Raw genomic sequence first — 288,358 nt, forward strand, 5'->3', positions numbered from 1 at the left:
CTATATTCTCCATCTTTGTAGCCAACACACGGATTGCCTCACCATTATCAGAAATGTTAAAGCAACAGGCATTCCCTGTCAAGTTCAAGACTCCACATAGGCCTCCCTGCCTGGCAAGTACATAATCCATTCCCATTTTCAGCTGCATAATGGCGGCTCTACTTTCATCCAACTGTTGTGCAATAAGTCTCAAACTCTGGGCCGTTGCATTGGTTACAAGTTCCACTACTGCTTGCAATCGAATTATTCTGTTTAGTTTATAAATAGGATCCCGTGCCCCTTGTATGAGCTCACCAGGATTCCAGGAGGCAGGATCATAATAGGCTATAATGCGCTCTGGCGGCCAATCATCAGTACCGCTCCAACTTTGGGTACTTCCTCCTGCTATACGAGAAATATCAGCATTCCTTCGTGTTCGCTTAGCTGAACTAGTGGGCATAATCCACATTGGTGGTAATACCCATCCCAGGAAACAAGTCCCACTCCATTTGGAAGGGAGTTTCTTGTATGCCCATTCTCCACATATCCACCACAACCATCGGGTCTGAGGTTTTTGGTACGTGGAGTACAGAAGGCGAAAATATCAAAAGAGGTAGAGAGTTCACAGTGCAGTATGTTAGATTGCCTTTTTCTGTCACAGTTATGTTCCACACCACTTTCCATGCATAAATAAAAGGAGGTGCACAGGGCAAGGTATTCCGAGTTCGATACGTAGTACCGTTTGCCCAGGTTTGACTATTCTTAATATAATCCCAAGTATAGTGGCAATGAGAAGAGCCTATCATGGTAGGGTCAGCTGCATCTGATGATTTATGCACACAGATTTCCCCTTGCACAGGTATAACTCGTATTGGTTTAGTTGAGTTCCAACCGGGGAAATTCTGTACTTCTGTTTGGTGTGGCATTTCGCTTACCATACCAATGGCACTTAATGGTATTGGTAATAAGGGCATACCTCCCTCTGAATCATCTGGCCCAAGAGAGCAAACAAGGCAATTAGTCCTATTTGCAACATTGGCTATCATCTCAGCTAAGCCTACCCACATATTGTGGTCATGGCGGAATCCATATTTAGCAAATTTGGTCAGATTCATGGACCCTTCCCCTTCCCAAGGGATCAGGATTAATAATAAAATCATGTTGATGTCTAGCATATGCATTCCTTCCACAAAAGATTACCTTATTGTGATAGCAAATAATTATTAGTCCCAATATAATTCCCCCAGTGACAGAAATGGGGAACCACCAAGACCAAAACATATATCCCAAGGATCCCCAATGTGTAATATCACTTATAATTGTTCCACAAGGGGGCAGTCAATCAATTGTATAAGAGAATCTTCCCGTTCACAATTGCTGGTTTAGACGCTCCTCAAGCTTCAGGCGTGCGCAGGTCAGCCAGCTTCCAGGTTGTGGCTGCAGCAGGCCGGTCGTCAAATGTTGCCCGTGACCTAACCCGCTCCCGGTAGGGCTAGATACAGGGGTTTTTGGAGAGAGTCAGTTTTAAAGGATTAGAGGGGTCACCTTTGCATGTCCAACTGCCTTCAGACTTCTTTAAACGAGAGTGATGAATCCAGGGGGTCACCTCAGCTACCTTCACCGCTGTTAGAATAGAGAGCAGGACGGTGTAAGGTCCACGCCACTTAGGTGCAAGTGGATCACGTTTCCACTCTTTCACCCATATGCTATGCCAGCCTGGAGCTGATGAATCGGCTTGGCAATGCTGCACGGCGTGTGCTTGAGGGCCCACCTGTTAAGATAAAAAAACAAACAAACACGGGAGAGAGACAAAAACACGGGAGAGATTGCACTTGTCCCTGTGTCACATGGTCTCCTATTTGTTTGAGGTCAGTTGGAATATCCTGAACAAAGGAGGGCGGCCTCCCATACAGGAGCTCAAAAGGTGACAACTTAAGTCTTTTTGTGGGTGCGCACCGAACACGAAACAGTGTTATGGGTCAGCAAGCACATGGGGATATTAAAGCAGCCTGTGCTTTTCCTTTGCAGGCTTGGCACAGCCCGGCCTGGTCCCTGGGGTGCAGGGCCGTAAGAGATGGAGGCAGGCTGGGCCCTCTCCCTCCTGGGTGAAGCACCTGCCGGAAGCCTCGTGGCAATCACCCCCCCCCCGGGGGCACACGCAACAGACACTGGGGCCAACGGAGCGTGGTGGGTTAGGGTGGCAAATGCCTCTCTGAGCTCCGCAGAAAAGCTGAACTTGCACCAGAGCCGCCTCTGACCCACATAATGGGCTATTGCCAGCTTGTATTTTAGGGAGCTGGTTTCTTGTTTTCAGCCTTGCAGCAGCAGTACCCGACTGCACACACTTAATGTGATCTCACAACAATCCTAGGAGGTAGGCCATGGTTATTCCCATTGTAGAAGAGAGGAGAAACGGAGTGATATAATGCCAGCAGTAGTATAAATATGTCCCCATACATGCACCATACAAATAAAGAGTGGACACATAGTCCTACAGATACAACCGACCCTTTGAGGGTGACCAAACTGTTGATGCGGCCCCCCGATGAATTTGAGTTTGACACCCCTGCTTTAGACATATTAGTGGGCTTCTGGCATGCCCTGCAGATGCCTTGCACAAGTGTCTGGCGGTAGGTAGTAAGCCTGGCCAGGTGATTTGCATTGTTTGGATCCCAATTAGGATCTTCCAAGGGAAAGTTGTCCTGGAGATGATGGTCAATATTATAAATATTTCCCACTCTGGCCTGCTCACGCAAATATATCTGTGCCTTTTCAATTATGTCTCTCCTTTCTTCAGTGGTGAAAAGAGTATTCAGGAGCTGGCGACAATCTGTCCAAATAGGACTATTACTATTGAGGTCACCAAGTCCATCATAGCCTGAGGTTTTTCTGCGAAAGATGGGGTGTTTTCCAATTCATCAGATCTGTAGTTGTGAATGGAATACATTGCAGGGTCGAAGTTCGAGGTGGCCGTGGTCCAGGTTGCCCATTAACCAGCACAGGCTCCTCAAGTGCATCAAATACTCTTCTAAGAGGGGCTACTACGTGACCTTTTTCTTCACTTTGCTCTAGGGGCCTCAAATCATAGGGGATGGTATTTGTCCCAAGGTGTTCTTTTAGCAGCTTTATACGCCTGGCTGTATTGCTTGCTGACCGATTAAGGTCTCCCTGTAACTTCTGTAATAATTCTCTAGGACTTGGATGTACAGGGGTTTGGGGTAGGCAATCAGTTGTTCCACTAAAAGAGACTGTAGATGGAGTTCTACTGGGACTCACAGGTGGAATAACCACTTCTGCTTGGGCTTCATTATAGGACTCCAATGCCTCCTGAAGATATTTATCATAATCTATCAAGGAATCAAGCTCTGTGACTCCACCCCCATTATTCATTCCAGTTTCTTGCCTTGGGGTTACAACTGGTGGAGTGTTTGGATTAGGCTCCCTTCGTTGTGGAGCATAGGGTGGAGGTGGAAGCACCTCTTCCTCTGGTCCCTCAAAATGGGTTTGAGTTTATTTGGCAAGATTCCTTTCCTAGCTTCGGCTTTTACAGCCAATAATTTGCATCGTTGGACTTTGCATTCCCTTATCCATGGAGGATTTTTTTTTTTTTTTTTTAATGTGCTCAGCCAGGAATCTATATATGAAAATTGTTCTGGGCACCCTCCAGTTTCTTTGGTGATGTTAGACCAAAGTTTGCTTACTAAATTTATATCAAAGGTTCCCTGGGATGGCCATCCAGTACTTTGTTTTGGCTACCCTAATTCACATAACGTTCTCAAGCGCTCTGGCGTCATTTTGACTCCATATGCCCCTGAGAAGGCTTTCTTAAAATTATTTAACATACATTCAAGAGGTGTATTTCCCCCTTTGAACCCCCAACTCCCATTGTATGGCCCTGTGAAGTATCCACTCAGTCACTCACACACACGCCTTACTGGGAAACGAAGTAGTACTCACTCCACACTTAGGTCAGCTACACATTGTACTTTCTCACACATGCAATGCGCTAGATACTTCAACCACACTCTACCTCCCAATCTTCCCTTTGCCCTACACCAGATCACCATCTGATGTACCCAGCCACCTAGCGTACTCAGTTCCCCTTTACTGAGACGCAGAAGTTTGATCAGGACTTCTCTTCCTCCCAATTAATTGGAGGGCCAAAACCCCTTAGTGCACTTACCCTTAGCTGGTTGCCTGTTTATTTCTCTGGTCCCCCCCGGTCCGTCGCCGTCAGTGGGCAGGGTATCAGACAGACGAGACTTCTGCGTTCCCCCTGGAAAAATTTACCAGTGCGCGCTGGGAAGCAGTTTAGAGATCCTCTCTCTTGTACCCTGTCCAATAGGGCGAAGGGGCTGCGTTCCAGCAGACCACTTATCCGAGTCGCAGGCACCATAAAATGTAGCACCCTGCTTGTGGTTAACGCTTAGCTGGAATGAAATATTCAACGCAGCAACAGAGAAATTAAAATAATAATTTATTTGTCAGACAAATAAATGAGAGGCTCAGTGGTATATGGTTACCAAGCTCTGGCCTGCCTCCTGCCATTATGGCCAGCACTTATATTCCCTTAATCCAGCCCCCTTTGCTCCTCCTGGGGCTGCCTCTGTTCAATCAGCCTGGTTGGATTTCCTATTGGCTGATTGCTATAACTAATCACAAAAAGATACACCCATATCCTCCTATCCTTATAAGGGAGACAAAGAGCTATATATTTGACATATAAGTAATAATATATCTTACATGGAATCTTAATTACCAGCTCACCTCTTGCCCTATTGCCTTCTAAAACAAATGTTTAATCTTACATTTTTATGTTCAACAGATGTCAAGGATCTTGAGTTCACATCAACATTGAAAGATCTCCTTCATTTGAGGGTCTTTTAAACAAATGCCTGACAACTATATATCAGAAGTGTTCGATGGCGTCTCCTGTCTGGCAAGGGGGGCTAGGCTCATTTGCCCCTCTGGTCTCCTATTGCAATATGACTCTATGAATCTAGCATTTCTTAAATCCTTTGCATAATTACATTTAAGCCAATATATTTAAGCTATTATATTTCATACATTATCATATATAGCTTTTTAGAAGGATAAATCTCCTCAAAGTAAAAGGAAGGAACAGTTTACAGCCTCAAAATAAAAAGTGAAGAAAAAGTCTCTTCCCCTGTTTACACTCCCCCCCTTCTCCAGCCAGTTGTTTTTCAAAACCATTTGCTCTTGGCCTTTCAACCTTAGGAAGAAGATATGGCTCATTTTACTGGGAGGCACATTGGTATTATTTTACTATTTACCCATTCTTAATAGTGTTTTTTCAGCCTTGGGGCAGCATATGTAATTTCCCATCAATGGGGCCCTCTTGTCTTAGGAGAAAACCTCTTGCCAAGGTTTTTTTCTGCCTGGCATGAAACCTTTGAAAATCTAAGCCCATTTAATTTAGGAACCTGATCAAGATATAAGCCAATATAAGTCTTGATTAAAAATGCAGTCTATATTCAGATGCCACATTATAAATACATATAGAATAATTATCAGCTTCATTTCGCTTTGTACCTGGTGACCAAGACCCATTCTTTGTTGTTTTGCGTTGTTTCATATTATTCTTACTATAACTTCTATATAGAAGGCCCGCTGGTAGATATATATATATATATATATATATATATATATATATATATATATATATATATTTGCTTTCGTAGATTTTCACGGGTACAGGAATGCAGGTTTTGGTGTCCTCGGGTGTCTTCCCGTGTAAAAGTTGGGGTGTCTAGGCGACGTTTCGACGAGGTCGAGTTTCGAAGATGACGAGTGAGACCTCGTCGAAACGTCGCCTAGACACCCCAACTTTTACACGGGAAGACACCCGAGGACACCAAAACCTGCATTCCTGTACCCGTGAAAATCTACGAAAGCATATATATATATATATATATATATATATATATATATATATATATATATATATATATCACATTATTATTATTATTATAAATATTATTATTTAAAAAACACCACTTGCAGACAAAGAACAAGTGTTCGTGTTTCTGAGGTGGCCACACGCAGCTCTTTGCTTTTCCCCTCAGAGAGGCGACAGCCCTTCGCCCTCGCCACCTCAACCTGAGGCGGGAACGGAAGAATTCGTTCCCTCGGCCGGGAGAAGGGCGCTCCCACTTCCCGCGTCCTCCTCCTCCTCCTGGGGCCGCCCATGCCCTGCCTCCTCCCGGGCCCTCCTGATAGGCCCCTCCGCCGCCGCGGCCCAGCCTCCCGTCCCCGCCCAGCCCACCTCCCTCTCAGCAGCCATGGCGGCCTCTGCTCTGGCGGCGGCGGAGTGGCGTCTCCAGGCCCTGCGGGGGCTGCAGTGCCCGTGAGTGCGGCTGGGCCCCGGCAGGGAGGACGGGGCGCGCAGCGGGAGAGGAAGAAGGGAGGCCCCGCAGGAATGGACGGGCAAGGCCGACGCCTCGGGGCCTCGTCGTGGGTGCGGGGCGGGAAAGCTGAGCCGCAGCATCCCTCCCCCTCCCCGCTTTTCCTTCAGGGAAAGGGACGAGGCTTCACCCCGGGGCTCGGCGGCCCCAGAGAAGAGGGCGCCCCTGAGCATGTGCAGAGTGCATTTTTATTCCACCCTCCAATCCGCAATAACGAGCAGGACACTCCCGCATGTCTTTCGTCCGAGGCAGAGTAGAGCAGGGATACTTCCACTGTTAATTTCCACAAAGTTGCTGGGTTGGTATTTGGGGGGAGGGGGTTATGTTTGTGTGCGAGGGGAATGGGAACTCAATAATAATAATAATAATAATAATATTTTATTATTTATACCCTGCCCATCTGGCTGGCTTTCCTCCACCACTCTGGGCCGCTTTTAGAAAAATATTAAAATACAATAATTCATCAACTACTCAGAAAACAGTGCTCTCATTTAATAAGAAGCAGCTCTGGCTCCTTCAGATCTTCCAGATCTTGAAATAAATAAATACAGGTGTGCCAGGGCCAGATTTCACCTGACCAGCTGGCAGCGTGGAAGGGCATTGGAGGAATGTGTGTATGTTGTCCTGGAGGAAGCAAGATCTGTTTTTCTCAGGGAAAAGTGTTACTCAAGAGGTATTGGAAAGAAATGTTTAAAAACTGATGAATGACTGTTATAGATAGAAGAGGATTTACCCTGCTTGACTATTTTGTGGACGGGTTATAACAGGCATAGGCAAACTCAGCCCTCCAGATGTTTTGGGATTACAACTCCCATCATCCCTAGCTAAGAGGATCAGTGGTCAGGGATGATGGGAATTGTCATCTCAAAACATCTGGAGGGCTGAGTTTGCCTATGCCTGGGTTATAACAATGTATAAAAGCCATAGCAGAAATTGGTAATTGAATAGGTGATGTGTAGTGGGGGGAGAAGGGATGAATGTATTTTGAAATGATAGTTGGAAAAGTTATTTTACTGGGAGCAGCAAAGGAAGGGGGAAAATAAATTATGGAAGATCAATAAAAATAATTGGCAAAAAAATGAAAGGGCATTGCTTCGTGGCGGCAGTGTTACTATAAGCGGTTTGCATATGGAAAACCATAGGGTCCCGGTGATGCTACAAAACATTGCTGCCATTGAGTGGGTTAAGTTTTTGTGTTTTTGTCTGCAGAGGCTGGCATGGCTGCATGGAGCAGCTAGAAGAAGGGTGGTGGTGTTTGGATGAAATGGACCTTAGGGCTGTACTCTTACGTTGCTGGATTGGCATGGGTAAACAGTTCCGGTCATCTGTAAAGAGAGCCAAGCAAATTCCTGCATTGCAGGGGGCTGGACTAGAGGACCTTCAGTGGTCCCTTCCCACTCTACAATTCCATGATTCTATATACTCTTCTAGGACACAATGGAGGAGCTCTTGTGGGATCAGGCCAGAGGCCCATCCAGTCCCACCATTGTGTCCTTACAGTAGCCAGCCAGGTGACTATGGGAAGCCCATGAGCAGGACATGAACACAACAGCGCTCTTCGCACCTGCCATTCCCAGCAATCGGTCAGAGGTTTACTGCCTCCAACAGTTGGAGGTAGAAGGTAGCTATTGTGGCTAATAGCCACTTATAACCTAATTCTCTGTGAATTGGTCTTCTTTTAAAGCCACCTGTTTGCTGGAAGGAACCAGACACCCCAAATGGCTCGTCCTTGTGGAAATTGTTGAGGGGGTGTGGGATTTTGCCCTGGGATGGCCAATCCAGTAACATATGAATTCAAGACAACTAGGCAGGGATGTAGTAGGACAAGGACCTAAGTAGCTGCACCCCGTAGGTGAGACAATATTGCAACCAAGCTTGGTGGGATGAGCCCCATCACTGGCTTTCAGACATTTGATAAGGCAGCTTTCTGTGCTCCTAATTGAAATCATTATAGACCGGGCATACTTTTTGGGATGGCATAAACAGTATTTCCAAATTTGGCTTCACCACAGGAAAGGCAATGCAACACTGATTGTCTTGTTCTCTGCCCTGGGGAAACCCAGCCAGATAAGCGGAGTATAAACATTATTATTATTATTATTATTATTATTTGCATTATTTGCATTATTTGCTTCCTAGCCTGGAATTTCATACTTGATGCTGTATACTGAGCTGACATTTCTGTTGACTCCCAAGATTTCTCTTTCGGTTAGTTACCATCAGTTCAGACAATGCTATCAGCACATAGGTGAAGTTAGGGTTGTATTACTTTACACTTAACTTATATGGAACCACACCTGATTCTTCTTCTCTGGCTTGTTCTCAGCCATGTAGATATGACCAAGTGTACATTTTAAGTGCTGCATTCACACAGCTATGTTCTTCAGATCAGTTGTTACCATGTAGTAGCTCAACTGCAAAAGGAATTGTTAGAGATCAGTCAGGGGTTTTTTTTCTTATTGGGTTCCTCTACCCTTAACAATTGTACCCAGCATTTTATTTCCACCCCAGGAATAGCTCAATCGGCTAAATTTCTACTTTTCTTTTATACTATGCTGTTTCCCTTTTACAGAAAATGGATCTGGACAGCAAGGGTCAGAAAATACTCTTCTGCAAAAGGTGAACTGTTTGGATTATTGTATTTACAGGGGAAAAATGTGTTTTTAATGTTGACATTTTTGTAGCATCAGCTCTGCTTTTTAAAAAAATTAAATGCTCACCCTGGGTGCTTGCATCTGAAAGTTTTATTTGCAAAGAGCTTGCTGAAGTATGGCAAGCAGATAGATGGCAACAGTGTTTCTTTGCGTATTGAGATTTCCCCTAGAAACGGTAAATCCAGATTAAATGGGAGAAATACACAAGCTGACATTTCAATGGTAACCATATTGTGTTGATGCTGCAAAAAACTTGCATGCACGAGGAGCACCCATCTCACAAAAGAAAACCCCACCTCTGCAAGCACCCTTAAGCGAAGAAGCTTTTATTCATGATGTGGAAGACATGTTAAAAATAATAATAGGAATGAAGTTGTGCTACTGTTAGCAGTAACAATCATGGTTTAACACTTTTGAAACTTACTTTCTCCTTTTCTAAAACAAACAGGACAAAGAAATATTGAGAAAGTCCTTGTGGCAAATAGAGGTGAAATAGCATGCCGAGTGATGCGGACTGCCAGGAAGATGGGAGTGAAATCTGTGGCCGTTTACAGTGATGCTGACAGGAATTCAATGCATGTAGCAATGGTAAAACACACATTCGTTAAAACATGTAAGGGGCCAACCATGAAAACAATTGTGAAGAAGCGGAATTAAGTTGAACATGCAAAGCTGATTTAAACTGAGTCAGATTGTTGTTCTATATGAAACTTGGTTGTCTGCTCCTCCTTCTCCCCTCCATGTGGCAGATTTGTTCCCCAGAGTTTGTAGACGTCAGCTTTCTGATTGTAAATTGAAGTGACATCTTTTCTTTTAAAAGAAAGGGACAACTGAACTTGGAAGAAACAAAAAATGCTTGTACAGCCATACCTTGGTTTTCAAACAACTTAGTTCTCAAACCTTTTGGCTCCTGAATGCCACAAGCCTAGAAGTGAGTGTTCCAGTTTGCAAACTATTTTTGGAAGCTGAACATCCGATGGCGCTTCTGCAGCTTCCAATTGGCTGCAGGAGCTTCCTGCAGCCAATCAGAATACGCGCTTTGGTTTCCGAACATTTTGGAAGTCGAATGGACTTCCAGAACGGATTCCGTTCAACTTCCAAGGTACGACTATAGTAATTAATGCAAACATTTCCACATCTGGAAACTAATGACTCGGTCCTGCTTTCTTTGTATCTAGCCTTATTCCAGTTCCCCAGAATATGTTGGAAAGCCAATATACAGATTTATTCTTAATTATATTGCAGACTCAAGTTAAGGGCTCTTTATTTTAAAATTTCAGACCTACACAGTTTCTTATGTATAAGTCTCTGTATACTCAGTGGAACTCAAAGTAGTCTATAAATTCTGATTCAGTTGCGGTTCTGCTGTTTAAAGTCCCCCCCCCCCAAAAAAAGGGCTTCTTGGAATGTAGCTCTAAAATTAGCTGTTCTGCAATTGTCTGAAATGTAGCCAAATAATAATGTAAACACAGGTCCCTTTATTTCATTACAGGCAGATGAAGCGTATTTCATTGGCCCAGCACCATCTCAGCAAAGTTACCTGTCCATGGAAAAGATAATGCAGGTGGCCAAAAAGTCAGCTGCGCACGTATGTATTATAATTCGGTTCTTCATTCAACCTGCTTATACATGTATTGTTAAATAGATGTCAACTCTAGATGCTATTCAGTATTGAGTTTTACAGGGCAGCCAAGGCCTTAGGAGCAACTTAGCACAGAGTTTTGTAGTTCTACAATTGAAGAGATTCTCAACATGGTAAATGTGGAGTCCTGCATGCATCATTTCGACAGTTAGAAAGACATGAACTTCACTTTAAATCAGATAATTTTCCTTGGATCCCCCACTAGACATTAGGGGTTGCATTTCTGTTCGTGTTTGCCTTTCTCCACTAAAGCTACAGTGGTGCCTCGCAAGACGAAATTAATCTGTTCCGCAAGTCTCTTCGTCTTGCGGTTTTTTCGTCTTGCGAAGCACAGCTATTAGCGGCTTAGCGGCTATTAACGGCTTAGCGGCTATTAACGGCTTAGTGGCTTCAAGAAAAAGGAAACAAACTCGCAAGAACTCGCAAGACATTTCCTCTTGCGAAGGAAGCCCATAGGGAAATTCGTCTTGCGGAACGACTCAAAAAACGAAAAACTCTTTCGTCTTGCGAGTTTTTCGTCTTACGAGGCATTCGTCTTGCGGGGCACCACTGTACTTGTGTGGCTCATCCGAACTTTACGGGGAGTGTGTTCTCTCATGCGCTCCTCCTTGTGTACCTAAATCAGCAGGAGAGGCCCTGCTTCATAATGCCTTGCTGAGGGGAAGTTGGTGAGGATATGGGACGGGAATTTATTCATGATGGCACACACATTGTGGAATTTGCTTCCACATAAGGTCCACCTGACTCCCTCCTTAGTGTTTCCCACCAGAAGCCAAGGATATCTTAGAATAATAGAATCCCAGAATCATAAAACTGTAGAGTTGGAAGGGACCCCAAGGGTCATCTAATCCAACCCCCTGCAATGCAGGAATATTTTGCCCAATGTGAGGCTGGAATCCACAACCCTGAGATTATGATTCTCATGCTCTAATCTTAATCCTGAGCTTTCCCATTTAGCTAAAACATTGCTATTTTCTTTTGACTCTGATATTCCAGTTGGTTTTGTTTGTTTATACATTTGCTGGTATTTTAGCTTTAATTTTGAGTTTGTAAGGCTATATGTCTAGCATTTTTTTATTTAAAAAAATGGATTGTGTGTTTATTTCATAGGTTTGTTGTTTTATTTTGCTGCTTTGAATGCCCGTTTGGTGGAGAATGCTGTAAACAAGTGGTTCAAATTAATTATTAGGGCTTTGGCTACATAGGGATCTGCTTTATACCAGATCAGATTTCTTCTCCATCCAACTCAGCATTGTCTGCTTTGACCAACAGCAGCTCTCCAGGAAGAGGACTTTCCTAACACCTTCTAATGAGAGATGCCAGGAACTGAACCTAAGTTATTCCACATGCATTGAGCTGTGGTCATTTCCCATAAAGCTGAGCTAGGGAAGGCTGTGTTCTTGCAGCACTGCTGGTGCTTCTGCAGTGTTCTGCGTTTGGGCAGAGCTTAGTAGTTGCATCCAGGGTCCTGGTCACACTTCAATGACGCAACATCTGCTGACTGAAGCAAGTGAAAATTAGTGTGTTAGATATAAAAGTATAGGACTTCGTGTGCCATAAGCCAGGCATAGGCAAACTTGGCCCTTCAGATGTTTTGGGACTACAACTCCCATCATCCCTAGCTAATAGGATCAGTAGTCAGGGATGATGGGAATTGTAGTCCCAAAACATCTGGAGGGTTGAGTTTGCCTATGCCTGCCATAAGCAGTTAATAAAACGGTATTTCCAGTATCCAAGCCCAGAACTTGATTCTACGTTCCTCACTGACTTTCAAAGAAAGCTACAAGAAACCAAGGCAGACTGTGGAGCATCAGAATGTCCTTCTGATGAACAATATCCTTCCGATATTAGGTCGCTGCATTTGAGGCTCTGTGCAGCTTCTGAAATAGTTAATTGAGGGAAAGCTCATGCAGGGCACTGTGAGACCTGCCAGTCTCATACAATATGCCCTTGGTGCTTCCTGTTTTAGGCTATCCATCCAGGCTATGGCTTCCTGTCAGAAAACACAGAGTTTGCAGAGCTCTGCAACAAAGAAGGAATCATTTTTATAGGTCCTCCTTCATCTGCCATCAGAGATATGGGCATTAAGAGGTACTCTGTTTTGCTTCACGGCTAAACCTTTTTATACAGGGATGTTTCCTATAATGGTTAAGATGGTTTTGTGTCTGACTGTGATGGTGCTTTACCAACCTAGTGCTCTCCAGAAGTTTTGGACTACAATTCCCATCAGCCCCAGCTGCTGCAGCTGATGGGAGCTGTAGTCCAGAGTGTCTGGAGGTTACCCAGTTTGGGCAAGGCTGTTAATATAGCCTTGTGTTTGGGCTCCCCCATCCCCTCGTCTGTACAGTATGTGCAATGAATTAAGCCTACAGCATTTTCACTGGTCTGTGGGAATGACCACAAAGCGATACGGTGAACCTCAGCACGGAAGGAAATCTAAACTGTGTACAAGGCTGTAGAGCAAGACTAGAATCAGGTTTCAGAGCGTGACATGGCAGTTTTCTTATGCAAGCATAAAATTTGCGCTTTTTGAATTTAGCCCTCATAGAGTTATGGGAAGAACTCTATAAAGAAAAATAAAACAGACTGGAATTTCCCACCTGCTAAAACTTTTTAATCTCACGGGCTGATCAGATAAGCATTTTATATGCTGCATGTTCACATACCGGCAAGTTCTACTTTGCCCCCTTGTGGCTCCCCAGCATGCATACATGGCAAGGAATACGGTTCCTTTCTGTATGAGAAAATTGTAATGTTGGAAGCAGTCCTAGATTGTGGGAATAAAATGCAGACGATGAGATGTGTAACAAGAAGCCCTCACTGACATTGCCACTGAGTATCGAAAAATATTCTTTTGAAGCACTTCCAAAGCTATCATGTCTGCTGCCGGGGTTCCTGTTGTCGAAGGTTACCATGGTGAAGATCAGTCTGACAATTGCTTGGAAGAGCAAGCCAGAAGAATAGGGTATCCAGTCATGATCAAAGCAGTTCGTGGAGGTGGAGGAAAGGTAAGGGCAAAGGAATTTGATCCTCAGCTGATCTACTGTACAAACAGAACAGAGCAAAGATCTTCAGCTCTGGTAAATAAATGCTTAAGGTGTAATGTGCCAATCATTGTGCCAGCCTGACATCTCGGACCCTGGTCACGCTACAAAGTTATCCTATATGTCAAGGGTGGCTAATCTGTGGTCCTCCAGATGTTGCTAGACCACAACTCCCACCAGCTGCAGCTGGCATGGTCAGTGGTTAAGGATGATGGGAGCAGTTTCAGCCACATCTAGAGCACCACAGAATAGTCATTCCTGCTGTGCATTAATAGTGAACTCAACCTCTTTGTGAGAATCTATGTAATCAAACAGCACCATTCATATTCAGGTTTGCAGGAATACCAAAAAAATAAAACCCACATTGGGAGGAACCTAAAGGGACACGGGTAGCGCTGTGGGTTAAACCACAGAGCCTAGGGCTTGCCGATCAGAAGGTTGACGGTTTGAATCCCCGCGATGGGGTGAGCTCCCGTTGCTCGGTCCCTGCTCCTGCCAACCTAGCAGTTCAAAAGCACGTCAGAGTGCAAGTATATAAATAGGTACGGCTCTGGCGGGAAGGTAAACTGCATTTTCATGCGCTGCTCTGCTGGCCACATGACCCGGAAGCTGTACGCCGGCTCCCTCGGCCAATAAAGCGAGATGAGCGCCGCAACCCCAGAGTTGGCCACGACTGGACCTAATGGTCAGGGGTCCCTTTACCTTTAAAGGGTTTGGGGGCAGGGGCAAGACTGTGGCTGCTCAGTGGGCACAGAATGCTGATGGGGACAGAAACAAAACCAGGGAGGCGCAGGAATGGCGTGTCCTGGAAAAGTCGTGATGACTAGCTGACTGGTGGAAGCCTGAGTCAGAGCACTCCATGTTGCAACATTTGCATGTGGGCCTCAGTTGTCTTTTATCCTTATTTAAATTGCTAGCTGTCATCTCCCCATTAGCACCAGGACTTGTTGTTTTTGTTTAGTCGTTTAGTCATGTCCGACTTCGTGACCCCATGGACGGGAGCACACCAGGCACTCCTGTCTTCCACTGCCTCCCACAATTTGGTCAAACTCACGTTAGTAGCTTTGAGAACACTGTCCAGCCATCTCATCCTCTGTCATCCCCTTCTCCTTGTGCCCTCAATCTTTCCCAGCATCAGGGTCTTCTCCAGGGAGTCTTCTCTTCTCATGAGGTTGTCAAAGTATTGGAGCCTCAGCTTCAGGATCTGTCCTTCCAGTGAGCACTCAGGGCTGATTTCCTTCAGAATGGATAGGTTTGATCTTCTTGCAGTCCATGGGACTCTCAAGAGTCTCCTCCAGCACCAGAATTCAAAAGCATCAATTCTTTGGCAATCAGCCTTCTCCAAGGCTGAAATACTTGGTTTCATACAACTTGGTTTCATACAAATGCATGTTTTTACCATGGCAGTAATGCACCCAACAGGAAAGCGTGAGACAGTGGTTGCCAGTTTGGTCCCTCCTCAAAGTTACTACAACTATATGTTATGTACTCAGTGGCACCTGAACAGTAGCTGATTCAAAGTTAGTACTTGCATGAGTGATGCATCCATATTGTAAACCAACCTAGCAAAAAGATTTGGGACATCCTATTGTTTTTCACTCACTAATTTTTGCTCAATATTATTCTAATATACTGGTTTTGTCACACCGTAGGGCATGAGAATTGCTCTTTCCGAAAAGGAGTTTAAGGAACAATTGGAATCAGCCAGGAGAGAAGCCAAGAAGTCTTTCAACGACGATGCCATGCTGATAGAGAAATTTGTAGATAATCCACGGTAACTAAACCATCCATCTGCTTGTAATCTCTTTAATGAGTTTGTAGAACGAAAGTAGGAGAATTGATGGGGGTGTCTCTGAGTGTGCAGGTGAAGCATCAGCAGTGAATTTGCACCACCCCCTCCCCAAATCTCAGAAAAGCATGTTCAGGACATTTGGTAGGTGCACATCACTCCTCCTGCCCTGGAAAATCCATCCCTGGCTGGATGGATGAAACTGAGGATACCTGATAGACAATTTCCCTAGAGCTCTTGGGACATGGCACTGACCTCCCCAAGGTTGCTGTTTTTGCTGGGTGAGGAATTTATGATAGTAAGAGATGCAGCTATCCCACCCCCCCAAACCCCCCCCTCTTTCTCTTATCACTTTTCCCACTTCAAGATACTTGCAGACCACAATGTATAGTACTATATCTTTTAATAGTAGCAATGAACTATCTATGGTATTTAGAAGGCATATTCTGGGTTGTATGGTGCATGCTACAGTAGTCTTCACTACAGTATAAAATATTTCAGGGTTATAGTGATCTCTCTAATCCGTGTTAACAATTGTGAAGCCCCCTTAAAGTAATTGCAAATCACAGGTCCTTCAAGATAACAGTTGTGAGAACAAAACTTACATACACTGAAAAAGCAGGCAATAATAGTTTATTTATATGTGTATACTTTTTATCTGGTAATGTGTGAAAATGCATTCCTAAGTGTGGAGTATTGATTCCAATATATTAGTGATAATTATTCTGGAATATATTCTGGCCCTATAGACATATATAGTTGTGACAGTGCAAAGTGTAGCTTGCTATCAAAACTTCCTAAATGGGGCACTTTAAGTTCCAGGATAACAGTTTACTACAATGCAGATCACATGCTTGGTTGTCTTTCTGATCCTTCCGTTCATTTAGGGTTTTTAGCACAAGGTAACGAGTCAAGACCTAGTTTGTGATATTGCAAACATCAGACACATTGACCTTGTTCTGAATTGCTGTTTGAATTCTAGATCTCTCCAATAACTTACTAGTATTTAAAAACAAAAGTGTGCTTTTGAGAAATATTTGCTTAAGTGCATAGACCTTCCTTTTCCTAGAATATAATGTTAGAGATTAGCATGTTTAAAGTTATTTTAAATATGATGAAGGGTAGAAGAAAACACTGATCTTCCTGAGGTTTACATTGTTTCCAATTCTGAAAAATAAGATTATCTTTAAAATATAAAAAAAAATTCCTTCCAGTAGCACCTTAAAGACCAACTAAGTTGATGGACTTCCATTTCATGCGGCTCAATGTGGTGCCTTCCATGGTTCCAGTTACAGATAGGTAGCCGTGTTGGTCTGCCATAGTCAAAACAAAAAAAAAATTCCTTCCAGTAGCACCTTAAAGACCAACTAAGTTGGTCTTTAATATATGATAGGTTGTGCTAGTTGTCTTGAAGTGGCACAGACTACCGTGATGGAATAATGCACTTTGCTCTTTAAAAAATGGCACTAATGGTCATTGGCACTGATGGACATGAACCTTTATTTATTAATATTTACATCTGAACCTTTATTTGTTAATTTTTACACCCGAAACAGGCATGTAGAAGTTCAGGTATTTGGAGACCAGCATGGCAATGCAGTTTATCTGTTTGAAAGAGATTGTAGTGTACAGAGAAGACATCAGAAAATTATTGAAGAAGCTCCAGGGGTGAGTGACTAGTTTCTGAAAAGGTGATTGAAATAGATGTAAGTGCCTTTTTTGGTTTACTTTATTAACATGTTTTTTTGTTTTTCACATGTGATACCAATGGCTTCTTGGTATATATTATTATTACTACTTTGCAGAATATAATACTAGTTTCAGAAACACCCAAACACTTCTAACATGGGATTTTGTGTGTGGTTTTTTATTGTTGTTTTTTAACCACATTGAGTTTGGAAATCATGCTAGTATCCTGTTGCTAAACTGTAGAGCACATGCACACACTTCTGAAGCTACTAGAGAAGCTACTTTTTCTGGAATGTTCTGTTAGTTTATCTGGGCTTTTCTGAGCTACCTAAGCTATTCCTGAAATGTGTTTTATACTGGTGATGCCTCATTGGTTCGACCATGTCTCTATTATGTTTAGCTTACTGATGACTTTGTAACTTATAAAGTAGCACTCTATGCGTTGGCAGCTAAGAAGATCAGGAGGGAAGAACTAGATAAAATAGCGGTCAACTGCAAAGGGGATTTGGATATTTAATTTGGCACATTTCACTAGAGAATCTTCTGCTATTCTGTTTTATGCAACAAACAACCTTAGTAGTTTAGTAGTGTCAGTATATGGAAACATCACCGCTGCAGACAGCCAGTTTGTTGACATCACATGATGCGCTTATCTGTGGGAAAGAAGAATTTCCCAGGACATTCACAGGCTGGATAAGTCTTTGTGAAGAGTGTAACTTGAAACCTTCTGACTGCGTATGTTCAGGAAGTTTGTCAGACTTGCTGGAAGAACTGAACTGAAAGGACGTGTTTTTCTCTAGTGCTGTAATGTCAGAAATAAACATCATGTAAATAGATTTCTGACTTATTTTTCTTTCCCCTGCGGAAGCAGGAGGGAGGGGTTGTGCATTTTACCCATGCTTGGGAAAATGTCGCCTATCAAAATCTCCCTGGTCTGTCTGGATATCAGCCAGAGGAGGTTACCGGTAAGCAAGCTCCGAGGACAGTGAGAGGGGCCAGCCTTTATGGAGGGGGTTTGCAAACCAACAGTGACCGTGGTTTATATTGTATGTGTGGTGCCTGATGATTTTTAGGTTATTGGTGTTTTTCCGTTTGTTATTTTTCTGAAGGATGCCATGGACTATGGCTAGCACAATAAAAGTTGATGATGATGATGGTGATGTTCAGCATGTGGTTCCAAAAGACTTTATTTATTTGTGCACACATGTTAAGCCTTTCGTCAACATGCTTATATTTAAAGGGGTTGGATATTTTTCTTTGCACGGTTTTGAAACCATCAGCGCTCAGTTAAGTGATCTGTTCTGGTAACAGCTTCTCTGTGAGGTTCATCTTATGTAGATGAAATGTGGCTTGAATAACTGCATGTGAAAAGAAGAGGTTTTTTTTAAAAAATCTGTTTTTCCCCAGATAGATGATACCTGCATGCAAGCACATAAATGTGGTATAAATGTAGTAACATTATTTCAACCTTTTCTTAGCCAGGAATTAAGCCTGAAATACGAAGGAAACTTGGAGAAGCAGCTGTCAGGGCAGCTAAAGCTGTGAACTATGTTGGAGCAGGTATTGCAAACTTAACTTCCTTTTAGTGCTGTATTTAGTTTCACATTGAAAGTTACGTACCCATATGGGAGGCATGCTTAGAGGAAGGCTGCTTTAAGTGGAAATGTAGAGTTTATAAAGTGATTCTAGCTCTAACTTGGGTGGATAAAATTTGAAACTGCAAAGGAAAGATTAAAAAACCACCACCCAGAATAATATTGTCTGTACATTTATTTATTTTTTTCAATCTAGACGTGAAGTCTGCAGCCAAAGATTTAGCTAGCTATTTTAAGTGAATATGTAAAGGTCACTCATCTTTATCTTTGTGGCTCTTGGCTGTGTGTTCCCTTTCTCTCTGCCCTTTCATTCCTTGTTGCTTTTCGCCCTCAGTCTCCTGCCTTTCGGCTTTCTTTTCATGCTCTTCATAATTCCCTGCACCTTGTACTTTTATTTTCCTGGGATGTTAAGCCCAGACACTGAGATCCAGCGCCGAGGGCCTTCTGGTGGTTCCCTCACTGCGAGAAGTGAGGTTACAGGGAACCAGGCAGAGGGCCTTCTCGGTGGTGGCTCCCGCCCTGTGTAACACCCTTCCATCAGATGTCAAGGAAATAAGCAGCTATCCTATTTTTAAAAGACATCTGAAGGCAGCCCTGTTTAGGGAAGTTTTTAATGTTTAATGCTGCATTGTGTTTTTAATATTTGATTGGGAGCCGCCCAGGAAATAATAATAATATTATTGTTGTTGTTGTTGTTGTTGTTCTGCCTCACTGCTTCTGTCCAGAATAAGGGAAGCAACTACTTTGCTTTCCCAGGGGTTTTTAAGTCCGTGCAGTGCAGCAGCTAAGCCCAGGTTTGACTTAGGTGTCATTCAAAGCCAGGCTCGTGGTTGAGACAGTGTGGTTTAGTGGTTAAGAGCGGTGGACTTGTAATCTGGTGAACCGGGTTCGATTCCCCGCTCCTCCACATACAGCTGCTGGGTGATCTTGGGCTAGACACACTTCTCGGAAGTCTCTCAGCCCCACTCACCTCACAGAGTGTTTGTTGTGGGGGAGGAAGGGAAAGGAGAATGTTAGCTGCTTTGAGACTCCTTCGGGTAGTGATAAAGCGGGATATCAAATCCAAACTCCTCCTCCTCTTCATATCTCTTCTCCTTAACCATGATCTGTAGCTAAAGCGTGTCCTATGGTTTGTCCTATGGATGCAGGTTACGGTTTGAAAGGCATGCTGTGCCAAACTTTGGCTGTCCTGCACTGTCCCCAAACGCCCAGGGAGGGGCAAAGTGACTGCAAGCTTCTCTTCTGAAGCCAGCGTGTTTGTGTGGTCACAGTAAACCAGAATCTGAGTAGGTTTAAGGCTGCATTTGACTGAGAAATAGTTCCACTGGATTAGGGTGTTATACTTCCTGGAGGATTTCCAAGCTGTGGTTTTGGATCAGGCTTTTAAAAATATAGATAAGATGCTTCATATCGACAACAGACAGCAAACTCTGTGGACAATGGCGTTATGCCATTGTGGGACTTTGTTTAGAGAAAGCATTTCCGCCGCTATTAAATGTACCAATCTTAAATATTTCAGGAACAGTGGAATTTATTATGGATAGTGAACATAATTTCTATTTCATGGAGATGAACACCAGGCTGCAAGTGGAGCACCCAGTTACTGAGATGATCACTGGGACAGACTTGGTGGAATGGCAACTTAAGGTAAGGGCTTATGAGGGCAGCATTCATAGGAACATAGGAAGCTGACTTAGACTGAGCCAGACCCTTGGTCCTTCTAATTCAAAATTGTCAGTGCTTATTGGCGGAAGCTCTCTATAAAGTTTCAGACTGTGGGCATTCCCAAGCCTACCTGAAGGTGCTGGGGATTGAACCAGGGACTTCGTGCATGCCAGTAAGATGCTCTGCCTGTGCCTCCATTTGAAGCCAAGCATTGCTGTTTACCACCAGTGTGGGAAGGTTTCTCCTTGGGACAGTGAATTCTCACTCTTTCTGTCCAGGCTGATGCTAAATTGGGCATTGAATGAGAGTATGTAAATGCAGTAATATTAGAAGTTAAGGATGCATCAAGAACGGCACATGGGAAGTCACTTGAACAAAATTGTATTAATTGGGAAATATTTTGTATAATTGGGTTGAGATCTGGAAAACCAATAAAAATAATTGGCAAAAACATGAACGAGGATCTGGGATAGACTTGCTTCAAGTTATTCCACTGTGTGAGTGCTTTCCCACACGTTTGCTACAGTCTGACATGAGAATTAAAAATGGGAAGGATTAGCTAGTTGCAGGTATTATAGAATTCAATCTGTTGCTCTGTAGATGATTTGTGAATGAGAGTTTAAAGCAGGAATTGCCAACCTGCTTTTCTGTCTGCTGTACAGCTGTCAAAGGCACAAGAACCCTGTTTTTTTGTGCAGTGTAAACCCTAAACCTCAAATACCTCAAGGATTTCTACTACTCATATTTTGCTGCCCGATTTTTCTGTGATTCCTTGATACCCTCACAGTCCAAAGACACTATTCTCAATCCCATAGAAAAAGCAAAACTGGTTTTCTTTACAGGTTGCTTCAGGGGAGAAGATTCCTTTGACTCAGGAAGAGATCTATCTTAATGGACATGCTTTTGAAGCCAGGATCTATGCCGAAGATCCAAACAACAACTTCATGCCGGGGGCTGGACCCTTATTGCATTTGTCTACACCACCCTCTGACAGTTGCACCAGGATAGAAACCGGGGTAAGACAAGGTAAACTGAACCTCCTTGCTTCAAATTAGTGTCAGGGACATTCTTTTCGCTTTAAGGGTGCTATTGTAGTTTCAAAAGCAAAGGGGATGGTTTACTAATCTATCCTTTGCCTTGACCAGGTTTTCCATAACTGACTAAAGGAAATAACGGGGTACGAACTGACTCCTTTTTACGTTACTCATTCTGGCAAATTGCTTTCCCAACTCTTCCTATTTCAGGGGATGAGGTTTCTATATACTATGACCCAATGATTGCTAAGTTGGTCGTTTGGGCAGAGGATCGTCAAGCAGCGTTAAGGAAATTAAGATACTGCCTTCGGCAATATAATGTAAGTACAGACGACATTATGATTTATAACGTTTGGGTCCTATCTAGTGCTTTTCCTTTGGGGGTACGCAGGGGTACACGTACCCCTAAACATTTTGTGTTGCCCTGACTGACCGACAGACCAACATGCCAGCTGTCTCTGCAATAGCAGGACTGGACTGGACCTCTGTCATTCTCCCGGCCGGTGCCTGGGGAGGGGAGTCTGGGGCAGCCGTGGTGGAGGCGATGGCACCGCTCCTCCTCCTCCTGCCAGGCTAGAGCCAGCCAGTGAGTGCTTGTCCCTCCTTGTTCAAGCCAACCCCGCCATTGCCATCGTTCAAGCTCCGCCACCTTGCGTCCCTCGTCTGGGGGTTGGGGGGGGAGGAAGAGGGGGGGGTAGCCAAAATGAGAGTACCCCTAAACATTTTTAAAGAAAAAAAAGCACTGCTCCTCTCTGATAAAGTAGGGGACAGAGACCTGTGGCCTTCCGGATGTTATTGGACTGTGTCTCCCATCATCTATGACTATGCCTGTTGGAGCACGTGACTGCGGCAAACGGCTTGCCTTCACCCAGTGTCCTTTCTTTGTTCCCTTCCCTTGGCAGATTGTAGGGCTAAGCACCAATGTTGATTTCTTGCTGGACCTCTCAGGCCACCCGGAGTTTGAGGCTGGAAATGTTCACACCAATTTTATCCCACAACATTACGATGAGCTATTTCCACCCAAAGAGGCAATATCTGAAGTGGCCTTATGCCAGGCAGCGCTTGGACTCATACTGAGGGAGAAAATTGTGACCGACACTTTTAGAATGCAATCAGGAGGTAGGCTTGAGGCATCTTTGGCTTTTTAGAATCCTTTCTGTTACAGGGAAGAATATGCCGTGTGTGTCTACTCTCTCCCCCTCTCTCTCTTTCTTTTATTTATTTGTTTCACATTCATAAGCAACAATTTTCCAGATCCCATAATTGCTTACAAGCAGAATTCTCTGCTTGATAGAGCTCCCCCATTCATTTCAGTGGAGCAATAACTGAATCTTTCTCCATTTTTTATATTCCAGATAAGTTCTCTCCATTTGCATCCAGCAGTGGAAGAAGAATAAATATACCTTACGTTAGAAACCTGACTCTTTTAGATGGTGAAAATAGTAAGTGACTTAGTTCTGAATGCCGAGAACTTGAGTGGCAATCTTTATTCTATAGCTGAGGAGGACAAAGAGACATTAAGTAGTACAATAATTCAAAATGCCGTTCTTTTTACGTACATTGGATGGATTTATATAGATCACTTGGCATGTACTTAAACTGCAAGCATGGTTTTTTGTTTTCTTTGTTACTTTCATCAGAGCTGCCCCATATTTCCTGGTTGTTTTCGCAAAGACCTGTTTTGTTCATGCTGTTCAACATTCTCAACACTTTGGGAAGCAGGCCTTGCCACTACTGCATGCTTACATGGGATTAGATGTGCCCTAGGTATAATACTGAGTGATTTTAGTATTTTGTGGGATACCTTTTTTGTGCTAAGGGCTGCTTCACCCTGCTGGAAAGCTGCTGGGAGGCAACATATATGTTTCAGTGTTGGATGGGGGCCATGCACAGTCATACACTATGTGCAAAGACAGGCACATAGTCATATATGCACAGAAAGCTATTTCCCATGAAAACTCTACTCAAGTTTCACATTCTGTTTTCTGAAAAGAAAGGAAGTTCTCCAACACCCTTCCCTTCCCTGCCCTGACATGCAAAAAGAACTCAGTTGTCTAAGCAGCACATCTGAACCACGACCCCTCTCAAAATGTTACATTTCAGGATGCAGTTGCATCCTAAAAATTGATGGCATGCAGTTGCAAAATGGCATGCAGTTGCTTTTTTGCACACTTGCAAGGGGCTACAAGTCTAGACTGAGCCCTAGAAGGCCTGCTTCTGCATTGACACCAAGTGGTCATCCGCAACTGGTAGTGCCTTCTCAGAAGTTCTTAAACATCAGCTTGGCCTGTATTGGGGAAGTTTGCCTGCTAGGTAGCCTAGTCCTAAATTGTTTAGGGCTTTAACTGCTAACATCAAAACATTGAACATGGCTCGGTAGCTGACAGGTAGCCAGTGCATATCTAATACAGTGGTACCTCTAGTTACGAACTTAATTCATTCCGGAGGTCCGTTCTTAACCTGAAACTGTTCTTAACTAGAGGTGTGCCATCCTAATGGGGCCTCTTGCTGCCGCTGCGCTGCCGGCACACGATTTCCGTTCTCATCCTGGGGCAAAGTTCTCAACTCGATTTACCGTATTTTTCGCTGTATAAGACGCACCAGACCACAAGACGCACCTAGTTTTTGGAGGAGGAAAGCAAGAAAAAAATATATTCTGAATCTCAGAAGCCAGAACAACAAGAGGGATCACTGCGCAGTGAAAGCAGCAATACCTCTTGCTGTTCTGGCTTCTGGCATAGCTGCGCAGCCTGCATTCGCTCCATAAGACGCACACACATTTCCCCTTACTTCTTAGGAGGAAAAAAGTGAGTCTTATACAGCAAAAAATATGGTAACTCTTCCAGGTTAGCAGAGTTTGTAACCTGAAGTGTTTGTAACTCGAGGTACCACCGTACGTGTAAAGCTGTGTCTCCCACTGAGCAACCTAGCAGCTCCATTTTGTACTTTTCGGCTGCTTCTGAACCAAGTGCAAGGGCAGCCTCTCGTTAGTTTAATTGTGAATCACTGTAGTGGCACAGTATGGCAGAAGATGATGAAGGGAACAAGGAGCCCACACTTGTGCAGAATGGGGAGAGAGAGAGAAAGTGAAACTACTTAGAGCTTTCAACGGATAAGTGGCGTACAAATTTTAAAAATAAAGATAAATGGAGAGGAGGTGAGCGACTTCGAAGAGGTGCAGCTCAATTGGATGTGCATTATTTTGGGGTTTTAATTCCTCCTGTCCCCTAAAAAAAACAAAAAACCACTTGGAAGTAATTTAAATCTTTATTTTCTAACAGAAGTGAATATGATCGTAACCTACAATCGTGATGGATCATATGACATGCAGGTAAACATCCTCTATGTAATTTGAGTTACTTTTTCTGTGTAGTTTTTTGCAAATCCTTTGTGGCCGATATGTATTTGACCCACTCCCATCTCTGTGGACTGAGACAAATAGGATAGAGTTTCTAAGGGGCATATGGGTGCCTTTTTTCATATTGGTGAGCCTTAAAGTTTCTCCTCTCATCCATCCTTGGAATGCAGCATGATCTATCCATCTCCCAAGTTTATTTCCTCAAAAGCGGTACATGGACCAGGGAGTTAAAATTCTGTATTTCTGCATTGCAAGAGGTTGGCCTAGATGACCCTCAGGATACCTTCCAACTCTGCAGTTGTATGATGCTATGTAATTGTATTTCAGATACAGAATAAATCTTTCCATGTTTCTGGAGATCTTTCGAGTGATGGTGATTTGGATTGCATAAGATGTTCAGTAAACGGAGTTGTTCATAAATCCAAGGTGGTGATTTTGGGCGACGCCATTCACCTCTTCTCACCGGTAATATTTTCCACTTGATTTATCTGGAGAATAAATTAACAGCCAGGGAAATGAGTGTTTTTTTTAAAAAAGGGAAACAATTATAGATCTGGATACATCTATTTACATTTGGGAGAACAGGGACTGAATGTGTGACTCTAAACTTTTATGTAAGCAGCTCATAATATTCTTGTGACACTTGAAAATTCATAGCTTTAATTAGTAGCTAAGGCTAATTAGTCGATACTGAACTGTTCAGTGAATAAATTGGCTTGTAAAGCTAAATGCCTCACATCTTTAAGTCATAAGGATGGGGAGTTGGGGCATGGATCTTAAAATTTAAAAGAATATCCTAAATGACTAGATGTCTGTGTAAGCTCCTGTGAATCAGGGCTGCAATATTTGAAATGTATTCATGAGGAATTACACATTTTTAATCCAGCCCATTCATATTCATGCTTTATATCATTTCCAAAATATGTGTTGGCTTAGACTCGCATGCTTTTCATACATTATTGTCATTGCTACATCTTGGAAGTAAGTTAAGTCTAAGTAGGCTTGGGAAGTTAATTCAAAATAAGGTAACAAATTACCTTGGTGTTTTCTGAATTACATTGACAACCTCCTTTATAAGAAGTAATATTCTGTTGGTGGTCTCAGAAGGCTGCTTTTTCAGTAAAAAGTGATTAAAGTGAATTAAAAAGGTTCTCTTAGTGAACATCATGTAAACTCCTTGTCAATAAATCAAGTGTTTAATGTCCATCCTAGTTACACCTGTCATTTCAGGATGTGGAAAATATAGGTTTGTACCAGCTGTAAAAAGTGTTGTTGCACTCATCTGTTCGTGGTGTATTTTTTTTTCTTCTCCAGGAAGGTAGTGAGCAGATTGGTCTTCCTGTGCCAAAGTATTTATCCGGAGTGGGTTCAGTTGGAGATCAGGGTGGGGCTGTGGCCCCCATGACGGGGACAATAGAAAAGGTAATTCTGGAGGGATCTGTGTGTGGGTGTGGCAGAGCCTTTTCTCTTTGTAAACTGCTTTACAGGTTTTTAAAAACAATTGGCACATGAATTTTATGAAATAAATAAATATATGAGGCGCATTGCCCTTTTGTATCAAAGGTGATGCATTGATGTCTCCTGCAGGGACAGTTCGCACATGCCATTCACTCCTGGTTACTTATCATCCTTCCTTACTGTAGAGTGTGGTTGCCTTCAGTAGATTGCTGCTTACTTTGCAACTAGCTGCTTCCTTTAAGCTCCTCTGCTGAAGAATCTTGAGGAATTGCGGCATTGCAGCAAATTCTGTAGCATGTTCTCACTTCATGCAAAGCAATTAGCAGATCTTTTGAGTCTCCTCACACACACACCCCCATGTGAACTGAGAATATGGCCAGGAACACACCAGTCTCCCATGCTTGTATGGAAGACACGTAGGGGAATTGAAGACAAGATTACGTTCAAGGAAGCTTGTTCACTGCTATGGATCTTCTCACTGAAGCTCATATGAGTTCCTCAAGTTCCTCCCTTGAAAAGGATTTCTCAGCTGTCTTCCTTCTTCATTGCCATCTGACTGTAATCTCTTTGTCCTCACAACTAGCTGTTGGTCCACATCATCTGCTGTCAAACATTATAAACCCTCTAGGCCGCATTGCTGTTCTGTGCTGCTGCTTTGTTCATCAGTTTGCTTTGTGGCTTTAGTTTATGATATTATTATTATTATTATTATTATTATTATTATTTGTACTTGTTTTAATAGTGGCATTTTTGTAACTTGCCCTGGGACTATTCCATGAAGGGCCAGCCATTAAGTACGACTCATAAACAAAGATGGCAGGTGATTTCATGTTCTCTAATTCTTACAGCCCGTTTACTCATGGTGTGGATTTACTTGCAACTGGGGGCTCCTCTGGACTTTTTTTTTAATTGCACATGCATGATGATATGCACTCACGATGCTGTCAGGGTGGTCATACATGATCCCAATTTTCAATATTTCGGGATGCTCATACAGCTTCATTTCCAGTCAGTGCATATACTGTAGTGTCTTGCTGAAATCCTGTAACCACAAATATTCCGGGGGTGTTTTTTCCCCCCACTTTCATTGCACTATTGCCCCTCTGGACAGCGATGATGTGGTCGCATTGGCGAAGCAAAGCAGAACAACTAAAGCAGAATAAATCCATCATTAATACACTCTTACTATGTCAAGAATATATTGCAGAACACCTGCAATAAAACACCAGTCTGGAACATACATATATAGCAAGAGCCATGACCAGTAATCCCTCCCTAGTCCATATGCCTCTATAATACATACGTGGTGATAAATGTTCATATGAACAAATTATATTTTTGGGTGCACATTTTCATAGGTGCACTTTTAAAATGTCACCGTGTTGGAGAAACCAGCTGCAAAGGTAAACTTAGAAAAAGATTGCCATTCTTCATCCTCACACAAGGAATCTTTTGTCCTCTTTATTGCTTTCTGTGAACTTGGAGAGAAACACTATATTTGTATAGGAGGAACGTGACACCTGGCTTCTCACTCGCTTTTCAATTTGTTAGGTGTTTGTGAAAGCTGGTGATAAAGTCCAAGTCGGAGACCCGCTGATGGTTATGATAGCTATGAAAATGGAGGTGAGTATCATAACATTTTAATCATGGAGAAGACAAGAGGGATTTGGTTTTGGTTTATTAGCACATCATATAAAGTGTTCCTTAAATGTTGCAGGCATAGTATGTTAACTGACTAGTTGTTTAAGGATTGTGCTGGTTTTATTGGCATGACTGATTTCTAGCTGTAACAAACTGTCCTAATGTTTCCCAGGAGCAAATCTTCCATTGCGTTTGCATGTTGGAATATTCTGTATAGTTTAGAAAAATGATCCCTCGCCCCCCCCCCCCTGCCATTTAAGCATTTCTATTCTATCCAAGGCTTGGTGCTATACAAATTCCAACAAGCAAAGAATCTCTCTAAAAACCACTGCATTTTTTCTTCATAATGCTCCTAGTAATTAATCTAAACCGTTGCAGGGTATGCATTTATAACTGTGTTTTGGCTTTGCTGGGTTCCTTAATAATAACCTCAAACAAACTGGCTCAGTTTGCCTTATTAATTGGATTCCACCTTGCGCACTGAACTATTGTTAGGCACTGTTGTAGAGCAGTGCGTAAACAAAAGTGGTGCTGTGTCAGAAATGGTAGAAATCGCAACTTGATGCTAAGTGACCCTTTTCCTCAAGCAATATATCATGTGTGAGCTTTTGACCCATCATTTTGATATAGCCTTGCATGACACACACTTAATTTCTAAAGCCAAAACCCAAAAATATCCTCTTAAGCACTCAGTCTAGCCTTAAAGGTTTGGAGCAGGGGAGAGAAAGACAAAATCTAGGGCAGGTAGATGCAGTTCATGGAGGGCCAGGTGATAGAACCTTCAGCATCCTACCAGAACTTTGGCCAATGTCCCAGCCACCTCTGCCAAAGTAATTAAAATGTGGTCTTCAATAGAATATAATTCGTAATATGCTTTTACAGGTATAAATCTGTGAAATTTGTAGGACAACGATCAGTGCTGTGATAAAAGTGCCCTGGGAGCAGTGCTATCATGGCACCGGTCTGTTTGGGAGGAACAAGAACCTCGGCTGAGTCTGGGTACCACTTCCTCCCCAGCAGACAGTGTGATCACCTGATTGGCTGATGGGAGGATGCCCTGATGCTCTGATGCACCACAGAGGATGCTCTGATGCACCACAGTGCAATAGATAACCATCGTTCGCATGGAAAGGGTTAACTTCCCACTCTGACCCATCCTACTCTGCAGATAATTGTTGCTGTGATTGTTGTTGTTTAGTGGTTTGGTCATGTCTGACTCTTCATGACCCCATGGACCAGAGCACGCCAGGACTCCTGTCTTCCCCTGCTTCCCGCAGTTTGGTCAAACTCATGCTTGTAGCTTCGAGATCACTGTCCAACCATCTCATCCTCTGTCGTCCCCTTCTCCTTGTGCCCTCAATCTTTCCCAGCATCAGGGTCTTTTCCAGGGAGTCTTCTCTTCTCATGAGGTGGCCAAAGTATTGGGGCCTCAGCTTCAGGATCTGTCCTTGCAGTGAGCACTCAAGGCTGATTTCCTTAAGAATGGATAGGTTTGAGCTTTCAAGAGTTTCCTCCAGCACCATAATTCAAAAGCATCAATTTTTCAGCGATCAGCCTTCTTTATGGTCCAGCTCTCACTTCCATACATTACTACTGGGAAAGCTTTAACTGTTGCTGTGATAAGGTTACCTAAAAGCAAAGTGATATGTTCTTATCTGTTGGGATGGAATAGAGGAATCCAGTACTGATGCTAGGTAGCTCTCCCTGCCCCCCTACCTTAACATTTCTGCATCCATTGTTGTACTTGGATATTTATCTGTATCGAAAAAAATTAAAATTTCTGTTCAGTAAATCAGCATTCTTTCGTTTGAGCCCTGAACCATGGGTTTTGGGTATAATGTCTGCACAGGAATCCTGTACAGTGGTACCTCAGGTTACAGACTCTGCTAACCCAGAAATAGTACCTTGGGTTAAGAACTTTGCTTCAGGATGAGAACAGAAATCGTGCTCCGGCGGTGCGGCAGCAGCAGGAGGCACCATTAGCTAAAGTGGTGCTTCAGGTTAAGAACAGTTTCAGGTTAAAACGGACCTCCGGAATGAATTAAGTACATAACCAGAGATATCACTGTATTGGCTTATAGATGATCTGCATATTTTAAATGAGGTGCCCTAATATATAGCTCTTATTTGTACAACTGATGGTGCCAACTTGAAGTTTTAAATAGAGAAACAGTGATTGTTTAGCTAATGTATACTTCTTTCTCTGCAGCATACCATACGGGCTCCAAAGGCGGGAATAATTAAGAAGGTTCATTACCAGGAAGGATCACAGGCCAACAGACATGCTCCACTAGTTGAGTTAGTGGAAGAAGACTCTGAATCTGAATAATCCCTGGTGAATGTCGGTGATGCCTTTTGATTTTTTTTCCTGATTCTTTTTTATTCCTCAAGAAAACATCTTTATATTTTATTAATTTAATTATTACTAATAAAATGCTATCATAATAATTTGAATAGTTTCTCATCACACCTTTAGACTGCCTCCAAATTCTGTTCTCCACTTGATTACTCAACAACTGATGCAAAAACGGCAGAGTTTTGTGGCCCCTTAAAGACTTAACACATTTATCACTTTCATGGGCTACAGCCCATTTCACCAGGCACAGGAAGTGTTATTCTGAGTTTTGGGCGCTTTGCGCCTGGTTGGGATGGAATTATAAGCAGTGAGGTCACTAAATTGGAGAGAAGTAGAGACAGTGGTGATTACCAGCCAGATAGGCGGGGTATAAATAATAATTATATAAATTATGATTGCATATTTAACTGTGGTCATTCAGACACACACACACAGTTGGAGTGATTACACATCTGAAAGGGAGAGGGGACTGCCTCCAAGTTGACAATGGGTGATGTGAAAGTTCTGGCTGTTGAAGGAATTTGTAATGGCTCATTCAGACGAGCAAGGCATCACGGGATGCTGTAGCCAATGAGTGGTAAGGATGCATCATTGGGAGATTGTGGACTCTCCTTCATTGGAGGTTTTAAGGCAGAGGGATGGCCATCTGCCATGGATGCTTTAGTTGGACTGGATGATCCTCGGGGTCCCTGCCAATTGTATTTTATGATTCTGTGGTACATGTCACGTAATGGCTAGCTGGTTGTGATGTACACTGACAGAGCACTCCTAACACATAGGTCGAAAGAAAGACACTTGTTAGTAAAAGTGCAGTCTCTTCACTGTTTGCACAGCTGAATGTGTTCCATGTAAATGCAGTTTAATTTAGCTAGGCTAGTTTGTACAAAACTTCTGTTGCAGGAAAGTTTCATTTTGGACAGTTGGCCAAGTGTGTTCCATCAGTTCCAAAGTGCACTTAGAATGCTCCACTCCTTCTGAAGGCAGCCCTGAATTGGGAAGTTTTTAATGTTTGATGCTTTATTATGTTTTATATACTCTGTAAGCCACCCGGGAAACCCAGCCAGATGGGTGGGGTATATAATAATAATAATAATAATAATAATAATAATAATAATAATAATAATTGTAAAAGTTGCTCCAGCTTACAGTTGCACTATTCAGTTTCTTTTCTAAACTCAGTGTTTAGAAAATGCAAGTAGAAAGACATTGGTTGAAGTTGGCCTGTATCAAAAGGGGTTCTGATGCTTCTCCAGTGCATTGAAAAATGCATAGAAGGGGCTCTGTGAGCTGCCATATCCTCCTCACAGTTGGATCAACATATGTACTAAAATAAGAGCTCTTCCAAGGAGTCTTTCCTTGTTTGAATCTCTTAGCACATTATTATGATTCTGTATTTATTTATACTCAATCTTTTCCCGTTGGGACTCAAGGCAGCTTGCATATAAAAATGAGAAGATGGTGATGATAAATAGAAAGATAGTTGATAGTGTCTGTTAAAACCATACAAATAATTACAATAGAAGCAGCATGACACTAGCCCTTTCATTAAAAGCAGTCAATTCCCAAAAGCCTGTTGCAACAAACAAAAAGTCTTCCCCCACTGGCGTAAAGAGGAGCAGTGAGCCAATCTAGCTTCTTTAGGGAGGGAGTTCCACAGTCTGGGAGCAGCTGCTAAGAAGGCCCACATGGAGCCCCTTAATCCACCAATCACATGTGGAGCGTAGATAGCACCCCACAACAAACCATAGTTAAGATTGATCACAATTTGTTGGGCTGACTGTCCAACAAGCTGTGCTTAAATCAAAAATGGAAGTGAATGCTTCCATAGGTCTCGTGGCAATGTGGGAGTAAGAGAGGGGAGTGTGGGATGGTAACATAATTTATTCTCATCATGCCAAACATGTTCAGCACAGGTGGGAATCTATGGCCCTCCAGATGTGGCCAGACTCTGGTTACTACCAGGACCAACCCTTATAGCCAATGATCAGGGGTGATGGGAGTTGTTCAGCTACAGCTGGAGGACCAAAGATTCCCCAGCCCTGTGTTAGTGTGAACGGGCCACTGCCTCTGTTTACACCTGAAGGATAATTAGGTAGCAATGCCTTGAAGCACTTGGGAAGAATTGGGTCAGAGATTCAGGCAACACAACTGGGACACCCTTGACCTGTAACCTAAAAACCCTGATATGTGTGCCGTAAACTAATTGCCACTTCAAAGTCATCATACTATTAGGTGTAAACAGGAAGAGAAAAATTGCATCAGCCTTTTCCTACATTGTTTTGTAGGTTTGTAAGCTTTGAACAATTTAATTATCCATCAACTAAAGCTGCAATCGTAGATTTGCCGTATGATGAATCGGTGAACCAGTGAAACTCAGAAGCAGGGCTTGAAGGTTAGCAGTATTTTCTGCTGCCCCTCTTTGGCAAGTGGTACCCAGCTGCGTATTGCCTCCGCACTTGTCACTTCTATATTGCTGTTGTGGCTAATAGCCACTGACAGAACTATCATGCGTGAATTTGTCTCATGCCTTTTCCAGGCCAGTGGGTGCATTCCGCAAATTAATTGCACGTTGTGGGAAGAAGTACTTTATTTGGCTTCTACCCAAATCTATTCCCAATCAATTTCATAGCACAACCCTGAGTTCCAGTTACCTTTGTCTGCTTTCTCAACACATTGGAGACTGTGCGTTGGAAGGATAAATCAGATCAAAAAACAAACAAAACAATTTTGCGTGCTGCGTAGTTTATCGGAAATGACAATTTACAGTAATGCCAGGCAGGGGACTGGCAAGATCAGCGAAAGCTTCAATGAAGTCTGATTAAGTACAGTAGTAGGTTCTGCACTAATTGTTCTTGTTTATTGAGTCATAGAGGTACCAGGAACCACACACATCCAAGCCAAGATCCTTCAGGCTCCCCAGTAGCTGACACAATCCACATTGTGTCACAAGCAGGACTTGCCAGGAAAAATAGGGCATTAATCCAGACTTATTGCCTGATCATGTGTAGCGTTAGGTGTGCCTTGTTTAAAAAGCTGCAGTAGCATCTCTCCATGCTGGCTGCATAGCTGGAGAAATCTCACTTACAACCAATACGGAAGTGCAAGGTGCTAGCCCCTTAGCAGGTTTATAAATATATATATATGGATAGGCCCATCAGTCACCTGTGTGAAATTCCTAGTTGCAAGATGGTGAGTTGTTAAATACAATCTGGCCTAAGCTCATTGAAAACTGCAAAGGATTGGGTTGCATGATGCCTCCAGAGTAGAAACTATTTCCCTTTCCTAGTTGCCTGGCCAGTCCTGCATCTTTCCCCCTCCCTCGCTTTTGTGAAATGTATTTTTGGGAAATATGAAAATATGCAAATAGCCATGTTGGTTCATAGGAAAAGAAAACACATTCCAAAATACAGGGTATCACCTTTGTTAGAATTAACATTTGTGATTGTTTTTGAAAGCTTGGCCACTATTTGGGGGGAAATAGAGGCTTTGAACTGCATTGCCTGAAACACCTTGGAGGAGTTGGGAGACAAAGTTGGGAGTATGTATAAATAATTCTTTTCTCTTGCTTTGGAGCTCCTATATTGCACTCTTGAGCAAAAGGAGATGGATGCAAGAGGTGGGAAGAGCTGGACCTGCCAGGAAAAACAGGGCACTAATCCAGATAGTTGGATTCAGGAATTATCACCCCAACATAATATACATGTATTTTTGAAAGATCATCAAATAAAGAGAATTGGAAAGGGTCTCAGGGGACACCAAACAACAGCATACATCATTTTGCAAATGTTGGGAGGTTATAGCATTGCGAGCAACCTACAACTTCAAGGATGATGATGGTGATGATGATGATGATAATAATAATAATAATAATAATAATTTATTATTTATATCCCGCCCATCTGGCTGGGTTTCCCCAGCCACTCTGGGCGGCTTCCAACCGAATATTAAAAACAATACAGCATCAAACATTTAAAACTTCCCTAAACAGGGCCACCTTCAGTTGTCTTTTAAAAGTAAAATAGTTGCTTATTGCCTTGACGTCTGCTGGGAGGGCGTTCCACAGGGCAGGCGCCACTATGGAGAAGGTCTCTTTCCCAGTAGGTGGTCAGTCACAGTGAACTGTGTGAATCTGTTGTTTACCCAATCCCCTTCTCTCTGCCCACTGGAGTTTGTGCGTGAAAGGCAATTGCAATTTTAGTCAATCTGGAGGGAGAGGAAGGTGAGATTTCCCCCCAGTACTCTCTTCCCCATGGGACATTCCTCCCCCCCACTGCTTTCTTCACACAATATAGGTGTTTTCACTCCCATCAAACCAGAATCTGCTGTGATCACTGCCATCACAGATCTATCCCAACCTTGGGAATTGTGGGGTGGGGGTATATTGGGGTCACCCCATTTTCTCTCCACAATGACCCTGTAATGTGGGTTAGGTGGGGCATATGCAACTATAGCCCAATACCACCTAGTGAGTTTCATGGCTAAGCAGGGATTTGATCCTTGATCTCCTGAGCCAAAGTCCAAAGCTCTCCTGTGTCTCCTCCTATTTCACCACGCTGGCTCTCTGGTGTTTATAAAAATCCCATTTCGGCCACACCAAACAGGTGTGCACATACAAGCATATACACAAGGATACCAGTTTTCTTCCTTTTCCTTGTAAACCACCTCATTAAAGCCCAATTGTCTCATTGCTCCCTACAGCAGAGGGGTAGGCAACCTAAGGCCCAGAGGCCGGATGCGGCCCAATCACTTTCTCAATCCGGCCTGCGGATGGTCCGGGAATCAGCATGTATTTACATGAGTAGAATATGTCCTTTTATTTAAAATGCATCTCTGGGTTATTTAAGGGACGGTGGACCGGCCCACGACTGAAAAAGGTTGCTGACCCCTGCTCTACAGGATCATGATCCTCATTCACATGTCAGGGAAGGCATCATTAGCCGGAAGAGGGGTGTGAAGGAGTGACCCTGCTCACCTTTGCCCCTTAGGGGGTCTCCATCTCAGGTGTGGCCCGTCCAAAGGAGGGGGGGAAGAGGACCAAATCTCTCCTTCCCCCCTCCCCATAAAGAATCCCTGTGATAAGAGGCACAACTCAAATTGCCTTGGGGTTTTTGCACAGGCGAAGATAGGATTTTTGTTAAGGGGGGAGGCAGCCAATGCTGCTTCTTTTGGGGGGGGGATCTTTTTTAAAAATTATTCTTTATAATCACACTTTCCTCCAGGGACATCGAATAACTTACAAAAAAACCATTAAGTCGAAAATCTAACTATAACATACATCAAAATCGTCCTCCTATTAGTTATGCATAACAGTATATTCTTTTATCCTAATTTTTTTCCCTTCCTCCCTCCCCCCCCCAAAAAAAATTGTTCTCTCTTCAAATCTTTAACCATGTGCACAGATTATACATTTTAATTTGAATGCTCGGGTTGGCTCCCCCATTTTGGGGGGGGGGGCGTGGGAGATTGCCCCCTAAAGTTGTTGAACTTTTTTTTGGGGGGGGGGAATCACAGGTAAAAATACCCCCCAAAAGAGGCCATTATGGGGAGCAAGCTTTCGTGGGGGTTTACTTTCGATCATTTTGAAAATGCTCTCCCCCGATTCTCATGAAGGAAGAGGGGCGAGCAGCTCCATCAGGCCTCCCTTTGCTTTTTCCCCCCATAGGTCACGCCGGGAGACCCCAATCTCCGCCCATCTTATTTCAGGCCCCTAAATGTATGTGTGTGTGGGGGGGTGTCATGGTCTCTTGCCCCCCCAAAAAGAGCCTCCCTCAGAGGCTTCCTCGCGCGTGAGGAGAAGAAGCCCCCACGGCCTATTGCCCCCCCCGCGCGCCTCGCCTCGCCGGATCCCCGGCCGGCCGGGCGCCGTTCTCGCTCTCCTCACGCCGGTCGGTCTCGGCCCGGGGCGGCCCCGCCGCAGTGCGCATGAGCGGGTCGGCGGCGGAAGGCAGGGCCCGCGAGGAGGAGCCCCGGGAGCCGCCGCCGCCGCCACCGACCCTCCTCCCGCCTCCTCAGTGTCCGCCTCAGCCGGCCCGGGAGGGGAGAGAGGCCCGCGCGCAGCCCCCACCATGGTGAGGCCCTTCGGCCCCGGCGGGGAGGGAGAGCGGGCGGAGGGAGGAAGCGCCGCCATCGCCTGGCAACGCGGGGCCTAGTCGGGGGTGGGGGGGGGGGAGAGGGAGAGAGTCGGGGGTGCAGGGGTTGGGGGGGCGGCCTCGGCGCCGGTGAGAAGCAGCCCGGCCCTCACCCACTTCCCACAAGCCGCCTATGCTGAGGGGGGGGGGCTTTGAGATATAGGGGCTGGGGTCGGCCCTTGTGTGGAAATCCACTTCCCACCCCCCTCAGGGAGCTGAGGTGGGGGGATTTGGGGGTGTATGGAGGGGCTCCAAAGGGTTTGCGTGTGGCTGGGCTTCAGGGGTTTCTGTATATGATGTGTCAGGGAGGTTTGGGGTTATTTTTTCTCTCCTCCCCCCCCCCCAAAAAAAACAACACCTTGGAGGACTGGTGGGGTGACTGGTAGGGGGAGAAAACCCCCTGGGCATTTGGGTGCTGCTTGATCTTGGGTGCCTGGGCCTCCTCTTCCTTGTTTCGTTTTTTCCTTTTTCCTTTCCCCTCTATCTCTCTCTCCAACCTGGGGGAAGCATCTCTCTCCCCCTTGCTCTCTTTGCATGCTGCACCTATCTCTGCTTGCAGTTGCGTTTTGTGCAGACCCCTCTTTTGTTGCGGTGTGTGTGTGCGCACGTGTGCATGCAAGCAGGCGGGTACTCCAGAGGGGGTTAGCTGGGGTTAGCCTGGTTTCAGCAGAAGCTCCCCCAAGTGCCTCGTGGCACCTCAAAAGACAGCTTTAAACCCTGCGAAAGCGTCCGTGGGCAGCAGCAGCAGCTGCATGGTGGTTGTCCTTAACTGGCAGCAGGGGTGGCATCCTGGCACTTTGTCCTCCAGCTCTGCCTTCTGGCAGGCATTGTTAAATCTGCAGCACGTCATGAGGCTGGTGCCCAGGAGTTGCCGCTCACTACAGGACAGGACCTGGAAGAGAAAGTGGAGGAAATGTGCATGTTGCCCTCTGCGGCCCCCAGCCAAAAACTGCTTCAGAGTGACATAAATGACCTATGGAAAGGCCCATTTTGCCAATGGACAGCTCCATAACCCAGCGGTTGCTCACTTGCAACAACTGGCCGCCTGATAGAAGCTCAGACAAAGGGGCTGAGCCCTGCTATGAACCCAGATGCCAACTCTGTTCCTGTATTGTGTCAGGTGGTGCTATTGCAGGACCTAGCGCCAGTAATTCCCCTTAGGGGCTTGGTTGCTTGCTTGCTTGCTCATCCTGCGATGTGAATGTGCCATCACCTCTCATTAATGCCTTTTTGTTATTCACGTCAAAGAAACAGGTAGATGCCCAAAAAAGGGGAAAATAGAGACAGAAGGGAAAAACGATACTGAAAAATGGAAGTGTTCAGAAGGTAGGGGAGAGAATCTATTGCTCACCTCAAAATCGCCACATTTCAACAGAAGACTCCAAAGTGAGGCTCCGGTTTGAAATTGATGCACTACAGTTTATGAGCAAATTTGGTTCAGGTTGATTTAAGCTTGACTGGACTACAGCTTTTCTTCCCACTCCAGATGTTAAATTAGCATAGTGCACCTCGAAAGATATTGAATAGTACCACCACTGACTGCTGTTGTGAACAGTTTGCAAACCTGTTGCTATGCTGTCACTTGGATATCATGACTTTTTGATGTGTGTGTGTGTGAATGTGAATGATTGCATCCCATGCTGTCCTTCTGTTCTTTGCAGTCCCCCTGTGCCAGTGTTCATGCTATTTAGAGGAGCGGGATATGCAGAGGCAGCACAGGGAAGGGGGGATTCTCCCCCAAATGCCTTCTTACCTCTTTCATTCACAGAAAGCTTTACTGAATCAAAAAGCTTTCCATGAATGGAAGGACAACATTGGATACATACTATATACTATATATATCTGAGGAATAATCTCAGGTAACTGCTGAGTAATCTTTTATGCATCTGTTGGAATGAGATCCAGTTCACAAAAGCTTAAGACCATAGAAATCTGTTAGTCTTTAAAATGCCACAAGACTGCTTGTGAATGCATATTTCATTTATGTTCCTCTGTGTTACACATTTTTTCTTGCTTATGAGGCAAGGAAACCGTTTCAACCATATTTATTCAGATGTAATCCCCTCTTATTTCATGGGGAAAGCATTTTAAGATGACAATCATATGCACACTTACTTTAGGAGTCTGTCTCATTTAGATTGGTAGCTCTTACTTCCAGGTTGTTGTTGTTGCTGCTATTATTTATTAAATTTAAATACTGCCGTTCATCCGAGGATCACAGGGCAGCTTCAGATCTGTTTGTTAGAATAGGGTTGCAAGGTGCAGTCATCCGTATTTATCTTTTAGGTTAGATTTTAAACATCATGCTGAAAGGCTTCAGTTTCCCTACCATGTTTTTATTTTTTTTGCCATTAGAAATCCTTACTAAAAGGCAAGCAGAAGAGGAATAGATTTTATAAAATGATTTTCTAGGTAAAATTATTTTTCAAAAATTTTTCAAGTTAATGGGATTGTTCCATAGTAAGTCGCTTGAAAATTGTAGCCACGGTAATTTAGTTTACATAAATGTAGTTGATTAGTGGGCTTCTGAGGTTCTTTCAGGTACTTTAGCCTGTTAAGTGGTTTGAGAACTTCTAACTACTGGCTCCCTCTGCCACATTGCACAGGCTTCAGGAAAACACCATGCAAGATTCTTCAGGAAATACAGTGAGTGTACCGAGGCTCCTGAACTACTCAAGGTGCTTTGAGTGCATTTAACTTTGGCCTCACAGCACACACACCCAGGATGTTTTCTCCTTAAAACTAATTTATTGCCTTTGGACAAATCAACACCCAACTTCCTGTGAGGAGACTAACACAATGGAGCACTTATCCAGTCTAAATATAAGCTGTGGCAAGGCATATTTATACTGTAATAAGTTTCTCAAGAGGTGTGGGACACCTTCCTCTCTCTATAAATAGTTGGGCTAAAGAACTAGAAAATGATTGGATATGTCATCTGGACTTGACATGTTTGGATATATAATTAGGTTCCAAGTTTGTTCTTGCTATCATAAGTTGGTGTTCTTCAGTAAATGTGGGCCAGTAAATTGAAGCTGAATCTTGAAAAAATAGAGGTGCTGTTATGCGTTCCGAGTTCTTGAGTGTGGAAGATGGAAAGATGGCCTATTTTTGATGGGATTGCAGTCATCTGAAAGGTGCAGATCTGTAGCTTGGGGGTGTTCCTGGATCTAACACTGTCACTGGAGGCTCAGATGTGCCTTTTTCCAACTCTGACTGTTTTGCCCCTCATGGATAGAGATGACTTGGCCACTCTATTGCACCTTCTGGTAACCTCTGGATTATACTGTTGCAATGCATTTTACTTCAGGCAGCCCTTGAAAACAATTTAGAAACTTTAGCTGGTTCAAAATGTGGCAACCAGATTACTGGCCAGGGTTCCTCTTAGATGTCATATAAACCCTATTTTAAAACAGCTGCACTGGTTGCCAGTGTGTGAATTAGGCCCCAGATATATGAATGAGAATATATATATATACACACACACACACACACAGAGTCATACCTTGGGATAAATACGCTTCAGGATAAGTATTTTTGGGTCGCGCTCCGCGGCGGCCCGGAAGTGACAGAGTACGTTACTTCCGGGTTTCGCCACTCGCGCATGCACAGATGGTCAAAATGATGTCACGCATGCGCAGAAGTGGTGACACGCGCAGACGCGTTGTCGCGTCTTACGTTCCGTTCGGGATGCGAATGGGGCTCCGGAACAGATCCCGTTTGCATCCCAAGGTACCACTGTGTGTGTGTGTGTGTGTGTGTGTGTGTGTGTGTACACACACACACACACACACACACACACTGCCTTCATCCAGAGGGGCTTTTCTTGGTAGTTTCACCGCCCTCAGGATTGAGAGGAATGGCAGCCCAGGGAAGAACTTTCTATGTAGCAGCCCCCAAATTGGGGAACCCCTTTTGCACAGAGGTTATGTTCTGGGGTTGGTGCATAGACATAAAAGCACATGAACAGTCTTACCTTCTGGAGCCAGTGTGCCAAATGGTGTTTTCCCTCAAGCAGGGAAGAGAGCTTTAAAATTCCCACTCTCTGGTTGGCTTTTACAAGATCTTGTGGGGCCGTTGGAGATCTTGCGAGAGCCTCCCAGAGCATTGTAAGAAAACCAGAGAGCTTAAAAGTTCATTCTGGCATCAGCCCAGTGCCATATAGGCACATCAGCAACAGCAGTTTGGTCGCAGTATGGGGGCGATGATTACTGCTCTGTTGTCCTCAACAGCTGCTCATGATATTGCGTTTTGGGATTGTTCACTGATATTTAAAGAAATGTAGCTCCATTGAAAGTGTTTCACAGGTACTGAAGTGCTGAGTGACATGGGGTTGCTGTTCAAAACGGCACTGTCCTTTCTCCCTTGTAACCTGCCACATCATAATGTCGGCATGCAACACATTTCTCTGCCTGCGCTCCACCCCTTAAATGACAGGGATGGGGAAATACACAACACAGTGACATCACAACATGGCTAAGTGCTGATGAACACTATTGTGGGGAGTGGAGTGGAGAGACTTTAACAGGGAGGTTCTTTCTTTCGTTCTTTCTTCCTTCTTTTTTCTTTTTTTAACAGCAACACACCTGTTATATGTAGTTCCACTCCAAGAAGTTTCCTTAAGCGTGTTGAGGTAGCACGCCAAAATGTCACTTCCTTAAAGCTGTGCTAAGGTGCCTTATGCCCATTGTTGAGGGCTGAGTTCCCAGCCTCACTGAACAGCCAGCAAGTAGGTTGTGCTCCTTTATCTTATCACATGTTTGTCAAAGGGAAAAAGTAAACAACCTGCCATTTTTTAAATTTGTGTAGACAGAATTATGGAATTGTATTTTGCAACTTCCTTTGTTTAAATTTGCTGTGGCTGGGATGCAAAGCTTGTTTGTTTGTTTATTAAACTTGTATACTTTGTTGTATGCACGTTTGTCTTGTTAGCCACCTTGAATATTTATTGATAAAAAAGCAAGGGAGAATCTCTTCAAATAAACCAACAATACAAGATAGAAACACTATAATTTTTTTTATGTACAGAAGCAATTAAAATAGGAATGCCTATAAATAAACTTGTAATATAGCATCTTTGTATAAGCTGAGAGACATGGATAGAAATTCAGTGAAACTATATTCTGTTTGTACCATTTGTGGCTTTTATACTTGCCTTCTTAAGCCAGGGGGAAATAGGTAACCATAGATAGATGTGGATTCTTATCGCAGTCGTAATGTCTGAAACCACTTGCTTTATCATGTGACTGTTTGGTGTAGTTTCTCCATCAGATGATGCTATCGTATGGCCTTGTTTACTGGCTATGAATCTCCATTAGTCAGGAAGCCAAATTAATTGTTGTGTGATAATGGAGCAAATACACCAACAATTTGCAGTACTGAAGATTGTGGCAGGCTGTTAGCAATAAGGCTTCAGGGAACGTATAGGCTGTGATCTATGCTTCTGCATTTTTGCATTTTCATTGCAACCTCACATAGCTCTTATACAACACTTCTTCCCCAAGTTCAGCCAGTAGTTTGGGGGATTTGGTGTGAGAACAGTTTATAGGAAACCTGCCAGTAGTGTCTGCTTAGTGCTGAAACCTGTTGTGCAGGTTTCCCTTCTAACCGCTCTCCTGGAAACTGACATATTTGGATGCATGTGTGTCTCTTTGTGTCACAGCTGCTGTCCCCTCCTAAGCCCTGTAATGTGCTTTCTGTGGAACATTTAGAGCCGTGGTTCTCAACCTGTGGGTCCCCTGATGTTGTCAGACTACAACTCCCATCATTCCTAGCCAGCATGACCAGTGGTCAGGGATTATGGGAGTTGTAGTCCAACAACATCAGGCGACCCACAGGTTGAAAACCACTGGTTTAAAGGATCTGCCATGAGTGTTTCTGTGGCTGCTACATCCTCCCTATCACAAAAGAGCGGGACACATCCATGAGCCAAGTTGCTGGTTGTCTCAAGTAGAAAGGAGAGCCATCACACAATGTTTTATCCTTGATTCTGTTGCATAGCTTGCTTGTTGAACTTGTGAGCAGCTTTGGGCACCATTGAGCTTGGAATTAAATTCTTAATTAGAAGGAGTTGAACACTACAGGTAGACTTTCTGTATGTCCACCTTAATTCTCTATCAGGTACCATTCACTTGAGGAAAGCGGCCCTTTTGAGCTACAGGTTGAAGTGGGATTTTCCTCCTCAGGTAAGCACACGGGAGATCTCACTGTTCTTGTGTTTTCTGATACTTTTCTAGAACAAGCTGAAGTCATCACAGAAAGATAAAGTTCGACAGTTTATGATCTTCACACAGTCCAGCGAAAAGACCGCAGTGAATTGCCTGTCTCAGAATGACTGGAAGCTAGATGTTGCAACAGATAACTTTTTCCAAAATCCTGAACTGTATATACGAGAAAATGTTAAAGGATCATTGGACAGAAAGAAGTTAGAACAGCTATATAATAGATATAAAGGTAAGTATAGTGCAGTTTTTCTTTTTCTTTTAAAAAGGTGTGTTAAATGCATCGTTTTGCTGGCAATAGATTCCATTTGGAATCCAGGCCAGAAACCTGAGTTTCAGCTGTGGCCAGAACAGACCAAGAACGCAGTGCCCTATAAGCATTACAACAAAGGCTACCCTTTATTTATGCTATTTTTATCCTACCCTTCCTCTAGGCAGCTCAGGTTGGGAAACATTCCCCCACCATCCTACTTTGTATCCTTGCAACAACCATGTGAGGTGGGTTAGACTGATAGATGGTCTTAAGGTGAGCATCATGGCTGAAAGTAGATCTGGACCTGGGTCTTCCTTCCGATTGCTAGACAGATGCTTGTTCTTGCCGTCATGCTGCTAGACTTACTGGCAGAGAATCTGGGTTGCCCAGTTTGTTCTCATCCTCCCAGGCAATCATTTGTCAAGCCATCTCATCAACCCTCAGACACAGGAAAGCCTTCCTTTTCCTTCTCCCAAGAATCTTTTGTCCTGGACTGCATTTTAACTCCTCTTCACAGAGGTAAAATCCAGTCCTTCAGGGAGCACATTGGGTTGAGTCATGCTCTCTTTCTTGAAATGAGAATAAGTGACCCACCTTCCAATGCAATTGTGATTGCAGGTAAGATGAGGTTTGCAGAGGGAACACACTTAAAACAGCGCATAAAAGTGAATGCTATGTAGCAGCTGACAGCATTTAATGGCCTTAGGAAACAGGTTCTTGAACGAGTGCTTGGCCGCCATACCTTTTATTAGAAATGGTTTCAAAAAGACGGAGACTTCCATTCATTTTATTTTGTTTCTCTCTTATACTCCAAGATCCTCAAGATGAGAATAAAATTGGCATAGATGGCATACAGCAGTTTTGTGATGACCTTGCGCTTGACCCTGCCAGTATTAGTGTATTGATCATTGCCTGGAAGTTCAGAGCTGCGACGCAATGTGAATTTTTAAAAACGGAATTCATGGATGGGATGACAGAACTAGGGTAAGTGCTCAACAACTCTATGAAAGTAGGCGGGCCATGCTATTCTGTGCATGGAAAGGTTTGTCCATGCTTGAAGCAGAATCTTACATAACTCGGGAAGAGCCATTCAAACTCTTATCCGGCCGAGGAATGTGTATTATGTATTTGTGTCTCTATGAATGAACACAATTTATTTCACACACACACACACTTGATTTCCCAGTGCCAGCCTCAGGTGCAGCTTTGCAGTGGCATCTCTTGGCTCCTTTCAATGCCATGCAAAGGGCTCCTGGCAGCTCCCTCAGTCCCCATGAAGCTCCTAGGAAATCATACATACTGCTACTTTCAACTCAGTAAAAATATAGGTCTGGGCCATATGCTGAAATTTAAAACAAAATGCTCCATGCAAATCTTCAGCTACAAGGCATTCAAACTATCTGATACATACATTTGCTCAGAGTTTTGTCTTCTAAATGCCAATAAGCATGTCGATGCAAGGTTCGATTGAGGTATGAGGGAGCACAGATGGTGTATTTGAGCATGGCATTCTTTGCGCTCCTGATAATGCATTTCTTTGAGACCTTGTCTGTTCACAAGAACAACTCACCATCTGCCAGATTGTTGAGATTAAACAGCCTGTTTTCAAATGTTGCCCCTTCCCAGCTGTGGTATTTTGCTTGATTCATCTTTGATGGTGTTTGCCGCTGTAATCGTATTCATAGATTTGAACAGAAGAGGAGCTGGTGCCCAAAGGGGGTTTCTTGTATTTCTTGGAGAGGTTGCCTCAGCCTCTGCCTCCCAGGAAAGTTCCGCAAATGTGTTGGTGATAATGTATTTTCAGCACCGCTTAATAGAAAAGAGAGCTTCAGGAATGATCAGACTATATTTACGTGACATCACTTTTTTTTGTTAAAGCAACTATTTAGTAATGCCATTTTACAAAGTATTTAGAACATGGTCCTAAACTAATGCACAGATAAACTTTTGTGTTTGTTTTTTTAAACCAAATAAATAAACCCAACAACAGATGTGACAGCATAGAAAAACTAAAGGCCCAGCTTCCAAAAATGGAACAAGAATTGAAAGAGCCAGGAAGATTTAAGGATTTTTATCAGTTTACCTTCAACTTCGCAAAGAATCCGGGACAAAAAGGTTTAGGTATGTATGCCAATATTTCCTTGTACAGAAGTGAGTGATCCAAGTCAGGGTCCATATTGGGCTATAGCTGAACGTGATGAGAGAAAACACCCCTTGCCTCCAAAGTGGTGTTTACACATTGAGATTACCCCAGTAAGCTTCCCTAAGCAAACATCTCTTCTTGGAAAAGTGTCCTGATACTTTGGCATGCTTGGGCACTGGAGGACTGCCGATAAGTTTCATGCGTTCAGTAGTGCTTCTAAGTTCTCTTTTCCAAAAGCATTTTCAATTGACAGGGAATTGTAAGAATTATTACAAATAAGCTGTATTTGAAACTTGGTATAGTTTAGGAGGGATGCAGGTGGCACTGTGGGTTAAACCACAGAGCCTAGGACTTGCCGATCAGAAGGTCGGCGGTTCGAATCCCCGTGACGGGGTGAGCTCCTGTTGCTCGGTCCCTGCTCCTGCCAACCTAGCAGTTCGAAAGCACGTCAAAGTGCAAGTAGATAAATAGGTACTGCTCTGGCGGGAAGGTAAACAGCGTTTCCATGCGCTGCTCTGGTTTGCCAGAAGCGGCTTTGTCATGCTGGCCACATGACCCGGAAGCTGTATGTTGGCTCCCTCAGCCAATAAAGCGCGATGAGCGCCGCAACCCCAGAGTCGGTCATGACTGGACCTAATGGTCAGGGGTCCCTTTACCCTTTATAGTTTAGGAAGCAATCTTTGTCACAGCGTGCAAAGCTGTCCAGGGGGAGGGAGGGAGAAGGTGATGCCGCATTGAACATGGGCAAACTCCTGCCCGCACCCTGCCTTTAATATCTTGAGGAAAGGGCTGATACCCAGGATCATGACTGGGAAGCCTCGGGCCTTCCGAATGTGGCTGGACTACGACTTCCATCATCCCTGACCATTGGCCAGGCTGGCTGGGACAAACAGGAATTGGAGCCCAGCCACATCTGGAGAACCACTCATTCCCCACCCCAAGATCCCAAAACACTCTGAAGTGTTACTGTACTAAGAGAGTGTTCTTTGCAACCCTCACTTTTACTGTGCAATTCCCGAACAGGTGTGTCTGGACAAGCGGGGAGGGGGAAAGCCTCAATTACTTATTTAATTACCCGTTTTCTTTAATGTTGCAGACTTAGAAATGGCCATCGCCTACTGGAATTTAGTACTTCATGGACGATTTAAATTCCTAGACTTGTGGAACAAATTTTTATTGGTAAGCGCAAGTATGGATTGCCTCATTAGTAACGACTAAGTGCCCAGTTCTGGGAGGTTCTGCAGCCTGACTCTTCCCTACGGGACCCAGATCAACAATCTTTGCCGCACGTGGCATTGGTCAGCTAGCTAGCGGCCCACCACCCAAATCCACTTTGTAGATAACCGGCAGCTTTCCTTGCCCCCAAACCTTGTTTGATTTTAAAACTTGAAGAAAGAGGGTGTTGGGATGACAACCAAAAGCAGAAATCCCAAATGGCATTCTTTTAAAAATGGATTATTTTGGATATCTCTTACAGAATTATTTTGGGGGTTACCCCCTGACCCATCATGGTTCTAAAGCCTGTGGGACTTGCAGCTGTGTAAGGCACCTGACTGGCTTTGCTGCAAAAACGGGCCTGGTTGATGGGCTGTGTTTGACTTCACAGGTCATATGTGAACATGCAGTGGTGCTGCAGGTTTTGTATCTTGAGCCACTAGCCCAGTCTGTTCTTATTGGCAGTAGCTCCCTATGAACAGGATTCACAGCCAGTCCTAAGGCTGGAGATTGAAGCTGGGACATTCTGCATGCTCTTCCATTAAGACAAAGCCTTTCCTCTGGCCCTTCCAGGGTTGTCATGTGTAGCTAATGCTTTTCACACTCTGATTTCCCTCAAAACAGGAACATCATAAAAGATCTATACCAAAGGACACTTGGAACCTTCTTCTAGACTTCAGCGCCATGATCGCAGATGATATGTCGAATTATGACGAGGAAGGTAAAGTTGCTATTTGTTCCTCTTGGGGCACTTTGGCCTGTGTGGAGTGCTCTGTCCCCAAGAAGCTTCTCTCCCTAAGTGATGCTGCTTTTGCCCTGGACCTTCCGTATTTTCCTGTTGGCTTCCCCTCCTACTATAATTTTCAATTTGCTGGAAATCCCTGATATCATAAGGGGCACAGTGGGTATTAAAACAGTTTCTGGAAAAGTAAAGCCGCTCATTTCTTGCATATACCGAGCTGAATCCAGGACTTCAACAATTCTAGTCATTGCCATCCTCATAGTGACCACAAATCTAATTCTGGCAAGCCAGCCTCTCCGCAGCAAGGAGCACCTGTTGTTGTTTCCACTATTGAGTTGTTTCTCCTTTTACGCTGCTCAGTTGGGTTGCCAGGTCGGCCCCCGCACCACTGAATCTGCCACACCTCCGTGTCTGATTGGCTGAAGTAGCAACCATGTGTGACTTCCCTTTCTGCCTGCCCTTGAATGTTTTGCTCAGCTCCCAGACTTGCTCTCTTCACGTCCCTTGGGTGCGAACGAGGAGCTGCCTGTTTCTGCATGAGGGGAAAACCAAGATGGCGGGGCGACAGACAGTTCTTAGCTGTGTACAGCAGGGGTGGGGGGTCTTGTTCAGTTTGAGGGCTGCCTTTCCTTCTTAGCCACCTTCCTTCCGGGGGCCATTTGGCAGTAGTGGGTGGGACCAGATGTAGATGCAGATGGAACAATGAAGGTGAACTGTACCTTCATATAGTGGGCAAGCTCCTGCACATGCTCTCCCCTCCGGCCAGGCAAACGAGGCATTTTCAGAACACAATTCAGCCAGAAGTAACACCCCATGAAAGGAGCAAAGTAGCACAATGGGTGGTGGTTCGGAGAGACTCTCATGGATCAGATAGAGAGGCTTGGAGCATCTCTATAAAGAGGAGTGCAGAAAACAAGGGGGGAACAAGCCTTGTAAACTTCTCTTTTGTGCTGTGCAGGGGTAAGGCTACACTTGCTTGGCAGGGAGCGAAAGGCACTCTGCCCACATTTCGAAGCTTTTTTAATATAACCCTTCTGGCCCATTGCTTGATCCAAAGATCTCCTTCTGCAGCAGGGTGCTGTGTGTGGCTCTATGAATGCTGATCTTTCTTTTCTTTTTAAATTTTTTTTTAAAAAACCCCCAAAATTAGCATATCCAAGAAAAAAACTTAGCATTCCATATTATAGAACCTTGTATAAAGTTTTCTGACTAATTGCTCTCACTTTTTAAAAAGTTTGTGTCCAAAGAGTGGCTGTCCCAGGATTAAAAATTTTAAGATTTAAAAAATTATTATTAAATGATGAAAATAAAAATACTGGCTGAAATTGAAGGGCTGTTCTAAGGTAACAATGCATGTGAAGAGCTTGGAACACATAAAATGCTAAATATTTTCTGGTGACTTTTTCTTGTAACAGCTAGGGGGGCAAATTATAGTCCCCAACTCTTCAGATAAGGCATTCTGCAAGCTTAATAATTCCACCCCTCTCTCTCTTTTCTTCCAGGGGCATGGCCTGTTCTTATTGACGACTTCGTGGAATTTGCACGCCCTCAAATTGCTGGAATAAAAAGTACGACAGTGTAGTGCTAAATGAACCTTCTAGAATGTACATAGTCTGTACAAAATAAACAACATGGGGGAAAATTGCACAGTCAATTTCTGCTGACTGACTGAACAGGACTGAAGACCAATCCTCAAGAAATAAAGGCTGGGGGTTGAGTCAAACCTTTAAGGATCTACTTTGGACCATATCAGACGATGGGTGGTTTGGGCTTCTCATCTAGCCTGGGCCAGCCTTGCCCATTTGAAAACTCCAGCATTGTGGATATCATTCTTTTTCTTTTTTAAAAAATGAAGCACCCTAATCCTTTCCATAAATCTTAAAATGCTTTTTGGATATTTTTTTTATTTCTTGTTCCTCCTAAAGGCACATGCTGTCTTCACCAAGCAAAATCTTTTGACGTAATAATTTCACAGATCAGCATCGCAATCTGTTTCAGAAAAGCTTCAAGTAGCACACCTTTGGGCTAGCTGCAAAGACTTTGCTGAGAATATCCTATAAGAGTGATTCGTTGGATCTGGTTCCGTACGGTCCGTTCACAGCTATTGTCTATGTGAGTGGCAAGGGGTTTCTTTGCTTTGTTCTAAAGCAAATGTCAAAAATACCCTGGCAAAAGGTCTGGGCTTTTCTGCCCGCCAATATCGGGCTATCCAGCTATGTAGGTGCTTGACTGAAGTTCTGTTGTGTCTAAGAGTGAACGCTGCTGAAACGCAGGACAGATACGGCGCTCAACAGTATCCATATTTTAATAATCTAGTCGGAAACACTGGGTGCCTAATGTTGAAAGGTGAACCATCCTTTAGGGCCCCGATCCTCAGTAGCTGGGCCATGTGAATCTTGCTAAGTCTCTGCCTCTTGCTTCTTGCTGTCCCCCCTGCCAACACTTGGTGGCTTCCCTTGTCTGCCAGCACTCCAGCCTTGACCACCGCGTTTCTTTGCAATGCCATGCATGCAGAGAGAAAGAGGCAGGGCCTGGAATACCTGTGCCCACCTAAATTAGTGATACCCTCTCCACCACCACGCCCTCAGTAGACTGCCTTGCAGCTAACTTGGATGACACCATTCCAGGGCGGCAGGGGTGTCCACCTTCTTCAGGGAATTGGGTCCCTTACTATTACCCCTCAATCCTTGGGGCGAAGTATCATGGGTCATGTTATTTCTAACTTCCAAGAGTGGGGTCGAGTTTTCCGATAGAAAGACCAGCAGGATTCATCCTAGAATGTGAGTGATAAGTTGCTCACAACTGCTCTTAGTTACCCAATAAATTTTTTTGTAGCATCTCTTTGTCCAGGAAATCTTTCCCGCCCCCATTAACTTCTACTGAAATGTTAAAACTTGAATACAGTACTGAATTTATAATGTTTGCTACACAATACATATAATCCTTGATTAGGGCCAACAGAGGTTTTTGATCGTGGGTATAACAATGAGTGTGATACGCATTTTCTTCTATACTTGATGGTTTGAGCCATTAATACAAATTTTTTATGATGTTAGCGGTACTGACATTATGGTCCACGTCCTTCATTGGTGACAGGCAACTTACCATATTAACTGCAAATCGCTGTGGTTGTCAAAACAGAGGGATCCCTACTCCGAGCAAAAGTTCTGCCAAGCTCTAGCACATAGACACCTTGAGCAAGCAAGAACGCCTCAATTCATTTTTGCAATCGTGGCCACAGAAATCCCTGTGTGAGGTTATTGCTCGCACAAGAGCTCTCCTGCTTAAGTGAAGCCTTTGTGTGAGCTCGACTTGTTGGGTTCACAAGTTTATCTTTCCCAAGCAAGTACATAGTATAACTAGCATAATCCGGCCAAATGGGTTAAGCACTATTAGTGGGAGAGTCTTAAGTGCATCGTTGACTCTTTAGTGGTGCTTAACTTTGGCTGGGTCAGGCGAAAGAAATGTTTTGCTTAACCATGGTGGAGAAACTGGGAGTGCGCTTTGGGCTCACGAACCCCTCTTCCTTTTTAGCCGTGTGTAGCAATCCCATCTCCCCAATGCTTTTAAGATAGAGTTTGAAACTTAAGTGAAGGAGCTAGTTTGCATACCTTGGTTAAAGTTGACTACAGTATTGATCTTGGTTCAAGTGCCACACTAAACATGGTTAATAAAAGGAATGGGGAGAGATCTGGCATGGGAGAGAGTTAGTGGGAGCCCCTGGGATCTCCCAGTCTTCCCCAGTGCCTAAGCAAGGGGGAAACTTTTACATCTGAACTGGGCTCCACTGCACTTCATCTGCTTCTACACTTGTGTCCAGTTCACAGAGTCTGGCTTTTCCTTTTGAGCCACAGCTTTAGTCCTTGTGTTTTTACATGGCAAAAGCAGCACTTGAAACGCCTTCTGGCTATAATGTCATGTAACTTCACGAGCGATACTAAGCTGTTTTCTGGAAATCATTTCGCAGAGTTGTTTTCCCATCCGATATTAGAAGTCCTTTTCTAATCTTTTAAAAAAGGAAAAGTTCAGGCTTGGCATATTGTGTCCTATCTCATTTATCAATAAAATTAGAAAGAAAGAAAACACTTATGCACATGCTAAATAATTTTAGGGAAAATACTTGAGTATTAAATTGCTTTATCTTTTTTAAAACCTGTATGAAGTTGTGAGAAAGGGGCCTCCCTTTTTCCCAGCTGTGCCCTTTTGGTAAAGCTCAGTCTTGTGTTAATTTAAGAAAAGCATTAGATAAAAATTGGGAATCCTTTCTTCAGAAGCCAGAGTTTGCAAAGTCAAATATATTGCTTTACTGCTTGCATTGTTTCTTTTCTCTCGTGTAAATATCAGTGGAGACTTGAATTATGAAAACTACAAGGTGTGTGTGTGCTGTTTTCAGTCTTAAGAAAATTTGGGTACAGTTTTTTCAGAATGAGTCATTGATGTATGTATGCTGTGTATTTTTTGTGTTTTGGTGTTCTTTTTTTTCTCCAAATGAGATGTACTTAACTCTGTCCCTGTGGAGAAGGTTGGGGCATAAATGCTGTGCTGTTTTTTGTTTCTTTTTAAAGATAATTCCTTTTGCAATGTTGAGGCCTTTTCAACAAAATGGATTTTGCCATCAGTTTGGTACTACACAATTTATAATTACTGTGTAATTATAAAACTGCATTACATAAAGCATTGCTGTCTTAAGTAGCAGAGAAACTAAGGTTATTTGTGTGATCGCCTCTCTGAATTTTAAGAAGAGTGTTCAGTTCAACAGGCACAAACTGGTCAAATTTTCTTTTCAGTGGGAAGTGTGCTATCAAATCAGCGCTTGGTTGGATTGTGTCCAGTGGCAAGAGATGTTTGGCTTATTGTTGGCTTGCTTCTGAATGTAAATGCCCAGCTCTTCGAGAGACTGAAAAATGCCCAAACTTTATGCCCATTTGTATGTGTGTTGATTTTTTTTTTAAAAAATTAAAAGTTGTGAACCTTTTTGGGTTGATAAGTATTCATAAAATCAACCCACTCTTCAACTTGGCAGTAATCTTCCCCTTCACAAATCACTTTCTTTTGCCAAATATTAGAAAAAGTGAATGCTTAAACAAAATTCAAACCCTCGTATTTGATCTTTATATATATATATACCAATATGTAGAATTAGAAATACCTTGCTACATGAAAATATTTGGGAATCAAGGCTTTTATTTCAGTCACGTGATCAGAATCTGTAAGTTAAATTGTAACTACCTAGAAAAATCCCTCCGACAGACCAGAGGCAATAAAGTTCCGGCCCAGTTGCCATGGTGAAACTTTCTCATGAATTATTTTGTTTAAAAAAAAATCCCAAACTTGATGCAATTTTAAAATTTTTTTTAAGCAAAAGCAACTCATGGCAAGGAATGAGAAAGCAGAACCTTGCTAACAGCCTCCTGTTTGCCATGACATGCCATGACTTTCTGGTTGCACAGTGGAGGGGTTTTTATTCCCAGCCGTGGCACATTGCTTTGAGATTACTTGGGGCGGGTGGGGGAGAGAGACTGAGGAACCTCCATGTTTAATGTGGTTGGTCCAAAAGCTACAGCATTTGTCTCTTGAACAACCTGTTAAATAAAGTAACTTATTTCTTAAAACTGTTCTCTGATGAAAATCCATTTGAATAAGTTAAAAGGCGATTCATATAGCTTTAAAAGCTTTAAGTTAACTTTTCTTACGGGTCTTGTTTTCAAGATGTGATGGGAATTTCCAGAGGGCTCTCTTGAGCAAGAGGAGCAGGTTAACTTAGGAACGTTTTACACATTACACAGAGGCAGACCTCGATTTTGCCCTCGATTGTGCCGCGAGTATAAACTCTCCATGGCTTCTTAGTGAATGCACCTACGTGCTACATGCATTTATATTTATATTCTGGGTGTACACCTAGAATTGACGTGGCGGTAAGGTTGCCACCCTATGCACCAAACTCCATACCTCTGAATAAACACTTGTAGGAGTTGTTAAGATTCTTTACACATGTTGTCCTCTCTGGAATCTAGTGAAGAACTGAGGTCCAGATCTCATCTGGGGAAAAAAACCTTTTATCAGCAGTGTAGTGTTACAAAATCATCAACTTCCAAGTATGGTACACAAAGTTTCAATTTCTTGGCTTCCCCCAATTTGCGATTACTATATTGATGCTTAGGTGCTTGTGAGCCAACTCTCCATTCGCTAGATATTTAGAACACACACCCCCCCCCCCAGCCTAATTTCATGTGGATGGCAAGGAAGGGGGAAATGGAGACTGCATTGCAGGGCCTTGCCCGCTGCCAGCTTCATGTGCCAGCCACCAGCACTCGGCCTGAGAGTTTCCCTTGGATGAAACGAAGGTTTTTATCCCTGCGCTTGAGTATCCCAAGAGGTCACCTCAATCTCTTCCTAGCGCAGCGTGACAGCGGGTGCTCAGGAGTCCAAACTGAGTAATTCAAGAGCATCATTTGCAATGCTTGCTACACTGCTACACCTTGCAGCTGCCTTTGTGGTTGTATAGCAATTTCAGCTTTGGGCAGGCAGGTTGGTATGTGCTGGCCCTATTTTTCTTCTTCGATGAAAAGTACAATATAAGCCATGGCTATTTGCTGTGGTGGATTATTCATGTAAATATAAAGCACTGTATAACAGGTTTAGGTTTTTTTAGCTTGTTATTTTAATTGTAGACCCGACAGTGTAAGGTAACAAACAACAGATAATGGGTTATTGTTCAATGGGTGAATGAGTGCGTGTTAACACTAGCTGCTATTATGGTAAAGCTTGCAAATATTGCAGCCCTTTTAATGGGACTAAACAAGAATCTAAACCAATGCGTTAAAATATGCAGAGTAACGATGGGGAGCTGTGGCCCTCCAGGTGTTAGAATAAAAAAGTTTGAAGGGCCCTTGGATTCAAATGAGAGGCTACTGAAGCCTCATCCCTACTGTGGAAGCGCAATGAAACACACAAAACACTGGAAAAAGCTGCCACCTTCTATTTGAACTCCTTGCTTTTTCTTTTAAAAAATGGCAGGTGGATAGCAGAGTTGCTGAGCTGCAAACCTTTTTCCTTTCTCTACCTGTGCACAGACAATTTGCAGAATGCACTAAAACATGCAATTCCTCACCCTCAAATCCTTAAGCACCCATTCTCAAGTAGTGAAGACAAGACAAGTGGCATAAAAGTCAAAAGATTTATTCAATAAATATAATTTCCATAAACTTTTGTAGAACAACCTATTGACATAGCAGTACGGTCAGCACGCTATATTAAACTCTGTTTCCACAGAGGATCTAAAAACGATGGTAGAGGTGGCCACAGTGCCCGGGGTCAAGATTACTTGGTACCTATTATTGCTCTGGTTTCCCAACAGGCAATGCTGCTTTAACGTCCCTCCTGCACAGTTTCAAACAGCTAAGGTGGGGCTGCATTCGGTGCTGCTTCCAACGGCACCATGCAGGGGCCTTTTCAAACCCTGAGAGCAGTGCACCCCACCGGGCTTGTCCACAACTGAGAATCTAGAGGGCTTGCTGTTTCTTCATGAAGGAGGACCAATTTGCAGGACCTTGAATCAAGCATGTTTGATGAAGCGCAGTCTTTGGCATAGTAAGAATAATGTCTCATACCTGAAACCACCCTCGTTTTAAAAATAAAGTATTTCCCAGCTTCTTTAAAAAAAGCACAAGTCAGTAAATATTTAATCCTGCAGCTAAGTAACAAAATAGGCTTTCTCTGAAATGGCAATTCTTGTTGAAAATGGTGAGTACACATACAACAAGCACTATCTGTCGCACGGGATCTCATTAAAAACCTAAATTCTGCCCCAAGACGGAGATTATGAGCTGTGTTTTACCTGCCCCCCCCCCATTGATTTTAGTGAGGCCGAATTACAGCACAATCCTATCCAAGTTCACTCTGCTACAAAAGTCCACCATGCACAGTGGAGCTAAGAGACAGGAGGTTTGAGCATGATCAACCATCCCTTTGCAGTGATTTTTCTCCAACTTGGTGGCCTCCGGCCACTGCATGTGGTACTTCAACAAGAGGATGCCAAGTGAAGGAAAGCACAGCCTGCATACTTCCTAATATGTCTCTGGGCCCTTCTCAGTCACTTATCATTCTACTGTCCATCAGCTGTTACAGAGGTTCAACGCATTTACATGACACATGGCAAAAAGGATAAAGATGGCCATAGTTGTGTCTGCCACCAAATTATTGTTGGCATTGCTCCATAATAAGCACACAGGATCTACTTGTAGTCAGTCCTTCAACATTTCCAGGGTCCAGCGTTAGTCACATTTCTCAATGTGGGGCCCGGGTTTAACACAAACGTCCCTCCTCAAGCCAGTCTACACTGCAGAAGTTTGGGTGTGCATTCCTTATCCCTGGGGAACCCTGGAAGTTCTGTAAGTGTTGGCAAATGTGTAGTACCTGCACCCAATTGCAATCCCTGGGATTTTAGGGAGCGGAGCCACAGCAGGTTTCCGCAGCATCTTTATGACAATGGGTATGTGTTACAGGAAGCCACTATGCATCAACTCCCTAGCCCATCTAGCTCAGTAGTCTACACTGGTTGGCAGCTCTTCGGGGTTCAGTCCAAAGTGTTTCAAAGCCAGTTGACGCCAGGGCCTAAACTTGGAACATTCTGCGTTCAAAACAAGGTCTCTACACTTGAGCTACCTGAACTCCAGCTCCTGGCTGCTTTCCCCCAGCTTTTCCTATTGGGCATTTAAGTCATTCCTGCATGATATATATAGAGATTTCAATATACAAATGTTCTACTGATTGCATGTTAGATACACTTGGAAAGTGAAGTTCACAAAGCAATCAAATTTGGAATTTTAAAGAGAGATTCTATTCAGACTTAAAAACTGGGGGGGGGGCAGGTCAAAAGAATGTTTCAGACTACCTTCTTTCAGGGACGCAGGTGGCGCTGTGGGTAAAACCTCAGCGCCTAGGACTTGCCGATCGCATGGTCGGCGGTTCAAATCCCCGCGGCGGGGTGCGCTTCCGTCGTTCGGTCCCAGCACCTGCCAACCTAGCAGTTTGAAAGCACCCCCGGGTGCAAGTAGATAAATAGGGACCGCTTACCAGCGGGAAGGTAAACAGCGTTCCGTGTGCTGCGCTGGCTTGCCAGATGCAGCTTGTCACGCTGGCCACGTGACCCAGAAGTGTCTGCGGACAGCGCTGGCTCCCGGCCTATAGAGTGAGATGAGCGCACAAACCTAGAGTCTGGCAAGACTGGCCCGTACGGGCAGGGGTACCTTTACCTTTACCTTACCTTCTTTCAATGGCTGAGCAATGTTTAGCACTACAAAATGCAGCTTCACACAGGGCGATACCGCTGAAACTTTACATGGGCAGAGGCTGTGCAGGCCCACTGAAGGCAACGGGACTTTGCAGGGAGTGTTTTTGGTACAATGCCCCCTCCCGCAAATCTCCAAACATCCTTAAATATGCATAGCATGTTTTAAGTAGACAAAACTCTATAGTATTTGGAAATAAGTAGACTCCTTGGGGCTCTGCAGATACCCCCAAAGTATTGCAAATAGAGCTGCATGTAGGAGATGCCTGACCCACTGAGTCCCTGAGTCCCAAGCCTATTTCTTGTCTGTTGTCATTAGGAGTTTCTTTCTCCCAACAGCTGAACTTCTGAGGATGCCCAAGTCCCCCTTTGTGGAAAAGTCTGAACTGGTTCTAAACAAGGGGACCTAAACACCTGATTTCCATGGGCATTTAAGTCTCCTCTCCACATTGTACTCTCCAAGCCATGGGTGAAGAACTCATGGCCTGCCCCATGTTAGTGGACTACAACCACCATCATTCCAGACCACTGGCCATTTTGTATAGGGCTCGAGGGAGCTGGACGTTCCTTACGCCTGTTCTCATGATAAACAAGGCCCAATTGTCAAAGGTTACTGTGAGAGGAGGATTCTCTTCTGTTGCTTTTGAGCCAGATACATCCCAATATTTTCTGTTGAGGGTAACATTTGGGGCAGCAGCAGCAAGCTTGTCAGCAATGCCAAAATACAACAGATGCAAGTCGCAAAAAGACAGCCGCAAAACCCTTCCCAGAACCACTCCCACACCAACACCAATGTGGAGAGCAGGGAACATGCTCCACAATCAATGTGTGGCATTTAGAAAAGGCACACCCCACTATGAATGGGGATGCCACAAACCTGGCCATGTGCAGACTGGGGTTGGAAGAAAGAATGGACTTGGCCAACTTGAACACAGAGCTGCCTGGAAGGTAGAGGACAATCCATGTTGGCTTGTTCTGCGCAGGACTGTGCCAGACAGCATGAGGCTATATGCACAATCTCACACTCTGTAAGAGAGATGGCTTTCTGAGTCACTTGAGTACCTCCAGAAGCCCCATCTAGCAATCCTAAGGAGCAAAGTCAAGGGTTTGATGCAGATGCCGTTCTCCGTTGCCAACGTTTTTGCAGAGTTCCTACCATGGTGAAGGCTTCCACAATTATATGAATGAAGACGGCCCTGTCGGTACATCATGCCTCTTCGCAGGGTTTTGGACTGGGAATCTTGTATGAACATTTGACTGCTGAACTGGGATTTTGCAGTTCAGATTCTTCCAGGGGGTCGGCAATACGCAACGCTAATTTGACACTAGGTTTCCTTGTGTGTATTCCGTGAACTAGAGAGACTTAACAGAACTTACCCCTTACCTAAAATCAGTAAAGCAGGAAAATGGGCCCACTCTACTTTTCCTGGCTGGTCTTAACAGGTACAAATATGTTATAATTCATGAATTTCACACTTGATTCATTTTGTTCGGCCTATGGCTGAACCTAGAACTAATCAGACCAAGAAAACAAAATGCACAAACATTATTTTTTTTTTTTAAAAGATAAAATTATAAAAGCATCTGTGGTCCAATACAAAATATATTAGCTCTGCTTCCATTTGCCCCAGGTCCTGTTTATCATGCACAAAACAAATGGTACAATGAAATAAATCTTCTCTGACTTTGCTTTTTCCCCTCAGAAAAAAAATTATACCTGGGCTTGGACAGATGGACTCTTATACTCTTCCTGAATTTGTTTAAATACATGCTTCTTCTGCGCCCTTACATACACTGAGGAGGGGAGGAGAGAGAGAGGAGGGAGAAATGGGAAGTTTTGAAAAAATGAAGTCAATCACTCTTCAAATTGCGCAACTGTGGACAAAAGTATTTAAAAATCTAACTCTTCAAACACTCTTTTTTTAAAAAAGTAACTTAAGTTATACATTTCAATAAATGCTTGGAGCTTGATTATTTGTCAAGCCTGATGCCTTTTCTAACCTTTTGCCTGAAAAGATGAGATGAGAAGATGAAATGAAAAACCAGGAGGGCAACAGCATGTATGAATTAGTGGTTTATGTCACTGACAAAATGGACTGAATAAGGAGAAAAAATGGAGACAAAATCACTTATGCAAACAGCAGCTATCTGATCACAAGGGGTGTCATCCAGCGGGAACGCCTGCCTTCCTTTGCGCATCTAAACTGAAATGAATGGGAGCTGTGCCAGAGCGCTGCTGGCGTATATTGAATACCCCTCCCTTCTAAGGAAAACATGAACTTGTGGCAAAAAACACTTGCAGACATTCCTAGAAATGACAGCGTCTGCAAGCAGAGGACCCAACACAGAGGTCAACGCGATGAGATCCAAACACGGAACGGAGTTCTTCGAGGCTTGCTGCATTTTTGGAAGCAGCCACCGACACAGTTAGTTAAGGCTGCCTTCAGAAGCAGCATGGTGGGAAAAGCAATGACACTTCCAAAGTGGACATTTATAGTGGCGCGTGGCTGGTGAGAGCAGCAACCCCACTGGTGCCTGGCAAAAGACGAAGGGTGTCATGAGCTCATGGCACTCAATGCAGTTGAGCCCCGATACGGAAACGAAACACAATGGCCTCATTTTACGCATTGTTGTTTTCCTCCACCAGGAAGAAGATGCTCTTCTCTGTGTCGCTCATGACCTGCTTGGCTCAAAAAGGAAACTGCAGTGGACATGTGAGCAATTTGCACAGGGGTTGCATTTTGAAATGTGAACTCCTGCACAGGGGTGATACGGGATTCATAAAAGGGCTGCCACTAAGTCTGCAGTCCCTGCAAAAACCGGGAGAATAATTGACTGCTTAAAAGTGCTCTCCTATTAAGAGGATAACATTACTAAATAAATATATGGAGGGGGGGAATGTGTACAAAAAAGCAGCCCCCTGTTCATGCATGCCTGGGGAACAAAACGATTATTCATTCAACAACACTTTGCTGTGATTTTCCATGTTCAAAACTTCCAGGTAGTCTAACAAGGGTATGACAAATATTGAGTTCTCAATTTGTGGAGATGTTGGAGCTACCACATTAATAGTGCTAGCAACGTCCTATCTTGATTATCTTCTTAAGATTACGGATCTCTGGACAGCAAATCAAACCACATCTTTCCTTTTAAAGTAATTCCAACATATTGTTGTTGATTGACTCGATCATGGAAAACCAAGAGTATCCATCTGAAGAATGCCAATAGGCTTCAGATCCATTAAATGGCATTTTCAACATGGTTCGTTGCAAATGATAATCTGGAACCTTCAAAATCAATATTCTTATAGTAGGACAACCCATAACTGCTTTCCAGCGACATTCAAATGAAATGCAAACTATTCCACCCAGGCTGTTTGGCATGGAACCCAGAGGAAAATCTCCTTAAATCTTCTGCAACAATTTGGGGGGAAACAAGAGACATTCCAGGACAAAAATACTTTTCTTTAAAAAAAAATTGGGAGTGAGTGGTGGGTAGCAGATTTGCTAAACCAATGGTACGCTACGGAATCTGTTTGTAAGCTAGCAAACTTATGGATTTCCAAAAGACACTGAGAAAAGTCTCAACATATGATTGAGTCCATGGTGGACAACGTCAAGATGCTTCGGTCGTTGGTATAGAAGGGTTCCGTAGAGCTCCATGATCTAAAGTAACAATAAGAAAGAAGTTTTGCTGACTGGAAATGTGAATTTCTGTTTGGAAAAAAGTGGGGAGGGGGATTTTTAAAAGATTTAAAAAAAAAGCAAACGGAAGCGAGCCAAGGGTCTATGTTTCCCCCTCTGGTGTGAATAGTTTAAAAACAGGGAGGCCTTCCAGAAGTTGCTGGACTCCAACTCCCATGAGCTCCAGCCAGCACGGCCAATGACCAGGGATGATCATGGGCATCATCTGGAAGGGCCCTGGGTTTCAAATCCGGGCTTTGTAACATTTTGGATGTGATCAACAGAGATGCAGAACATTCCCCAGAAAAATGGAGAAAAGTTTCATGTTAGAAGCACCCCTATTACTAGCTCATAATTATGTAAACAATTATGCCCCTTTACACATATGGGGCTTGTTTTCATGTAGTGGCCATGATTCGGAACCCAACTCCTGTGGAGGATTCTCAGGATTGCCTACAGGGGAACTGCTGCTTATCATGCACTAGAGGTGGCTAACCTATGGCCCCCCAGAACAATATCCACCATCCCTGACAATTGGCCACGCTTGATGGGGCCAATGAGAATTGCAAGTCAACATATGGAAGGGGCCATAGGTTAGTCACTCGTGGCATGCAGTGAAGAGCAGGATCGTCTAGTCATTGTGGAATGTTTTCCTCTCATTGGAAGGAGCGCGAAACCTTTGTTAAAGATGCGTATTAGTGGCATGCAATTGTGCCACATGTATTTCGGGAGAAAGGTGTAAATGAGCACAGGTACTGATTGGGAAGTTAAAAAAACCCACACACATTCGGAACAAAAACCAAAAATAAATAATAATGGAAACATCCATCTCCATCCCAGCTATCTGAAATATCTTGAGGAAGTAGCTGTGAACATGTATCATTAATAAAACCACACGATTCAGCACTTGAGTGACTAATGCAATGACGAACAGTTTGATTGATGGAAGACAGACGAGCAACATATTTTGGCAACTTAGAAAAGTCATGCACAGATTCTTGTTTTGAAAAATCAATGAAAGCTCAGAATAGAAATAATACTTTAATTTTAAAGCGTTAAAAGAGGATTTCATGTGCTGTACCCATTTCCCCTTCACTCCAAGCATTTAACACCATTAGATGAAACAAAAGCATTCCCATTCAGAATGTCACCAGGTACTGATTTCACATTCCAGTCCTCTTATTTGACAGAATATTCAGTGCTGGTAATCATGGGTGTCACACAATGTCTTCGAGCCAATAAACCAGGTAAATTGTTAGCATGGGTAAGTCAAGAGACTTGATGGATACTGTTGGCCAAGTGGAAAAATTGTAATACTGGAAGTGGATAACTGAAATGGCTGAAACAGATGTTCTACCTATACTACCAATCATATGGAAAACAGAGCCTGAAGATGTGTGTTTCAGATAACTAGAAAGTTCTCAGCTCACACCCAAAGTGTTATCAGTCATAAGCACATGGCGAGTCTACTGTCACTAAGCTTACTTATTTCACCCTGGTCCAATGACTCAGGACAGACACTGAGGCCCACCTGCTAAGAACAGGTTCCCCATTCATTCCCAGTGCAGCAGCTGATCTGAATACATGCTCTGCAGCCTTTCAGGAAAGTGAATGAGGACTCCAGGTACCCAAGAGTTTATTCTGGGTGCACATCTCAGTGCTCCGATAGATTCGGGGAAGAAATACTGAAGACTGATACTGTCCTGTCCGTCTCAGATCACAGTGATTTGCACAACATCTACTCCGTGTCTAGAGCACAACTGCTCTAAATCCATGATTTTAGGGAATCAACTTTTACTCTACAATTGCTGCAGGATAATCTTGGTGAAGAGGCGAGCTACAACTCCAAACTGTCTGAGGAACTGTGCTGTGCAATTTACAAAGTAAAACTGGGCCAGGAAAATTATTAAGTCTCTTTCAAGTGATGATCTAAAGCAGCGGTTCCCAACTTGTGGGTCCCCGGATGTTGTTGGACTACAACTCCCATCATCCCTGGGCTCTGGCCTTGCTAGCTAGGGGTGATGGGAGTTGTAGTCCAACATCATCTGGGGACCCACAGGTTGAGAAAGGCTGATCTAAACCAAATTATTTCAGCAGAATTTAAAACCAAAACAGAAAATGTTGCAGGGTGTGCTGCGATGGTGCCAAGTCATGTTCTCGGATTGCTTTTTAAGATGCATGGTAAGTTCGAGAGGGTACTATTCTGTCAAATAGGAGACTTTAGTCACACCATGCTGGCCATACACTTATAGATGATGCAGAAACAAAAGCAAAAACCATCAGAATTGTTAGCCAAAGTTGAACATGAAGCAGATTATACCTACCTTTTGTGAACACCATGCATAGCCAGAACCTTTGTGATATTGGCCTGGTTTGCATATAACACTAAACCCAACGATGGCTTAGCGAGAACAAGAAAGCTTCGCTCCACCTCCCAGTCTTGCTGCTGCTGCTACTGAGAGCTAAACCACGGCTGCACACTCTTGCCTTGCATGAGAATCTGTGTTCATAGTTTGTCTCACTTCCAGAAAACCATGAGCTGCAACAGGCAATTTTTCCCCCTTGAGTAGCCGCTCGTGGCATGTTGGCACGCGAGCCAGATTTGCACGTAACTCTAGGTCTATCCATGGTTTAGCTCCGAGTAGTACGGTGGCCGCAGGGCCGGAGAGGGAGTGAAGTGGCTATGATTTTCCAGAACGTGGTTATCAATCGGAGGTGTTAGAAGAAACTCAGCTGCAACAGGTGATTTTCTACCCCACAAATATTTCTCTGTGTTTGTGTCACGCTGTTTCCTCCCGGCTACCCTAGTTTCAGCAGAAGGACGAAGTTGCAGACAAATTCTGCAGATTCTAAAATTTGCTGTTCTAAAACGGTTCCAAACATAACCGTGCTTGTCAAGGATATTTATATGGGCTCTATTGGATATACTGCTTTTTTTAAAATAATAAAAAATAGGTATCTACAACTGAAAGAACATTTAGCACTGATTTCTGAATGGCATGTATTGCAGGTAGAAGTAGAAAAGTCCCGAAAATTTAAAAACTGTTATTTTGAGCTGCTTTGGCTCCGTCAAGTTTTGCTATTCAATTGTACGTATATAAAACTCCTGTTCCATGTTGTTTTAAAAGTATTTTTTTAAAAAAACAAAACACTGCCAATGAACAAATAAAAGCCCCAAAATAAAATAACACCCTCCCCAAAGCGTTCCTTTTACATTTGCAGAGGAAGTTATATTTCAGGGGAGAAAATGCAACCTTTGTATAACTAGAATCAGACACTGCAATATATGACTAGTGAGCAGACAGACACTGAACAAACAAGGGATTGCACAAACCGTTTTCTAATTTGCGAACACAAGGAAGAGCTAAATCAGGGGAATAAATCAGGACAGTGATCAGATTTTGAGGAAAAGGAAATACAAGGCAAGAGAGGAGGAGGGGGGAAATCACATTGATATATGCACACAAGAAAAGGAGAAGGAAAAAACGGAGCTTTTTTTGGACTGCGGCACACGCACAAAGCTTGGCATGAGCAGAAGCTCCTCTCTTCTGCTCCCTGGCAAATGCACTCGGATCACTTCTTGGTATTGCAGAGAGCAGGGGAGCCCCGGCTCATGGGCAGCTTCATGCGTATGTTAAAGCCGCTCTAGGCACACTGCAGCTGCTGGATCGGACGACGTCGCGGGGAAAATTCAGGAAGTTCTCGGAACAAAAGACCAATACAAAGGCAGCTTTCTTTCTTGCGCTCCACTGAAAGGGCTTCCAGGAGAAGCAGAAACACTGATCTTTTGAGATCCAAAAATTAAAAAGGGGGGTGGGCCCTACAAGGAGCGCCTCCTGCCTTTCCTTAGACATCTACAGCCGCCGGCTCGTCGTGCTCCAGTTTATAAGAGAACCGTCGGCAGCAAAGGCAATTGAGAGAAATTCCACACCTGTTGATTCGCGTTGGGCTGCAGCTCCCCATCACTCGCTCCAGCATTCTTCTAAGAGGCGCACATGCTGTTTCTCCATCCGAGAAGCAGCACATGGAGTCCAAGCAGTTGATACCTGCACTTGTCTCAGTAAGCTGAGGGGGTGGGGAAGACAAAGGAGAGATCAGCGTATCAGATTCCTTTTCTTTTTTTCCTTTCTTTGCTATTACAGGTCACAAACCTCTTTAGAGAAAAAAAAGGGGGGAAGCAACACAACTCTTAGGAGCATGAACGCAATACGTATGAGCTAGCCTACATGCATCCTTCTTGCAGATCCTGTAAACTTATGTTGGGCAATTCAGTATAATGGAGGTGCAGCAGTGATGGGGCACCATTTAAAACAGGGGTAGGCAACCTAAGGCCCGGGGGCCAGATGTGGCCCAATTGCCTTCTCAATCCGGCCTGCGGATGGTCCGGGAATCAGCGTGTTTTTACATGAGTAGAATGTGGCCTTTTATTTAAAATGCATCTCTGGGTTATTTGTGGAGCCTGCCTGGTGTTTTTATGAGTAGAATGTGTGCTTTTATTTAAAATGCATCCTCTGGGTTATTTGTGGGGCATAGGAATTCGTTTATTTATTTATTTTCAAAATATAGTCCGGCCCACCGCATGGTCTGAGGGATGGTGGACCGGCCCACAGCTGAAAAAGGTTGCTGACCCCTGATTTAAAACCTGGACACCTTGCCATTAATGAGAGCACTTTCTTTGTCACTAGATCCAAAACGGGAAACCAAAACAACAAGATTAGCTACAAGGTCTGGGACCCAGGATACTCACCCCTCGTCCCTGACCCATGGTGCCCCACTAGCTATTTCTGCTTTCTCTTTAGGTCTCACTGGCCTAACCCAGACCATACTTTTGCCCCCATTGTTGCCTTTCCCACTTTCCAGCAGTGCCCATAAGGTCAAAAGCAGCTTTGACTCGGCAACCTACTGACAAAGTATCATTGACCTGCTGGGCTTGAACTCCGCAAGTGGGAATCACTTCTGTGGCTGCGTAAATGGAGAGAAATAAAAGGAAACGACAGGGAAACCATTTTGAATTGGCATATGCCTGACATCCAGCCAACAGCTGCTGCTGCTGCTACCGTGACAGCAGGGATGGTTTTTATCGAGAAGCAAACAAAGGGACATCCGTTTTCTTATGTGGCGTCAAGGTGCTAAACCTGAGAAGGCAGGTGACTGGAGCTCCTTGGAGGAAGTGTGTGGTACAAATACCAATGAATAAAATTATTTCCACTTGATTTAGGGAGTTTGGGGAGACAGAGCTGGGTAAAGGAGGGGGAAAAACATGTTTAAAGTAGTAACATTAACAACCACCAATAGCACAAAGGGTAAACAAGCAGCGGGGCATTCAAGCTGAAATGAACAACAAAAAAGTAGGCTTGTCTTATTAGTTAGTATGAAACCGGCTAGCGGGAAGAAAGGCACTGAGGACTCCCCCCCCCAAAAAAACACCCCCAAATGGTTAGTGAGGGGGAAAGCAACAATTACATACACGGTTGAACATCTTAGCTGAAACCCATGTCAGAAGTGTCACAACTTTTTGTACAACTTCAAAACCATATTAGAAATCTCACAAACAATGCAATTGTCAATTGAATTGAAGCTTATCGCTGGCACTTAAACAGCCATTTTCGACTGTAAGACTCAGAAGCCTAAAGTCTTCACACCCCTGCCCTAAACGGTCTCAGTCCAGTATACCTGATGGAGCATTTCCAACCCCATCGTTCAGCCCAGACACTGAGGTCCAGCTCCAAGGGCCTTCTGGTGGTTCCCTCCCTGTGAGAAATAAGGTCACAGGGAACCAGGCAGAGGGCCTTCTCAGTAGTGGCACCCGCCCTGTGGAACACCCTCTCATCAAATGTCAAGGAAATTAACAACTATGTGACTTTCAGAAGGCATCTGAAGGCAGCCCTGCTTAGGGAACTTTTAAATGTTTGACGTTTTATCGTATTTTTTATTTTCTGTTGAGAGCCACCTAGAGTGGCTGGGGAAGCCCAGCCAGATGGGCAGGGTATAAATAATAAAATTATTATTATTAGACAGCTTAATGCCCTTCTCTCCTCTTTCTTCCATTCACTCCCATGTCACCACTGTCTTGCCAAAATAAAACCAATCTTCTCCCAACTTTGACATGCCAAGACATATTTTACTACATTTGAGAACACTGCCCCTGGACACTTCAGGTCTCTCTCCACATGTTCCTTGCACATACCCACCCACCCCACCTCTCTGGTGGGTCCCCAACCCTCCAGTGGTGCTCAGAGAGGTCCAAGAGACTACAGGAAAAAGAGAAAACTAATGGGCCCTCCTACAGACAGATCTCTTTGGGTCCTACCTAGGAAGTCTTACCTCAGAAGGGAAAAAATTTCTATGGATATCCTGCAGTAGACCAGGCTACAAAAATAAGAGGAACTAGCTGAAGTCTGCTACATTTCAGAGGAGGATAACCAACAAGTGGCCTTCCCATCATTCCTGAACACTGACCATATTACTTGGGGCTGATGGGACTTGCGAGTTCAAAAACATCCAGGCCACAAGACTAGTCATCCCTACTTTAAATATAATCAGTGGTCTTAAAACGCTTTTTAAAAAAACCTTCAGACTGAAATGCAGCACGTCCCACCCCTCCCCATTAGTTCTTAATGGAATTAAGAAACCAAATTAAATCAATGTGACAATATTAGTGATCGAGTTCGTTAGGAAAAACACAAAACCAGAGGCATGCCAAGATGTCAAAAGTGCTTCATGGTGAAAAGAGCACCACAGATGAACTGATTCATGATGAGCTAGATTATTAGGATATAGAACTCGGGTACTACCTAGGGCACACGGTCACTCTCGCTGCCTAAGAGCATCTGCTAGTAGTTGCCTGCTGTCCTCCCCTCTGTGCCTGCCTTCAGTAAAATCACATGCTGGGGTGACTGAACCCCTTTCTTCTTCCATCTAAAAAAGGACACAAAAAGCAACAGACCTTATAAAGCACCCAGCCGTTTTACAGGAATAAAGACAGCCGTTACACTCAAGTAAACGAGGCGCTCAGGGCAACATTCTCGGTGCTAGTGCACGCAATTTGCTTACCCACAAGCTGAAATGCCAGCGAACAGAAAACAAAAATTAAGCAGAGAAGATGCAAATGTTTAATCAGCAATCTGTCATAAGTGTTTTCTGAAGATATTTGGTTCTGTCCTTGACCAATGCAGCAATTGTGGCACTTTAATCCACTGGGGGACGTAACCTGCAAAGCAGGGTGTCTTGAGTGCCACCCCCCGTGTTTTGTGCAGCACCTTGCACAATAATGGCGAGTAACATGAAAAAGGCTACAGACACAGATAGGTAGCCGTGTTGACCAACAAGGCTACAGACGTTTGCTTTATTGGACCCAAGAGAAGCATACTGGCCCTTGAGCATGGCTGGCCTTACAGTTTCCACAGCTGGTGGCTGTAAAAATTGCGATGAATTGTGGGGGGAGATGCGTCAAAGGCTAATGTCTTAAGCAGCACATCCTGCAAGCTGAACTAGACCCAGGGACAGTGGCTAATTTAAGACAAAAAGATGTAGAAACTCAAGCCTGTGATTAGTGCCAAGGTACAGTGATTAGTGTCGAGACGACGACTTGGGAGACCAGGTTTCAATCCCCAGTCATCCATGAAGCTCACTGGGTGACCATGGGCCAATCACTGCCTCTCAGCCCAATCTACCGCACAGGGTTGTAGGGATTAAGTGAGATGGGGAAGAAAAATGTTTCCCATCCTGAGCTCTCTGGAGGAAAATGTGGGATATAAATTCAATTAATAATAATGATAATAATACAATCAACCTTTCCCCCCTGCTCCTACAACTTACTCTGAGAACAGAATGAAAAATTCCAGGAGTTCTCTTGGTTTGCCAAGGTATCTCTGATAACTACAGAGGGAGTGGCTACTTTCTCTCTTTTTTCTCTCTCTCTCTACAGCAGCTTGAAATGACTTATGGTCAAGTTGCCAGAACGCTCCTGAATCCACCCCCTGCCTCAGTTGTGATTTCACAGAAGAGGAGGAGTTTGGATTTGATATCCCGCTTTATCACTACCCGAAGGAGTCTCAAAGCGGCTAACATTCTCCTTTCCCTTCCTCCCCCACAACAAACACTCTGTGAGGTGAGTCGGGCTGAGAGACTTCAGAGAAGTGTGACTGGCCCAAGGTCACCCAGCAGCTGCATGTGGAGGAGTGGAGACCCGAACCCGGTTCCCCAGATTACGAGTCTACCGCTCTTAACCACTACACCACACTGGTTCCCAGAATATGCTCTTCCTTGCCGGGTAAATACGGACCTGAGCATTACTGAAGTGAGCTTCATTGAGAAAAGATTAAATGGGCGGGGATGAATTTTCATATCTTGTAAATATAATACAAGAAATCCAATTCATGATGTACATAAACAGATTAGGGCTTTAAAACAAAATAAAGGGACCACTGTTCTGCATGTGCTTCTGCTAGAAAGGAGTTAATTCCTAAAAGCTGCGCCAGCATCCCTTTTCAATGTACTTCATGTACAATATCTAATGGCACTATTCTATCGACTGTTATAACTTTTACTAAAAGCATATTTAAACCACCTTACTATTGCTTTGGGTCAACATGCTCCTGGTTCCTGCCTGATTTACTCCACAACTTCAGAATGAGCAATGAGGGATTCATTCCTGGAGAAATAATGTCATTTACATGAGATATTGTCCAAGATTAGATCTGGATGCTCTGATGGCAAGAAGTTGCACAAAAATTATTTTATATTGGTAAAAGCAAAAAGCATGAAATCTAAACCAGGGTTTCCCAAACTTGTGTCTCCAGCTGTTTTCGGACTGCAGTTCCCATCATCCCTGACCCCGGGTCTTGCTAGTTAGGGATGATGGGAGTTAGTCCAAAAACAGCTGGAGACCCAAGTTCGGGAAACACTGATCTAAACAAATCTAAAGGTAATTACTATGCTCATTGTTTTTCAGTGCAGTACTGATCTGCAATGGGCTTTGATAATTGGTATTTATTTTGCATTTGACAAGATTCACATAGTACTTGATCAGTAAAAACCTCCAAGGGCTTTTTAAAGTAGCATACTCCCAAGTCAGCTTTCCATGAAAACTACAATCCATTTTTAACTGTAGTATTTGCAAGCTTCAAAATTAGAACTTCAAGATTTCAGACTGCCATTTTTGAAGGCACTCTGGCCAATGCCCCACGTTCTGCAACACAACTTTCTCCTGGAAACAGGGAATTAGGCAGAATAGCTTTAAATTTGAGGGGGCTTGCAGCCTGAGCCTCAGAAGTAAATGCCACCAAGTTCAATGGTATTTACTCTCACATATGCAGCCTTAGTCCTGTAAGCTTAGTGGAACTACAGGGTATTAGACATTTATCTATTAAAGTGATCCATATCCTGCTTTACAAATTTGTTCACAAGCTTTAAAGATAGAAAGCCATTGAGTTCAAGGCTTTATGTTTCTGTGGGCTCTGTAATATGGCGGCATGCTCATTCCTGCACCTCCAGGCAAGGAAGAACCGATATGACCTTAAACACTACACTGGTCCAATTGAGATTTTAGCATATCAACTCTTCCAGCAGTGGATAGTTAACAAAATAACCAAACCACATGTCCTAGGCTCAATACATTTACCGATGAAGCTACAGTGCCATGTGAAATCCTTTTTGGCCTTCCTGGTAAATGGTAATTAACATTTTACCTGGGAGGGGTCATTTATCAGTAAACCTGAAGAACTGTTAAAGCAGGATTCCTCAAACTCGGCCCTCCAGATGTTTTTGGCCTACAACTCCCATGATCCTTAGCTAGCAGGACCAGCGGTCAGGGATGATGGGAACTGTAGTCTCAAAACATCTGGAGGGCCGAGGTTGAGGAAGCCTGCGTTAAAAATGGGAGGTCATCAGCTAAATACTTTATCTTTTGCAGATTTAGCAAGGTATGCTGGAAAACACCCACAATTATGAGGTGCTGAATTAATGTTTCTGTCAAGTCTTAACTCCGTTCAAAATCAACATTATTCTTAATATTTCTGTTACTTGAAAGCTGCTATTCTGATGAAAGGTGCAGAAATGCTTGAGAGTTTATTGACTACAGAAGAAAAGCAGCATATAAACGGAGATAGAGGGACCCATTTATTTATGTCTGCAAAACTAATGTCCGGAATGACTTACTCATGTCTGGAAAACAGCAGAATCCACCACTGCTTCCAGACTAAGGTTTTCTTCATTTCTATTGCTAATACATCATTAGAATTTGTTATTGTTGTTGAAGATCAAAAGAGAGATACTGGGTCATTGATTGCAGCAACCATGGAATTGGGTTTTTGATTCTGACATTTAGTAGCAGCCAGCCACTGACTAGGAAAGGGATTTTGGATCACAGTTGATAGCTCAATGTAAATGTTGCCCTTGCACGTGGTTGCTGAGAACGGGGCGAATTCCACGGAAAGAACCCAAAAATAAAATGGGCAGTATCATCATGTCTTTATACAAATTTATGGTCTGATGGCACTTGGAATATCATGTATGATTCTGGTTGCTGTACCCCATTATATTATTGCCAGGAAAGCTGAAGAAAAGGGAAACCAAAATCACAAAGTGGTTGGAACAAGTGCCTTATGAGCAAAGGCTAAAATGTTTTGGAGAAAAACGTGGGGGGGGGGGGACAAGAGAGAGGTATGTAAAATTATGCATGACATGGAGACAGTGGTGGGAGGTTTCTCCCTCTCTCATAATGCCAGAACCTGAGACCATCTATTGCAAGATGGATGGGCTGAGGATTCAGGACAGACAGAAGGAAGCCCTATAGCCAGACCAGTGTTTCCTGAATGTGGGTCTCCAGCTTTGTCGGACTACAACTCCCATCATCTCTAGCTGGCAGGACCAGTGGTCAGGGATGATGGGAGTTGGTAGTCCAAAAACAGCTGGGGACCCATGTCTGGGAAACCCTGAGCTAGTTTATGGGATGTGCTGGCTAAAGCTGTACTACTACCAACTTCAAGAGGTTTAATAGGTTAACCATATTAATGGAGATTAAGGCTGTCAGTGGTTACTAACCACAGTGACTACTAACCACTGTTGGAGGCAGCGTGGTTCTAAATACCTGCTTCTGGGGACTGCAAGTGGGTAGAATGCTATGACACGAAAATCCTGGCTTGTGGGCATCCCATAGGAAACAGGATGCTGGGCTAGAACACGCCTTTATCAGATGGAGAAGAGTTCTTCTTGTGAGATTTAATGCCTTGGGAAACATCAATGTTTACTATTAAATGACAGAAATCAAGCTGAAATTCAAGTCGTTCTGCAAAAGCACTCAGGTGTTTTCACTGTTCTGTGTCAATTTTCTGACCTTTCCCACTACACTTCCACACCACCACCATGGCAGAAAGGCTGCTTATGACTTTTGTATGGTGTGGTAGGGCTAGAAGAAGCACAAGTACTTCAGTGGCCAAGTTTCATTTCTCCTAGTTTCCTGCCTTCGAGCAACAGGTGATGCTAAACCCACTTGGGGGCATCAACACCCAAGGCAGAAAGCAGAGATATATATTTGAGGGCTGCTCATAAAAAAATGTGGAAGGAGTAGTCAACAACCGTAAGACATGCTATCGGCTTAAACTATGCGAACTGGGGGAAATGTGCTTTGGATAGGCTGAAAACCACAAAAGCCTGTGTGATGCCCAAGAGTACCTAGGACATCATATGAGTACTTCCAAATATCAAAGTACAGTGGTGCCTCGCAAGACGAAATTAATCCGTTCCGTGAGGCTCTTCGTATAGCGGTTTTTTCGTCTTGCGAAGCAAGCCCATTGACAGCTTAGCGGATTAGCGCTACAGCTGTCAAGCGGCTTCCAGCGATCAGCTGTTAAGCGGCTTATCAGCGAAACAGCTGATAAGCGGCTTAGCGGCTTAAGAAAAGGGCGAAAAAAGCGAAAAAACCCTGCGGGGGGATGCAAGATTTTTTCAGTCTTGCGAAGCAACCCCATAGGGGAATTCGTTTTGCGAAGCGCCTCCAAAATGGAAAACCCTTTCGTCTAGCGGGTTTTTCGTCTTGCGAGGCGTTCGTCTTGCGGGGCACCACTGTGAATGCTGACACATTATTAGTACTTATTGTGATGACATTCTACCCGCCAGGGAAAAGAAGCCTCGACAGTTTAAATTTTTGACAGGTCAGATCGGAACGTGTTTGTTTACATACTGCCAAGGAAACATCTGTATTGGCTCCGCTGCAAAATCAATTCAGTTTTTTCTCTTGTGCTGTCACACACCAGCCCAGTTCGGAGAAATGTATATTGACTTAATTCACTAAGGTATGCACGAGCCATGCTCTGACCTTGAACTGCCCCTTTTTTGGCCCATCATGAAATAATACTTCCAAGCTTAATTGACCGTAGCTCCCCATTAAGTCTGAGCTGAAAAACTACAGTTACCACAGCCAGAACTGGTCAGGACCTTAAAAGCAACTTCCAACTGCGTTTTAAGATTCCCCGATTCAGAAGCAACCTGGAACTATGGCAGATTGATCCAGGAAATGAATCGCAGTGCATCCAAAAGGAAGGGCCAATACGAGGGCAGAGCACATGGGTAGAAGGCTTGTACATATCTTGGCATGTTAAGCTCGGAAAGGTAGGCATGTCTGAATTTGTAATTCACAGTTGTAATTCAGGATGTCAGTTTTAAACCTTGGATGAGAAACACCACCTTATAACATGGATGAAGAGCAGAGCTGGAGGCCTACAGGCCTTTAAACTGGACCTCTATTTTTGTGCAAATTTCTCCTTTATTTGCTCTCTTTAAGTCCCCGTAGAATATCACCTGCTGATTAAGTGACGTATGTTTCGGCTGGTAATGCATTCACTCAGTCTAATCAACACTGTCCCATCAACCCCTTGCTTACAATAAACACATCCATAGGGCATTCAGGTGCAAAACACAATATAAAGCTGCACAAAATTTGCACATATATACACAAGCCACAAGGAAGTTGCCCATCACTTGTGCTTTTTTTTTTTTTTAAAAAAAAATCAAATTAGCAAAAGTCAAAGTAGTCAAGACTGAGCAGTTATGTTTGCTGCAGCTGAAACTGTCCGACATGCAAAAAGCAGTTAACATCATGGATGGTTAAGTTAAGCAGAAGCGCTGGGACCATGCTTGAAAGATTTTAGTTATTTTATACAGCAGAGCGGGGAGTAGACTTGGGATTCTGAACACTGATCATCATGCTTGCAACCTCTCCCCCCCCCCCCCAGAAGAACTATTTGTTTTTAAAATGCATGCTGCGTTTGGGTCTGCAAACACAGAGCGAAGCTAAGGGCTGTGTGGGAGACAGGAAGGCACGAATGTGCGCTGCCACTACTGCGCTCTCAGTCCACACCACTGTCCATGCTTCTTGCCCCTTTCTCTCTCTCATTGCTGGTTAGCTGGCCTTCAGCATGCATAAAAGTGGGGAAGGAGCTGCTCCTCCTACTCTACCTAATTTTGCTCAGCTGACTCGGAGCCCTGGACAATGGCTGCAGTGCGATGCATTCCTCGCTTAAAGCAACTCTGCTGGAGTACATCTACAGGTGGACAAAGAAGGGATGGAACACACAGGTCAGTGAGAAGCAGTCACCTTTATATATATATAAAAAGACAGACACAGGACAGGATCTTTAAAGGCAAAGATCTTTTTTCAAAACGCAGAGCACATAAGCGCAGGGACACTGGTTTCCGAATGGTTAACACACATCACCTAGCCCAATATGGGCTGTACGTAATGGTTTGATAAAGGAAGAGAAAAAGCTTATATTTGCAGTAAATTAAGAATGCACTGCGCTGAATTAACACACGGCTGTGTTAGTTATGGGCAACATATGCACAACCTGCACAGCATGCCTTCCCTGGCTGTATTTGTCTTTTTAACTTGTTGAAAACCAGTGTTCCTCCACATAGGGGATTTAATACAAGCAGGTCAATTTCTATCACCATCCATGTCATTTGGCCTTTGCCATCCCATTTTCAGCTTCCCGTCATGTGGCTGGTGGGTGGGGTGTGGAAAATAGGGATAGGCGAACCAAAAACCTGACTTACATCCCATCGTTTGTACCAATATTTTTAATTAAGATGTTTCCTCCGTGGGTCATTTCTTCCAACAAAGTTTTACATAAGCTCTGGTACAAAAGCCAAGAGAAGCAGGTTGCACAGCAACCATGGACTGGTTTGCACATCGTGGTAAGCCAGAATACAGTTTACTGTGACCACACAAATGCGCTCACTCTCTCTCTCCTGGAGAGGAGCTTGAATCCAGTTTGCTCCTCCTTTGGGGTTTTTTCCGCAAGTGTGGGATGGCAGCTAAGCAAAGGTTTGACTCAGCGTGTCGTCCAAACAAAAGATCATGGTTAAGGCCCCCCTGTCTCCTTGACCATGATTTGTAATCAAAGGACAAACCTTGGCTACTGAACATGGTTAAGGAGGAGTGACTTTAAGCACAATCTTAGGTCCGGACAACATGTTAAGTCAAACTATGGCTTAGCTACGAGGTCAAGAAAGCCAGGGAAGGAGCCTTTGGGCTCATGCTAAGCCACAGTTTGGCTTAATGACATCTGCAAACTTGGCCGCTGTGAACTGAAGCTGCGGCTTTGAGCCAAAAAGGAACATTTTACAGGCACACAAAACGGGAAACAGAAAAAAGCACACCCTTAGCAGACTCCCCACGAGCTAGTCTTCATTAATAGGAACTGGAGCACATAATTTTAATTTAAGACTTTTTCAATGCCATTGTTGGTGAGTGTTTCTATTAGTACGTTAACAATGCACACTGTAAGTGAGGGGACCTGTCTCTACAGAGGATGGATTTAAAGCCATTTATGATTAATGGAGCTACTATTTATTTCATATTTTCACCAGTTATAGGCATCATTCACACACAGCAAATCAACACTAAACACATTTAATGCTTTATTACTTAAGCATGAAAGCTGCAAGCTATAAAAATCGTTAGGGTGTGTGTGGTTCAAGCACTCTTGTTGTGGCACAAGACTAATTGTATAGTTAAATCACACAAGCGGCTGAACAGTAAACATTCACTTCGGCTGTTTTAATGTCACTTCAGAACAGCTAGATGTCTGCTTTCAACTTTGACTCCCTAGCCATAAACTGACATGAAATTCATATTTATTTATTTTTGAAAAAGACACAATGTGGGTCTCACTGCATTCTCCTTTACAGCTAAATGTTCAGGGCTCGGTTGCAAATATATTTTTTCTCCTTTCCTGAGCTGAAAATAGCATCCTAAATGCCAGCTTTAGGCAGGTAAAATAAATCTAGCTTAACAACTGATGAACTTACACAGGAATTTCAGATAATGCATTAAGTGGTGTGAATATCAGCAGAGAATTCTCTAATCTGCTCTCAAATGCAGGACTAGTTGTCACTTGAGTTATCAACTGTGTCTGGGCTATACCAATTCAGAAAACAGGTGGGGGCTGAGATGATGGATATGCAAGATACAGTGGTGCCTCGCAAGACGAAATTAATTTGTTCCGCAAGTCTCTTCGTCTTGCGAGTTTTTCGTCTTGCGATGCACGGTTTTCCATAGGAATGCATTGAAAATCAATTAATGCGTTCCTATGGAAACCGCCTTCCCCCGACCTCTTCTGGCGGGCGGCATTTTAAAATCGCCCGGGACAGCGGAGGACTTCTCCACTGTCCGGGGCGATTTAAAAGCCCCTGGGAAGGCAGGCAGGGGGGACAAAGACTTTTGCCCCCCCCGCCTGCCTTCAGAAAAGGTCCAGGACAGGCTTCGCGGACCTCTCCGCAAGCAGCGCGCTCCTTGCGGAGAGTTGCAAGCGCGCCCAGGCTTTCCCGCCCCGCCGCCGGGCTTCGGGACATCGTTCCGATGCCGGGCGGCGGGGGGAGGCTTTCTCGCCCCGCCGCCCGGCATCGGGACGATGCCCCAAAGCCGGGCGGCGGGGGGAGGCTTTCCCGCCCCGCCGCCCGGCTTCGGGACATGGTTCCGATGCCAGGCGGCGGGGGGAGGCTTTCTCGCCCCGCCGCCCGGCATTGGGACATGGTTCCGATGCCAGGCGGCGGGGGGAGGCTTTCCCGCCCCGCCGCCCGGCTTCGGGACATGGTTCCGATGCCAGGCGGCGGGGGGAGGCTTTCTCGCCCCGCCGCCCGGCATCGGGACGATGCCCCGAAGCCGGGCGGCGGGGGGAGGCGTTCCTGCCCCGCCGCCCGGCATCGGGACGATGCCCCGAAGCCGGGCGGCGGGGGGAGGCTTTCTCGCCCCGCCGCCCGGCATCGGGACGATGCCCCGAAGCCGGGCGGCGGGGGGAGGCGTTCCTGCCCCGCCGCCCGGCATCGGGACGATGCCCCGATGCTGGGCGGCGGGGGGAGGCTTCAAAAGCCGTCCGGGGGGCTTTTAAATCGCCCCGGACAGTCCCGGGGCGATTTAAAAGCCCCCGGTTAGGCAGGCAGGGGGGGCAAAGACTTTTGCCCCCCGCCCGCCTTGGGAAGAGGTCCTGGACCTCTTCCCAAGGCGGGCGGGGGGGCAAAAGTCTTTGCCCCCCCTGCCTGCCTTCAAAAGCCGTCTGGGATAGCGGGAAGCGCTTCCCTGCTATCCCGGACCGCTTTTAAAATGCTGGCGGTGGGGAGCAAAGCCGGCCTTCCTGGACCTCTTCTGAAGTCCGGAGGGGGGAAAAAGGCTTTGCTCCCCACCGCCAGCATTTAAAAAAAGGTCCCCGAGATTTCCCTATGGGCTTTCGTCTTGCGATGCAAGCCCATAGGGATAATCGTCTAGCGAAGCGTCGCAAAACCCGAAAAACCCTTTCGTCTTGCGGGTTTTTCGTCTTGCGAGGCACCACTGTATTTATATGGAATACGGCTCAGACTAGCACATTAAACGGGAGGATTCTAGCCTAGCTGTCTTCTCTCTGATGTGTCAGTTTTCTAGGAATAGGGGTAAACTCCAGTCTAATGTGGTGTAGTCCAGAAACAGGATTGTTGCCTCTGCGAGAGGCCCACCGTTGTCCATTCTGACCACAATGTTTGGATACTTTTTGTAGAAAGGTCGTTTAGAAAATTTAACAATAAAGTTCAATAAAAATAATAAATAAAGATCAAACTGAGATGTAATGAGTCACTTGCATGCTGAGTTAAGTGGGGCCATAAAGTATGGCAGGCGTAAGACTGCTAGGAGAAACAGAAGTACTGCCCTAAAGTGACCATGTTTGATTATCACCTCCTGAGAAAGTATTTTGTTTTAGAGGGTTACCTGCAAAAAAAGTAGTTAGAGATACAATCCAAGTGCATGGAATGAATTTTGCATCCCTTGCACTTAACTAAACTCACATTTATAACTGTTTTAAGCATGTCTTAAGGCATGACTCAGTATGGTTGGGAAGGATGAGACTGATTTCAATAGGCTGTATGCAAACAACAAGGAAATATGACTGGTGTTTTCAGATGCAGCTCAAATGAGACATTCCATTATTGCACAAAACACAGATCACATTTTATTAACTGCACATCACAAATTGCTGGAGGACCACTCAAGGTCTTGAAAGACCACTGATAATTATATGCAGATATTAGCTGCTGTGTTGGCAGTCGTGTTTAAGAAATACCTAGAACTGGACTTTCCTAGCAACTGCCCCTTGTACAGCATCACAGGTGGTTAATGAACCGCCTACCAAGTTTAAGCTGAGGAAAATAAACATCTAAATGGAACTGAATTCCTAAAGCACAAAACAATGAGTTCACGCACCCTGGGCTGGATCCAGGCTTCCTGTGAACTGAGTTCTGCTTATAGGGAATACCTGCTGGAGAAAAGCAATTTTCGCCAATTCTTCTTTCCTCCTGTAGCCCTGTGTCCTATGAAAAGCGGTCCCAGAGGGTTGGGAACTCCCCCACAAACAACATGGAAGATGGTGCAGAGAGCTGCAGAGTGAACTGGGGTCTCCCTGCTTTTCCTACACTGGGAGCCCCTACAGCAGTTTGGGGACTACAACTCCCATCATCCCTGACTACTGGTCTTGCTAGTTAGGGGTGATGGGATATGTAGTTGCAGACTCATGTTTGGGAAACACTGCTCTATGGGATCCAAGCCAATGATTCCCCCCCCCCCCCGCTAGTTGCATATGGAGTCTACTTCCAAGACAAATAAGAAATGAATTACAGATATTGGAAGTGCTGGAGGAAGCTTCCTGCGGCTTACAGACCTACAATTCAAAGCAATAAACAAGTCACTCTGATTGGACAGAGTGTTATTCTGTGCCACAACATGCTCCGGTCTTCAGGAAGGCATTGTTTATGATGGGCTGTATTGTGGAAGACAGAGTTGTTAAGTACAGGTTCTGAATAGCCACTGGCGCAGTTTGAGACTTTGTGGCACCCTGAATGCAAGAAGAGGATTGTTCTGCTTATCAAATAATCACACACAAAAAAACCAGGGATGGGGAAATACCAGCAGGAGACCAACCTTCACAAGCCTCACCCTAATACGAATCACCATGATGCTTCTCCATGCGTCATGTCTAGCAGGAATAGTTTGTAAGAGGCCCAGGCAGGGCTCAAGGAGACTGCCCAGCACGGAGTATTACAGCAGGAGATAAACTGCCTGCGCAAGGAGGAAGAAGCTACTGGGAAAGGGTTCTCTCATGTAACTCACTAAAAGACAGGACCTTCTACTGTTTGGCAACACAGAGGAAACGCTGCCTCTACATCATCTTCTCATACTTGGCTCTGCTTGTCTGGGAAAGGAAGAATCTACTGTGCATTCAGCTGCCATCCTCTGAATGCCGAATAGTGCATCTGTATAGTTAACGGGCAATATTAGCACACATGTGTGCGTGTGTATATAGAAAGGGCACATTTGTTGCCTAAATGGCTCTGACCAAAAGGTTCCCTGAGCTTGAACCGAGACTCAGAATGCTTAGGATGCACATTTATAAGACATGGCTGATCTCCCACTATGACTTAAATGCCGGAATCCACAGAACATGACCCAGGAACTAGTGGCTACCGACAGCACTGAAACACAGCCTCCAAACGACAGGAGCACTAGAGCAGGAGGCCATTACAGAGTACTTTGGGCTGTCAAGGGTCAAGATGAAACCTGGTGTAGTATCTGGTGATCTGACAAATGCAGAGGGTTGGGTTCACAAACCAAATTTTAGACATTTTCCTATCTCCCCAGATCCATTGCAGATTATAGAGCCCAGGCTTCCCGGGGTCTGGCCTCATCCAAAATAGATCCATAACTGCCTCAGCTCTGTCACAGCGTTACTTGAAGAATTACAATCACATACACATGCCTTTTCTGGACAATGTCCTAGGGGCAAGGGGGAAATAATGGGGGCAGATCCAGGTGCAGGAACTATGATCCAAGGTGCTGTGCATGCAAGAGGAGCTGAGAATTGTGGGGAAAGTAGTTCCCCTGATGCTGTAATCATGTGGATTATCAAATCATCCTCAGTGAGGAGTTGCAGTGATCCACTTGTGACTAAAAGTAAAGTGAGCTAGACTGTACCTGGAAGAATTCGTAAGACCTTAAGAAAGAGTATTTATCACTGAAAATTTCCATCCCTGGCAATAATCACACTTTCACTCCCATTCTAGTCAAAAGACTAACAAAAGAAAAAAAGCCATTTACAATCTTCCATGTAGAAGGAGATATCTATTTTACGCACAGCAGCATCACAGTAATTCATCCAAGAACTGCAGAAAAGGTTTCAAATGCAGAGAAAAGTTCATCAGACTTGCAGGGGGTCTCCCTGGTAAAGCCTCCTCTTTTAATGTTAGAAAAACCACATGTAGGTGCAAGTTACCTGGGCTTTTTCTGTACTTGTGGGCTGCAGGTGTCTGTACAGTACTTTTTTCACAACATCGAAAAACAAACAAGTGACAACTATGATGATTATGGCAAACCAAGCAGAGCCACTGGAGAGCAGCTGGACAAATACAAAGTACATGTCTTGGGTGTGCAAAAATGGCCTGGAATAGTAAGAACAAGTTACAGGAAAAGAGATGAATGAACAAGAACAAATCAATTTTTACCACTGGTTAAAACAGAAAAGCATGCAGAATCCCACACCCCCACTGCCCAGCAAGGCACCAGTAGCGGAAGACTCACATTTTATACTATTTTCTAGGGGTAGCTTAAAATTTCTGGTACCAGTCATCACTCCTTTTTTTGTCTTTTGAGCAGATTTTGGGAATGGCTACCTAACACACTGTTGGGATGTATGCGTGTTCACTGAGTCAAGTCCTGGGATGCTCCTTGGTTCTAGAGCTTCTAGATCAGTGGTTCTCAACCTGTGGGTCCCCAGATGTTGTTGGACTACAACTCCCATCATCCCTGAGCTCTGGCCTTGCTAGCTAGGGGTGATGGGAGTTGTAGTTCAACAACATCTGGGGACCCACAGGTTGAGAAAGGCTGATCTAGATGATATACCACTGAAATACTACCCACCATTTTTTTGATCCATGGGGCTGTGACTTGCCTGCTCAGGGGAGTACTTGAAAGTGCCAATAACAGCAATCCAAGTTTCTTGGGCACATACATACATACGGTGACCTTGCATTCTGCTCACTGACTTTTTAAAACCTGTCACTTAACTTATTCCCATCAATCCACTTCACTGCATTCATGGCAAACATTCCCCTCCCACCCCCTGCATAGACTACAAGATACTGACTCTTCTGTTGGCATGCAAACACACACACTTACCAGATAATTCCCCCATAGAACAAGGAGAATACAAAGTAAAAGACAATGGAACCCCAGGTAACAAAATGGTTTATCCAGGTCCAGAAATGAGTCTCTAAAGCCATCTAAAAGCAAAAGAACACAACAAAGTTAGCAAAAAATCACCAAACAGAAAATACATTTAATTAGTATAAAAGTGGTCCCCACTCTTTAATGGGGGTTCACCATAAGGCTGTGCAGTTGTTGGAAAAAAGCAACACTGGGATTCTTTCCCAAGTTGACACCTTTTGGCTTAGGCTGGTGGCAGAACAAGTTCCCTTTAAAGAAGTCTTCCAGTACTTCCTCTTAGGGAACTTCACTGGGAACTACACAATTTTTCCAACTGGTGTATTCTTCTAAAGTTTGCCTGAGAACTCAAAAGCCAAGGAGATCCCTTTGAAACATGTCACATAGAGGGAGAAAGGTTGTTTTCTGCTGCTCCAGAGAAGCGGACACGGAGCAATGGATCCAAACTACAAGAAAGAAGATTCCACCTAAACATTAGGAAGAACTTCCTGACAGTAAGAGCTGTTCGACAGTGGAATTTGCTGCCAAGGAGTGTGGTGGAGGAGTCTCCTTCTTTGGAGGTCTTTAAGCAGAGGCTTGACAACCATATGTCAGGAGTGCTCTGATGGTGTTTCCTGCTTGGCAGGGGGTTGGACTCGATGGCCCTTGTGGTCTCTTCCAACTCTATGATTCTATGAAACAACCCAAATCCAAAGATGTATTTGACACAGGGTGCCTACTTTCTCAGCCTCACTGAAAGGTGAAATTTTCAATTTGAAAATGAAAAATGGTGAAAAGTTACATGACTAATTCAGTTCAGCCCTAGTTTACATCTAAATCTGGTTGTTCTTGAAGATTCAAGAAAAAGCTAGAAAAGGAGTGTGAAAGCCTCGCTTTCTAAACCGTTAGGGAAATCTAAGACAATTAAACGTGCATCGCAAAGTCACAACTGTGTTACTATACCTTCATTGTCACTGTTATAACCATAACCGTGAAAACCAGAGTACCAAATGTCCAGTTTCCAAACATCTGTGAAAGGAGAAAGAACAAGATGCAGCGTGTTTAAAGCAGATGAAAGTTACTTTAACTCCCCCCCGCCCACGTGAATGCAGCTACAAGTGATGCAACTACACTGGTCAAACTAATTCTACTGAAAGCACAGAAATGCAAAACGCTAACTATTTAGTAAGGCAAGAGGGGAAAGTGCAAAGCAAAACAGGGAAGAGGAGTATGAGTTACAACATTCAGACCCCCCACCAGACAGCCAATTATACGTAAACACCAGGCTACTGAAAAATTCTACAGCAGTGGGAAAGCAAGTAGCCTTTAATTACTGGGGTTGGGATATTTTCCTTTCAATGCAGCATCACATTTAGATTTTGCAAACCAGAGCCTGCAAAACTCAAAAATAATGGTCGGCACTTATTTCAAGGATCAACTGTACAACAAGAAACAGTGTGAACTAAGAGAATTCAGGCACATGTCCATCAGTTGTGGTATTTGTATCCCTGCTACAATAAATGCAATCACTCCAAGTATGTAATCATTCACATCCTCCCATCTTAAATCTGAACCAGATAGCTTTGTTGTTGTTTTGGGATATACTCCCTGGACTCTGCTATCAAAATCTGACCACATATTTTTAACTGCTACCCTTAATAACCACGAAGTCTTAAAATATTGCTGTGTAGATTAGATGAAGGTGTGAGAAGATGCATTTCATCTCACGGGTCATTCAGAGGATTACCAGAATGGAGACAATGAAAGACTCTAGCCAGAAATGTACAAGGAAGGAAAGAATATTCTACTAAATTGTATTCAATGGAAACCTATAGAGAAGCAAGGGATCTTCACTTCACCCCTTTGCCACACACTGGAGGAAACCAAGTACATGGAAGTTGCTGGCTGGGCATCTTCAGCCCCAACACAATAGCTGCTTTAAAGAAAAGAACTCATGGCAGCTATGAGGCTTATTTGTTGAGATGCTCAATAGGAAGACACCATAGTCGCCTAAAGAGGAAATTTATCCCACACCCCATTTCTTGGTTTGCCCTTCCAATTTCTCCCTAAAAACTGTACAGCAAACCCTCTTGAGAGCTACCAAAAACTGAAAACCAGGAGCACTGCTGGGCTCACTTAAAGTGCGGCTTGTGTCCTGCCCCCATCCAAAAACCACTTAATGGAGGACTTGTCCACAAAGACTCCCCCTAGTAAGCAAGCAAGCAGGAGGCACTTCTGACCAACAGCTTGTGGCTATGGTGATACTATTCCACAGAGGAGCGCTAGATGACGGTAAACACCCAAATTCAGCAACAATTTTTTTGGAGGGGGGGATGAAGAGACGCAGCCCACACTTGGGCAGCAGTTATGCTCATCTGCTCTGTGCTCAGCATTGTAAAAAATACACTGCCAGTCTGTTTACACAGATAAACAGCATCCTGGTCACTGTCTCTTTGAGCTCCTGCCGTCGGGATGGAGATATAGGACGATGAAGACAAGAACGAGCCGTCTTAAGAATAGCTTCTTCTCCAGAGCGATCTCGGCCCTGAATGGGAAGCCTGGACTTTGAAAGTCATCTAATCTTCCTTGCTGTATTATACTGTATTGTTTTAATTAGTGTTTTATAGTTGTTTTGATTTTGTGTGGAGTGCCCTACCTGGGTGGATGGAGCAGCCAAGTAATTTCGTTGTCCCCGAGAGGGGGCAATGACAGTAAAGATATTATTATTATTATTATTGTTGTTGTTGTTGTTGTTGTTGTTGTTGTTGTTGTTGTCGTCTTTTAATACTGTGTTTAGTACAAAGGTTTCTTCATCTATTCCAGGATTATAATATAGAAGTACTTCTAGAGTAAAATTACACTAAACACATAAAGTGTCTATCCATCACACGGTGCCGCTGTCACCTGAAGTGAGACACAGACAGACAACTTCTTGCCACCATTTATTTTTGAATGTATTCATGGAGGATACATGCTGCATTCTTCACCACAGATACAATGACACTGTATCTGCTGATTCCTGTATCGCTCTTCCTACAACACAGACTCTTACCATTTGCCTGTTAGATTTCAATATCTGATGACATGCACAGCGTGAAAAAAGGGGGGAAAAGAAAACTAAAAGATCAAATTGAAGTACAGTAGGACAGAGTAAGGATATGAATTAGAAAGAGAGACAGAGGAGATAGATAGGAGAGGGAGGGAGGGAGGGAGAGAGAGAGAGAGAGAGAGAGAGAGGCAGAGACATTCACAGAAAAACATTCTCTCTTAGCTTCAACCCTGCCAAAATTCTTGGTTGAAACCACTGTGTCCCATTCTACTGCAGATTTCAGGTTGGTTAAAAGGATCTCATGGGGAGGGAAAAGAAACTCTGCCTGCAGTGCAACTATGACCCCTAACAAATAAGCATTTAGCCACAGCTGATGCATGGCCAAACTCCTCCTTATCGCTTGACAGGGTGAAGCCAAGCTGTGCCCTGGAGGGATTTTTATTGTGGCAGACGTGGACCATCAAAACCCTCAGTCTCACATTCAATGTGGACAGGCTAGGAATGGCTTAGGAAGCAACCGAAAAAGGAGCTCCTGGAGGCTCGAATTGACTACTGAATTAGTTCAGCTATGGTACCAAGGTTGCCAAAAATAGGTGAATTTTGCTGCAGTGACATGGATAGCACAGAACCAAGTTGCTGAATTCTGTTGTGGGACGCCACCACTAATTGCCACTAATTGCCACTCCCCAATCCCCATGCACAGACAAGGAGGAAAGCAGACACAATCCTCCTTCACTGCTAAATGGAAGAAATGTTGTGACTAAGTTATAAACCCAGAATTTCTTATTCCGATGGCACTTCCCCCATAAACTTGCCTGGTAGCCTTAATGTAATTCCCAACCTCTCAACCCGCCTACATCCAATTTGCAATACAGGAAAGAGTAATGCAATCACCCGGTAAGGATTAGAGAGAACATGTCAGCCCAATTAACACAGTTAAGTGCTCTGTAAAAGTATTTTGAGTTATTCGCCACCATATCAAGGCACTGAGTGCATTGACATGGTGATCCTCAAGTTGGGCAAGCCAACAGCATTTTTAACATTTCCAAACAACTGGCCACATGATAACCACAATGATAAAACACAAAGACCATTATGCTCTGCTATGATCTGGGCAGCCCAAGAACAAGATCTCTGAGTTATTCACGTGGAGGTACCCTCACATTATTCTTGTTTAGAAGACCACCATATGCTTTTGCACACTTACAACAATGGTTGATTTAGCCCCAGCTGCATGAGAGGTCAAAGCCTACAGAAAATAATATTTAAATAGATTAAGACACCCAAGGTTTAAATATGCCTAACAAGTGATTTTGTAGTCGATGGAACATAAACTTCCCAGAAACGTTACAGGTGATTGTGATTTCTCTATCGTAAGTGTGCATTCTACCTTACCTGGCCATTTCCCAGCAATGAAGTGTCTTCTCCCATCAGAATATATGAGCCAAAGAAGAAAACAAAAGCATGAACGAATCCCAGGAAGGTCCAGTAAAGGAAAGGTTTAAAGCCCAAGTGGGCATTTTTACTGATGTCTCTGTAAAGGGAAAAGGATACAAGGCCTTTACTGCTACTTTCCAATTAACAGAAAGCCCATTTTAATTTTGTATGCACTTGAGATACAATCACCATTGCATCAGAGAGCACCTCTTCTGCTAAAACCATAAAAACGTTCTCTAGCCACCTGAGATGCAACAGGATAAACATCTGATAGTGTCGCTGCAAAATTAAATGATGTACTGACCTTGCGGCTTCCAGGAACATTCCCCAATGAGCCAGTTTCCCCCATTTGTCAAAATACAATTGGCTTGATTGATGAATTTATGGGAGCCAGGATTTAAACAGATAAACTGATCTTTTAACAGATCAAGCAGTAGATTTCAAGCTTTGAAACCAGAGGGCTTCACAGGTTCTTAGCTTTTGCAGCTCTGTGGTGATGTGGCTCAGCCCAGTATCTCAAAAAAACAATCTTGTGGCATTCTTTAGCAAAATTCTTAAATTAACAAAACCTAGGATTCAAATGTTAAGGGTAGCATCTCCTTAGTTTTCAGAGCGGAATGGAAACATCTGTGACTGACCTCCCTCAACAAATGAAGGCAGCCAGCTATCCATCCTGACATTTGATTTTGAAGTTTTACTCCGTACCCAATTTGAAGAATGAAAAGTACCATGGCAGGTTCAATAGTTTTCCAAGCAAAGAAAACTATTTTGCGTATTCTGAGTGTCATTCTGTCAAACAGATGAGAAGATATTCTATCATACTATCAGAGAACGGAAAGGAAAGGACAGCATTTTGGTGTTCCCTGCACCGACACAAACGTTCCTGAACATTATTAAAAACTGACCTCGTGAACATGTGGTTGCCTTATACCAGGGGGTGGGGAACCTGTGGCTCTTCCGGATGTTGCTGAAACTACAACTCCCATCATCTCTTGCGTTTGGGACCATGCTGAGGCAGATGGGAGTTGCAGTCCAGCAACATCTGGAGGGCCAGGGGCTCCCTAGTCTCAGAGTTACAGCCTGACCCTTGGACTCATTTAGCCTAGTGTTGCCTCCCCTTCTTTGCAACAGTCTCAGCCCAGTCCTGCTGTCATAAACGGGAGATGGCTAGACTTGGCAAGGAATCTTCCATGTGCAAACTATATACAGTGGTACCTCAGGTTACATACGCTTCAGGTTACAGACTCTGCTAACCCAGAAATAATACCTCGGGTTAAGAACTTTGCTTCAGGATGAGAACAGAAATCATGCTCCGGTGGCGCGGCAGCAGCAGGAGGCCCCATTAGCTAAAGTGGTGCTTCAGGTTAAGAACAGTTTCAGGTTAAGTACGGACCTCCAGAAAGAATTAAGTACTTAACCTGAGGTACCACTGTACAGTGGTACCTCTGGTTATGAACTTAATTCGTTCCGGAGGTTAGTTCTTAAGCTGAAACCGTTCTTATCCTGAGGTGCACTTTTGCTAATGGGGCCTCTAGCACCTGATTTCCGTTCACATCCTGGGGCAAAGTTCACAACCAGGAGCAGCTACTTCCGGGTTAGCGGATCTCATAACCTGAAGCGTTTGTAACCAGAGGTACCACTGTATTTGCTTTGACGACTGACTATGGCTCACCCACTTTTCAGTTATTCAGTGTTCACAAGAAGAATATCTACCGGTTACATCGAAACAAGCAGGCTGGGATCATCTAGTGCTGGTGCTTTTAACAGCTTCTGGTGCCGCTGTTTTTCTACCACTTGAGGTGGGGCGGGGGGGGTGCCCCATTACTCATTTATTAAGCACAGCCCCTTCCTCCCAGGAGAGCATGCTTACCGATACAGCGTTGGCTTGCTGTGTAATACATGGGGATGAACGTGCTGTTCAAAAAGACTGTACATGAGGACTGGCAGGGAGGTGAAACAAATGTTGTACAAAGTCAGGTACACACTGTCGTACAGAGTCTGAAAAGCAGGAAAGGAGGGGAATTAGTGGTTCTGAAATGCAGAAACAGGAGACAGGACTTACGAGTCAAAAGTGCTCAGTTGCGAGCAATTCAAAAGCCAGGTTTTATTTCTATAAAACCAAAAGGCATCCAGTTCTATAACGTCAAAGATACACCACAAAACCAATATGCCCCCATTCCCTCACTGCAGCTTACTTACAGTGATGCTTCAAACCACAAGAACTAGTGAATGTTACGAGTTCATCATGCTCTAAATGTGTTTTCAGCTTCCTAGCGCAAGTCTACCTCTTTTGAAGTTTCTTGTAGACCGTAACACCTCAGGGAAAGGAAAAAGATTGGCACCCAACCAACTAGTACAAAGATGGGTATCACTTCACTTTGTGCATCTCAAATTCTGTAGGGCAAAGTCTTTAATGACCCTTGAGGCTATTTTCACATTGAAAATAAAAATCTTCCCCAAAGACACAGAAGCATTCTTGTATATTTCTGTGACTTTACAAATGATAATTTTAAAGGTAGATAGACAAAAAAAGGGAGGGGGATATAGAAGAGAAGTGATACCAAGATGTTAATGGTAAAGGACCCCTGACAGTTAAGTCCAATCGTGAATGACTCTGGGGTTGCGGCGCTCATCTCAATTTACTGGCTGAGGGAGCCAGTGTTTGTCTGCAGACAGTTTTTCCGGGTCATGTGGCCAGCATGACGAAGCCGCTTCTGGCAAACCAGAGCAGCACACGGAAACGCCGTTTACCTTCCCACCAGAGTGGTACCTATTTATCTACTTGCACTTTGACGTGCTTTCGAACTGCTAGGTTGGCAGGAGCAGGGACCAAGCAACAGGAGCTCACCCCATCAGGGACCAAGATGATACTTAAGGGTTATTTGGCTGTAGGAACAGTCATTCTGTTTTAGCTATTGTATAATATAAAATATTCTATTTTTCTTTCTCTCACTTCTCTATATCCACCCTTAAATGCATTGGGGTGGGGTGAGGAACTGGAAGAAATATTCAAATGAATACTTACTTGTTGTGAAAACAAGCAAAAGAATTGATATAAAAACTGTGGTGTAATAAAGCACACATTCTGGAAAACAAAAAGTGAAGCAGAACCAGTTAAGTGACATCAAGCAAGTACAGCATATCACGGATATTGAAACGGGTCTAAGTTTATATAGGCCACTAGCCATAATGTTTAATTAGGAATCCTAGGAGGAACAGAGCAAATCCCAACCTTACACAGATTTTTAATCCTGGACACTATCGAATTCAGGATCAGGGTAATAAGATACAGCTAGCTAGGACACACTGGTTGGACTAAAAAGGAAAGTTCTAATGTGGGTAATATTTATGATACACTAAAATGCTCTCCTGTATCTCAGATACCATCGTTTCCATTACCAAATAAAGAATCTCAGGTCCTAAGTCTACATTAGAGTGAAGACTTAACAGCTCTGACAATTATGGTTTACAAATGGAGAGCATGTGGACCCTGCGCCCCCCCCCCCGGAGGGATCCCTCCTTCCTTGTCTATTGACCATGGTTTTTCATTATGTGTCCATCACACGGAGGCCACAGTTACCTTATAAAACTAGGTAAAGTATGATCACATCTTGTGCACAATGAACTTGCACAATTTCAACCTTGTGTGGTTGAAAGCTGGCCAGCTCAAATCCTAAAAATTAATTGCACATAAGGCAGAGAGCTAAAAAGCTACTTTTGCACTGGGTTTTCCCGGCGTGGAAAGAGATGTTAAGCTATCAAACTTACTTCCTGGGCTCCGGGATGCTCTTGTGAGATTTCACAGGAACTCGGGATGGCCCTGCGAGATCTTGTGAGAGCATCCCAGAGCCTGGAAAGCAAGCTGGCAAGCTGGAAAGCTCTTTGCCTTGCTTAGAAGGTAAGGTTCACCATATATGGGGGTGGTTCAAGTATATACACATTTTTTGCGGTAGATGTGCCATCCCTGGAATGTAACCCCCGACCCATGACATGATACTACTGTACTGAAACTACCTGGTTTGCAAACCATGCCGTTTAAATGACAATCATTTTCAGCTTGAATCCCAAGTTAAGGGAAGGGAAGTTACCATACTCTTATCCCATCTGCAAACCCCAAAAGGCTTATCTGGAAGACCATCCACTTATTGAATGCAAGGAGACATTGTTCTTGAACAATGCACGATGGAGCAAAGGAAGAAGAAACAGGAAAATTTCCTTCTCTAACATAAAGTTCCAGACTGAGTCAGTTAAAGGTATCTCAGCTCTGCCAATAAATGTTAAGAATGCAAAGTACCATGCTGAAGACAATTCCATATTGTGGCTTTGAATGATGTGTGTGGCAATTCAGAGTCCTTAAAAGACCAGCAGTGGATAACTTCTGAAGTTATGTGTTTGGTTAACAGAGGTCCTGTTTAGGTGTTTCTGAATGTTCTTCTACCTGGTGCAGTTAACCTTAAGGAAGTACCATCAGAACAAAATGTTTCTACCAACGGAAAGATGCAGTCATGATCTGCAGGAACTTACCTTGTAAAAAAAGTACTGTACAAGGGTTGCTATTCTAATATAATAAAGGTGGCCGTGGACCAAAAGTAATTTGGAAAGAAATTTAAATCTTGCAATTGCATAGTCACTGTTTCTTACAGCTTGTCTTCCTTCTTTACCCATAATACCTGTAATATATGGAGAAGAAAAGAAAAATTAAGGTGCCTTTATCACCTGCCCCCGAGGAATGCAAAAATCAAAGGCAGTGGCCTGAAACACAGTAAAACTAACACAAGCAACTGGAAAAAATGACTAGAAGAGAGGTCTTGCACATGTAAGGCTGTGTTGTTGCTGTTGCTGTTGTTGTCATCTAGTCTGGGGCTTTTAATAACAACAAGCCTATTAATGCTCAGTTCCTTACTGCAAGAATGAACTCAATTTATGTAGCACAAGTTTCTAAAAAACCACTTGCCTGTTGGTTTGGATTAGAAATAAAAAGGCCACATGTAATTAGCATCACTGTGTGAGAGGCAAGTAGGTGAATAAAACTGAAGGCTTCTAATTTTTGCAAGAAAATCCTGGTGTAGTATTTTCTCTGTGTAAATGGTCTTCTAGAACAGATTCTGCCCAACTCTATGCACTGTCTTACAGGTGCTGTAGTGCTACAGAAAAGGGCTGGTGCTCAGCACCTCCTTCTGGCATTGTGAATTGTTGCAAGTGTGTATTGAATTGTATTAATTCATCAATGGGTTTTTTTTTTTGTATGCTACTGCATTTTTTATACTATTATAGTGATTGTGATGTTTGCTAATTTTCAGTGTGATTGCCATTACTGTGAGCTGCTTTGAGCACAATACAAAGGTTAAATCAATGGAGTGGAAAGCAAGCCAAGTGTCTACAAAGTAAGGACACACAAACTGAAGTCCCACGTATGCTCTCCCCCCCTTCTTTACATAGGTATTTCCCCTATTTTCTTTTTGGCGCCAGGAACTTGAAGGTCAATGGAAGGGCTGCTTCTGCAGACTGGCATTTTCACCATCTGCTAGCCCCTTCCATCACTTCCCCCCTGGGAGAACCTGGACTGGGTCATTTCCCAGGGGTCAGCAGACACTGCCTCCCCCTCCCCCCAAGCATATCACCCAAAATCAGCCTTCCTCAACTGGGTGCCCTCTGGATGTTTTGTGCTACAACTCCCATCAGCCCAAGCCAGGCACCAGCTGAGGAAGGCTGTTCTAAACTATATCATACCTTTGTTTAAAAATTGTAAGCCTCTTTTAGAAGAAAACCTTGGCTAAAAGGGAGCTATAAATACATTTTTATATGTCATCCGTGTGCAGACAGAGCCTCTTGTTTATCCCCCAGGTCTTTCATGCACAAAGCAGATACGTATCATAACTCCACTTATTGAATGCAAGGAGACACTGAAGACTCCAAAACAAAAAACCTAGGTAGAACTGCACAATGAGAAGGCTCTTACCTATCCCAACATGAGCTTCCTGTATCATGCTCACATCGTTAGCTCCATCTCCTATAGCTAATGTGATAGGCTTCTCTGGAGAGGTTTTCAACAGCCGCACAACCTGTACAGAAAAAAAAGGGTTTTAAAAAATGGAACCCCAGGTACTGCCTTTTGGGGGTTTTTGTGGAGCTGCTCAAATAACAAAATGCCATTAGCAAAGTCAGTAGGCAGGACAGTGATTAAGAATCCACCAAACCTTGCATACATTAAAAAAATATACACTTTAAGCTCCTTGGGGTAAGGACCTACCACTTCTGTTCTCCGGACGCAGATTAAGGGAGTAATGTATTCTTGGATGGTAGCTGGAAGTCTAATTTTTGATGCCTAGAGTAAGAATGTGGGCTGTAATGTTTTCACATGTTTCAGGCTTGCTCTATAACCACTCAAGTGCGAGAGACTACGTCAGTATAGAGTACTTGAATGGGAGATAGGGAGGGCGTGGCTATGCTGCTGTTTGGCTCTCAACCATTAGCAAGGTATTAAATAAAGGGATTAAATAAATAACAGAGGATGCTACAAGTGTTGAGGGCGCCTCCACAGCAGATCGTGGCTGCTAGATGACCCTGCAACCTGAGCAAATTACCTTTGCTTTCTGCAGAGGCGCCATGCGACAGCACAGGACGGCAGAGCAATTTCTGCAGACTTCCATGAAGAGCTTCTCATGCTGCCTGAGTGCCAGGGAGAGGCTGGTCCCGTCCACCACCAGCCCATGCTGGATTACGTGGTCCTCCTCTATTCTAACAAGGGAAGGAGGAAATGTTACTGCTTGCAATCCATTCCTCACCCCCACCCCCTTTTGCTGAAGACCAAATCCTCAAAAGAACCTGAAGGACAAATAATAATAATAATAATAATAATTTATTATTTATACCCCGCCCATCTGGCTGGGCCTCCCCAGCCACTCTGGGCGGCTTACATAAAAACCAAAAATACAGTAAAATATCACACGTTAAAAACTTCCCTGAACAGGGCTGCCTTAAAATGTCTTCTGAATGTCAGGTAGTTGTTTATCGCTTTGACATCTGCTGGAAGGGCGTTCCACAGGGCGGGCGCCACTACCGAGAAGGTCCTCTGCCTGGTTCCCTGTAGCTTTGCTTCTTGCAATGAGGGAACCACCAGAAGGCCCTCGGCGCTGGACCTCAGCGTCCGGGCAGAATGATGGGGGTGGAGACGCTCCTTCAGGTATACTGGACCGAGGCCGTTTAGGGCTTTAAAGGTCAGCACCAACACTTTGAATTGTGCTCGGAAACATACTGGGAGCCAATGTAGGTCTTTCAAGACCGGTGTTATATGGTCTCGGCGGCCGCTCCCAGTCACCAGTCACCAAGGACAAAGAATCCCTCTCCCTTCCCAAAGCAACAGGCTTGTTAGCATCAGGTGAAGAGTCATGCAGCAAAGACGGGAGATGCAAAGCGACTGGCTTATTTATGTATCGAGGGAGTTCTGCATTAAGAGCTGTTAACGTTATCCACCCAGACACAGCACAGCATTTTACCTTCTGGCTAGCTGCCTCAGCTGCTCTGCACATGTGCTGTCTGATTTGTGTTGCACAAGTTCCAGGATGTTCATGGTTCTATGGAAGTGTCCGCAAGATAAACTGACACTGACAGCGGTTTCGTGCTTGTCGCCAGTGAGCACCCACACTTTAATACCTGCCAGTCGGAGGGCTTCTATGGTTTCCTGGACTTTGTCTTGGAGTCTGAAAGTAAAACAAGCCATTCCCGTCAACAATGCTACAACTGATTTGTTTATGATTATGTGTCTCACTGTGCTTGATTTAGTCTGGTTTCGCTACAGAAGCCCTGTTCTCAAATCACTGGAAGAGTTATTCTAGAAATGCTCTGGTTTCTGGGGTTATCCTATCTGCAGTCCGCACACTCTCACGCATACCTTTTCCAACCACAAATGTTTAAAAACCCTCCACAAATTCTCATTACGCTGAATTCCAGTTTTAATACCAAGTTCAGTGCTCTGTTTCAGGCTCCAGTAGAGTGCAGGTGGCGCTGTGGTGTAAACCACTGAGCCTTGGGCTTGCCGATCGGAAGGTCGGTGGTTCGAATCCCCATGAAGGGGTGAGCTCCGGTTGCTCGGTCCCAGCTCCTGCCAACCTAGCAGTTCAAAAGCATGTCAAAGTGCAAGTAGATAAATAGGTACCACTCCAGCGGGAAGGTAAACGGCGTTTCCATGCCCTGCTCTGGTTCGCCAGAAGCGGCTTAGTCACGCTGGCCACATGACCCGGAAAAACTGCGGACAAACGCCGGCTCCCTCGGCCAGTAAAGCGAGATGAGCGCCGCAACCCGAGAGTCATTCACGACTGGACTTAACTGCCAGGAGTCCTTTACCTTTACCTTTTACCAGTAGAGCTTATAATGCGCATTATATATGTATATTATGTATATAATACCTGCACTAGCTTCAAGAGGCACTCGTTATCTTAGGCTTCTATACAAAGCCTTTACACACCTCACTTTTAAACATTTGTATTTGGTAACATACTTCACCAAATTCAATGAAAGCTCATGCCTGCTACTGAAGTGGTCAGAGGACAATCCCAAGGAGGACTATTGCCAGGTGTTTTTTCTAGTGTCAGGCTGGCTGGCACAAGGTATATAGCACAGCCACAGAAGTATGATTTTCCAGCCAATGAACACCCAAGGTTTTGATGCCGAGACCATTGATTTCAGCCCGATACGTAGAAAGTGCATGCTGCCTATTCACTTCCCATGATAGTATGGAGTTCAGAGCGAAGTTACTGCACTTGCAACTACAGGTGCAATGGCCCTGACTGTACTCTCTTGCATTCTGAGAGGGTGAGAAGCATCACAGACTCTGGCTACATGCACACAGCTTACCATGGCACAATATGTGATTGAGGGGTGGGATATATGCTCAGATCACCCCCACAGGAAGGGAACCAATCCCCAATTTGCATGGAACAGATTAATTTGCAAGCTGCCCTGCAGTGGGTGGGCAAAAGTCCCACGTCCGAATAATTAGTTAAGGTAGTACATACTTGTCTTCCACTCCTGTAGCTCCAAGTAGTTCCAGGTCATTTTCTATAAAGTTATACACCTCCGACAATCGCTCTTCCCGCTGTTGTAAAGCGGTTTTTGCCTCAAAGAGGCGTTTTTCAACTTCCTGATACTCCTTAGCGGTGAATTTTCTGTAAGCTACACACAGAGTTCTTAATCCTTTCTGTGAAAAGCAAAAAGGGTTACTTCAGCATTAGATAGGCCCAGCTGACATCCATCAGATTTCTAAATGATTTACTGTTTTTTACAAGCTGGGTAGTGACCCATTCTGTACTTTACTCTCTTTCATGTAGTTTGCTTTGGTTTTGTTTGTAATGTGGTGTTAAATGACATCTTGTACATGGCATATATTTTATATGTGTTTGCGGTACAGAAATAAATAAATCATTGACACCCAGAGGCCTGTTGTTGCTGCCCCATATCTTGCAATAAACAAAATGAAGAGAAAGGATAGGAAGAGCACCTGAAGGACAAAAGCAATATAAAAACCAATTCCACAATACAACTGGTTGACCATAATCTGCAGGTACTCTGGAAAAGGCAGCTTTCATTCTATTATTATTCAGATTTTAAAATGGGATAACCTCCATGTCACTGCTCTGGCCTCTCGCAAGGGAGTGGCACTTTTTCAAAGCGTTCACATCACGGGAATGACAGTGGCCATAGAAGCCTATCAGCAGGGAGTAGCTGACACAAATTCAACTTTTACTCAACCCTGCCTGGGTGTCTTGAGCTCACAAGCCCCTGAAGAAGACAGCAAGGGGTGGGGAATTCCCCATGTATGAATCAGCTCTTAGTCCCACATTGAAGAGTCATCAATCTTCTGTTTTTTTTTTTAAATAATTTTTATTAAGGTTTTCCAAATTAAAACAAATAAAATCCAATTTATAAACTTTTTCCAATAACTAGGACTTCCCCTCCCCACCCCCTCTTGTGTTCCAAATCTTCCAAAAAAGCAATTAAATTCAACAAATTCTTATTCCCAAAATACACTCATCATCAATAACTCAATTTATCCAAATTTCCATCCCCTAAGGTCGATCTATTCCCTTCCACGAGTTCCCCCTTTTCAAATATAATACAGATGGAAATAAAATAAAAACAAACAATAATTTTACAACCTTTGGATTCCAAATTTCCCTCCCCTCTTCCCCTGTTGCGTTCCTCCTATCCCTCCACTCTAATATCTTCCTGAAGATCCCACCTTTCACTAAACCCACATCCCTCTGGTTCTTTACCGGTCTTTTTAAATTACAAATGTCCAATCATAGAAGTAGTCTATCAAAAAAAAAAAGGGGGCCCATTTCTTCTATCCAGATTTTTATATCCAGGAGTAAAAACTCCAATTTTATATCCATAAGCTTGTCAAATCTGGATATCCCAAATGTTCCCACTCCAGTTCTGTCCAGTTCTTGTTGTTTCCTTGTTCTTGTCAGTCGCTCTCCTCCTTTTTACTTCCCTGTTCCCTCACAGAAATGTTCTTTTTCCAAAAACTTCTAGTGTCTTTGCAGAGGCTTGTTGTTCAGGAGCAAAACATTACATCATGTTCCTTTCGTTTTTCAACAGATAAATCCATTGTTTCCAGTAGAGTGTAGACCTCTGTAGACAAAATAATGTTCCATTTCTGCAGTTTCCCAGGAGATTAAAAGTTCTATTCAACTGTTCAAGTTTCCCGTCGAAAACACATGCAATATCCCTCAGCTCCTCTAGGTGGATTACAGTAACAAAGTTCCCTTCCAGATCGCATCCACCAGTCCAAATAACTTGTAAATCCTTATTTGAAACAATTTATATCCAATTTATAGCAAATGTAGCCGGCAAAGTCCTCATAACAAAGTCTCAATTTTATTCTTCCGTTTTGACAGCTCTTTGACAGCTGTCAAAACCTCCGTTACTCTTCTCCAGGCATTTTCACGAATCGCTCCGGGGGTTCCGGGGGGGGGTTGCTTTTTAATACAAATTCCACTTTTCTCCTCCAGCTCAATCTTGTAATTTTCCCTCGCGAAGTTGCTAGTTCAGCAAGATAAGGTTCCTCTCGATCTTAGTTATCCAGTCCTTTGTTTTGGCTCTTCTACAGTTTAGGGGGGGGCTGACTTCCATTTTTCCACCTCCCCCGTTCGCTCCAAATTTTAAAAATTTATCCCTCTTTTTAGTCCGTATTCCAATTACTCACGGGTTCTTCTTTTGGGTCCAAATTTTCAATAGAAGAAGTCAGCGCTCTCCGCCGGATGGCTTGCGGCTGCGCTCGGCAGGGATAGCAGAGGACTCAAAGTACCACGCTTCTCCCCGGCACCCGATCCGTAGCCTTTAAAAAGGCTCCTTCACGAGTCGGGAGGGCGCTGACGGTACCAGCCGAGTCTCCATGTCCACGGCCTCCGTGGCCGTGGTTTTTAAGGGTCCCCGCATCGCCGGTGCGGTAGGACCCAGCCCCTGCCGAGCAGGCTCCCTCCGGAGCTCGGAGGGAGCCCGCCATTCGGCGATGGCGCCGACCCGGAAGTCCCCAAGAGTCATCAATCTTCTGTATCCATAAGTCATCTGTGTCAACCACAGCACTAACTGGTTCTCAAGTTTTGCAGAAGTTTTACGTAGATATCTACTAACAAATTTTAAAGAAAAGCAAAAAACACTTGTACATACCAAAGCAAATTCATCCACATGAATTCTGGTTTTTTCTACCTCTCCCCTTGTACTGCGAGGAAGAATAACGGATTCTGCACCTTTGGTGAATAAGAGCTTCTCACCTGCAAAGGATTTAAGTGTAAATCATGTTTACAGTTCATAGTAACCTGTTCAGCATCCAGAAGAGTCCCCAACAAGGAAACTAAGCAGGAATTTTTGGTTTTAAGAAGCAAGGTAAGGAGCAATAAATATGCATGATTTTTCTTACCTGATGGGCTTTCTACAATTACGCTCATTCTTCTGCGATTTGCATCAAACTCCAAAACATGCAGTAATTTGTACCTTCAAAAGGGAAAGATCATGTTTACAGTATGTATTAAAAAACTGAAGGCAAAAATATCAATACAGTATTACTTGTTAAACCTAACAAAGAGTCTTGTAGCACCTTAAAGACTTAACAAATCTATTATGGCACAAGTTTTTACGGACCGTACCATAATAAGTTTGTTAGTTACTTAAGGTACTCAAGACTCTTGCTGTTTGCTGCCCAAAACTAAGGCAGCTACTCCTCTAGAAATTGTTGAATCTAAAAACCACAAGAGCTACAGAAAACTACATGTCTGCTGCTGCACTGCTGAGGCTGGAGAAAAGAAGCAGCATTCTCCCAGCTCAGAGACTGGATGGATGCAGGAACAGGGAGCAGCTTTTAACCCTCAAACATGGATGAGGTACTGAGACTCAAGGGGCATCTGAGACTCAAGACGCAGGTGTAGAGAAAGAATAAGTGTACAGAAACAAGCATGTTTCTAGATATAATCCTTCTACCAAATCTCTTCCATTTATCTAGTCTACGTTCCTTGTGTTTTCAGAATTCCTTTCCTTCGGAGGAACTCAATTTAGGACCACACACTTCTCTTCATTGTATATTAGAATATACACTTTGAAAAAAACAGACTGCTCGCTACATATTTATCCGAACGTGTTTTAAAACACTGGAATGTTTTAAAGCTGTAACCTGTCAAGCAACAGTTAAAAGCAACAAGCTTCTCATTCGTGGCTTATGAAGAGCCACTGCCAATCAGACAAGAACGTATCTGTGACCGACATACAGATATCATATTTTCAAGCAAACATATTATATAATTGGCATTTCCCCTCCCCACCTCATGCAGTTGCAATGTATCATAAAGGTAAAGGTAAAGGTACCCCTGCCCGTACGGGCCAGTCTTGACAGACTCTGGGGTTGTGCGCCCATCTCACTTAAGAGGCCAGGGGCCAGCGCTGTCCGGAGACACTTCCGGGTCACATGGCCAGTGTGACATCGCTGCTCTGGCGAGCCAGAGCTGCACACGGAAACGCCGTTTACCTTCCCGCTGGTAAGCGGTCCCTATTTATCTACTTGCACCCGGAGGTGCTTTCGAACTGCTAGGTTGGCAGGAGCTGGGACCGAGCAGCGGGAGCGCACCCCGCAGCAGGGATTCGAACCGCCGACCTTTAGATCAGCAAGTCCTAGGCGCTGAGGCTTTAACCCACAGCGCCACCTGTGTCCCTGTGCAATGTATCATAGATAATGACTAAATAAGCTAACTATGGTGTAGATATTGCAATCAAATCTGCCTTCAGGCCTGCCTCCATCTGTCATTTATGAATAATATGACATAACTGGACAAATTGATCAATAGGCATAATAAGTCCAACCAATGGCCCATCTAACTAAGTCTTGTTTAACCTCCACCCTAATATATAAGAATCTGTAACTGGAAATGCCAGAGCCCAATGAGTTTCCAGTTAAACTTGAAAATGGAAAAAGTATTGCTGGTGGTCAACAAAGACTCTCTCAAGGCAAATTTTTTAAAAATGTAGTATAAACATTGACAACTGGGAAACACTGGCCTGCAAGCTCTCCAACTGGAGAACAGCCTTTACCAAAGGTGTCATGGGCTTTGAAGATGCTCAAACTCAGGAAAGGGAGAAATGTACTAAGAGGAAGGCATGCTTGGCAAACCCTCACCATGATCAACTCCCACCTGGAAACCTATATCCCCACTGTGGAAGGATGTGTGGATCCAGAACTGGCCTCCACAGTCACTTACGGACTCACTGTTAAAACCGTGTTTATGGAAGTCAATCTTACTCAGCTTCGAATGATTACCAAGGAGAGTTCTCCTCTGAGATTAAAGGCAAGCCAGTTAAACTGCTTTTTTCTAAGAGGGCATAATGCAGATTGGTTTGATGTATCAACACTGATTGAGACAACTTACAGAATCTTAGCAGTCTGAGAAACATTATTAGTACTTAATTACTAACCTTTCTGGCTTTCCACAGCTTTTAAGCTCCATACTTTCTGCGCTTGCTCCAGTAAACACAACACCAACCCTTAAAAAGTTGGAAGAAAGAAGTCAGTTTAAAAAAGTGTTCCCATGAAAACAATTTGCTTGGATAATACCAAAAAGCATTATACTGCCCTGCTCCAGCAGGAAGAATTATCTTAGAAATAAAACAATATTTTAAAGAAGAATTAAAGTCATTGTACAAGCAATCGTGATTCCAGACATAGAACTAATCAGTAATACTTCTTAATTTCCCCTGCTGTGTCACTGGCCACAAATCGAGCTCAGTGATTATTGAGCTGTTTGGGGTTGGTATTCTTTTTCTAACATTTTTTCCGCAAATCTTTTGGTTCCTCTAAATATCATGGTACGTCTATTTCATCACCCTGGAGCTACATTTTGACTAAAAGCTGTAAGCTGCAATTTTTTTGTATTGGAAAATTATTGTTTTATTAAGTTTTATATTAGTTCAATACAGTCCTTTGTCCTATCAATGAAATAGTCCGTGTAATAATTTAAAACATCTAACAACACCCTCCTCTGTATATATTTGTGTATACATCATACAAAAACAGTACCGGCGGCTGACATTCCAGCTGACCTTGTCTCAAAAGCACCTTTTCATTAAAGGAAAGTTACCAATGAGGAAGGGATGTAGCTTGAAGATGAAAGGAAGGGGCTAAAAGTCACTGCTACCCTTCTGCCAGAGATCTGACCTTGTGCAAAGTTCCTCTGGATGACAACCTTGAGTCACTACTTCATTATGCATAGCTGCTCCAGGGGCCCCATGAGATGTTAAAGAAAGTCATACTCTCTACCATGACCGACTGGTACTCCAATAGCTACGCTTGCTTTATGAGCTAAATCAAGGAAAGGCAAAAAGCTTGTTTCATCACTCTCCTTGCTCTTCCGGGCTCAACGGGACAAACGATGCAAGTTTCAACTTCTCCAGCGTTGCCATTTCTGCCTGCTAAATAATGCACAGAACCTTGGCTTCTAATCCTCACCTGCGGGCAGCTTCAACTAAAGCCTTTTCATCTGGGGAGGAGGCATAGTATTCCAGCTGAGAGGATATGCCATTGCTACGCCAAGGACTGTCACAAATGCCGTCAGTTTGGTCATTATTAATTTGTACCGTGTGACAAAGACAAACAGCTTTCAGGAAGATTTCCTCCTCTTCCGTCTGTTTTTAAAACATGAAGGCAAAACATGGTATTAATACAGGTTAACATAAAATTGACAAGCAATTCTTTTTAGTCTTCTCTAAAGAAAGGAGTTACTAATATCTGTAGAACTTTCAGACCAAAAGGGAAGAGAGGCAACTTCTCAGCAAACAACATAATCACTTTCTTCTCCTGAACCCTAAGACTGTGACACTTGTCTACTGCCAAACCTTGGAAATATCCAACCTGGCATCATAAAATATCCTAAATGCTGCAGGGTTATAGTGGATCCGCATCTTACAGCAAACATGGTGCTACCAATCCTTTGCAGCAGTGGTATGGTGAGCTCGGGCAATACACAAGGCAACATTTCACAAAATCCAGAAGTCTCTCTCACACAAAAAAATGAGTCAAGAGGATGCACAATGTATATAGTCGCTCTTGCTAAAGGTTGCACTCCTATGCAGCACTCACTTGAGGTAAAGCCCCACTGCAAGAAATCAGATTTGGTTCCAAGCAAGAACATGGATAGGCTCAAGATGCATGACTGCAATCCTATGAACGTTAACTTGGAAAATGCCCCATGGAACACTGTTCAAAGTAAGTGTGCACATTACCTAGCTGTTCTCTCCATATAAACAATTCATTGTCCCTCAAAAAAAACAACCACCTAAACCTCTACTCAACGATCATTCAATTTTCCTATTGAACACTTCAATAAGTCCCTTTTGGAATCCAATCTTGAGGAGTGTTAAGCTACTTAACCGGAATACTACATGAGACATTAATCAATTGAAACTGGGAGAAAATCTTACCAGTCTAGGCTGTATTCCATCTGGAACATCCTCAATCAGCCCTTCTGGAACCAGTTTGCCATTGATCTCTTGGTACTTTATACCATTAATAGAACATTCCCGAAACTGCATCACATTTTCAGTTAATGTACCAGTTTTATCTGTAAACACATACTCCACCTATGGTAAGTGGAGAAGAGAGATAAGAAAAATAGGTTTAGGAGCAGTGAAACCAAGTTTGTCTGTTCCCCCACCTGCACACAAAATGTTGATGTGATCTGTAGGATGCAAGGCTGAACTGGGAGTGGTACTCAAATCCCATTACATAGCAAAACACTGGGGAAAAGCCTCTCTCTCACCTACAGTGCATAAAAGTACTTTCTTTTGTCTGTCATGAATCGCTCAACACTGTTGACCTAACACACAAACACGCATCAAGATAACACAATTCTCTGGTTTCTGCAACCTGCATTATGGAAAGTTAGCCTAAGTTTTGAATATACAAAACTGTTTTAAGCAGAGTCAGGCCATTGGTCCACTGTCCATCTTCCAGTTGGAAGAACTCTCCAACTCTCCTTTCCTTTTCTTTTGAAGTACTGGAATTTTGAAACTGGGGTCTTCAGGAGGCAACTATGTGCTATGCAATTTGTTCTTCCGTCTAAGTAATTAAAAGGATCGAGGCACTATTGCATCGCACTGAAGCCCCAATCCACAGCAACTAAAAAGCCCATTGAATTCTCTCTGGTCTCAGAGATTTCTACACATTTTCTAAGGGGTAGGAAACGGCTTTTTAAAACTAAAGTTCTCAAAATAATGAATGTCAGTTCAAAATTCTGTACCTTTCCCATGCTTGTGTGAATTGTGCATCACTCTGCTTATAGGTAATGCAAGGTAAGTACACAAAATCACTGATCAATAACAACTTTAGAATAAATTCAGCAGATACTGGAATTATAGACTGTTCTGAACCTGGGTGGGGGAAATCATATTGAAACATCCATTCTATACCTGTCCCAGCTCTTCATTGAGGTCTGAAGTATTCACTTGGGCCTTCTCATTTGTTTCTTCATGATAAAGGTCAAGATCCCAACCAATAAAAAAAGATCCTAGAAATTTCTGCATCTCAACAGTCACGTACAGTGAAATGGGAATAATGAAGTTGTAAAGGACCAGGAAAGCAAGGAAATCTGAAATAAATCTCAGAATCTGAATGAGAAAGAAAGAGAAATATTATTCACCAAACTGAAAGTGAAACATATTTATTTAAGAAGAAATAATAATCATTGCAAAATGCCCTGCTGTCCTTTAGTCACTTGTTATTAAATGGACACCGCAACACCTCCTTCGAAAAGCTAACCTTTCTGTTTGGGTTTATATGAAAGCTTTGAACTGGGATGATTATTTTGTTTTTATTTTATTTAGGTTATAGTTGCATCCCACCTTCAGATAGCTTTGAGCGGCATCCATGGTTGCTCCCTCCGCCCACTGCCATATTTTATCCATAAAGCAACCTTGTGAGGTCAGTTAATCTGAGAGATAGCGACAGAACCAAGATGACCCAGTACGCTTTGTAGTGGTTCAGTCAGGAACAGAACTCAATTCTCTGCAATGTAAGCCTAACCACCGTGCCACATCTTAAAATACAACTTTGCAATGAAATACTGGACCCTTTGCAAACTGCCACCTAGGATGCAGTGCACCATTTTCCTATGAAATCCTTTTGCAGTACTAACTTCATAGGCTAATATGCCTCTGTAGACTTGGCTAGTGCATGTACAAACCAATGCCAGTATCAGTTACTCAGTGTGCAAAATGGCTTATAACAATGGGATGTCTCTCAAACTTGGGAAACTTACATTCTGGCACTGCTCCCTAGAAGTGAAGAGAAGGAATCCCTGAGCAAGTAACTGTCTAAGCAGCATGACTACATCCCTCTAGTACTAGGCAAGGCAGCATGGGGAGAGGGGAAATCACCCAGAATGTGCACATAATTTTAAACTGTACCTTGCTGCTGTTTCTTTCATGATCAGTTTGCTGGTTATACCAAGGCTCATGCCACTTTTCTTCAGACTGCCAAGCATATTTCAATATTGTACTCAAGATTGCTTCAAAGAGGAGGATTATTAGATAGATAATCAAAAAGGAATTCATAGACCTAAGGAAACAAAATTGGTGGGAGCCGATTTAATGCACAAATATCCACAGGATGGCAATAACCCTGTGAAAAAAGCTTCATTAGCAAGCATGGACGAATGGGCACAATTCAAACACAACCATACATTGCTGCAAAAACACGTCCTCATGCATGTTTGTGGATGGAGATAAAAGCAACTCCAGTTAAAAAATAAGAGGGTGATTCGGTCTTTGCGTGAATATGACCTTCTAGTTTGTAGTCAGAGGTCAAAATTGCACACAGTAGAGGAAGATTATCTTGCTCAGGACAGAAGAAAGGAAGAATTGTTCAGTCTTATGTTTCCCTCCTGTTTCTAACCATCTCTGGTTGTGCAAGAAGAACGCTGCTCTTCACTATGAGGAACAGGGTATGCAAAGTCAGGAGGACAAATCCTCTGTTCCCAGCCTAGGTAGGAAAGGGACTGGAAAGACAATATGGCTATGGGGGAGTTTGGAAGGTCAGGCTCATTAAGCAGAAAGTGCAGCAAAGCAAATCCTTGGAAAGTGAAGGGCAAGTACACACGACTGATCGGTTTTAGATTACTCTGACTACGTCAAATGTTGTTGTTGTTGTTTAGTCGTGTCCAACTCTTAGTGACCCCATAGACCAGAGCAGGCCAGGCACTCCTGTCTTCACATCAAATATAGAAGGCCCAATTCTCATGTCATTTTCCAGCACGACACCTCAGTTCTCTTCAGAAACTTAAGAGATTACAACAGGATTCTTTTTCCATTCCCCCGAAAATTAGCACTTAAAACTTCCAGTTTTGCAGCTGCAATACCCTATGAGAACTTTTAAAGCATTACAATTTTCCAGTCAGTGAAAATCTGCAGGACACATACTTTTCTACTGCTGATCGTTTCTGTGATTTACTCTTGTAATTTAACGCCATCTTCGTCTCCATTCCTGTATACACTGCAACACCTACAACAAACAAAATTGATGTTTAGACTTGGTATCTGCAGCATGAGCTGATTAAAAAAAAAAAAGCAAAAGCAGAGTGCTATTTTTATCGTTGTGACTGCAAAGCCATACAAGAAACATTAGATTTGTAGCAATACTCTGTTATGAGAAACTGTGGGCTTGTTCAGATACAAAGTTAAATCCCAGCTTAGCGTCATGAGAGCTAGCTGCAGGGCACACTCCCTGCTATCGCCACTGCCTCCCCAACACCGGCAACAGCTGTAAGGAGGCCTTTGAGAGTTGTTGCTTCTGTTTTAATTTAACTGCAGCTTGTTTTGCCATCCCACACTATGGACTAACTGCTGCTCACTATGGTTAGGGAAAAACCAACTGCTAACCATTGTTTATGAAGCTATTTTATTTCAAGGGACGCAGGTGGCGCTGTGGGTTAAAGCCTCAGCGCCTAGGACTTGCCGATCGAAAGGTCGGCGGTTCGAATCCCTGCGGCGGGGTGCGCTCCCGCTGCTCGGTCCCAGCGCCTGCCAACCTAGCAGTTCGAAAGCACCTCCGGGTGCAAGTAGATAAATAGGGACTGCTTACCAGCGGGAAGGTAAACGGCGTTTCCGTGTGCGGCTCTGGCTCGCCAGAGCAGCGATGTCACGCTGGCCACGTGACCCGGAGGTGTCTCCGGACAGCGCTGGCCCCTGGCCTCTTAAGTGAGATGGGCGCACAACCCCAGAGTCTGTCAAGACTGGCCCGTACGGGCAGGGGTACCTTTACCTTTACCTATGTGAAACCCGTTAACCATAATGTTTTAAGTTGTGGAATTTCCTCCCCGAAGAGTTGTGTCTAGCATTTTCATTAAGCAGTTTGTGTTGCACACTGAAGATGCACTTCTTTACTCAGGCTTTTGACCCCAAAGAGAGAGATTTTTAGGACTCAGCCTACTCTTGTGACTGCCATTTGTTTTCAATTGTTTTTAATAATTGTATTTTAAATTGCTGCAACCCACCCCAAGACCTTATGGTGAAGGGCAGACAATACATCAAAGTATTAATTATCATTATTATTACATTTCATCTAATGTACTGCAGTTGCACGTGAAATTTGCTTTGAAAGTAATAGCCACCTAAGTCAAACGCTCCACAAAACTGCATCAGCTTTTTCACTCTTTGAAACATGCTTAGGAAACATCTGGTCAAGCATATAACCACCAGGGTATTAATTAAGGCATTCCAAATGGAGATATGCTGGTTTTGCAACATCTTCATTGACTTTCAGTTGGTTTCAGAATTCAATTCAAAGTGCTGCTTTTGCCCTTTAAAAGCCCTATATTGTTTGTGTCCAGAATGCGTCAAACTCTATCTTTTCCTAAGGGGCTCTGCTCTGTGTTCACCCAGAGTCAAAGTATGGTTGGCAGAACGGTGGTCCCTGGGACAAGGCCATCTCTGGAATGGCAGGAAGTCTGTGAAACTCCTTTCCCAAGGGACCAACTCCAACCTTTCTGTGAGTTTTTAGAACCCAGACAGACATTTTATTCTAAAAGAAGGCTTCACGGGGCTGGCAACTGCATTTCTGGTTGATGGGTCTGCTGGGTTTTTGCAGCACATTTAGTCTGTGACTATTTTAGCAGACTGCAGAAACTGTTCATTAATAATTATGGGTGTGGGCCCTTAAGCCACCCTGATTACTCAGGCTATGCTGGTGAATAGCAACGCCAGTGGCCTAGTCAAAGGGAGAGTGGGAAGATGATTCAAGGTACACCAAAGTGTTCCCCTCTGACTGACGCTCAAAAGATAACTACCGTACATTCTGGGGAACCTGCCTCAGGAATCTTTGAGCAATTTGTGAAATACTTATGTGGTTACAAACCAAAAATTTCTTTGGTGTTTTTCAATCTTGCTCCACGAAGTAAGAGACTTTCGGGTCCAAGAGGTCTGAAAAAGAAAGAGGTCAATTTTTATGTTGACCGAACACAATGTATCAACAGGCATTTGCTTAGATGTCCACTCCACCAATTCCAAAATGCAACTTGCACCAAATGAGAATAAACAACGGGGATAAAGCTATGGTTCATTCAAGGTGAAGAAAGCTATGCGTGACATTTCATCCTCGGTAACAGTCAAGAGCCCAACAGAACAGGTAACATTCCTATTTTGCCTAAAGTAACTGAAAACAGAAGATGAAATGGGGAGGGAGGGGAAGGAGGTATCTTAACACTGCAGTTAAGATCATAAAAGGGGCTAGGACAAGTTAATGGAAGACTGCCCTTGATAGACGTCTTAACACTATATGGACTCTCTCTGGTGTGGAGGCTACTAAATACCAGCTGATGGGGGTGGTGATCCCCTACTGCTGTTGATCCTCAAATCTAGTTTCCGAGCATCCTGCAGGCATCTGACTGGCCACTGGAGGAAAAAAATGCTAAACTAAAACAGACTTATAGCATGATCCCAAAGGACTTTTAATTCTACTGTGTTCGTCTAAGAACTAAAGAACGTTTGGTTTCAATAAATTCACGCAACATTAATTATCTGCACATTTCAAAAATTCCTGCAGTAACTCCAGGATTATTTGTACCTGCAGCAAGTGTAGCATCTGCGTGTTATGCTCACACCACTGAACAGTGGCTGTATTAGCTTGTGTTTCTTTTAGAACGTCATTATTATCCTACCATTTAACAAGATGCAAACCTACCATTTACTACCATTTCCTACCAAGATGCAAACCTTGGGCAACTCACAATTTCATTTCCCTTTGCAAACAAGTGGTTGAACTTGTAAAAATTACAGTTCTGTGTTATTTTTTAATGCAAGGACAAGAGTAACAACCCCAACTCCTGCAGTTACTCTTAACAGATACCCCTGGGGTGCTTGAAACTCCTGCTGTTCCAGTAGCTACTGTACCAGCATTTAAGGACTCTCCAGGAGAGTCAAGTCAGTAAATGGAGGCCCTTGGTCAAATAAGGCCGCTACCCAGACGAGTGCTGTCAGTCTCTTTCCTATAGCTATAATCCCAGAGAGGAAAGATATGGGGAAATGTTACGGGGAAACGTTGGTGCAATTACTTGTTTGTAAGCTACTTTAGGGGAGAAGCATGGTGCACGCCAGAAACTTCTCTGATTGACTGTCTACAGAAACCAAGTCGTTTAGGCATAAATGGGGGAACAATCATCAATTACATTAGGTCACATTTCATCTGGTGGTGGGGCAGCCTACTTAGGGGAAAACAGTTTCTATAAGACATCTGTAAATTCAGGATTAGTATATATGTGAGAGATACATCCTCTTAAAGGATTGACATGATTAATGGATCTTATCAGCAAGAAATAAAAACTGGCTTTGCAAGTTAGTTCACTCCAAACTGGTCAAGCTGGGATAAAGCAGTTCATGGCATTGCTAGGTGAAGGAAGAAGTCACAACCTGTAGCCACCTCTTCACAGTTTCTGCTACAAAGAAAGCCTAATTAGCTGTCCAAGATTATGTAAGCAGCACTGGAACTGAAGTTGGCACACTCCCTACAAGTATTTATGCGCTAGCAAAAGAAGTTCTGGAATAAGGAAGCAAATTCTTTACTAACTACCTGAACGTTCTCTGCTACACAATTAAGATGGTCATTTTCTCATAAAAATGCTATCAAAATATGGAGGAAGTAGGATGCTAGACTAAAATAGACCTACGGCCTGATCCAGCAGAGTTTTTGTGGGTTTTAATTCTGTTATGAATACCTGTCAAAGAAGATTGGTGGTTTCAATAAATACACCAAATTTTTCTAGTAGCACAAAAGAAGGAAATTAGGGGGCAATCCTCAATGTGGAAAGCCAGCATAAGTTACAATGGGTTAAATAATGCTAGCGTAAAGTATGGCAGAGCCAATCTCCATTCAGGAGTCTGGCCTAAGCCTGGAAGAGGAAAAACGAGTCTTTAAAATAGAGGTGCAACACACTTTTTGCAAGCATAACTTACATGAGATTGCCAGGTCATGTAACCAAACTGAATGGGTTTAGCATAAATTAGAGGTTTTTAAAAAAATTATTTAACTCAACTCAGTTAAGGAACTGCAGCTCATGCCTCCGTGATCCAGCAGCCACACCCATGTCTGATCTGGGCAGTCCCAGACAGGCAGCAAAAACACAAAATTGTCCCATACAGAGCCAGGTCCTTGGCTCATTTTGCGTGGTATTTTGTACTGGCGGCACTTCACCAAGGCCTCAGGAAGATGCCTTTACAAAGCATTTCTATGAACTGGAGATGCAAGGCACTGAATCTGGAAAGTCTTATGTGCAAATTATGTGCTCTATCACTGAGATTCAAGCCATTTACTGAATCCCTGGTGGCTGAAGGATTTCCCCCAGCTTGGTGGCTCACAAGCTGTGGAGCCCTGCTGTAAACACATGCTGTTTAAATTCAAGGCAAATCACATGACCTTTACCAACGCTTGGCTTACCGTACTATTTCCTCAATTTGTTGACTTATTGTTATTCGTCCAACGAATCTGCGAAAGAGATTAATGTGTCAGAAAGACATATTTCTTCTATTCCAGCTCTGCAAGTTAGCAACAACTATGCAATAGAAGGAAGAGGATGTTTATTTATTTATAAAATTTGTCTACCACCCTTCATCCGAAGATCATAGGGCAGCTGACCAAAAAAGAAAATAAATGTGAAACGAAAACACAAAATACATAATAAAACAAAACCAAAACAAACCAATAACCACCCCACCCACCCCCGTGATCTGACAAAGAAATCCTCCTGGTTTGTGAAGGATTCCAGAATGTTGCAGAGATCTGTTCCAAATGCTGAAGATGTTACCACTATAGGGCAGTGTAAAAGTAACTGATTTAAAAAAGAAACTACACAGATCTCCAGAGCTTTTGAAAATTATGGGACAGTTGTTCTCATTCTACAGCTGCTCAGAGTGATGCAGATGAATGTTCAAATCTACTGACCCATTAAGTCAGGCATTGTCAACCTGGCCCCTACTGCCCACTAGTGGGCGTTTCAGGATTCTAGGTGGGCGGCAGGGGGTTCTATGGCACAAGCTGAATCCTCCTTCCATCGAGCACTGGTGGGCGCTAAGGAAATTTTACCATCTAGAAAGATGCATTAGTGGGCAGTAGGTATAAAAAGGTTGACTACCCCACATTAAGTTATCTGGTCCTTGCCAGGCCTTGCAACCAGGTTTATCATTTAAGAAGTGGATGCTTCAGTCAGGAGTGTTATGTATGCACAGTCACTGCAAGGTTCTCTGCTAGTACTTACAGATTTAAGTAGCTCATGCATTCACATAAAGATGAGAATTTCTAGAAGAGTTTCCTGCAAAATCATCTAATCCTTAGAACACTATAAACATTGCTTTCCAAATCCGCTTTGGGGAAAAAATTATATTATTAAAAATGGCACCTGTATAGATCTGCTTCTGGTTGCTGACATTCTATAACAGCTACAAGTTTGTCCAGATTGGCAACTGACTGCAATACTGCTGTTTCGGGGACTGCAACATGCGTCTGAAATAAAAAGAAATAATCATTCAGGTTCCATTAGGCAACAATAAGCAGCATATTGTGCAAATGCTATAAAGACATAGGCTTGCAACTTACACACACACATATACACACACATTAAACAGAGCTGTCTGGTTAAGATACCAACTAAGCCTCCAAACCGCATCTTAAATTTTCCAGTACATCATCAGCTCCCAAAGCAACACTGAGTGCACATAAATGGCGATTTGTCAAGTGCTAACTTGCCAAAATGTGCATATTATCTTTTGAAAAACCAGTCAGCTGTACTGTGCTGCATCTGTTCAGAAATCCAAAGTGTTTAGATTTCTCATCATTTAGCAGAGCAATGCAGATGACAGGCTTATCAGGTGATTTACATGCACACCACCTGATAAAACTGTTGCAGGCTTCTGACTGATGAGCAAACACGGAAGATCAATCTTGGGTGGGGCAGCCATCCCCTCAAGTTACTGACCCCTATGCGTACAGAATGCACACATCATCACATGCACATAAGCCCTGCATCTCTGGTACGCCAGTAGTACACACACAGTTTTGTTCATAGCACAGCACATGCTTTTCTTACAGATTCTTCTATCTATAGAGAGTTATAAAATTATTTTCAAGGGCAGACAGTAGTAACTATTTCAGAATCAGAATACCGTAAACACATACATCAACTGCAGTTCTGTCACTTGCTATTTTAAATGTGTACAGGTATAACTGAAATTAGGTTCATTTTTCTCCAGGTCATGTCACTACTGATGCAGACCTTGGTTTGAACAACATGCTTTGTGATTCTGATATTCTGAGGTGCACCCAGGGGAATTCAACATTCTCCTTTTCTGTAAGAGGGATTTGGAATATATCAATCTTGGTTATCAGGAAACAAAACCTAAATCTGTTTCTAACTTAAGGTATACAAAAGGTGATGAAAACAGACCTTAAGATTAGTTTCTCCATCCAAGCTTGCGGTAGTGACGTAGCAAGAGCCATCTGCTCTGTCAGATGACAGAAGTACGAGATCAACAGGGAAAGTTTCATCTTTGGCTACTCTGACAATATCTCCCACCTGAGAAGACAGGCAAAAATATCTGTTCAAATACACCTTCACAAAAATATTTTTGTAACTTTCATTAACACACGCTATGTAAAGCAACGGCCCTTTAAATTGCCTTTTTAATTTGCATGTATATACACACAAAAACACACACACACATATATAAACATGCACGCACACTTTTGAAATGTTCAAAATCATTTTGCACCACTCACACACATACCCGAATGTTCTTTGATCTTGTTTTTACAAGGCCACCACTGCGAACAACATACACTGGAGCTCCATTCACTTCATTGTCTGCTTTATGGCGTAACCAATCTTCATAGCCCTGGAAAAGAGGCAAAGAAGCATTTTGGGGTGGAGGGGAAAGCCAACAATACACATAACTGCCTAAGCAAAAGCACCTATGCAACCAATTTGAAGAAGAAGAAGAGTTTGGATTTGATATCCTGCTTTATCACTACCCGAAGGAGTCTCAAAGCGGCTAACATTCTCCTTTCCCTTCCTCCCCCACAACAAACACTCTGTGAGGTGAGTGGGGCTGAGAGGCTTCACAGAAGTGTGACTAGCCCAAGGTCACCCAGCAGCTGCATGTGGAGGAGCGGGGACGCGAACCCGGTTCCCCAGATTACAAGTCCACTGCTCTTAACCACTACACCACACTGGCTCTCAATTTGCTGATAACTACAGGCAACTCCCAATTTATGCACATTCTATTTGCTCGCAACCGCGCACACGAGCAGTGCTGGGGAACTGGAAATGGGGAGCATCCTGGAGAGTCTGCCTGGCTCACAAACAGACCCTCCCCAGAGGATACCCTCTCTGGGCTCCAGGCAGGTTATCCTCACAAGCTGGAGAGGCAGCAAGGCTTTATTGAGCTGCTCAGCCTAAGAGCTGACATCTGGGGTAGCACAGCAACAGCTGTGGCTTTCCTGTGTGTCAGCTGAGAAGTCCCGCTGCCCATCCAAGCTCACGTAGAGGCTGTCACCAGAGCCCGAAGAGGAGCTCCTCTTCAGACTCTGGGGAGTCAGCCTGAGGCTTGTTGAGGTTGCTCAGCTGATGTGCGCAGGAAAGTTTCTTTCCTGCGCATCAGCTAGGCTGGTTGACAAAGCTCTGCTGTCCCTCTGGCTCACGTGAGATGAACTGTGGCGCTTGTTTGTGAAATATGGAGGGGCAGCGGTGCTTGGTTGACCAGTCCAGCTAACACACGGCGAAGGTTCCTGCACATCAGCTGAGTGAGCCGGGGTGGGGAAGCAGGGCTTCCTCAGCTGACACGCAGGAAAGCTGCTGCTGCTGCTATTGCACCACCCTGCACATCAGCTGTAAGGCAGGGAGGCTGAGCAGTTCAACAAAGCTCCACTGTGCCTCCTTGAAGACTCTTCCGGGGGTGCTCCCCATTTTACGCAATTTTATGCACATAGGAGTCCAGAGTATAACCCCCACATAAATGGGGAGTCACCTGTATAACATTATCAAGTCAAGAACAAGGATCAGCAACTGGCAGCCCAGTTGGCTCTAGGTAGGGTGCTGCTTCCACTTTAAATTGTGTTCTGTGAAATGTAACTTTTTAGCTGGCTTTGTGATAGTTGGGCTGAGAAAAAAGTGACTTAGGATAGAAGAAGAGGGGGAAAATAAGCAGTATTTTGTATTGTTGATATGCAACTCAAATTCACTCGGGAAGAGGTGACACAGATAGCCTCAGAAACTTATTAGAATTTCCATCACAGCACCTGCCTGCAGACATGCTATGACACATGTCCTCTACAAATGGGACAGGTCACGTCCACTAATGGGATAATCTGCTAGGTGTTGCAGTTCAGCTCATGTGGAATCTCTCACTACATTGTCAAATACAGTTAATGCCGCCTTCAAGACACACTCAAGTGATTTTGCCATATTTATGGCCAGCATGTGTATTACAGAAATGTTCCAAAAGAAGACAGAGCTGGTGTGAGAACTCCTGTAGGCATGCCCGGAGAAGGGTCATGAGAGTCTAGAGGAAGCCACAGATGTCTGGTCTTCCCTTAGTTACCACTAACTTGACTGAATGCAAGGCAGTGACAGGCTGTGACAAGGCAATTACAATAGGCCTGGAGACTGGGAAGAACAAAAACAAAAACAAGATGTGTACAGCTTTCAAATACAGCATAGCCTCTCTCAGTACATAAGCTATTGTTATGCAAGAACTTACTCCTCTGGGTAAGTGTGAGGCTGCTGGAAATAAGAATTTATGATGCATACTGACATACAAAGTCCTCGCACAAAAACCGAGGGTGAGTCTGTCACTGCCCACTTAGGGGTGTTGCTATGAGTCACTGACTGCATGGCAGCGAGACAAAAATAACCCTAGGCTGACCTGCTTGATTGGCAACATAAAACATATTTACTTGTTTTCAGCTAGAAGCTAGAGTCTAGTAGAATGCTGCTCAAATCTCATGAAGGTCCAAACAGATGCAACAGCAGCAGACGTGCCCAGAACTTGGCTGGCCGAGCTCCATTACATACAAACCATCTCCCATTCTATCTCAGATGAACTGACAAATCCATAGAACATGTACGACAAACTCATATCTGGACTCTGCTCCACAACTGTCCATTTCTGCCCAAGATTCTCCACTCACTGGTGTATAGAAATGATGAATTTGACATGTTTCAGGTCAGAATTGTAGGTCACATAAGCCATTCTTGTAGCAAGTTTATCCTCTGCAACATACAGGATTGCACAGGGAGGCATCATGACATCATGTTAAGCACTGCTTTGCAGTATGATGATGCCACAACACAAGGGAAGCAGCCCTACACATTCTGGAAGACAGGGAAGTAATCTGAACACAGGGAAGTTCTGTTCTGTATTACACAAAGCATGTCCATCTGCCCTAAGTGAGTACCTTCTAAAGCACCTGTGTTTCCTTACCTGCTTTATGGCAGTCACAGTTATTACAAAAAACAATGGCAATCCACTGGTTATTGGACTTGTAGGTGTATCTATCATAAGCTGGAGAGGAAAACAAAGATGAAGACAGCGTCAGCACATGCCACAATAGTACACTGAACAGAGGGCTCTACAAGTCTTAGTTGGGCTTGGTAGCTAGCCAATGTTTGTAGCTGGCATTGACTTTGCCCCATCCCCAACTCTTCTCCTCTACCACATGAACTTTTGGGAATGGTATGCTGGTTCCAAGTGGCTGCAAAGCCTGGTCGAATGTTAGGCGTGTACCAATCAAAGTGCAGGGCTCATCCCTGATGTCATGTTGGGCTTTAGAAGCATTTAGGACAACAGCAAGTGGGAATGAAGAAAACATGGTGTCCATCAGTCTAGGCTGAGCACAAGGAGTGGACACAGGTCTGAAAAGTGGCTCCCTAGATTTCCACTCTCAGCACAGAGAGGACTGCTCACAGAGCTGCTGGGAGAAGGGCACATGTGAAACAAGATTTCAGCATGACTGAGACTGAAGTTGCACAATGCCTAGCAATGTACCTTAATCCTAACTAACAGGTTCCCTTTGCTCTTATTGCAAAATAGGCAATCACAATTTGCCCTATTACCACTGTTGCGCTAACTGCAGCAGAAAATATCAACAAAGTCTGCTTTTATTGCTTTCATGCTGGAAAGAAAACGCCATCTTGCAGGATATGCTGCATGTGTTCAGGAAAATAAATGAACGGAACAGCAATTATTCAGAAACTAACATTAATCCAAGAGACTTCCTACCTCTAAGGAGGATTTAACACATCTCTAGGAAGCTAGAATAAGAGATTTTATGCAAACATTCATGAAGGAATTTCAAGGATTAGCATCCTATATAGCCAATCTTTATTGAAAAACAGTTTAGGGCAACGTAGTGACATGTCATCCACTTTGAACACTTAAGTTTCACTTAAAGGAGCCAATATGCGGGACTGCCTCTCCTGGTATGTTCCACAGAGGAACTTACGATCTTCAAACAAAAACATCTTGGAGGTCCCAGGCCACAGAGAGGTTAGGCTGGCCTCAACCAGAGCCAGAGATTTTTCGGCTGTGGCTCCGATATGGTGGAACGCTCTGCCACAGGAGATTAGGGCCCTGCAGGACTTGACATCTTTCCGCACGGCCTGCAAGACAGAGGTGTTCCGCCAAGCCTTTGGCCAGGGCACAGCCTGACTCCCTCCTTTGGCAATCTTCACAGAACTCTACCCAATGGTTGCCATCAACCATTTGATTTGAAGTAATTTTTTAATGAAATGATTTAAAAGTGTTGTCTTATTATTGTTAGCTGCCCTGAGCCCGGCTTCAGCTGGGGAGGGCGGGATATAAATAAAAAAATATTAGTAGTAGTAGTAGTCCAAATTGCTTTGTTTGTAGAGAACTAGTTTTAAGGCTTGCCTACTTATTAGGTATCAGTTTGCAGCTAAGTACCACTTGGTATTTGTTTTGACAACAAGCTTAGCCACACTTTCATGCAGCGGCATGGGAGGTGCTGCCTTGTGGTCAATCTAAACCATCTGGAAGACTGTATGGTGCATGCAGCAGATAACGTGAGCAAGTGAGCGAAGTAACCACACAGTGGAACCAGTTAAGTTCTTTCCCACCCACTCACTGAGGCAAATGGCACCAACCAATTCAAGCATACACCTAAGGAGTATGGCATTGAACAAGAGGTGAGCAAAACCCTGTGTAGGAGAGAATACCGTGAACACAGAAACAGGGCTCACAGAGCACAGATTTGACTAATGGCTTGTAGCTTCTTACAATCCCAGGTGCTGACGCTAACCACCATAAGAACAGCACCACAAACATGTGGGAAAGGATATCTTTGAAACTGTTGGCTAGTAATGCATTTATCAGGACATGTTGTTTCCAACTCTACACCAAGAGTCCTAGATTCTGCGCTCCTGAGTTACAAATTCATTTACATCCATTTTGCATGCTCCAAAGGCACCTTTTCCAGCATCCTTTATGTTCTGTAAGGACTTGTATTTTTAAAGTTTGTAAGTAGCATTTGACATCAAAAGGCATCTAAGGCATCTCTAATGAAAACAAAGGCTATACCAACAGCCAGGTTGAAAGAGCCTGGGCTGCAGATTCCACTGCGCATGGTAAGCCATGAAACCTGTATGCTATCTACAGAGCTCTAAAGCTCTACAAAGAGTGAAATGTTTCCAGTTCTCATAAAATGCAGCCGGTATGTCCAGTAATCAGGGATGGGAGCTGTAGTCCTGCAACATGTGGAAAGCCACACAGTCTGCCTTTTCCAAGTTTAGCATCATGCATGAATGTGGCTTATGGGACTTCACTTTTGCAACCATGAAGTCAGTCAGTAGTCTACTGGAATGAGGTACAATCGTTTGAAGAGCATTTAAGTCGGTCTTTTGTTTCCTGGGTTTTGTTTGTTAACTGTATGCTAGATGGCTTCTTGCTTTGTTTTGTGTTTTCATTGTAAATCCAGTCTGAACTCCTTTGTGGAAGAGGTATAAAAAAATGAAATATGCTAGTTCAAGCCAATTTCACTGGGGGCGGGGTGAGGAGTGTGTGTGTGTGTGTGTGTGTGTGTGTGTATGCATGCACTGAAATCCGTTAATATTATCCCAGTACTGATTCTAACCTTATTTGCAAACAGAACAAGTGTTGCAAATTAATTGCATTTTTCAATTTGTCTCCCTGACAGAAATTGAAAGCATTCAAGTACCAACTAGGAAATACACCAGTACAGGAAAGTGAGACAAATGAGCCAAAGTAGTTCATATTGACAATGCAGTTCAATAGAACTCGCTGCTCAAACATTAACATTTGTGTGTTTTCTTATGAACCAGCTTTTCCTGGATGTCATGATTCCTTTCTTTCTCAGATCTATTTTTAGAGGGGGAAAGGCTTCAACAGAACTTGTGAAATAAGCTGTAAAAAGTGTAAAGGAAAGCCTGTTCCCGATGACTCACAACTAGATGACATCACTATATGCCAACCTGCACAGACTACTCAGAAGAGAGAAAAGAACCTTTATACACCTTTATTGAGAACCTGATTTTCCAGGTGCTTTTAGAGGTTTCATGGTTTCCCGCCCTCTTTGCCCTCACTTTTTAAAAATTTATTAAATGGCTACAAATGGATTTTTAATGCACTATTTTTATGCAGAAATCCCAGCGAATATTCTGAAATCACCCAGTATAGAGCTGACCAATGATACAAAATGAAACAAACAAATGAAACCAACCAAGCCCAGTTTGCAAAGGGAGTGTGCATGTGCACAATATGGAACCGAAGGTCGTGTCAACACTTGTGTCCTGTTATCAGGGGCCAGTTACTGCTACCACACAGCTCACGCTGCACTGAATCCAACAGGCTGGTCCTAGTTGTTCCTGGTCGTGACACATCAAGGGGACATGTTTAGTGCCAGGCTAAAGCTTAAGAGCCCATGCCAGGAGGCAGTGCTTTTGTTAAGACCTTCCTACCACAGCTGGGGCAAGGAAGCATGTCTAATACCTTTAGAAAGGGTTGCCTTGTCATGGACTGCAAAGTTCTGTCATGAACCAATATTACAACTGGAGGAAAGGTGCATTAGACCAAAGGTAGAAGGGGTGGGTTGAGGTTTAAACAGCACATTTATTATGCTCTCTCATATACATTTCTAGAAGGGTGCTTTATGACTTTGCAGTCTAAAGTGCGTTTTGAAATTACTTAGCAGTTTTGGACAATATTCAAACTTTAGGTTGCCTGATAGGTATTGCACCTGTTATTACAAAGCAATTTAGAGGCATTTTAATACTCTGCTACAGCACTGCAGCAAAACAGCCAATATAACTCCAAGCACAGCCAGCCCAAAGGCCAGCTCAACCGAGTAAGAGGGCTGATCAGATCGCCAGGGAGAAATCTACCCTGCCATCTGACTGGTTATTAAATAAATAGCAGAGGAGAAAGAGATGATTTAACTCTCAAGCTCTCCTTCATATGTTATAGGGGATGCTCCTTGTTGACAGGGGTTTGAGAAACTCCCTATCAGATTACCAAAACAAGCAAAAAGGATGTCTTTTCTTATTTTGACAGTGATGGGAATACATGTCACCATGCATTTATGCTCCAAAGCTGATGCCTGAGAATTCTAACTTTCCTGAATTCTTTTCTATTCATGGTAGGTGGGTAGTGAGAATATGCAAAGTGTATCACATCAAGCAAGTTACCTGGTCGTTTTCTGGCTTAGCAAGAAATGAATAGAGATGACCTCTCCCACTCCCACTTCAGAGCGAATCCATTACTACTGGCTATCTCGCTCTTACCAGCAACATTTGACTATAAATTTATTTCAGCGTTTTAACCCTTCCTTCTAAATTATTCAGGTAGGTAGCCGTGTTGGTCCTACGCAGTTGGTCTCTAAGGTGCTACTGGACAATTTTTTTATTCTAAATTATTGTATTAAAAATCAAATTCACTGGAAACCACCCCTCATATTTGCAAAATGTCAAGGCTTAATTCTATGCATTAAGAGTCACAAAACCAAACCCTCATACACTAGCATCCTTATATTCAACAATAAACAACCATAACAATCAATTCCCATTTGCAAGAGTACACATCTGTTATATATCCTAAAGCAATGCTAGATTACCCAATCACTTAGAAGCCTATAAATCACTTAAAGCTTATTTTGGTATTAAGCGGAATATAAATGACTTACCTGAACCAAAAATATAATAAGAAAATAAAAGTTGGCTACCCTTCTGAACTGCTCAAATAAATTTTTGGGAACAAAATTCCATACAGTATACTGTAAGAGAAAGAGAAAGAGAAATATCAAGAGTTACATGCAGCGTCACAAGCCACACTGCAGAAGATAAAACAATTTTCAGCTTTAAACATTAGGGAGTTTCCCCAAGAAATTTATTAAGTGGATCTAAAATAAGATAACTCTCTTCCCAAAATCTCATGTCAAAAAAATTGTTCCCATTAGTTTAACACCACACCAAGGAAAAGACTTTAGAGAAAGCAATAAGCGACTGAAAAACTTGTTTTCCAAGTTCAGCTTTTGACCACCTAAAATCTGGCAGAGGGATGGCAACCTCCAGTCCAGAGACCTAATTTGGCCTAGTTTGGATTCTACTTTGGACCATAAAATCATTTCCCCCAAATCACAGTCACCTCCCCCCCCACTTGACATCACATGTGGTGCATCTTATACACGGGAAAATACGGTAGATTATATTATACCTAATAAAGGATTTACATGTTCCTGAACTTACACCAATGCATTATAAATGCACTTTCCCCCCACAAAATGGCCATAAAATTGTTTGACCTCTCTGACTTTGAATACATTAGTCACTTTGATTGTTTATACGTTTTACGAATAAAATGTCTTTCTTTTCTTTTTTTTTACAATCCTCTATAGACTTGAACTTTTGGGGTTAGCTTTTCAGACATGGCCAGCAACCAGACTTTGTCATACCAAGTCTACATCGTAGCTTTTCCCTATTATTTCCAAATGCATGTGATGGACAGTCTTGCTGTCATCTGTAAATAACCAGTTAATTCTCCCCCCCCCCTTACAAAACACATATACACAATATAATACACGGAGCGGGAACTGGAGATACTACATCTCCAGTACTTCGGAGAAAATGATGGTGGGGTGGAAGGCAATTTAGTAGGCATAAGGTGCCAAGAGAAAATGTTTTTAAGCATTGCTTGCTTTCCTTGCATTGACACAGAATGCATTGACTTCTTACTCCATAATTTTGTCCATGCAGCATTGCCTATTGTAACTATTGCCTATTTGCCCATTGCAAAGCATAAGGTCCCATTTCCCAACATTCTTTTAGCCTTTGCAGGGTTCTCATTTCTAAAAAGTTATATAAAGGAATAAACTGAGAGTGAGTTTTAGAAACCTGCCCTGTAGAATCTACGGTTGCCGCCAGCACCATTCCATTCAAATTCACTCAGATTTATCACCAGCCAAGTTTCACCAAAATTTTGTGCTAATAGTCATTCACACTCTGCTATTCTTTTTCAACATCCACTGTCATGACATCTGGCCAGCACTGGGGGGAGTTTAACTTCTTATTCTTTTATGGAATACAGACACGGTCCCTAACAAATTCTCTTTTAAGCAGTGAGCAGAAAATCAGTGTACTGACCAAGAATAGGCAGTTTGGGGAATATACTGGACTTTGGTTTAATGGATTAATTGGAAAGGTCAATCATACATTAAGCATTAATTCTAAAGAAGCCCTGATCTCTATGTGTGTCACGGGATTGCTTTGTAAACATTTCCTACTTAAAGAAATCATCCTCACACCCTAGATGTGCTGGTGCATGTCAAACCATGCCCCAAAACTCAGAATTAGGACCAACCCAATGATTTTCTTGTACATGATGCAAATGGAGACGTCAATACATATTCAGCAGGTGGATGAATGGTTTTACATTATGTGATAATGCTGTAACAGTAGTTTTAGACTTTACAGGAAAACAAGGCATTCAGAAGTTAAGTGTGCTACAATCAATGTGAAAATACACTAATATGTAGGTACATACTATTGCTGGTATGAAATCTGAGCTTTTGGACATATGTTTTTGAGTTGGGCTGCTGGTTGGTTATTTTTTGCATTCTGACATGACCTGAATAGACAAAGTCAAAACCTACCTTTATCCAGCATGCGGGACAAAGCAAAAATTCAGGTAGGTAAAGGTTTCCCTTACCTTAGAAGAGATTATTCTGTTTTCTGCAAACTTCTGAGGAACATAATGACCATGCTGAGGAAAACGATTGGCTATATAAATAGTTCGGTTATCACTCTGATGTGGTGGGTCAAAACCCTGAAAGAAGAAAAGTGATTCTACTTATATCCACAAATAATTTCTACAGTGTTTACAATACGTGATATCAAGTCTTGATTTTATCCTCAGAAGATAGTGGGTGGTACTCAGCTAAGTTTTACTCAGAGTAGATCCATTAAAATTAATGATCCTAACTATGTTATGGCACTATCTTCAATAGAGCTACTCTAATACCACCAAATAACTCCTTGCCCAAGGGCAACCAGTAGACCTCAGTGATAATAATGCACTGAAACTAGCATTCAACATCTAACCCAAAGATTATGTTTACTGCTATAGAAATCCCCAACAGTTTAAACAATTAATTTCCACAATTAAAAAACTCTGCTGAATTCAACATATGGTAGAAAGAAGGAACATCTGCTATTCATTCCTGAAATGCTCTTTAATATAATTTAAATACATTGATTAATGGTATTATTTTAACCTTTGTAGTGTTTCCCAAGAGTTTTGGACAAGAGCCATGAAAACAATTTAGGCAGTTGTCAAAAAGTATACAAGTTTCAGAAGAAATTAGCACCTGCGGGCAGTGCAAGTTAAGGAAAAATTACTGGTTTTCTGCCAGAGCACATAAAAAGCAGGAACTGGGGTGATGGTGCAGAATGAATACTACAAAGCGAAGTGGAAACAGATACCAAAAGGCAGAAGACATTTGTACAGAAAGTAGAAATTGAGGTTGTAGATCCTAAAAGTAGCAAGTGAGGTGGCAAAAGGTTTGATACAGAGCAAAACCCACAAGAGTTAGTCACCAGATACGAGACCCACACATCCGTTGCCCGGATTTCGCACTGTGAGAAGTGGGGGAAGGAAGGAGGGAGGGAGGGAGAGATAGAGAAAGAAAGACAGCAGGAGAAGAAGAGCACCCCACCCTTTGCCTGTCCCAGCCATTGTTCACGAACGCAAAACTAAGCACGTATCTCCTCACCCTACAGAGAGGAAGGAAATACAGGCACTTGGCCAGCTAACTTCCACTGTGTCCTCAAAATGACCATGCGGCAGAACTAGCTACTGACCAGAGGTGTGAAGACTACCTCCTCCTCTTCCCCAACTCCTCTGACTTGTACAGAGAAACCTGTGGGACTGGCATCTCATTTAGCTGGAATACACTCTCAAGTGGCAAGAGTCAGAGAATTTAGGGCAGGCACAGGCAAACTCGGCCCTCCAGATGTTTTGGGACTACAATTCCCATCATCCCTGACCACTGGTCCTGTTAGCATCTGGCCATTAAACAAAATTTCCTCTGATGGTTCATTCCATTCCCTAGTAAGCATTATAAAGCCAAAACGCCAAAACAGAGCAAGAAAACTCATCAATACAGAGAATAGAAAAAAACTACTTGCAATCAAAATGACTTATAAAGAACAAGAAGTAGAGCAACATGTGCAACTGAAGGTCAATAGAGAATTAAAACCATCTGAATTGACTGTGACCAGTAGCTTTCTTTTTAACAAAATTCTGAGATTTTTATATATTAAAAGCAGCTTAAAGCCTCTATAAACAATAAACACTCTTTTAAAACTCCCCTGGGTTTCAAAGATGTTTGTTATGGGGCAAAATGAACTGAAGATCCATTGGGCCTATGGTTTTTTGAGCCAGATTTGGGAATTAGAAGATTTTATACCTTTCTAAGTATCCTATACAACTCGTCAGTGTTGCAACTACAATTTATTTAATAACTGCTAAGTTATTAGGCAGGGCGGATCTGAAAAAAAAGTTGGAAACTATCTTTTCAGTCAAAATTACTTAAGATGCAAAATTCTTTGCCAATTTTCCACACAGCACTGGCAAAACACCATGTTATTTTCTTAACTGGAAGGGGCAAGTCCATTACTAGCTGTTTTATTATGTAAGAATGAGTCAGTGGCAATGAGTTTGAGATTTTTTAAAAAATTGCCGGTGCACGAGAATTTTGCAAAGTTACTTTTCCTGCTATATTTTCCTCTCCAAATGCACTAATTCAACGGCTGGTATTTGGTCCTGTGTAGATAAAATGTTTGTTGTCAAATTTTTCAACTGAAAGCCATGGCAAACTACTCCTAGTTAGAAGGACTTGGAACTGGACTTTCCTGGTGTGGGAAATTGCTACAAAGAGCCTTCAACTGTTCAGTTTCAATCAGCCTTCTCCAAAGCATTTGGAGAGCACAATTTCCATCTTTCCTACCTACACATTGGCCATGTGGCGGAGGCTGATGGTTGCTGCAGTCCAAAATAATAATAATAAATAATAATAATAATAATAATAATAATAATAATAATAATAATAATAATAATAATAATTTTATTTATATCCCGCCCTCCCCAGCCAAAGCCAGGCTCAGGGCGGCTAACAATAAAATAATAATAGTAGAGAACACCAAGTACATGAAGGCCAGTTTAGAGAGTTTCTTACACTCAGAAGCAATTATTGTCCCCTGAACTGTTCATTATTAAGGTAATTTCTTCCTTATCTTACATCAGCTCACACATGCTGTGACCTAGTAGACCAGGCATAGGCAAACTCGGCCCTCCAGATGTTTTGGGACTACAACTCCCATCATCCCTAGCTAACAGGACCAGTGGTCATGAATGATGGGAATTGTGGTCCCAAAACATCTGGAGGGCCGAGTTTGCCTATGCTTGTAGTAGACGAAACTAGAACACATGATCAGCTAAGAGGAAGTAAGACAACCTCAAAGGTAAATCAAGTTATGAAGAAGCAATGTAAGTTGTCTCTGAAGAGGTTTGTTCAAGATCACGGAATGCCATTTTCTTCTCTCAGCTGCTGTATCTTCCAAAAACAAAAGCAAAACACCTCCCTCTCTCTTGTTAATAAACAGTAGCTATAAATAAATGGTATTATTAAAAGAAAACTGTGTACATCTCATTCACTAGTACAAAGACAAGGATGCTTGTCATCCATAGGTAGATCAGGTTACAGTGGTGCCTCGCAAGACGAAATTAATCCGTTCCGTGAGGCTCTTCGTATAGCGGTTTTTTCGTTTTGCGAAGCAAGCCCATTGACAGCTTAGCGGATTAGCGCTACAGCTGTCAAGCGGCTTATCAGCGGAACAGCTGATAAGCGGCTTAGCGGCTTAAAAAAAGGAAGAAAAAAGCGAAAAAAACCCGCAGGGGGATGCAATATTTTTTTCGTCTTGCGAAGCAACCCCATAGGGGAATTCGTTTTACGAAGCGCCTCCAAAACGGAAAACCCTTTCGTCTAGCGGGTTTTTCGTCTTGCGAGGCGTTCGTCTTGCGGGGCACCACTGTATAGCCAAGTACGCTCCCCACTGAAATCAATGTACTTAAATTATTCACCCACTGATTTTAATAGGTCTACTCTAAGTAGCTCAATTGGCTACAACTAATCGTAACCAAACCCTTTCCCTGATGTATTTTGCATATTGATTACATGACAGAGACTAATTGTTGGGAGCTTGTTCGCATTACGAACAGACTCCATGCCAAAATGTTTCATGTAAACAAGCCATCAAGTGACAAAAATGTCATCTGGCTCTTATCTAACAGAGGCATATTTTTGAACATTACTTATTAAATTCAGCTCTCTCATATCCTCTAAGGATCTCAAGGCAGTGTAGATGGTGCTCCCCTCCTCAATTTATCCTCACAGCTACCCTGAGAGGTAGGTGAGGCTCAGGCACAGTTACACTCTGCTATACCAACACTGGCTCCCAGAACGCAAGTTTTTCCATTCTTTTAAGCAGGGCAGTCAGTTCACTGCAGCCTGATGCCTACTCTACAGCAATGCTTCTGCATAAAAACTGCAGTGTTTAATATTTCAGTTTCCAAGCCATAAAGTAAAAGAGAGCCGTTCCCAGTTTCCTAAGTTTCAGCATGAAAACGTTGCCACTGATGGAACATAAATCCTCCTCAGAGCCCCTGAATTCTGTAATATAGAAAGTTCTGTAATATAGTTCTATAATAAAGTTCTATAACCTAGAAAGCTCTCGCTGAATTGCTGCATTTCAAAAATCTGACAAGGCTGTGGGTTTTAATTAGGTTTAGACTGGGATTCATGCTTCCATTCCTTTTTCAAGCATAAACGCATTTCATTTACTAAATTGTTTCTCTCCAAAATCTTTTCACAGGGAAGGAGACATTTACATAAAATAGAGCTTAGCTGCAATCGTGCCACCTGCATTCTGCCAGGCAGAGATGACCTTGTGTTTCAGGAAGTGCTTTGTCAGATCAAATCCAGCTACTGATATTTGCTGGCTCTCAAAACTTTCATGCAAGCAATTAAAAGGCTCTTGTGCTTTTTTTCCCCCTAAAAGGCATGGCTATAGAAGGAGGGTTAGAAGGAGTTGTGAGTGCTGGGCCATAAGCTACAGGGGACCATTGAAAATCAGGTCAATGAAGTAACTACTGAACGCTACAGACAAGATGCTATGTTTTTAAATGAACTTTTTTAAAAAAAACAAAACAAAACAGTTCTATTCCTCCTCCAGGCTTCTGGGGTCAGAATCCTTCTCCCAGCCAAAACAGAGATAAAAGGTTAGCAAACACAATTTCTAACTGCAAGCACAATCAAGGAGTGGAACAAAGGATGTTTTATTGTTAACTTACTAGAAACCTTCCAAAGCACTTTTCAGCAACATTCAGTTTCTTCCTAAGAGCTCTCACATCCTCTGGTTTCATTTTAATTATAGTCCTAACCCTTATTGATTGCAGAGATGTGTTCATAAACAGGATAGTAAAGCTGCAGAACTGCTAATAAGAACAGAACCAGGCGTGCTTCCACTACTTGAGAGAACTAGATAAAATCAATATTGTAGCATGTGAAATTGTGTTGTTTATGATTATTTATTGCATTTATATACCGCTTTTCTGCCAAAGCTCCCAATTGTGGTTTACAATTTTAAATATTATTACAATCCCCTTAAAGAGAGACGTAGTTCACGTTCAATAAAGATTTGGTACAGTACATAGAATTGTAGAGATGGAAGTGACCCCAAGTCCAATCCTCAGCAATGTAGCAATCACAGCTAAATAATCCCCGACGGATGTCTACATGGAAATCCATCAAGGAACAGTGTACGAGCTGCTCAGTGCGCAAGGACAGTGTATGTCCACTGAGAATAGTGTACAAGCAGAAGCACAGAAATGTTAGAAACTGGGATAGAAAAGCTAGGAGTCAAATGGCTTCTGGGACCTGGTCTCAGGCGCCAAAACAGAATGTCTAGTTGCCATTAGACAACACTTTTTATTTCTTCTTTGATAAGCATGAATTAATACACAATTCGCATAAGTGACACATTGTTAATATCACATTTTTAGCAGAAATTGTTAATACATGTTTAATTTGGTGTTTACAATAAAAATATTGCTACCATATTTGCTTTCAAAACTCTCTATTTGCTTTCTACTCTTTATTGTTAAACTCCTTAACATATTGTCTATCCTTAACATATACTTTGAAGCTTCAAAGTGCATGCATTTCAGTAATCCTTGAGTGTCAGCCAGGCAAGAAAAATGGCACCTGGACTTTTTGAGGTGCTCGCAAATGGAGAATCTTTAGATGCAAAATGCGCCTGGTGCCCTGCTAATTTTGAGCCCTGAGAAGCAGGTGCATATAGTTCCCCTAAACAATATTGTCAGCTTTTATTACAAATTTTTATCTTGTGAAGAGGGGAAAGTAAACCCCACCCACAGAGAAAACGTTTACTGAATTTAGTATGTCCTGGAAGAGGGCGGGGAGAGAGGGAGTTGGGATTTTGTTTTAGTATTCTTTTTTATCTTTTTTGTAATTGTTATATATTGGAAATCTATCTATCTATCTATCTATCTATCTATCTATCTATCTATCTATCTATCTATCTGAACTTTGCATGCCTATAGCAAAATGATCCACCAAGTGGATACTCAAAACTATTGGTCTGCCATCCACACTAAGGGAGCCCCACTAGTGCAAACATTCCTGGATCAGAGCCACCATCACTCCATAGTGAACAGTGATACAAAAGAAAACAATTCCATAACTAACAAAGATAAGCACTGATCTTTAAGCTTTGCTCCACCTTAAACAGAGTTATGATTCCATAATATTCACTCACACCCTGAAGTGACCTTACAAACGTGTTGGGCATTGTTTAGAAAGACACATGAGGGGAGGGGAGTTTAAGCAGCAATTGTCTGCGGCCCACAAGACTCTTTGATTGCACACTGCTTGAGGTGAACACTTTGTCCTTCAATTTGATTGATAAAAAATGTAAACTGTGCACTTGGCAAGATGTGCTGGCATATCACCTCACACACAAGCATACAGATGGGGCAGGGTGGGCAGCACAGGATCCTGGAAATTACTCTTATCCAGACGTTCCTGAGAAATATTCCTGCACTCCCAAGTGTCTAGCATTGGACATCACTGGCTGGCAGTATTCATATTGCAGGTGGAAGATCTATGCACGTGGAAGTTTCCAAAAGGTTCAGGAGACACTTTCACAAATTCTAGATGGAATAGTTAAGTCCCATGGAGAGAACTGGGCCTACTCAATAGTTCATTTGCAAAGTTGCATTCATATAGTGAAAGATTCAAAATACCATTGTAAATAATCTAGGCTACAGAAACTGGACAGGTATCAAATCAATTATCTTTATAGCGGTCCACAGACCCACAAAACAGTTTCAAAACAAGATACAGTGGTACCTTGGGTTACATACGCTTCAAGTTACAGACTCCGCTAACCCAGAAATAGTACCTTGGGTTAAGAACTTTGCTTCAGGATGAGAACAGAAATCGTACGGCGGCGGCACAGCAGCAGCGGGAGGCCGCATTAGCTAAAGTGGTACCTCAGGTTAAGAACAGTTTCAGGTTAAGAACAGACCTCCAGAACGAATTAAGTACGTAACCAGAGGTACCACTGTACAGTTAAAACAACCAAACGACAGGCGAAAGAGACCAAGGTAGTCATTTTGTTATGTCTAGAGCATGATGGTCTTTTGTTTATTGCAACCTCCGAAAGACACTTTGCCATGGTCAGTGTATTATCATTTAACCTAAAGGTATTTAATATGGGAGACTTCAGATTTTCCTGGCAAATTTGCTAGCAAGGGTATCTCTGAAAGCCTTCCTATTTGCCCAGACATTTCAGAATGTAGATGATTCTCCTTGGAATTGTTTTATATTGTTCTTAGCTTTTGATTTTGTCTGGCTGCATTTTTATTTGTTAAGTTTTAAACTGTATATATATGTTGTGTTGAATCTTTTAATGAAAAACAGCTAAGACTTTTTTAAAAATATACAAGATGAATAAATCATCACCAATGGGGGAATTTTGCAGGTACCATACATAGACGTTGTGAAAATCCCTTTCAAATGCAGCACTCTCTCTCAGTCAAACTAATTTTCATGAAGATGTGGGATAAACAAGTTATTTGTATTGATTTTTAAGTTATTTTCACATTTGTGTGTGTGTGTGTGCGCGCACATAGTGTTTTTCATACTGGTTATATATGAACTGCATTTAAACATGCAGGGGTTTTAGCTGCTTTCATATATTTAAGTGTGTTCTCTCTCCCTCTCTCTCTCTCTCTCTGTGTGTGTGTGTGTGTAAAATAAAAGGTATCTGAAGAAGTGTGCATGCACACGAAAGCTCATACCAAGAACAAACTTAGTTGGTCTCTAAGGTGCTACTGGACAATTTTTGTTATTATTTATATGTATATTTCTACTGCGTCAGACCAACACGGCTACCTACCTATATGTGTTTACTTCAAGATGCCTCATGGGGAACAATTTATTCATTAAATAATTAATAAAAGTAACTTTTTAAGGAACATTTGAAGTAATCTCAGCATATCCATCTGCACTGCCAACTCACCCCTGCAAAGAGGATGCTGCCCAGTTGTTTGTGCCAGCATGGCGAAAGATACAAATAACAAGTTGGCTATATTGAAAATTGGCACACAAAAGAGGTTTGAGTGCAGAAAAGCAGCTGGCTGACAAATAATACTTGGAAAATTCTCAGCTGTATCTGTTCCCAGATGCAGCCTAAGTGATGCTTATTTTATAAATTTATTTTCCAAATTTATGCCTAGTCTTGTGGAACAAGCAGGAATATCTGACCTGCACATTGCTACTGTGTGGCGGGAAGGTAAACAGTGTTTCCGTGCGCTCTGGCTTCTATCACAGGGTTCCATTGCGCCAGAAGCGGCATAGTCATGCTGGCCACATGACCCGGAAAGCTTTCTGTGGACAAATGCCGGCTCCCTTGGCCTGAAGCGAGATGAGCGCTGAAACCCCATAGTCACCTTTGACTGGACTTAACCATCCAGGGTTCCTTTACCTTTTACCTTGCTGCTTTTTTAAAGGGGAGTTTTTACATTAAACAGGAAGCCAACGAAAAGCAAGCTAAATGTTTCTAGAACAGAGTGTCCGCTTCAGGGAGAAAGACAACAGCAGTAGCTGGGACCAATAACAAAAGGACAAGTAAAATGAGAAGAGATTTATGAATGGAACATCTGTAAAATGACTACAGCAAAGGCAATGCTTGTGCGCAATATCAGAGGGGAAAAACAGCTTCTCCATCCTTCATGACACAAATGAAGACACTTGTTCTTATACACACAGAGTCAACTCAGTACAGGATGAGTGTGAAGCACGGCAATACGTTTCAGGTGTTGTTATAAACCAGACTGATTCTCAAATGACTCTAGCTTTATGTGATGCTCCAATTACATGTTATTGTGAAGCTCAAGGGACCACAGACCACTGAGAATTCATGGAGCCAAGCCAGGGATATCCTTTATTCAGCCACTGTCGCCGCCAGAACCCTCACCATCTGTTCCACATAAATGATGTAACAATGCCAGAATCCCCAACAGAAAGGCTGACCTATTAGGATTACTGCACATTATCAGGAACTAGCTAGTTGTTTCAAAAGGAAGCTCAATAGCAGTTTAAAAATCCACCCTTCTTTCAGACTCAGAGATGCCTTCGGTTAGGTTAAGTTAAATCAAGCTTCAGGGGATGCTCAGACGTAAGTGCTTCTAAATGCTTTCCCTTGCAAGTGCGGCAAGTTCTGTCTATTTCAGGCTACTTTTAATAGCTGCAACCTGTGATCTCTGTGTTTAATTCAGTTCAACACCTGGCTCAGGGCTCATCTGCACTTACCTTTTGCCTTGTGCTTTCTAAGCCCAGATCTGCACTCTCCTGGTCAGTGTCCGAGCACTTTCGGTTTTGATTTTTTTTGCCCCACTGCTTACCACTTTCCACACAAAAACCCACTCTTTACCGCTGAATTGGAGCAAAAGTCAATTCAGGTTTTCTGCAGATTGTTGTTTGCTCCGATTCAGTGGTAAAGATTGGGTTTTCGTGGGGAAAAAGCCAGTAGAAACCACCACCACCAGACCTGGACAGCTAAGACGTGTGCCTAGAAATGCAGAGCAAAGGGAAGTGTGGATGAGCCCTCAGCTTTCCCCATGCTCCAGGCTGCATGGAGGCAGCTATTTTCCCAGCTTTGCCTTCAGCTTAAGGAAAGCTGGAGAATAAAAGCAGATGCCCAATCAACAGCCAGGGATGAGCCAGGCTCTCTCCACCCGGGGTCAAATAAAGTTCATTTTTTAAATAATAATAATAATAGTAATATGAGATTTCAATAAGGCTAAGCCTTACTTAAACCACATTAAGACTAAATCCTTAGAACATGAAAACCCTCTCTTTCTCATACACTTATTTAAAATTAAAGGCTGCTTTTCTATGGAAACACCCATAAAGAAACAGACATGAAGTACTCTTTAATGACACAATGAATTGCAGGTTGTTTTTATACCGGGCTTCCTAATGAACTTGTTGAATAGCAAGTTAGCACAGGTGATTTCACCAGGATCATATAGAGCAGGTGTCATCAAGCTCTTCAGACCCAGGACAAACATTCCTTTGGGTACCAATACTTTAAACTTTTACCATATAATGGCATGGACCAGGCCACAACCCACTAGTGGGTTCTAAGCTCCTGGCCCACCAGCTGAAGACTAGTGTTCTAGAGAACTTCTAGAGATGAAATTTTGTACTCATTCCACTTCCTTCCAAACACCTCTGCAATCTATTCAGTTGTCAAATTTGTGGATATTTACAACGCTTCCAAACACGCTCTTGGATTATACAAATGCTCAATTTAGCTCCTAACCAATTTACTTTTTGTTATAGCAACTAGTTAATATGCATGCCTGCTCAAGAAATATAAGAATTTCAAAATGGGTAAAACTTGGTTGCCTTGAGGAATCCACCCTTTCTCCTCCACTTTGCTTCCTACGTTCTGCACAACACTGCAGGAGCTTATCCAGGGCTCATGCTTCAAAACCAATGTCTATTAACACAGTATTTATTACTGAATCAGTGCAGCTGGCTTGCTAACTGCTTCTTTCCAATTTGGCTGGGCTTTTCTGCACAAATAGCTGCACCTAGCATGTTATGCAACTTTCCACAAATTCACTCAGGCTAGAGAAGGTTACTGGCTCCTTCACTGCCGATAAGCAGCACTGAATTTCATTTACATAGCACTCCTTATCTCTTCGTACTCCTCACAATAGTCCAGTTAAGTCACTATTATTCCTACTGGGAAAAGGTGAACTATGGCCGAGACTTTCTTATCTGCATTCACTGCAAAGGAAGCATGTGAAACCAAGAACCTGAATCCCATGCCTAGCATTCCATTTACTGCATCCATATCAGCTTTCGGAAAGGTTTCTCCCAGTGACAGTTTTTACAATATCCAAAATCTTTTTTACCACAAGGTCTGTTTGCAATACAAGAATAACCCAGCTGGCTCACTCCTAGCCATTCTACTAATACTTCAGTGCTAGAAATGGGACTTGAAATGACTCCAACAACTGCTGTAGGATCTTGAACTTCTGGAATTCTTATTTATTTATTTCCTTATTTTCCTTATATTCTTTATATTTCCTTATATTCTTATTTATTTCCTCCTTTCCTTATTCTAGTACCAGCTCTGTATCTCCATTACAATATTAGATTTTTTAAATTCTATTACGTTGCTCTTATGTACTGCGTTATTTTTTTTGTAAACTGTTGCAGAATCAATTTCAATGAAAAGTAATACAAAAATATTTTGAAAAAGTAATGCCTACAGATACTTCTGCTTTTTGATGATTAGAATTATAGAGCAAAGATTAATCCTAGCTAAAAGTAGATTTAGACTCATATAGTGACAAATTTGTTTGTATCCTGATGTTTTCTCTCAAATTTCTACACATAACATGAGGATGTGAAAAGTTTTCTCACTGTATAACTGAATAATGCCATTTTGGACCAGACAGATTTGGTGGTGGTGGGGACTTAATCCAAATGTTGACTGGTACTGTTGACTGGGAAATTTGATGACCCCTGGAGTGGTGTTCAACTTGTCCTGATTGGGGTTATACTTCCTCTAAAGCAGGGGTCTGCAACCTTTAAGACAAAAAGAGCCACTTGGACCCGTTTCCGAAGGAAAAAAAAACTGGGAGCCGCAAAACCCGTCATTATAAAAATAACTTTTTTGTCACTTTTTTATTATTTCTTGGTTTGACCCTTCAGAATTACTCCTCCTCATAGAAATAAACGTTAAATTAACAAGTTACCTTTTCTTGTGTGTGTGTTCTTCACTCCCCTTCACAACAGTGACGAGCGTACATGCCCCTTACAATGTAGTGTGCGGGCGGGCGGGAAGGTGACGTCGGGACGGTGCGTGACTAACGCACGCACCGCCCCCATGCGACGTCACAGCCAGTACAGCGCCCGCCACAGTGGGGAGTGTTGGGGCGCACAATGCGCCTCCTCCCCTCGCTAGTATCCGCCCCGGAGCCGCGGCAAAGGTGTAAAAGAGCCACATGCGGCTCCGGAGCCGCAGGTTGCAGACCCCTGCTCTAAAGTAAGAGATTTGCCATTTCAGAGTACTCCTAGATACTCAGGTGTGGGGTAGAATTGTCTCCAATCAGGTTGATCTGGAAAGACAGCTGCATGCTTCTGAGCAGGAACCAAACTTAGTTTAGTCATTCATTCATTCATACTCTAGTCTCCTCCAAGTTGGACTACTGTAACATGCTTCCCATGGGGTTCCCAGGGTTTGGGAAGCGACTATGAGATCAGAGCATATTACTCCAATCCTTTACTAACTGCGCTGACAGCCAATTTGTTCCTGGTCTGGATTTAAGGCACTGGCTTTGACCTTTAAATCAACTAACTGTCTGAGGCCAGGGCATATGAACAAGCCTGAGAACTCTGCCCCTCTATGGAGACTGTCCTCTGTGTGCCCTTGCCATCTGAGATGTTATGGATGGGCAGAAAGGAGGGGCCTTCCCAGTTGTGGCAGCCATGTACACTTGGCCCCTGTCACTGCATGCCACAGTGATATATTATCATTTTGCTATACCAGTCCTTTTTTCTATGGTGAGATGCCTCATGTACACTTGGTGGAGAAAGGCAGGATATACAGTAAACATATGTAAGGAACGCACAGAATCAAAAAAATCATAGACACAAGATTAAACGGTGTATATAGAAACTGTAGTGCTCATTGCCATATAGAAGTGCTAGATGTAGGCGTTTAACAGCTGTACAATAAATTGTGATTATCATTCTCCTTTATTATATAAATTAGGAGGAGTAAAAGAACACTGTAAAGAAAAACTCCTACTTCCTAACTGAACTCTATAGCAAAGCAAAGCTTGTTTGCAAAGCTGTGCAATTGTTATTCTGTTTGGACATTCTGACAGCACAGTCGTACATGTTTATGCATTATAATGAAAGCAAACAACTCTTTCAATTATTATTTCAGAGAACAGTGAGACACTATAATTGGCTTCTTTGCAAGACAGAAAATGCTAATATGCCAGTGGTACATGATATAACACTCTGGCAAAAATCAGTGACCATTTTCCTTAGAAAATAAAATAATTTTGGGATTCTATATCCTTCCAAGCTGCTTGGGAAGGTGCTTTTGACCCCTGATTTTCCTCACCCCAATCATAAGTGTTCTGTAGCTGGAATCTCATTAATAATAGTGCAAGTGGGACCTGCAACAAATGTTAGGAGTTCTGTTGTTCAGGGTTCCAACCAACCATGTTCTCCACTAGGAGACTCAATTCCACCCCACCTGCTTTTCAATTCCCCTCCCCCCACAACAAACATACAATATGCTTATTACACAGTATTTTGCAGGGCATGCTCAGTCCTCACTGGGCTCTTGAGGTGGGTATGGTTTTTTTAAAATATATTTTTAATGTACTTTTTGTAACTATCAGGTTTCCCACAAGAATGCAGATTTTCCCCTTCTGGCTTCTCAGTGACCCCATTTTGGCTCCATTTTTATGGTATTCACCACCAGAGTTCAGAATTAAAAGGGAGCAATAGGAAAGAACCACCATTCTATTTCTCAAGGAATGCAAATGCAAATAGGTAAATGGTATTATCTGGATGCTACAAAAACAATCCGGTTAAATAAATGAAATAATTAAGTTATCAAACCTTCCTCTTTGCTATGGTTGCTCAAAATTTTATTCATGCTCTCATCACTGAATTTGACCTAACTTCTACACTCTTGGCAACTGCATTAAGCCTTGGATTTTAATCCAATTTCAGAACAATCGACTGTGCCGACTCTTCTACTTTGCACTGCAGATAGCTAATCTTTGGCAAGTGCACACACACAAGCTCCCTATATAGCCACTGCAAGTACTATTGTGTCAAGCTGGAGGAGTGGAACAGCTATTGGTTTCAACTGGGCACACTGATCTTACAATTCAAGATCCCATGCCATGAAGTATCCCATCCATCACATTAAATTGTTCACCATGTGGGGTCTAGTCTGGACCCCAGGGATGTCTGAAGTTCGATGGGGCTAAAGGATCTAATTGCCTTTAACTTTAAATTCCCTGCCTCATTGTACTGAAACACTAATTTTAATAAATTTTAATATTTTTTTATGAACTGCTGCTTCCAACACACAAATTCAACTTTTGCTCAGCTTACATCTTTTTTTTCAAATCCAAAGCAACCAAGTAAACATTCTTCCCACTGTGTTTTCAACAAGTATGCTACCCACACCTTGTCTCTACTGACAGGTATCTCTTCCCTATTCAAGGAACATTCATCTCCACACCTTGATGAGTTATTCTTCTTCCCTGCTATTCAGGAAGTGTTATGTACAGAGGAAGAGAACAACCTGGCTTTGAAGGAATAGCCATGTGGGATATCACAGGTAATAAGCGCTGCAATTTGAAAGCTAAGAAAATTGACTATCCTAACAAAAGGAGCTCTCCCATGAGGGTAAAGGTAAAGGGACCCCTGACCATTAGGTCCAGTCGTGACCGACTCTGGGGTTGCGGCGCTCATCTCGCTTTATTGGCCGAGGGAGCCAGTGTACAGCTTCCGGGTCATGTGGCCAGCATGACTAAGCTGATTCTGGAGAACCAGAGCAGCACACGGAAACACCGTTTACCTTCCCGCCGGAGTGGTACCTATTTATCTACTTGCACTTTGACGTGCTTTCGAACTGCTAGGTGGGCAGGAGCTGGGACCGAGCAACGGGAGCTCACCCCATCGCTGGGATTCGAACCGCCAACCTTCTGATTGGCAAGTCCTAGGCTCTGTGGTTTAACCCACAGCGCCACCTGTGTCCCTATCAAGTCTATCAAACGTGCATTTATTACATGCAAACATTTATTACATGTAAAAATTACTCATTGTAATGCTAAAAGGAAAAGATATCTGGTTGCTCATATGCAAGTGACCAAAATACACAACCAAAGATTTGTTCGTTTTTTAAAAAAAGGCAAAAGTTAAAAACCAAGTTCCCTCCACCAAACACATATAAAACTTTTAGTCATAAAATTGACATAGTACAGTTAAATATAGTGGCCAGGGGGCCAAAATGTGAACTATTAGAATGCAACTAAAAATAATTATCTTTCTCTGCTCCCTGTTTAGAGCAAGGTTCCCACTGCTGAGATGTACAACTTTATGCCTGCCTTTCCACAGAGAGTGCCCAGTGTAGCTAATATTATTTAAAACTCAGGGTTTGCTTTTCTGAATTAAAATGAGAGATACTCTGCACTCAGATGCAGAAAAGTTACTGAGTTACACTAGAGGAGTCTACCACATATTTTTTCTAAGAGAGTCACTGTTCTGAGCATGACAGCTGACTTGGAAGAAGGAAAAGCCAGAGGAGTGAACTGTACAGTACAAAGAAGCATCTGGTTGGGTGCTTTTGGCTCACATGAGTATTTAAGCTATTTCTCACAGCCCATTAGCAGATCTATCATGGCATGCTAGTGCCACCCTACACGCATGCAATAGTTTCAAGATTGTTGTGTTAGGAAGCTATTAGTTAGTTGAACCCATCAATAAAAACAGCTATGTTTAAGTGAAATAAAAGACCAAATATCAGTCATATCTGAAATATTAATGCAGCCAAGATAAACCAAAGAATCTGAAAAACCTCTCCCAACAGCTGTAGTATAATAAAAAAAGAATCCATCCTAGACAACAGATTAGCAAACTGCACAGGGACAAAAATAACCCTTTCATAAAGAATTGTTCCTAGTATCATCCCAATGCGATAAAGTATCATTGGACTGACAACCAATATAAACTGAAGCTCCAACTGAAAATGCATCACTATATAGGCAGTTTGCAAAAAGCTGCCCCTCTCAAATTCTTTTAGAACAACTATAAAGATTCCTAGGATATTTATAAATAAACCACCACATGCTACTTTAACCAAGGTATAAAAGCTAAGCCATGCAGTAAATGCAAATATAATCGATTGCAAAACAAACAGGATCTAAGCAAGTGTAAGATACTGCACTTGAAACGTTTTTATTCATTTAGTATAGCTTTCTATAAATTTAAGTACATTGTTGTGGTTTACTTCCTAGATGACTTATATGAGCAGACAGCTGATATCAATAATTGTTTCTTCCCTTGTAAATAAGCTGCAGATTTACTGTCTGTTACCATATCACGTCACTGTTGCGTAGGCGTGTAACGCATTAGGACGCAACTCCCCTTAAGTCATTACTATCAATCCAACACTTTGTTCCAAAAAGCAGGAAGTTGTTGCATTTTGAATTACACTTATTACTTTAGTTATTTTGTTGTAACAGTTTTCAAGAGCCTGAGTATTGAGAAATGAAGCTGAGGTGGCTGTTAGAAGATAATCTCTCTCTCTCTTGTTCTGAAGGCATCCCTGTCTAGGGAAGTTTTTAATGTTTGATGTTTTATTCTGTTTTTAATCTGTTGGGAGTCGCCCAGAGTGGTTGGGGAAAACCAGCCAGGTGGGCGGGGTATAAATAATAAAATTCTTCTTCTTCTAAGAGGGAAATAGGCAAGAGGCAACAGTCCTGACCCTCTGGACCAGAGCTTTCTAAAACTTTTTGAAGTTGGCTTGCAGCCTGTAGCAGCCAAAAGAATCTTATTCAAATACAGTATTTACAAACTTCCAATAGGCTTAAACTTTTGCCATTGCACAAAAGTGATCCTAATCCCTGGTCAAGCAATCAGGGAAGGCTCCAACAATGACGTCCCGGTCAAATATCACTGCCATTTATCATAGTTGCATTCTTGGACCAGGTACAAATTATTTTGAATTGTAACATCTTGGTTAAAAAGCCAGAACTTGCTGGCAATCGCAAGCCGTTATCATCAGCCCAAGAACTGCAGACCTCACCCCATAATTCATTCAAGAAACAACGGGATCCTAAAGTGTCTACTCTCTAGAAGGAATAATGGAAAATAAAATATTACATTCAGTATTAAATAAAGCCATAGGTCACGTTGTAGAGTAAAAATCTTGCCCCTACAAACACCTTCAGGCTTATGAGTACCCCCAGGCTACTTCCTTCTCCACCTGGCCCCCAACCTAACTTTCCCCATATCTGTTTCCCTCACCTACTGCTACTAAACTGACTCAACCAAAATGCTTAAATTTGAAAGTAGGAAATCGCACCTGTGGGGAGACAACAGCGAGCAGAAAGAGAAAAAAGAAGATTCAGCTGCCACAAACCACAAGGAAGCGTTTTTTTAACACACTAGGCTGGGCAGACTAAGATTTGTCACGGAGCAGGAAGCTAGCTACAAGATGTCCCACATCTCCCCAGAGAGCACACATGCATGTGCAAACTGGCGCACCCTTAAGAAAAGCCATTTCAGGCTTAGTCCTAAAAACTTAAAGGGAACAGGGTGCAAAAAGCTGGGTGAGGTGGGCAGAAAGAGGACCTGCTTAGCAGGTGTTGAAGTTGAAAGCAGGCAGGTTTTATTGGGAGGGGGAGGTAGTTAGCCCCCCCTTTAACCCCTGGAAAAGTAACAAGTGGGGCGGGGAGAGAAAAGAAGCAAGAAACTAATGGAGGCAAGAAGAAAGTGGGGGGGGGGGGGAGAGAATACAGTATATTATTTGAGGAGAGGGAGTGAGGAGAGGACCCCCCCCCAATAAAGGACGGAACGGGACCAGGTGTGACACCCGCCTTAGAAAAACGAGGGAGGGGGCGAAGTAAGAGAGAAGAGAAAGTTGCAGGGGACCCCCCCAAAAAAGGACGGGAACGAGACCAGGTGTGACACCCCCCCTCAGAAAAAGAGGGAGGGGCGAAGTAAGAGAGAAGAGAAAGTTGCAGGGACCCCCCCCAAAAAAGGACGGGAACGAGACCAGGTGTGACACCCCCCCTCAGAAAAAGAGGGAGGGGCGAAGTAAGAGAGAAGAGAAAGTTGCAGGGACCCCCCCCAAAAAAGGACGGGAACGAGACCAGGTGTGACACCCCCCCTCAGAAAAAGAGGGAGGGGCGAAGTAAGAGAGAAGAGAAAGTTGCAGGGGACCCCCCCAAAAAAGGATGGGAACGGGACCAGGTGTGACACATCCCCCCCTCAGAAAAAGAGGGAGGGGGCGAGAGAGAAGAGAAAGTTGAAGAGGACCCCCCCCCCATAGACACACTTTCCTCAGGGAGGGGCAAAAGCGAGCCCCCTTTTCCTGAGGAGCGACCCCTCCCCACCCCAACGCCCCACCTACCAGCTGCTGCCGGATCCACCGCCACATCCCCTCGACAGGCCTCTTCGGTGGCTCCCAGCCCCCGCTTCTCCGCGGGCGAGGCTTCCCCTCCCGAACCCCCCCCCCCAACACCCGCTTAAAATACAAAAACGGAAGCCGCCGCCCCTCAGTCCGGCACTAGCGGTGCTGCTGCTGCTGCTGCTGCTGCTCGTGCTGCTGCTGCGGTCGCCTCCTCCTCCGCCTCCGTCGTCTTTTTCTTCGTCTTCTTTCGCAACCGCCGCTCCCGCTCCCCATCAGCGCAGGGGCCGGGCGCTTCCCTTCAGCGGCAAGGCGGAAGCCCGGCGGCCGCCGTCGGCGGCAGCAGCGGGGGCCCGGAGGAGGTGCGCGAGGCGCAGGTGCCGCTGCTGCCGACGCCGCGGCCCCATCCCGGCCGCCATCCCGGAGCACCCGCTCGACGCCGCCTTGCGCCCGTCACCAAAAAGGGTCTCCCCGCGCGCCGGGACCCGCCTCGCGGAAGTGACGGCGCGCCGGGGGGAAACGGGGCGGGGCCCGGCCGAGCGCGCGGCGGGGAGAGAGAGAGGCCCAGTCGGGAGAGAAGCGGCTGAGGTAAATTCCAGTCCCTTCCAAGCGCCGCCTTTCAAACTCCTCGCAGGCGTCTTTTTAAAGTAAGGTTGTGGGCTTTCCTTACGCCCCGCCCTTTGGTTTTTCTGTAAAAATAATGATGATAGTTGTTGTTATTACTATTATTATTTCAAATATATAATATAAAAATAATCAGTTTTGTTTTTCTGTAAAAATAATAAAGATAATAATTGTTATTTTAAAGATCTAATATAATAAGTTTTTCTGTAAAAATGGTAATGATAATAAGTGTTACTATTTTAAAAATCTAAAATAATAATGTCTTTTTCTGTAAAAATCATAATAATGATGATGAGCGTATAAGACGCTCCCATGTAAAAGACGACCCCTATTTTGAGGGACTCCAAATTAAGAAAACACACCTCAGCACTACCGGTGTATAAGACAAGCCCCAATTTTAAACCTAATTTTTGGGTAAAAAAACCCCTAGTCTTATGCACGGGAAAATACGGTAAGTGGTGGTGTTATTTTAAAAAAATCTTGTGTGGTTATTATTATGTTTTATCTCCAAAAAGAGTTGGAAATGTTTTGTTGACTTTTAATTATTATTGAACAACACCATGATCAGTAGCCTCCAACCTTTCCTCTGATGAAAATAGGGACGTCCTACTCAATAATAATATTTTTACTATTTATACCCCACCCATCTGACTGGGTTGCCCCAGCCGCTCTGGGCAGCTTCAAACACATATAAAAACATAATAAAATATCAAACATTAAAAAGTTCCCCCAAAAATAATTGGAAACCACTTTGAGGTGTGTATTTGCTTTTTTAATAGTCAAGGGGCGCACAATTTTTAATGAAACAGAGCAATGAATGAGACAAACAAGGTTTTGCCACTGAGTGGAAAGTTGCCTGGCTCACAAATATGTGGTAGAATTATTAGTATTATTGCACACAGGGTCTGCTCTCTGGACAAAGTGTGTTCCCAGGAAATTGTTTGCTGGGCGATCGTTCGCATAATGAGTCTAGGTTTCCCATTGATTTCTATGGGGAAATTTCTAATGTGTTCCCAACCATGGGGTTTTGAGACATACAACACACACAAACCCCAGAATGATGAGAAAACTCAGGAAAACCCTTTGAACCTTGCAAAAGGAAAACAAGGGAAAAATTGCTCTCTTATTTGTCCAATCTCTTCCCTCCCACCCACCATGGATCCTGGCAAAATGGCTATAGTGGACTAGGAAAAGCTTTTAATGTTTAATGGGTTATTGTATTTTAGTGTTTTGTTGGAAGCCGCCCAGAGTGACTGGGGAAACTCAGTCAGATGGGCAGGATATAAATAATAAATTATTATTATTATTATTATTATTATAGGGAAACACACAAAAAAGCAATGCTTTTTAAAGGTTGCTTACTTGTTTACAGTGCTACACTCAGGTCTGTGGAGTGTATAGTGAGGTTTGGGTACTAATTCATTGTGTTTGGATAAGTGAAATTTTCATTTAATGAGCTTTTGGATCATGGGATCTGCTTGTCTTATTCTTTATTGAGTTTGTTAGTCACTTTATCTTGCCCAGCACAGCCCACAGCAATTTACGACCAGACAAACAAACAGGCAGTAGAACCCAACCCAACACAGATACATTAAAACCAAGAGGAGAGAGAATTCCTGCCCACTTCTAAAGGTCTCAGATAGTTACGAGATTAAAGGCCTGGTTATAGAGGAATGTTTTTGCCAGGCACTTTAAGATATGCAATAACGGTGCCCGCTGAGCCTTCCTGGGGTGAGCATTCCACAAATGAGGAACCACCGTGTTTTACATACAGAAGAGGGGAGAGAAATTTATGGGCCCTCCGGAAGATGTTGCCCTACAACTCCCATCAGCCCCCTGCCCCAGCTTGTAAGGCCAGTGCTGGAGGATGATAGGATTTGTAGTCCAACAACATCTGGAGGGCCACTGATTCCCCTTTCCTTCTGTATGTAGTAGTTCAGGCAGCAGTTTAGGAGGTGGTGTTGTATTTGAATGCCCCTACCTGCCAGTGTGTAAAAAACAATTTTAAAATAACATCCTGCAAGTAAAATATTAACATTTCAGAGCAAAAGCTCTACCCCACCCTGTTCTTTGCTAGTTTTCTGCCTATAGGGAGTTTTACTTTGGGGAGCACTCAGCAATTAAGTTTCAACACTGGGAAAGATTTCTGACAGTTAGTGAGTTAGGAATCAGTGCAGCTTTGAAAGTTTTGGTCATTTGCTTTGGCATTTAATTGCAGCCAAAGCAAAACCTGCATCCTATGTCAGGAACCACAATACAAATTTTTGTGACAATATCTTAAGAAGCGCCCATACCAGTTCAGTTTTGAAAGGTTCAGTCTGCTCTCTTGAGTCAACATGTCTTTCAATTATAGGAAAACATAAACTTACTTCTTGATCTCGGAAACCATAATGCAAAATTTGGTAAGAGGTGTCCAAATGCATGCAATTTGGAATGACTTTGTCCACCATACTGATTCCAAATGACTTCCAGTGGTGTTCAAACGTAGTAAAAAAAAACCTCAGTTTCAGGAACCATCATGTTTTATGAGGTGTCTGATGTATGGAGAACAGATGGAAAGCAAACAACTTTCCAAAATATAAATATAGTATACATACTTGAAAATGTTTTCTTTATGCTACGGTTGCAGCAAGAATACTCATTGTGACAAATTGGAAAAGTGATAAAGTCCCTTCTAGATTAGAGTGGACTCAAAAAATGATTGAATACGCGGAATTAGATAATTATCAGAAAGAATAAAAAATAAATAAAAGGAAGTATTTATCTCAAAATGGGAAGTTTTTAAACTTTATTTGAAAAACAGTAATGACAGTTTAAAGTCTGTAGCAGCATTTGAATAACTTCAGTAGGAGTTTTAAGTTTGTTTTATATTTCTTTTTTGTGATGTATTAAAGTGAAACAATTATAATAAAAAAAGAAAGAAAATGTTTCTGTGTCATGTCAATGAATCTATGCTTGTGAGACTTGGAGTGAGACAATCACTATGGACTTGCATTGAGTACATTTTCTATTTTTCAAAAATGTTGTTTTGAGCAGTATTTTGAACATTAGAGAAAAACACTTTATCTTTGTGTGACCTGGGTCATGCCTTAATCTCAGTTCAATTTATTTTATCATAGTCAAAGCATCAAACTGAGTAAACCCTAAATCCCTATGCAGATGACCTGTTCTAACAAATAGTAATTCCTGTTTAAAATCTACTTTCCAGGGACTTGTTTTGAAGCTATGGGAGACCAGTGCCATTACAAACTTGAAGTTAGCATACTACTGTGATGAGTACCTTAATTTCAGAACAGAGGTGGTTGGTGGAAGAGAAAGTATTTTAACTGCAGTGGGAGAAACATCTTAAAAACTATTGAGTTGTGTATGTAGAGAGGGGGGTAATTACAAGTTGTTCCTTTTTAAAATTTATATTCCAGTCCATTAAATTTATCTCTCCTGCTTAAGTTACATCCCTGAAGTACACTCCTAATGCCATAGCTGTAACGCTACACTGATTTGGGTCCATTATCCTAGGGATATAGAGCATGACACAGCAGCCCACAAACCTGCACCAATTAAGCCTAGTTCACCCAACAGTACCTAGAAAATATTTAGAATATTTCTGGGCTGCACCACTTCGTTCTTCAGGTGTGGAAAATCACATGACCTAAATGCTTTTTCCTATTAACACATACAAAAATGTAGAAAAGTAGACACTGGGGGTGTGAATTTCTAGCCTGTACTTCTAAACTGATATATGAACATTTGGGATTTAGCCATGCATTTCCAGAATTTACCACCTTTAAACAGGATCTTAGTTCCTTCAGAGTCCCATTACAGGTAATGGAATTGGAGGATATTGGTGCTATGACTAACTTGAGACCCGCTGATTTGATTTTAGAGGGAGGGGCACTGTCCAATTGGACTTGGGCTGCAATCCCTTAGTGGGGCTTAAAGGTAAAGGGACCCCTGACCATTAGGTCCAGTCGTGGACGACTCTGGGGTTGCAGCGCTCATCTTGCTCTATTGGCCGAGGGAGCCAGCGTACAGCTTCCAGGTCATGTGGCCAGCATGACTAAGCCACTTCTGGCGAACCAGAGTAGCGCACAGAAACACTGTTTACCTTCCCACCTATTTATCTACTTGTACTTTGACGTGCTTTCAAACTGCTAGTTTGGCTGCTGAGCAAATCATATCATAGGATCAGGCTGCACAGTTTCCAGACTAAGCAGACTTGCTAGTAGTAAATACAGGATGCTTCTAGACAGTGTTTATTGAGCATTCATCCTGCAGCAACTGATGTGAGGCAATAGTTGAGGAATCTGACACAATAAATAGCAAACTGCTCTGACTCAGTGTAAAGTGGAGATATAAAATTAGAAAGGGCACACAACATAAGCATGTGTGTGTGTGCTGGCCAGCACTGGATATCATTTTTTAAATCAGCATAAAATAAGGGCTACCCAAACCTCAGTGTGATACCTTTCTCAGAATATATCATTAACCAATAAGTAAGCATCCTTATATGGGTATTACTGTGTGAAAGCAAGCCTGTGGTTGCAATGTGTTTATCATAAAACATTGGACAACGAACCTGAAATAAAATGCACAAATTAAAATGCTCTATTTGGCAATTAAATAAGCTGTGCTGAGCCATTGTGGAATTTACTTGGAAGTTTACACAGCAAAGGTGGCCGGGCTGCTGTCAAGAAAGAATCACACGCCACACACCTGGCCAGACCATCCATGTAACCCAGTCTTATATATGCTCGACAGGCAGAGGCCCTCCTAAGTCTCAGGTAGAGGGTCTTTCCCCATCCTTTTTAATTGGAAGTGACCTTCTTTGAATTTTAGATCTATTGTGCCTTGGATATGAAGTGGGGTTGGGGGAGAAATTTGGTTTCATTCATATTTTAGTACAAGCCTGCCTAATTTGCACTTCCCAAACCAATATGTGAACCGAAATGCAGCAGTCCTTCAAAATCCACGCTTCTCCCTATTTTGTGATGTAGTTCTGCAGCCAAAGAATGTGTCTACAAAGGGGAAACTGTGCATGTATTTGTAGAAAGAACATAGTATCATTGTAGTATGGGAAATTACTTGGGCAAATGTGCACTGAAATCTTGGGACATTTTCATAAGTACATCCCCCACCCCACCCCCGCAGTGCAAACAGATGTGGAAAGGTGGCTAACCGAACTTAAGACTGGAAGAATGAGAAAGAAAGGGGAAAAAACACATTTGTCTATCCCTAATGGGGAGCAGTAGTAGTAGTGGTGGTGGGTTTGGGGAAATGGGAAGTCCAGATAATGACCTATAAGAAACCAGCCAGTTTTGTGATTCAATGGCATAAATATGGAAAAAGGCTTTGATTGAGATTTTATTTATTTAAGAATGTGGATCCTTTGTCCTAATAAATATTTACTGATATTTTAAATTAATTTTTAAAGGATGCTTTTATTGCTTGTATTATATTGTGTATATACTGCCTGGATGTACACTGCTTCAATATGGTTTATGAAAATGTGGATTGTGGCTATTTCAATACATAAATAAATAATGAAACACTCAAGTAGGCCAACTCTAAACTAAAAACAAACATTAACAGACTCGTTATTATTAAAAAAAAACACTATAGCAATTCATGGTTGGGTGGTGAACCAAATAAAGAGCACCTAAAAACTGCAAAGCAATTTCTGGAGAGAGCAAAATGCAAAGTTACGGCTGATTAAGACAGAAGAGTGTACAAAAGGTGGCAGTACATTAACAAACAAGGGGCAAGCAGGTCTGATTTCTAGGGCAGTGAGTCCCACATCCATGATCAGTGATGCTCTTTCCTTTGTTCCCACGTGATGCTACTTCTGACGGTGATGGGAAATGTGGTCGTGCCTTTCTGATCACAGTGGGCAAGAAGATTCATATGGGAGCGATGGTCCTTTAGATATTCTGGACCTTATTACTGTAATATTACAGTTCAGACTAAGATTATCGCTGCAATACTAACAAAACACACCCACACAAAATCCTGTCCCCCTTCAACCCCATATTTCACTATATGACGATGTGATGTCCCTTTTATCTTTACGTTGCCTCACTACCAAGATGTGATTTACGGTTGGGAGGGGGCAGCAAATAAATTTCAGGAGTCATGGCAAGGACTTTTCTTTAATACAGCAAAGGCTATATTAAAAGAGTTAAATAAAAATTGAGCATTCTGTTCTAAGAGCATTTGCTGGGGTGACTTTTTTATTCCTAACAGATTGCCTTATCTGGCAACTGTTTGAAATCTTCAGGATATGACCATTGATGTGTGGGTCATGTGCGGGGCTGCAGCACAGCTCGTAGCAACTGCTGCAGAACATCCTTCTGGATCAACCATGGCAAACGCCACTGGAGCTGACAGTCTAAAGCTATAAGGAAGATGGTGAACTATACAGAACCATTGTGATGTTTGTGCTTTGGGGAGCGGCAACTTCTCTTAGCACATTGCAAGATTTAATATGCTATTTGCCCAGGATTTCTGGCGTGTTTTATGCCTGGCTTTAGTATTGCTTTATAGCTCTGCTGGATTTTATAGTTGATTTTTGGCTCCTCCTCCTTCTGCTTTTGATGTTTTATATGGCATTTCTATTCTATTTCTCATTTTTTAATTTGATAAAGGTAAAGGTAAAGGTACCCCTGCCCGTACGGGCCAGTCTTGACAGACTCTGGGGTTGTGCGCCCATCTCACTTAAGAGGCCAGGGGCCAGCGCTGTCCGGAGACACTTCCGGGTCACATGGCCAGCGTGACATCGCTGCTCTGGCGAGCCAGAGCCGCACACGGAAACGCCGTTTACCTTCCCGCTGGTAAGCGGTCCCTATTTATCTACTTGCACCTGGAGGTGCTTTCGAACTGCTAGGTTGGCAGGCGCTGGGACCGAGCAGCGGGAGCGCACCCCGCCGCAGGGATTCAAACCGCCGACCTTTCGATCGGCAAGTCCTAGGCGCTGAGGCTTTAACCCACTGCGCCACCTGCGTCCCCTTTAATTTGATAGTGCCCTATAAATTTGTTAGGGAATGAAAGGTCTTAGGCAATCTGAACTGAAAAATAAAATTTAAGGAATATTACAAGACAAACCAGAAAGGTTTGTGGTTACAAACTGGAAAGTTAATAGATGCACATTTAATAAAATTATCATCATAACTACTACTTAATTTTTATTAAAGGCCTGTACATAGAACAATGATGATACTGTTCCTGCCTTTACACTGGGATGGGAAACCTGTGCCCCTTCACCTTCTGTTGGGCTCTCATCATCCCTGACATTTTGCCATTCTGGCCAGGCCTGATGGGAGCTATAGTCTAAAGCAGGGATAGGGAACCTATGAGCTTCTGGGTGTTGCTGGAATAAAACTACCATCATCTTTGGCCATTGGCAACACTAGCTGGAGCAGATGGGGGCTGGAGTCTAAACAACATTTGGAGGAGTATGGGTTCCCTGCCCGTGGTCTGCAGGCATGAACCTCAGGACAGTAAAGAAGGTAAGGAGATGGAAATGGGAGATGGGAGGCTAAGCTAAAGTAGGGAGAAAAGAAGGATAGGCGGGTGGGGAAACTCAGCCAGATGGGCGGGGTATAAATAATAAATTATTATTATTAAAGAAAAGTCAAGTTTTAAAGATTTTGAATATTGTAAGCTGAAGTGTCCTTAGGAGCAATGGTTGAATTCTAATTTGGTTTGCAGTAGTGGCATTACATTGTCTTGTTTGTGCTTCTGGTATGGCTTTTTCACACACAGTACAGGATAAATCTGGCTATTCCACTGAGAATGCAGTAGAGACAGAGCTGCAGCCAGTGTTGGCTTCATGATGATGTTTTCGTTCGTGAATTTTAAAATGCCTTAAGTGTATACCTTAAAAAAACACAACCTAATATGGAAATCACATAGACCTAAAAGTGGTCACGCAGTATTAGCTGCCCTGGGCTTTATAACCCTTGAAGATAAGTTTGGCTGATGCTTTCATTATTGAAGTTTAAGCAATATGAATTGAAGACTATACTAGGTACATACAGGGCATAACCCATCTGTTATTTATCTCAATAGCAAAGTCCTCCAGTCCAGTGCATCAGAATTACATCCACCATGAATGAAATAGTTTAAACATGCACATTTTATCTTTTTAAAAGAACTTTTACCTAAGCAAACAGTAATTGCCACCTTTGGGACACATTTATGTCTGTAGAAGGCAACATTTCATTTTGCTCACAACATGCTGCAGAGTTGAATTTCAGATGGTATTACAATCAGAACTATTGATCCTGGGAGATCAGTCAACTTCTAAAACATCAGAATGACTTCATAGCAGTGGCACTTTGCCCAGACACGCAACCTTTGGAAAAAATTCTGGCCAAAGATTTTAACCAATCCGATCAGCATTCTTATGCTTGCCTTTCAGATACAATGGAATCTGAGGCAGAAGTCAGGCTCTCTCCCAATAGGACAACCATTGCTTCTTATACTTTGGCCATAAAAGCTGCATTCTGTCAGCCTGGCTAAAGAATTCTCCCTTCCACACCCATCTGCAGATGTTCATTGTAATGTATTGTGAACGAAAACACCTTATAAGCGTCAAAAATAAGATTTTCAAAACCATTTTTAAAGGTTTTATTTGGTAAGCAGTGCTAGGATCAAATAAAGTTAATGGCTTCATTGCAGGTTGAGGGCAGTAGCCAGGATAGTCCAGGCGTGCCCAAGGGCATGGACATGGACATGCTTAGGGGTTTTCCTGACTTTTTTATCTAAACACCAATTCCATATGACAAACTGCTTAACTTGAAGTCACTTCCAGGACATCAGGACGGTTAAGTCCAGTCAAAGGCGACTGAGGTGCAGTGCTCATCTCACTTTTCAGGCCGAGGGAGCCTGTGTTTGTCCACAGACAGCTTTTCTGGGTCATGTGTCCGCATGACTAAACCGCTTCTGGCACAATAGAACACTGTGACAAATGCCAGAGTGCACGGATACGCCATTTACCTTCCTCACCACAGTGGTACCTGTTTATCTACTTGCACTGGTGTGCTTTCGAAAAGCTAGGTTGGCAGAAGCTGGGACAGAGCAAAGGGAGCTCACTGCATTGTGCGAATTCAAACTTCCTTTCAGCATCACCCTTGAGCCAGTGCCACCAACTGGACTCATGCACTTCAGCCCCGACTGGGCTAGGCGAGCTGGGTAGCACTTCCAGAGACCACCTTCTGGACAGGAACAGGTCAAAGTGCTGTGGACTCACAGCTTAGAGTTGTGAGCACCGGATTCACTTCACAAGTAGACAGTCGTCGCACAGCAGAGTCTAGCAGAGTCTAGCAGAGTATATAAACGACTCGGAGAGCAGCTCTGTAGAATATCTTCTTTATTCTATCTACAACTACTATACAACTACCGTATTTTTTGCTCTATAAGACTCACTTTTTCCCTCCTAAAAAGTAAGGGGAAATGTGTGTGCGTCTTATGGAGTGAATGCAGGCTGCGCAGCTATCCCAGAAGCCAGAACAGCAAGAGGGATTGCTGCTTTCACTGCACAGCAATCCCTCTTGCTGTTCTGGCTTCTGAGATTCAGAATATTTTTTTTCTTGTTTTCCTCCTCCAAAAACTAGGTGCGTCTTGTGGTCTGGTGCGTCTTATAGAGCGAAAAATACGGGTATATACAGAACTTAATGAGGTCTAAGCATAAAGAATGCTGCACTGCACTGCACTGAGTGTCTGCAGCTGCTCTTAGCAGCAACCTTATCTATACACACGATCTCTAACACTCAGTCTCTCTCCCTCCAACACACTGACTGACTGACTGACTGACTGACTGACTGACTGACTGACTGATGTGCTGCTGGAGCAGAATAAGTAGAGAGCAGAACACGCCTCTTCCTCTCTGGAGAGTCAGCAGAGATCATCAGGAGATTCTTGTATATGGGAGGGGTGAAATCTCCTCACTTCCAACCTTCTGATCAGCAAGTCCAAGAGGCTCAGTGGTTTAGACCACAACGCCACCTGTGTCCCTTCTGGAGGAATATGCTTTGCATGAGATGATAACTGCTCATCACCCAAGGAATGGACCCCTTCTAAGGGATCACTTCCCCCTTCCTCAGAGTGACCACCTCATTCCCTGCTGAAACCCCCATTCGCCATGACAGCACGGAGTGGAACACACAGCTATAACATCCCTGAAGTCCTCATCCACCAACCACTCTGCCTCTCTCAGCTTCTCCAGGTTGGCCACCATGGCTTCAGTGGACAGACATCTCTGCTCAGGGCCAGAAGCTCATTGTATCCAAGTGTCACGTCCTGGTTCACAGGCGATCGAAGTCCCGGCAGAGGACGTCAGGACCGGGGGTAAGATGGCAGGGTGGGAGCAGGAACGGGGGTCCAGAAGCCAGGAGCCAAGAGTCTGAGGGTCAGAGAGCCGGGAGTCAAGAAGCCAAGGATGCGAGGGTCAGGAAGCAAGGAGTCACAAAGTCAGGGGTCCGAGGATAAAGAAGTCAAGGGTCCAAGGATCAAGGAGTCAAGAAACTGAGGTTCAAGGATCAAGAAGCAAGAAGCCAAACAAAGCAAGGCAGGAAATGTGTTGCTGTGGCAAAGAACCGAAGGGAAATGCTGACCTTATATCCCAGCTCTTGTCACCAGGTGCTGTGAGTTACCAATCGGCCTCACCTGTGAGGCCACACCTTGCCTCTTCAGAACAAACTTAGGAAGGCCCCAGTCCTGCAAAGTCCTATTGATCGCAGGGCTTGGCTCCTGCACACACACCTGACACCAAGATACACCCACAACTTTTGTCCAGAAAGCAGATAGTTGTACGTGTGACAGACAGTGCAAAACACTGGAAAGCGCTTTCTACCTGTATAACCTTTTTTCTTTTCTTTTTTGACTTTCATTATTGAGGAACTTAGGTTGTGTTTAGGCCAAAGAGCAAAGAGGCTTCCTCGCCCTGCTGCTTAACTTGCCTTGACTCTTTTAGCTGGGGTAGAGAGACACTTCATCAGCTCGGGCCCCCTGTCACTCATGGAGCTGATTGCTGATGGGCTCCTGCTCCTTCTCAGGACTAGTGTGACATATAAGCTACTTGAGACTACACAGGGTCTCAAATACCTGATTGGGGTGATGCATCTTAACTCTGGTAGTGTACCTGCAGATAAAGCCATAGGCATCAACACTAAGGCATTTTGTGTGTGTGTGTGTGTGTGTGTGTGTGTGTGTGTGTGTGTGTGCCTTTAAAATGGCTTTTTAATGAATGGAGACTCAGATGCATTTAGAGTAAATGCAGCAGCTGAAAAAGAGGCTCCAAGTACTGGTGGCAGAAAAACTCACAAATATTTGTTGCAGGAAGAGAGACATCAGAAGCATTGGTGTGTGTGTTTTCTATATGTCATATGATTTCAGAAAAAAAGAAGAACTTGGTTGTCTTTGTAATAATCCAGAATATGATGCTCATGCGACCAGAGGGGAGATGTATGCAGTTATTGTCTTGCTGCAGTGGAAACGTTTGTCGAATAGACATGCTTTTGTAAGGAATTAACTGAGAAAAAGGAATGCGGGTGGCGCTGCGGGTTAAACCACAGAGCCCAGGGCTTGCCGATCAGAAGGTCAGCGGTTCGAATCCCCGCAATGGGGTGAGCTCCCGTTGTTCGGTCCCAGCTCCTGCCCACCTAGCAGTTCGAAAGCACGCCAGTGCAAGTAGATAAATAGGTACAGCTTCGACAGAAAGGTAAACGGCGTTTCCGTGCGTTGCTCTGGTTCGCCAGAAGCGGCTTAGTCATGCTGGCCACATGACCCAGAAGCTGTATGCTGGCTCCCTCGGCCAATAAAGCGAGATGAGCACCGCAACCCCAGAGTCGTCCACGACTGGACCTAATGGTCAGGGGTCCCTTTACCTTTACCTAACTGAGAAAAAGTTGAAAGATGGGTCTTATTTTTGAGGTTACTTTAAACTGCCTGTAGGGAGGTAACATAGGAACAGAGGAAGCTGACTTATACTGAGTCCAAATAGCTGAGTAATGTCTACACTGACTGGCAGCAGCTCTCCAGGGATCTTTCTCAGCCCTTTTTGGAGACACCAGGGATTGGACCTCTGGACTATTTGCATGTAAAGTTTGTGCCCCTCCACTGAATTATGGCCTTCTCCAAATGACCAAATGTACCTACTCATCCAGTCTTCTTTACACAAGAAGTTAACTTTCTTCAAATAGTGAAATTCAAAGTGATTTACACAAAATTAGTAGTCTGTAGCTTTCCCAGACATAACATAAGCTAGCCTTCGTAATTGCCACCTGCATTAGACGACATGGATGATATAACTGTAACTTTATTCGTAATCATAATGAAAACTGTTGCTTTTTTTAAAAAAAAGTCTGATATAAAGCATTGTCTATAGCATACCTGTAAGCGTATGACCTACGATGAGTATATTGTATAATAATAATAATAATAATAATAATAATAATAATAAATTATTATTATTATTATTATTATTATTATTATTATTATTTAATATTTATACCCCACCCATCTGGCTGGGTTTCCCCAGCCACTCTGGGTGGCTTCCAACAAAACACTAAAATACTATTAAACATTAAACACTAAAATACTATTAAACATTAAAAACCAGGGCCTTCTGCCTGGTTCCCTGTAACTTGGCTTCTCGCAGTGAGGGAACCGCCAAAAGGCCCTCAGTGCTGGACCTCAGTGTCCAGGTAGAACGATGGAGGTGGAGACGCTCCTTCAGGTATACTGGACCGAGGCCATTTAGGGCTTTAAAAGTCAGCACCAACACTTTGAATTGTGCTCGGAAACATACTGGGAGCCAGTGTAGGTCTTTCAAGACTGGTGTTATATGGTCTCAGCGGCCGCTCCCAGTCACCAGTCTAGCTGCCGCATTCTGGATTTGTTGTAGTTTCCAGATCACCTTCAAAGGTAGAGCGTATTACAGTACTCCAATTGAGAGATAACTAGAGCATGCAGCACTCTGGCGAGACAGTCCGCGGGCAGGTAGGGTCTCAGCCTGCATACCAGATGGAGCTGATATATAAGAGATGCGGGCAATGACTGTTTTACACTTGTTCAATATGTACACAACCGCCTACACGCACATTGCCACAACCTAGAAGTGGCTGGAAAAGGGGAGGCGGAGCAGGCTTATGTGCACTCTTCCAATGGGCCTGGGGGTCAGGAACGTAACCCCCACGCTAAACAGTTATTGCCTGCATAGAAAAATAGTGATGGTATTATGAGATATGCGTGAAAAAGTTCACCCAAGAGATACAGACTTAATGCATTCTTGTTCCCCAGGCATCCAATTACTGAACAGGAGCATCAATTACATGGAAAATAAGCAGCTGGTTTCCCATCACAAGACCCAGTGTTTACACAGGCCAGACCTGTCTAACTTGTGATCCACCAGTGCTTGCTCAACCCTCTAGCCACACACTCTGACTTTCCTAGGACTGAATGAACCTCCTGTTTGTACCATCTACCAGGAACTGTTCAAGAGGATGAGAATTGTACAGGTCTATTTATCTCTCATTAGGACAAAGGGGTGCTTGCAAGATTCTATGACCTTTGGCTAAACTTGGATCAGAACCAGGATACATATATGAGAAAATGGGTGCGAGAAGTGGGTGGCAGAAGCATATCTCCTGCTATATTTGAATGGATCCAGATAATTAGGTCCAGGGCTTTTTTAAAAGCCGATATTCACCGGAACTCAGTTCCAGCACCTCACAGGTGGGCGCCATTGCCATTGTAAGAGAACGAGGGAGCCGACCAGGGTGAATTCTGGCAAATCTTTTTCTAGAAAAAGAGCACTAATCGTAACTCCGATTCAGCTTACTTATTATAAAGTAATATATATAAACCAGCTTAACAGGTTTATGGAAAAATCTGTATTTCATACAACATTTTAGAACAGCAAGTTCAGTGATAATGGACAGCTTTACACTGCTTTTAACCTGCTGTCACGGTATTTCTTTATGCTCTTTTTCTTTCATTTCTTTTGTTTATTAATAAAATAAAATTATTTGGGGTTTTTTAAAAAATAGTACAGGTCTGAGTCAGATCGCCCAGTTTCATTCTGTTTTGACAATCCTAGAACATCTTGTGGATGTTCAAAAATTTAGAGGTACTGGGAAGTATGACAGTCACAAAAGATAGATCTGTCAATCCATCCTTCCATCCACCCACCCAGATATTCATAAAAAGTTAACTAGACAACCATTCTGATGTAAATATCAACATTCATGAAACTTTGGGTATTCGTTATAGCAGTAACTCAGTGCCAGACTTTTAGTGTGTTTGCCCCTGTTCTGTGGAACAGTATTTCTGTTGAGATTCAACAAGTGCCCACTATCTACACTTTCCAGAAACAATTGAAAACATTTTTGTTCCAACAAGCTTTCCCAGTTGGAAGGTGAAATATACTCAGAGTCGCAAAGTGATTTCATGCTCTTTATTCAGCTCATAGTGGTGAGGAGGAATGAATGAATGTTCCCTCAAAGTATCTGCTTTATATACATTATTTACACAATGGGCTGCACATGATTGGCTAATTCCGGAATTCTACTGTAAGCCAATCAGGTTGTGGATTCACTTCTATCTGGAGCATGATTGGGTAGTTCCTGCCAACCAATCATACTGCTGCATTGTTCTAGGACCAATCAGACTGCTGCATTCTGAATCCTATTGTTCTAGGACCAATCAGACTGCTGCCTTTTGGATCCTATTGTTCTAGGACCAATCAGACTGCTGCAGTTTGGATCCTATTCAACTCAGTACATAACAGAAGGTCTTCGCTGTGGGTGTCTACCTTGCAGTGTTTCAAAATTTATCTGCTGTTGATGGTTGTGTTGTTGGCAACTGTTTCTTTTAGCTTTATTGTATATGGTACATCACCATATAACAGCTTCAGGCACCTCTTCCTGAATAGAAGCTGCGTCACCAACACATAGCCACATAATGTACCTGAAGTTTTTATTTTAAAAAATAGGAAGAAAGGTTGTTACAGAAATTGTACAATATACACATAAGTATATGGAACAGAAGTTCAGTCATGTTCCATAAACATCTGCAGTAGCTTTTTCCCAAAGTAATCAATAGTAGACCTAATCCCCCCCCCCAATGATACTGTTACAGGTTTTGAGTACCAGTCTGTCAGTGCAAGTCACCCATAAATAATAAAAAATATAATTATTATTAACACCAAACCCTGCTTAAGTGCTAAGAACACTTAATAATTATATTATTATTATTATTATTATTATTATTATTATTATTATTATTATTATTATTAAGAACCCTTGACTCTTGTGCACCACTCAGCAGAGACTAGGGTGGCCAGTAACATTTCATATACTGATTGGCACTTTTCTCCCCATGCGTACAGCAAGTCGTGAGACTCCTAGACCAGACTTGAGTCTACAGTGGGGACAGACCCTCCCCATTGTCTGGATTCAGATGCACTCTGGTGCTTGTTTTTTACTATCTCAAAATGTTCAGGGGAATGCTGATTGCAATAATGATGTTACATGAAAATTGGCGCACACAGCGAAGACTGGTATGCACTGTGTACCCATTTAAAACATAGCATGGGAAGTATCCCTCACAGCCACTCAAGCTAGCCCCATTCTGCTTTCATGGCTTCAGATCCCAGATAACAGAGTCCTAATGTTTTGTCCTCCTAAATCATTTTTGTTTATTGCAGGTAACATTGAACTAGACAAACCATTCTTCTTTTTAAGCACTCCACTCATTATCTCAGAATTTACTTTTGCTTTTCCTCTAAAGACTGAAAGCTCTGAGTCATAATCAACATGTATATTTAGATACTGGGCCTTATGATGGGAAATCAGCTGTTGACTCTGTGTAACCGGTGTTCCCGCCTAGTAATTGAATATCTGGGGAATAAGAATGCCTTAAGTTAACTATTTATATCTTAAGCAAACATTCATTTATGGGTCTTGGCAGGCCAATCATTAGTTTCCTATAGATGAACAAACACAGAAAATATATTATCTTTTCCTTCTTTGGCGATCACTCATAGCCAAGATTGTCTTCCATGAATATGGTCTTAACAGTGTGTCTATAAGTGACTGTGGAGGCCAATTTTGGATCAGCACATCCTTCCACTGTGGGGACATAGGTTTCTGGGCGGGAGTTGATCACGGTGAGGATTTGCCAAACGTGCCTTCCTCTTAGCTCGTTTCTCCCTTTCATCCTGAGTTTGAGCATCTTCAAAGTCCATGATGCCTTTGGTAAGGCTGTTACCAGTTGGAGCGCTCACAGGCCAATCAGTTGGAGCGCTCGTCTTGGCAGGCCAATCATTAGTTTCCTGTGGATGAACACAGCCACATGGAACCCTGGTTATCAGTAAAAAAATTCCCAAGGGATGAGTTGAACCATACCTCTGCCAAAAATTACCATACTTTTCGCTCTATAAGACGCACCAGACCACAAGACGCACCTAGTTTTTGGAGGAGAAAAACAAGAAAAAATATATTATGAATCTCAGAAGCCTGAACAGCAAGAGGGATCGCTGCGAAGTGAAAGCAGCAATCCCTCTTGCTGTTCTGGCTTCTGGGATAGCTGGGCAGCCTGCATTCACTCCATAAGACGCACACACACTTCCCCTTACTTTTTAGGAGGGAAAAAGTGAGTCTTATAGAGCAAAAAATACGGTATTTTTTTAAAATTGAGGGAACCAAAGAAGGGGGAGTGCTTGAGGGAATGTGGTGCCCACAGGTGCCACATTGAGGATCCCAGCTTTGGACCATGTTCTGGGATCTAATCTTATATGGGGTATCCATCGACTGACACCACCAATTCTATGCAGTTGAAAAATTCAATCTGTTTACCTACACACAAAGGAATAGTTGCTTGAGTGGAACAGACAAGGTAATGAAATATATGCTTCGCAGGAGGAGAGGCCATTCCTTGACGAGAGGGTAGTAAGCCGTACTGCGCTTCATTTGCTTCATTGCATGATGATCGCTTTGTGCGGCGCTTAATTAAAATACGTGCCATTTGTAGCTATTAAGATCGATTTTCCTCCTCTGTGATTGCAGCTGCATTGTGCTCATTGACCTGTTCGCTGAGTGGGTTGTTTGTGTTGTTCTTGTGAGCCAATGCATTGCTGCTAATGTGCTGTTTAATTTCGTCCTGCATCAATCATGCACATTGTCTCTTTTGTTTTTGACGTTTCAAAGCCAATAAAGAAAGCCAAACTCTGATTAATGGGGCCCAGAAATCTTGACAGCGGTTGTTTATTTGTTGAGGAGAAAGCATAGGCAAAAGATTTTCGTGTAGAGAAAGTGGATAGAGAAAAGTTTTCCTCCCTCTCTCTAGAACTTGAACTCAGGAGCATCCGATGAAGCTGGATGTTGGAAGATTCAATACAGACACAAACATCTTCTCCACTACTCTGCGCTACAAAGATATCTGCAAACGTGACATGAAGGCTGGCAACGTCCAACACCCATCCTTGCAGACGACTGAAGTGCCTGGAGACAGACAGTCAGGTCCTGCATGTATAGCAGAGACCAGAGGAGGAATGACTGCTTGGGACTCCAAAATTCAGCACCCCTCCACTTCTCATGCTCCTTTCTATTATGTAATCATTTTTATTGGTTTTACAAATACAAAGTACAAATAAACACAAGTGAGTAAAAACATATTGACAACATTTTGGAGGTTCCAAGTCACAAGGTGGTTAGGTTGGTCTTAACTAGGGCCAGGGCCTTTTCAGTACTGGCTCCAACTTGGTGGAACGCTCTGTCACAAGAGACTAGGGCCCTGCGGGACTTGACATCTTTCTACAGGGCCTGCAAGACAGAGCTGTTCCACCTGGCCTTTAGTTTGGACTCAGTTTGACCCTTATGTTTCCCTCGCCTTTATGGTTTTGACTTTTAAAATGAGGCTGCATTTTAAATTGCATTTTAACTTGTATTTTAAATTGTTCTTTTTCTTTTTCCTTTTTCTTATTATGTTTTTACTAAAATTTTATTGGTGTTAGCCGCCCTGAGCCCGGCTCTGGCTGGGGAGGGTGGGGTATAAATAAAATTTACTATTATTATTACTGTTGTTGTTGTTATTTCGGTATACGGAGATTCTCTGAATCTCAAGACATCCCCTCCACGGGGTCTCATTTTAAACATCTACAACTTCATATTCATCCTTACTCCATTTTTTATATCGAACCATATCGTCCATAATATTTTTTTACACTACAAGTGAGTCAAAATCCTGCTCATTTCCATCTGCTTAGCTTACAATTTTTTCCCATTCTTTTATAAAGTTTTTATCCTCTTGGTTTTTGAGTCCTTTCTAAAACATAGTTGGGGCTTCCCTGAGGCTCTGTGCTCAGTGTAGCCGAAGCAGACTCACTCCTATAAATCTGCCTCTGCTGGGTGGAGAGCAGTGAGAAGAAACACCATGGTGGATCTGCAGCAGCACAACCAGACGCTTTTGCCTGCCCCAGCTGCAACAAAACATGTCTCTCCCATATTGCTCTCTACAGCCACAGCAGGCGCTTCCAACAGTTTGACTCTATCCCCCAAAGGTGCAGTCCTCCATTGTCTCCCGAGTCAGACGGATGTCAACCAACCAACCACACCACTTTAACAGTTGTGGCTTCCCCCCTCCCCCACCAAAATCCTGGGAACTGTAGGTCGTTAAGGGTTCTGAGAGTTGTCAGGAGATGCCACTCATAGAACTACAATTCCCAACATCCTTTGCAAACAACAGTTCCCAAGATTCTTGGGGGGACTGTTAAAGTGATATAAAAAGGTAAAGGGACCCCTAACCATTAGGTCCAGTTGTGAGCGACTCTGGGGTTGCGGCGCTCATCTTGCTTTATTGGCCAAGGGAGCCGGCGTACAGCTTTTGGGTCATGTGGCCAGCATGACTAAGCCACTTCTGGAGAACCAGAGCAGTGCACGGAAACGCCGTTTACCTTCCCGCCAGAGCAGTACCTATTTATCTACTTGCACTTTGACGTGCTTTTGAACTGCTAGGTTGGCAGGAGCAGGGACCGAACAACGGGAGCTCACCCCGTCGCGGGGATTCGAACTGCCGACTTTCTGATCGGCAAGTCCTAGGCTCTGTGGCGTCACTTCTAAAGTGATATAAGAATGCTTTAATAATGTGGTGTGACTCTTGTTATTTGTGGCATCGTACGCTGTAGAGTTTCACACACAGCAATTGAAGTGCTTGCTGAACGGTGTGGCGTGGAGAAGTACATTTGAGCATCACTGAAATGTGGGTTAAACATTAAATTTTCTGCAACAGGTTCACCCGGAAGGAAGAGGTCTCCGTCTCGTGTCATGCAGCAGAACAGCTCCAAGTGAAAGTGCCCTGCTCTCTTCCCTCCAATCTCCTCCCCCCCCCAACCTCCGCGTGACATCTGTAGAAGCTTTGAATGAACAAAGAGAGCATAAGCAGCAGTTACAAAAGCCAATTCTCGGCTAATTTTTAGCACTGACATAACTACTTTCCTCCCATAAACACAAACGGACCTCTTGAGGGCAGGGCGGCGGAAGTATCCGATTTCTGCAAATATTGCCCTGAAGCAATTGCTGTGGCCGCACTTGCTGGATAATGAATTGGTGTTGCTCGGAAGTCAAATTTAGGCCAAATATTACATAAGTGCATAAGCAATGCTAATCTTAATCCCTTTCCAGGCATCTCCCCTGCTCCATCTAGGCCTGCTGCTGCTGCTGCTCTTAAGCTAAAAAGCTCTTCTCCCATTTGTGAATTGCCCAGGGCACTTTCATTTCCATGGCCAGATTTGTTTCTTGGGGGCTGAGGGGGTGGGGGATTTGTGGGTGTTAGAGGGGAGAAGCCACCAGGGTATTGCTAAAGACAGATAATTGCTAGATAAATGTCTGCAGTCGGGACGCGTGAGGCATGTGCAGAACGCAGAGGAGAAGGATCTGTATATTGCGGAAACCCTTGCAATGGCACTGTGGGCAATTCTGGAGTGTAGGCACTCTTAATCTATTCATTATTAAATTTATATCCTGCCTTTCCTCCCAAAGGAGTCCAAGACAGCAAGACAGCAGCCCATCCATCCTACCATGTACCCCACTACTGCCACCACATATTGTTTGGCTGAACTGTAATAAATAATAATAATAATAATAATAATAATAATAATAATAATAATAATTTATTTGTACCCTGCCCACTGGCTGGGTTTCCCCAGCCACTCTGGGTGGCTTCCACAGAGACAAAAAATACACTAAAATGTCACACATTAAAAACTTCCCTGAACAGGGCTGCCTTCAGATGTCTTCTGAATGTCAGGTAGTTGTTTATCGCTTTGACATCTGATGGGAGGGAGTTCCACAGGGCGGGCACCACTACTGTACTTCTTGAGACAATAAATTATTATTTTTTTAAATGCCAAGAAACAAACAAACCAGCCATATTCCTTCTCAGGCTATACAGCAAAATGATTTATTATTATTTTTTGACCCACACAGACCTGACAGGTTCAACACATTGCTTAACACTGCTTTAATATTCAGTCTAAACCAGCCTGCTTGCTATTTGGTGACATTTTACTTGGTCATAATAGAAGATCCACCTGTGCTGGGCCTGGGGGAAACCCATGAAATGCGGTCCAGGTCCGGTCCAGAATCCAAAGGTTCCGCTGGGAGTCAGTCCGACAGGGCCAAGGAAGGACATGAGGCAGGAAACCAGGCAAAGACAGGTACAGGATCTCAGGCAGGATCTAGCATACAGCAATGTTGCTCCCGCAACCTGGAGCGGGGTTCAACAGCCTTTTATCTTTGTTGGGGTAGTGGCCGGTCCTGATCCCCCAGAGACTCACCTCTCTGTTTCGCCCAAAGGCAAGCACTCCTCCTGCAAGTACTCAGGTCTCTCCTTCTCTCAGACCTTAGTCTCTGCAGCTGAGGAGACGTCAGTGGGTTACTAGACCCAGGGGCCGCCTCAGCCTCCCCTGACCCAGCCAGTAGTGCAGCAGCTGTAAGTGATGGCCCAGTTGAAGGCAATGAGGTAATCCCCACATCTGGAGTCAGGGCAGGCTCAGGCCCCTGACCCGGCCCAGCTGGTGCTTGTTGCAGGGGAACCTGTGCAGACTGGGACTCTTCAGAATCAGGCCCCAGACTTGGTTCAGATGATGCCTGAGGCAAAGGATCCGGTGCAGACTGAGTCTCCTCTGGGTCCGAGTCCGAGTCCCAGGCCATCTCACACCAGCCCCCAAAGTAATGGCAGCCATGTATACTACCCATTCCTTTCCTTAGCATATACAGTGTGTTCCCCTCTGAGAAAACTCATTAATTTGGCATGTGGAGGATTGACAAACTGCATGCTAAGAAATGACATCATTTGTCTTTCTGTGATCAGGGCCATCTTTACCTGGGGGATGCAAGGGTTGCGGGCACCCAGGCGCCAAATTCTGGGTGGCGCCAAATGTATACCTACTGTCAATGGATCGAAAGTCCCCGCCCACCACCACTGTCGCTCTGTTACTCCATAGCGTCAAATATTACTACCGACTCAGGAAACAAAAGCAGTTTTTTCAGCTGCGTCATTGTTACAGGTGAGTGATTCCCTCCGCAAAAAAGCTCCACAACAACTTTGGCTTCCCCTCAATAAAAGTTAATTTTGGGGCGGCTAAACTAAATTTGGGGGCGCTGGGTGAATCTTTGCACCCCAGCAGCACATATGCTAAAGACGGCCCTGTCTGTGATATAAGCATTCATGCTTTGTCTCTGCAGTGTTTCTGCTCCACTACACCACTGGAAGCGATGTGGTCATCCACTATGTTTCTGTTCAGAGTAAGAATGTGCCCATTTTGGTTCTCTCCATTTCCCAATTCTCCGTATTTTGCAGCAATTTATGGTGGTGTTTTCTTTAAAAATCCTCATAAAAACTCATCTGCATGTTAGTGTGAACTTTTCCCAATGAACACTTTTATACCCAGCTTTGACTAATGTACACATTCTTGCAAATGACTCCCCCTTTTTACAATGCATTTTTATATGCCGTTTTCACTAATATCTTCACGCTTATGCACCTTCCCCCCCCCCAACATTTGCATTTTTGTAAACATTGGTTGGAGAACTGCATTGCAAAATTTGGATAGATACGGATAGCTGTGTTTTGGTTTGCATAGTGTTTTGGACTGTGCAAATTTGATAAGATTCAGCTTTAAATGTGACCTGAATAGAGTTTCTCCTGCATCCCTAATGCAGAGACATGGTGCTGATAGGCATGGAGCTCTTGCGTTGGAGGCTGGGTCACCAAGGGATCTCAGGAAGATCAAAGCTCACCTGGATGACTTGTGTCCACTTCGGGATGCTGCAGTTTAAGGAGGATCTCAAGAAACTAATGCTTCCAGAGAAGTGTGATAATGATGACGAGGGGCCTGGAGTCAAAATCCTATGGAGAAAAAGTTGAAGAAGTTGAGTATGTTTACTGTGGAGACAAGAGACAATTAAGATGCCATATGAGAGCTAACTTTGAATATCTGAAGGGCCGTCATACAGAAGATGTTTCTCCAGAGGGTAGGACCTGAACCAGCAAGTTCAAATTGCAAGGGTGTAGAGCATGGGTAGGTAAACTAAGGCCCAGGGCCTGGATTCGGCCCAATCACCTTCTAAATCCGGCCCGTGGACGGTCCAGGAATCAGCATGCTTTTACATGAGTAGAACGTGTGCTTTTATTTAAAATGCATCTCTGGGTTATTGGGGGGGCATGGGAATTCGTTCATTTCCCCCCAAAAAATATAGTCCTGTCCCCAACAAGGACTGAGGGATAGTGGACCAGCCCCCCCTGCTGAAAAAGCTTGCAGACCCCTGGTGTAGAGACTAAACAAGAGGAAGAACTTCTTGGTGGTGTGAGCTGTGGAACAGGCAAGTTCTGACGTAGCCTCCAAGTCAAAGCTTGCATTGCTCCTGGAGGAGATCAACTGATGTGGTCAAATCCAGTTCCAACCCAAAGACCACTCCTGAAATTGGCCCACTCTGACTTGAACCAACCAAAAAGCAATGACCAATAGCTCCTTTTATGCTTCAGAATTGAGCTCTGTTAAGTTCTTGCTGTTAGCACTGGGCTGTTAGCTTAAATTTTGTAGCTTCTGGCTGTCCACAAATTGAATTCTCAGGGTAAAGGCAGAAGATACAAACAGCTGCTTTTATCACTGAACTGTGTCAGCCCTTTGGAGCACGGCTAGAAGTGTTCCATCTGAAACTAATGGCACTTGAAACTGATACAGTCAAAATGCATTCTTTGACTTGCATATATTTTTAATGAGGTGCTTTCAGCTTTCAATTAGGTGGTGCCAGCAGAGGTAGCCCTTATTCAAATATCCCCCACCCCAGTACCTTGGGGTGACCTATGGTGTACATAAACTGCTGCCCAAAACTTTTAGGTTGCATATACCATGGCAGAGATTTGAATCAATGTAATTAAAAGGTTTCTCTCTAAATAGATCTGGGTTTTCCCTCTTTTCTGGCTCATTGTTTTATTTCAGCGAGAACCACAAAGCTCAACAGCATATGTGACGTCTCCTTAGATATGGTTTTGATGTGCTGTTTGATTAACTTGTTTCCTAAGAATGTAAGAAAAGTCCTGTTGGATCAGATCATTGGCCCATTTCATTCAGCAACCTGCCATAGTTGTCAAGTGTCCCTTATTTGAAGGGACAGTCCCTTATTCCAGTGCCATGTCCCGCTGCTGTCCCTTATTGACAGATGTCCCTTGAATGTTCCTTAAATGATGTCCCTTAAATTTCAAAGGAAGCAGATCCTCTCCCTGCCGACGAGGGAGGTGGGAGGCTCCAACTGTGTTGCTTGGCTGTGTTGCTCACCCAATAAGAAGTCTAAGAACAACTGGGGGGTGGAGCTTGCATGCCGTGTGTGTGGCTAGTTAATGCAAGCTGAGGGGTTTTTTGAATGCTGGACGCCATTTTGTTGCACGTACTGCTGCAAACCTTGCAGTGCAAAGCCAGGCTGGGGAGCCATCTTAAGTTGAGGCTGCATAGGCCTTGTGGTGCATGTGATTCAGATTCTATTCATTTGAACCTCTGGTTACAAAGTTGGTTGGACAGTGTTCTCGAAGCTACCAGCATGAGTTTGACCAGACTGTAGGAGGACAGGAAGACTGGAGTGCCTGGAACAGGTGAGGCTGCAGGTCCCTTATTTTGGCTGCTGGTCCCTTATTTTCAAGGCTGCTGGTCCCTTATTTTCAAATCTGTAAGTTGACAGCTATGCAACCTGCCCCTGGGAAGCCCACAAACAACACCCAGGTCTCTGCTGGCATTCTCTTACCAAAGAGTACCTGCCCCAAACCTGGCTCTTAGCATCTAGGAATTCTCCTTTCTGTGGGGGATTCCCCCCCCCCCCACTAACACAAAGCAGGTGGGAGGAGGCAGGCTGAGGGTAAGTGTGCTATTGTGTTAATTCACAAAACCTGGGTCTGAATTACCTTAAAGGCCACCTGATTCATATGTTTCTCCTTGCTCGCTGAGGTCTTCTGATGGGGCATGGTGCCCTCACATGCCCGTGAGGTTCAGCCAGTCTTTACCAAGGACCAAGGCTTTAGGAACTCCTTGCCAGTAGAGGTTTGGCAGGAGCCATCTCAGCTCGCTTTTAAAACTTGTAGATCCTGAAGTTGAGGCTCCAATACTTTGGCCACCTCATGAGAAGAGAAGACTCCCTGGAAAAGTCCCTGATGTTGGGAAAGATGGAGGGCACAAGGAGAAGGGGACGACAGAGGACGAGATGGTTGGACAGGGTTCTCGAAGCTACCAGCATGAGATTGACCAAACTGCGGGAGGCAGTGAAAGACAGGAGTGCCTGGCATGCTCTGGTCTATGGGGTCAGGAAGAGTAGGACATGACTAAACAACAACAATTATTCAGATAGGTCTTTCAAACCTGATAGGCTTTGCCACCTAGCCTTGACTGATATGTTTGACATTTTTAATTCTTTTTACTTTATTACTGTGTTTTTGTTTGTTTGTACACCACCTTGTGATATTTTTACATGAAAGTACAGTTTATAAATGCCTAAACAAATAAAACATATTGCATTTTGATTTAATGTAATTACTGCTAACACTGAAACTATACATATAAATTAAAAAGGTAAAGGTAAAGGACCCCTGACAGTTAAGTCCAGTAGCAAACGACTCTGGGGTTGCGGCGCTCATCTCACGTTAGTGGCTGAGACAGCCAGCGTTTATCCGCAGTTTTCCCGGATCATGTGGCCAGCATGACTAAGCCGCTTTTAGCAAAACCAGAGCAGCGCACGGAAACACCATTTATCTTCCCGCTAGAGCGGTACCTATTTATCTACTTGCACTTTGATGTGCTTTTGAACAGCTAGGTTGGCAGGAGCTGGGACCAAGCAATGGGAGCTCACCCCGTCGCGGGGATTTGAACCACCGACTTTCTGATCGGCATGCCCAAGAGGCTCAGTGGTTTAGACCACAGTGCCACCCGCGTCACACATATAAAATAGGACATGCAAATTTCATGTATACTTGTGCCCCTTTTCAGTGGGGATGCATTTATGTGTCTTCCTTTTGGAGATGGTCACCTTCTTTTATAATAAGCTCAATAGCCCCTACTGTTCAGCATAAGACGGGTTGTGGGAGGCAAGTTGTCTTCCAGAAAACTTGCCTGCCATGACTCATCTTCTTACTGATGAACCTTTTCTAAACTTGGGGGGAAGCTTAAGGGTCCTTCGAACATTGTTTGAAAATGTCTGTCTTTGATATAACACCCATCCTTCAAGCTGATGAAGTTGCATTGGAAGTGAAGCTTCAGAATTTGCCTGCATTGTAACACATGATTGACGTTTATTGCCATAGAAGATGCATTTTTTAAAAGTTGTTGGTGGTTGTTTTTTAAATAAAATGTTGCTGAGATTGGGAAAGGTAAAACTGCTGCTTAGACTGTAATTTGGCTCTCAGGTTTACTGCCTCTCTCTCAATGCCAAAATATATTATATTTCAGCGTTCTAGTGTTGACTACCAACCTATTTAAATATTCACCAGGAGCCCATTGCCAAGATAGATTAATTCATGGCATCGTGTCCTAGGCAAGCTGTCAAATTGTCAGAATTATTTGAATTGTCAGTGCCCTTTGTGACAATGTCGTACGGGAAGAAGCAAAGACTCCCTTGCAGTTGGATGCATCTCCAGGAATATATTTGCCCCTTGTTTATTTAGCATCCCCAACCCCTGACTCAAAAGAAAACTGAATGTGTTAAGTGATGCCACAAAAAGGTCAAAGCATACTCAGAGTTGAAGCCTATTTACAAACATCCCTACAAGTAGAGGTGTTGATGGATACTTAAATTCCACAGGGCAGGGGACCTTGGCACAAGTTTGCATAAAACCAGCCTTCTGAGCAGATTAAGACAGTGAGGCTGAGGTCTCACCTGCACTGCGCTCTGCAGTCTTATGTTAAGTCAGCAGGCAAAGAGACTGTTCTTAGCTATTGACCCACCGATCAATTTGAAATATGTCCCTAGTGAAAAAGTGAATTTGAAGGGATGCATTCCCCACTCCCCTTTTAGTGTTATTCCAATAATAATAATAATAATAATAATAATAATAATAATAATAATTTATTATTTGTACCCCCCCCCCATCTGGCTGGGTTTCCCCAGCCACTCTGGGCGGCTTCCAACAAAGATGAAAAATACACTAAAATGTCACATATTAAAAACTTCCCTGAACAGGGCTGCCTTCAGATGTCTTCTGAATGTCAGGTAGTTGTTTATCGCTTTGACATCTGATGGGAGGGCGTTCCACAGGGCGGGCGCCACCACCGAGAAGGCCCTCTGCCTGGTTCCCTGTAACTTGGTCTCTCGCAGTGAGGGAACTGCCAGAAGGCCCTCGGAGCTGGACCTCAGTGTCCGGGCAGAACGATGGGGGAGGAGACGCTCCTTCAGATATACTGGACCGAGGCCGTTTAGGGCTTTAAAGGTCAGCACCATCACTTTGAATTGTGCTCGGAAACGTACTGGGAGCCAATGTAGGTCTTTCAAGACCGGTGTCATGTGGTCTCGGTGGCTGCTCCCAGTCACCAGTCTAGCTGCCGCGTTCTGGATTTAGTTGTAGTTTCCGGGTCACCTTCAAAGGTAGCCCCACGTAGAGTGCATTGCAGTAGTCCAAGCGGGAGATAACCAGAGCATGCACCACTCTGGCGAGACAGTCTGCAGGCAGATAGGGTCTCAGCCTATGTACCAGATGGAGCTGGTATTCCTAAAGGCGGCATGCTCAGATTTCTAGCTTTTGTAGAAATGAATTGTAAACAGGTGAGTTGGTGACTGGGGAAAATATGAGGCCACCTTTGGAAGGTAGATTATATTTCAACACAGGCTCGCACTTTCAGTAAACAAACAGTAGCATTTTGCATCCCACTTTTGCATTCATCTTAAGCAGACTTCTCAATGAAAGATCATTACCCCCCTTCTTCCTTTCTTCCTTTCTTCCTTTCTTCCTTTCTTTCCCCTTCCTACTTCTCTCTCTCTCCCCCCACCAACCTCACAATGCATATGGCAGCAAAGTCTCACATTGAATGTACTGACATGTAGAATGGACTCTATGAACTGAAAACGTTGACACCCTCCAACATTTTTCCAATGAAACTAGGGGCGTCCTAAGGAAAAGCGGGACATTCCAGGATCAAATCAGAAACCAGGACGGCTTCTGTAAATATGGGACTCTTCCTGGAAAATATGGACATTTGGAGGGTCTGGAGTTTATATGTACGTTTGTCATCCCTGAAAATCTTCTTTTAAAAAGAAAGAAAAACAACAAACCTTAGGAGTGCAAAGACACCATTTGAACTTCGTACAAATGAAGTTCCTTGCCACCTCCTCACATTTCTCCCATTAGAGTTAATTGCTTAACATCTTCAGGTGATTAGCACCTCCTCAAGGGGGTTATATGAAAGAGACCGTGGAGACAAGAGTGTGATGGATCTCTTAGGGAAGCAGGATAGCTAGAGATGGTTAGGCCTGGACAAACGCTGAGTGTTGAATCATTTCCTGGGGTATCAGCTGGTGGTTGACTTACCCACATCTCCAGAGGCATTCTATGTTGCTGTGCTGAAAGCAACCATCTTACTTGGTACTGGAGCTTGAAGTGAAAAGAAGTTTAGCAATAAAATAAAATCAGAATTTACCTGTCAGGGACCAGGAGTCGGATGTCTCTTCAGCGGGCGATGGAGGTGAGGGCTTCATACCTAAGGGGAAAAGGGCACTATCTTCTGGCTCACAGGTCTCTGCTTGCAATGTTCTCTGTTTAATGATGATCAGGTCAGAGAAGTTTAACATAAATAGTTTTATTAAATAACTATGTACATCTTGCCTTTTCTCCCTCGGCTACCGTACTTTCTCCTCTGCTTCCCACCCTGCCCCTTGCTTCGGCCTAACCTCTTGAACTAACTCATCCCCTCCCACACTTTGAAGCCAAAATCTAGGACGGCATCTTTCCAGATGCCATTTCCACCCCACGGCCCCCACCCCCAGCGTTTTCTTTGGGTACGGTGTGCAAAACGTGTGTTTTGTGGCACCGCATAAGATTACGCCCCCGAAAAAGTGCTTTTGCCATGGGGAAATTGCACAAGAACCCAGCAACAAAAATGGCTGCCATTTTCTCACAGAAAAGGGATGTCCTGGAAAAAAACCTTGCAGTATATGCTGTGTGAGATGCCCCTAAAGGTATAGACTGCTGCAGAAGACCTGAGGGTTCTTCTCGGCAACATTCAAGAAAAAACACCATAAAGCCTTAAAAAATATTTTTGTGTCATGCACCGTTAATGAAATACACCTTTTTGTGTATTAAATTTGCTTACTAATTAAATATATTAAATCTATTTTTAAAATTATATTCTATTAAGTTTCAATATTTTAAACATATACTGTACAATCAAAACATATAAATGCATTAAATCTCTTAATTGTGCATTTAATAATATATATTAAATATATCAATTATGTATATGAAATAATAGCAAATACGGTATATTGCCAACACTTTACGATATGGAAATTCAGTTCAGTGTGTGGCCTGCAGGTTCTGTGGTGAAGTACTCTTGCAGCCCACTTGGCATGAAAAACATTGGACTGCACTGTAACATCTTACAGCTCAGGTGATGTTAACCATCAGTCTGCACCTGCAGCTATTACTATGTAAGGTCTCAGTTTCAGCTTGCTTCTTGCTGGAGCAGCTTCAGATGTCTGTGTTTCCTACAGGACAGCCCTAACCTCACCTGGTCCACTGCCTCAGTTGAGGCTTGCCACAGAACAGCACATTAGCCCCATTCAGAATTTCATCCTACTGACTTTTGACAATGAATTCCTGAATTTGAAATTCAAGTTGGCTGGGGCTGGTGGGAGTTATTGTGTGGAACATCTGGAGAACGCCAGGCTGACTGCCTTAGACCAGGCTTCCTCAACCTCGGCCCTCCAGATGTTTTGAGGCAACAACTCCCATCATCCCTGACCACTGGTCCTGCTAGCTAAGGATCATGGGAGTTGTAGGCCAAAAACATCAGGAGGGCCGAGGTTGAGGAAGCCTGACTTAGACCTTCTGTTACACTTGGTTTTTAGTATGGTTATTTTGCACTGGTTTTAGGACTGTTTGTTCTGTTCGAAATGCAATGAAATAACCAGTTTTATTGGGTTTTACAGCAGTGTTATGATTGATTTGTTGATACAGTGGTACCTCAGGTTAAGTACTTAATTCGAGGTCCATACTTAACCTGAAACTGTTCTTAACCTGAAGCACCACTTTAGCTAATGGGGCCTCCTGCTGCTGCTGTGCCGCCGGAGCATGATTTCTGTTCTCATCCTGAAGCAAAGTTCTTAACCTGAAGCACTATTTCTGGGTTAGTGGAGTCTGTAACCTGAAGCGTATGTAACCTGAAACATATGTAACCTGAGGTACCACTGTACTGTATATATTGTTGTAAAGTGCTTTGGGAAATATGCACTGGAAAGCAGTCTATATAAATTGAATAATTTTTATTTATTTTTAAGAATGTGAAATTTTGTCCCAAAAGATCAGTGTCTTTGACTTGCTGGCATCTCTTTGTTGTTCTGCATTTGGCAGGGAATCTCATGAACTGTCACTTGTCAGATACTGTCAAATATTGAAATCAACTGTCTACCACAGCTTCCAGACTGTTGCTATATTTTGGGGTGGGATTTGATCACATACCAGCAAATTCAGGTTGTGTGCAATTGAAGTTGCTTTGACACTCTTGTACAACAAACTGATTGACACACACACACACACACACACACACACAGAGAGAGAGAGAGAGAGAGAGAGAGAGAGAGAGAGAGAGACTTGCCTTGGCCCAACATCATCTAACCTCCCTGCAGACAAATCAGAATGAATGCTGAATAAATAGCTGTCGTCATCTAAGCTCCATGCAAACTTTGTGCAAGCGAATAAGGGTGAATGCTTAATAAGCAGGTTGTCTGGAAGTAACCTAAATTACTGGTTTATTTTCTTCCTTACCAAGGGGATGGGTAAAGATATAGCTGGGGAATGAAGCAAGGAAGGAAAAAAATACAGAAATGCAGTGAAAACCCTCTGGCTGCATGAATCTCTGCCCTGTTTATGTCAGAAGCTGCACCAAATTAAGGCTATAATCATTCATTCCTGTTATATTGCCCCAGTTTCATCATCTGGTATTTTCTTCTTAGGTAACCCTACGAAACCTAGCAGGTTAACCCTGTTTTGCATTAAAACTCTGCCTCTTTGTAATAATTTCCATCACTATAAGGCTCTCTAGCAACAAAATCTAAACCTGAACAATATTATTTGCCATCCTAAAGAAAGCATTTTATTTATTTGTTTCAGTTATACTTCACTTTTCCTCTAAGAAACTCAGACCATGAGGCAATCTCCAAGTAAGTTCTTCTCAGAGTAAACCCATTGATTTTAGTGGTTCTACTCTGAATATGGCTAACATTGAATCTCACTCAAGGTGGTCTCTGCTCCAAGTGGGTTATAGAGCCAAATCTCCTTAGCATCTTGATATGCACATGTTTAAAGAAGATGAGCACATTTTGGGGATGGAATTCACAGGTCAGCAGAGGCAAATTAGGCCACTCACTTTTAAAGGACTGGGGTTTGGATAAGGGCTAGCAAGCTAAATGGACCAGTAGCCTGGCTCCAATATTCGGGCCTGGCAACCCTGGCAGTGATTTTTTAAATTATAAAAGCTATTGCCTTCCTATGTCCCTCACCCTTCTTCCTTCAGGACCCTTGTTATTCTAACAACAGCTATTTAAAATGGTTGTTTTTGCGATCGCTATTAGCACTTCAGACTTGCAGGTCTTGAGTCCTTGTATTTGCTTCTGAACCGGTTACTGGTTTGGAAGCTGAAACAGGACTCAGATCTTGGATTGTTCCTCTTTTGTGATGGAATAACGCTGCCCACGAAAGCCCACTTTGCTGAGTTCCTGAGGTGGTCTGCATCTCTCCCTCCTGGAACTAGATTGCTTCTGCAACGCCTGAAATAGCAAACTTGCATTTGTCAGCAATGGCAAGAAGCTAGGGCACTTGGAGATCAGATCTCTTTGCTAAGGAGGAACGATTTTTGAACAGTCACTTTTCTCATCTGGCAGAAGCATCCTCCCTTCTTCTTCCCGCCGCCCTCCCAGATCGCAATTCTCCGCTGCCCTGTTTTGCATCTCAAGTGCCATAATGCAGAAGAATGCATCTGAAAGTGACAAGGGAGCCTGTATGCTGGAAGGCCGCCTTCCACGCAAGGAATATATTATAAATGGCCTGCAGTGACTCTAAATGGATTACGGAGCCCACTTCCAAAGCGCCGAGCTGTCCCGCAAGCTGCTCTTGCTCTATTGCATATGATGTTACCTTTATGGATTACACTGTGTAATTGCTCATCTGATTGAATTACTTTTATCAAAGCACTCTGTGCCGAACAATGCGGCGAGGTCAGGGGAGGCTAAAAATAGATTGGGAGAGCAGAGAGTTAATTAGATTCTATGAATGTGAGAAGAAGGGAGTCAATCCTACAGGCTTTAAGGCAGGGGTAGGCAACCTAAGGCCCGGGGGCTGGATGCGGCCCAATCGCCTTCTCAATCCGGCCCGCGGACGGTCCGGGAATCAGCTGGTTTTTACATGAGTAGAATGTGTCCCTTTATTTAAAATGCATCTCTGGGTTATTTGAGGAGCCTGCCTGGTGTTTTTGCATGAGTAGAATGTGTGCTTTTATTTAAAATGCATCTCTGGGTTATTTGTGGGGCATAGGAATTCGTTAAAATTTCCCCCCAAAATATAGTCTGGCCCACCACATGGTCTGAGGGACAGTGGACCGGCCCACAGCTGAAAAAGGTTGCTGACCCCTGATTTAAGGGGAAGGCCGTGGCTCAGTGGCAGAGCAGAAGACCCTAGGTTCAATCCCTGCCATTTCCAGTTAAAAAGGGCCCCCTGACCATTAGGTCCAGTCGTGGCCGACTCTGGGGTTGCGGTGCTCATCTCGCTTTATTGGCTGAGGGAGCCAGCGTACAGCTTCCGGGTCAGGTGGCCTGTATGACTAAGCCACTTCTGGCGAACCAGAGCAGCGCACGGAAACGCCATTTACCTTCCCGCCGGAGCAGTACCTATTTATCTACTTGCACATTTACGTGCTTTTGAACTGCTAGGTTGGCAGGAGCAGGGACTGAGCAACGGGAGCTCACCCCTTCGTGGGGATTTGAACTGCCAACCTTCTGATCGGCAAGTCCTAGGATCTGTGGTTTAACCCACAATGCCACCCGCGTCATTTCCAGTTAGGGTTGGGAAAAACTTCTGCTTGAAACCCTGGAGAGTTACTATATTGAACTATCACTGTAAGCTATACTGAGCTGGATGAATCAATGGTCCATCTCAGAAGAAGGCAGCTTCCTATATTCCTTTGTTAGTACAGTGGTACCTCGGGTTACATATGCTTTAGGTTACAGACGCTTCAGGTTACAGACTCCACTAACCCAGAAATAGTACCGCGGGTTAAGAACTTTGCTTCAGGATGAGAACAGAAATCGTGCGGCAGCAGCACAGCTAAAGTGGTGCTTCAGGTTAAGAACAGTTTCAGGTTAAGTACAGACCTCCGGAATGAATTAAGTACTTAACCCGAGGTACCACTGAACCTCATGAAGACACCATAGAAATAGCCACAGAGCAGATGGGAGCCTATACTCTGAATGATGTGGTGGTTACAATACGGTTGTCACCTCATGAAAGAAATGCTAGTCTGTTCATCAATTTTGCTTTAATCAAATTCATTTTCCACACACATGCAAATGTCTCAACCTACAGCTTTGAAGGGAAACCCAATCTTTCTTTTAAATGGTTAAAGTTGTTGGATATTCTCTCTCTGTGTGAGAGCATCATTTGTTTCAGAAACAGAGGAAAACAGAGAAGAAGTTCAAGAAGCAGCAGAAGTCTGAGATTGTTTTGTCTATGCCAAGGATGTTTTCTGTGGGAACTGTTCTTTAGAGATGGTCAGTGTGACAGGAAGTACTGATAACAATGTGATAACTTGTGAGTCTCTTGCTTGTGCCTTGTGGTGAGAGAAGCAGAGTCTTGGACTCTAAGCAATGCTTTGACCACGGCAGTGGTGAATGTCGGCATATATTTGCTACCAATATGCTTTTATGCCTGTCAAGTCAGCTTCTACGCTTGACTGAATCGTTATGGCATCCACGAGTGTTTATTGCCTACTATGTGTACCTTCAACCCTGAAGACACTCCCAAGGAAGGAGCTGTGTTGAGATGTAACTCTGCTGAGTATGGATACTGGCACACACACACAGCGAAAGTGATGCTGGACCCAATCCTTCTAAATCGTCCATCAGAGTTTAATGGATTGATCCAGTACAAGTTTGTGGCAGCGGATGCCATCTTAGAAGAGCCCGTTCTTCCTGTGTGAGAGAATGAAGGCGAGGCAGCAGGTGGGGATGCCTCTTCTAAAATGGTGGCTGTCACCTGCAGTTTCTAGAAGTGCTTTTATGAGAAGCAAATTAGTGGTGGTTTCTTTCTTCTTTCTTTTACAAACCAGGTTGCCCTATACAGTGGTACCTCGGGTTAAGAACTTAATTCGTTCCGGAGATCCGTTCTTAACCTGAAACTGTTCTTAACCTGAGGTACCACTTTAGCCAATGGGGTCTCCCGCTGCCGCCACGCTGCTGCCGCACGATTTCTGTTCTCATCCTGAAGCAAAGTTCTGAACCCAAAGTACTATTTCTGGGTTAGTGGAGTCTGTAACCTGAAGCATCTGTAACCTGAAGCATCTGTAACCCGAGGTACCACTGTATGTGCATTTCTTTTCTGTGCTGTTAAATTTAAATACCTCGTGTTACGTTTGCTTCATGTCGCGGCTTTTCAGGTTACGAACGCAGCAAACCCATAAGTGTTTACTTCGCTGAGCGTGCAGAAGCGCTCTATCGCGCTTCACGCATGCGCAGTAGCGGCACTCTACTTACAGACTTTTCAGGGGGTGAACGGCACCCCGAAACGGATCGCATTCATAAGTAGAGGCACTACATAAACAGAACCAGGAGATGGAAATGCGCACAATCCTAATTGTCATCATTACGTAATTCTCATTATTATAACTGCATTTATAGAATTGCTTTGATTGTTCTGTTGTATAGATATTATGCTATGGAGTAGCATTTGTGTTCTGAGGTGCAAACCACCCTGTGATCTTTTGACAAAGGAGTTCTGAGCCAATTCTGATGCAGTTGTGGCATCTCTCCAGCTGCCAGCACAATAAGGATGGTGTCAGCCTTTGCACTGAGCGTCCTTTGCCACTTTGGTTCATGACCTGAGTGTTACTTAAACTTGAGAAGTGAAGCTATTACCAGGCTCTGTAAGGTAAGCCAAGGAGACAGTGTGCATTACCCCCTAATATTTAATGAAGTCTCAGTCCGTTTACATCCCACACCTGCTATGTTCTTCTTTGTCGGTTTAACCATTATGGCCTCCATGTCGGCAGGTACCCCATAGCCCCTCATTAGGCACATACATTTCCACACCTCCTCTGCTGACTCGTATTGGTTCTCCCCACCCACTTATCTCCTGATAAGCCACTGTATCAGCCTGCCTGTTCATTACTATCAACAGACGAGGCTCTCTCTGCTCTGAGTGAGGTGTGCAGTGTGAGGGACCTGTAGAAGAGTCTTTTCAGTGTTGGCTCCACAGCTGTGGAACAATCTCCCCACTGACATGGACCTTGTTTCTGTAGTGTATTTGTTTTGGCACCATGTGAATATTGCAGATATTAATGTGCAGCTGGAAGCAATAAGATGACTTAAAACTGACTCCTCTTGGAATAAAAATGGTCCAGACCCATAAATATGATTCAAAAGCTTTACTAACACAACTGGTTCCAAAAACAGATACAAAAAGAAATCATGATACATCCACCTAGTTATATAATGTCATGTGCATGTTCAGCACAGTTTCATCTTCTTACAAATTTGAAGTAACTCCTAGCAGACCTAAAATTAGAGGCATGTCTCTCCCCACAGCCTCCATTAACCTGAAGCTATTATCTCTCCAGGAGAGACCTCATTACCACATCCTTTGTTCTCTGTGGCTTCCAGAGGAAAAAAGACAACTCCCTTCAAAATGGTGATTTGAAACTGAATAACCCTCTCACATGATCTAAAGTTAAACACCATGTGAGAGAGCAGAGAACATCAACAGTTAATTATCAACCAGTCAGGTGCCCAGAGAGCTCTTGTTAGTTTTAGTATAGCCCAATTGAATTTACCATGGCAAACCTTCAGCAACACTTACTAAACAGGGTTATTTCAGGGTTATTCAGCAACACTTACATAAACAGGGTTATTTGCCATTTCATTGTCAATTAAACAATTATACTTAACAGTGAAGACACACCTCTCTCACCAATCTTTTAGCAGTGGAAAGGTGTGATGGGTGAAGTCAGTTTTAAGTATTGCGCTGCTACTTTAATAGTTATGAAAGTATTTTATGTGACTCTATTCTAACAATTGTATTATGCATTGTGTTTTGTTGCATTTACTTTACAGTGCTTTCCGGCTCCTGTTCTGAAAAGCAATATAAAATATCAGAATAAATAAATGTTGTACTTTCCACCCCCCCACAAATATCTACAATTCACTGTCATAACACATCAGTTGAAGTCATTTGGGTCAGTTTTCCATATGAAGATCACCACCATCCTTCTTGGACTTATTAAATTACAGTAATCATTACTGTTTTTGAATTAGCATAGGCAAATTTTATGCAAATCTCTGCCAACTTTTTTTCTGCTGACCTGTATGCAATCATACCCATGTCTACCCAGAAGTAAGATAGAGTAGATCAGGTCTTTCTCCCCTGGTACTGGTCCATGCAGCTGGAATAACACTGCAATGAAATGCTCTGATGCCAATTTTTGTTAAATGTATGCTTTGAAAAAAAAGTTCACTGGTAAGATATATCTTTTCTTCTATTTCTTAGGCATATAATCAACTCCCTCTCTATTTAGAGCATCCAGTTATAAAATGCTCTTATTTTAGTATTTTAGATCTCTTTTCCAGATGTTCTGTTTTATTGACGCAACTTTCAGCCATAGAACAGGGCCTTGGATCCAGAGGAGCTTGTGTGCATGTCAGGGACTGATCAGAGGAGAACACCTCCCCAGCCTAACCCTTCTGGAGAAGAAGAAGACGACAGTTCAGAATTACAACAGGGGTTTGAGGGAGGTCACAGCTCAGAGGCAGAAGAGGGAAAAGCTGGGAAATACGTGGTGCCTCGCAAGACAAAAAGAATCCGTTCCGAAAGTCTCTTTGTCTTGCGGTTTTTTCGTCTTGCGAAGCAAGCTTATTAGCGGTTTAGCGCTATTAGCGGCTTAGTGGGCTTAGCGGATCAGCTGATAAGTGGCTTAGCGGATCAGCTGATAAGCGGCTTAGCGGATCAGCTGTTAAGTGGCTTAGCGGCTTAGCAGATCAGCTGTTAAGCGGCTTAGCGGCTTAGCGGCTCAGCTGATAAGCGGCTTAGCGGATCAGCTGATAAGCAGCTTAGCGGATCAGCTGTTAAGTGGCTTAGCGGCTTAGCAGATCAGCTGTTTAGCGGCTTAGCGGATCAGCTGATAAGCGGCTTAGTGGCTTGGGAAAAAAGGGGGGGAACCCCCGCAGGAACTCGCAAGACATTTTCGTCTTGCGAAGCAAGCCCATAGGAAATTCGTTTTGCGAAGCACCTCCAAAACGGAAAACCCTTTCGTCTAGCGGGTTTTCCGTCTTGCGAGGCATTCGTCTTGCGGGGCACCACTGCAATGGGAGAAGAGGGATCACTAGGAGTGCGACAGCCGACAGACACAGTATCTTTGGAAAGCATTCCGGACCCCCCCTCCCAGAACCCGGACAGCCTTGAATGTACAGTGGTACCTCGGGTTAAGTACTTAATTTGTTCCGGAAGTCCGTTCTTAACCTGAAACTGTTCTTAACCTGAAGCACCACTTTAGCTAATGGGGCCTCCTGCTGCCGCCGCGCCGCCGGAGCACAATTTCTGTTCTCATCCTGAAGCAGAGTTCTTAACCCGACGTACTATTTTTGGGTTGGCGGAGTCTGTAACCTGAAGCATATGTAACCCGAGGTACCACTGTAGAGCATAGAGCTCAGAAGCCGAGGGCCCTCATAGTGTCACCCATAGGGAAGGCCCTCATAGTGTCACCCATAGGGAAGATGATGACAAATGACAAATGAAGCAGTGGGAGAAAAGGGGGCTGGAGAGTCACCCAGGACAACGCCGTTATCCCAAGTCTCTCTCTGTAAATATTGAATGAAAAGCAGATGGAAATAACTTTTCCTTGTATTGTACGTTCCCGACACTCGGCCATGAGAGTTGCTTACTGTCGCCTGACAATGCATGTGCAAAGTGCTGTTTGCCAATTTTACCACATGAGGTCGTGTTCCAGAGGGCCTTGAATCTTTGGGGGAAGACTTTCCATGGGGCTGCCACTAGAAGTTAAAATCTGAAAAGCTTCCATATACAGTGGTACCTCGGGTTACATACGCTTCAGGTTACATTCGCTTCAGGGTACAGACTGTTAACCCAGAAATAGTGCTTCAGGTTAAGAACTTTACTTCAGGATGAGAACAGAAATCGGGTTAAGTACGGACCTCCGGAACGAATTAAGTACTTAACCCGAGGTACCACTGTACCAGCAGAAGTAACCTTGTGTTTTTCTGGAACTAAATCAGCATTTCCAGTTCTGAGATTTTAAAAAACAACAGCTATGAAGCAGTGAGGCATACAGCGACATATATGCTACCTTTGGGAAGAGCTGACCTACATCAGAGGGAGATCTTGCATCTGAGCCGTAAAGCTGCTAAGCCGCATTCTGTTCTAAGATGCGCATTTAATAGTCTTGGCAGTGACCTTGCCGCAGGACAATGGCTAGTTCCAATATTTTCTCACTGCCATCCACAAAAAGTACCACTGCCTTTGCTTAGTTTGCTTTTGTTAGGGCAAACTGTAAATCTCCTCCACTAGGCTGCCAGCAAATAGGACACTTTCCCCCTGCATATAGTGTCATTGTGCAAATCGTTCAGTGCCAAGTCGGTTTGCTTATTTATTGTTAAATTTATATCCCACCCTTTCTCAAAAGACCACAGGGTGGTTTGCAACACAGAACGCAAATGCCACTATATAGCATCATATCAATATAACATGGAAACCATGCACTGGAGAAGATGAAATTCCCATATAAAGTAACAAGCTTTCTGCTGTGGAAAGGCTATGTAAGTAAAGTGGTTTGTATATATATCCCTTTCAAGGTTGAAACAGTGATACCTTTGTGTCATCTCCTTCGTACAGTGCTTTTTCCGGTGTATGAGCTGACTGCTCAAGAACTTTGTTCTGGGCACAATCCAATCATTGGTCAGATCATTACAGTGACTTCAACCTCCATATCCAGTCCTCAGCCGAATAGGCACAGTGTTCCCGTCGAAAACTAGATTGCTTGCCTTTCTTTAAAAAAATAATAATAATTAAATTTTGTTTAATTCAAGAAATTGTTTATTGCTAAAATAGTTCATCATTAATACACATATATTATAGATATACAAACATACATTTCATACAATCCTTAAAAGTGTTCAAACATACACTCAATAATTCATTTTCCCATCACCATCTACCAACCCTCACCCCACCTTTGTGTTAGACTTCCAATCTACTCAATTGCAATTCTTTCCACTTCTATTACTTTCTTTCACACACCTTTAGCCAAATTTCACACTTCTTTTTCTATTACACATTTTTATCCATCTTATTCAGTATTTCAGTGTTTATTCTGCTCTGGTCAGACCTCACCTGGAGTACTGTGTCCAGTTCTGGGCACCACAGTTCAAGAAGGACACTGACAAACTGGAACGTGTCCAGAGGAGGGCAACCAAAATGGTCAAAGGCCTGGAAACGATGCCTTATGAGGAACGGCTAAGGGAGCTGGGCATGTTTAGCCTGGAGAAGAGGAGGTTAAGGGGTGATATGATAGCCATGTTCAAATATATAAAAGGATGTCACATAGAGGAGGGAGAAAGGTTGTTTTTTGCTGCTCCAGAGAAGCGGACACGGAGCAATGGATCCAAACTACAAGAAAGAAGATTCCACCTAAACATTAGGAAGAACTTCCTGACAGTAAGAGCTGTTCGACAGTGGAATTTGCTGCCAAGGAGTGTGGTGGAGTCTCCTTCTTTGGAGGTCTTTAAGCAGAGGCTTGACAACCATATGTCAGGAGTGCTCTGATGGTGTTTCCTGCTTGGCAGGGGGTTGGACTCGATGGCCCTTGTGGTCTCTTCCAACTCTATGATTCTATGATTCTATGAAACGGAACTTGTTTATTCTAGATTGCTTGCCTTTCAAGGAAACCAAAGTGTAAATGGGATTTGCCCTCTTTTGAGACCCCTAGGCTAAATTCACTGGCCAAATTAAAAACTGAAGATCAGGCCAGCATGACCCTCATTTGGGCCCACAAGGCTGTTCCACCCCCCCAAACCCCCTACCCACCCACCTGCATCATACTTGACATCATATTGGCTACAAAGGACCAAGTGGGAGCTTAAAGTGAGCCCCAAGTTGTTCCGATCAGCGAACCCCACTGAGACTGGCTGCACTAAGGAGTTCCCCATGGGAAACTCCCTGTTGCAGCTGAAAGAGTTGCCTGTTAATGCTGATCTGCTGATTGGTGCTGTCACCAAGCCTTCCTTTGTCCATTTACAGGTATGGTTGGAATCCAAACTGCACCTGCAAATGGACTTCAGGACAGCTCATTGTGACTCTCAGTTGGCAAAAACATCTGGAGGGCCGTGCTTGAGGAAGCCTGGGCTAGAGATCCCACCCAACTCTAAAACTCTTAAGATGACAAGCAGTGCACATGTTGGGATATACAAAGCAGGGAAGTGTAGCAGCGCTTTCAGACTCCCAAGGGCTCTTGCGGTGTTAAGGATTGTGTGTGTGTTTGTTGTGCATTTCATGTACAGTGGTACCTCGGGTTACAGACGCTTCAGGTTACAGATGCTTCAGGTTACAGTCTCCGCTAACCTAAGTTTACCAGATGTCCCCGTTTCCCGGGGACAGTCCCTGGATTTACAAATCAGTCCCCATACAAAATCCATTGAAGTTGAAAAGTGTCCCCGGATTCATTGAAAAAAATCTGGTAACCTTACGCTAACTCAGAAATAGTACTTCGGGCTAAGAACTTTGCTTCAGGATGAGAACAGAAATCACACTGTGGCAGTGGCAGCGGGAGGCCCCATTAGCTAAAGTGGTACCTCAGGTTAAGAACAGTTTCAGGTTAAGAACGGACCTCCAGAATGAATTAAGTTTTTAACCTGAGGTACCACTGTATAATTATAACCTGTTTCCCATTTCTGACCTGCTAATGGCAACCATTGCATGCTTGGAGATCTCCTTTTGGATTTCTCTTCAGAGCTTTTAAAATGAAGATTGAAATTGCAGTGCCACCTTGTGGAAGTGGTCCTTGCTGCAGCAAAATTGCTTTGCTTCCTTGGTCCTTGTGTTAACTCCTAAACTTTGACCCCCTCACCAATCCCTGGCCATTAGCTATGCTGGCCATGGTGGATGGGACCTGGAGTCCAGCAACTACCAGCTAGGGAACTACAGGTTTCCATTTCTGCTCTAAACACTTGTAAAGATGTTGCAGTTTTTGGAGACTTGATAACACAAAGGTAATTCTTTTGCTCGGAGTGGAGAATATAGACATTTGCTTTCCAAGTTATGCTACTGGGAAAACCCCATTTTCTGTTACTTGCCCTAGATTGGTGGTTCTCAAACTGTTTTCTCTGGGCCACACTTTCAGAATAACAATTTGCTCACACCACATCATTTCTTGTTTTGTTTTATCGGTAAGAAATACATTGGAAAACAAAAAGAAAAAACTTTTGCCAGTGCTTGAATTGTAACACAGAACATAGAATATGATCATGGGACATCAAGGCAGTATAAAACACTGTCGCTACATAAGAACATGAATCATCACCGAAATATAATTATAAACGAGTCTCTTACATATGTACCTTAAGTATGCATGCAGACTCAGTGAGAGGTGTGAGCTTGCTTTTGCTCGGTAATCTCATTTATATGAGGTCTAATTTGAGACAGACAAACTCTCATCTCCTCATCAACAGAAAGAAACCTTTCTCTTTTCTGAGAAATTCATTTTTGTCAGAGTTGACAATCCTTGATCACAACAATATAGTGGTACCTCGGGTTACAGATGCTTCAGGCTACAGACGCTTCAGGTTACAGACTCCGCTAACCTAAGGTTACCAGATGTCCCTGTTTCCCGAGGACAGTCCCCGGATTTACAAATCAGTCTCCATACAAAATCCATTGAAGTTGAAAAGTGTCCCCAGAACCTTACGTTAACCCAGAAATATTACCTCGAGTTAAGAACTTTGCTTCAGCATGAGAACAGAAATTGTGTGCCGGTGGCAGGAGGCCCCATTAGCTAAAGTGGTACCTCAGGTTAAGAACAGTTTCAGGTTAAGAATGGACCTCAAGAACGAATTAAGTTCTTAACCCGAGGTACCACTGTATGTTATAGAGAACTGCAGAAGAATAGCAAATTCTCTTGAATCTATCCATATCCAGCAAATAAATAAATAAAATACTTTGATACTATACCAGGGGTCAGCAATCTTTTTCAGCCATGGGCCAGTCCACCATCCCTCAGATGATGTGGGGGGCTGGACTATATTTTTTTTGGGGGGGGGGAATGAATTCCTATGCCCCACAAATAACCCAGAGATGCATTTTAAATAAAAGCTCATGCCTGTTCAAAAATTGTTTTGAAGTTAGGGATGGGGGAGAAATTTGATTCAGTTTGCACCTAAAAGCAAACCTATCTAATTCACATTTTCTGAAACAATACTAGAACCGAAACACAGCCATCCTGGGCAGTCCTCTGAATTTTGCAGTGCAGTTCTCCAGGCAAGTAATGTGTGCAAAAATGCACACAGGAAGGAGGGTAAAGTGTGAGGGGGGAAAGCATACAAACATGGATTATATTAAGGTAAATTGGATTTCAAAAACATTTATGTTAGGCAATTTGCATACAAATGTGTTTATATTACGAGAAATTTGCACTCAAATGCTGATGAGCTTCCAGTGATAACAACCTGAAAACTGGTATGGGAATGAGGTGAAGCTAAGATTGGGGAAAAATAGAAACTGAGAGAAACTGAAACTAACAGGTTTCCCCATCCCTAGTTGATGGTAAATTTTGTGTAAAAAGGAAAAGGAATTAATCTATTTGGGTTGGAATAGTGGGAAAATATCGCTTAATGGAAAGTAGATCAGTTGGGTGTCGTTCTAGAGTGATTATTTTGAATAATTTATTCTGTGTAACTGACAGAAAATCAGAAGTCCTTTTTATTTTTCTTCTCTTTTCTTCTACTTTTCTGATTTGCCTTTGGTGCTTTCTCTTTCTCTCTTTCTGTATATCAGGCTTCTGTTAAAAGCACAGGAGCAGAGGCAGCTGAAGAAGAAAGAAAGGTGGCAATGGAAGGCTAATCAGAGTGCAGCCATGTGCCACCAAGTGCATAGCCTGGTGCCATGGAAGAGTTAGCACCTGTGCTTTATTGAGGAACATCTCTTATGCCTTTGCTTTTCCATCACCTATAATTCTCAAAAGAGAACTGCAGGCTGGTGCATGGCCTGTGGTTTGAGCGAAGGTGAATAGAGAGAAATCAAGCATTTCAAAGATTAGGTGGTACAGTTTCAAAGCTGTTCAGGGAGCTGCTGTGGATTTTACAAGCAGGTTGCTCCTGTTCCTCTGGAACTTTCTGATTTTTTGACAACTTCCCTATAGCAACGAAGTGCTCACCCACACTTCCACTTGTCCCACGCTTTCTAGTTTTTCTTTCGTCCCACCACTTACCCCTGGAAAACCCGCTGTTTACCTCTGAATCATAAACATCAGTTGGGTTTTCTGCGGATTGACGTTTGTTCTGATTCAGTGGCAAACGGCGTGTTTCCCTGGAGAACGCAGCAGAGGAGAAAAAAAATCTCTCCAACCCATACCTAGAAAACACAGGACACTTGGAAGAAAACATGGGACAAAAAGAATTGTGGATGAGTCTAAGGCAGGGGTCGGCAAGTTTACCTCACCTGGGCCAGTTCACTCCAGCAGAGATCCCTCCGTGGGCCAGAGCACGCGTGTGTGTGAGTGCACACGACTGTGATTTCTGGCATCTGTGTCTGCGCAGACACAATTTCCAGAGCCACGGAAGTGAGTCCCCATGCCATGCCGGTTTAGCGCAGCGCGCAGGGACTCACCAAGTGGGCAGCTCGGTTGGGGGGCGGCTCATGGGCTGCTTGTGGCCCATGGGCCTTAGGTTGCTGACCCCTGGTCTAAGGTAAGGTTACCAGACGTCCCTGTTTCCAGGGGAGAGTCCCCAGATTTACAAATCTGTCTCCTGACAAAATCCACTGAATTCGACTGAAGTTGAAAAGTATCCCCGGATTCATTGGAAAAAAAATCTGGTAACCTTAGTCTAAGGAATATCCTGCTTTGGAGCAGTGCACTATGAAAGCTGGCAGGAAGGTTGCCACATCTTATATGCCCAGAATTTCAAAACACAAACCCCAAACCCAAAGTGCTGTGAATCAGATTTCCTTAAGTTATTCATGTGTTAACGCTCCACCTGGAGGGCTAATGTACGGTGGGGAGAGTGGGACTGTGTCTCCTGGCCTCACCCCTGATGCCAAGTGTCCCTCTACCCACACCCCAATTTCCATATGCCCTCCCTGCTCCACCCGTGTGGAGCATGTAGGGCAGGTTGGCTCTATTCATAAAGGTTCTTCCACATGTTCTGGAGACCCTGCCATGCCTCAGCCGAAGGATTCCTCATCAGGGGACAACCTGTAGCCCCTGCTACGTAGCGAAGCCACAGACACAAGTCGATCTGGCGATAAGGACAAGTTGGGATTCTCGGACAAGCTTGCCAGGCAGCTGTTGGTGCAGCATGAGAGTTCAACATGGGCCCTGGGCCAGTGTGAGCAACAGTACCTTAAATGGCAGGTGGAAACCTGTCCCATGAGGAGAAGGTCAAGATTTTAAGGAATGACTCATAGTTGGAAGGAATCCTAAGGGAATCTCAACTAAAGCATCCAAGGCAGATGCCCATCCAACCTCTGCTTAAATTCCTTGAGAGTCAAGGTCCTCCTTGTGTGTAAGGTCCTCCTCTTTGACAATTATGTTGTTGTTGTTTAGTTGTTTAGTCGTGTCTGACTCTTCGTGACCCCCTGGACCAGAGCACGCCAGGCACTCCTGTCTTCAACTGCCTCCCGCAGTTTGGTCAAACTCATTCGGGTAGCTTCGAGGACACTGTCCAACCATCTCGTCCTCTGTTGTCCCCTTCTCTTTGTGCCCTCCATCTTTCCCAACATCAGGGTCTTTTCCAGGGAGTCTTCTCTTCTCATGAGGTGGCCAAAGTATTGGAGTCTCAGCTTCAGGACCTGTCCTTCCAGTGAGTGCTCAGGGCTGATTTCCTTCAGAATGGATACGTTTGATCTTCTTGCAGTCCATAGCTGATGGAATTCAGGTGGACCCGGGGTGGGGTTCCAAACTCTTTTTCTTAGCTCTGTCAAACACATATTTTCACAGCTGAGGCCAATTTCTAATGAGCAGGCTCTGACTCTGGCCTTGAGCACTCAAGAGAACACAGGTATTGGTTCTTGTGATCTCATCCCTGCTTGAAGAGAAAGAATATTTTCTCAGAGGCCTAACTTTTGTTCTGAGGCCTGAGTTGGGAAACTATTTTCTAGCACACACAAAAACCAATTTTCTTTCAAATAAGATTTTATTAAAGCTTTTTCATAATACAATAAGATAAAAGAAGCCAATATAAACAAAAACAAAAACGAAGAGAGAGAGAGAGATAAAAGAAAAAAAGGGTTCTCTCTCAAAAAATAACTTGTCTCACACAAAAAGTGGTGGATCCAACTCTCACCTGCGAATTTTCCTTTCTTCTTCCAGTTTCTCACCTTGGGAGGTCTTCCCTTTGTGTCTGTGTAATACTTGCATCCCTAAAATGGCCCAGAGCAGAGGACACCAAATAAAAACAAAAAAATGGGGGGGGGGGCAGAAATGAAAGAGAAAAGAAGAAAAATAAAAAGGATTTTCTGTCTGTCAGTTACATAAAAGAAATAACTCCAAATGTTAACTCTAGAATTACATCCAACAGATCTACCGTATTTTTTGCTCTATAACACGCACCCGACCATAACACGCACGTAGTTTTTAGAGGAGGAAAACAAGAAAAAAATATTCTAAATGAAACAGTGGATATATGATTTTTGTGGTTCATGCTGTGGCCACAGACATGTGATCTGACAGTGAGTTTGGAGTAGCCCAATGCAAAAATCCTGAGGATCCTTTGTAACCACGTTTTAAGTGGGGAGGGAAGGAAAAGCACTCAAGGGACAAGGAGCATGCGTGGGGTGGGTGGAGAAGGATGCTGCTAATAATGAAGAAGAGGGGTATAAGGGGAGAAGGCTCCTCTCCCCTCCCGCTTTGCTCCTTTAAAGCAAGCAGGCTCTGCCTTTCTCCCTCCTCCCTGCTCATCCCCGGCTTAGCAAGCTGAAAAACTTTGCTGCTATTTAGCTAGCTGAGTGGGGAGGAGAGAGGGACAGAGAGCCTGCTTGCTTTAAAGGAACCAACCGGACAGGAGCTGCTTACACTTGTGTAAGTGGCTCCTCTCCTCTCCTACTTTGCTCCTTTAAAGAAGCAGGCTCTCTGTCCCTCTCTCCTCCCCACTCAGCGGCTCTTCTCGCACTTTGCTGTTTCAAAGCGAGCCACGGAGGAGGGAAGGAAGGGGAACCATGGATCTTCTGCTCACGACTGCAGCAGATCCCCCCCGTGACCCGTAGGCATTCCCTCCATAACACACACAGAAATTTCCCCTTACTTTCTAGGAGGAAAAAAGTGACTGTTATGGTACTTTTTGTTAGGCAACATTTTCCCAATCTTCTGACCCAAATGTCTCAGATTAAATCATTTTCCTTTTCACACAAAAAGTCCAAAAGGGTTTTTCTAATTCTTGTCATTAATAAATGCCAGCAATGGTGTCTTTCTAGCTTTCTTGACAAGTATCAGGCTGAAAGAGTTTCTGGAATGATGCATTAAAAAAATTATAATATGCCTTCTGCCTCATCCTCTGCTTACCTGGAATTTATGTTCCTTTTTATCAGGGTCTATAGCTTCCCATTACTGTAGATTCTCAAAGGAGTTTGCGACCCAAAAAAGGTTGAATCACCCATTTGTCTTAATCCAACACACCTAATCCAACAGGAACAGCTTTTCTACCCTGCCTTTTCTTCATGGTTTTTCAGAGCTGAAATGTCAAGATTTCAGATTATTATTCCAAGTATCTATCTGCTGAAAATTCAAAATGTTTGCCATTTTTGGTGAGGTATTTAACATTTCCGTGTGCTTTGACCAGAACCACTTTCAACAAAGGAATAAAAGTTCACACTTCATTGCGGTTTGGGGTTTGTGTCAGGTGTCAAGTGCTGTGAGGTTGGCGACATGTTTCAGTTCATAATAATAAGGTTCTGAAAAAGAGCGGGGGAACTGCAAAAACGGTGTGAAAAGAGCGGGAAAATGACTAGCAATCCCAGGAGCATTTGCAACTACATTCCCACAGCCTAGAATTTTGGAGTACCAGGCATGCCAGTCTGGTTAGTGCTGCTGGTTTTTAAAAAGCGTTTTCCCAGATTTTCCAGAGGGTATTTGCAGGCTTTTTATATGGTTTCCCCTGTTATGCATGACTTCCCATGTATGCACGGTAACCTTCAAATATGCGGGGAGATGCCTGTATTATTATTATTATTATTATTATTATTATTATTATTATTATTATTAATTTATTTATACCCTGCCTATCTGGCTGGGTGTCCCCAGCCACTCTGGGCGGCTTCCAACAAAATATTAAAATACAGTAATGCACCAAACATTAAAAGCTTCCCTAAACAGGGCTGCCTTCAGATGTCTTTCAAAAGTCTGGTAGTTGTTGTTCTCTTTGATATCTGGTGGGAGAGCGTTCCTCAGGGCGGGTGCCACTACCGAGAAGGCCCTCTGCCTGGTTCCCTGTAACCTGGCTTCTCGCAGTGAGGGAACTGCCGAAAGGCCCTCGGCGCCGGACCTCAGTGCCCGGGCAGAACGATGGGGGTGGAGACGCTCCTTCAGATATACTGGACCGAGGCAGAGGCAAAACAAGGCAGAGACCCAGTCATCCAGCTAAAAAAGCCTATTGGAACAAAAATGTCTTCAGTTGGTTCTGGGGAAAATGTGGATATTGTAGAGGGGCTTGGAAGGGTAGAATCGATCCCTGGACTTGAGGTTCTGTGTCCCTGCCTTAACAGGGTTGCTGTAGGGGTACAGCTGCAATAATATATGTGAAGTTTTCGAAAGCACAATATAAATGTCAAATATTATTTCACCCTGAAGAGTGGCTTTTCCCCTCCTCTCGATGCACCGAGCAACCACAGCCTAAACTTTAGGAAGGCCAATTGGTGTTCGGAATTGTGGGATCAGCTGGCAACTCATTTCTCCACCTAGGCTATTTGCATGGCAATGAGATCCTCGACAAACAGACAAAAGTATGTACAACTCAACGGTAGCTATGAACGAGGGGCTACCTTTAAAGGAGGAGGGAGAGGAGGAGGAGGGAGGGAGGAAAGATACCATCTCAGCAATATTGGTACTTTTGATAAACTTGTTTTATTTAATTCCACAGTCTGAACATATGTTCTATCAGCCCTGCGCGAGCGTCGAAATTGCATTTTTCATAGCGATGCTAAGGGGTGCGTGATTAATGCAGGATGTGGGAGGTGTGCTCACAAATCCTGTTATCAGATAATGGGATTAGCACGCATACCTCCCGAGCGCTGCCGCCGCTTTGAAAAATTTATTTCCGAATCTACATATTCAGCTACACAGAACCAGCCACATTATGGGCATAACAAATAAAAGTGCTGGGGATGCAGTTTGAAGGGCCTCTATCGTGATTACGTTTGCCGCCGCCGCCGCAGCAATGAAAGACTAAAATCGGAGGCTAGACACAGCACTGTCTCTCTTTCTCTCTCTTAGGGCTGCCTCACGTTATTGCTAACGCGCAAGACAAGTTTGCCAATTGTCTGCCATACCTTGCCTTGTGAATACCATAGGGTTGGAAGGGGCAGGTGGGGTGGAATGTGCATCCGAACTCCAAAAACAAACAGCAGACACACACCAGAGAATTCAGAGCAGGGCATCGCTGCCTGTTTTGGTCTTGGCTCAGTAGCATAGCACTCTCAACCTTCCTATTCCTCCAAGAAACTTGCGGGGTTTGTGCATCATTCTCCTATTTGCCACTTTGTCCTCAAAATAAAGTAGGATAGGAACAGTGACAGACACAAAGTCGCCCAGGCCACTTTCACACCGTACATTTGAAGTTCTCTGATACCACTTTAAACAGTTGTGGCTTCCCTCAAAGAATTCTGGGAGCTGTCGTTTTTTACAGGTGCGGAGCTACAGTTTGCAGAGTGGTTTAAGTAGGAAGGCAGGGTGTGGAAGGGTTGCCAGAAAGTAAGGTGAAGCATTGCCATCCAAAAGTTGAGGCTGCAATCCTATATACCAGTGGTTCCCAATTAGCTAAGTGCTGTGAAGGTAAAGGGACCCCTGACCATTAGGTCCAGTCATGGCCGACTCTGGGGTTGCGGCGCTCATCTTGCTTTATTGGCCGAGGGAGCCGGCATACAGCTTCTGGGTCATGTGGCCAGCATGACTAAGCCACTTCTGGCGAACCAGAGCAGCGCACGGAAACGCTGTTTACCTTCCCGCCGGAGCGGTACCTATTTATCTACTTGCACTTTGACATGCTTTCAAACTGCTAGGTGGGCAGGAGCAGGGACTGAACAATGGGAGCTCACCCCATCGCCGGGATTTGAACTGCCGAACTTCTGATTGGCAAACCCTAGGCTCTGTGGTTTACACCACAGTGCCACCCGCAACCCTAGGTGTGTGTATAGTGAAATGCAAAAATGCATATATTAGGGTAAATTATATTGGGCATAAAGGTAAAGGTAAAGGGACCCCTGACCATTAGGTCCAGTCACAGACAACTGTGGGGTTGTGGCGCTCATCTCTCAGACCTTGTGGGGGGCCAGACTTTATTTTGAAAAAGAAATATGAATGAATTCCTTTGCCCCAGAAATAACCCAGAGATGCAGTTTAAATAAAAGGACACATTCTACTCATGTCAAACATGCTGATTCCCGGACTGCCTGCGGGCCGGATTTAGAAGGCGGTTGGGCCGGATCCAGCCCCCAGACCTTAGTTTGCCTACCCATGATATAGAGGCTGTATGGAAGTCACCTCACAACTGGGCCTCGAGAAGGAGATGGCCTCTATAATTTTTGCTACCGTAGCTTTTCTTTTTGGCTAGCTTCTGTAGGCTAAAGATGTACTGAATATCTACCTCCACTAAGAGGAGCCCTAGGCCTGGAACTCAACCTTCTCTTCGTCCTTTTAAATAGAAGACAGTAGGGCAGATGGAAGTGGAGGAAGCCCTTTTTTAATTTTCCAACTGCAGCATAAATAGAATTAATGAGTTGCTTGTGAGTGCAAGTGATTTTGCATGCTTTTATTTTTTTTAACAGGGGCTTGCAGTGTGGCAATGAAGAGTGCTTGGGCACTTAAAGGCAGAGGAAAGATACAGAAGAAAATGCAATTTTGAATCTTACTAGCAAATGTAATTGGACATCTTCCTAGCTTTGGTACTCAGCGAAGCCTGTTTTCAGAAAGCTTCTTCTGTAGACAAACAGCAAAGCCTGTTTTCAGAAAGGCTCTTCTGCACTCAGTCTTAGATGAAAGGAAAGACAGACAGGCCTGAACTACGGTATCTAAAATATTATCTGCAAACAGACTTCCAGACAATAGATTTCACCAAGAACTTGTTGACATGAGAAAATACTGCTCTGCGATTTATTTTGAAAGTTGTTTTTAGTAACAGGGTGGAAATAACTAATGGAAAGTACAAAAGAGCCTGAGTTTATAAACTTTGGTATACCTCCGCATTGTAATTAGTTGTCTGATAAAACTGAATAATGTGCGCCTTATAGCAGGTGGAAGGGCACTCTAGTCAATTCTGGGATTCCAAACATTTTGTCTCTCCCCGTATCACTGAAATGTCCCACCCATTGAGACTGAGATCAGGATGATAGAAGCTCTGCAAAGGGAAATGGGAGGGATTCACCAGCAAAATTTTCTGTTCTGTTACCATCCTTTTCTGCCTTTCCTCCTCAAACTTCACCCCTATTGCCATCTTCCTGATTGCTCCCAAGCTCAGACCTCATGTCTCTTGTAGATATTAATATTGTGCAGTTTCAAGCAACTGGAATCAAAAGAACTGACTCCTCCTTCTGGAATAAATCATTGTCCAGTCCCATAAAAATTATTCAAACTTTTACTTGCAGAACTCTTCAAAACAGAACATAAGCATCAAAGATGCATCCAAAATATCCCTACAATGTCTTCTGCTGTCCAGCAGAGGCTCCACATCTTAGAAAATATGAAATAATTCAAACAGACCTAAAGAAGCAGAGGCCTGTCTCTCCCCACAGCATCCATTTTCCCTGGATCTGTTTTCTCTCACAATCATAGAGGGTCATTTACATGTCCTTACTTCCACAGAGTTTGGGACAAAATACTTAAAGGCAACTCCCTGCAAAATGGATACTTGCAACTCAATACCTTTGTCACTTGATCTAAGGTTACAACACTCACCTGTTAGCAGAAAACAATAGTTAGTTAATTATCAACTCAGCGAGAGCTCAGAGTCCACTTAGAAAACTACTCTGGAAAAATCCTAATGTTGGCAATACACATTTAGCCATTTTCCATTTTAAACCTTCATTAATATACAGGCATTATTATTTCAGTGTCAATTAAATCAACTAATACTTAACAATGCCCAGCACAGATTTATTTTGAGTTTTAGCACATGTTGCACTAAGGTATTTAGTTGACAATGTAGTCTTATTCTGCATACAGAGTTGTGCTTGATGAGATTCTACTTTCTGCATTCCTTCTTTGTTTGATACTGAGCTTGTGCTTAGCTAGTGCAGCCAGCCAAGTGCTCGATAACCAGGTAAACAGTAAAAGCAGGGGATGTTTGCCTGCTGCTTGGTGATCTGCCTACCCTGGTTGAATGGCCTGCAGCTGCGTGTCAGCTTGGCGGGTTGCACAATTTTCCAGGCCTGGGACAGAGAGCTCTTACATTTGCATCTGCAGAACTGACCTCTTTCCTTCCAATTCTACGATTCTATATGTATGGTCTAGTTGAGATTCTTGCTTGGCCAAGGGTTGGATTAGAAGCTTGTTGGGTAATCTTGGGCCAGTCACTGCCTCTCAACCTAGCCTACTTCCCAGGGTTGTTGTCCATATAAATTGGAGGGGTGGGGACCAAAGTACACCGCCTTGTGCTCCTTGGAGGAAAGGCGGGATAAAAAATGATGAATAACTGTCAGATTCAAACTGAGTGATTGTGTTGTAGCCTTATTGGAGTTCACCGATTGGGTCTGCGTTGCTCCCGGAGAGGAGGAAGGAATTCAAATGACACCAAGGGTTGGTTCAGAGAAAGAGTTCTTTATTTCTGCTCTCCGGAACAGCAGAAAGGCACTTGCGTGGTCATTCCACAGCAAGTCCAAAGAAATGAGAAATTTCATGCAGTATATATATCCTCCAGGCACCCTCTCCCTCCTTCCCCAGGAATCCTACCACGTCAGCCTCTACACGCAGGTTGACATCACATATGTTCCTGCTCCGGTATTCTTAACCATAAAAGGGTATTCCTTCCTGTACTTCTGACCATAAAAGGGTATTCCTGTTCCTACTCTTATCTTGGAGCAAGAGGTCACCAACTCCAAGAACACACTCGGTCTGTGCGTCAGGATGTAAGATAAGACCTAGACATGTCATCCCTACTACACTGGAACAGCCAAGGTCATCCTTGCCGTCACGAACTGATAAAGGAGAGGGCTCTGAGCACTTGATTATACAGCCGGGTTTTTGTTTATACATTGACTCAGAGCTCAAGTTAATGGATTTTAGCTAAGGAAAAATAGGGATTTCGGTACCCGTTTCAAACTGCCTGCACAGTCAGTTTTTGGGTTCGGGAAACCCATTCCTTCAGTGTCTCATCCTCAAAAAACAGGAATTAAGTCATGTATATAGAAGACATTTCTCTAAGCTGCACACTGCACATCCTTTGTGATAGCTTTCCCACTAGCTCAGAATTACATTATTGAAGGCCCTCTGTGTCGCTAGATGGCCACTAGAGGGCAGGGTTGAATTTGGATAAGGAAAGAAAGAAAGAAAGAAGACTGTAGAAAGAACGAGTATTGAGTATTAGAGAATCCCGCTTGACCAGGAAGATAGAAAGAAAAGCTCTAATTGATTTTCAACAGGTAAAATCTCTAGGAAGCAGCTGTCTGTGATAAAAGGCAGGTAGAACCTGTGGCTCTCTCTGTGCTTTTGGCATATCCAGTGAAGTTCTGGATCGCAGATCTATTGCTGGATGAGCCATCAGTTATGATCTGGGCTATAGCACCATTAGATATAACAGAGGCAGAGCTGGATTCTGGTTTACAATGTGGTGCACGTTGCGAACAAAGAGGAGGCAGTCTTGATTCCAGCTGAAATGAACTTTATGGGCGAATTTTTCCACGTAGAAATCCAGTTTTTAAAATTCAGAATCTCAACTGCTCAGATATTGAAATTTAAATTCGGAATTCTGAGTACATTAATGGATGTATTTGTGTGGATGCATAGATGGCCATATATCAGTGGCAAATGGCATATGTTTTCGGGGGCTCAATTTAGATTCGTTTGAACATGCGAAACCACACTTTCAAATGTTGAAAATGTGGTTGGGGGGGGGGCACTGGAGCCTAGGCTGCAATCCTAAACACATTTTCCCAGGATTAAAACCCAGTGAATTCAATGGGTCCTGTTTCCAAGTAAACATGAAATTTTGGCCATTGATGTCAATAGCTCTACTCTGAGTATGACTGCTACCACCCATAATTTATGAACCAAAAAAATAATATGATAAATATGATTTAGTGACATCTGGAGGGCTGAAAGTTCCCCTAATAATTGCTCTTCCGTTGTAAACTTTATATTTGACTCGTTTAGTAATGTTTTATGTGGATATCTTTAATATGATATTTTATTTTCCTGTTAATTATGTTGCTTTCTATTTGACCTCCTTCTACAATGTTTTATTTTGGGTCATTTTATTTGATGTTTTAATGTAGGCTAAGGTAACCAGATGTCTCTGTTTCCCGGGGACAACCCCTGGATTTACAAACCGGCCCCCATACAAAATCCTATCATTCCTACTGAAGTTGAAAAGTGTTCCCGGATTCGTTGGAAAAAATCTGGTAACCTTAATGTAGGCTGTAAAGCATTTTGAGATTCCCCCCCTCCCCTTAAAAATATGAAGCAGTGTAAAAATGAAATGAATGCATGATAAATGAATGCAACATACTAATTGTATTTACACAAATAAGTAAATAGTAATTCAGTAATCAGGACGGGGATTCTTAAAGGGTGCACCCATATCACAGTTTATTGTGAATTCAATGCTGCTCATGCCTGCATGAATGCTGGTGGTTTGATCCCACCCAGGGACAGCTGTGGGCACGATTTCTAACTTGGACTAGATGACCCTCGGGTCCCTTCCAACTGCACAATTCTATGAGTCTATGTTTTTCCTCAGCCTCTATGCAACATCCTCATCAAAATGCCATTCCGAAGCGCTCCTCCCTAGTTTAACTCAGATTTACTGCTTCGACATATATATATATATATATATATATATATATATATATATATATATATATTTGCTTTCGTAGATTTTCACGGGTACAGGAATGCAGGTTTTGGTGTCCTCGGGTGTCTTCCCGTGTAAAAGTTGGGGTGTCTAGGCGACGTTTCGACGAGGTCTCACTCGTCATCTTCAGGCTGGACTTCTAGTTTCTCGTAGGTTCTTGTCAGCTGGAAGGTTTCTTCCCCGTAGAGGTGAGATATTTGCTTTCGTAGATTTTCACGGGTACAGGAATGCAGGTTTTGGTGTCCTCGGGTGTCTTCCCGTGTAAAAGTTGGGGTGTCTAGGCGACGTTTCGACGAGGTCTCACTCGTCATCTTCAGGCAGGAAATAGTCCTCCGGCCCTGCAGTTTTGGGGCACTTCCGGAAGGCAGTCTATTGCAGACTTGGTGCTGCCTGCATTCAAGGTTTATGGAGCACCCGCATATTGCTTATATATATATATATATATATGGATTTTCAGCAGAAGCTCTAAATCCGGATTAAAATGGGGAAATGATACGGGCATTTGGTTGAGGACAGCAATATGCGGGTGCTCCATAAACCTTGAATGCAGGCAGCACCAAGTCTGCAATAGACTGCCTTCCGGAAGTGCCCCAAAACTGCAGGGCCGGAGGACTATTTCCTACCCTACCCAGAAAAATACTCTAATCATAACCCCAAAAGTCTAGACAAACGAGTCTTTGCTTGGTGCTGAAATGACAAAAAGTGTCATTGTGGCTTCTGTAATTTCCACGGCGGAATTTCTTCCTCGGTGAAAGCTGTTAAATTTCACAACCCATTTTTTTTTTCCAGCCGCGGAAGGAGCTTCAAGGACCACAGACAACAGTGTGGCCTTGCTGTGTGTAATTGCCTATAATTGCATTGAAGGCACTGAACATTACAGTCTCGGAAACTCTGGCGTATCTGTTGTTATTGACACATATTGATCGCATGGGCTGGAGCCCCGCAGGCTGCTGGGAGGGGGGGGCGGTCTCTTAACTCTGCTCTGTTGCCTACACACCTCACACACCTCAGGCCTACTTTGACAATTTGCAGAGACATATGCTGCTCCCCAGGGATTTCCATCTTTTGTGCAGCAGTTGCGAATACTTTACACTGTCGCGCCATTTCCCCCAAACGGTGAGAAATTTTCAAGGGCGGTGTTACTCAGGTTTCCTTTCCTGTGGATATGAGAGAGAGAGTGCGCACAAGGGACACATCGTTTTTGTAGAATTTATTTATTCACAACTATAAGCGAGAATAAAGATGTTTGGTGAGCGTTCATACTGATTTGTTTTCAGCGGGGTTAGACGACACTTGCTGCTCACTTGGGTATTCATTCTGATTTAAAAGCAGGGAGTTTACATAACATTGGGTCAAGCAATTGTTACCTCTCGCTTCCTAGTGCATTTTCACATCACTTTCCTGAACTGCAAAAAGTCTTATCTTTGGGGGGGGGGGGGGGGGAGGCGGGTTTGCTGCCCAAGACGTACCTAGAAACTGTAATTGCACAACGTGAACTTGCCAGTATGTGACTGAATACCACCTGAAAACAGCGGCAGTCTGTTGTTGTTGTTGTTGTTAAAATTTGTATACCACTGTTCATCTGAAGATCATAGGGTGCTTCACAACATAAAATACAAAATGAGAACACAAAATACATAAAAACAAAAAGAAAGCATAACACCCCCTCCCACATACAATTAGCATATGCAGATGTGACACAAATCTTATCCTCTTTATTGAGGGACACAGTTCCTCTTTTTCTTGCAGCTGTTTCAAGTGGCTATCCTTCTGCAGCCCACTGAGCATTTTCATAACACTGTAGTCGTAAATTCCCTGCTAAGATTTTTTTTTTGCCACATTTTGCATCTTTCAGCGAGTCATCAAGGGGAGCATTTGTTGTTGTTTAGTTGTTTAGTCATGTCCGACTCTTCGTGAACCCATGGACCAGAGCATGCCAGGCACCCCTGTCTTCCACTGCCTCCCGCAGTTTGGTCGAACTCATGTTGGTAGCTTCGAGAACACTGTCCAACCATCTCCTCCTCTGTCGTCCCCTTCTCCTTGTGCCCTCCATCTTTTCCAACATCAGGGTCTTTTCCAGGGAGTCTTCTCTTCTCATGAGGTGGCCAAAGTATTGGAGCCTCAGCTTAAGGATCTGTTCTTCCAGTGAGCACTCAGGGCTGATTTCCTTCAGAATGGATAGGTTTGATCTTCTTGCAGTCCATGGGACTCTCAAGAGTCTCCTCCAGCACCATAATTCAAAAGCATCAATTCTTCGGTGATCAGCCTTCTTTATGGCCCAGCTCTCAATTCCATACGTCACTACTGGGAAAACCATAGCTTTAACTATACGGACCTTTGTTGGCAAGATGCTGTCAAGGTTTGTCATTTAGGGGAGCATTAGGGAAGTACATATTGCAGAGCTGTAGGCATAATGACCCTGGAGCCAGATTCTTCATCTTCAGGGGATGGGAGCGAGGACTCTCAAGCAGAAACATGCCCACTGGAGGAGCCATCAGTGTTTGTGTCCTGGGCCTGACGGTACACCATTGTAATCCTCAGACTTTGGACTCAGCTATATCAGTCAAATTACAATGTTATAAATGTGTTATAATACCGTGGCACCAGATGGCGCTGTAGAGCTGAAATTGCAACTCAATGATATTTTCCATTGTGAGCTTTACAATGGTTTTTTCTCAGAGCGTTTTTAAAGCGTCTTTTTTCTAGCTGTGTAGATCCAGCCTTAGAAGACTGCAGTGCCAAAGGCCCAGTCAGACCAGAGTTTCTCCTGCCCTGTCACAGTAGGTGATAGGACCCTAAGTTGGGGGCAAACAGCAGATGTTCTTACAAAGCACCAGGAATACATATGATGGCTCCGGACAGAGGATGTAGCTCAGTGGTGGAACATCTGAAAACAGGTGTGGTGAAATTGAGAATGTCCCCATCAGCTTTCATTGCCGTATTTCCATCTCTAGGTCACTGTGGTCCTGGGGAAAGATATCTGCTTGGATTCAAACATGAAGCATAGAATTGCATGTTAAATATACACACAAACACACCATATTTCATGTTTCTTTTAAAAAAATAAAATAATTTATCAAATTTCAGAAACATAGAAACACAGGAAAACCTCTATGAAGGCAAAACACAAAATGTATAAAAGAGAAGGGAGGTAGAGAGAAGGGATGGGGACAAAGGGAACACCAGACACATATATTTTATGGTCTGCATGGACTTATTAACATCTTCCTTTCCTTTTCCTTTTTTAACAGCGGAACTACCATATCCCATGCTTCTGATACCTCACTGCAAAAGAGAAATTTCAAACAAACAAATTTGCAAATCGAGAATGCCAAACCGTTGAGTTAAACCAAAGGCCCCGTTTAGCTTGGCCAAAATATCTCTAGGGTGTTCACAACACATAAAGGTAACTTGATTGGGGAAGGGATGGTGTAGGATCTCTAGACAAACTGTCCTGTCAACAACTCCTCCTGCTTCTTCCTCTCCTCCTTCCAGCACCATCCTGGCATTCGTGGCACCAACTACAGATTCCTGCAGGCTGTTGCACAGAACCCTGAAATCCATCCAGTGACTTCTGCTGATATGGAGCAAGGGTCAGGACAAGAAATGGCACCCCTGATTTGCACTGAGCTTCCACACACCCAAAATTCTGCTGAGCGTCACATAGGGAGTTGCTTCTGCCCTTGCAAAACCTTTCATACTTTTACTTCTGGTTCTGCACAGAATCTTCATCCAGGCCTCAACTCCCAAAGTTCATAAAAAACGGCATCTTCTTAGCAGGTGAACAAATACAGTCAGAAATTCAGGTAAGGACTGTCAGTGAGAAACCCTTTAGATAAGCAAAAGAGACGTTTTCTAAATACCTAAATCTGCTGCCTTGGGTATTCCAGAAACCTTTGATAAATATTGTTGTTCATGTGGGCAAAAAAAGAGAGAGAAAGAAGAGCAAAATCATTTTTTTTCATTTTGCAGCTCAGACAGCCGTGCTGAGTGCTACATAATCTTTGGATTCATGTGTCGGACAATTACTGTCTAATTAATTAATCATCTGATAATTAAAATGACCTCCTTTGGGCTGATACCCGATCTGCGCGAGGTTCAAAGGAAACTTGACACATCGTGTTGTGTCCTGTTCCAGCATGACCTACAGGCATGTTATCGTGTTATGTCAAATCTGGTTTTCCACAAGGAAAGCAAGCCAAGGTACAAATTAAGGGAGGCAGGGGAGGAAGGGCACAGCTGCACGGGATTAGAAACTGTGCAACTGGTCCTTCTACCTGGCAGAATGCATACATCAGGAAACTCCCAAGAGCATCTGTGCACAAAGCGTGGGATGGTAACGGCTGAGAGTGTTTGTTATGCTACGGCTATTGTACCATTGTAGGTAAAGTAGATTTTGCATGCCAATTAAATTAGTTAAGCCACTGTTATGGACTACAGCCACCATAGGTGGTGTTTCAATGGGGCAAGTGGAAGTTGCAGATTGCTGGCGCTTGCAAAGGCGAAGAGGGAGCATCACACAGGTGTTTGCGAGAGCCACAGGTGATGCCCAGCCACATCTTTACCTGCCCTGAGCCTGACGTCAAATATGACATCAGAGGTGGGTTGTGGGCCAAATGGAAAGGCAACCCCAGGCTTCTTAGGCCCACAGGTTAGCATTTCTCCTGTTGACTTAGGCCAATAGTCTTCAGCCTTCCCAGATCCACCTTCGACTTTGACCGATAAGGGGCTAACTTCTAATTCACATCACCTACACATTTTAACCAGTGAGAGAGCCAGTGTGGTGTAGTGGTTAAGAGCGGTAGACTCGTAATCTGGTGAACCGGGTTCGCATCTCTTCTCACATGCAGCTGCTGGGTGACCTTGAGCTAGTCATACTTCTCTGAAGTCTCTCAGCCCCACTCACCTCACAGAGTGTTTGTTGTGGGGGAGGAAGGGAAAAAGGAGATTGTTAGCCGCTTTGAGACTCCTGAAGGGGAGTGATAAAGTGGGATATCAAATCCAAACTCTTCTTCTTTATCTGGGCTCCTTCCTTCCTTCCATATGGTTCTAATGCAACCTGCTTGAGGTTGGTTCAGACCAGACATAGGCAATCTTGGCCCTCCAGATGTTTTGGGACCACAACTCCCATCCCTGACTGGTCCTGTTAGCTAGGGATGATGGGAGTTGTAGTCCCAAAACATCTGGAGGGCCGAGTTTGCCTATGCTTGGTTCAGACCATTGTAAATCTCAGCTCCCCAGGTGACATGTGCTTAGGGTTGCCATATTTCAAAAAGTAAAAACCAGGACACCCCTAAAGTTGTTGGGTTGTTTTTTTTTTTAAAAAAACCAAAAGTCGATGAGCTTTCTTTTAGACAAACCCCAAAGCACTGCCTTTTGGAATCCCCCCCCCGGCGTCAATTCCGTCTTTGAAACCCTGGTAATGTGCTGTCATGTGTTGATAGAATACAACAGTCTTCCCCAAGCAGGTGCCCTGAAGATTTTTTTTGGCATAATAATAATAATAATAATAATAATAATAATAATAATAATAATAATTTATTTATATCCCACCCTCCCCAGCTGAAGCCGGGCTCAGAGCGGCTAACAACATTAAAATGATACAACAACATTAAAATGATACAACATTTTAAAATCATTTCATTATAGAATCAATTCAAATCAGATTAATGGCAACCCTTGGGCTAGAGTTCTTTGAGGATTGCCAAAGGAGGGGGTCAGGCTGTGCCCTGGCTAAAGGCCTGGTGGAACAGCTCTGTCTTGCAGGCCCTGCAGAAAGATGTCAAGTCCCGCAGGGCCCTAGTCTCTTGTGACAGAGTGTTCCACCAGATCAGAGCCACAGCCGAAAAAGTCCTGGCTCTGGTTGAGGCCAGCCTAACCTCCCTGTGGCCCGGGACCTCCAAGATGTTTTTATTTGAGGACTGTAAGGTTCTCTGTGGGACATACCAGGAGAGGCGGTCCTGTGGGTATGAGGGTCCTAGGCTGTATAGGGCTTTAAAGGTTAAGACCAGCACCTTAAACCTGATCCTGTACTCCACCGGGAGCCAGTGCAGCTGGAATAGCACCAGGTGAATGTGATCCCCGTAAGGAGTCTCACCATGGCATTCTGCACCCGCTGGAGTTTCTGGGTCAGCCTCAAGGGCAGCCCCACGTAGAGTGAGTTACAATAATCCAGTCTGGAGGTGACCGGGCGAGAGAGGTAAGGACTGCGTAGCTTGCATCTCCCATCACTCTTGACCATTGGCCATGCTGACTGGGGCTGATGGGATTAGCAGTGCAAAACATCTGAAGTGCACTATATTGGAAACAATTGCTCCAGGAAGCCAACCAATCAACGTTTACAGAGAGGCATTGTTAGATTGGAACTGTGGATGGAATGGATATTTGCACTTCCAGCCCATACCAGCTGAATATAGGTGGAGACCACAAACCTCAACTCACTGTGTCAGCACTGAGGTTTTGTTCTGTGCAGCCAAGGTTTTTGTTCGCCTTTTTTTATTTTTCAAGGCAAAATTGAATCTTTTTGGAGCTAAGGTGCTAAAAAGACACATCAAACTCTGCTCTCCTGCTGGCAAGATAGTAGCTAAGAGACTGAGCTGTGAATCTGGGAGTCTCCAGTTTAAAAAAAACTCAAGTCTTGTCACTAACTCGTTTGGCAGTCATGGGGACCTTCAGAATCTTTTGAACCTTTCTACTGACTGTATTGCAGATATCAATATGGTATTTTTGCTTTGGCTAAGAGAGTCAGTTCCAGGGAAGGCAATTGCTGTGAAGACAACTAAGACAAAGAATTTTAGGCGTTTCACAAATTTTAGAAGTGTCATATTGATAATCATAGGTGATAACCTTTCTTAGAGTTATGCAGACATGGGGGGGGGGAAAAGATGAATTCTTTAAAAATGTAATTGCAAAAACAGAACAGCTGCTCTACAAGTAGAGAGACCCATTTACAATCCTTGTATTTGGATCCATCAGTTTTTTGGACTATTTGGGAAAATTTCTATTTGAGACTATTTGTATATTTTCTACAGATCCCATTTTGAATATTAGTGTGCTTTGAGCTTACATGCTATTTCCCTAGAACAGGGTTTACCTTATTATACAGCTCCTGTTTCCTTTTTCTCTTTCATTGTTTCGTACTTTAAATATATAGATTCTTGCGACCAGCGTAGATGATCTGACCTTTGAAACCCTGGAAACGAAACCGAGAAATGGATTTGCAAGAAAGCCGAGCTGTTCCAGTTTAGCGGCAACGGATTTGCCCAACTGCATCAGATATTCTGACTCTTTCAGAAGTTGTGGGTGATGCTGGCCTCATCTCCGGGGGATATTAGTTTTCTGTATATAATTAATAACAAGAAAACTGTATCCTGACTTGAAGGCCTGCATGAGCATACTGGAACAAAAAGGGCCATAAATTAACATCAATTATGTATTAAAGTTCCAATTAACCTGGCTGATACTGATATACTTTAACAAGGTACACTTAGATAAAAGAAGCCAACTCTCTAATTACTTGGAATGGGACCTTCTGACCCCCTCCTCCCTTTTATGCCAACACCACCCTAATGAGGAAGGAAGTGAGAGGTAGGGGACCCTTACAGAAGGTGAGGTTCTGAGCACCACCAGATACCCCCCTGGGACATGCCTCCATCTTCTTCTTAAATCTGTCAATGATGAATATTTCATTGCTCTCAAAGCCTTTTAACCCTTGGAGGAGGCAGATGGCTCAAGCTCAAAGGGCTAGGAGCATCCTTCAAGCACTGAACGTTGAGCGCTCCATCTACTTTACATATTCACTTCCCCAACCTTTTATGAGCTTCCTCGTTCTCATAAGACGTACGTGTTGGATTTGTTTCTAAACTTCACCGCTGTTTTGCTATTTAGATCTCTTTTCTGCCTTAACCCAAGAACGGGTCAGTGTGACCCGTTCCAGCAAGTATCATCTACTAACTTAGCTCCTGTCTCTTCCTCTCCTTTCTCTTTGTCCCCACCTCTCCTCTCTTTTCATCATCATCATCAATCATCATCAATCTTTATTACGGTCCAGAGACCCAACAAATTGTTACAAAGCAATACACAATCCATACAGCCTGCCTCCAGGTTAAACAAGCATTTTGTTCAGAATATAGGGATCATTTGTTCTTACAACCACCGATAAAAACTTTGCCACTGCTAATGTTCTAGCGTTTGTCCAATCTTCCAATAGGAACCTGACATAGTGAGCCTCTGATTTTCCCGGGAAAGGTACCAGCAAGGTTAATATCAGTTCAGCCCTGACTTGCTCATATTTTGCACAGTGCAACAAAATATGTTTTAAGGAATTGATGTCTTGAGCACATGAGCAAAGTCTGTCCTGGTAGGGAACTCCTCTCAACCTGCCATCCAACACTGCAGAAGGAAAGACGTTTATATAACCTACCTTAGCTAACACGGTCTACTGGAAGACCAGGGAGTCGCAGCTGGTTTTTAACGTCTTGGGATCCCTGTGAAGACGATTTAAGGGTGCTTCCAAATGGGTGCTTCCATGGCAACAGGCCATTGAGATGTTGCAAAATGGGTCATTGGTAACAGCTATATTTTTATTGTATCAGATCTCCCCATAATTAAATGGGGAAAAATACTGGCTGGCATTTTTATGCTAGTGATGTCATGTGGACACTGAAAAGAAGAACACAACTTGCATGCATGAGGTGCGCCTTTGGAAGTATCCTAATTGTGAACAGTGTGGTGATGGATGAAATACCAATAGAAAAAGGTACACAACAGGGATGCCCAATATCCCCTTTACTATTTATATCTGTCCTGGAGGTTTTGTTAAATATGATTAGAAAGGACCAGCTGGTCAAAGGAATACAGGTCGGAGCCAAACAATACAAATTAAGGGCATTTGCAGATGACTTAGTGTTAACTTTGCAACAGCCAGAAGCTAGCACCAAAAGAGTTTTAGAACTAATTGAGATTTTTGGTCAGGTAGCAGGATTTAAATTAAACAAACGGAAAACAAAGGTGTTGGAAAAAAATTTAACAACTGAAGAAAAAGATAGGTTTCAGAGTGAAACTGGTTTGGAAATAACAAAAAAGGTCAAATACCTGGGGGTGAATTTAACATCTAAGAATGTGAATTTATTTAAAGATAACTATGAAAAATGTTGGTCAGAAGTAAAGAAGGATTTTGACATATGGTCTAGGCTGAGACTTTACTTGTTAGGCCGAATCGCTGTTATCAAGATGAATGTATTGCCGAGAATGTTGTTTTTGTTCCAGACGCTGCAGATCCTGGACAAGATGGACTGTTTCAAGAAGTGGCAGAAAGATATATCTAAATTCGTCTGGCAGGGCAAAAAGCCCAGAATAAAATTTAAGATTTTAACTGACGTAAAAGATAGAGGGGGCTTTGCCCTGCCAGACTTAAGACTTTATTATGAATCAGCAGCATTCTGCTGGTTGAAGCAATGGCTACTTCTTGAGGATACAGACATTTTGGATCTGGAAGGGTATGACAATAACTTTGGTTGGCATGCATATCTATGGTATGACAAGGTAAAGGTGTACAAAAGTTTTAAAAACCATATTGTTAGGAAAGCATTGTACAACGTTTGGAACCGATATAAAGATTTGTTGGAAAGTAAAACCCCCAGGTGGTTGTCACCAATGGAAGCTAAGGCAGTGAAAAAACTTAACATGGACTCTAATTGGCCTAAATATTGTGAAATTTTAGAACAAGATGGCGAAAAGTTGAAGCTTCAAAGTTATGAGAAGCTAAAGCATAAGGTTCGAGATTGGTTACATTATCGTCAGATAAATGAGACATTTAAGCAAGACAGGAAACTAGGTTTTCAGAAGGAGAGGTCGAAGTTAGAAACAGAATTGTTAGAACCCAATACTAAGAATCTATCTAGAATGTATAATTTGCTGCTGAAATGGAATACACAGGATGAAACGGTGAAATCAGCTATGATTAAATGGGCACAGGACATTGGTCATGATATTATGTTTGCTGACTGGGAACAGTTATGGACCACTGGTATTAAGTTTACGGCATGTAGTGCCTTGAAAGAGAACATAATGAAAATGATTTACAGGTGGTACATGACCCCAGTCAAGCTTGCAAAGATCTATCATCTGCCTAACAATAACTGCTGGAAATGCAAGGAAGCTGAAGGAACTTTTTACCACCTTTGGTGGACCTGCCCAAAGATTAAGGCCTACTGGGAGATGATCTATAATGAAATCAAGAAAGTCCTTAAGTGGACATTTGCAAAGAAACCGGAGGCTTTTCTCTTGGGCATGGTCGGCCAACTGGTTCCAAAAAAAGATAGGACATTTTTTATGTATGCAACTACAGCAGCAAGAATCCTGTTGGCAAAGTATTGGAAGACACAAGAACTACCTACTCTAGAAGAATGGCAGACGAAGGTGACGGAATATATGGGACTGGCAGAGATGACCGGCAGAATCCGCGACCAGAGGAAAGAGACAGTGGAGGAGGACTGGGGAAAATTTAAAGTATATCTTAAAAATTGTTGTAAAATTGTGGATTGATAAGATGTCAAGGGGTAAGAAACAGAGAATTACAGCTGTAAATGTTAATCTTAAGAAAATCCAAAAGAGAGTTAATTAGGAAAATTGATTTAAGGGTTGCTAAAAAATGGAAAAATAAGGATGCGGTAAAAGGGAGGTATGGGGAAGTCAATTTTATTTGTATGTTTTTGTTTGTTGAGATATATGTGTTTTTTGTGTTTGTTGTATGTCATATGTTTTGAAAATCATTAAAAATTATTTTTTTAAAAAATGGAAGTATCCAAATGGCTCAATCCTACACGCACTTCCGCAGTCCTATGCACATTGGCGTAAACCCCACTGATTTACCTCTGAGTAAAAGGGCAAGTTGAGAGAGGTGGTAGCATGAATTTATTTGGACCCCTCATGAATCCCACCCCCTTGAATAACAGGACTCCTTGCAAATAGAAAACTAGCTCAGTGGAACAAAGTTTCAGCTACGGTCTTCTTCTTTTTTACTGATGTGCAAATGTTGTTGTTTACATAGGGGAGCATCCAAACATCACATAGGGTTCCTCTACGCAAGTCCCTCCCTCCTGCATGCTTAGAGAAGTTCCACCTCCTAACTCTCCAGGTGTCTCTCAGAAAGATGGCTAGAAAAACTCCCTACATCTTTGTGTGAGAAGAGAGTGTGGTGTGGCGTAGTGGTTAAGAGCGGTGGACTCGTAATCTGGTGAACCGGGTTCGCTTCCCTGCTCCTCCACATGCAGCTGCTGGGTGACCTTGGGCTAGTCACACTTCTCTGAAGTCTCTCAGCCCCACTCACCTCACAGAGTTGTGGGGGAGGAAGGGAAAGGAGAATTTTAGCCGCTTTGAGACTCCTTTGGGTAGTGATAAAGTGGGATATCAAACCAAAACGCTTCTTCTTCTTCTCTTCTAATTGCTGTTTGGTAGGTGGACCACTATAGGGGCAAAAGGAAAGACCTGTAAAGTTGATGGGGTTGCAGGGAGAGAGGCAGGACCATTGAATTAGCTGCCCTGCTCCCCACTTCTTACCTGAAATGCTCTTGGTCGGTATCCTGTCCCACCCCAGTCTCAGTGTGAAAGCTCTGCTTTCAAAGTGGTATTGCAGAGTTTATGTGATTTTTTTTAAATAACTCTGACCCAGTCTTCAAAGTAATATTTTTAACTACTTAGATTTGTGGGTGCAGGGTGGGGGGAGAGAAGAAAGATAAAATATAAGCACTTTGACACAGAATTTCCTGTTATCTGGCTGTATGGGGGCCTTTCCAGATCTAGGATGCGTTGCCCACATACTTCTCCTATTCACCAGGAATAAATTTATAAATAATCTTGCCCACTCAGGAAGCCCCATTCTCTTTAGAAAGACCAGGGATTTGGCCAGAAAGAGGATTATTGATAACACGGAATATCTTTATTATAGTGATGTCCGCAAGCATGGCTGTACTTAAAGGTCTGTCAGCATTTTGATTTTATATATATTTCTTCAGAGGTTTATAAACTCGCACGCAGGGGAGAAAAATTAAATGCAAAAAAAGTACTCAACCCTAAAACTTGGCATGCAAAGGATTTAGCTGCCAGAAAGTTGGGTTTTATCAGTGTTATTTTTATTTTCAATTAAAACGAAATTGGGTTTGCCATGACTTATCGCAGATTAAATAACTAGCTCTGCCTATTGAGCTGCATAGCTTAACCCCTTTGCTCCTGCTGAGTCTGGACTGAAGAAGTGGCAGAAGTGTGTGTACAACGTCTCCTGACCGTGCTGGGACCTCTCACAACAGCCCTGTAAGGAAGACCAGGTGATGTGCCTCAGACAGACAATGGCTAGGACACCATTTAGGGAAGGAAGAAGAAAGGGTGCCCTTGATTCCCTGATGTTTCATGTGAGAAGTGATGAAGTACAGTGGTGTGAAAAAATATATCACCTTCCTTCCTCTCTTTGGGCTTCTGCAACCTATTTGATTTGCTTCCACAAAGCTTCCACCAAGGTTAGATTAGCTTTATTGAGCATTTGTTCTGTTGTTGTTATTTTTTGGGGGAAAGTTATACGACAATAAGCATCCACACTGCATCCTGATGTGGGCGTGGGGTGTTTATGCATCCCCCCAGTAATCATTTGTCCATCCCATGCCTATTACTTTCTTAACTCCCAACTATTCCATTTTTAAAAAAATAAAATAAAAAGGTGGCTTCGTCGTGCTACCGCTTTATCTGTTTTAATTGTGCAAATGCAAATTGCCTAGTGCATTGCTTGAATTCATCCTGCAAAATGCTGACTGCATGGGGGTCCCCTTTGATAACACCTTCCGTGAGACCTCTCTGGACAAAGTCTTGCCCAGCTATCTGTGGGCATTAAAATCCGCATTGTTCCACATCTAAAGATAATTTCCCTACTTCGTCCTGCCCTCCCAACTGCATGGCTCACCAAAATGCTAACTGAGGTACTTGCAGGAAACTCCTGAATGAAAGATGCACATTTGCTTTCTGCTACCCTATTGGAGCCCTTGTGAAGGAATGGAGAGTTTTCTGTCCTCCATAAACAAGCATCTTTGCCTAATTTTCTTTGTTCTTCACGCTCATGGCTAGGAGTCAAGTTCCTGACTCCTCAGCCCCAGGAGCTCAGGTGAGTTTCTTTGCCTCCTGCCTATAAGCTGGTTTAGAAACACGAGTTGCTCTATTTAAAGTTTGCTGTTATTGCAAGTGTAGAATATCCCTGAGTTAAGAATCAGGAAGATGCTCCTGGCTTGAATTTTGCACCTGCTATCAATTTCTTACGCGCTTGCTTGCTTGTTTTTTACTTTTATGCCGTTTTTCCTCAATGAGCTGTGCCCAAAGCAAATTACAAACAAACATTCAAAACCTCAAAACAGAGAACACTGGAAGTAAAAATATACAAAATGCAGAATGTGTAAGCAAGTTCAAAATAACAAAAGCTAACAATTTAGCAAACACAAAATAAGCTCAATTGGAAGGGACTCTGAGGGTCATCTGGTCCAACCCCCTGCAATGCAGGGATCTCAACTAAAGCATCAATGACAAATGACCACCCGACCTCTGCTTAAAAACCTCCAAGGAATCTTGTAACTTGAATCCATTGGTTCGCATCCTAGCCTCCGGAGCAGGAGAAAACAGTGGCGTAGTGTGGGTTGTCAGCACCCGGGGCAAGGCAAGTAATTTGCACCCCCTAACCCGTGGATTTGTGCCCCCTAACCCGTGGATTTGCGCCCCCTAACCCTAACCCCCAGGTGTTGCGCCCGGTGTGGCCGGCCCCCCCTGCACCCCCCACGCTACGCCACTGGGAGAAAACAAGCTTGCTCCATCTTCCATGTATCAGCACTTTAGATGTTTGAAGATGGCTGTCATATCTCCTCTTGGTCTCCTCTTTTCCAGGATAAACATACTCAACTCTCTCAACTATTCCTCATAAGGCTTGGTTTCCAGACCCTTGATCATCATGTTAACCAACCAACCAACCAACCAACCAACCAACCAACCAACCAACCAATCTAGGCTTAGGTACATAAATACAAAGCAAAACCAGAGTTGTTTGTTACAAAGCTTCTGGTCCTGGTCTTGCTGCACTCCAAGAAGCCTGGCTTAGATACATTTCAGACGACATTCAGCTGGCTCTCACATCTCTCCTCCAGAGAAGACAGACAGTGGCAAAATGCAAATGTCAGGGAAAGCGATGATGGCAAGACTCTTCCACAGCCTCCTGGAAGTACCAGCTGCTGGTGCAGGTCTTATTGGCCTAATCCAAGTCACTCTACTCCATTCTCCCCATCTGTAGACAGAAGGTAACAATACCATTCCATACCTCACAAGTGTCCCAGAAAAAACGGGGCATTCTGTTTTTCCTCGTCAGAGAACAGCGGCTCTTTTGGACACTGTGATCTTGCACAATTTTGCACTGAGATTCCCCCCCCCCCGCTTTTTCCGGGGCCACAATCTTACTCAAAATGCACAGAGGGTAAGAATTAGGGCTGCTGAGGAGGGTCCCAAAGGGCCGCATTTGACTCATAGAATCATAGAGTTGGAAGAGACCACAAGGGCCATCGAGTCCAACCCCCTGCCAAACAGGAAACACCATCAGAGCACTCCTGACATATGGTTGTCAAGCCTCTGCTTAAAGACCTCCAAAGAAGGAGACTCCACCACACTCCTTGGCAGCAAATTCCACTGTCGAACAGCTCTTACTGTCAGGAAGTTCTTCCTAATGTTTAGGTGGAATCTTCTTTCTTGTAGTTTCGATCCATTGCTCCATGTTCGCTTCTCTGGAGCAGCAGAAAACAACCTTTCTCCCTCCTCTATGTGACATCCTTTTATATATTTGAACATGGCTATCATATCACCCCTTAACCTCCTCTTCTCCAGGGTAAACATGCCCAGCTCCCTTAGCTGTTCCTCATAAGGCATCGTTTCCAGGCCTTTGACCATTTTGGTTGCCCTCCTCTGGAAACGTTCCAGTTTGTCAGTGTCCTTCTTGAACTGTGGTGCCCAGAACTGGACACAGTACTCCAGGTGAGGTCTGACCAGAGCAGAATACAGTGGCACTATTACTTCCCTTGATCTAGATGCTATACTCCTATTGATGCAGCCCAAACTCCTGGACGTGAGTCTGCATAGCCCAGCTATATTGGGACAAAACAGCATTTCTTCTTGGGTGGTGAGAACAACTTCACGTGCTGCTCTTATACAACAGAGATTATATGCATACACACCACGATAGGGTGGCACAGTTAAAAAACGCCATTGCCATCCTGCTTTCCTCTTGACGGCTAGAGCAAAGACCCATATCATGTTCGCCAAACATATACGGGTGTTTTTTTTATGTGCTTTAAGCACAGTTAAGTTATTTAAAGCCCTTTCTTCTCACTGTACAATTTATTCTTTCCTTCATGTCTCTCAGCATTTCCTATTTGTGGTCAGCGGAATTGTATCTTTCCTGTACTGAATCGTACACAAAGGATAATACTGTTCTGTTTTGTCTGTTGACAAGATCTTCAAATCCTACTGCCCCACGGACGCATAATCGAAATTTAAAGGAAAATGTTTCCATCTATTTCCCCACCACCACCACCCCAATATATACACATATATATGTAGGGATTTAGCTAAGACTTTGACACCATGGAAACTAGGCCCTAGGCGATGATCCTGTTCCTTCGAAATATTATCCCCTGACTTTCAATTTTGCTTGAGGTGTGTGTGTGTGTGTGTGTGTGTGTGTGTGTGATGAAAGAGCTCTTTCACAGAAACTTACTTTGCCCTTTAGCTGACATGCTCCCCAAACATCTAACTGCAGCGGATGTTTTGGTGCCTATGTACAAACGTTGGTATTCATTTAAAGCACAAGCCATAAGGGCATCATTTTGACATGTGAGATGTTTGTGAAGGGAAGGTGTTCACTGCAAGGACTCCCATGGTGCATGTATGCACACTCACATGTAAACACATACTTGGGATCCTTTCAAAGACGGCTGGGGCACCTAGCGTCAGAGGTGATAGGTAGCATCTGCTCTTGTCTTGTGCTGTTCAAGGCCCCGATGACCCTGCAGTGTATGGGGAGTTCAGCATTAGAAATAAACTCCCCCTTAGCTCCAACGATAGTCTCCCCCAGTAACATACCCTCCAACATCTCTCCAATGAAAATAGGGACGTCCTGTTCCATAACGATAATTTTACTGTTTATACCCCACACATCTTACTGGGTTGCCCCAGCCACTCTGGGCAGCTTCTAACACATATAAAAAAATAGGGGGGGGGACACACCCCTGACCATTATGTCCAGGTGTGACCGACTCTGGGGTTGCGGCGCTCATCTCGCTTTATTGGCCGAGGGAGCCGCCGTACAGCTTCCGGTCATGTGGCCAGCATGACTAAGCCGCTTCTGGCCAACCAGAGCAGCGCACGGAAACGCCGTTTACCTTCCCGCTGGAGCGGTACCTATTTATCTGCTTGCACTTTGTGCTTTCGAACTGCTAGGTTGGCAGGAGCTGGGACTGAACAATGGGAGCTCACCCCGTCGTGGGGATTCGAACTGCCGACCTTCTGATCGGCAAGTTCTAGGCTCTGTGGTTTAACCCACAGCGCCACGCGCATCCAATAAAAACATAACAAAACATTAAACATTTTTAAAAAACCCTTCCTTATACAGGATTGCCTTGGAGCGGATAACTCCATATCCTCCAACATTTCTCCATTGGTGTAGGGATATTGTGGAGTGGACAGTGAGGTCCGGAGGGAGCACACTCTCCACCAGCAGGCAGCCACGGTCTGCCTGCATGCGTGACCTTGGGGTGCAGGGCAAACCCCCCCCCCTCAGACAAGCCACGGCTGTCGGAACATCGTCTCCTATGTCTGACCTTTTGCGGTCTCAGCAGTCAGCGGTGTCCTGTCTGTAACCTCTTGTCCCTGAGACCTTTTGTTTCCTTCGTCATACACTGTGCAAGGGGATAATGACGCTGTGGAAACAGGTGCCAAAATAGCTTTGTACCACTCCACGATCTCGGGACGGAAGATGTGTAAAGGCCACAGCCCAAAATGTATCTGCCTGGTTTGCATATTTGTCTCAATAAAAGGAGGCTCCACAGGAATGGCAGCAGCTTGCTTCAGCCCACCTGTGCGCAGCTCACATGATGATCAACACCTGTCTTGGGCCTTCACTTCAATTGGAAATAGGGGCATTCTAAGGGAAAGTGGGACATTCCAGGATCAAATCAGAAACAGAGATGGCTTCCCTGGAACATCCCTGGAATAAGGGACATCCCTGGAGCATAGGAGCACTTGGAGGGTGTTGCTGGGGTGGATTTTTACCGAGTTTGCAGCTGTGGAAGGCTTACATCTCCTCACCCTGTGCACTGTGAAGCCCTCTTCCCTCTCTCTCTCTCTCTCACACACACACACATCCCTTGTGACTTTAAATTTTTTAAAAACCTACATGATCAGTCCGTGAAGCATTTGTTTCCATTGCTCACATCTCACATAATGTATGTTGGTGGAATGTCTGCACCCTTAGTGGGTAAGATGAACAATGATTGACATTCTTCTTTCTTTCGGAAATCGTCGTCAGTATTTTGAATTATTTTGGGGGGGGAACGCTTGGCACTTTAACCTTCTCTTATCCCAATCACATTATTTCTCTCTCTTTCTCCCAAGTGTTCTCTGATCTTTCTTCTCCTTCTGCAAACCTGTTTTCTGGCAGCAACCTTATCAGACCCAAAGGCCTACCTTTAATCCAAGGTGGCAGCATGGGAACCCAATTTAAATTGTCCATCTTTCTCCGTTTCCCTCTTTAGGATGGCCAGATGTGACAGATGATGGCAGGGCTCTTGCCCCATTAATACTTGCACAGAAGAAGGAATTTTAGCAAGAGCAGTTTCACATGGAGAGTTGAGGAAAGGGACACATCCTGGAATCACCTATGCTACCCAATTATTGGAGTCACAGGAATCCACATCCTCCTTTGTTTAAATCTGGCAAGTTTCTTTCTCTTTCTCTTGTTTATATATATATTTTAAGCTAAGTTGCATTGAAAATAAAAAAGATGCTGATTCTACTAGTAAGACCCATGAGGTTAGGTTGTGACCCACTTGTGCCCCCAGCTGTAGACCAATGCTATATAGCAGTGTTTTCCCAACCTTGGGCCTCCAGCTGTTTTTGAACTACAACTCCCATCATCCCTGACTAGCAAGACCAGTGGCAAGGGATGATGGGAATTGTAGTCCAAAAACAGCTGGAGGCCCAAGGTTGGCTATATAGAATGAAAGTGATGCATATTTTCACTGGATCAGTGTATGAACATGATATTTGAGAGTATGGAACCTTAAAAGGTTGTCTTGAAAATGATTGTCCATGTTACATGCCATTCCATTCAATGTTGCATTATTCTGTTCAATTATTGAATGAACGGAACTGGAGAAGGGAAGGGTTGACTCATACCGGTGTAGGGATGAAATGTGAATATTCACAAAGTTTCTACATTTTGTCCACATTCTGAAGAAAAATAAAGCCCTTTCTTCCATCTCCTCCTGCCTCACATCTGATGGGGGGCAGCCTGAGAAATGGGGGGCAGCCTGAGAAGAGCTCTAGACCCTCTAGAGGGTCTGCTCTGGAGAGCCCCATACCATCTGATTGTGGGAGCTGGAGCGGACAGGAGTGGAAGAAGAAGCTCTGTTGCACACACTGTAGTTGGCTGCACCAGCGCAGCTGCAACCTTGGAGACAACCCATATTTCCGAACGTCTTTTCTTTCAAAATACGCATTTCTAAACATACTGGGTGATATTCAGCTGGGTCATATTAGAGGCCCATTAGAAGTATTGGATTTAAGTCACTTAAGTCCACTGGTTTCAATGGGTCTGCTCTATGACTGCTGGATAGCTCCCATTTTCTCTCGAAACAGCATTTGCCACTTATCTTGAGCTGGAAACTCAACGTTTGATAGGCGGCTACATTTCAACCCACACGTTAATCTTGGAGGTGCGGATCAGGTCAGTCAGCACTGGAACCCACAAAGATGGATTTCCCCAAACACAAACCCTGGAGGCTCAAATGAAGAAGGAAAGAAAGACGACCTCAGGACACTTATATTTCTCTCCCTTCATACATTATTCTCTCTCCTAGACACAGGAGGAGAACAAGAGACTCACCTTCCTCCGCATGGGTCAGCTTGCTAATTCTAACCAGCTTGTTTTTATTTTTAAGTGCCAATCAACGAGAGTTATTTCTTGGCTGCTCAAGACAACAGAGTTTAAAGCTTAACGAAGAAAAGAGGAGACACAGAGGAGGGTCTGGTGCTAATGTCCTCTGTTCTCTGAACCTGTCTGTTCTACCAGTGACCCATAGAGGAGCTGTGTCAGCTTATCAGTTAACCAGCCATCGCTGACAGACAAATACCTTAAGACCGAGGTTGGGCGAAACTGCTACAAATGTGCGAACCATTTCAGAGCCGGCAAAAATCCCTTCATTCAGGTTTTTCAACCATGGCTAGAGATAACCGCATCTGCAATAATAGACTATATGCTTTCAGGAGTATTAGACTCAATTTTTTAAACCATGAGATGGGCTTTGTATTATTTTTATTTTTTTTGTTTTGGTGCGGTATTGATGGCACTGAAATCACAATGGGAGGTTTCCATTTCATGGTTTCAATTAAAATGATGAATAGTGATATGCCTTTCCAAGCCTGAAAGTCGTATGTGTTTAAGCAGGCCTCAATTCAGTTTGCCTACCTAGTCTGAGCATTCCAAAACTACTTCAACCAAGACACAGCCATTTTTCCAAATGCACACTTTCCCAGATTTTGTGAGGGAGTTCTCCAGCCCAAGTAATGTGCACAGAAATGCATTCACTAGGTTAAAGTGTAAAATATTAGTGAAAATACAATACAAAAATGCATTGCATTAGGGGAAATTGCTGTTTGAACAAGAAGTTTGCATTAGACTGCTGATGAATTTTCAGGAGGACTTAAATAGCAAATGTGTGGGAATGTGGAGAACTGAACTTAATATTGGAAAAAGGCCTAGAGAAACAAAAAGTGACAGATTAGCCTCTGTTTGGATCTGCCTCCATAATCTGCCAGTGTCTGGTTGGTCATTGGGTGGGGGGTGGGGCTGGGTTGCAGGGTCCTGGACTTTGGATTTGGGGTCCAGCCATCTCTGCATTGTATGTGCAATTCAGCTCCTTCACTGCACAAAAGATGCCTTTTTAAAATTAGGCCAATCATCCCTTCATTATCTAGCTATCTGGGAGCCAGATTTTTTTTTTCCTGAGCCAAATGTCCTGTTTTTTAAAAAAATGATTCGGCAACCCAGAGGGATACAGTTTTTAGGCTCTAGGCATTACTGAGTACCTGGATTTCTGTACCCCAGAATATATTTAGACTGAGCCATCTTCTAAATATATATTCAGAACAAAATACAATAAAATCAAATAGTGGGAGAAAATAGTAAATTATCTTGGAAGTAGAAAACAATGCAGTAAAACCATGTGCACAGCAAGTACAGCTGAAATCTTCTAAAAGCAATGCAAACCTATTATCTGGAGAATTAAAGAAAAAAGAGCTAAGAAAAGTCTTTTGAGATGAAAGTGCAAAAAGACAGGGCACTGGAAGGGGCTGAGCAGACATCACTTGGATAGGAGTTCCATACATGGGTGCCAACACTGAAAAAGCCCTGCTTTGCATTCCAAATGGCATTCATAGGAATGATCCATGTTTTTTCATGCATGTCTGCCTTTCCTTACATAACTTTTACAATGACCCTCATTTCAGATAATGTCTACACTTAAGCAACCGTGTTAAAAAATAAGAATCGGTTGCACTAATAGTGCAACTGTCACCACTCCACAGGTGCTTTATAGTTTTAAGAGAAAATGCAAGGGCACTATGAAGAAAGGAAGGAGGAGGGAGAAAGGTTGTATGACTGAAGTGTGCTCAGAGAAAGCTGATCCCATAGTTGAAAATGCCAGCGGGTTCCTAGTCCTGAAACCCAAATGCTTGTTGATTTTGGCTGAATGCATCTGTTGAGTACCGAGTGACATTTACCTGTGCAGGCAGCATCTTGGATTTCAACACAAACTAATCTAGCCATCCTTTTGGCATCCATCATTCCCAGTGACCCAAGCTAAAGAGCGGCATGCAACACCTTGTATGCTCTTGCTTTCAGGCGGGGTATCAGCTAGCAATTATGGCTAGTCATTTGTCCAAGCGCTTTTGGAGGAAAGGGGTGACCTGCTAGGGTCTGCATGTATTGTCAAACAAAGAGAGGCTTGGATCATGACAAGAATGCCTTCGCAAGTTCCCACCCAGCCAGCAATCAAGTTCTGTCTTGAAAAAATAACAGGGAAGGCAGAACACACAACGTTATCTCCCTTTCCTATCCATTTGTCCATTTTTGCATCACTTAAGAAAACACATTTGGTAAGGGGTCTGGCTTCTTAATGTGACAAGCTGGCCTTTTTTTGCAGGGAGGGGTTCATATTAACAGCCAGCTGATGGCAGTAGACATGGAGGCCGAATGACAGGACCCATGCCAAGGGGAGAGGAGACAAAGGGTTTCTTCCTGAAAGAGAGTGAGTGTGTGCAACAGAATGCATCTCCCCCCAAATACCTTTGTTTTGCTGTTCTGCTTCCCTAGAATATCTAGATTCGGTTAAGTATGCAAGTAGAAGACACCGTTGTTTTTACTTTAGGAGTGACGCAGGAATTCCCATTAGGACTGCATAACATTGCTAACTTTCAATCTGTGGCAACATGGAGGCAGCCCCGGAAAATGGAAAAAAGCAAACAGAGAGATTGGTACCGTGCTGAAAGGTTTAGCCATGCAAATAAAATAAAGTCATATCAACCCCAAACACATGCTGAATGCAACCTTTCTCTATGACAAAGGAGCCTATTGTTGTTTTTTCTTTTCTCAATGAGAGTTCCCTTGGGAGCCCTTTTTCTAGAAGCCTAGATCACTCGAGAGAGGTCCCCTCCTCTTCATGTGTTTAGAAAGGCTCTAGGAATGCAGAACCTGTTACTCTCCAGAGGTTATGAAACTTCCAATGCCTGCCAACTCTGGCCAGCATGGCTAGTGGTCAGGGATGACGGACATTGTCCATCTAGAGGGCCACAGCTTCCCCAGCCCTGTTCTAAAATCTAAAGTGAGGGTGGCTTTCCAGGTATTGTTTGACTCCAGCAGCCATCAATCCCAGCCAGCTTCAGGCCCATCCCTACTCAGCCTTGGTTAGGTATAGTTACAGATAGGTAGCCGTGTTGGTCTGCCATAGTCAAAACAAAACAAAATTCCTTCCAGTAGCACTTTAAAGACCAACTAAGTTAGTTCTTGGTATGAGCTTTCGTGTGCATGCACACTTCTTCAGATACACTGAAACAGAAGTCACCAGACCCTTCTATATAGTGAGAAGGTGGGGAGGGGTATTACTCAGAAGGGTGGTGGGAATGGGTGATTGGCAGATAGCTGTGATGAGCCTGTTGACGACTCTTAACGACTGCAATAGGTCTTACAGGAAAAAGCAAGGGGTGAGAAGGTGAAAAATGGCTTTGTCATGTATAATGAGATAAGAATCCAAGGTCTTTGTTCAGACCAGGTGTCTCCATGGTTTTAAGTTTGGTGATAAGTTGCAATTCAGCAGCAGAAAAACCAGTAGGAGAACACTTCAATCTCCCAGGACATTCTATACAAGATCTCAAAGTAGCTGTTTTACTACAAAGGAATTTCAGAAATAGACTGGAAAGAGAAGCTGCTGAATTACAATTTATCACCAAACTTAAAACCATGGAGACACCTGGTCTGAACAAAGACCTTGGATTCTTATCTCATTATACATGACAAAGCCATTTTTCACCTTCTCACCCCTTGCTTTTTCCTGTAAGACCTATTGCAGTCGTTAAGAGTCGTCAACAGGCTCATCACAGCTATCTGCCAATCACCCATTCCCACCACCCTTCTGAGTAATACCCCTCCCCACCTTCTCACTATATAGAAGGGTCTGGTAACTTCTGTTTCAGTGTATCTGAAGAAGTGTGCATGCACACGAAAGCTCATACCAAGAACTAACTTAGTTGGTCTTTAAGGTGCTACTGGAAGGAATTTTTTTTTGTTTTGGTTAGGTATGATATTGACTAAACATCAGGAAGAACTTTCTTGTGGCGAGAGCTACTTGGCAGTGGAATGGACTCCCTCGGGAGATGGTGGACTCTCCTTCCTTGGAGGTTTTAAAGCAGAGGTTGGGTGGCCATCTGCCATGGATACTTTAGTTGAGGTTCCTACATTGCAGCAGGCTGGACTAGATCATCCTTGGGGTCCCTTTCAACTCTACAGTTCTGTGATGGGAGCTATAACCCTCATCTCTGACCTGGAACAAGATTGCAAAGATGCTCCAGGCAATTGGACTGTATGAAGCACAGCATGGGAACTATCTAACATGTGCCTATGACTATATTTCCATTGGTTTTTATAGCTGTAAGCTGCCCTGAGAACTTGCTTATAGGATGGCAAAGAAATGCTTAATATAACAGAACATCCAAAACAGTTGCATCTATATTTAATCACTTGATGTGTGTCTAGTTCTAGCTCTTTATCATCCCAAATCCCCTTTGTTCTGTTCTGTTTGTTTTTAGTTGTTTAATTACCTATTACACATGAATATCCCTTTTGTTCTTTAAGGGGCACTGTATTGTTCTAAGTAATTGTTATATAAATGAAAATTTCTTGTAATAAAGGGTATGTACTTAAAACAAACAAGGAAATGTCTGCCTCACCAAAACAAACTCACACACATTTATTGCAGCTCTCTCGGCCATGTTTCTGGGCGAGAGCCCTGCAAAGCTATTGCCTGTTCTTAGAACAGTGGTTTTTAGATTTTGAGAGCCAGCATGTTGGCATCCATCTCTCTCAAGAGGCAATGGAGTGCGCCTCCGGGGGTGAAGTCAAACCGCTGGCGCTCACACCGCCTGCTGTGACTGCAGAATCCAAAGCCATAACTATGGGGGAAGCAAGACTCTCTTGGGGTGTTTATGCTGTGAATCCCTTCATCGTAAGGTTCAGATTGTATCTGTGTAAGTAAACACAGGTTGAATCCTGACAAGACAGAAGTACTGTTTTGGGGGGACAGGAGGTGGGCGGGTGTGGAGGACTCCCTGGTCCTGAATGGGGTAACTGTGCCCCTGAAGGATCAGGTGCGCAACCTCGGAGTCATTTTGGATTCACAGCTGTCCATGGAGGCTCAGGTCAATTCTGTGTCCAGGGCAGCTGTCTACCAGCTCCATCTGGCATGCAGGCTGAGACCCTACCTGCCCGCAGACTGTCTCGCCAGAGTGCTGCATGCTCTGGTTATCTCCCGCTTGGACTACTGCAATGCGCTCTGTGTGGGACTACCTTTGAAGGTGACCTGGAAACTACAACTAATCCAGAACGCGGCAGCTAGACTGGTGACTGGGAGCAGCCACTGAGACCACATGACACCGGTCTTGAAAGACCTACATTGGCTCCCAGTACGTTTCCGAGCCCAATTCAAAGTGTTGGTGCTGACCTTTAAAGCCCTAAACGGCCTCGGCCCAGTATACCTGAAGGAGCATCTCCACCCCCATCGTTCAGCCCGGACACTGAGGTCCTGTGCCAAGGGCCTTCTGGTGGTGCCCTCGCTGTGAGAAGCCACGTTACAGGGAATCAGGCAGAGGGCCTTCTCGGTAGTGGCGCCCGCCCTGTGGAATGCCCTCCCACCAGATGTCAAAGCGATAAACAACTACCTGACATTTAGAAGACATCTGAAGGCAGCCCTGTTCAGGGAAGTTTTTAATGTGTGACATTTTAATTTATTTTTTAATCTTTGTTGGAAGCCACCCAGAGTGGCTGGAGAAACCCAGCCACATGGGCTGGGTACAAATAATAAATTATTATTATTAATATAATCTAAAGGAAACACGAACCCTGGGTGAACGCCTGGAATCTTTCACCGCTTGAATATTGGGGTGGCGTACAACAGAAAAGAAACAGAAAATGTAGATAACCATGGGCTCGCAACTGGGAGGAAGATCATTCATTTCAGTTCAAGACAGGGAATAAATGCAAAAGACTTCGTTTTCTCGTGTATGGAAAGCAGGTCTCAGATAAACAACGTAGTCCAGAAAACACACGTTTGTGTGCTAAGTCTGTTACACACACCAAGCTCAAGGCGAGACGCGTCTATAAATAAAAAACGCCCCACCCACCCTTCGCCGAAATCTGTGGGGAATTTAGTGAGTGTGTGTTTTTGTAAGATATTTCTGTTCAATTAGGCCACACCGTACAGTGGCTTTATATGAAAGGCGGCCTAGAGACAGAGCGAGCGCAGGGTGGCTCTGTGGAAGTGAGAGTACATTGTAATGATAGCAGCCGTGCTCGGGTTGCGAGTGTCATTCACCTCTTATTCTTAATCAAAAGGCTTCCAATCCCTTCTTGAGGCACGTCCTCTGGAAATGAAGGGACTGCCAGAGGAATCATTTGAATGTGGCAGCCCTTGATAATGATGAAATGAATAAAAGGTTCACTTTTTTATTTTATTTTATTTTGGTTTGGGTGAGCAGGAATTCAGCTCACGGCTCATGAAAAGGCCGCGGTTTAATAGCGGCCGCCGGCAGCCGCCAGGGCTTCTAGTTATCTGCCGTGCGGCCTCCTTTGCAGAGATAATGGCTGCAACAAGGGCTTCCCCTCAGCCTACTCTCAAGGTCTGACGGAGCAGAGGGAAGCAGCCTGAGAGGAATGGAGAGCCTGCTTCACACAATCACTCCTTGGAAATGTGCGCCATGTCATACCCGTGAGAGCATGGCAGCCATTTTGGGCGCCATGCTCTTGTGTGTGTGTGTTGTTTTTTTAGGGGGGGGGTGAGATCTTGCGATCTGATTAGTGTTGGGCAGCCCCTAGTGGAAACTGCCATTTAAATTTCCCACAATACATCAGTGCAACTCCATATTATGGGCATCATAGGAAATGGTGGCTAGGCAAAAACAGCAGCAACAACCATTTTGTGGATTGGCTGTTGGGCAGGTAATTGCAGGTATCTCTGCTGGTCTCTGAGAGCATGCTGGGATCCTGGTAGCTTCTTGAGGCTGCTGAGTGCATTTGTCAGGCCAGCCTGGTCCTAAATTGCCCTAATAGTTATACAGTGGACCCTCGGGTTACATTACCTTCGGGTAACGAAACTTTCGGGTATACTTCCGGGTTTCACCACGCGTGCATGCGCAGAAGCACTGTGCACACCGCACACATGCACAGAAACGTTCTATCGCGCCTCGTGTGCACGTGCAGAAGCAGCACTTCTAGATGCAGATTTTTCGGGGAATGTATGGACCCCCCGAACGAATAAAGTTTGTATCCGGAGGGTCCACTGCAGTAGGGTTTGGTGTTGCCAATTTGTTGCAATCTGAAGTGTTGTTCAGTGACTGACTCTCTCTCTCTCTCTCTCTCTCTCTCTCTCTCTCTCTCTCTCTCTCTCTCTGTGTGTGTGTGTACGTATGCAATACAATATTTGTGAAAATTTTCTGTTTGCACGTATATATTTATTTATAACATCACTGGGTATATGCCTATGAATAACTTCAGGGCGGGGTACTTGCATGTTTTCCTTCGCAGAGCTCAACAGTCTATTTGAAACGCCGTCAAAGGACAGCCCTTTCTTTGCAGGAGTCCCCTTATGAAAAGGGGTGTCTGGTCCAAGTCAAGAAGGGAGAGCAGCAGGAGTCTTCCGGTTGCCCATCAGCAGTTGGCACCTGGGTAGCAGATGGAGCAGATACACACCTGGCCACAGCCTTTCCTGCTATGGTGAGATGTATTGTCGTTCTGTTTAAATGGTTGTCATTAATAATAAATATGCCCATGTTTATACTGAAATTAGCACAGGCAAATTTCACACAAACCTGTATCCTTACAGCAGGGTCTAGCTAAACTAATAAAAACTTTTGGCAACTGACTTAAGAGCTGCCCCTCACTCCACTGCCCCCTTCAGACTGTCTAAAGTAATTTGATATTTCCAGGTTGATTGTGTGTCTCAGATGCACAGAAATAGGAATTCATGACACAGTTGTGTACAAAGGAGACCTTTTTTTTTACAGTTTACTTGTTTATAACATCTATTGGTTTCACTCTCGGTCCTAAGGCACTCGAGATGATATACACATTTTAAAGATATGAAATGATAATCTTGTGTACTGTTATTTCTTTTGTAGGGCTGACAATTAGGGGGTTTGGAGACTCAATTTAGCAGCCAAGATTGACACACACACATCCTGTCTCCAACAGGACCATCCTAAAGATGCCCCTCAGCTGCTTGGTATTAATTAATTAGTTAATTAAAATAATGTAAATGCCTATTTAAAAGATAACTAAGTTTCAAAGCAGCTTGCAACTGAACTTAGAGAAGAAAAGAACATGACAAAATAGCAAAATAATGACAAACAAAGGTCAAATGCAAAGCACACACACACACACACACACATGTTTGGAAAATAGAATATTCTCTTGAATATGAAGACATCTCAGAGAAAAATCAAATGCAAAAATATAGCAAAACTTCACAAAACAGCATCATTAGCTGAGATAGAAGCTGCACCCCCACTCTCCCCCCATAGCAACGTGTCCCAGATACATTCCTAGCAATCTTCCCCATACAATATTCTCTCTTTAGCTTTCCCACCAGCCACACAGATAACACAGATAATCCCCAGCCAACCGCTTGTTACAAGGCTAACGTCTGGACTACAAAAAAAATACCTGGCAGCTTTGAGCATAATTTGCAGCCAGCTCATTCACCCAGCTCCATCTAGGGCAATACAGACCCACCACGCCCTCCTTGTCTGCCACCCAGGTGGGGCCATACTCCCTACCGGTTCAGTCTTTCACACTGAGCAGTATTAAGCAACTTTGAAACGCACAAAAACATTGTGAGCCAGACCCTTTTGTACAAGCTGAGACACAGTTTGCGGAGGTTTTTGCAGAGTTAAGTTGCTGAAAAAGAATTCTGGTGATCAGTCCAAAGGTCCGTCTAGGTCTGTATTCTTGCTTTTCCCAATCTGATGCCTCTGGGCTGTGAATGTGCAGTTGTTCCTTATGCTGTGATCCTTTCTAACAACTGATATTCACTGGCATGCTGACACTGTGGGATAGTGGGTAGAGCAGTGTTTCTCAAATGTGGGTCTCCAGCTGTTGTTGGACTACAACTCCCATCATCCTTGACCATCCCAGCTAAGGATGATGGAAGTTGTAGTCCAACAACAACTGCAGACCCATGCTTGAGAAACACTGGGTTTGCATATCAAATGAAAGATACTCAGAGTCGAGAGTGGATTTCATGCTCTTTATTCAGCTCATAGTGGTGAGGAGGAATGAAAGTCCCCTCAAAGTATCTGCTTTATATACATTATTTACACAATGGGCTTTACGTGATTGGCTAATTCCGGAATTCTCCTGTAGGCCAATCAGGTTGTGGATTCACTTCCACCTGGATCTGGATTGGGTGGCTCCTGCAGACCAATCATACTGCTGCATTGTTCTAGGACCAATCAGACTGCTGCATTCTGAATCCTATTGTTCTAGGACCAATCAGACTGCTCTATTTTGGATCCTATTCAACTCAGTACATAACATCAAACTAGGACCTGGGAGACCAGGTTCAAATCCCCACTTGGCCATGAAACTCACTGGGTGACTTTGGACCGGTCACCAACTTTGAGGCCATCCTACCTCACAGGAATGTTGTGACAGTAATGTGGAGAGGCAAGGAGTCCAACACCTTGAGCTTCTTGGGTGGAAAGTGGGACATGAACGTAATAATAAATACAGCACCCAAAAGCATTTTACAGTAAAACAACATATATAAAACAGTTAAAAGCAATATAAAAATGCAAAACAACAACAACAACAACCATTCAACCATTTAAAACCAACAGTACATACTTGATATCAATGCCTCTAAAGCCAAAACCTATTAATTACTACAATCACAATAACAGGAAAAGCAAAATGGCAGGACTGAAAGAAGAAAAACAGCCGATATCATTGAACCATGTAGGGTCAGACCAGAATAATCTATTAAGGAGGATGTTTGTTAAAGTTTACTTCCCTCTTCCATATGTTGAGAAGGTTTCTAGTCCTCATGGGAAAGGCCTTGAGGTGAAATTTAATTCATCTAACTCCATTATTTCATCTGACTCAATAGTTATTATAACAAACAAACAATATTCACTCAATATAATGTCAATTTCAACTCCAGTTTTTAATACCTAATGTTATTGCCTTCAAATTCATCAAGAGGACAAGATTTAGAGTGCTGCTTGCTGCTGCTTCTTTTTTTAAGGATCCATCCAAGTCAAATGTCAAGAGCAGAATTGGAATAGTTTCAACATTCTGCCCCACGGAAGCCTGCCAACGCGTTGAGTAATGAACTGGGAGCAGCAGGTAACAGGAAATGGGTCCTCGTGAGTCAAACGCAGAGTCTGCAGGGCCTAGGAAATCTCCCAAAGACTACAGATGCTATTCCCATAAGAGCCAGGGCTTGAGTGAGACTTAAGTATCAGCACACACTTGATACTGGTCAGTCGTCTTCTGACTACCGATGATGGAGAGAGAAGAACAGTTGTGGGTCTAGCATAGCAAACTCACTTTTTGCATCAGGAAAAAGGCAGTTTGCCTCTGAATAGCACTTGCAGGGAATTGCAAGTGGGAAGAGGGCTGTTGGACCCAGGTCCTACTTGCAGGCACCCTATGGACATCTGGTTGGCTACTGTGAGAACAAATATGCTGGATTTGATGGGCCTTTGGCCTGATCCAGTAGGACACGTAGGTTCTCATTCCTATAGCATCCTCCCTGTCACTTGGTTCCTGCTTTTATGATGGACACTTCTCAGAAGCCTTTAGACATTTTTCTGTGTGGATTATCAGGATCCCTCCTAATCTCGTGATGTGGAACAGCGCTTAGATTGAAGAATGTCACGCCTAATGCCTTAAATAAATAACCTTGGACAGCGTGTCAAAAATTTAGCTGCTGAGATCCTTCATTCTTGCTTGCCCTTCCCCTCAATGTCCCTCCCTTTCTGCTGCGTGCCAAACCTGTTTGCCAAGTACGGCCATTTTGCTAGGTCACAAAATTCTTTGCGACTGCAAAGGAAGGTGATTTGCTTTGGGCAATCAGATGTTTTAGGAAGATTAGGACAAAGGAAGAGCGGAATGAAATTAATGGAGTACTAGGCAAGAACAAGGGGGCAAAGACTGGAAATAGAGAGAGAAGCAGAGGGTGGTTAGATGGTTGGTTAGTAGGTTAGTTGCGTCAGCTGCAGTGGCGTAGCGTGGGGGGTGCAGGGGGGGCCCGGCCGCAACATCTGGGGGTTAGGGTTAGGGGGCGCAAATCCACGGGTTAGGGGGCACAAATTACTTGCCTTGCCCTGGGTGCTGACAACCCACGCTACACCACTGGTCAGCTGGGGAAACTGATGGTGCTGGAGGTGGTCTGGAGATACTGTATTTTTTGCTCTATAAGACTCACTTTTTCACTCCTAAAAAGTAAGGGGAAATGTGTGTGTGTCTTATGGAGCGAATGCAGGCTGCGCAGCTATCCCAGAAGCCAGAACAGCAAAAGGGATTGCTGCCTTCACTGCGTAGCAGCAAAAAACTAGGTGCGTCTTGTGATCTGGTGCGTCTTATAGAGCGAAAAATATGGGTAAGTGGTAGGAGGAAGTTGACATAAATTAAGATGGGAGCAAGATTTAAAGGCTGGAGGTAGGGATACGGGAGGAATTTGATTCATTTAAAGGCAAACCTATCTAATTTGCACTTCCTGGAAAATACAATTAAATGAAACACAGCCGGTGTTTGAAATAATTGCTTCTCCAAATTTTGCAAAGCGGTTCTCCAGACAATTAATTTTTGCAAAAATGCATATTTTCAGCTAAAGGTGCACAAAAATCACAAACGGATGTGCAAATGTGGGAAACCGGAATTAAGATTGGAAAAAGAGGAACGCCTTTCCCTAGATGGAGGTGGTCCAGGAAGGTTAGAAGACAATGTAGTTCAGGGGCAGACCGGCTGACTGACAGTTGGAAAGGGATGCATCCGAGCTGGATGTCGTGGACAGCAGTAACAATAGTGGTTCGCAGTTGTTGCAACCTATGGCTAGAACACTCGAAGCCTCTTCCAAGTGTTATTGTGTCCTAACGTAGCACAATAACTGGGGAGTTTCTGTAGGAAGGAAGCTCTCAGCTCCCAGAGGACCACCATCACTAGGCTCAACAAAGCAAGAAACATTGTCAAGGAAGTGTGAAAAGGGGTGTATAGTTTTACTCTCGGCTGGAAGTTCTCAGAGAACATTTGACGTAAGGTGCACAGCCTGAGAGTCATTCTGAACTCACAGCTGTCCATGGAGGCACAGGTCAATTCTGTGTCCAGGGCAGCTGTTTACCAGCTCCATCTGGTATGCAGGCTGAGACCCTACCTGCCTGCGGACTGTCTCACCAGAGTGGTGCATGTTCTGGTTATCTCCCGCTTGGACTACTGCAATGCGCTCTTTGTGGGGCTACCTTTGAAGGTGACCCGGAAACTACAATTAATCCAGAATGTGGCAGCTAGACTGGTGATTGGGAGCGGCTGCCGAGACCATATAACACCGGTCTTGAAAGCCCTACACTGGCTCCCAGTACGTTTCGGAGCACAATTCAAGTGTTGGTGCTGACCTTTAAAGCCCTAAACGGCCTCAGTCCAGAATACCTGAAGGAGCGTCTCCACCCCCATCGTTCAGCCCAGACACTGAGGTCCAGCGCTGAGGGCCTTCTAGCGGTTCCCTCACTGCGAGAAGTGAGGCTACAGGCAGAGGGCCTTCTCGGTAGTGGCACCCGTCCTGTGGAACACCCTCCCACCAGATGTCAAAAAGAAAAATAACTACCAAACTTTTAGAAGACATCTAAAGGCAGCCCTGTCTAGGGAAGCTTTTAATGTTTAATAGGTTATTGTATTTTAGTGTTTTGTTGGGACCCAGCCAGATGGGCGGGGTATAAATAAATTATAATTATAATTATAATTATAATTATAATTATAATTATAATTATAATTATAATAATTATAATTATAATTATAATTATTATTATTATTATTATTATTATTATTATTATAGTGGGATGCCTGTATTCTCACATGGCGAAACTGTGAATCACAGGCACTGAAAATGATAAAGGTGTTAAAAAGGATGGTTGCACCTTTCTTTCGCCACTTGGGGGCGCACTTGCACAACCATTAACGATGGAAGACTAGCAGGTTTTCCTGACCTCATAGTTTTGAAAACCTGCGGAAAAACACACACGGGGGGGGGGGGGGACGGGACAAACAACATGTAAAGCTCACCCTTTCTCACGCAGATTTCAAAACCCTGCTATTCAGCTTGAGCAACTGAAGAAAGGGTAAATTTAGCTGAGGAAATAGTTTTTGTCATGCTTGCGCATAGTGTAATTAGCTTAATAAGAGAAGCTATTTTTAAACGTTCGCTCCGGTGAAGTGGTCTTGGCTTCTCTCCATGCACGTTAATTCACACGGCGAAAGGGTACCAGCCCAGTAGGTCTGGTTAGGCCTGTGGCTCCAGCCTGGAAGAGAGAAGAGGGTCCCATCAGAACTGTCACTCACTTTGACAACTTGATTTGCCACACAGCATTCGATGCCATGGCAACAGGAAAATCCCAAATTGAGCAATGATTTGCCGAACATTACAGGCAAGGAAGGGGCTCTCCAATTCTACTTTACGAAAACAGATCTCAGAGTTACTAAGATTGAAAGGAAAAAAATAATACGTGCTTTGGGATGCGAGTTTCACAATAAAAATAGCACCACAAACCAAAGCCACAGCACACTCATTTGCAGTTGCCCTTTCTGCTTCTGGCCCGCCGTTTAAAAATAAAATAAAATCCAGACTTCATTTCTTCTTCTCTGGCTATATGCAAGTACCTCAAAACTCCCTCAGACTTTTTTTTTTAAAAAAACCATTTTGGATTTTAGCCTCCAACTCTGACAAGTTCCTGTGACATATACTTCAGCTTCAAAGAACATTAAATTCATGGCTCTGACACCTGAACCTTTCGCTAGGGAACTATAGAGAAGCCTTCAGGAACTACGATATATTGACTTTGGAAAGTGAAGAGTGCTACCTTGGACACCCTTGTGAGGAAGGACGGGTTATAAATTGAACAACAACAACAACAACAACAACAATTTATGGCTGTAATCATGGCAGGATTCAGATAAGCCCTTCACAAGCTCAAAGATGGAATACTCTAAGCTCTGCCACCAATGTTGTGTGTCTCATGACTGGGTTGCAGATTTGAACCCAAGTCTCCCAGGTCAACGTTTGACATTCTAAGTACTACAACACTCTGGCTCTCTCTAATGAGAGTAATGTGCCCCTAAGACATTTCACCTGGAGGTACTACCCCTACTGATAATGCTGGCATCCTCCTGAAAGTTCATCTTATATGAATGTACACCCCACCGTCAAATCTTGACATAGCCAATGTTAGTCAGAGTCCCTGGCACCTGGATCTCCCCTCTACCTTTGAAGATGGAGATAACATTTGCCCTCCTCTAGTTTGCAGGGACCTCACCTGTTCTTCAAGAATTCTCAAAGGTTATAGACAGAGGCTCTGAGATCACACCTGCAAGCTCCTTTAGTACCCTTTGGTGCAGCTAATCAGGCCCTGAAGATTTGAATTCATTTAAAGTAGCTAGGTGTTCCCTTACCACCCTCCTTGTATTGTTTACTCTGTTCTCCCCAGGTTGGGCAATGCATCTCTTTGGGTGAGGACAGTGACAAAGTAGGTGTTGAGCTGTTCCCTCTGCACCCAATAGCATTTCTCCATTTTCTCCACATAGAGAACCTACTATTTGCTTGTTCTTCTCCTCAACCCACCAGGTTTCAGTAATGCCTAATAGGTCATATTTGCCATCCTGTATTAAAAGCTCCACTTCGTTTTGCTTGTTTCCCATACTCTGTGCATTAGTATAGAGACAGCTGAAACCATGAGCCATTTCATCCAGCTGCTTCCTTCTTGTAGTTTCCTGCCCACTAGCAAATTTGCTAATTCATCTCAAGTTTGCAACAAAACTCAATCCAGTGAATTAGCATTTGCAGTTGTTGCTTTCGGTCTATAAATGATACATTTCCCCTGGATTTGCATTGTGTTTCCTATGCCTTGAAACGAATGGATCGGAATAACATAACAACCATGTAACTTACTGACATAATTTCTCTACAGCAGCCAGCGAGGCAAATAATGTAATTTTTGGTAGAAGGAGAGATGCAGTGGAATAGAAACAACGGCGTATGCAACTAGTAGATGGCGGGATGGAAAACAATGCTTTTTTACATCTCTCCTTCCCAGTAACTCTTATCTATTTCATTGCAAGTATATTGTAAGCAGCTTCAATAACTAGTAGGTGGGATGTAAATACTAATTAATAAATATTGCTGTGGAGACCCCTTCCCTTTTCTGCTTGAAAGGACGCCAGAAACTTTCTAATCTCTTGCATGTTTGTTCTGCCCACACACCTTGATCATATAACCTTAAAGGGGAGTGGGGGGGCACCGGCCAAGTGCATATGAGGCTACTTGTGTGCTTTCTGTGGCATTAGCATCTGCCGGGGTGCTGCGAGTCCCTGTATGTAAGAGAAATCCTCCCCGCGGGAGTTGCTTAGTGCGAGAGAATGATTAGCAATTGCTAGTGATTAGTAATTTTCTCCCACAGATGGCTTTTCTGCATTCCTGTAGAGCTCCACATACACGGTGGCTCTGCCAATGCACTGCAAAGGCAGAAAACACTATGTGGCAGGAAAGGAAGAAATATCTGGCAGGCTTCTCTCCCCCCCCTCCCTTTTCTGTTATTGTTATAAACAAGCAGCCTAATCGCACTGGCAAATAAGCAAGAAGGGGAACAAATGAGCTGGGTTCTGAATTATTTTGTATACATGGGGCTAGAATCATTCCATGTAAATCAAAGTTCTCCAGGGGATCAGGGCTACATTAAAGTGCATGTTGGGGTGGGGGGAGGTAGACACTCAGTGAACCGGGCAGCTTAGAAGTTGAATTGCACACTTCCCATGAGGTTAGGAATCTATCGTTCTACCAAAATAATAATAATAATAATAATTTATACCCCGCCCTCCCCGGCCAGAGCCAGGCTCAGGGCGGCTAACACCAATAAAATTACAATAAAACATAACAGGGGAAACAAACAAACAAACAAAAACAAAACCAGTTTATTAAAATAAGGGTTAAAATACAATTTAAAATGCAGCCTCATTTTAATAGTAGCCCATAAATCAAAACCATAAGGGGAGGGAAACATAAGGGTCAGACTGAGTCCAAACCAAAGGCCGGGTGGAACAGCTCTGTATTGCAGGTCCTGCGGAAAGATGTCAAATCCCGCAGGGCTCTAGTCTCTTGTGACAAAGCATTCCACCAAGTCAGGGCCAGTACTGAAAAGGCCCTGGCCCTAGTTGAGACCAATCTAACTACCTTGCGACTTGGGACCTTCAAAGTGTTGTCATTTGTGGACCTTAAGGTCCTCCGTGGGGCATAGCAGGAAAGGCGGTCCTGTAGGTAGGAGGGTCCTAGGCCGTTGCTTTGGTTGTCTTGTTTTATTCCCTCCAGCCCCCCTGGAAGGTAGACCAGTGATATTATCTCCCGGTTGGAGGGGGAGAGGAGCCTTGCTTGGGCAACCCATTGAGCTCATGGCAGAAGTAAATTTTAATTTTGATTTGTTGCTCAGTCTCCTGGCCACCAAGCTAAGCAATATTTCCATGTGCTCTGGCACTCATCATGGTCCTCCATGCACCAGAAGCGGTTTAGTCCTGCTGGCCACATGACCCTGAAAGCTGTCTGTAGACAAACGCTGGCTCCCTCGGCCTGAAAAGCAAGATGAGCGCCACAATGCCATAGTCACCTTTGTCTGGACTTAACCATCCAGGGGTCTTTTACCTTATTTACTGGAAAGGTAGGAAATAAAAATAAAAACGTGAAGTGTTAGAGAAATTTGACCCACAGTCTTCCCAAATCTGCTCCTGAGGCTTGGGGAACACCCTAAAACAGATTTGGGGAGGTTTAGGGGAGGAGAGGCAGAAGGTTCCTTTTTGTGCTTTGTCGTCTTAGTTTTAAACTGGGCCTAATCCTGCGGCCACCACCACATCTGGTAGCGATGAGTTCCAGAGGATAAGTGCACAAAGTGTGTGGAGAGGAAAGGACTTCCTTTTTATCAGGCCTCAAGCTCTTGTCTTACTCATTATTTCTTGTTTGCGTATTTTGCAAAGACCGTTTATTAAGCCAACAGTTTTAAGGCCAGAAGCAGCAGCCACAACAAAAAGTACTGTCGTCGTATCCCTTAGAGATGGTGGATGATTCAGGAAAAGTCTTGCCAAGGCCACACAGGTAGACATTCTCCCGTCTAAACAGGTGTAATGACTGAGGGGACGGAGAAAAGGAGAGAAAGTGAGAGATTTTTTTCACAGTACAGGAAAAAGAGTGATTCCAAGTAAAATGAATACTTGGTGGAACTCCTCCACCTGAATGGGACTGAAATATACTTGGAGTCGAGAGTGGATTTCATGCTCTTTATTCAGCTTGTGTGGTAAGGAGGAATGAAAGTTCCTCCAGAATGTCTGCTTTATATACATTATTTACACAATGGGCCCCACGTGATTGGCTAATTCCGGGACTCTCCTGTAGGCCAATCAGGTTGCAGATTCACTTCTACCTGGAGCTGGATTGGGTGGCTCCTGTGGACCAATCAGACTGCTGCATTCTGGATCCTATTGTTCTAGGACCAATCAGACTGCTGCATTTTTTATCCTATTCAACTCAGTACATCACAGGGACGTTTCCATTAACAAATATGGCCTTCATCTTGTTTACTTTTGAGAGTGTGTGCGTAGGGGGAAGATTAATGCATCCCTGCAGCTTGAGCTACTGGGGATTTAATTAAAACCACCTCTAACCCACATTTAAAAAGTCTTTTGTTTTTCTCTGTACAATGAGATGGACGTTAGAAACAAACCACGGTGAAATTAATTTCCACATGCCCAGTGAGTCGCGAGGTGGGGAGAGAGGGGGAAAAATTGCACAGGCTTCACTCAGAGTCCTCGTTGATCTCTGCTGTGGGCAGAAAGGGCCTTCAGCATGTCTCTGAGGACAAAATGTTGGAGGGCAGCTTGAGCTCTTGCTGCGATAGCCTGGGCTACCCACCTTTCTGCCTTAGCACCAATGGGAGCCGCATGCAACATTTAGCCAACTTATCGGTTAGCTGCTCACCTGCTGTCCTCCAGATGTTGGGGTGACAACTCCCACCATCCCCAAGCAATGTGCATGTTATTTCTGTTGAACATATCGGTAGCTGCTTCTGCTGCTGCTGTTCATCAATGTGCATGTTATTTCACAAAGTCAGCTAATGTGCAGTAGGGGAATAGCATAGGACTAGGACCAGGCAGACCAAGGTTCAAATTCCCACTTCAACGGGTGGCCTTGGGCCTGTCACATAGAAGATGGAACAACCTTATCGGTCATGATCAAATGGGCACAAGATATAGTGAAGGAATGTGTTTCCTAAATCTAAAAAATCTGACTGTGTAGTCAGTCTGGAACGGGCCCCAAAATCCGCATTTTTCCTTCTCCAAAGGAGCATTTCTAAAATGCTTTAACTTGAGCTCTTGAGCCAAAACCCAGCTGTATAAACAAGTGCTCAAAGCGCTCTCCTTTATCAGTCCATGACGAGAATGGATGACCTTGGATGTTCCAGTGGAGCAGGGATGGCACGTCAGGGTCTTATCTTACATCCTGACAACACTCTGACGCACAGACCTAGTCCAGGAACAGCGCCAGGAGACCTTCTTACCCCAAGATAAGGAGTACAGGAGCAGGAACACCCTTATATGGTCAAGAGTACAGGAAGAGGAATACCGGAGCAGGAACATGTGTGATGTTAACCTGCGTGTATAAGCTGACGTGGCTGGATTTCTGGGGAAGGGGGGAGAGGGTGCCTGGAGGATATATATACTGCATGAAATTTCTCATTTCTTTGGACTTGCTGTGAACTGACCATGCAAGTGCCTTTCTGCTGCTCCAGAGAGCAGAAATAAAGAACTCTTTCTCTGAACCAACCCTCGGTGTCTTTTGACTCTTTCTTCCCTCTCTGGGAGCAACACTCACCCAACCAATCGGTAAAGTCTAATAAGGCTACATTTCAACATAATATACAATTTGAGGACTGGGAAAAATTGTGGAAAGTAAATTTGAAATTTACAGACTGTTCTCTTTTGATAGAAAATTATATGAAAATGATGTATAGATGGTATATTAAACCAGTACAGATAGTAAAAATGTATAAAACCGGGTCAAACATATGTTGGAAATGTAAAGAAAAAGAAGGGACTTTTTATCATATATGGTGGGAATGTAGAGAAATTAAAAAATTTGGGGAAATGATATACAATGAATTGAAAAAAATGTTTAAAATGACATTTGTAAAAAAACCAGAAGCATTTTGTTAGGGATTGCCAAGAAAAACAAAGAATCTGTTTATGTATGCTACAACAGTGGCAAGAGTCTTGAAAGCACAAGGATGGAAGAATGAGGAAATCATTTTCAGTGACAAGAAAAATTGATGAGCTATGCAGAACTGGCTAAATTGACATACAAACTGTGGGACAAGGACAACTGTGACTTTAAGGAAGAATGGGAACTTTTTCCAAATTATCTAAAAAGACAACGAAATGAACTGGACTCTTGGCAGGTTTTGAATAAACACACACAAATTTATTGGTTGACAACATGATAATATGGACAACGCAAGGACATGTATAATTCTATAACATGCAAAGAATAATATGTGCAGAGAAATCAGAGAGAGGAGCTGAGGGAAGTTCCTGGTGCGGGGGGAAGGGATGGATGGAAGGGGGGTGGGGGAAAAGGTGGGGAAATAATGGATGTGATTATACGGTTTGATAATTTGTTATGTTGAAATTGCTTAATAAAAATATTTTAAAAAAAGAAAAGAAGATGGAGCAAGCTTGCTTTCTCCTGCTCTCGAGGGAAGGACTCAAGCCAATGGCTTCAAGTTACAAGAAAGGAGATCCCAACTAAACCTCAGGAAGAACTTTCTGAGAGCAAGAGCTGCTTAACAGTGGAAAGGACTCCCTCAGGAGGTGGTAGATCCTTCTTCCTTGGAGGTTTTAAGCAGAGGTTGGATGGCCATCTGTCATGGCTGCTTTCGTTGCATTGCTGGGGGTTGGTCTAGATGCAGGTATAAATGCAGGAATCTTGGTGCGAATTAATCATAGAATCATAGAGTTGGAAGAGACCACAAGGGCCATCAGAGCACTCCTGACATATGGTTGTCAAGCCTCTGCTTAAAGACCTCCAAAGAAGGAGACTCCACCACACCCCTTGGCAGCAAATTCCACGGTCGAACAGCTCTTACTGTCAGGAAGTTCTTCCCAATGTTTAGGTGGAATCTTCTTTCTTGTAGTTTGGATCCATTGCTCCGTGTCCGCTCTCTGGAGCAGCAGAAAACAACCTTTCTCCCTCCTCTATGTGACATCCTTTTATATATTTGAACATGGCTATCATATCACCCCTTAACCTCCTCTTCTCCAGGCTAAACATGCCCAGCTCCCTTAGCCGTTCCTCATAAGGCATCGTTTCCAGGCCTTTGACCATTTTGGTTGCCCTCCTCTGGACACGTTCCAGTTTGTCAGTGTCCTTCTTAAACTGTGGTGCCCAGAACTCGACACAGTACTCCAGGTGAGGTCTGACCAGAGCAGAATACAGTGGCACTATTACTTCCCTTGATCTAGATGCTATACTCCTATTGATGCAGCCCAGAATTGCATTGGCTTTTTTAGCTGCCACATCACACTATTGGCTCATGTCAAGTTTGTGGTCAACTAAGACTCCTAGATCCTTTTCACATGTACTGCTCTCAAGCCAGGTGTCACCCATCTTGTATTTGTGCCTCTCATTTTTTTTGCCCAAGTGCAATACTTTACATTTCTCCCTGTTAAAATTCATCTTGTTTGTTTTGGCCCAGGTCTCTAATCTGTCAAGGTCGTTTTGAAGTGTGATCCTGTCCTCTGGGGTGTTAGCCACCCCTCCCAGTTTGGTGTCATCTGCAAATTTGATCAGGATGCCCTTGAGCCCATCATCCAAGTCGTTGATAGAAGCATGGTGTTCAGAGATGCATAATATCTCTAGCACTCCCATCACTTGATGTGGAAAACTGTTATGGTTCCTGGTCGGGTGAGTGGCGTTTATGGACAAAACTCAGTAGACATTGGGTGTGTGTGGTTTTGGTGGTGGTGGTGGGGAATAAGTCATTCTCTCATAACTCTGGCAAGTGGCAAGTTGGCATGCCTGCTTAGGTGATGCATTGGCTTGCAGTGCACAGCAGAATCTCATGTTAAAGTCTGCACAGACTGCATGTAGGAGATGTCGTCTCCCTTGCAATGCTCCCCTGTTGAAATATATAGAAAATATATAGCATGCCAGAGAGAATGAATCCCAAACTGCGGCCCACAGACCATCCGTGAACCTGGATGTTCATGCAGGTGGTCTGTAAAAATAGAATTAAAAATCAGGCAGCATCTAGGACAGCACTTTACAATAGCTGCAAGTGGCGGAAAAAACCCACATTAAGCAGTCCTCGAGAACCACTGGCCTAGCCTTTGCCCTGGGGTGTTGTTTTTCTACATGCAAGGGGATTTTTCTGTGCATTAAACAAAACAAAACAGAACAAAACAAAACAAAACAAAACAAAACAACAAAACAAAACACCCTCCTTGTGCAGCCTGTAGTGATATAGACTGAGGAAAAGTTTACCACTTCCCTGCTAGTTGTATAACTTGGCCCAGAGTTTCCAGTCCTTACACAGTCTCCTGAACCCTAAATGTGAAAAATAGACCCTCTGTGCTCAGAACAGGCCCTGGCATGTTGAACTGAGAGGCCAGGGTTCAAATCCCCATCAGTGGGTGACCTTGGGCCAGTCATTGCCTTGGTTTACCTCACAGGGTTGTTGTGAGGATAAAATGAGGGGGAGCTATGTATCCTACTCATAGGAAGTGTGAGCTGTAAATCTAACAACGGCATAGAACAAAGGTACACCTTTGGTACCCAAACTCTGCTGAGTATGAGAATTTCTCCAACATCAGGTTTTCTTGAACCGGGAAGCATGTTTCTCAGCCCTGCCTGCCTGTTCACTCCTGTCAGACATTCCTGGGTTGAGCTGAGGGCCAAAACTGAAGCGACCGACCAGCTGTGTTTGTTCTCCTTAATCCTCTGTACAACTACAATCAGGTGCCAGGTGACGGGCATCTCCCCCAGCTTTCTGCCAAGGCTTATTTCCGCATGCGTTTTGATATTTACCTCATACAGGGTGGCGGCAAGTAGTCAAGTGTAGAGAACTGGAAATCCTAGTTTATTTTGGGACTTCCCACAAAACAGGCATTTGGGTGCAAAGTCCTGACAAGGGGTGGAAATGAGACTGAAGCCATGTTAAAAATGTAAAGGGACCCCTGACCATTAGGTCCTGTCTTGACCGACTCTGGGGTTGCAGCGCTCATCTCGCTTTATTGGCCGAGGGAGCCAGCGTACAGCTTCCGGGTCATGTGGCCAGCATGACTAAGCCGCTTCTAGCGAACCAGAGCAGCGCATGGAAACGCCGTTTACCTTCCCGCCAGAGCGGTACCTATTTATCTACTTGACGTGCTTTCGAACTACTAGGTTGGCAGGAGCAGGGACCGAGCAACGGGAGCTCACCCCGTCGTGGGGATTTGAACCGCCAACCTTCTGATCGGCAAGCCCTAGGCTCTGTGGTTTAACCCACAGCACCACCCACGTCCCTCTAAAGCCATGTTTAGAGAAGCCTTATTGAAATTCAGTTACTATACTTAACATCATGACTCTAGGCCCAATGGCTCTCGACTTTGGCCTTCCCCTCATTCTTCATATTGCAACCGTCTGCGTGGCCCTTGCAAGGATTTCCACTGCTCAGCCCCATGGCTGGAGGAGACATTTAGTTTGAGGACTGCTAAGCCGCTGGTGTCTAGAGGACTTCCTGGCTGCACAGAGCACCTCAGGCAGCAAAGCTACCCCTCGTCAGGTGCTTTGTCACCACCACAAACAAAATTCCTTGTGTTCAATGGGGCGCATAGTGTGCATAGGACTGCAGCCTCGGTGCATGGCAATGTGTGGCTTGATAAGGGCCTACAATAACCATTACACCATTAGCGATCTGTTACAACCTGTGGTGTTTGCAAGAAGCCCTTTGGTGTTGTATTAATTTTGCTCCACCAGTGCTGAATGGTTGAGCTTGTTCATAATTCAGCAGCTTACAAAGGGCTGTTTTAATGCTTAATCTGCTGGTAGTCGGCAACCCTAAAATTTACTGCCAAGGCAACGAGATTTGCAAGATGTCCTTTCCCCAAAGAGCAGGTACAGCCTTGCATCATGGGAGCTGGGCATTTCTTTTTTTAAAAAACCAACACTTCCGATTTCTTTCTCCTTTGTAGCCTGGCCCGCGGCCGTTGTATTTCAGAGTGCCCTCTTTGTTCCTCAGGCCTGCTGTCCTTAAACAGAGAAATGGCTATTTAAGGAAGAATGCAAAATGCTTTAAAATAAAAATATTCACACACACACCCTTAGAACTCCCCCCTCCTAGGGTATGGGGTAAATCAGCAACAACAACAACTAAAAGATGTGGATGAGGCTTGGCCTATATTTCCACACCCCCCCCATATGAAGTCAAATGTTGGCCACCTGGTGCCGCTGTTTACTTACGTTTTGGCTGGATTTCTGAGGTTCTGTTTGACTCTTACAAAAGAGCCAGAAACAGAGAAGCTGCTGAGTTTGAACTGAATTGCCATTGGCAAAGCTTTGAGGTTCAGCTAAGGATAAATTTGTCACCTAGGGCCTCTCTGGAGCATCCTAACTTTGTGTGCAAAGAAGATAACAATTGAACATCTTCTTGACCCTCAAACAGCAATATTCATTTGCAGGGAAAAGCAATTCTCTGCTCCGGCCCCCCCAGCTAGAAATCCACTGCAATTCTGAGTCCAGCGTGGAATGTACAAGCGTGAGAGTTACTGGATATGTGTGTGTCTATGAATGTAAGAAGGCACAGAACTCCACTCTTCGCATGCAGAGCTATTTCTGTTCTGCTGCAGATTGGCTTCCCACGAAAAGGAGCACTTGCCTCGCTGTCTGCTCTGGTGGAATTTTACATGATTAATTGCATTACTCCACACCATTCATTTCAGGGCAAAGGAAACACAATGGTGGGTGGGAAGTAATCAATTACGTATTGTCTGCGGACAGAAAATAGAAACAGGGCAGACCCACCGTATTTGCTGGATGGATTTCCGTTCTAGTCCTGGAACGGATATGTGGGCACTGGGATCTTCTGCTCCCATTTCCATCAGAATTCTCCAAAAGCCCTTAGTATTACTATTATTTACCTGGCCTTCACCCTAAAGTCCCTGGGTGGGCATAGTATTAAAAGCATAGTATTAAAAGCAGTTTTAAATGACTTGGAACCTGAGAAATAAGGAGGGTCCTAAAAGTGTACAAATGTGGAAAGCCAGGATAAAGAGGTGCATCTTATTCGCCGAAAGCTGTATAATATTGATCATAGAAATGTAGAGTTGGAAGGGACCTGTGAGAGTCATCTAGTCCAACCCCTGCAAATGCAGGAATAAGCTGACATAAGAACATAATAATAACCTGCTGGATCAGGCCAAAGGCCTATCTAGTCCAGCATCCTGTGGCCAAACAGATGCCTGTGGAAAACCAAAGAGCAGGACCTGAGTGCGAAAGTACTCTCTAAATGACTTAGAACCTTAGAAATAAGGTGGGTCCTAAAAGTGTACAAACGTCAAAAGCCAGGATAAAGAGGTGCATCTTCTATATTTGCCGAAAGCTGTATAATGTGAATCATAGCAATGTAGAGTTAAAGGGACCCCAGGGGTCATCTAGTCCAACCCCCTGCATTGATGGAATCTCAGCTAAAGCATCCATGTCAGATGGCCATCCAACCTCTGCTTGAAAACCTCCAAGGAAGGAGAGCTCACCACCTCCCGAGGGAGTCCATTCCACAGTCAAGCAGCTCTTGCTCTCATGAAGTTCTTCCTGAAGCTTAGTTGGAATCTCCTTTCTTGTTACTTGAAGCCATTGGCGGAGAGGAGCCATCATGTCTAGTAGGCATGGATAGCGCCAATGAAGGTGTCAGATGCACATCTAAGCAGGAGGGAGAGGCACAGAGAATGTCCACTCCTGGGCCACCCTGCCTGGTGGAATAACCAAGAGGATACTCTCTCCTGCTCTCAACACCCAAGAGGATCTGTAAGGAAGGAGGCAGTCTTACAGGTATTTGAGACTCAGGTTTTTTAGGGTGGTGCTGTGGTCTTTTTAATGCATGACCTTTTAGTGTAATTTTGGTCTTTGTTGGAAGCCGCCCAGAGTGGCTGGGGAAACCCAGCCAGATGGGCGGGGTACACATAATAAATTATTATTATTATTATTATTATTATTATTATTATTATTATTATTATTATTTTATTATTATTTTATTATTTTATTATTATTTTATTATTATTATTATTATTATTATTATTATTATTATTATTATTGGTCAGAAATAATAGTAAGTAATAGTAATTTATTATTTATACCCCACCTATCTGGCTGGGTTTCTCCAGCCACTCTGTGTGGCTTCCAATGGAATATTAAAATACAATAACCTATTAAACATTAAAAGCTTCCCTAAACAGGGCTGGCTTCAGATGTCTTCTAAAAATCTGGTAGTTGTTTTTCTCTTTGACATTTGGTGGGAGGGCGTTCCACAGGGTGGGTGCCACTACCGAGAAGGCCCTCTGCCTGGTTCCCTGTAACTTGGCTTCTCGCAGCGAGGGAACTGCCAGAAGGCCCTCGGCTCTGGACCTCAGTGTCTGGGCAGAACGATGGGGGTTGCTCAGATCCCCGCGATGGAGTGAGCTCCCGTTACTCGGTCCCTGCTCCTGCCAATCTAGTAGTTCGAAAGCACGTCAAAGTCCAAGTAGATAAATAGGTACCGCTCCGGTGGGAAGGTAAATGGCGTTTCCCTGCGCTGTTCTGCTTCGCCAGAAGCGGCTTAGTCATGCTGGCCACATGACCCGGAAGCTGTACACTGGCTCCCTCAGCCAATAAAGCGAGATGAGCGCCACAACCCCAGAGTCGTCCGTGCCTGGACTTAACGGTCAGGGGTCCCTTTACCTTTACCTTAATTTGGCCTGGAAATGAATGGGCAACCAGTTGTAGCAGACCGTGTCCACTAGTGATGGGCAATGTGCCTTTTCTGTTCTGCCATTTTTTGTGTTTTTATTTTACATATTTTATTATTTTATTAAATTTTCTGTTTTGCAATTTAAACAAACTCATTTTACACCCTGAAGAAATCAACGACTTCCCTTCTTCTCTTTCCATGGTTCATTTTACATATCATAAATCCCTGCATATTTTACAAAAACTGTACCATTCAGTATTCCATTATTGCATCCATCAAAACTTATTCACACTGTTGAATTTATCTTCATGCTGCCAGCATTTTCAGCTGTACACAATTATTTCCCATATATTCAATAAAAGTTTTCCAATGTTCTTTAAACGTATGTTCATTGTGTTCTCATATTCTATATGTTAAGTCTATATGGTTGTGTGTTTTTAAAGCCCCCCATGTCCTACACTTAGACACAGTGAATTAACTGTGCCGATCCAATCTCTAGCCTTCTCTCCCCTCCACTTTCCTCTCTTCCCTTGGCCTGGGCAAAACTCTGTCCAGACTTGTGTTAACAGCTCTGTATGTGACCCTTGCTGATGAACTGACAAAATTAGCAGCACCTATGCAGAGCCTGAACCCCAAAGTCAAGATTCAGCAGGCAACGAGGACCCAAGCTTTGCAGCGCAAATGTCTGGATGTTCCCCAGTAAATGCAGGCTTGTTTGGTAAGCCAATAGACTAAAGCTTTAAATAATTTATTGCATAAAATGTATACGCCACTTGATGATGATGATGATGATGATGATATTATTATTATTTTAAAAAACCTTCAAAGTGGTTTACGAAAAGAATAAAACAAAATTATCGCGAAAAACAGTGAAAAACTACTTCAAACATTTTTTAAAAAGTGATAAACTAAAAAACACACTGGCATTCTACATAAACATGGACTCAGATATACAGCCGCAAATAAAGCATTTTAAGTGTGTTTTAAGTGCTTTATACAAATGTGGCACTAGATGGCGATGGTGAGCTAATGGCAAATTCAATATATATTTTAAATCTTTTTTAACAAGCATTTTCACTGTGTTTTTAAAATATATGCCTGGATTCAGCCACGTTCTATGTTAATTCATGATAATATTCTTGGTTTTCTTCCCCATAGTCACTGAGGGTCCATTTTAATATGAGTTGCTGACTTCTGAGTAGACATGGTTAGGATTGCACTGTGAAGCCACATTTGATACTGATCTCCTCAGCTGAAACTTTTGAGGCATTTTGAGGGAAGCCAAAAAGGCACTTCGGATAAGTGTGGTGAAATCCGCCAATTTTGTTTGGCTGCTGGTTGCCTAAAGCAAAATTCAAAGCACTTGTGGGGGGGTTTTGGTCACAGAGGGAAGCCAAAGGATTTTGAGAAGACTAAAGAGGTTTCTCAAAGGGTGCATGCCTCTTGAAAATCCCAAGTTTTTCATGACTGGGCCTGAAATTAACAACCCACCTTAATCTTTTAAAGACTGATTTGGTGCTAATGAACAGTAGATTTTGTTCATTGAATTAGAATTCACCCATAACTTCCACCAGTGCTTCATAAATATTGATGTTTTATCAAATGCACATTGTAATTCATTGATTGGTTGGTTGAAAGGCAGATGGGTTAACTGAATAAGAATTCTTGAATCATTTGGTGGCCCTGCTTTTTTGTTTATTAAAATGATGTCATTTTATTGGGGTACGATCCAGTCAAAGGTAAGCAAATCCAAGTCCCTTTGAGCTCAGTGGGAAAATTAATTGGGCGTACATAGAAATCAGTTTGATTGCATCAAACAGCTTCCAAGGCTGTGCACTCCCCATCTCTATGGTTGGATAAAATATCTGATGATATATATTTTTTAAAATTGCAAGCAGTCTCCACAAAGCTACCCCATACCACCTGATTTTTGCGGTGGTTCCTGTATTGCAGAGGGTTGAACTAGATGACCCTCAACGTCCCTTCCAGTCCTATAATTCTATGATTAAAAAGATAAAGGGACCCCTGACTGTTAAGTCCAGTCGCAGATGACTCTGGGGTTGTGGCACTCATCTCGCTTTACTGGCCGAGGGAGCCAGTGTTTGTCCGCAGACAGCTTCCAGGTCATGACTAAGCCGCTTCTGGGGAACCAGAGCAGCACACGGAAACGCCGTTTACCTTCCCGCCGGAGTGGTACCTATTTATCTACTTGCACTTTGACGTCCTTTTGAACTGCTAGGTTGGCAGGAACAGGGACTGAGCAATGGGAGCTTACCCCGTTGTGGGGATTTGAACCACCGACCATCTGATCGGCAAGCCCTAGGCTCTGTGGTTTAACCCACATCACCACCCGCGTCCCTATAATTCTATGATTACATGGTTTTAAATTGCATGCCGGGTGAAGCATTGCACCACTGGTATTAGATCAGGGCGAGCATCAGTAAAGCTGTATAAAACCAAACTGGGTTTTTAATTTTGTCATCTGGAAATGTCCAAGTACCAAGAGAACCTGAATGCTCAGTATCAGCTGAGAGAGATTCATACACTATTATTATAAGATTATTGTTTTACTGTATGGATTTGGCACTTTCCTCACAAACGGCTTACAAAAACAATACCAGTAATATCAAACGAAACCAATAAAATCCACAACACATCTGCATAGAGAAAATACAGATCCTACCCCACTAAAAGAGGCCACAAACGACTGAAACGCTTCAAATTAAGGACCAAAAGCCTGGATAAAAAGAAAAGTGTTTGCCTGGCACCTAAAAATAGATAAGGATGGTGCTGGGCATGCCTCCTTGGGGAGACCATTCCACAAGTAGAGAGCCAACACTAAAAAGGCCCTGTCTCATGCTACTTTCCAAACTTCTCATGGAGGAGGGCACATGAAGAAGGGCCTCAGGTGATGATTGCAGGATGCTGGTTGGTTCATGTGGGAAAAGGTCCTTGAGGTATTGAGATCCTCAGCCTCATAATGCTCTCTTTTGATAATAATTTTTATTAGTTTTCAATTACAATCTCCTAATAGCCTCATTATATTAATACCAATTTATAATACAATTATTAATACCAACCGTTCAAATACCGAATTATATAATTTAGATAAGGTGGGGGGCCCCACGTGCTAGAATCGATGGCTTCTTTATTTGCTTTATTTCTGCGTTCTAAAATCTTACTAATTTCCATTGCATTCCAGTCATCATAATAATAATCCCTTATACAACAACTGTTATATTAATAACTTCTATTCATGTTGACACATTAAATGATTTATAAAGCTACAAGTGAGGCACTCAAACTATATTCTTGTTCTTCCTGTGTGTGGCAGTTATTCTGTCCGTGGTGTTTCTTTCTGTCCTTGTAAGATGTTATGTCTTTCTTTGCCCCGGTTGTTGCTGTTATCCATCATGCCTTGGGTGTAGCTGATATCCCATTGTTGTTCCAGAAATTTCTCCATTGCTCTGTCCCGTGCTTTGTTGTTTTACAACTTTAACAACAGCTGCAAAAATCACTCTGTCCCAATAAATAACCTGTTTTCACAATTTTTCTTCTCATCCTGGGAAGAAGAGTGGTCTGTCGAACTGCAGATGACTCAATAATGAACCTTATCAGTTCCTTGGCAAGTTCATAGACTCCTTTCATCCTTCCGTCCAACTGAAAATAAATGAGCAATTATACTTCCAATTAAATTAAATTCCATGTCCTCTTAGTGTTATTCCGTTCACTCCGTAAATAATAAAGGATGGGGAAAAGTCAGCTCTAAGTTTCCATTGTAAACCTTTTGCAAAACAGAGCTTCCCTCCCATTTTCCTTTTTTTTACATGCACACAGTTCCATTTAATATTATATTCCATATCTATAATCCAATTTCTTCCGCCCTCACTTGTATAATTACTTTGAACTATCATTCAGAGGAGGGTTGCCGAAACATAAATGTAGAGAAGAAAACTTTAAAGAAACCATAGGCTCCCCCTCGCCACCGTCCTTTGAGAATCAAATCTTATCTCAACTTCAGACCTTAAAGTCCTTGCAATTATTATTGTTCCACAGTCTGTGATCTCATCTTTTCTAGCATGCACCTGCACTTTAGTCCAATTGAACTCTAATTAACAGGAGAACCTCTGCTTCTTAATGGTGGCGTTGGAGGGTTTTCGGCAGGCAAAGTGCTTTTGCACTCAGTGCCTCCCTGCCTCCTGCAATCCATGCCGGAGCGAGACCCAGATACCGAGACGAACTGCGAGTGAATCCCATTCCCCCTGTCCCTGGGGGGACTTTGCAAGGATAATTACCCTCAATCATCCTTGTTTTTCCTTCGCCAATGATCTCCCGCTGTCATGGGAGCTGCCTCCGGAACCGGAAGCTGCCTCATAACGCTTTCTAGGTCAAACCAGCACTTTGAATTGAACCTAGAAACTAACTCACAGTCAGTGCACCTTCATTGAACAAGTACATTATGCTGTTGATGTTCCTGGGTGCACAAAGATTTAAGGCCTACACTTGTACAGTTATTCACAGGTAATGTTTGACAAATGCACAGTCCACGTACCTGCGTACACAAATAGCTGAGCTGTACAAATAGACAAGGATATACAAACACTTGTACGTGTTATAGAGATAGCTTGTGACTGTGTTCAGTGTCACATGCCAATAAGCCTAAGGAGTCAGTGGACACATTTACTCATGGCACCAAATCTAGAGGGCCTGGGGGGCCTGGGCACCCACCAAAATTGTTGTGGGTGTTCAGTACCCACACCATGAGGCCTCTGGCGTGATGTCTGGTGCCTCAAGAAGCAGCAGAAGTAACGTCTGAGGCCTTGCAAGGCTTCTGACACGACTCCCATGTTGGGATACTGTCAGGGAGATGGAGGCATCAGGCAGGCCTCCAAGTCGCCTCTAGACGATCGCCGGTCTCCTGTGGAACAGCATCAGTCAATTAGCGACACGAGCCTCAGAGACATTCCAAGACTTGTGCACACCCTTTTCAGCAGTCTTCACAACGGAAGATTCAGGCAGGAGAGCATATTTACAGCTTTATTCAACGTAGATTAGAACAAAGGAAAAACATGACTGCTTGCCTCGGTATCCAGGAAAACAGCCAGAACAAAAGCTATATATACAAAACGGAAGTTCCCAGAGAGAACAGTGCTGGGAGTAAACAGGCATGTGACACACAACAATCATGCCTGACTCTTTTAAGGTGGAACAGAACTATTTCCCAACATCCCGGTGTCTTGCAAAATACAGGAATTTTTGTGGGTGCTTGGCACCTGCCCCCCAGTGCTTCTGATGCGACTTCCGGTGCTTCCTGAGGCCCTGGAAGTTGAACCTGAGGCCTTGAAGGGCCTTGGGAGTCACTTCTGAGGCCTCCAATGCGATGTCTGAGGCAATGCGAGACCTTGGACACAACCTCGGAAGTCACATCCGAGGACTTGTGGGCACTTTCGGTGCTCCCAGGCCATGCAATGTAATGTGACGTCATGTCATGTTACATTGAGGGTGCTGTTGGGCAGCATAATCTGGGGCCCAAGTTGATGCCCCTGCATTCAATATTGAAAAATATACACAATGCTTTCTCTGGAAATGGTTTGTTGGGCGAGCATTCACATAATGAGCCCACGATTTCCATTGATTCCTATGGAAACCTTTCTAATCCAGGATTTTCCCAGTCTCTTCCTCCTTTTCCCCCAATGGTTTGTTTCTGAAATGACTGCAGCAAAAGAGAGACAGAGGAAAAACTTATTTGTCCAATCTCTCTCGCTCCCTGATTTGTCCAATCTCACTTGGTTTCTGCGTGGTCTGTGCCTGAAAATGTCTGCTACCGGCCAGCAAAGCATGAACAAGCAAGGAATTATCTAGACCCACTTCAATCTGGTTTCAGGCCTGGCCATGGTGATCCATGCGACGGTCACCTCCAGGCTTGATTATTGTAACTCGCTCTACGCGGGGCTGCCCTTGAAGCTGACTCAGAAACTCCAGAGGGTGCAGAATGCTGCGGCGAGGCTACTTACGGGGTCCTTGCTGCGGGATCACATTCATCCAGTGCTTTACCAACTGCACTGGCTCCCGGTGGAGTACAGGATCAGGTTTAAGGTGCTGGTTTTGACCTTTAAAGCCCTATGCGGCCTAGGACCCTCATACCTTATGGGACCGCCTCTCCTGGTATGCCCCACGGAGGACCTTAAGGTCCACAAATGACAACATTTTGGAGGTCCCAAAACACAAGGTGGTTAGATTGGTCTCAACTAGGGCCAGGGCCCTTTCAGTACTGGCCCCGACTTGGTGGAACGCTCTGTCACAAGAGACTAGGGCCCTGCGGGACTTGACATCTTTCTGCAGGGCTGCAAGACAGAGCTGTTCCGCCTGGCCTTTGGTTTGGACTCAGTCTGACCCTTATGTTTCCCTCCCCTTATGGTTTTGATCTATGGGCTACTATTAAAATGAGGCTGCATTTTAAATTGTATTTTAACCCGTATTTTAAATTGGGGTCCCTCCTATTATGTTTTTATTGTAATTTTACTGGTGTTAGCCGCCCTGAGCCTGGCTCTGGCCGGGGAGGACAGGGTATAAATAAAAAATTACTATTATTATTATTATTTATGGGACGGAAGCAGTTTTGTTCACCTTGGGGGGGATGACTTACACCAGGAACTGGACAGGGGAAGTGTGTCCCTGTTGGTTCTGCTGGACGTCTCGGCAGCTTTCACTACTGTCACTACGGTGTCCCTTCTGGGCTGTCTTCCTGGGATGGGACTTTGAGGCACTGTTTTACTGAGGCTCTGTTCCTTCTTGGGGGGGACGAACCCAGAAGGTGGTCTGGCTGCTTGAAGTCTGGACTCCCTAGCACATGGCATCAGCAGGGGTTGCTGCTGGATGCTGACTCCAGCCTTGCTCCTGTGGTTTCTTCCTAAAGATCTTACTGGAGAAGTATGAAATTCAGCCACAAATGCAAGTCCCTTCCCTTTTTGGGCCATCCTCTCTCTGCCTGGATCCCTGCCTTCCTGGTCCTGGGCAGACCTCCTGCAAGATTGCCCTCCCTGGGCTCCTTTGGCAGAAAGGGGGGAATACTGTATAAGTTTAATAGATAAATGAAGAGATAGATAAATGTATAAGATGTGATGGCCTGGGATTCGGACTCGGATGCTGAACCTGAGGATTCCCAGCCTGCACAGGATTCCCCGCCTCCAGAACCAGCTGAGCTGGAGCTGGGGCATGAGCCTGAAGGGTCCTCACCTGTGCTGGATCCTCAGGTGCAGGCACCAGCTGAGTCTGCTCTGGCTCCTGAGGGGATGGAGGACCCATTTCCTGCAGGTGCTCCACTCTCAGCCCCATCAGGGGAAGCTGAGGTTGCCTCTGGGTCTGGTAACCCTCCAGCCTCTCCTGAGCTGCAGAAGCTTAGGGCAGAGAGGCGGAGGGAACTAAGTTCCCGCAGGAGGAGTGCTCACCTCCAGGCCAGGAGAGGTGAGTCACCTGTGTACCAGGGCTGCCCTATGCCTCAGGGAAGATAAAAGCCAGCCAGCCCCAGTCCCAAGCTGCGGGAGCAACATTGTTAGTAGCTTGTTCCTGCCTGCACCCTGTCCTGCTCTTCTGCCAGAGTTCCTGACCTCACCCGGCTCCCTGTCTTGGACCCAGCTTCAGCTTTGACGGACTGCCTCCATACCGCACCCTTGACCTCGGACTGGACTCGGACCTCGCCACACGGTTAACCCTTGGGACCAGCACATAAGATCTGCCAGTGCATTTCATTTCAAATGACTGGGATTCCTGCCTTTAGCACCCTCTGTGGATGGCTGCCGGAATCCCACCAACTGGGGACCACTCAGGGCTGGCACCGCCATTAGGCAGAGTGAGGCCATATCCTCAGGTGGTGGAAGCCCCCAGGCAGCACCCCCAAAACCACTCTGCCTGCACTCCCACCTCCACCGCCAGCATCGGCGCTGATTTCGGGCGAGACTGTGCTGGTTCGGGGCGTGGTCTTGCCGAAATGGTGCAAGCTACTGACACAGCGCGTGACATCTTGTGTGATTTTGGCGCTATCTATCCCACCTGAAGGGACACAGGTGGCGCTGTGGGTTAAAGCCTCAGCGCCTAGGACTTGCTGATCAAAAGGTCGGCGGTTCGAATCCCTGCTGCGGGGTGCGCTCCCGCTGCTCGGTCCCAGCGCCTGCCAACCTAGCAGTTCGAAAGCACCTCCGGGTGCAAGTAGATAAATAGGGACCGCTTACCAGCGGGAAGGTAAACGGCGTTTCTGTGTGCAGCTCTGGCTCGCCAGAGCAGCGATGTCACACTGGCCATGTGACCCGGAAGTGTCTCCGGACAGCGCTGGCCCCTGGCCTCTTAAGTGAGATGGGCGCACAACCCCAGAGTCTGTCAAGACTGGCCCGTACGGGCAGGGGTACCTTTACCTTTACCTTTTATCCCACCTGAAATCGGCGCGATCTCGCCCGAAATCGGCGCCGGAGCCGGCAGCACTCCTCCCCCAACAACGGAGGTGGTAGAGTGGGCGGTACAGCCAATGGCAGTGGCTGCTGGGAGCACCGCCCCAGGGGCCACTAAATAGGAGGAAGGGGCCTTTCCGGTCACTCTTTGGCCATCGTTGTCCTAGGCTTACAAGAGCCCTTAAGTTTCAGTGGCAGAGCGCATACTTTTCAGGCAGCAAACCTCAGTCCTCCCAATTGGGAAAGGCTGTTGTCTGGCATTCTGGAGAGCTGGTTCCAGTCTTTGCAGACAATGTTGAGCTGCAGAGAGCTAAGGTAGCTCCATATGTTGGCTACGTCGCGCCATTTCTGAAGTAATACGTGCCAGAGAGCATCCCTGCAGAGAGAGCTCCCTCTTATCAGGAGACCACTGGGTAATCTAATTATCAGCGGAAGCATGAGCCACACCTCCTCTCCCCATCCCTGCAGATGTTTCCACCATATTTTCCTCAAGGCCCAGTTTTGTTTTAAGTAATAAAGGAATGAATGACTACCAGCAGACGTATTATTCAATATTGAGCATTCTTCTTTGAAATGTGGCCTCTCTGTGTTTCACATTCTGTGGGTTGCGCTTTTTTTTTTTAAAAAAAAAAATCCACACGGCATAATTGATAATTGCATGAAAAGCTTTGGGAGGTTGGACAAGATAATAGCAGTTTTGCAAGAACCCAGGAGACACTGCAAACTTTTGCAGGATTTTCTTTTTAAATGTATAATTATTATTTTTCCCCCATTTCCCCCCTCATACTTAACAGTTGTTCCTGGCATAGTTTTAAATGGTTGGGTGGACAGTGTTTAATGTGGTACTTCTGTAAGATGGAGTTGGGTTCTGCCTCTGAAGTGTGGGATATACCATGAACCCACCCCTATATGAAAAAGGGGTGGTTATCGATAACTGGTCTTGTAGCAAAGTACTGAATGGTGTTTAAACCGCAGCCATGAATTAAGATGACAAACCTGCTGTCGACCAATATCTAACTGAAATGAATGTAATAATTGCAGCATTAGACCAAACTCAGCTTCAGAATGAATCACTCTGCCGTATCTGGAACATTTTGCCTAAGAACTGCAGTACTATACGGTATGTGACAGTCAGAGCTGGTGGTCACAAGGCAAAGAAGAACCGAAGAGACAGTGTGCCTTAGTGGTTAGATTGTTGGACTAGGACCTGGGAGACCAGGGTTCGAATTCCGCCTCAGCCAGGAAGCTCACTGGGATGACCTTGCGCCAGTTACCATCTCTCAGCCTAACAGGGTAGAAATTTTGACTTTCGCTTAAGCTGCTTAACTGAGGAGCAGTGTTCATAGATTACCAGATTTCCCTTTAGATTGCGGAAGAAACTCCCTCCAGGTTTAAGCCAAGGTTAACTTAACACACACCTGCATAAGGTGAGATATTTTAAATTTCTCTAACCCCCCCCCAGCATTTTGGATGCAATAAATAAATAAATGTCCAATTCGGACTTAGTTTAGTTAATGTTGACACTTTGGACTTCGACTATGAAAAGCGTTCCATATGCATTATGTCAGCGGTTTGTACAACAACTCTATAAGGCAGGACAGCAACATTATGCCCAAACTGCAGGTGGGGAAAGAAACTGAGGCAGAGAGATTGTTAACTGACAAAATGTCAACATATCTCCCCCTTATTGCCCTCTGCGTTACTATATTTATTTATATAATATATATTTATATAATATAATATACTGTCCTCCTGACTTGAGCTCTAGGGAAATTATTTATGAAGTGTGTTGTCTGCCAACCTTCAAGCAAAGCAAGTGTGTGTGTGTGTGTGTGTGTGTGTGTGTGTGGAGATTATGGTGTCTGAAATCCTATCTATTTTCTTTTACCTTAGTAAACTTCTTCTAGATTCTTTTGAAGAAGAAGAAGAAGAAGAAGAAGAAGAAGGAGAAGGAGAAGGAGAACGGAGAAGGAGAAGGAGAAGAAAGAAGAAGAAATATCCAGACATATTATTAGCAATAAAATGGCTTGTTGGTGGTTTTTTTTTTTTTTAAGGGTTAACACCGTTCTTCATGAAAACAGTATTTCTCATTACATTAATCTACAGCCTTTCAGGAAAGCTACTGTTGTAGCAGCCCATTATGTCCTGCTGCGATGACGCCACGGGTTTCTCTTTCTTTTTTTTAAAGACAAAGATTTCAGGGCCTTATTTCTCTCTCTCGCTCTCTTTCCCACTTCCCCCCCTCTTTTCTTCCTTTAAAGAAGGAAGCTCCAGCACAGCACACCGAACGCAGAAAATGTTACCCTGCCAAAGCTCTTTTGGGAAGAGGCTTTCATCTCCACCCTCTGCTTCCTCCTCATATTGTAAAGCGTGGTGTAAATTCCTTTTGTGTTCCTTATTCCTCATTTCTTATATCCTTGCCAAACCACAGAGGTCTTTGTGGGAGTCACTGGAGTGACCCTCCATGGCTGGGAGGGATGTTGAGTTGTCAGGTCTCTTGGACCATGAGATTTCAGGGCCCACACCTGAGAGCTGGGGTGGCTCCAGGTGATGTCCGGGGGAGGGGGGCAAGGCCTAGTGATGTCACAGGGGACAGACCCCGGTGATGTCATTACTCACGACACATTGAGATGACTGAGAGCATGCCATTCAAATAATAATAAAAACCCCACGAAGTCTAACAAACGACCAAACGGGTCACCGGTTGGAAATTAAGAGAGATGCCACAGAGTAGTTGGACACAGAGGAATTTGGGGAGGCACCAGTTGGGGAACCACCAAGGGAAGAAGTCCTGGGAGTGGTGGTGGGACAATGGTGAGTGGTTCGAGGGAGAAGACTGCGAAGAGGAGGTGTCGGAAACTGAAGAGGTATCAGGGCTCAGTGAGCAGGGGGAGTCTGTGGCCGAGAGAAGTCCAGAATTGGGTGCAGAAGCTGAAGCAGGTAAGTGGGAGGAGGCAGAGATAAGTCAGGGAACGAGTCCCTCCTACTGCGACAAGCTCCCCTCCCTAGAACCAGAAGAGGGCTGAAAAGGGCAGAGCAGCACCAGGCCACACGCAGGCACAGTCTCCGATTATCGGTACTTGAAAAAAGTCCTGGAGAGGAGCTGACTTAGACGGTTGTGGGGACTTTCAGTCTCGGCAACTGATCCATGCAGGAAGACCTACATGTGCAGATTGTGTTTTAGCCAGGGGTGCCAACTTGGGCCCCAGATTGTGGGTTCCCAGCAGTGCGCAACACCACACAAGGCCTCAGACTTGAATTCTGTCTCACAGTGCCTCGGACAATCCCCTCCGAGGCCTTCCAAGGCTTCAGCCCCCACCTCCAATGCCCCTCAAGGTCTCTGACGTGACTTCCTGTGGTTTGTGAGACAACGGAAGTTGCGCCAGAAGCCTTGCGAGGCCTCGGACGTGACTTTCACTCCTTCTTGAGGCACCAGAAATCATTTCGGAGGCCTCGCGGTATGGGTACAGAGCACCTGCAACAATATTTTTTGGGTGCTCAGGACCCCAGGGCCCAATATAGTTGGCACCAGTGGTTTTTGCCAATAGTTAACTCAAACTTTGAATGGTGTGATTTGCTGCCGGTTTGCTATGTGACAATAGAAGACTTGGATAAAGGGTGTATTCTAGCTGAAGTGAGGGGATCTTGCCTTTTCACCTCGGGAGAGTCCCAAGAGCCACACAGAGAATTTTGGGGGCCCATATTTTATTTCTGGGCCTGAGGTTCCCTGCTCCTGTTCTGAAACATGCTAGAATCGATGCATCACAGATCACAAAGACACGAATGTTGCAGAGAGAGAGAGTTGGTGCGGCAGAATATATGCTGCCCTGTCACTAGCTGCAAAGTGAGATTCAACTGTCAGTCCTGTTGGCTTCTGTATGAGGAATGAGAGGGGCTAAAAATTAAATGAAAAATAAGGGAGAGGATTTGCTGAATTAATAATTAGAAATTGGAATAGAGAAAAGGGAGGTATGAGGAAGTCGGGGAAATAAGTTACAAGAAAATAAGGGATTGAAATTATACTTGTTTTTGCTTTTGTTTGTTTGTATTGTTGTTTTGTTTTGTTTTTATATAATCTTTGAAACTTTAATGAATATCTTTTTTTAAAAAGAGAGGGGCGGGAGATGCTATCTTATCGTGTGCCTCAGGCAGCACAATGTATTGGGGTGCTAAACGTCTCCCTACTTATCTCCTCCCCACAGTGTGCTGACCAGGCAGGGCCTGAGAGGCAAAAAAATCCAACTTTTATTTTATAGAGACATCAGCAGAAGGTCAATGAATGCCTTTCAGATCATGAAAGATATGAGCATAACACAGTGGTACCTCGGGTTAAGTACTTAATTCGTTCTGGAAGTCCATTCTTAACCTGAAACTGTTCTTAACCTGAAGCACTACTTTAGGTAATGGGGCCTCCTGCTGCTGCCGTGCCGCTGGAGCCCGATTTCTGTTCTTATCCTGAAGCAAAGTACTTAACCTGAGGTAAAATTTCTGGGTTCTGAGTCTGTAACCTGAAGCGTATGTAACCTGAAGCATATGTAACCCGAGGTACCACTGTAATAACAAACGGAAGTCAACAGCACTTTATACACGAATGACTCTTGAGGAAAGGAGAAATAAGGAACAGCATATGCAAATAATGATTATATAGAAAAGGACATCTCTGTCCCCTCGTCATTTCTTCCCAGGTGATCTTCAAGGTCAAAAATAATCCACTTAAGAGGCGGGGCATGTGCAGGAAAATCCTTGTTAAGCACCCCACCTCTCACCTCTTAAGAAAGCTCTCATGTTACCATTACTTGGCGAGCATGAATTTGGGAATCCATACCTAGTGCTTAATATGCGGCTGCAGCCAGAGACTTCACCTGCCCCATGAAAAAAGTTTTTTTTCAAATGAGTCGTTCCACGTAGCAATATAGAGACATGCACTCCTATTCCATAGTTGTTTCTCACCGTTTAAACAAGATTTTCCTCCTCCCTCTTTTGTTTCCCTGCAACCGAGTTAATAGATTTATTCATCAAGTTCTCTAAATTTAGACATCAAACCGATGTCTTTCTCCCACTGTTAATTTTATTCTTAGCAGCTCTTTACTTAAATGGTTCGAAAGAAGCAGGAAGCTGGAGTGGCTTGGGAAAGGTTAGCAGCGGCAGCAGCAGCAGCAACAACAGCAGCAATAACCGAGGAAGGGCCAGTAGCAGAGTGTCTCTGCCTTGCAAGCAGAAGGTCCTAGGTACAATCGCTGGAATCTCATTTAGTTGAAATTCCTGAATTGCGGGGGGTTGGACTAGATGACCACTGGGCTCCCCTCCCAACTCTACAATTCTGTGATTCTGTAGGACGCTATAATGCAGATGGGGTCCCTCATCTCTCTCAGTCTCATTTTATATACCTGCAATCAATGCATGCAGTGCTGTGAACACATTTTGCTGGGATTCCGTTTCTTACGTCAATGAGGGGGGATAATATCTATCCTGTGTACAGTGGTACCTCGGGTTACAGACGCTTCAGGTTACAGACTCCGCTAACCCAGAAATAGTACCTCAGGTTAAGAACTTTGCTTCAGGATGAGAACAGAAATCGTGCTCCGGCGGTGCGGCAGCAGCAGGACGCCGAATTAGCTAAAGTAGTGCTTCAGGTTAAGAACAGTTTCAGGTTAAGAACGGACCTCCGGAACGAATTAAGTACTTAACCTGAGGTATCACTGTATATATTTGGAACCCATTCAGTATAAATTCTTCAGGTTTGTTTTGTAAAAGAAGATTGTTTCTCCCTGCGGACAGGACAACTAATCACTCCCCCCCACCCTTGATGCTTAAACTTGTCTCTTCCATTTAGCTTAATTATTTGAGCCTCCAGCATCCCTGAAGCCCATGGTCAAAGGATATCTTTCTCTTCCCGGTACATGGATGTCATAGCCATTAATATCAGTGGGAGTCAAGTATGTGCCCCGGCACAGAGCGTAGAGGGAAAAGACTGGCAGAGACAGGAAGAAGAGGAGCGGAGGGCCAGTTAGCTAGCAAGTAAATGTAGTCTGCTCTATTCCTATGCCAAATAATCTTTTAAGATAAACTAGACCCATTGCGATTTATCGGTCCAGACTATTGTTTCATAAGGCACTGCTAGGTGCATGATCAGCACATGCAGGGCTTTGTAAAATTAACCTTGCTCCTTCGTTCTTTTTTCTTAACTGGCCTCTGTCCAACATGGCAGAAAAACAACCTGTGGCCCATTCCAGAACAAGGGGAAAGATTGTGGTCACTCCAAAGTAAACTGGAATTGAATTGGCAAAGAAGCCTTCAAAAAGTTCACATTTGTGCAGGACAGGGCCGCCCTGGATGCTTCAGTTGAGATTCCTGCATTGCCGACGGTTGGACTAGATGACCCCTGGGTTCCCTTCCAACTCTATAGTTTGACGATTCTTTGTTTAGTCATTCAGTCGTGTCCGACTCTTCATGACCCCATGGACCAGAGCACGCCAGGCACTCCTGTCTTCCACTGCCCCCCACAGTTTGGTCAAACTCGTGTTCGTAGCTTCGAGAACACTGTCCAGCCATCTCGTCCTCTGTTGCCCCCTTCTCCTTGTGCCCTCAATCTTTCCCAAAATCAGGGTCTTTCCCAGGGAGTCTTCTCTTCTCATGAGGTGGCCAAAGTATTGGAGCCTCAACTTCAGGATCTGTCCTTCCAGTGAGCATTCAGGGCTGATTTCCTTAAGAATGGAGAGGTTTGATCTTCTTGCAGTCCATGGGACTCTCAAGAGTCTCCTCCAGCACCATAATTCAAAAGCATCAATTCTTTGGCAATCAGCCTTCTTTATGGTCCAGCTCTCGCTTCCATACATCACTACTAGGAAAACCATGGCTTTAGCTATACGGACCTTTGTCAGCAAGGTGATGTCTCTGCTTTTTAAGATGCTGTCTACATTTATCATTGCTTTTCTTCCAAGAAGCAGGCGTCTTTTAATTTCGTAACTGCTGTCACCATCTGCAGTGATCATGGAGCCCAAGAAAATAAAATCTCTCACTGCCTCCATTTCTTCCCCTTCTATTTGCCAGGAGGTGATGGGCCCAGTGGCCATTATCTTAGTTTTTTTGATGTTGAGCTTCAGACCATATTTTGTGCTCTCCTTTTTCACCCTCATTAAAAGGTTCTTTAATTCCTCCTCACTTTCTATGATTCTGTATCCCACCATTTCTTTTTTTCTCTCCTAGGAACTCAGAGTGGGGCATATGGCTCTCACTGTCCTCATTTATTCCCCACAAAAACCCTGTGATGTGGGTTTGGCTAGGAGGCATGACTGACCCAAGGATTTGAACCCTGGCCTCCCAGTGCTCTAACCAGAGGGCCACACTGCCTCTCATACTGGCTATATCAGATCAGTGGCCCATCTAGTCCAGCATCCTATTCCCATAGTGACCAATCAAATGCCTTTTTTAAAAAACCTTATTGACACCCACACTACACCAGTGTGGTGTAGTGGTTAAGAGTGTTAGACTTGTACTCTGGTGAACCAGGTTCACTTCCCCGCTCCTCCGCATGCAACTGCTGGGTGACCTTGGGCCAGTCACACTTCCTTGAAGTCTCTCAGCCCCACTCACCTCACAGAGTGTTTGTTGTGGGGGAGGAAGGGAAAAGGAGAATGTTAGCCACTTTGAGACTCCTTCGTGTAGTGTTAAAATGGAATATCAAATCCAAACTCCTCCTCCTCTTCTTCTTCTTCTTATCCCCCATAAGCCATGCATTTATCAGTTGACCAACCATTCACCCATCAAGGTGAACTATGATCTAATGGAGAAAATGCACAGCATCTCAGGAAGCTACATGGCCCAGAATTCTTGGAGTGGTGGTGCTGATGCCACAATAATTAAAATGGTATGAAGCCAGGTTGCCCCACTTCAGCCCAAAGGGTCGTTTAGTAAAAAACTTATTCTTTTTTACAACTTCTGAATTTATGCAAAGCACCTGCAGATACATTCCTACGAGCTGCCTGAAAAAGTTTGAGCCCAATTCACCGCAGTCTACCAAACCTCTTTTTTGGGGTGGTGGTGGTAAAACAATTATGTGAAAAACAATGGGGAATGTGAGTCTTTCGAACAATGTGTGATGTTCATAGTTCTCTCTCTCTCTCTCCCCTCCCCGGCTCTCTTTTGTTCTAGATTACTTTGAATATTTAATAATAAGATCAAGATATTGAAGATAAGAATAATCAATCACAGTGGGGAAACTGATGTGAATGAGAAGCCTGCGCAATGTGACATGGGGCTGATCAGGCATTTTTATTTGGTTGCTGAGGAACATTTAAGAACACACACACACACACACACACACACCAATCTAAGACAGATACCCTAACTCCCCCCAATACATGCATCCTTTATTTACAGCTGTTCACTTAGTTCTAGATGAATGCAGCCGACTCACTAGTACATGCTCGCTCTCTCTCTCTCTCTCTCTCTCTCTCTCTCTCTCTCTCTCTCTCTCACACACACACACACACACATCCTTCCCTCTCCCCCTCTTGTGTTGTAGCTTTATATGCGGCTAATGGAGCAAGGCAATGCTCAAACGTCAAATTAAACTGCACAGCTCTGTAATCACTCAGACTGACATGCCATAAAAGGATAATTAGTAGTTCATTACATGGGACATTGTTTGTTCAGCTAAATTGATTTCTCTCAGCTGCCCATGTTTTCTGTTTATTTAGCAAGCGCTCCGCTGCACATTTTTTATTTGTGAACTAGGAAATCCCTTCTCCTGAAAGTTTTTTTTAAAAAGTAACCCACCACACCAAACCATTCCCCTCTCCCCCATTTTGGTCCCTGAACTTAAAAAGATAAAATAAAAATAAAATAAAAAATCAGTTGCTTGAGGTAGGTGAACTACCAAAACAGGTGTACAAGGGACAATCACCGGTGTAGAGTGATGTACTCTAAAAACTGAGCTGTGTGGTTAAGGAGGCTTTTTGGATGAGCCCACAAAAAGGCCCAGCACACCCAGTTGGTTTTGTGCGCGAAAATTCCTTGCTTGGCTTTCCTCTCTCTCTTTACAGTTAGAGGGAACCTTCCCTTTCTTGTTCGGTCTCACGAACGGGCACAGAAACAAAAGCAGAACCCACATAATCCCTCTGCACTCAGGGGTGGAAATTTTACAACAAAGTCTTCTGACAAGCCTCTCTCTTGCCCCGCGAGGCCTAGAGAAAAGAGAAAGGTGGGTTGTTGTTTTAAGCAGGCTGTTCGTTCCAAGTCCCAACACAAACACCTGACTTCAAAGCGTTCCAGCCTTGCTACTTCATTATTTCGTGGAAGCAGGTAGCTTTCACAGCGAGTGTGACAACGAGAAGGGTCCAAAACACACCTGAACTTTGTAGGGAGGTGGTCCCACTAAACATGGTGGCTCCTGTGAAAGGTGAGAAGAAAAAGTATTCCTCTCCCTAGAGCATCTTCCCCCAGCTGTGAGGGTCAGCCCAGGCTTGTAATGATAGACAAAGAGGACTAGACTATGGTTGTCATTGAGGGCCTTGAATCCATGTCTGGGCTGGGTCATTTTAGACCTCAATGTGGGAGCTCACTGGTGCTACTCCACATGAAAACATTCCTTCCACATGGAAACCAAGCATCATCAAGGGATGGGAAACCCTGACATGCTAACTTTCTACGGGTTGGGAGGGTTCATTGATGTTGTTTTATATGGAAGAAGAAGAAGAGTTTGGATTTGATATCCTGCTTTATCACTACCCGAAGGAGTCTCAAAGGGGCTAACATTCTCCTTTCCCTTCCTCCCCCCACAACAAACACTCTGTGAGGTGAGTGGGGCTGAGAGACTTCAGAGAAGTGTGACTGGCCCAAGGTCACCCAGCAGCTGCATGTGGAGGAGCGGGGAAGTGAACCCAGTTCACCAGATTACGAGTCTACTGCTCTTAACCACTACACCACACTGGCTCTAAGAGGAACATCTAATCATGTTGAGGCCTCATCTATGATCTGAAGTGGAACTGGACAGACATAATTTAACCAATTCAGGGAATGGAGTGTATATATATAATACTTCTGTAACACATCTCCAGTTGAACATTAGGCTGCACAGAAAGTCCCATACCCATCCTTACCTGTTGCACATATACATATATTTATTCTGTTCCTTAGGCCAAGAATATTTGAAATTTCTTGTACTTCTTTCTTGGTCTTAGGAACCGCTGTAGAGTGTTGAGAACTGAATCTGATGTCAGCATTTAAAAAACAAACAAACAAACAAACAAAAAACAGCCACAGGGATTTGTCTTCATATGAGGTAAAAATGGCTAATTTCTTGTCAGTTTCTATCCATTTTTCAGAGTATTTCTGAATGGTGCGTGCATTATTTCATCTCTTGTTCTGCTATATATGTGCCCTTTATAAACCTCCTGCAAAGCTCTGCAACTGAAACTTTAGAAGCAATGACGGGTCTTAACTGTGCACGATTTAAAAATTAGAAACCATTTTGCAAAGGGAACTTGCTAAATACACCCTTATGGTAACACCCTATGGCATGTCTAGTTGTTAGTAAATCACATCTACAAAAGGTTAAAAACAACATGTTGGATGGGGGGCGGCTTCTAAGGATGGGAGGAGCTCAGCACACCCAATTGGTCATGTGGACCAGCCCCATGAATTTGCAGTATTAAAATGTGTTTATGTACGGGTCTCTTAAACACCATGCATTTTAAACACATTCAAAGCACACTATTTCCCCCAAATAAAGTTTGCTTAGGATGTTGAAAACTGAAGTTCTGTGAAGGTAACTACAGTTGTCTGGATTTGGGAATGGGGGAGCAATACGTTTTTAATGTATGGTGCGTTTGTGGCCACTATTAGCAGCAGCAACATTCACCCCTCCCCCAATATCAATGCCTGTGTAATTCCTGTTTTTCGGGCGGGTCAGGATCATGTCCCACTGCAGATGACGTGAACTAATCTGAACACTAGCTGTGCCTGTGAATACCTTCTTTATCCTGAGCAAACCTTTTTGTATAATTGGGTAAGGTATAGTATGAGACTGATATTTTCTAATTTTTATGGTTTACCACACATTGTAATTGGAGTGCTGTTTTGTATCATGCAGCTTTTCGGACTGGTGAAGCGTGTAGCAAAACCTGTAATATATCCGGAGAACAGGTCTCCTTTTGCCCACTTGTGTTATTCTCACCAGGCGGGTGGCTTTGATTCAGTGGCGTAGCGTGGGTTGTCAGCATCCGGGGCAAGGCAAGTAATTTGCACCCCCTAACCCATGGATTTGCGCCCCTAACCCTAACCCCCAGATGTTGTGCCCGGTGCGGCTGGCCCCCCCTGCACCCCCACGCTACGCCACTGTTTTGATTTGCCTTTCCGTGATCGATCCATGTACATGGCTTTGTGTTTCCAACTCAAGACCCATTGAAGAACATCTCATCCAGTTCAATCTTTGAAAAACAGCTTTGAAAAACTTTTCCATATTCTCCAGTGTGCCACTCTTGCCATTGTGGAAGCACGGGGTTGCCGTTCTGTGATTGGACTGACGCTACTTGTTGAACGGTTCATTTATCCAGTCTGTATAACATTTACTGTACATGTAACTTGTTAAGATAGGAGTTGTACATTTATCCACTCCGTGTTTACAGTATCTCCAGGCTTTGTCTTGCACATGGCACCTTAGTATGTTTGAATGGTTATAAGTTTATCTCTATTCTAGCTATTATTCTAGTAAATTTGGTTTTATACTTATAAGCCAGTTTGTGGTGTTGGTGTTTTGTTGCATAAACTTCCCACCGACATTCCCATTCCATGCTGGAACCTAGGCTGAAATATGTCGCCCCCCCCCCCCGGATATCAAACCTAACCATGGGATGACATCAGTGTCCCACCCCCTTGGCCTAAGTTTGGAAACAGACCAGGAATTAACTCATTTGTGCTTCCATCTATGAAATTAAAAGACGCCTGCTTCTTGGGAGAAAAGCAATGAGAAACCTAGACAGCATCTTAAAAAGCAGAGACATCACCTTGCCAACAAAGGTCCGTATAGTTAAAGCTATGGTTTTCCCAGTAGTGATGTATGGAAGTGAGAGCTGGACCATAAAGAAGGCTGATCACCGAAGAATTGATGCTTTTGAATTCTGGTGCTGGAGGAGATGCTTGAGAGTCCCATGGACTGCAAGAAGATCAGACCTATCCATTCTGAAGGAAATCAGCCCTGAGTGCTCACTGGAAGGGCAGATGCTGAAACTGAGGCTCCAATACTTTGGCCACCTCATGAGAAGTGAAGACTCCCTGGAAAAGACCCTGATGTTGGGAAAGATGGAGGGCACAAGGAGAAGGGGACGACAGAGGACGAGATGGTTGGACAGTGTTCTTGAAGCTACCAGCATGAGTTTGACCAAACTGCGGGAGGCAGTGGAAGACAGGAGTGCCTGGCGTGCTCTGGTCCATGGGGTCATGAAGAGTCGGACACGACTAAACGACTAAACAACAACAAAGCTTCCATCCGATTTCACAGCGCTTCACCTCTAGAACGGTTTCTCAGGAATCACGGACATAACAGGCCTCAGACGGGGGACCTGAGGGCTTTTCCCCAGGAGGTCCTGCCGCTTGGCAGGTGAAGAAGCCACTGGCAAGGGCTGCTGCAGCAACGTCCTCAGGTGCAAGGTCTGTTGAAGACCAAGGAGCTGTTCCCATGAGCTTTCCGTCTATGTCTTCCTGAGCTGGGTCCATATGGCCAGCAACTCCTGTCTGTCACTTGCTCTTGCATTTTTATCATTTCCCCTTCACATTTATATCCCATCTTTCATCTATCGGCATACATTTATTTATCAGCATTTATAAACCACTAAATATTTTTTAAAATCTCTAAGCAATACGAAAAAACCTCCACCCCATATTAAAACAAATATACAACCTAAACCCAGTGAAACAGCTGCATAGAAATATGTAAACGCATATCAAAGACAAAAGAACAAAGCCCCAGCAGTTTCAAGCACTTAAAACAGCGCCCAATCTTATGAGTTAGGCAAAACCTGAGCAAGATATGTCTTTTGAAGATATCTGAAGCAAATGGTGGTTGCTGCATCATCAACATCATCATCATCATTAACTACCTGTTGATGATCAACTACCTGTTAAACAACTACCTGACATTCAGAAGACATCTTAAGGCAGCCCTGTTCAGAGAAGTTTTTAATGTGTGACATTTTAGTGTATTTTTGGTCTCTGTGGAAGCCGCCCAGAGTGGCTGGGTACAAATATTAAATTATTATTATTATTATTATTATTATTATTATTATTATTGGCAGCACCAACATTATTATTTACATTTATATACCACCTTTATCTTCCAAGGATCTCCAAGTGGTGAACATGGTTTTCCTCCTTCCCATTTCATCATCACAACAATCCTGTGAGGTAGGTTAGGCTAAGAGATGGTGACTGGCCCCAGGTCACCTAGTGAGCTTCATGGCTGAGTGGGGATTCAAACCCTGATCTCCCAATTCCTAGCCCAACACTCTAACCATTATGCCACGCTGGCTCTATGTATAGCAGAGGGAAGGACATTCCATAGCATATGTGCAACAGCAGAAGGTGCCTGGTTTTCATGTTCCTGGACAGTGCCTGTCTAGACCTATTATTTTATGTACAGTGGTGCCCCGCAAGACGAACGCCTCGCAAGACGAAAAACCCGCTAGACGAAAGGGTTTTCCGTTTTGGAGGCGCTTCGCAAAACGAATTTCCCTATGGTTTTGCTTCGCAAGACGAAAAAAATCTTGCATCCTCCCGCGGGTTTTTTCGCTTTTTTCGCCCTTTTCTTAAGCCGCTAAGCCGCTAAGCCGCTTATCAGCTGTTCCGCTGATAAGCTGCTTAACAGCTGATCGCTGGAAGCCGCTTGACAGCTGTAGCGCTAATCCGCTAAGCTGTCAATGGGCTTGCTTCGCAAGACGAAAAAACCGCTAGACGAAGAGAATCGCGGAACGAATTCTTTTCGTCTAGCGAGGCACCACTGTACTGTGGCTTGCCATTGCTTTATTGATTATAGTTTAGAAATTATTTATTGTAACTGTTGGGTGGATTTCTGGTTAACTTTTATATGTTATTATTATTATTTAATACTATTCTAATGATTGTTGAACGTTACTGTTTTGATGTAGGTTGCCTATTTTAAAGTTACGTTTTATTATCACATTTTTGTATTGCATTAGATTGTTATAAGATGTACATTTTTTTGTTTCTTCAGCTTGTAAACCACCTTGAGTATTGCAAGATAGAAAGATGGTATACAAATTAAAAACGATGATGATGACCTAGACCTGCTCAGCCTCAGCAATACGATGACCTCATACGTCTTCAGACCACACCCTGTGACTGACAGATGTTGGGGATTAACTAAGAGGGGAAGCTATTTCCATTGCTTTGGAACTTCTTCTGGAAGAATCCCAGTAGGAATTCTACAAGCCACCTCCTTCTCCTCCTCCTTTCCCTTCTAAGGACTCAGCTGGGGAACACACTAGATTGCTGGATGCATTGCAATATGCCTTTCTGATAACATGGGACCCTCTTGTGCCTCATGTATAGCTCACAATCTTTCTTGAGCTGCTCTCTGGAGAGCTGGAACGCAGATGACGTGAGGAAACCCTTCCATTTTTTTTATTTTACATATATATATATATATTTAAAATAATTTAATATACTTTAAAAAAAACACAACAAGTTATCTGCAGGAATAGCAAAGTTTCCAAGTGATTGCCTAGCAACAAAGCCCAGAAATCCATTTGCAAAACATTTTTGCATTCTTCTTTTGACAGACGTAGATTCAACATACCTTACTGACTTGATGGAGGCTGCTTTCGCTGTGCCTGTGTGTGTGTGTGTGTGTCTGTACAGAGGAGAAGAGACATGCTTCTTCCCCATGGCCGTTTCCCTGACATTTCCCTAACCATCAATTTCTGCATTATATTTGGTTTTTTGCACAAAGTCAAAGTCACTTCTGGAAATTTAGTGGGATATGGTGGAAAGTTAATGCTTATTTCCCTGCTAATGGCTTCCAGAAAAAAAATCCTTCTGCAACCCCATTAACCCGGCAGAGTGACGAAATTTGGGGTGATTTACTGACATATGTTCTTTCCTGCCGTTTTCATGGATGAATCATGGGGGAGCAGCAGAAGCACACAAATCGCGGGAAGGGTATGGGAGCAACAACGTTGTCTGATAGGTAAAGGTAAAGGGACCCCTGACCATTATGTCCAGTCGTGACCGACTCTGGGGTTGCGGCGCTCATCTCGCTTTATTGGCCAAGGGAGCCGGCGTACAGCTTCCAGGTCATGTGGCCAGCATGACTAAGCCGCTTCTGGCAAACCAGAGCAGCACACGGAAACACCGTTTACCTTCCCGCCGGAGTGGTACCTATTTATCTACTTGCACTTTGACGTGCTTTCGAACTGCTAGGTTGGCAGGAGCTGGGTCTGAGCAACGGGAGCTCATCCCATTGTGGGGATTCGAACCGCCAACCTTCTGATTTCAGTGTGAACCAACCTAAGTTGAACTTCCTCAAAACAATATGCAAACCGCATCACAGCTATGCTTCAAAATTCGCACGTCTCTGAATTTTGTGATGCGGTGCTCCAAGCAAATAATTTGCACAAATGTTTGTGTGTTAGGGGAATGTGTACATACAAATGCATATATTAGAGAGCATAACCTAAAAATGCATTGTATTAGGGAAACTTGTTGGCAAAACTGTTTATCTGGGGGGGGGGACATACAAAAGTATGTGTACAGTTATACCTCGGGATGAATACGCTCCAGGTTGAGCGTTTTCGGGTTGAGCTACGCGGCGACCTGGAAGTAATGGAATGCATTACTTCCGGGTTTCGCCTCTCGCGCATGCGCAGACACTCAAAATGACATCACACGCATGCGCGGAAATGGCAAACCGCAACCCGTGCATGCGCAGACACATTCACTTCAGGATGCGAACGGGGCTCCGGAACGGATCCCATTTGCATCCAGAGGTACCACTGTATTAGGAAAAAAATTCACTAAAATGCTGTTGAATTTTCTTGAATCACAGACTGGTGAAGGAATGTGGAGATCTGAACTCGAGACTCGAAAATGAGACCAGGGATTTCCAAACCTGTGGTCTATGGACTACCACAACGTAGATAACACTTCCCAGCATTGAGGCTCCATGGTTCAGCATAGGAGAATGGACACTGTAGGTCACATAGGAAGGTTCTATGGGCTACATATGTCTGTGGGCCTGCATTTCTCCACCCTGGGACCAGGGGCACCAAGTGGGGGACCAGGGCATCCCCAAGATTTCAAATCAAAGGGGCAAGCCCCCCAAAAGTTCCATGGTGGCTGTGCATGCATGCCACAGGGTGTGCGCAATTGACGTCAGCATGCCGAAGGGGCATGTACACACTCAACAAACGCAGCATGGGGTACGCTGATGTTATGTGCACACAGTGTGGTGACATCGCATAGCCCCTGGCCCCCCTCAATCATGGAGGCAAGGCAGCGTCCATGCCTGGGACACCCATAAGGGAACTATAATGCTAGAGCTGCTCAAGGAAATTTCAGGACTTGAAGAGGCTACCAAAGGAGGGTGCAAGCTGAGCTTTAAGCTCTTCTCTCTTCAGTGTCCAGCATGTATTTGCAATGGACATACAGGGTTCCTTCTTCCCTCTCCCTTTCCCCCTCCATTTAATTCCATTATAGATGTTGGACTGGGTGACACTGGGCTGTTGGTACAGAAATAAAAAATTCATTGCATTATCCTTTTTTAAAACAAACCAGGCAAGGTTATTGTTTCCTCTCAATGTATCTCAGTGAAGGGGAAATGATGACCTAAATATCCTCTTGTGCTGGTGGGGAGGGTGGAACTGTGGCACTCAATCTGTTTGAAACGAGTGCTTCTTAGGAATTTAGAATTTTCAAGTAAGCATGGCAAAGCTTTGTAGTCCTCCGTAAAGGAGATGATGTGCTTCAAATACCACAGCACATCTTTGTAATTAGTTTTAGAGTCACAAAGAAGTGAAGCAGATTTTCGACAATTACTCATTTTTTTTAAAATTAAAAAACCCCCACAAAATAAAAAAAAACCCCAAAGGTTAACGGTATGAATTTTGTTTCTCCCACAGACAGCTTTATATAACCGCTGTACAAAATGGAGTAATTCAACCACCAACATAATGGCATATCTTAAATGCAAAATTGCTTTCGAAGGGTTGACGCAACGGCCTCCCCTCTCCATTTTACCTTGGACTCTCTTTAAAAACAAGGCCCTCAAAGCAAGGCTTGCTATCCCACCTAAGGCTGAGTACTCTGTTGTACTGCATATTGATCCTGGCTGCTTCCAGACAGGTGGCTCCTAACTCTCATAATAATTGCTACTCCACTGTAAGCAGCAAAAAGAATTGCCACCGATTTCCCACGCATTCAGTTTTTTCCCAGCTATGCAAAGTCACTAAAGGAGGGCACAGAGCAGGATGAATGAGGGGCGTGGCCTCAATAGGGGCACGGCCACAGGCTTAGGCTTGTGCTTCCCCACCCCTGGAAAAAAACTGGGACAAGTGCAACTCTTCGTTAGCAAAAATGGAATCTGCACAGGAGTGTCAGGCTTTAGGAGCACAGAAACTCATCTCCAGCAGATCTTCTCCCCATGAAGCAGTTGCTGGCAGGGGTGTACGAAGTGGGGGGCAGAGGGGGCGGGTCGTCCTGGGTGCCACTCGGGGTGTGTGTGGCAAGATGACCCCTGCCTCCCCCAGCTGTAGAGCTCTTGCATGCCATGTCCATACATACTATTGCATACTATGTCCATACTGGCGTCCACACGGGCTGCCTCTTGCACGGCGACTGTACGGGCCGCCACGCATGCGCACTCCATACGGGATGCCACACATGCACAGTCCGTATGGGCTGCCCCTCCCCGGGTGCCAGAGAGGGTTCCTCCGCCACTGGTTGCTGGGACTGAAGGTCCCCACCTCCCCACAGCTGCCTAAGTCCCCTCTTCTCCATGCCCCCCCCTAAGCAATTGGAGACTGTGTTTTCATGCCTCTTCTGGTTCTGGGAGACAAGCGGGGAAGGGAGCTTGTCACAACAGGAAGGGGAGACACCTGTGCTTCTTCACCAGCCTGATTCATCTCTGTCTCTTGGCCTCTCTCCTCCCACCCTCCTGCTCCAGCTTCTGCCTCTGATTCTGGACTGCTCTCTGCCACAGACTCTCCCAGCTCACTAAGCCCTGTTAGCTCCTGACACCTCCTCCTCCTCCCAGTCTTCTCCTTCTGACCACTCATCATCGCTAACCACCACTCCCCAGGCTCTGAACCTTCTTCCCTTTCCTCAGCTGGTTCTTCCCGCCATTCCTCTGCATCCAGCCAGTCTATGGGAGCATGTGTGCGTGAAAGATAGAAATACATATCTGTGAAATATACAGGATTTTTTTGGGGGGGCAGGTTTAGCTGTACAGTGTTGTTGTTGTTTAGTCGTTTAGTCGTGTCCGACTCTTCTTGACCCCATGGACCAGAGCATGCCAGGCTCTCCTGTCTTCCACTGCCTCCTGCAGTTTGGTCAAACTCATGTTCGTAGCTTCGAGACCACTGTCCAACCATCTCATCCTCCGTTGTCCCCTTCTCTTTGTGCCCTCCATCTTTCCCAACATCAGGGTCTTTTCCAGGGAGTCTTCTTTTCTCATGAGGTGGCCAAAGTATTGGAGCCTCAGCTTCAGGAACTGTCCGTCCAGTGAGCACTCAGGGCTGATTTCCTTAAGAATGGATAGGTTTGATCTTCTTGCATTCTTCGGTGATCAGCCTTCTTTATGGTCCTGCTCTCACTTCCATACATCACTACTGGGAAAGCCATAGCATTAACTATACGGACCTTTATCGGCAAGGTGATGTCTCTGCTTTTTAAGATGCTGTCTAGGTTTGTCATTGCTTTTCTCCCAAGATAGCTGTGCAGCAGTCACCTCTAAATCTGTCAGTCACTTCCCTTTAGAAGCCCACATTGTTGCCCTTTCTTTGGGAGGCCCAATCTCCTCCTTCCTGCTAGTCTTATCTGAAGAGCCCTGTTGGCTGCATGTCGAGAACCAATGCTCTCAGAAGTCATTTAAGGCTCTCCCAACTCTTGAAACCATAACAAGATTCAGATGGGAGGGACTGGGATGAGAAAGCTCTAAGCTCAGGCATCTGTGGCTCTTGGAGGAGATGTGAAAACCAATGCTTTAAACATAAATTTCTCCTTCCTGAGCTTCTGGTGCTGCCGATTTCTGCTCAAGTTCAGCTTGTTATCATCAAGATGCTGACTTTCAGCTGCCTACTTGTAGGGGTGCTCTCTCTAACGGAGCAGATCCCTGCCCAGAGAAAGAAATGCTTCCAAAGACTTGTCATTTGCCTATTAAAAAATAAAAATAAATTACTAACAGAGGCTGTCATTCAAAGTCTTCTCTTAGTTTTAGACTGGACAGCTCTTCTGTTTTAAAAGTAAAGAACCCTAAGAAGGGCAAACGAGACATCTTACTAGAGACCCATTAAGCCTCTTGCTTATCAATACTTTTAAGATAATGGTCTTTAAAATGATTGCAGCCAGCACTGAGGCAGAAGTTGAGATTCATGATAAAGCAGTCAAGCCCCTGTTCAACTCCTATCAGACAAAGGTATGGTTCTATGGGGTTTTTAACTGCAGCAATTTGTATTTTACAGCAGCCGAACTTTATCTGTATTAAGGGATTTCCTTTCAAGTTTTTTTTTTAACTAAAGGACAACAACATACATTGTTCTTCCAGCGAAGGCTAATGTGCACAGCAATTTTGAGGATGTAGATTCAGATGCATATTGGCCGTGATTTATTGGCTGTAGATTCAGATATTGCCCTACCATGTGTTGTGTGTATGAATTGTGTACAATTCTTTGCAAATAGGAATGTAGGTTTCATAATGCTTTATTATATCAGCCAGGGCTATACTGAATGCCACTGTACATTAAGCAGAGGAGTTCTCTACAGCTCGGGACACAAGCACACACATATGGCCAACATTAGCTATGGGGCCAGGCATTTGCCCAGGTACAGTTGCCAGGCCTGTATTAGGGAGGGTATGTGAAAGTGTCAGCACCATAACAAACAAAAAAAGTCCATGTGTGTCTGTTCCTCTACTTGTCTGCATCAGAGAAAGATGACAGTGAGACCTCCCCACCCTTGGCTGAGCTGGGCAAACCTGTTGATTTCAGTTTCTCCCTTTTCCAATCAGTTATGAGATGAAGAAAAATCCCAGTGAAAATTCACCTGAGAATTTATCTTGATGCATTTATTTATGTTTGCAATTTTCCTTAAAGGAACCCATTTTTGCACATTGCTTTCACCAACACACATCCACAGTTTACCTGCAGATTTGCACTTTTGTCTGCATTTCTTACCCTGGAGAATGGCATTGCTAAATTCGGAGAAGGGAGGATTTTGAGAGGCGGACGCGTTTCGGTTTGCCTATCCTTTCGGAAAGCGTGGATTGGGCAGCTTCTCCTTTAAAGGTGAGCTGGACCGAATTTCTCCCCCCCTCCCAATTCAGAATTGAAAAGCTGAAATAGGGCTGGGGAGGGAGGGATATGTCTGCAATGGAACAAATGACCCCAAGGCAGGGGGAGGAGATGGCCTGGATGGAGATATGATGTCACAGATCCCTTGGTGTATGTATCCCTTTATCTGCCAATTAGATTAATCCCTCCCGAGTGCAATTTGTTGCTGAGGGGGCATTGGGTTTCATGCAACAAGGCCGATGACTTTCCTTTTTTGTTGGCCTTGGAACATACAGTATCCCTATCTGGAGATCAAAGCCCCCTGGAAAGTTGGTAAATAGAATATTCTACCTTTGATGCATGCATAACTTTCCTTGAACACATACACCTCCAGAGGAAAACGTATCCTTTCGGCGACACAGTAATGTACGCCCAGCTCTGTCCACTTAACAGTTGCTGGCAAAGAGGAACAGATTTCAGGGAAGACTTAACAAAAATATTTCCCCTTTGTTCTTTCTTGGAGCTATTACAGTGCCTTTTCTGTGGGTGATGAAGGATCTTTCCTCCCCCCTCCCCCCGCACCCTCGGCATCTTCTAAACCAGCTCAATAGCTTTCCAGAGCAGGTAATATATAACCAGGTTCATTGTGATGCTAAAGAGTTCTATTTAGCTGTATTTAAACTGGATATCATGACTCCACACGATGACCTTTCACTCCTGGGAAGTAGTTTTAAATTCAATCCGCGATAAAGGGAAAAATCCTTCCAATTCATTGGCTCTCAAAGGTCACAAGTGAACTGTGTTTTGATGCTATCTGCTGCTTTGTGGCTTCGGTTCTCAATATACATGAGCATCGCAGCAGCTTGAATTGCCTCTTTGTCTCGCTGGACGGAGCTGCAAGGAGCCTGAGAAAACACGGAGCCAGGGCAAGGATACCTGGGGAAAAGGTCCAAGCTGGAGGGGCCAGAGCTGAACTGGGCCCAGCACGTGCCCATAGGAGGTCTTGGGTTCAACAAAGGACAGCCCATTAAGAAGGATTTGGTGTTACTGGGCTGGGAAAGTCCGTTCTGAAGTTTGGGAGTTTGTGATAGTAGCCAAAACCCCTAGAAGGATCTATAGCAGGAGCAAGTAGTGGGGTTGGAGAGCTGAAAGTAATTTCACATCTGGCAACCAATGTGCCTCTTGGGTTTCATACATGGGTAGACAAGTCTAAAAAGCCTGGGACACAAATTTTCACAGCCCTCTAGCGGCTATGGTGGGTCATTTACCATAAGTAATGTATTTAGTGTTAATTCTGAAAGTGTATACAGTGGTACCTCAGGTTAAGAACTTAGTTCGTTCCGGAGGTCTGTTCTTAACCTGAAACTGTTCTTAACCTGAAGCACCACTTTAGCTAATGGTGCCTCCTGCTGCTGCTGCACCGCTGCTGCATGATTTCTGTTCTCATCCTGAAGCAAAGTTCTACTCGAGGTTATATTTCTAGGTTAGCGGAGTCTGTAACCTGAAGCGTATGTAACCTGAAGCGTATGTAACCCAAGGTACCACTGTATTAGATTCTGACCAAACTAAACCTCCTGATGTATATTGTGCTCTAGTTTGGTCAGAATCGAATACACTCTTCCAGAGTTAACACTAAATACATTACTTCTGGTAAATGTAAATAGAACCTTAGCCACTAGAGAGCCATGAATATTTGTGTCCCAGACTTTTTAAACTCGTCTACCCATGTTCTTTCTGAAACCAAAGGGGCACATTGGTTGCCAGATGTGAAATATATTGGCATTATTTTCAGCTCTCCGCCCCCACTAAATGGACCATTCCACAGCCCAAGGGCCACATTCCCTTCTGAGTAAGCTTCTGAGGGCCAAATGCTGGTGATGTGCGGGTCCAGAGGCAAAAGTTTCTACAGCAAGAAATGTGAATTTTACCTTTGCACCGTAGACTAGTTTCTACATACACAGCCTTCATCCAGGGGCATCACCAGTGTTGAAGGACACATTCTAGTCAGGGACGGGCAATTGTCAATTTTCCTTTCAAAAAGCCCTGCATGGCAGCCACCACTGTTTTAATTTATGGGGGAGTCCCAGGGTGCCAGGAGGCCAGCTTTACAGAAAACATGGCCTTGTACAGAGCCTTGCCTTTTGTGAACTTTTGGGGTCCTTCCAGCTCCTGAGACTAGTGTTGAGAGCAGGGATAGCCAATATAGAGTCCTCCAGATGTCTGCTGAAGGACACCTCCCATTACCCCTGGCCATTGTCTGTCAGGGCTGGATCAGCAGTAAAGAGACAAGCAGTAAAGTCGATTCCTTATTCAAGGAAACAGACTACAAACAGAAAAACCCATGGAGAGACTGGCTGCTGGTAAAGCAGTTGCCAGAACCGACACATTGGGCCTCCTACTTCCCCTTAAGTCTCCCCATCCAGCTGTTTTCCCATAGAACCAGCAGGCTCCTGTGAATCTGTTCCAGCTCCGACCTCTTCCTCAGTTGCCTGTCCTGTGTCTGCAGTCTTTTCTGCCTCTTCTTCCTCTCTCTCACCCAAGCCTGCTGCTTGTTCATCATCCAACCATTTTGTTTCTCCTTCATCCTCTGACCCGTCTTTTGCGTCCCACCCACCCCGGCTTACAACTAATTACAACTAATCCAGAATGCGGCAGCTAGACTGGTGACTGGGAGCGGCCGCCGAGACCACATAACACCGGTCTTGAAAGACCTACACTGGCTCCCAGTACATTTCCGAGCGCAGTTCAAAGTGCTGGTGTTGACCTTTAAAGCCCTAAACGGCCTCGGCTCAGTATACCTGAAGGAGCGTCTACACCCCCATCGTTCTGCCCGGACGCTGAGGTCCAGCACAGAGGGCCTTCTGGTGGTTCCCTCATTGCGAGAAGCAAAGCTACAGGGAACCAGGCAGAGGGCCTTCTTGGTAGTGGTGCCCGCCCTGTGGAACGCCCTCCCATCAGATGTCAAAGCGATAAACAACTACTTGACATTCAGAAGACATCTTCAGGGAAGTTTTTAATGTGTGATATTTTAGTGTATTTTTGGTTTCTATGGAAGCCGCCCAGAGTGGCTGGGGAAACCCAGCCAGATGGGCGGGGTACAAAGAATAAATTATTATTATTATTATTATTATTATTATTATTATTATTATTATTATTATTCCTCGGAGTCTTCCTCTTCTGAAGTTTCCTTAGGGGGTTCTACAGCTGGAGACTCTGACCATTCCTCACCGTCCAGCCAGTTCCTGGCATTGCCCATGTTGGCTGAGGCTAATGGGGCTGGGGCTAATGGAGCTAATGGAGCTAATGGCTAATGGAGTTGAACAATGTCCAGAGGCCACCACACTAGTCCAGAAAATAGAGAGCATCTCAGAATGGCAGAAGTGGGCCATCCCTGTTGTGTAACATCTCATAAGCCTGCTTCCCTGCCCCCAATTTGGTTCTGTTGGCCCTTCGCAACAGCAAATATAGTGTCAGAAATTCCCATGTCCACTCTGTAGAAGGTCAGGTCAGAAGGTCATTGCTTGAGTGAGAGATGGTGAGCCAATTTCACCCTATGGGATATCCCACGATTCGATGTAAATTCCTTTTGCGCTCCACTCTGACATAAAGATCACCCTTGTAAGCCCACCATGCTCAGCGAGGGCCTCGGACGATGGCTGCCTGCGGCGAGTTTAAACTTGCGCATTCAAAGTCAAGACTAAATAAATGGTACTGTAAGTTTAGCATTCATAAATTAACGTTCCCTTTGGTTTCCCTCCTCTGCCCTTCGTGACTTCTGCCCTCCTCTCCCAGATACCCAAAGAAAGTCCCATTGTGTTTAAAAATAATGCCTGACACTCCACATAGATTAACTAGAAATGACACTTCCAGACACTTTCAGGCTAATAATCTGTTATATGTCAAAAGTACGTAGGCAGATCTCTTTAGCTCTCAACATGAACAAGTCTCCTTACATATACAAGTCTCGCAACAGCAGTGGCAGCCTCTTTTGAGGTTTGGGTTTCCTCCAATCTTGGGGTGCAATAGGTGGAAAAACTATAAATGGTTATGCTTTAGTGTGTTTACATCCTCCATTTTCTCAAAGGAGCTCAAGATGGAGGATATCTCACTTGACTGTCACAAGAACTCTGTGAGGTGGGCTTAGCTGAGGGAGGGTGGTAGGCCTCAAGTCGCCCAATAAGCTTCATAGCTGTGTGGGGATCTGAACATGAGCTTCTCCATCCTAATTAATATGTTCATACAAATGACACTTGATTTCTCCCACATGTGACACTGGATTCTTAGTAGCTGGATATGTGAGCTGGAAAAACATTACAGGGAACGACCAATTTGTGCGTGCCCAGTTGACTTCTCTCTCTATATATATAATTTTAAATGTGCCATTGATGTAATAATAGTGCAATTGTGGTGGATTTATAATGGACTGTCTACACATCATCCCGCTTCCGTCATTGTTCTGCAATGCTCCCCCAGTGTCAATGCGTGAGTGTGAGTGTCTGGAGGCGGTTGGAGGATGGATGGCAGCTAACAGATTGAGGTTGAATCTTGATAAGACAGAAGTACTGTTCTGGGGGACAGGAGGCAGGTGGGTGTGGAGGACTCCCTGTGCCCCTGAAGGAGCAGGTGTGCAGCCTGGGAATCATTTTGGACTCGCAGCTGTCCATGGAGGTGCAGGCCAATTCTGTGTCCAGGGCAGCTGTTTACCAGCTCCATCTGGTACTCAGGCTGAGACCATACCTGCCTGCAGACTGTCTCACCAGAGTGGTGCATGCTCTGGTCATCTCTCGCTTGGACTACTGCAATGCGCTCTATGTGGGGCTACCTTTGAAGGTGACCCGGAAACTACAACTAATCCAGAACGCGGCAGCTAGACTGATGACTGGGAGCAGCCACCGAGACTACATAACACTGCTCTTGAAAGACCTACATTGGCTCCCAGTACGTTTCTGAGCACAATTCAAAGTGTTGGTGCTGACCTTTAAAGCCCTAAATGGCCTCGGTCCAGTATATTTGAAGGAGCATCTCCACCCCCATAGTTCAGCCCGGACATTGAGGTCCAGCGCTGAGGGCCTTCTGGTGGTTCCCTCACTGCGAGAAGCAAAGCTACAGGGAACTAGGCAGAGGGCCTTCTCAGTAGTGGCACCCGCCCTGTAGAACGCCCTCCCACCAGATGTCAAAGAGAACAACTACCAGACTTTTACAAAACATCTGAAGGCAGCCCTGTTTAGGGAAGCTTTTAATGTTTGATGCATTACTGTATTTTAATATTTTGTTGGAAGCTGCCCAGAGTGGCTGGGGAAGCCCAGCAAGATGGGCGGGGTATAAATAATAAATTATTATTATTATTATTATTATTATTATTATTATTCTGCACTGTTGCCGTCTGGAGGGGCACTCTGACACTTTAGCACAACAAAAGTGGGACCAAAAAATAATAATAAATGAACCAGAACATTTGTGGTCTGAAAAGTTACAGGATTTCAGCAGGAAATTACAGGACAGGCACTGATTGGAAACAAAACAGTATAAAGGAAACACTAAAGGAAAACATATATAAGATGATGTACAGATGGTACATAACGCCGGTAAAACTACATAAAATGTATAGAACAGGCGATAAATTGTGTTGGAAATGTAAGAGCAAGGAGGGCGATTTCATCCATACGTGGTGGACGTGCGAGATTCTCAAAAAATTTTGGGAATCCATCTATAATGAATTAAAAAAAGTTCTCAAATATACGTTTGTTAAAAAAAACCCGAAGCCTTCCTGCTGGGGATAATTGGTAAGGATATCAAAGAAGAAGATAGAACCTTTTTTCAATATGCAATGGCGGCCGCCAGAACCCTCATAGCACAGTACTGGAAAACACCAAAAATCCCAACACTAAAGGAGTGGCAACTTAAATTACAGTGGTGCCCCGCAAGACGAACGCCTCGCAAGACGAAAAACCCGCTAGACGAAAGGGTTTTCCGTTTTGGAGGCGCTTCGTAAAACGAATTCCCCTATGGGGTTGCTTCGCAAGACGAAAAAAATCTTGCATCCCCCCGCGGGTTTTTTTCGCTTTTTTCTTCCTTTTTTAAAGCCGCTAAGCCGCTTATCAGCTGTTCCGCTGATAAGCCGCTTAACAGCTGATCGCTGGAAGCCGCTTGACAGCTGTAGCGCTAATCCGCTAAGCTGTCAATGGGCTTGCTTCGCAAGACGAAAAAACCGCTAGACGAAGAGCCTCACGGAACGGATTAATTTCGTCTTGCGAGGCACCACTGTATCCGATTATTTGGAGTTGGCTAAATTGACACAGAAAATAAGAAATCAAAGAAGTGCAAAATTTAATAATGAATGGGATAAATTTAGGATATATATGGAAATAGAGATAAAGGGAAAATCAAAATGTTGATCAGAAACATATATGTACTTACAGAAATCACAGTAGGCATGAGATAACGCTTACTACGTAAAAAGTTTTATTAAGGAATAGACACAGCAGATAGATAAACAAGGTAATATTTTCCGAAATCGAGATAAGGGGAAGTCGATCAATGTCTTTTAAAGTTGTATGTTTTTCGTGTTTTTCGTGTTTTTCTTTTTTTCTCTCTTTTTATCCTTTTCTCTGTTTTTTCTTTTTCATTTTGTCTTTTGTATGTTTGTGAAATATATTTATGTCAAAATTCAATAAAATATATATATAAAAAAAGGAAACAAAACAGTATATTTGCCCTGAAACTTTCATCCATCTTTGTAACAAGAGCAGCACCAAGAAAAGAATCAGAGGACCTCTGTAACCTTACGCACTCACTCATAGACTCCAAGATTTGACAGGTGATGGTTGTGCATTTGTTACTGGGGCTACACAAAAACTATTCACTTCTTTGCAGAAACAGGAGTGTGTGGTTTTTTGCACTGTCAATCCCCCCCGCCTTTTTGAAGATTGATTGGCCATGCCTATGAAGTATTCACCTGTCTATTTGCATTGCCTTCTCTTGCTGTGTCTCCCCACTGGTTGCATATGCCTTCAGTGATGTCATCACATAGCCCAATCTGATTGTGCAGCGATGTCATTACAGTGGTACCTTGGTTCTCAAACTTAATCCGTTCTGGAAGTCTGCTTCAAAACCAAAGCGTTCCAAAACCGAGGCATGCTTTCCCATAGAAAGTAATGCAAAACGGATTAATCCATTCCAGACTTTTAAAAACAACCCCTAAAACAGCAATTCAACATGAATTTTACTATCTAACGAGACCATTGATCCATAAAATGAAAGCAATAATCAATGTACTGTACTATAAAATATATAAGACAGTGTTGTAGATGATAAAAATTAGCATCCACACAGTCACAAAAACAAATTAACCGAAAAAGCCTCAAAAACAAAAACGTAAAATAAACAGGAAAAACGAAAGCACCAAACTTAATCCATTCCGGAAGTCTGTCTGACTTCTGAAATGTTTGAAAACCAAGGCGCAGCTTCTAATTGGTACAGGCGCCCCGGAAACAATAGCCGACAACCGTATCGGACATTCAGCTTCCGAAAAACGTTCAAAAACCGGAACACGTCTGGGTTTCCGGCATTTGGGAACCGAGGCGTTTGAGAACCAAGGTACCACTGTACATTTGTTGCGTGACTGCTGATTGGTGAGTATCAGTCTTGTGACTAATGTGGCCTAACTTACTTTACTTGCCCTCTTCTGAAGCGAGCCTTCTCTCTGTGATCTCTGTTTGCCTGGGATCATTCACACGACTAATTCAGGAAGAAACACAGAGCACCAGGAATGAGGTGGCAGCAGTGGAAGAGTCACAGAACCGCCATCGCCAGGTTGCAGGACAAACAACAGCACACCTGTATGAGCTGCATTCATTTACTCAGCAATATCGTACCTTGTACTGCTTTAAAAGCAACGTGGGTGTTTTGTTATTTTAGTTAAATCTGCCGGAATAACATAATTGTGTTATAATGTGTTGTCAGCAGTTGCGTGGTGTGAACGGCTGGCTGTGCACTGCATGGTGGCTAAATATCATGTGAATGTACTAATCTGCATGTGTACTGTAGACATGCCTTCCCTGTGCACAGAGTTTAACTTACAGAGATCTAAGAATGGCTAAAAATCAGAAAAATGACAATTCTAGCAAGTAGCAGATCGGAGTAACTCTGTTTTTAAGGCACCCCTTGCTCAAATCTCCCCCCAAATACACAAAACAGGGAAAGCAAGTTAGAGATACACCAAAAAATAATCAGCATCATTCCTGAGTGTATACGAATCACCTTCTAAGCAGCCAAGACAATCTTCTTCTTCTTTCAACTTTTATTTAACCCGTGGACGTCCTCCTTGGAATTTGTGGCTATGTGTTTTTAATACTGTCAATAAATGTCTTTCCTGGAGACTCACGATGGCAATAATGGAAGCTGTTAACAAAGTGTGAAAGGCAGAAGGCCAGCAAAGGTTAATCATATGGCTGTCCGCTAATGACCTCTCCAGCCCCTGGTTTTAAAACCCTCCGCTACTTGTAAAGACCAATCACGTGAGCAATTTCCTGTCTGAGGTTGCCTTTATGGAAAAGAATAAAAGGCTGTCTTTATGGTGAAAAAAGAGAGCGCCCAGCAGGGGTGGAGGTTATTATTTTTAAGCTGATCTAAACACCTGGGCTTCCCAGTAGAGCCTATTAAACGTCCTCCATTATGTCTAAATATTTCACTAATTCCCAACCCCATAGTAGATTAGAGTATTATTGCTTAAAGCAGAGAAGGCACAGAGATTCTGGACACATGGGGCAAAAGGTTGTACCCTGCATAAGCCACTGGCGGGAGGCAGCTGAGATAGCATTGGGCATTTCATTTTGTTCACGTGAATGTGCAATAGACAATTGTGAATTCTTATTTAGCTGGCAGCCAGCAGGGAAATTATTGGGTTTTAAGGGTGGGGAGTTCAGACCCCACCTCTGCCTTGTACTCACCCTGTTGGCCTCGGTCAGTCACTTGTCACTTATTTGTGTTGTCTTTATGATGTTAGCTGCTCTGAGCCCAGCCTTGGCCGGGGAGGGCAGGATACAAATAAAATTTATCATCATCATCACCACCACCAGAGTCAGAAGGGGTCCCGATGGTCATCTAGTCCAACCCCCTGCAATGCAGGAATCTCAGCTAAAGCATCCATGACATACGATACGATAATTTTTACAGTGGTACCTCGGCTTACATATGCTTCAGGTTACATACGCTTCAGGTTACATACGCTTCAGGTTACAGACTCCGCTAACCCAGAAATAGTGCTTCAGGTTAAGAACTTTGCTTCAGGATAAGAACAGAAATTGTGCTCTGGCGGCGCGGCGGCAGCAGGAGGCCCCACTTTAGGTAAAGTGGTACTTCAGGTTAAGAACAGTTTCAGGTTAAGAACGGACCTCCGGGGAATGGCAGACGCAGTTGATGGACTATATGGAACTGGCCGAAATGACTGGCAGAATCCGAGACTTGGGAGAGGAAACAATGGAAGAGGACTGGAAAAAATTTAAGGACTATTTGCAAAAACATTATAAGCTGTATGAATGTTAAGAAAAATGCATGATTAGGAAAATTTAGCTTCAGTAACTTGATGATGTGAACTCAGAATTAAGGTATAAGAAAGAAGAGGCGGAATCATGAAATAATTTTATCATGTTTATTTTAAGTATATAAGAATTGGGATACAAAACATGAACTTAGAAACATGATAAATTGAAGGTTACAATAAGCTATGAAACAAGGTAACAAATTGCTGACGTTTTTATTACAAAGAACGCAGGGTTTGGAGGATGTGGGGAAGTCTAGTTGGATTGTTAAAAAAAAAATTATGGAAAGTTGGATTTTTTATATATTTCTTTCTCTCTTTGTTCTTTTTCTTTTTTTCCTAAGCTTTATATCTTTGTCTGTAAGAAAAGAAACTCAATAAAATATTATTATTTTTTTTTAAAAAAAGAACGGACCTCCGGAACGAATTAAGTACTTAACCCAAGGTACCACTGTATTGTTACTGTCCCATACAGAACAACAAAATTTAAAAAATCTACATCAGACATTCAAAAACCAACAAGCCTGCTATCCCAGCCTGGTTAACCCCCTAAAAACTCTGATACCCCATAATTAAATACAATATACTCCCACAGAAACTACCTTACACTGCGTTTAAAACCAAAATCGCATTTGGGTGAAAACTGTTTCTCAGGTGGCTAGTCCTAGTCTTTATAACCCTGGACCTTCTTTCCAGAAGGCAGAAGCTGAAAGAGATCACTTCTGGGGTGACACTATCCTGCACTATCTCTGCAGCTTTCTTATGACACCCAGAAGCATAGATTTGATCCAAGGTGGGAAGAGTGCACCCAATTATTCTCTCCGCAGTCTTTACAACCCTGGACAGCATTGTTTGTCCCCTGACCATGCAGCTCCCAAACCACACACACAGACCATAAGTTAATACGCTCTCCACAGTACAATGGTAAAATGCCATCAACAGGTCCTTTGAGAGATTGTTTTTCTGGAGGATTCTCAGTAAATATGACAGGTGGTCATCCAGCCTCTGCCTTCAAACCTCCAAGGAGAGAGAGCCCACCATCTTCTGAGGGAGTCAGTTCTGCTATCAAGCAGCTCTTACTGCCAGCCTCAGTACTTTGCCTTCTGTAATGTGGACACTGCAGCAGCTAATATGGAGTCCATAGCAGTTAAAGAGTTGCTTGATATTGGGGGCTTCAATGCCACCTTTGCAAGGTTTGTGTATCTTGGGCAAAGAATTTGACTCCACCTAGTCCAGAATTAACCAATTTAACCATGGTTAAAGCTATGGTTTTCCCAGCAGTGATGTATGGAAGTGAGAGCTGGACCATAAAGATCGCCAAAGAATTGATGCTTTTGAATTATGGTGCTGGAGGAGACTAAACAACAACAAGTCCAGAATTCTGCTTCCAGTAGAGGCCATTCAAATGCCTTGGAGAAGGTCTCCCTGTTGCTTGTCCAAAGTCTACACTGCACGCATGCATAGAAGCAGTCCCTCCGGTTGTGGAAACCTCAGGATTCGACCAGAGCTCTGGAACAGATCCCATCTGCAACCTGAGGTACCACTGTACTTTACTGGGGACTCAATGCTGCTAATGCATGCCTTTATTTATTTACCGTATTTTTTGCTCTATAAGACTCACTTTTCCCCTCCTAAAAAGTAAGGGGAAATGTGTGTGCATCTTATGGAGCGAATGCAGGCTGCGCAGCTATCCCAGAAGCCAGAACAGCAAGAGGGATTGCTGCTTTCACTGCGCAGCGATTCCTCTTGCTGTTCTGGCTTCTGAGATTCAGGATATATTTTTTCTTGTTTTCCTCCTCCAAAAACTAGGTGCGTCTTGTGGTTTGGTGCGTCTTATAGAGCGAAAAATACGGTACTTATTGCTTTTTTATTTATTTTGCAGCATCTACACAACATCATCCTAATCAAAGTCCCATCCCAGATTATTTGCCTGCATTTAATCTGGATTTACTGTTTCCACTGCAAATCTGACACAGCCTTGCCCTTGTGAAAAGAAGAGTAAATTGGGAGATCAGACCCAAAGACCCACCTTGTTCTGCATTCCATACTCTCCAACATTTCTTCAATGAAAAACCGGGCATCCTATTCCACAATAATAATAATTTTATTATTTATACCTTGCTCATCTAAGCAGCTTCCAACATATATAAAACATAATAAAACATTAAACATTTAAAAAAGAAAATCTCCCCTATATAGGGCTGCCTTTAGATGTCTTCTAAAAGTTGTATAATTACTTATCTCCTTGGCTCGGGGGGTCACATAACTCCGTACCCTGCAGGGAAAATAGGGAGGTCCTACCATACCCTCCAACATTTCTCTGATGAAAATAGGGACGTCCTAAGGCAAAGTGGGACTTCCTGGGATCAAACCAGAAACTGGGATGGCTTCTGTAAATCTGTCACTGTCCCTGGAAAATAGGGACACCTGGAGGGTCTGGAATTCTCACAGTGGTCAACCAGAAGAAGCCTGCCAGAGGACCATGGGAACCCCACAAACCGGACATGGGTGCAACAGCACACTTCAGACCGTGACCCCCTGCAACTGGTGTTCAGAGATACGAATGTACGAAGAGCCCCACTGGATCAGGCCAGCAGCAAATCTTTGGCCACTGGCACCAATTATAGGGTGCCCCTGATGCCCAAGCATCCAAAAATAATTGTTGTGGGGACTCAGCACCCACACTGCAGGGCGTCCGATGCGACTTCCGGTACCTCACGAAGCACTGACACCGGAAGTCATGTCTGAGACCTCACAGGGCCTCAGAGGTGGTGTCCGAGGCCTCACTGAGCCTCGGACGTTACTTCCAGGGTCTCCAAGTGCTGCTGCAGGGCACGCAACGTCAAGACCTCATGTAATAATAATAATAATAATAATAATAATAATAATAATAATAATAATTTTATTATTTATACCCCACCCATCTGGGGTATTCTGGGCAGCTTCCAACCGAATATTAAAAACAATACTACTCGAAACTTGATAAACTGACCGGGAAAATAAGACATACTGGAAACCAAAAGTTCATCGAAGATTGGGGGAAATTTGTAGAATATCTGAAAAATATATGTGAGGTGCAAACAACGCTAGTGGGGTTTCAAGAAGCACTGTAAAACTCTAAGAGGTATTGTTTAAAGGAAATTGAAAAAAAATGAGGGAAGATAAATGGCAATATAATGAAAGAAATGTGTATTGAATGGTAAAAATGGATGATTACCAGAGAAGCCGAAGGAAGACCAAAATTTGAATTTTGTTAAAATCAGATAAAATTTGTATGAGTGTGATGTACTGAAAATTAATAAAAAATATTTTTTTAAAAAAAGAATATTAAAAACAATACAGCCTCAGACATTAAAAACTTCCCTAAACAGGGAACTTCCCTAAACAGTTGTCTTTTAAAAGTAAAATAGTTGTTTATTGCCTTGACATCTGCTGGGAGGGTGTTCCACAGGGTAGGCGCCACTACTAAGAAGGCCCTCTGCCTGGTTCCCTGTAACCTCACTTCTCTCAGCAAGGGAACCGCCAGAAGGCCCTCAGTGCTGGACCTCATTGTACACCATTGGTCACCCACAACCTGGAGCCCTGTCCATTGGCAGAGGAAGAGGAGTGCAGGGGGAATGCACCACCCTTGGCAGCGCGATCCCAGTGGGGTGCCATCGCAGCTGCCCCCCTGCCTGTGCTGGGTGCCACACCCCCACAGGTGGTGTGCCATACCCCAGGACACGTGCCATGCCCCTGCAGGTGGCACGCCACACCCCCAGGATGCGCGCCACACCCCTGGGACGTGCACCAGCCCCGCCCCACCTGTTCTCCGCCCCCTGGTGCTGGAGCATGAAGCTCCACCATTGGCCCTGTCTTGGATGGAGGAGAAGTTGTAGTCTCTGCCTGCCTTCCAAAAGAGGGCGGTCAAGAGATGGTGAGCCTGGGCATGCAATTGTTCATTTATTCCTGCTCGATGCTTCCTGCTACTTAACCATTTCCTGGCCAACGAGAGCACCTCTCCTGCTAAGCTTACTCAGCATTCTTTGGTTGGGTACCTTGCTGAAAGCTTTTTGGAAGTCCAAGCACATTATGTCACCTCTAACTATATGCTTGTTGACATTCACGAAGAACTGCAATAGGTTTGTGAGACAGGAGTTGCTCATGTTGATTTTGCTTTAGCAAGGCATGTTCTTCTATTCTTATGGGAAGCCCATGAACAGGACATGAGCTGGAAAGTCCTCTCTCTCTCGTGTTCCCCAGAGGCAGAGCCTTATTGTCCGCGGACTTATCTAATCCAGTTTTCTAAATTGGTGGCTGCCACCACATCTTGAAACAGCAAATTCCATAGTTTAACTACGTGCCGGTTGCCAACCAATTATGGATTGTCTGGAACAGTTCAGAAATTGGACCATGCTGTTGACAAAACATTCAGCCTCTCTAGCGGATGTCCAACGTCTAGAATGTAGCACAACAATAGGACTCTAAATATATTTTCACTTTTAATGTAGGAACAGATTGTGAGAGGCTGGCTTTGCATTGCGCACTTGTAACTATGGCTGCCACCGTTTAACCTGATAAATTGCGGACAAACCTGATGTACGCCCTATCTGTGGGGCAAAATGAACGTGACATCAAGGGCCTTAATGAGGACATGGTATAATCATTGGCATCTAGTCACATTGTTTTAATTATTTTAATTGTTAAGCACAGAGTGGGAAATCAGGTTCCTAATGCCTAATGATTGTTATATAGCCTCTTATTATCCTACACAGCAATTTCCGTTGCTATTTTTTCAGAGCAGGTCTAGCATACAAAATAACACTATTATGCATTATTTTCTTACAGAAACAACTCAAACTCGTTCTTTTTTTTAAAGAAGAAAACTGTTGCTCTTGAAGTTACATCTTTGTTTCAGGGACGGATACAATGCATTTTTATTGCATGTTAATGAAAATGAGCACCAGCAGTTCAACCTTCTAATGTCTGCTCAGAAGTACGCCCCATTCAGTTCAATGGGACTTACTTCCAGGTGAGGATTTCAGCAAATGGCACCATGCATTGCACAGCCTGCCAGTTCAGACCTGCAGCCACGCACATCTCTACTGAACAGCAGTTAGCCTATTTTGAGTGCATGAAGTTTTTTCAAATACCAGAAGAAGATGCACCCTTCCGACTTTCAGTTTGAAGGAAGAGGAGCAATTGCAGAGTAAATGAATGGAGAACGGGTCTTTCAAGGTGACTGGGGGCTTCGGCAGTGGTCTAGGGTTATAAGAATTGGAGTACAACAAATGTATTTCTGTTCTGAACTGCAAAAAAATTGAAGGTGTGATGCAAATGCACCCACCCACCCAGAATTATAGCATGGCTTTGTTATAACAAAGTATTTCTTACTGGCATAGCTGGCAACCTTAGAATATACTTTCCCCAGTTTTACCCCATGGAAGGATCCTGGTGAAGTACACTCTTCTATTTCTAATAATAATAATAATAATAATAATAATAATAATAATAATAATAGTTTTATTTATACCCTGCCCATCTGGTTGGGTTTCCCCAGCCACTTTGGGCAGCCCAAAAGAATATTAAAAACATGATAAAACTTCAAACATCAAAAACTGCCCTAAACATGGCTGCCTTCAGATGTCTTCTAAAAGTCAGATAGTTGTTTATTTCCTTGACATCTGATAGGAGGGCGTTCCACAGGGCGGGCACCACTACCAAGAAGGCCCTCTGCCTGGTTCCCTGTAACTTTGCTTCTCGCAGTGAGGGAACCGCCAGAAGGCCCTTGGTGCTAGACCTCAGCGTTCGGTTTGAACGATGGGGGTGGAGACGCTCCTTCAGGTATACTGGGCTGAGGGCATTTAGGGCTTTAAAGGTCAGCACCAACACTTTGAATTGTGCTCAGAAACATACTGGGAGTCAATGTAGGTCTTTCAGGACTGGTGTTATAGGGTCTCGGCAGCAACCAACTCCATCACATCTCCTGCTATTGCATCTACTTAATAGCTACAGCTACAAACCCTACAACCACCTTCAAAGCCCTCTTCTTAATCCACTACATATTTTGTCTTAAGAATATGTAATTTTCTTAATTTCCATATATAATTTGGAGGTGAATTGCATATGTCGCCTGGCTTGGCACATTCTAGCGGTGCACCCTGTGCTTTAGAGACGAGTAGTTTATGAGCATGTTCAAGAGAAAGTCAGAACCAGTTTTTTAGGTTCTCCCTTTCCGAACCATTCTGCACCCAGCTTTAGACCAAAGGCACCTATCATCATCATTATTATTTTTAAAACTGCTTGCAATTGGACTAATTAAAAACTCTCATTGGTCTCTCCCAACCCTGTACTTATTCCCTGCCCACTTTAATTGAGCTCCTAGTTTTGCAGGCCGGTGGAGATGCAAGAAAGGTTTCTGCATCTTCAAACAAGTTTTTTTTAAGTGTGTTTTGATTGTTGTGGGAGCCTCATTGCTATTCCCAGAATGTCGAGTTGAGCTTATGCTGATCGGCAGGATTTAGAAGCGTGAAACAGAAAAAAAAGGAGATGGAAAAAGGGTCCTTTCTTCTCTTCTCACTCCTTCATGGTTCCCTCCTCCCCCCTTCCCCATTTACATTGAAAGTTGGCCAAGATCAGATCACGCTCTGTCTGTGGCCTCTGAATTAAAATGGGGCTAGTTGCTCCCCCCCTTAACTTTATAGTTCTTGCAGAACTTCTTCTTGAGTTTAGTCCTTCTTGAGATAAGTGTTCTTCTCCACCCAACCCCCTTCAAATGAACTTCTTTTGCTTTTTATTATTATTTAAAGAGGTTGGAGTTTGGGTTTTGTTTTTTAAACTCCCCCTTTTTTCTGTCCGGCAGATCGAGAGTTTGCATTAAAAGAAGGGAGGGAAAAGAAAGAATGCACTGTTTGCGTCTCGAGGTAAAAAACAGTCTGCTCACCAGCAGGTGCAGGGGTCCACAAACAGCTGTTTTACTGCTCTTGAGTTGAAGCCTATCACGTCCCCCCCTCCAAGCCAAGAGCTCTTCATTTAATCCTCTCCTGCAATTCACACTGTAATTGCCAGAGATCCAGACAGCCGGGCTGGGGTGGGGGGCCTCGTTTTATTAGTTGTATTCCACCCCCTCTCCACAAATAACAAGATCCTTAGCAAATAAGGGACAAGGCCTTTTAATTAGTTTTCGAGACTTTGGGCACAATCTCGTGGGGGTGTCCGCAGTACGGGCTTTGTTGACAATGAATGAGAGTTTGCACACGCCCAGTTCAACAGGGCTGGGGCAAGAGACGTACCTTGTGGATTGTGGCCCCGGGCAACTGTAGCCAAAGTAAGCCACATGAAGCCAAATGGGCATCCCAATATCTTGTTGTTGTTTAGTTGTTTAGTCGTGCCCGACTTTCGTGACCCCATGGACCAGAGCACGCCAGGCACTCCTGTCTTCCACTGCCTCCTGCAGTTTGGTCAAACTCATGTTGGTAGCTTCAGGAATACTGTCCAACCTTCTTGTCCTCTGTTGTCCCCTTCTCCTTGTGCCCTCCATCTTTCCCAACTCAGGGTCTTTTCCAGGGAGTCTTCTCTTCTCATGAGGTGGCCAAAGTATTGGAGCCTCAGCTTCAGGATCTGTCCTTCCAGTGAGCACTCAGGGCTGATTTCCTTAAGAATGAATAGGTTTGATCTTCTTGCAGTCCATGGGCCTCTCAAGAGTCTCCTCCAGCACCATAATTCAAAAGCATCCATTCTTCAGCGACCAGCCTTCTTGATGGTCCAGCTCTCACTTCCATACATCACTCCTGGGAAAGCCATAGCTTTAACTATACGGACCTTTGTTGGGAAGGTGATGTCTCTGCTTTTTAAGATGCTGTCTAGGTTTGTCATTGCTTTTCTCCCAAGAAGCAGGTGTCTTTTAATTTTGTAACTGCTGTCACCATCTGCAGTGATCATGGAGCCCAAGAAAGTAAAATCTCTCATGGCCTCGATTTCTTTCCCTTCTGCTGGGCTCCAAATACCTGAGAGACCTTCTCCTTCCCTACAGGTGCTGCAGATCAGCGGCAGGGGCCATCTTGATAGTTACGCCACCCTCAGAAGTTCAGGGTTGGTGGCCTGGGAGAGGGTATTCTCTGTGGCTGCCCTTAAGTGATAACCACCAAGTTGTATGGCTTCCATGTACACATTTTTGTGTGTGTTTCCCCCTGATATGTGTCCATGCTTTGGTTGGAGAAGCCTTTATTCACACTGCCAAACAAACTCTACTTTTCAAGGAAATTTGTAGTACAGATTTTATAGAATTTCCTCATATAGTTGCCTGTCTTTTATATATGAATTACATAATGAACATACGACACACAGAAAATTTACAAAACGGAGACACATGAGATATAAAAAAGAGGAGCTACATTGATAAGAAATATGTTAATATTTGGCTGAAACAGAACACTGCAATATAAGTATTCTGGTGTGCTTAAATGAGAAGAGTTAATTTTCCTTCTGTTTATTATGTTGCAAGCTACCTAATGCTTTCTCAAGTTTGCTAGATGCATATATGTCAGAGTTTTGGTAACATGCAGATTCATTTAAATTTAGATGGCAATAGTATACCTGTCTACTCAGAGTTGTAGTTCAATAGGACTTTCCTCCTCTTAGAAGTGTGAACCCATTATTTTGGAAAGTGATTTGTGTGTCTATCTGTCGGTTCTTTACGTAGCCAGATGCCTTTTGAGCTCCTGTTTCCCAGTTTGTCACAAAGGTTCCCAAAGTAGTGGTGGTCGTCTTCATCCATGTTTGGACACCGGACACAATTTTTGAATCAAAGCGGTGGACCAAAATGTTCCAAGCTGCACTGATTTGGTCACCTCCTGAGATATTTGGTATGACTTCCAGAGAATGAGGAGCGGGGTTTGACCTACATTTAGAGACTGCCAGACATCGTTTTGCATTCAGATTGAGAACTGAGGCACTTCAAAAAGTGCCAGTTTAGGCGCCTCTAAAGACACCGTCATGCATGACTTTGCCTAGTTTGGTGTGATGGCTCCAAACGCAACTGATTTGGATGCCTCTGAAGATACTGTTTCCCAGTTTGTCATGACATGTCCAAGCTGTGGTGATTTGGGCGTATCTGAAAATATTGTTTCACGATTTGAAACGACAGTTTCCAAGAGCAAGGAGCAGGTTTTAATCTATCTTCAATACCATTGGATGCCATTTTGAATTAATATGACAGACTGAACCTTCCAAATTTGAACTGCCAATTTGGACACCTCTGAAGATATTGTCTCCCAATGTGGCAAGACACCACCCAATTTGGTGCAACGGTTCCAAACGGTTTTAATTTGGATACATCTGAAAATATCAGATGAAAATACGTCTTTCTTCCTTCCCCAACCAAAATACATCCACAGAATTCTGTCAAACAAATATGGGTGATGCCCACCTCAGACTTGCTTGAATATTACCTTGTTTCGATTTTGGAATTATGGTTTCATCTAATTTTTTAAACCTTCTTCTGTTGTTGTCTTCTTCTGATTTAGTCCATTATTTTTTACAGATGCTATGTTGTTTTAACATTTTAGAAACTGCTTGAAAAGTGGTGTATAAGAGTTTAAAGCAAAGAAACAAATTCCCAATGGGTGGTGCTATGAGCACTACTCTGGAATACTTACTCTTCTGTTAATCTCTCTCTCTCTCTTTCTCTCTCTCTCTCTCTCTCTCTCACTCTCTCTCTCACTCACTCTCTGTCTCTCTCTCTCACACACACACCAGTGCCATCTGCAAATCTCATGTTGCTTCCAAAGCTCTTTGCCAATCCAACACGCCCCCCCTCCTGGCGCAGTGGTACTTTCTTCAGCAAAACTTTAGGTCTCCCCCACCATCAACAGCCCCTGTCAGTTCTCAGGCAACCCTCTTCCTTTCTAGATTTGACGGGGAATGAGCCAACCAAGACGAGGGGAGCAGAGTGGGAAAGACTGGCATTTGTAGATCCTGAGGGCAGCTTTTCACCCCCTGAGGGAAACGGGCAGTTGGCTCCCAGACACTTCCCTTTTATGAGCCAAAAGGGACATATTTGCCAGAGTTGTTCTCTGCTCCCGTTTCACTCCTCTCTTCGTTTAATTTTCAGAGTGGGGCACCTTCACCATTTCATAGCCCTTCTGCTCCCCGCTGTCTGTCATCCCTTGTCCCCCCTTTTTTCTTTTCTTCCTTTCCCTGCACTTCCCCCCTCCCCATTTCTGCCCCTTTCTGAAGCCCCCAAGATGACATGGCTCATTGATGCATCTCCCTCATTAGCATTTCAGCAGCTTGGCCCTGGAGTTTCAGAGACTATCCATCATGAGAAAACCGAAGAATGTGCCCCATTTGCATGTTTCTGTGCCAGAACGAAACCCTTCCCTCCCTCTCAGCTGGTCATTGTGCGAGCTTTCCCATGAAGTCTCAGAAACCATATTTGAGATTTTGCAAGCGCCCCTGTGAAAATGCTTGGCTAGTTTTCTTAGAAGTGCTTCTTTAAAAGGGGAAAAAAAGAGAGAGTAACTTGCATGCACCCCAGCTTCGCAGTTAATTGCGTCAGTAGATTAATCCGTAATAATATGTTTATGCTGGTCTGTTGCTGTCAAAAAGATGAGACGAATCAATGATTTTGAAGCAGCGATGGGGAGAGAAAGAGGGAGAGATTGATAGCGGTGAAAATGAGTGGTCAGGCACAAAAGACAACCATAAGTTAGCTATCCTTCCCTCTAATAGCAAACTTGGGTGGTTGAGTGCTGATCAATTTGGAAACAAACTAAGGCCACATACAAGCAAAGCAGAAGTTTCAGCATGCCCAGGGGAGCCTCAAGGTATCTAGAAGCACATACACACACACTCAAACACACACATTTAAACTTGTGCAAAAAGGAGCTTGTTGGCATCCATCTGTCTCAAGTGGGTGAAGTCAAATC

General features: G+C 43.8%; 3 protein-coding genes and 1 long non-coding RNA gene across 17 annotated transcripts; 3 read left to right on the forward strand and 1 right to left on the reverse strand.

Annotated features, from left to right (window-relative positions):
* Window positions 1-6,100: 6,100 nt before the first annotated feature.
* MCCC1 (methylcrotonyl-CoA carboxylase subunit 1) lies at window positions 6,101-30,421 on the forward strand. The gene is made up of 19 exons (XM_081910978.1): window positions 6,101-6,346; window positions 8,977-9,023; window positions 9,507-9,646; window positions 10,551-10,646; window positions 12,670-12,791; window positions 13,561-13,708; window positions 15,397-15,518; window positions 17,090-17,201; window positions 18,701-18,782; window positions 20,337-20,464; window positions 21,325-21,508; window positions 21,727-21,836; window positions 22,419-22,635; window positions 22,872-22,958; window positions 24,798-24,847; window positions 25,202-25,339; window positions 26,189-26,296; window positions 27,884-27,955; window positions 30,183-30,421. The coding sequence occupies exons 1-19, from the start codon at window positions 6,282-6,284 to the stop codon at window positions 30,300-30,302; spliced, it is 2,148 nt and encodes a 715-aa protein (XP_081767104.1). The 5' UTR covers window positions 6,101-6,281; the 3' UTR covers window positions 30,303-30,421.
* A 5,815-nt stretch (window positions 30,422-36,236) lies between these two features.
* On the forward strand, window positions 36,237-52,322 carry DCUN1D1 (defective in cullin neddylation 1 domain containing 1). The gene is given in 9 exon segments (XM_081912885.1): window positions 36,237-36,319; window positions 36,321-36,374; window positions 36,376-36,397; window positions 42,694-42,910; window positions 43,747-43,915; window positions 44,922-45,052; window positions 46,171-46,253; window positions 46,914-47,010; window positions 48,534-52,322. Coding segments are annotated over 9 exon segments (921 nt in total). The 5' UTR covers window positions 36,237-36,251; the 3' UTR covers window positions 48,614-52,322.
* Window positions 52,323-54,194: 1,872 nt separating this feature from the next.
* On the reverse strand, window positions 54,195-138,725 carry ATP11B (ATPase phospholipid transporting 11B (putative)). Of its 12 annotated transcripts, none has more exons than XR_014168248.1 (31): window positions 138,584-138,723; window positions 120,456-120,572; window positions 118,435-118,524; window positions 113,703-113,783; window positions 111,009-111,116; window positions 110,669-110,797; window positions 109,625-109,728; window positions 108,667-108,714; window positions 106,093-106,157; window positions 104,160-104,241; window positions 103,149-103,299; window positions 102,153-102,350; window positions 101,166-101,324; window positions 100,195-100,370; window positions 99,165-99,233; window positions 97,126-97,199; window positions 96,876-96,979; window positions 94,220-94,401; window positions 92,702-92,905; window positions 91,790-91,943; window positions 91,165-91,267; window positions 89,730-89,875; window positions 88,231-88,290; window positions 87,076-87,203; window positions 85,164-85,302; window positions 81,683-81,748; window positions 80,696-80,799; window positions 79,794-79,959; window positions 63,935-64,068; window positions 56,297-59,985; window positions 54,195-55,924 (listed from the first exon to the last, which is right to left on the reverse strand). XR_014168248.1 is itself a non-coding variant. In XM_081910803.1 (31 exons), exons 1-30 carry the CDS (start codon window positions 138,608-138,610, stop codon window positions 63,966-63,968), a joined length of 3,423 nt encoding a protein of 1,140 aa, XP_081766929.1. In that variant the 5' UTR covers window positions 138,611-138,724; the 3' UTR covers window positions 54,195-58,114; window positions 63,935-63,965. The 12 variants fall into 12 exon arrangements, 10 of the variants coding, with proteins under 10 accessions (XP_081766929.1, XP_081766928.1, XP_081766932.1 ...); XM_081910803.1 differs by adding an exon at window positions 73,459-73,544 and having other exon boundaries at window positions 54,195-58,114; window positions 138,584-138,724; XM_081910802.1 differs by adding an exon at window positions 73,459-73,544 and having other exon boundaries at window positions 54,195-59,985; window positions 138,584-138,724.
* A 329-nt stretch (window positions 138,726-139,054) lies between these two features.
* Window positions 139,055-228,816, forward strand: LOC309370004. Of its 3 annotated transcripts, none has more exons than XR_014168339.1 (4): window positions 139,055-139,227; window positions 211,467-211,646; window positions 220,283-220,471; window positions 227,932-228,816. It is a non-coding gene; the product is annotated as an uncharacterized lncRNA (long non-coding RNA). The 3 variants fall into 3 exon arrangements; XR_014168340.1 differs by lacking the exon at window positions 227,932-228,816 and adding an exon at window positions 223,002-223,890; XR_014168341.1 differs by lacking the exon at window positions 227,932-228,816 and adding an exon at window positions 223,002-223,890 and having other exon boundaries at window positions 139,127-139,168.
* The last annotated feature ends 59,542 nt before the right edge of the window (window positions 228,817-288,358 follow it).

Source organism: Podarcis melisellensis, assembly GCF_964234715.1.
Source record: "Podarcis melisellensis genome assembly, chromosome: 5".
NCBI classification, from domain to species: Eukaryota; Metazoa; Chordata; class Lepidosauria; order Squamata; family Lacertidae; genus Podarcis; species Podarcis melisellensis.

Excerpts from the sequence above, each read along its gene's own strand:
- ATP11B (XM_081910798.1), bottom strand. The coding sequence starts at position 138,610 with ATGTGGCGGTGGATCCGGCAGCAGCTG. Across the intron at positions 110,798-111,008 it reads CAAGATCAAAGAACATTCGG|GTGGGAGATATTGTCAGAGT; the intron begins GTATGTGTGTGA and ends CTGTCTTCTCAG. Across the intron at positions 109,729-110,668 it reads ATGGAGAAACTAATCTTAAG|ACGCATGTTGCAGTCCCCGA; the intron begins GTCTGTTTTCAT and ends TTTTTATTTCAG.
- MCCC1 (XM_081910978.1), top strand. The coding sequence starts at position 6,282 with ATGGCGGCCTCTGCTCTGGCGGCGGCGGAGTGGCGTCTCCAGGCCCTG. Across the intron at positions 20,465-21,324 it reads TGGTGGAATGGCAACTTAAG|GTTGCTTCAGGGGAGAAGAT; the intron begins GTAAGGGCTTAT and ends TTTTCTTTACAG. Across the intron at positions 24,848-25,201 it reads ATGGATCATATGACATGCAG|ATACAGAATAAATCTTTCCA; the intron begins GTAAACATCCTC and ends ATTGTATTTCAG.